General features: G+C 36.7%; 3 protein-coding genes and 1 long non-coding RNA gene across 15 annotated transcripts; 2 read left to right on the top strand and 2 right to left on the bottom strand.

Annotated features, from left to right (window-relative positions):
- The first annotated feature begins 11,580 nt into the window (after positions 1–11,580).
- On the top strand, positions 11,581–14,231 carry LOC127463201 (uncharacterized). The gene is made up of 3 exons (XR_007900694.1): positions 11,581–11,617; positions 13,101–13,252; positions 13,656–14,231. It is a non-coding gene; the product is annotated as an uncharacterized LOC127463201 (long non-coding RNA).
- A 3,477-nt stretch (positions 14,232–17,708) lies between these two features.
- LOC127463192 (uncharacterized) lies at positions 17,709–24,225 on the bottom strand. The gene is made up of 3 exons (XM_051772305.1): positions 24,082–24,225; positions 21,816–22,323; positions 17,709–21,723 (listed from the first exon to the last, which is right to left on the bottom strand). Exons 1-3 carry the CDS (start codon positions 24,223–24,225, stop codon positions 21,410–21,412), a joined length of 966 nt encoding a protein of 321 aa, XP_051628265.1. The 3' UTR covers positions 17,709–21,409.
- NIPBL (NIPBL cohesin loading factor) lies at positions 20,705–175,372 on the top strand. 6 transcript variants are annotated; one of them, XM_051772307.1, is made up of 47 exons: positions 20,705–20,810; positions 82,469–82,612; positions 84,980–85,145; positions 86,256–86,386; positions 89,723–89,822; positions 91,395–91,546; positions 92,591–92,751; positions 96,852–96,945; positions 106,628–107,260; positions 119,887–121,425; positions 135,761–135,943; positions 140,176–140,373; positions 140,558–140,629; positions 140,717–140,806; positions 141,779–141,882; positions 143,269–143,355; positions 144,934–145,165; positions 145,840–145,991; positions 146,806–146,886; positions 147,961–148,061; positions 149,209–149,347; positions 149,559–149,641; positions 150,603–150,735; positions 151,540–151,683; positions 153,545–153,634; positions 153,878–154,092; positions 154,195–154,297; positions 154,965–155,063; positions 155,162–155,308; positions 156,384–156,518; positions 157,504–157,602; positions 159,104–159,157; positions 160,311–160,419; positions 160,991–161,127; positions 162,659–162,799; positions 163,072–163,165; positions 163,273–163,427; positions 163,685–163,775; positions 166,928–167,101; positions 167,646–167,836; positions 168,552–168,659; positions 169,938–170,138; positions 170,546–170,692; positions 172,250–172,539; positions 172,854–173,028; positions 173,628–173,813; positions 174,375–175,372. In XM_051772307.1, the coding sequence occupies exons 2-47, from the start codon at positions 82,549–82,551 to the stop codon at positions 174,738–174,740; spliced, it is 8,346 nt and encodes a 2,781-aa protein (XP_051628267.1). In that variant the 5' UTR covers positions 20,705–20,810; positions 82,469–82,548; the 3' UTR covers positions 174,741–175,372. The 6 variants fall into 6 exon arrangements, with proteins under 6 accessions (XP_051628267.1, XP_051628266.1, XP_051628268.1 ...); XM_051772306.1 differs by lacking the exon at positions 20,705–20,810 and adding an exon at positions 22,100–22,242; XM_051772308.1 differs by lacking the exon at positions 20,705–20,810 and adding an exon at positions 22,100–22,242 and having other exon boundaries at positions 173,628–173,854; positions 174,375–174,516.
- Positions 175,373–183,108: 7,736 nt separating this feature from the next.
- Positions 183,109–239,288, bottom strand: CPLANE1 (ciliogenesis and planar polarity effector complex subunit 1). 7 transcript variants are annotated; one of them, XM_051772290.1, is made up of 55 exons: positions 238,866–239,288; positions 238,573–238,725; positions 237,603–237,738; positions 237,301–237,420; positions 236,194–236,423; positions 235,740–235,846; positions 234,249–234,405; positions 233,559–233,662; positions 233,231–233,413; positions 233,039–233,089; positions 231,573–231,822; positions 230,377–230,529; positions 228,373–229,127; positions 226,680–226,864; positions 225,717–225,797; positions 224,691–224,855; positions 223,800–223,973; positions 221,815–222,043; positions 221,445–221,578; positions 219,655–219,872; positions 219,206–219,370; positions 217,978–218,116; positions 217,458–217,567; positions 216,459–216,620; positions 216,189–216,297; positions 215,526–215,832; positions 214,130–215,060; positions 212,773–212,936; positions 211,733–211,869; positions 211,080–211,162; positions 206,946–207,028; positions 205,594–205,662; positions 203,963–204,155; positions 203,086–203,343; positions 202,167–202,913; positions 201,140–201,306; positions 200,005–200,134; positions 198,972–199,026; positions 197,724–197,828; positions 197,147–197,239; positions 196,095–196,207; positions 195,707–195,905; positions 195,193–195,437; positions 194,477–194,570; positions 193,448–193,615; positions 192,400–192,507; positions 192,010–192,040; positions 190,562–190,690; positions 189,586–189,751; positions 187,967–188,028; positions 187,373–187,528; positions 187,117–187,229; positions 186,690–186,773; positions 184,778–184,947; positions 183,109–184,389 (listed from the first exon to the last, which is right to left on the bottom strand). In XM_051772290.1, exons 2-55 carry the CDS (start codon positions 238,651–238,653, stop codon positions 184,249–184,251), a joined length of 9,699 nt encoding a protein of 3,232 aa, XP_051628250.1. In that variant the 5' UTR covers positions 238,654–238,725; positions 238,866–239,288; the 3' UTR covers positions 183,109–184,248. The 7 variants fall into 7 exon arrangements, with proteins under 7 accessions (XP_051628250.1, XP_051628247.1, XP_051628249.1 ...); XM_051772287.1 differs by having other exon boundaries at positions 192,400–192,513; XM_051772289.1 differs by having other exon boundaries at positions 183,110–184,389; positions 192,400–192,513; positions 215,526–215,829.
- Between the last annotated feature and the right edge of the window lie 2,228 nt (positions 239,289–241,516).

Raw genomic sequence — 241,516 nt, forward strand, 5'->3', positions numbered from 1 at the left:
TTAGGATTTCAGTGGTACAGTATCTTGTCTGAAATGAAGCACAGTACTTTACTGCAAAAGGGAGGGGAGAGAAATTAATATCTTGTGTATAGCACATGTAGAATGTTGAAAAACATATAAATGTAATGATAGATGACAATGAGTAAGATTACCTAACAGATGCCTTCATTCATCCCTGATATTGAAGTAGTTCCAAATACAAAAAAATTAGTCATTCATAGGAACACACCTATCCATGTAAACCAGCTGACAGTGCTAGGAATTTTCCTATGTTCCATTAGTAAACTGTGTTTTCTAAGACAATGATAATAAAGTCTGTATCCTAAAATGCATTTTATAAGTTCTCAAATGACTTACAGTATACTATTTAAATGTACATTGCCTTTTTACAGTATGACTTCTGAACAAAGAAAAATTATTGACCTTTTGATATCATAGGAATTGACTAATGGGATGATCCTATCAAAGCAGGTTGCCATTAATTTATGAGCTTCTTCTACCCCAACATTAAATGCTACTCTTTAAGAGGAACAGTGACAAACTATAAAGTGTATTTTAATCATGCCATCTAATTACGAGGAAGTGTAAATCACTTAAAAACCATATGTAAAGTGTCTTTGTTACTGCATAACCAAAACCAGTAATTAGCAACAAAATAGGATAGTCCCATTTTGACAAACTAATGGAGTACATGGGACGCATGAAATGCTTCTCCCACTGGGATGCGTGACAAAGGCAGAACCTTTTAAAGTTGTTACAGAAAAATTCAAAGATACTTTGGTTAATTACTTAAATTCATCATACAACAGGTTTGAAACTGCCTTTGTCTTCAGTTCAAATATACTATTTGAAAGCAATTTCTTTTGTGCTTGTACAAGTCTCAGAGATGCATATGTCCATGGATTTCTGTTCAGTTCCACAGATTTACATCAATAGCTTAAGAACACTAAAGCTTCAGCACTGAAAATGGCTGGGTACATCTCAGGGATATCTACACAGAAATGACAGCTTTACAGAGACCAAAATGCAGTCCAAGCATTAAAGAAATGGTGATACCCTTTTAAAATATGATTTCAAATTCAGCATTAATGTATATTACACCTTCAATTTAGATCCTCTGCTCAGAGGCTCCACAGATTTATTGCAAAGGTCCTTTGCTTTTCAAATGGGCAGTCCAGGATGTCCCACATCATCCCAAATAAGTGCACTAAGTGCATTTAGATGCAATTTCTTTTGATCTTTAGAATTAAGCATGTCCTATGAATATTGTTAAACATTATTTTCTGAGGTTAATGTTTGGAGGCTCAGATTACATATTAGAATTTTTTTTCCCATTGAAAGAGCAGTTAGGCATTGGAATAAGTTGCCCAGGGAGGTGATGGAATCACCATCTCTGGAAGCATTCAAGACACATCTGGATATGGCAATTTGGGATCTGGTTAAGGGGTGATTATGATGGTGCTCAATGATCTTGAAGGTCTCTTGCAACCTGGATGATCTTTTGATTCTGTGATAGCTTGAAAATATTAATAAAGAAATTTTTTCCTATTAGAACAACTAAAATACTTATTTTCAATCACAATAAAAGATACTGAAGAGGTTCCAGTAAAGGATTCGTTCCTCCTTGTGCAAGTCAGTAATTTTCTTACAAACTGGTTTAAAGATACCACCCAAGACATTTTGTAGATTTAAAGAGATCTGGTAAAACTCCATCACTACTTCTCAGAAGATTGAATAGCAGTGAATAACAATTTGTGAGAGAAATTTATCTTGAATCTTCAAAGTAAATGGTGAAGGTCCAGGCTTTAGAAGCTTGACAAGCACTGTTCTCATACGTAACCCCATTTCATCATATCAGAACACATCTATCATATTTCCAGTGCAAACCACAAGCTGTGATTAACCACTCTTAAAATCACAACTATACACACTGACTTTACAAAGCCACATCCTTATTCCGACCATGACAGCCGTTTATCAATTCTGCTCAGCTGGGACATAATAACAAATTACACACCAGTGTATGCAAACACTGTCTGCAGCAGTAGTTGCAGGAGAGAAAAAAAACAAGGCAGAGAAAAGGAAAAAGTAATGTAACAGTGTATGAGTTCCAAGGATGAGAAGAATTGTGCACAGGAAAGCAATATAACAGTTGCAAAATACTCCACATGCCAAGAGGGTTCTTCATCAGCACTCTGTGGCCCACTCAAACATTTTGCTTTGCTGTTTTGAAGGAAACAAGTTAGCTTGGAATTTCTCGGTAGCTATGAAATAAAAGGCCTGTATTGATTTCTGTGGAATGACTGCTGCTCCAAAGGGCTGCCTTTGGCAAAGAGCAAATACAAATGGTAAACATTTTAAAAATGGGAGGTGACTGTTACTTACATACTTTCAATTTTCATTTTCATTCTCTTGCCTGAGAGGATCATTCATCTTGATATCTATAAGCCTTTTTCTCACAGCTGTCTTAATTCTGAAAGGGAGGTATAAAATCTAAGAATCACAAATAATTGAAAGGAAACGCCTTTAGTCTATTCTCTTGCCCTAAGACAAGATCTAAACCATTTACATTACCTGTCCTTAAACCTTCAGTGTCAAAGATACTGCAGTCTTTCAGGCCATCTACTTCAGTATTTAACTACCCAAGAGTGAAAGTACTGGTGGTTTGGGGGGCTTGTTTTGTTTTGTTTTGCTTTCCCCTTTGATGCTTAACATAAATCTTTCTTCCTGCAAACCGAGCTGTTATTTCTTATTTCAGAGCAAACACTGGTACTTCCCATTTTCAGAAACACTTTGGATATTTGAACACAAGCCATCCTACTTTTGGCTGAACAGCCTGAGTTCTTTTTGTTAGGTTATTTTGTTCATTCATATTTTTATTGAGTTAATTTTGTTCAAGTTGTCAGGTGTGTCATGTTTTCCAGTAGGCTGTTTTTACTCATCCTTTGTAGCTTTTCTCCAGTTGCCCAAACTATAATGAAATACAGTCACCAAAACTGAAAAAAACCACTCAGTTTTAGGCTTTATCAGTTTCAAATGCAGTGGACATATTACTTCATATATCTTACTGAGGATATTCTTATTTAAGCATCTAAATATTGTGCTGGATTATTGGACACTAGGATGACAATGCTGATAGATATTCAGGATAGCTACTAATACTCTGATCTTTCTTTGCAAATCTGTCGTTCTCTATCCTGCATTTTTCATTTTATTATTCCAACCTCCTTCACTTTGAAATATTTCTCTTCTATGTCCTTAATATTTTTTTCTAAGGAGCTGCTGGCATTCCTGAGCTCTTTATTCCATTAGAATCCTTTCCTATGAGATTTTTGTTACTAATGGTATTTTTTTATTTTCATCCTAGAAGTAATGAAATCTATAGTTTATTACCACAATCATCAATGTTGCTTTTCACCTTCAAATTCCCTCTCTATACCAAACGTCAGATGCATTTCATCCTGTTTTCTTTCTTACTGTTGGAATAACAAATTTGGCCAATACATTCCAAGAACTTGTTAATATTTTGCATTCTGCTGCATGCTGTACTTCTACCAAAGTCCAGCCTAGTCCAAAATTATTTCATCTACCTCATCACCTTTGATCGGTGTTTTATCCTGACTAACCATGAAAGCACCTTTGTGATTTTTCTCTTTTATCATGACTACAGATTTTAAACACCTTTATCTCCTGACAGACTCTGCCTCTCAGAGCAAGCATGCTTGAAGAGTAATATTGTACTCACCTTCTTTGTCTGTCCTTCCTAATAAGGTTTCACATTCTATATTTGTATTTCAATCATGAGATTTATGAAATTACTGTTAGACTAAACAGATCACGATCTTGATAAAGCAATAAGATTTCCAGCTCTTTACTTTGACATGCTTTGGTAGAAGAAATGATTTAAAGTGGCAGTTTGTAAATAAAGTATAATATTAGTCCAATTTATATTAAATTGAATTTAATTAATCTTGGAGAGTTATTTTTATCTGCTTAATTTGTTTTTGTTCTCACTGCACAAATGGATGCATTACTGACTAAGCTCCTCTTAAAGGTCTGGAAGGAACATAAGGGGTTGAAAATGAGATATGAGTGACTCACTGTAGTATGAATACAGCTTTCATTCAACAGAGATGAATGTTTCTAACTATAAATCTGATATTATATAGATTCCAGATATTTGAAATTGCCCAAGTCAAAATGTTGTTGGGAAGAAAATTCCAAGCTTTATGCTAACACTGTACAACAGAAAACAGTGACTGGGTCTGAACGAAAGTACGTCCTTTCCTCAGTGGCCAGTTCAGCAATATCACAAAGACACTGTGACACAGTTATTTTACAGGTACCTCTATGTTCACTGAAATCCATTTCTTCTTTTAGATGGAAAAATTTACCAAGTCAAGGCTAATAAAAAGTACTAATGAATAAGTGTTTTAGTTCAAAATGGAAATGAAGAATATGTGTGTTTATCACTGTAGACACTGTACAATCAATAGATTATCAGATTTTATTAACTGATTAAAACTTATTATGTGTGCAATGGCATGTACTGAGTCTAATTACGAGGGAAACATGATAAGGAAATTTGTTCATTCATGCAAATAGTCAGGTAAAACAGAATAGACACTGTATGAGAAGAATCAATTCATAGTTTTATTTATGGAATTCCTAAGAATATATGAAGAAAGTACCTCACACACTTGGCAGCCTTAAAAATCAGAACTCAAATCACATTGCAGCAGAGCATACATAATACATAATAATAGATTATAATACATAACCGCAATTCTAACTATGACAATGACTGGTATATTTGCTACTAAATGCCTTTGACTAAGTCTTGGTTCTCAGTGCATTTCTGTGTAAATTTTGTGTCAAGTCGTTACTTTCATTACTTCAATTAAAATGATGTTACCTGCTTTATTGTAAGATAAAACTGTAAATAATTTTTCTTTTTCTTAACCGTAAAACTTCCATAATTCCTGTATCAGAATATAGCCATCATCAAATAAAATTACTGTTATTAAAATTTGTCCAGTTTACCTGGAACTGCAGGCTGGAAAGCCTGATGTTCACTGCAGGGAAATTGATAAAAACAACAATATAACATGCAAATAATGGAACCATGGATAAATACTAATAAAGAGGAAAGCATAAACTTGGCTTTTTAGAGAGAAATCATGTTCCACAAATCTTGTGGACCACTCTAGTTACACATCAGCTCTAAATTTTTCTATTATATGTGATTTTCCCAGATCCAACTCTCCCTCACTCTTAATGTACAGAATGCTCCTATACCATTTCTTACATTATACTCAACATACTTTCAAATGTCAGCTAGATCCTGGCACAAACAATTTTGGCAGCAGGTGGCAAGCATAACTAAAAGATGGAAAAATCACTTCTTTGCTCAACACTAGCTATTTTTTAATGCTGTTGCTTTACCATTTTGTTAACCTACCTGCTGTACAATTTAGATTTACTTTCTTTTTTTCCCCTTTTTTACTTTTTTTCTTTGTTAAGTCTATCTGTTTCAAATTTGGATATATCTGGTTCCAAAAATCATTTACTTCAGCAGTGAGACTGTGAAACATTATTTTAATCTGTTTTTTGATGAATGGTATCTAGATGTCACTTGAAATTCTCTTTCTCAAATACAAGACTATGGTAGGTTGCAAAAATGAAGACAGAAACTGGATTAGAAGCAGAAATGACTGTGGGAACCAGGTAGGACATCAGAAAAATGACCTTCCAGAGAAGGAAGGTGGACAGGATCATTTTGAAATAGCTGGTATCCAAGCACTTTTATCAGTCAAGGTAAGAAGGAAAACAAAATTGTATGTAGAAATTCCAGCAAACATATGCCACAATCTTAATGAAATGTCTCTTTGTTTAATTTGTTTATTTTTCACACACTTATGCAACCCTATTGGTGTTTCTACAGTATAGGCTAGAGATATTATCACTATGTCATCTGGTCCTACTCAGGGCAATAGTAATAGAGGAAAAAGCTCACAGATTTCTCAAGAAAAAGACTTTTTACTGCCTGTAAAAAATCAGTGTTGTGAAGAGAACATTTGAACAATCACAAGGGATACAGTAGGATGGAATGAAGGACAATATCAAGGTATCTGTCAAGAAAGTCAAAAGGAAGGTCTGAACTGAGAAGGTTCAGCTAGGATGTGTTGGTATCCGATTTTAATAATCATACTGATAACAAAAGATGCCATACTGGAAAATCTCTTATTTCCTAAAATGTCTCACTTCCTGCCTATCTATAATAGCAACAACTTGCACCAGGATGTTTTCACAACTTAGTTTTTCCGAAAATAAAACTGGATGCTGACAAGGAACACTGCAAAGCCCAGTTTAAACTTTTCAGTGTACGGAGTGAAGCTATTTTTTGACTTGTTTAACTACTCTAAGCAATTCACTTAGCCTTTCTGTAAAAAATTTTCACTAATGATTAACAAACAAAGCTTTACAAATTAACTTTATTATTCAATGCTCCTATTTTCAATATGTTATATTTTCATGGTTGCAGTCTGCATCTCAGATAACCCACACCTTTCAGAAGTATCTGGCTTTGAGAGTAAGCACTGAGATAACATGTAGAGGATCAGAGGGAGAAACATGGAAACTACTGGAGGAGTAAGAGCTGTGGAGTAATTCTTTTGTAAGCAGTCCACACTTATAAATCTGCTCAACTGAAGAGGATTTTGCCTGTTTATTTTAAAGAAACTGAAGTTTCATTGGTGAAAAAGAAGTGAGAGGCTTTGAATTGCTACAAGTTACTTTTCATATGTAGCATTACTTTCTCATAGCTCTGAACATTCAGCTGCCGAATGTTTATGTCATGTATTTTTGATACAACTACTTGTCTGTCTAAATATATTCACAGCTTCAACTTCTGCTGCTGTCTTTACACATGAAAAGCAGTTCCACAGATATCCCTCTGATACAACTAAGGTCTTCCACAGAATCATTCATGCCATGTGGATTATGGATTACTTTGTGCTAAAATAAACCATTCTTTTTGAGTTAGACAACAGATTATGACTGCCACCATTTAGAATGTCAAATTTCTAAAACAGATCTTTCTCCAAAGTGTCCTAATAAGTTTTGCATATTAGTGTTATCACCACACGTATTTACATTCATTGAGTGACTCAAATACTTCCTCTATCTTTGTAAAGTTTATCCTTCTTTATAATCTTATTGGAGTCTTTGCTTTCTACAAAACAGGAAAGAAGTTTGTTTGAAAGTACTTTTAATTGTCCTCTTACATCTTAGAGACTATTCATGAGTGGGAACTCCCTTCAAACAGGGAAGTCGTAGCTGCTCCAGTGGCACCATCTAGTGGGGAAGAACCCCACTGCCAGTAATGCAGCTGAGCTCTGTGAGTGCGAGAGCAGGTTCCTGACTGAACGCCCCAACTGATGGATTACACATTACTTGCTTTATCTAAGTCTTTATACCCCGAGACAATTTACTCCCAGATAGGAGGCTGAATGTTACATCAGAGTATGTTAAAAAAATAACTTAAGATCTCTGGGTACATCACCTTTTTTAAACGTTTTACGTCCTTGGACCAAAAAATTCAGTGTATTTTTGACCACCATAAATTTCATGTTTGGAGGTTAAAATTTAGAAACGGTTCCTTAACTGTTAATTGGATAAAGATTCACTAAACATAATGGGCTTCTTGTAAATTAATGAGCCACAAAACTTATATTATTATTTTAGGGAAGTAAAACAACTGGACACCATTTGCTCAAGTCCTGAAACAAGAACAAGAAGGCACTAATGGAAAAAACACATCTATGGGGTAAACATTCAAAGAATAGAGGAAGATTTATAACACTCATTATCCTTTAATGCAACTTTAAAGCAATAACTATAATGAAATAGTAAAAGAAAAATTTGTTTCCAGGACAAATTATACATCCAGTAGGGCTAAGATTTAAAAGCTATATTGATATTTTCGGGGACTTTAGAGGGACGTGTAACTTCGCAGAATTTTACTGGGACTGAGGTATTTTAGTGTATGTGGTTCCAATAGATTTCAAATATTAAAGGATGTAATTTTTACATTCATATGTCAATATAGTGTTTGGTGTTCTTTTGCTGACCTATGTTTCCACACCTCAATATAATCACAGAATCACGAATGGGTCAGGTTGGAAGGGACTACAGTGGGTCATTTGGTCCAGCCTCTCCACTCAGGCAGGGCCATCCCAGAGCACATGGCACAGGACTGCATCCAGAAGATTCTTGAATATCTCCAGTGAGGGAGACTCCATAACCTCTCTGGGCAACCTGTTCCAATGCACAGGCACCTATACAGTAAAGAATTTCTTCCTCAAGTGGAGCTTCCTGTGCATCAGTTTCTGCCCGTATTGTCGTATTGCTCAGCATCACCGAGCAGAACTTGGCTCCATCTTTGACACCCTCCTGTCAGATACTGATAGACACTGATGAGGTCCCCTCTCAGCTGTCTCTTCTCAATGCTGAACAGGCCCAACTCCGAATTTCTTGACAGGAGTTGACAGATGCCACAAGGAGCATTCAGTTTAATACACTGCAAAAAAAAAAGTCAATATGGACAACATTAAATCAAGCAAAAGTAGCCATTGTGCCTTCTTCAATGAAAGGTTTGTAGCTACTTTGAATGGCTGAACCCAGAGTAGAAACAGAGGTCTTATATTCTCTCCTTGCTTATTTCTAAAGGAAGAGAAAAAAGCTGTAGATTGCAACAACAACAACAAAAACAAATAAACAAAAACCAAAACAACCAAAAAAACAAAAACACAAAAAACCCCCAAACAAACAAAAAAAATCCCCAAACTGACAAACCCCAGTGTCATGGTTTAACCCCAGGCAGCAGCCAAACCCTGCACAGCCACTTGCTCTTTCCCCTGCCAATGGGATTGGGTAGAGAAATGGAAGGGTAAAAGCTAGAAAACTTGTGGGTTGAGGTAAAGACAGTTTAGTAGAGAAGGCAAAAGCCATGCACAAAACCAAAACAAAATAAGGAATTCATTCCCTGCTTCCCATGAGCAGGCAGGTGTTCAGCCATTTCCAGGAGAGCAGGGCCCCATCACCTGTAATGGTTACTTGGGAAGATAAATGTCATCACTCCAAACATCCTCTCTTTCCTTCTTCTCCCCCCCCACCTTTATATATTGAGCACAATGTGGTGTGGTATGGAGTATCCCTTTGGGGTCACCCCAGTTGGGGTCACCTGTCCCAGTTGTGTATTCTCCCAACCTCCCACGCACTCCAGCCTCCTTTGCCAGTGTGGCACTCTGTAAAGCAGAAAAGGCCTTGTGTCTGTGTAAACTGTTGCTCATTAATTACAAAAACCTCTCTATTACCATCACTGTGTTCAGGACAAATCCAAAACACAGCTCTATACCAGCCACTGTGAAGAAAACTAATTTTACTCCAGCCAAAACCAGCATACCCAAAGACCCCAAAACAAAAAACAAAACTCAAACCAACAAAGAATCATAGCCATCTTGCATGGCTGTAGTGTTAGAGGACCTTTCTAACTTGACAGTGGATCAGGAGGTCAACAGAATCCAACACCACTTCAAAAGTTCCCAGTGTTCTCTACACTTTATTGTATGACAAGGAAAGCTCTACATTTGATCAAAGACAAGCAAACAACAAAATTCAGAATGAATACAGTCCCCTGGTTTATCCTTTTTTTAAAAAGCTCATCCAAGTTCTGTAAGTAAAAGCAGACATTTCTCATATGCAATGTGTAAACAAAAATCTTGCAATTTACTGTTGTTACTTTGCAAAATGCGTTTCCTTCTCCTTTTACTTTTGAAGGCTGTGGTTGCAGTTGTACACCATGTGTGCTTTCTAGATTAGAAAGGCAGGCCTGATGTCGAAATACAAGCCAATGCACAAAACATTTTTCAGGCAATGCAGCTGCAATAAATTTAAATATTCTAATGCCTAGTATGTTAAAGGAAATATGACACCAATGTTCATGATTTGTCCAACACCAGCACAAGTAACTCACCTTGCTTGGCCTTAAGCAGACAAGGAACTGTAATTCATAGATCTATCATATCACTTGGGAAGCTTCTGGAAAAAGTTCTCCTGCACTAGTGCTGCTTTCAGAAGTTCTTCTGACCTAAGTCTTTCCACATGTTCCCTGCTACCAATACATGCCTAATAACCTTAATAACTTGGAGTAAAAGTAACAATTTTTCTTCTGCATTTACTTTAAGCTATATACCTCCTTTCTTCCTAAAATATGTAAATGGATCTTACCATACAGTTCATTACGGTTCAGATCATTATCCTGTGGGAATCAGAGAATAAAACAATGGAAAGAAAAAGGTTCTGAGAAGGAACCTTCATCTGGAAAATATGTCAAAGATGGAAGATACTGAAAGAAAAACATTTAATTGCAGGCATTAGGGTCAGGGAAAACTCCCAAAGGATCCAATGATATGAACCTAGAAGACAATCTGAGGAAGGGAAATGGGGTTTCTAGTGTTTAATAGAGTCAAGAAACTGAAGAGACTAAGAACTGAGGATAAATTGAAAGAGTTTTTTTACTTTTGTTTGGTATAACTGAAGATTTTTGAGGAATTGAATGGCCACTTGAAAATGAGGAGAAGAAGGAATAGAGAAATGGAGGAATAGTCAAAGAAAGAGAAATTTGAGCTAAATGACTCCTTGCATTACACTATGTTAAGAAGTAATTTACTACAATTTTCTGTAGTCTCTCAGCAACTGCAACTGGGAAAGACTGTATATCAAAATCCATACTGTCTTACCTTAGATATTAAATTGAGAAATGCAAGGCCAGGACTGCAGGTCAAGACGATAAAGTCTCAGGGCCAGGACACCTCAATTTCTGCAGATATTGCTAAAAAGAAAAGTTTCTGAAAGGTGACTGAGCCCACCTGATGGGAGCAGCTGCTCTGGCTGACAATGCTCCGTCTCCAGGCGTGAGGAGATTGCTCACCTGGGGGGCAGGTAGGTGCCATGGAGGGGCTACAGAGTTCTCCACTGGCAATCATGAAAAAAAACCCCGAAAACCAAAACCAACCAACCAACCAAACAACAGTTTCCCGAATCACTATTTGAGCATTGTCACACGTTTCCAAACACTACAAAGAAAACATGTGAGATGACTTTACCTGATGGCATTTAAGTCCGTTTTGAGGATGTGGTGGTCGCTCTCCCGTTTCACAACGCCTGTATGCAGCTGTCCTCACCACCCGAACCTGCCCGCGGTGTTCCAGGGCAGCAGAACCCGAGGCAGGATCCCACCTTCGTCCACCAGGCAGAGCCTTTGGGATTCGGCAGGAAACGGGTTAAACTCGGAGCCTCGGCTCCAGGAACCCGGCGGGCGGTTCCATTGCCTGGCGAGGGGGAACCCACTTATACGTTGTTAATTATTCTTTATAAAATAACGCCAATACTCCAAAAGGAGAGCAACAGACGGTCATTATAAAGCACGAGAAGCAGGTCTGCGAAGTAAAAGGAGTGGACCTGAGGTAAAATCCTGAAGGCACTTCTGTCCATTCTCCTGCGTGGGCAAGTTGCGCTCAGCCCGGTCTGAGGGAGGAGGCGAGGCGGCACCCCGGTAGCGTGTTTGGGGCTCGCAGGGCGCTTTAGGAGTTTTAGATACACTTTAATTTCTCCTTCCAGCATCACAAGAGCTGTTCTCCTCACCGGCTGCTTGTAACAGGCCTCGTTTGCCTGAGCAGGACTGGGAGGAGAGGAGGAAGGGCGGGCGGGGGAGCGGTGACGGCAGGAGGGTTCTGAGGTGACAAAGGCGCGGGAAGCGGCCGGGGCAGCCCGGGGTGCTGCTCGGTCAGGGGGTCAGTGGCTTTCTCTGGTGCAAATAATAATAATATAATCTGTCGTGCCGAGCCCCGTGGAAGAGGTGTGGCAAACAGGCTTGGGAGTCCTAAGCATAAACGCCCAGTAACTCGGCCGTATATCTGAGGCGGTGTTAGGGAGCCGGCGCTGAGATACGCCCCAGGCGGTTCGGGAACGGGCTGAGGGCGTCCTTAGGCATCTGCTCACACCAGTGCTTTGGAGTGTCTTAGAGACTTTGACTGTGTTCTTTAGGATCGATTTAGTACGTTAGTGTAGGGAAAAAAAACACCTCAGACTTTTTTTTTTTTTTTTCCCATTAACGATAAGAAAGCGAGGAACTGGGTTCTTAGGTCTGTGCCTAGACAGGAGGAAACTGAGTACACTTCAAGTGTTATGAAGGAGCTGGTTTATGAGCAGCTATTAGTGATAAACATAGGAGAGCCTTCCATCATACTAAAAATATTTCTGCGGAATCACAGGCATGGGCAATGCTTCCCAGGCAACTATAAAATGCCAAGCCCACTTCCTCTGAGAAACTATGAAACTTAAAAGCAGACCAAACCCACAGAGAATAAACAAATCTGGAGCATAAAATAAGTGAATAGGAGTTGCATTGTCTGTGGGAAGCCAAATTAATTTTTGTAACGTATTTTCTTCTGTGTTGTTTATAAGAAGATTTCTTGTCTGCCTAGTTACTCCTAAGTAACAGCTGAGCAGTACGAGCAGTAATACTGTGGTAACATGATATAGGTGGAGAGTCCACATATTCCAGAGAAATATGTAAGAAATTGAAGTACATTATAACCTTCTGGGTCCCTCTGGGGTTCACCCGTGAAACAGCACCAGGAAGTTTGCTATAATCATTATTCCTGCACTGTTTTTGTGGCTAAATAAGGATTTCAGTGCACTAGGCTAGCAATCCAGAGCCTTTTTTGAGCTCTTCATTAACATATAACCAAAAATAGCACTTAATTAAAAAGTTGCAGTATGTTTTTGCAATCAAAGGGAAGTGTGTATGCTGGAGGAAACCTATTATATTAATAGTGCTGTAACTTTTTGCTTGGCACATACAGAGTCGTAAGAACTTATCCTTTAAATTTCTGCAAATGGAAAAAACCCATATTCCTAAGGACAATAATTAACTCTTATTCTACAGCTACCTAAATATGTAGTTGTATTCCTATAGCCAGGTTATTACAGCTCTATAACTTCCCTGAAATTACATGTGAAATTTTCTATTTCAGGCATTTTGGCATCAGTATATAGCATTTTGAATGAAATTTTTGGGAACTGGACAGATTATATCTATTACATGTGAAGAGCACCAGCCATAAAGAAGTCTCATATAGAAATCTCTGAACTGCTTTTAGAAGAGGGTAAAGCTTGTAGAGGCCTGGTAAGAAAATCTTCATTTAAATATACACAATTTTATTGTTGGGAGGGAAGATTATTAAAGGAGTGAGAAGGAGGAAGAAGATGTAACTGCTGATCAGTTTGATAGATCTTGAATATTCAACTGTTATGTGGTTTTATACTAACTTCATAACACCATGAAGGTCATCAGATTGATATGTAATACAGTGTTCATCATAATGAAACAAACCCTCACAGAGAGGCTACCAAATATGTGTGTGACACTCCTTCCCCCATAGGCCTTATAATATTTTTGAGTTAATCATCAATGACACAGGAATACTAAGCATTTTTCTTACTTTTCATAAATCTAGTTTTTAAAAATGAAACAAACTGCCTAGACTTCTATTACTAATTGTTTAGGTGACCACTTTTTCATTCTTAAGGAAAGCTCAGATGTGGATCACGTGTCTGCTTAGCATGTCCCTGGGTTGGACAGTCAACTTCAGTACTTCTGAAGATTATGAGGCAACATCCAAGTTTAGCAGTGTGCTTAGTTGTTTCCAGACAATCATAAAAACAGCACAACATTGACATTTTAAATAAAATAAATATTTTATTTTTTTATTTATTTTATTTTTTTTATTATTATTTTTTATTTTTTTATTTTTATTTTAGTGGTCTAAATGAAGTTTCTCAAATTAAGGGGGAAAAAATGAAAAAAGGAAAGATCATATTTTTAGGTCTGCAGATAAATAACATTTTTTGTGAAAGTTTTTCATGTAAGTACTTTTTATGCCATACTATAAATAGAAATTTTATAAGCATGGTTTTCACAAGCAATCTCTTTTAGCAACTTTTTATCCAAAAATTATTGGATCACAAATACTTTTTCTATAGTACTAAAATTATGTACCCACCAAAGAGAGTTTTCCATTCATTGTCTACTCACAGTACATTCTTCTTTTGCCTCTATGGGCATTTGGCTATTCCATAAACACAATGAAGAGGAAAAAAAATAAAACCAGTAAGATAGAGGCTTACGCTAAAATTTCTTTTCTAAAAATAGAAAACCAGCTTATAGAGGCATCCTTTTTAAGACAGTCATTCTTTAAGAACATGAAGAGGTTCGTGTCTTCGATTATTTTTTCCAAAGAAGAAGAGTCAAAATAGGAAAATAAAGAAAATAAGGGCTTTTATATACTGCCTCTATCTGTGGGAGCAAGAAAGAAGAAAACAATCCACAATATTAGGGAGAACTCAGTCTAATGGCAGAGAAAAGATAAACATTGCCTAAGGAAATGCAGGAGAAAAAAAAGTACTTTGACCAGAAGAGAGTAATCACTAGTGTAGCCTGGAGTAAACAAAACACTGACTTTAATCTGCAAATGAGGGGAAACAGCAATGGAACCATGGAAGGTATGAAAATAGTGAGTAAGTTTAGGCAAAAATCTAGCGAATGAAAGTATAAAACACATTTTGTGGTGTATGTGGATATATTTTCCTGATGGGAAAATTCATATTTTGAATGCTACCAAGTTATTTTAATTTTTGCATCTATTTAGAACGCAACTGTCTTTAAAATTGGCAATGTATTCTTACCTGCCTTGACTTGAATGGCTAGTGCAGTGTTTCTAGTCAGAAAAAATATATGATGGCATCAGATGTTTGGGTGCACTCTGTTTATGAAGATTGTGTGTATGTTCTTTTCCTCTGAAACCACGTGAAAGTTTCACCTGAAGTCTCAGGTCATTTTTTGTTGATAGTCATCTTGAATCTCTCTTGCTCTGTTTTTCTTACAGCTACATTCCCAGCCATTGCTCAGGCCTGTGTATGGGTTTCTGTGTCTTCTCTGCATCTTTTCTGCATTTTTTTTCTCACACACGCCTGTCCTCAAATATCCAACAAAACATGTGCCAACCACACGTGTCTTTGTTTTTGGTTGTAACGTGTACCCATGTTCTCGTGGAGGCTGTTCTTTTGTCAGAAAGTTAAACTTCTTCTTACAGTGATTTTGAAGAGCACTTTCTATGACAAGTTGATGGAATATGTTTTATCTAACAGCAATTTTATGGATAACAGAGAGTTGATCCCATGGAAAACATAGCATAGAAAACATATTAGCAAAAGCACAGGTATACAGTTTGCAGCCTCTTTAGGAGGGTCACTGTATCATCTCTCACATGAGTACTTGCACTGGAATGCAGTCAACAGTAGAGAAAATTGGCAAACCTACAAAATGTTCAGTAATCATTCAAAACTGTAAATTAACATAAATTAAGAATGCTGTGCACACTAGTGGTCTTTCACTGTCATCAAGATTTTTATATTATTTGTACTTTCCTATAAGCTTTAGAAAAAATGCTCATGCTTATCGTGTAATTTCTCCAGATATATACCTCTTAGGCCAGAGATTTCTATACTGTTTTTCTTTTGTAAGATCAACTACATTTACAAAACCTGAGGAAGTTGACTATGAATTTTAAAACAATGGGAGGATAAATACAGGAATTTAAACATCAACACTAGAATTTAAATATGTCACGATCCAGAAAAAATCACATTGTTTTAATGTGATTTTTTAGTTGTGTTTTTTTGAGAATTCCATGCTAATCATTCCTAAAAGGTATATTCTTCTTTCAGTCCTTTTTTTCTTTATTACAACCAGGTTGGATCACCTAGGCAGAGACATTTGTTTCTATTTAATTTCAGCTTCTCTAGGTTAACAGGTCAGTTTTATGGACCACTTATTGTCCCTGTCAAAAGTTTAAACAAAAATTTTAAAAAGGCTTTGCCCTTCAGAATGTGCAGTATTGCAACTCTGCAGTGACAAGTTTATACTGCTTTCTGGCTCACTAATGAAGCACCCACAAATCTTCTGAAGTCCTGACAAACCAGATGTACTGATATTTATCCCTGTGGCCATACTGAGAGAAGCAAATGTCCAGCACATGTCCAGTTAAAAAATGTAATAATATATATAATGGAACTTATAAGAGGAATACTCAGCATTCAGAAAATCACCAGTGATGTTTATTTATCCTTACTCCTTTCCCATTCTTATCTTAAAATCAATAAATTGCACTTTAGAAGTAATTTTCATTACAAATTGATGTTTACAGCCATAAGCTTCAGGAGTGCAAAAGTTGCTTGCCTTTATTTCATTTCTTGCACAATGTGTGTTTTCTCTTCCTGTTCTCACTGTAACATCCTTTCATAAGGGCCACAGGATGTCTAAAATAAAAAGGGACATCTGCTGCAGGTTACAGTGTGTATGACTTTTTAAAATGGCTTCACTTCACATGAACAAACATCTAACGATAGCCAAATTTCAATCAACTCTCTTTTGTCAGGTTTCTAGATAAAAAATCAGGTAGTTAATTGCTTCAATAAAGAAATAATTGGAAATATGAATGTGATTTATCTCTAGATGGGGGACCACAGTTTCTTCTTACCTTTCTTTTGGCTAATCAATTCCAGGAGATTGCCAGAGGTGTGTTTGTAAAATGCAATGTAAATGAAACATGCATGGACATTGGAAATAATTTGCCAGTTAGCACTTTCCTAAACAATTCCTGTGTACAGTTTAGAAGTTAGTGTGAGTCAGGAACCATTCCCAATACATGCAGGTGACTATCCTGTTCTGAAGAATAGAAGGGTTTAATAATACAAGCATAAAACATTATGTGGTTACCAGCCCCAATGCCAGAGAACAGTCCCAGGCATGTTTAACCTGTTCTTTTATATGTAGCTATTGAATCTTTTGGCTGAGGTAGTTAACACTTCAGTATCCGAAGAACAGAAAAGTTCTGCTTTCTTCCAAAGAAGCAGTTTTTAAAGGCCTGAGCCCAAGAAGCTTTTTTAACCTACATGATATAGATAAGCATATCTGTGTCTTACGTATTCTCTTTACTGGCAAGTTCATTAAAAATGGAGTGGCAAGGCATCTGAAGCATGTTATAATATTCTCAGATTACTTTAATCCATGCAAGTATGACTTTCATCTTGTGCTGAATACAATGGTCCTTAATTTTCAGCTTCTGTCCTTTACCAGAAGATGAATGTCCACATTTACTTGCCGGCTTGTGAAGCTCTGTATTGATTTAGCTTTACATCTTAAAAAGTGGAGAGAAAAAAAAGCCTGAATGTTTTTATATTTATCTCTTAAAATTATCCACAGTGGCCCTCAACAGCCCCCTTATGTGAAATTGCACAGGATTTCTTATGTAGCTAACATACAATACTGGAATGATACCCTCTTCCTTTCTGAAATTCAGCAATGGTGAATCCACAGGAAAGAGCCTAAGGAGCATCTTTGGCCAGATTTCAGATTGCTTGCTATGACAGTACGTAACTGACCATTTATCTTCCCTACAAAATTAAGGGATTTAACTTGTTAGGTCTGTTCTTATGGCCCTAACGTAACAATACCGGGACAGTCTACTTGTCCAGCAGTCTATCACTATATTTTATTTATTATGTATGTTTTATAGTCTGAATTATGTGTTTTACATTAACTTTATTCAGAATCCTTAGTGCCTTGCATAATCAAGAGCTTACTTCAACATTCAAGTGAAAGTACAAAAGTTTTGTCTTCTGCCTTTTGTTCCACATGGATACAATTATACATTTTAATAGATATACCTGCCATAAAATTCATATCCTATACAAATAGAAGCAGATTCTTAACACGGTAGATGCAAGTTTGTCATTTAGAAAAAAATGAGAAAGTATTATTTAATTTCATATTAAACTTTTTTTAGTAAATTAAGCTAAATAATTAGAAGAAGGAAAAAAATTACCTCCACCTGGCTTGTCAGGAAAAAAACCCTAAATCAGTAGTCCCCATGAAGTTGTAAGCTTACAGCAAGTCACCGAACAAATATTTTACTTCTCAGTCTCCCAGCTTCCTTGGCTTATTATTTAACCTGTACCACTGGAGGCCTCATGTATAGGTTGCTTACTTTGCACAATGAATATTTTCCAGTTAATCAATTACATGGTGCTATTATTTGCTCCTGTGAACTAAAGTCAATGAAAAGAACATAACTTTATATTAATTGTCATACAGAATACATTATTACATTCTTCCTGTGCACTGTTGTGGTCCAGCCTTAACACCAGATTCTAAATAATTTGAACACTTAAATTTAGGATGATGGCTAATGATTGCATTACTGTATTACCTTCAGATAACAAGCTCCCACTTTTTATAGGAAAGTTCTTTTTAATTATTGAGAAAATATAAAAAATATACAATCTTAATTTTAAAATTATTTTACTGACATGTCATTTATTTCAAAAATCTATCTGGAAATACGTACTACCTGTAAATTACTAAAATGTAAAGATAACAATGTTTGAGTATCCCATCAACAACTTAAAATGACAGGTACCTGAGTGTTATAATGGCCCTTAAAGAAATGGAAATGGAAAAGCACAATACATTTTACAGAAAAAAAAAATTCAAATTACAACAATAACATCTAAGAAAACAATCACATCTAAGTAAAAGTTGTATTTTTACTCCAGTATTACATGCTGTCCATAATTTATGAAGCTGAATAACAACATGTAGCAGTCAGGGAAGTTTAACATCAGAATAAAGAGGGCAAAGAGGTCTCTTCTCTAATTGCAACAAATATTATCTTTGCATCTGGAAAGCTTATCTCAGTATGCAGTTGTAAACAGCAGCAAGAGGCATACTTACAGCTTTCCATATATTTTATGAAAATTGCTTGAGAAATATGTTTTAAAAACAGTTTTTAATTTCTGCCTTTTGAATTAGAATACTCTTTGAAGAACAAGAAGCCAGTTTCAGAATAACAGACTGTGTAAACAGCTTAAATCTATGGGAACACAGTAATTGGTTTGGGGCAAAAGGCACATTCTCCCTTGACATCAAAAGGAGCAGGATTAGGTTCTAAAGCTTTACCCTGAAACTTGCAGTTCATTTTCTGGACTATATAGATGTGGATTTGTCAGGGGAATTCAGGGAGCTCTGCCCTCCTCCACACTGCGACCAGCTTTGTTCAGGCAGCGTGTGCTCCTCAGTGTGCCACAGTCAGGGCTGCATGACTGCATAGCTCCTCCCATATAGATTAGGACTATCCCCACCCCATGACTAAGGCCTGGAACAGAAATAAGGTTTTTAAAGGATCTTACAAGAGTTTTCAGGTAATCTGAAATACTTGATTTATCACTTTTTCTGGCCATTTCAGGCATAATGAGATGAACCCTGTGCATACTGAAGTATTTTTAGGAACATAGTGAGCCTCCATTCTGCAATAAATTGCTGTGAGTGGGCTTTTGAAGAGAAATAAAAGGAGCCACTTGTCTAGATGCAGTCAAAGAATTTGGTCTTTCATTTTAAAAGGTAGATTAGAGTAATATCTAATGGAATAAAAAATATTTAATTTTCTTTAAGGAAAAAACAATCCTGATTTGCCCATATGTGTCACACATGACCTTCTAAAAGAACTAATGGCTTGAATTAGTTGTTTTCATGTGTAGATAATACAACATAGTACTCAGATAAAATAGCCATTTCTACAAATTCTTTTAGTTGAACAGTATTATAAAGCATAAAATGGTCCAGTGACACTCTCACTGAAACTGTAGTCAAATAGGTGTCGTCTCTTAGTTACCATAATGTTTGTACTGTCTAAATCATGTTTGGCATTTGAAAATTGAAATTTTAGTATTTATATTTTATTTACATATTAATTTACCAATTGAGAAAAAATAATTATATAAATAAATTATTAAAATCACAGAAAGACTCCATCAACATGAATTGATAACAATCAGTTAGAAGTAGATTGAAGTAGTATTCCTGGGCTAACTTTTTAATTTTAGAATTACATTTTCCTGAGAATTCATAGATATATAAATACACACATATAGGGGTACGTGAACTCCAGATAGGTAGTTCATTAAATTTAATTTGTTACCAGGAGAAGGTAAATAGTTTCCCCCTTGAGTTACAGAGTTGCAACATATGAAATTAAGTGCAAAGACCTAAGAACACACACACTTCATTTGCAAACCAACTATTTCCCTTTATTTCACATGGATAACTTCAAGTTGTAAATGCATAAACGATTATAAGATTGGGGCCTTTTACATTAACAGGAACAAAGGTATGGAATAGATTTTTTTCAGAGCTCAGTTTACTCTATCTCCAGTATATATATGAGCCAGTAGATATTAGTATTTCTGGTACTTAATTACCATATTCTCTAGTGCCATATTCATTTATGTACTCTCAAACAAAAACACATATGCTTGTAAAACGAACTTTGATTCATCCAAAATTAAGAATTTAGTAGCAGTTTAAGCTTGAGAGGCATTTAAAATCTGTACTAAAGACAGAGCGCTATTCTGAAAATCCTAAGTGTTGGAAAGATTCAAGTGCATTGGTGTAAGATATTATCCCTTTGTGCAAATAACATCCATCCAGCGCTGAAAGGGTGTGTTTATATGTCACAGGGTATATTAACAGCTGTGTCCAGCTGAATCCTGAAGTCGACAGACAAGCAATGCTTCCTCTAGAAATGAAGGGATTTTTGTCCAAGTACTGAGCAGCAAAACGACATTAAGTGAGTACTAAAAGATATAGTTAATTAATCGGATATAAATGCTCCTTCATTTTTATCCTGTGCTATCATTATTCAGTTTTACCTGTATAGCGGAACACCATAAAGTCTTTCATATTAGGACATTCTCTTTCTGCAAACACTCCTTCACAACACACAATTAAAATATTTCCCGTAAATCTGGTGGCGGTGGAGCATCAGCCTCCAGCGAAGGACATTTCACCTGAACATCAGTATTGTCCCCGTCCAAAAAGGTTGTTTTTGAAAGCCACTCCCGTTCGGTATGTCCACCTGGAAATCCCTCGCCCCGGCAACGCTTTCAGCCGCGGGTGTTTCGGTTCCTGCGGCGCGGCCTCTCACATCCACAAAGACAGACATGAGCGGCAATAGTAACTCGGACGAGTGTCCCACCCGCTGGGGCTGCCGCCTTTGAGGATTCATTTTAAGGCGCCTTTCCAGGTCTGCCTCCTGCGAGCGGCATTTTGCAGTCCTCCTCCTCCTCCTCCCCACCATCCTTAGGCAAGACAAAAAATAATCACCAAAACGTGTGGGTTTTTTCCGACGGTCCTTTCTTCACAAATCCTCTCAGGGCAGGCTTAAGCTTAAACTTCGGTCTCGTTCCGCGCAGCAGGAGTGGGGGGGGAAGTAAAGAAAAGAAAAAAAGGAAAGAGAAACTCGTGCGGCAGCCGGAGGGGTGGGGAGGGGGAGAAGAGCCACGCAGCGGAGGCTCCGCCGGGCGAGGCGAGGGAGCCACTCCAGCTGCGGCGGCGGAAGCGGCGCTGGTGGAGCGAGGGAGCGATCGAGCGAGGAGGAGGCAGCGGAGGGAAGGGAAGGGAAGGGAAGGGGGAGGCTGCTGGTGTTTGGCGCCGGTGGAGGGAGTCATTCCTGCCGCTGCACTTCCGGTCGGCATTTTGTTCTGAGAGGGAGCGAGAGAGACACACACAGGTTCCTTCCCCTCCTCCTCCTCGCCCTCCTCTCCCCCTGCCCCCCCGCTGGGTACCGACTCACCGTGCCCAGGCCGCCCCTCCCCGCCCTCCTGCGCTCGCACTCTCGGAGGGAGCGGCGGCGGCGGCGGCCCCTTGGCAGCGCTGCCCCCCGGCCACCCCCCGCTCCCCCCCGCCCGGAGCGCGGCTCGGAACCGGTTCGGCGCGGCCCGGCCCGTGTTGATGTTGTGAAGGAGGCTCGGGGGGAAGGGATTTGCCTCGGCCGCACACCTCCCGGCTCTACATGTTCGCTGCACTGAGGAGGAGACGGAAGAGGAGCCAGCCCCCCTCCCGGCCCGGATTATTGTTGTTATATTATCTCCCCTCCTCCTCTTGCTCCGCGGCGGCGGCGGCGGCCCAGCGGCGGCGGCGGCTCCTCTGAGGAGGGAGGGGGGCGGATTTCTCTCCCCCTCACTCGGATTCTCGTTGGATTCAGACGCCGATTTGCTCAGGTAATCCCCCCTCCTTGTCTCCCCTTCCCCTCCCTGCCCTCTCCAGCAGCGGGCCGGGCCTCCCAGCCCGGCGGCCCAGCACTGTCGGGAGCAGAGGGGGATTAGCTGTTACCCGGGGTACAGGGGAGTAAGTGGCAACTGGAGGTGTTTATTTCGCAGCCCCCCTTCCTGCTCGCTCGGGTCTGGCGGAGGAGGTTGGTTCCTGCCGGGCTGCCGGGAGGCCCAGGCCCGGCGGAGGGCGCAGGCCCGCCGGCCAGCGCCTTTACTCCAGCTCGGGGATTAGAAAGGCGAAGCGGCTGCTCAGTGACAGGCCTCAACCCGAGAAGAGCAGGAGGAGGAGGAGGAGGAAACAATACAATTAGTCGCAAATGTGCACTGATGCTTTGCCATATTTACAACTTCACTGAGGGCAAGAAAGGAAGGTCCCAGCGCAGATAGTCCTCTGAAGTGGGCCAGGGCTAAGTGGAGGAATAGGGGAAGAGAGATAATGTATATACCCTGGAACAAAAATATCACCTCTCTTCACTGTTACCTTCTCCTTCTAACCAACTGCATTCTGAACATTCAAAAGTTTGAGTGCTTTTGATTTTATAATGTGCAGATGTTCAATCTCTAAATAATATTATTGATTAGTGTGTTAATAACTTAGTATATTTATAGCATAAAATAGTGCTTCAGGATAATTGACACAACACGGACACCTGCAGACCCAGGAAATACAGATAGACAGGCATATTGTATCAGGTACTCCACACAATCTCAGTGTCTGTGTGCTGTATACATTACAGGAATATGTATTAAATTTAGAAGGAATACTAGCAAACAGAAAACAGGCAAGGGATCGTGTGTAAAGTGCTGCGTTTATGACATTTAAAGGACCAAGGTGAAGATGGGATCTTACCCGAAGGACTTGAGAATCAAACGTAAATTTAATTAAGGGAAAAGTGAGGAATGCTTAAAAAGTATCATCCTTTCTTATCAGGCCATATCACTTTGAGACCCCAAGGTTGTTATTGGCTGTTTGTGTCCATGATGTTTGAATATGTAATTAGGTGTCATTTTAATAGGTCAAATGTGTTTCGAAAATGACTGTTGATGAGTGTCAGGTCTTTATAAATAGATGGTAGCTGATTTACAGTAAAGTATATCTTGGACCTGGAAGTGGTCGAGTTGTGAGTGTTACTGAAAATTGAGGTAGATTTAAAACAAACACCCTGTGAACCAATAAAAATACTCCTGCAGAAATTACATAATTGCAGGAAATTTTAAGATACAAAGTTTTCATCTTTCACTTAGAAAGGAATTTTGTAAATGGCAAACAAGTATCAACATTACATCATTTGCCCATTTTTCAGCAGGTTTTTTAGTTGTTCAGGTAGATTTGTTGTAGTAATACATGGTTACCGTATCTAATTGAGTAACTTTCTGGTGCATTGTGTTAAGAGTCTTATAAATAAAACTGTGCTATCGTGCCTCCCGCGTGTCCTGATACATGTTTAAAAGGGTCAAGTTAATAAAGCTGTCACGTAGAAGGCGTGTTTTTAATGCTGTAAATCCGTGTAGTAGTCAGTAGCGTGTCCGTGATTTGTATTGGTCAGGGAGCAGTTTGAATTTTAAAAAGCCAGAAGATCCTGCTGAGCCCCAATCCTGGCCTCCCTTCCTCCCACTAATCTCCCATTCCTGTCTTTGTGCTGCCTGGTCCTGTTAGACACTGTTTGCAACAGGGCCTCAGGCCTACGTGCGTGGAGAGGAACCATTTACACTTCGAAAAAGCAGCTTTTTATTTTTAAACTTTGTGAATTGCAGAGGGAGCCACCAGTAGTCTCTAACTGTCCTCACCTCAGTGTGTAACAGCGGAATTGCTGTTTTCTTGTGGCCTGTAGCGTGCATGAAGGCTGAGTGTAACTCAGCTTTACAGGGAAGAAAGGACTGTACAGAAGTAGTTGTAGTTCTTGGGTAGTTTTCATCATCAGGAAGCGACATCAGCTCTAGCATTTCTTTCGTCTCTGTTTCAGGCAGCTCCCGTTCTAACAAAAATGGGTTTATTAAGCTAACAGTAGTGAACTTTCCTGACTTATTTTTTCATTTGGGGAGGTTTGCTTTAAATATATCCAGATATGAGCAGGAAATGAGCTACTGTAGTTACATAGTTCCTGTCAAGTTTATCTTGCCTGGGTTGTGTGGTTGTGTTTACAGCACCCTTTTTTTTTTTTTTTTTTTTAATCAGAACACATACAGTTTTCTGGAATGAAAAAAAATAGGTGTATTTATAAGGGGAAATGTAAAATGTTGTCTATTTTTATTTATAATCAGTTTTTTTTTTTTCTTGTGAACTGTATGTGGTTAATCCTGAATTAATTGCTTTATCATAATGTATGTATTTTTATAGAAATATTTAATGTTGAAATATTTATAAGAGGACTTATTTTTCTTTTAGATTGTGTTTTTTAGCACATTTAAGAGAGTGTGTGCACGTGTGTGTGTGTGTGTTGAGGCAGGCCTGTGGCACTTTCATACTACTTTTCCCTTGATGTTTGGAGTTTGTACTGGTCCATTGTTTATCACAACAGCTAGCTGCTTAAAGGAGATGTAGTTACTTTGTTGATGTTCTAGAAATACAAAATTAATTATTCTCAAGATGTTAGTTGTAACAATTATTTTAACAAAAAGAGGAAAATACTTCTTGCTACCTTTTATTTTGTACTTTTGGCTACTTTGTATATTTTGAATTTGTTTCCTGTGTACAGGTTTGGTTATTTTTTCCCCTCTTCACTTCTTAAATATTTTACCTGAAGTTGTCTCAAAAAAATATTTCCCTGAAGTCTATTGGTGTCAATAAAAGATAATTCTTTAATTGTTAAAAACAAAGAAGGAAGAACAGGAATACAATTAAATTTTTTTTTATTTTTTTTTTCATTTGAAATGTTTAAATTTTGATTTAGGAGCAACAGAACAGTAACTAAAGAGAAAAAAAAAATACTTCTATCCTGAATATCTAGACCTAAGAAAGAAATCAAGTTTTCAAATTCTCAAATTTATGATTTCTAGAAATTATTTTGGAATTGTGTATACTATTCATGAATGTACATGAATACACTTGGACAACAGTTATGGGCATATTTAATTGGAAAAATATGAGTGTGATAGCTTTAGAGTCTGGTGTCTGGTAGGTCATCCAGCATTAAGCTATTCAGTGTCGGAAAACAGCTCACTAGAAATATTTAACATTTGAAAGAATGGCCATTTCAGTGTCATACCACTTGGTTTTGATTGTGTTTTTCATATGCCTTTATTAGAAGTAGTACAGGTTAGGTTAGCTTCTGATTTTGACCCATCAGCAGTAACGAATACTCTGTGGCACAGAGATACCTACAAGAAAATGCTTGAAACTGGTGATACCTGTGTATTCTTGCTAATAACTGTACAATAATTCTAATCATAAAAAAGGAATTTTGAAATTATGGTTGTTAAAGGCTTGTATTCTAAAAATCTTCAATATGATTAGTCTGTATTTGTGTTTTTATTTTTTTTTGTATTACAAACATACTTCTTAATAGCTGATTCTGACCCCCAAAGTAAGTGTGAGAAAAGTGCTTTGTATTGACATCTGTGACAGCCTAGAAGTGAGGAAATTGTGTTTGAGGATATTATGCAGGACTTGTGATTTGTGTCTCACTTCCTGTCCCTACTGTTAACTATGGAACATCTCACTGGCAAAAGGGAGGGGAGAAAGGATTTTGGCCCGACTGTTTGTGGAAACTGAAAGGGATTCCAGTCAGATTGAACATGGTTGTTGATACTGTATTTGAAGGTGACTACCTGGTTTACACAAATAGCTTAAAAAAATTATAAACATCCAAGACCAGTTTTCATGTTAAAGTCAGAAAAAAATTATAGAAAAAGTTAATTTTTATGGCCTCTAGAGTTTTTATAAGTTGGTCTTAATTGGTTTTCCAATCAGAGATCTCTAAATCCTTTATGTAAGTAGATAATTTAATTATTTGGTTTGTTGCTGTGGTTTGACTTGAAGCATTTGGGGTTTGGTAGCAGTGTGTGTGTGTAGAATGCAATGCATTTTAGAGGAGCAGTGTCAGAAAGCGCTAGGCCGCAAAGTGAGGGAGTCAGACAAGGAAACAGCAGACAAGGAGCTGGGCCTTTAACTGCACCATTATGTTCAACCCTCCCTCACAGCCCCAGCTCAATGCCTCATACAGTGTCTGGGAAATGCCAGCTGACTGGGATACTGTTATAACATGTATGTTTGTAATTCATTGTGCAGCCTGCTGCCCTATTACATGGTGTACACATACAGTCCTTTCATGAAGGCTGAAGTGTTTTTACATTTTAATTTCTAGAGTTATCCCAATATAAAGCACTTTGCAGACATTAGAGAGCTTTATTACTGCACATCTGTAAAATATTATTTCCATTTTGTAGATGAAAAGCTGAAACTGAATCAAATTAGTGAGTTTTAAAAGCTTATAAATCTGTGTGTTCTGACTTGCTTTATTTTTCAGCTTTTTAGAGTTACTTTACAGCACTTAGGAAGTTCATAACACTGTTTTTCTTGACTTTATTTGTGGTTGTGTGAATGCTACATTTCAACATATTAGACTCATTGTTTCTCCTTCTGAATCCCTTAGAAATATAGGATGGGTTTTTGCTGATGGCCTTAAACATCTATTAAATTTCAACTGTCTTGATCATGCCAACAGCTGGAAAAGAATAGATTTCCTGTTCTGGAAACCTAAAAAAAAAGATCTTCCATATTGTGAAGAACCCAAAATCTCTTAAACTTTGTCAGGGAGAACAGAGACAACAACTAGATTATAACCCAAATCCAACAAGTAATTAAGTGTGTTGGCTACAGTATTGCACACAGAAATTCAAAATCTTACTGTTACTATCCAGGATTACTCATTCCTGCTGGAAGTTGTCCTGAGCCTTGTTTTCTGGCTCTTGGGGATAAAACTCCCTCTTAACCTCGTAATTGTTGCAGCTGATGTAAACTGCTTGAACGCAAACCTCTGCACCTAGTGGTCAGATCACTTCACTGCCGTGTCAGTGTGTTGTCCGGCTCCTCTGAGCCTCTGTTAGGAGAGCAAGACTGTTCTGAGGTGTAGCTACTGCGTTCCTAGTCAGAGAGTTGATTTGGGGATGCAGGAAATCCAGGCCCAAATGTCTAATCTGTGTAGGGCAGAGAAGTTCTTGAACTTTTTTCTCCACTTATGGCTTCTTGTGTCATATGGTCAAGGCATGGCTCAGAGGCCGTGAGTATATTATGGAACAAGTAGAATAAATAGCACTTAGTCTTACTAACTTTTTTTTCCTTTCTGTCTTTACTTGTGATGAAGGTTTTCTGTGAAAATAAGTTTGTGGAGCTTTTTGTTAGGTTTTTTTTTTTTTTTAAGATGAGTTGATTTTTGTAAATGTCAGTTTTCAGCAAAATATCTCTTGAATATGAAATGTTTTAACCAACTAGATTTATTGGTTATGTTTTATTCAAATTCCTTGGGAGGAAAGTGATCTGTGCCGGAGAAGGCACCTCCTTTTACTCTGTAACTCTGCTTTGTTTCACCACATATATGTCATGTGCTGTAAATGAGGGAGTGTTCCTGTGAATAACAAAAAGTGGTATATGCTCGTTTAATGAATGACTATCACAATGCACAAAGGACTAAATTGTAGGTATAAGCAACCCTAATTCTGACATTTCTTAATACTTTAATGCTTGTTTTTATAGTACTAACCTTTTCTCTCTCTCTTTTTTTTTGTTTGTTTGTTTTGTTAATACAATGTAATTTTTCAAGCTCCTTGAATGCAAACATAGTGCAATCCCTGTCTCTCATGTTTGAGCTAAGTCTTTCCTCTGTGTTGACCGGGTACTCAGAAAGGATAATGCTGCAAATACTTTGTGCCTGAAATTTTGTTTTCAAGTCTTAGCTCTCAATAGAAACTGTCACCCTTTCTTGCATGTTGTTTTCTATTCAGATGCGTTGCTTTATCTGTTTCTTCAGGTATACTTGCTCTGGATATTTAGGATAGGGGGGAAAATTTAGAGGGCTCTCCTCAGATGCTATGTACAGCAGCCACCTTAACAACTGTGGAAAAATAATTTGGAACCTGCTTTTTGTAGTCTAAAAGCTGGGAAAACTTTGATAAGACTCTGATGAGCTGTGCTGAGAACTTATGGGGAGTGCTTTGTGGAGATCTAAAGTCTTCAATTTTTTTTTAACTTTATTGTTTTGCTTTGTTTTTCTGAAGGGAAAATTAAAAATCTGCTTAATGATTTGTTTGCTAAATTTCTATTAAAACTAAAGAGATGTGATAGCTTTTTCCCCTTTTTTCTTTTTTTCTTTTTTTTTAATAATGGAAAATGAATTTTCCTTTGCTAGCATGCTCAGTAATGATTGGTTCTTCCTGGCAGCTTCCTTTAAAAACTAATGTTGAGGCATAACCTGTAACATAGCAAAACTTCAGTGTACCCTGTTAACAGTTCCCAGAAATTGAGACATTGCTTAACAGAGTTACTAGCAGACTTTAACAATGTATGTTTCTCCCTGCATCTAGGTAGGAGTGGTAGTGTTCTCCTTGCAGTTTGCTGACACTTATTGTCTGAAGGCAATGATTTTACTTCTGACTTTGCTACACTTCAGTCATTTAGGCCAAAATCTTACCTGTTGTGTGAGTGCCCTTTATGACTTATTCTCTGAATAACATTTAAAGCAAACATAGTTCGCTGGCTCCTAAGGGCCATAATAGAGAAAAAAAGTTTAAAAATTATGTCTGAACTTTTATTCAAGCAGTTGGAACACCACTGTTTTAGGGAAACAGAATTTAACATTTGAGTGTGAGGTGACTTCTTGTGTTAGGGATGTGCATTTTGTTGCCATTTGAAAAGCTGTCCAAAAATTGGGAAGTTATTAGTGTATAAAAAATTAGCTGACTTCTCTGATTATAGGCATTATTGTTGAAAAAATTTTGCATGCATACCAGAGCTTTTCTACAAAGTTCTAAGCAGTGAAGGTGTGGTACAGAGTGTTAGTTTTCTGGTGTCCATTCCCTACCTATCCACAGTACTGAGTGTGTAAAAGACAAGACCTGAAGTTGCAGGGGGCTGGAAGGGTGGACACATGGGGAAGGATAGTGGTGGACTGGAACCAGATTTACGTAGATGGGGAGGAAATGGGAGTTTGAAGGGTAGGAATGGGGCAAAAGTAGGAGGTTGAAGTTCCTAAGGAGTAGGGCCACAAAGATGATCAAAGGGCTGGAACACATCTCCTGTGAGCACAGACTGGAGGGTTGATATTGTTCAGCCTGGAGAAGAGAAGGCTCTGGGGAAACTTTATAGCGTCTACCAAGTACTTAAAGGGGGCATTTCAGAAAAGCTGGAGAGGGGCCTTTACAAGGGCATGTAGCATTAGGACAGGGGGAATGGCTTTAAACTGACAGAGAGCAGGTTTTCATTAGATCTTAGGAAGAAATTTCTTACTGTTAGTAGAGTGGTGAGCGGCTGAACAGGTTGCCCAGTGAAGTTGTAGCTGCCCCATGTATAGAAGTGTTCAAGGCTGGATTGGATGGGGCTAGTGGAAGGTTTCCCTGCCCATGGCAGTTCCTTCCAACCCAAATCCATTCTATGATTCTATGAACTGTGGGGACTGGATAAAGGAGCTGGTGGGACACATACAAATGTCCTTAAGAAAGATAAAGGAAGAGCTGTAAAACAGCCTTATCAAGAAGCCAAGACAGAAGGGCACTCTGGATTTGCGGGTACAGTCAAGGAAAGTAGTTCGGGGATGAGAACGGATGGGAAGTATGTTCTGAGAGAGGCCAGAGAGGGGAAGGAGAAGAAATTGCCTGAGAAGCCAAAACAAGGCTTGAAGTACAAAACAAGGATTGGCTGGGCAAAGAAGCATTATTTCACACAGAGGAATTCATTGTTTGAATTGTCCTTTTTTTTTTCTTAACTGAGGAAATTACATAGTAAAAAAAAAAAGCTCAGAAATATGGAGTACTTCTTGTAAGAGCAAATGATGGGAGATTCTGTAGTTCAGATTACCTGTGTAGTCTACATTTGCCATCTTTGTGAGTGCATTGTGGTACTCTAAGTCAGTCATCACTTTTTTTTCTGACAACAGGATGTCTGTTTCACTGACTGTGTAGAACGAATTGAATTGTATTTCATTAATTTCCTTTTTTTTTTTTAATACAACAGGTTATATGAATGTCTCTTAGGATTTGCCTTAGATATTGTTGATTCTGCCTTGAGGAAAGGGGTAAACTCTTGAGGTTGCTTTCAGTCCTGTCTTTTATGATCAAGCATTTTGATTTCTCTTTGGTGTTCAGTATGTAGCATTTTACCTGAATTGGTTCACATCATTAAGTTCTAAGACAGAAGTCTTAATTTCCTCATAGGCTTTTCTATGGTCTGTATTGGAATATTGTAATGTTCCACAAATAGTTTTTAACTGGTTTTGAGGGTGCTATGTAATCATGCAAGTTGAGAACCGAGATGCAGAAGTTGGTCTTTATGAAGTTTGAAAGTCTAACTGGAACAGCTGCAGGACCTTACTTTTAAACTAACTTGATTTTTTTTGCATCATAATATGTATGATAATAATAGAACAGATTCTGTTAATTTTGGTTACAAATATGACTAATCAGCACTTCTTCAAATTAGGCTTTAGAGCCTGCAGGAAAAAAGGAACACAGAAATATTTACCATTGTTAATAAAAATAGAATGAGGTTCCCAAGAGTGGCATTTTTCTGTTTCCTGTGATCTGATCTGAAACTTCTTTCCCTTCATATTCTCTTAGTTTTTAGTTGGCATTGAAGTGTCGTGTATACAACACACCTTACAGCCTCATGAATAGCCTCTGATTAATTTCCAGAGCAGATCCCTCCTGTAAACTGGAGGAAGATTGGACCTGGGGGTGGCAGGGGAATGTTTTGCAATTACATAATCCAAGGACTGTGTCAGAACTCTTGAAGGCAAGAGGCATTTATTAACTTTTGATTGATTTTGAAAGACTTTCAGTCTGGGGATGTGAGATTTCCTGGTAGAAGTCTGAAAAGCTTTCAGTTGATGCTCAGAAAAATTAGTGTTTTAGTATTTGTTGATATCAACTTTTCATTGCTGAGTGTTCTGTTTTAGAGGGTTTTTTAAAGTCAGATTTATAACTTTTTAATTAAAAGAATTTTAAAATACAGATAGCATTTAGTGTGATACATTTTTAAGCATTGCCTTGTAAAATAGCTGTTACAGTGCAGTAAGTAAAATTTTCAATCCTAATTTCTACATAAAAGAAGTGAATTGGAGTGAGATCAATAAGGGACTTTGTTGTGATACTGCTGTTGAAAAGGTCAGCACTTGAATGTCACTCAAAATTTTGAGCATGCAAAATGGAACTCGCATCTCCTTTGGTGCTCAGTAAGGAATCCATGTTGGTTAGTCAGTAGAAAACATTGGCAAGATTTTTACATCTTGGAAGGCAGTCTAAATCACTTTATTTGATAATCATATTCTCTCCTTCAGGCTTTTTCCTTGTTCTAATTAATTTTCTTTGCACTGTGGCGTAGCACTCCTTCAACAAGAGGATAAGAGAATGCTCACTACCTGATAAAGTCTTAGCACCAGTTGAAGACTCTAGTGGATAGTGACAAATGCATTTTGAATGTCCTGAGGAGCATTTCAGAATCTCTGTTTGATACCCCGAGCCAGGGTTCTTCCTCTGTCCTGCTGAGATTTTGAGTAAAGTGTTGGAGGCAGTGGCTAATGCGCAATGCAGAGTAGTCGGGTTTGTATATTAGGTGTGTTCAAAGCATGTATGTGACTGGACTTTCCTACTCTGAAGATCTTGCCTAGGCTTACATGTAAAACAGGTGTTGAGCTGCTTAGATCTGCACAAATAATGGCAGGTCTGACATATACTGAAGCAAACTTGTAGGTGAACTTTCCCAGTGATAATTTAGGTGACTAATGACTTAGAGAGTTGTAGGAACACACTGTGCACTCTGCAGTCACTATTATAAGATTATTTAGAGTTATGACTCTGCCTGTTTACTCACTGGAGTAATTCTCTCTGGCATTCTATCAAGCATGATGTAAAATTTAGTGCATGATGTAAAATTTTATTATTTGCAAAAATAGATAATTTATTTTTACCGTGGAAAATGTAATTAAAGTATTTGAGGAATTGCAATAAAAATGATATGGTTTAAAGACTGGTTTGTCTGTACTTCACTAAATATCGTTACTTAAACCATCTTACTACTGGAAAGTAAACACTCTCACACTATAACCTTAGCCTGCAACCTGGGGAAAGAATAATGAAAGGTACTTATTTCATTTAATGGCATGCTGAATGATTGTATTGAATTAGTAGACTTTGGAAGAGGAATTCTGTCTTTTCCTGTGAATGTTTGTGTTTATTCCTGATGAATCTTTTTTCCTAGGCTCCAAATAGACACATGATGTCATGAAATTAAGCAAATTTTTAATCACATCTTGATAAACAATTAGTTAATGAAGTCTTATAAAACTCTTTGTAGATGGATTTCTGAGAATTCAACATGACTTGTTGAGTCCTGATAATTTGAAGTTATTGCATGCTCAATTACAGTGAATGTTCTATTGTGTATATGTAGCCTGTGGCAATTGCAAATAACTTGGGTTAATTTAACCCTGTTTCATTGCTGGCTAAGGAAGGTTGGATTAATTTGCATTTTTCATGGGCCTTAGGTACAGTTATTGAAAGTCAGCTGATGCACAGTTAACTAGAGAGTCTAATCAACTTGCCCAAGAGTGGCTGATACTCCATGTAACCCTGTGGAAATTTTGGGAGGGAATAGTATTTGTCCGAAACAACACCATTTAGGGTCTCCTTCCTGCACCTAATTGTTGATACAGGTGTAAATTTGAACAAGTGTTTTGGGAAGGACAGTAAAAATGGGTGAAATCCTCATTGTAACACACACTAATTTTGACATCCTGATAGAAGATATCATAAAGCCTGTTATAGATAAAGCAGATAACTATTTTAAACAAGAACAGAAAAATCTTATCAATTTTATGATGATGCTTACATACTTATGCTATTTTGTAATGAAAAACAAACAAAAATTAGAAAATAGACATACTTTAGTTTTAAAGGTGACCCTATGGAAATAACATCAAATAGCATTCATAATTACCAAAAACATTAAACTTGCTGTACATAACACAGAGATTATATTAGCAAAATGACATCCACCTTGATAGGAAGAATTCCATTTAGTTTCATGTATATGATTATAATGAAGAAATATTCTGTAAATCAAGTTATATGAAGGTTTGTTAATGGAATTGTGTGTCAAATATTGCTTTAAAGTTGTACTTCTGCAAGTGGATTACTTTCAATGGGTTTACAATATATGATTACTTGAAATTGACCAATATCAACGTATTTGCTTCCTGAAATAAGAAATAACAAGGGCTTTAATAGCTGAGTTCCTAAGTCTTAGGGTATTCAAATACAGTAAAATATTTATTTGAGGAACTCAGTGATTACAGTAGTAAATACTCTTGGTGCATGCAAGATGAAAAACCTGGAGTTTTTTCTTTAAATAATGTATTATCATTTTTAGGTTAGATTTACCCCATTAAGACCAACAATAGCTTTATAATCCTGTCATAGTTAGTTTTGTTCTGTGGCTAATTTGTGTTTTGTCATAATCATTGTTAAGCATTTCATAAATCTTGGTAAGTTAGAGGTGTTCCTATTTTGGAGGAATGGGGTGGGGGCGGGTTATGGTCTGGAGTGCTAATTGTTAAGGTGTAGTGGTGGGCTCGCACTTGGGATTTCTTTGCAGTAACTCTCTGAACTCTGAACATAGTTTAATAAATTCAGCACTCATTTAGCTTACTAACACACTCATCAGTGGTGTGTTAATTAGCTTCAGATAACTTAAAAGTTTTTTTTTTAAACATCTTTGTAAAATGCTTATATATTTGGTTGGTTAATAACTCAGATAGTTGTCCACCAAAACGCACAGATTTGTGTTTGAGAATTTGCCTTAAAATCTTTTAGAAATCAGGAATACCTACTTGACAGTCAGTGTCTTAGAAGATGATGTTTGTTTTGAGTAAATAGTAGGAATAATTAGCAGTGGGGGGAGCTCAAGTTCCTTGTAATATGAACCTGGAAAACACAAATGTAAGTGAATATTGGATTATGTGAGATAGCAGTTTGGTACTATACAGAATATTACTGTCGGTATAAATTTGCATCTTAGACACAAATATTATCATGTGTGCCAGAATGTGCAGACAGTAATGTCAAACATGTGGCCTGGGAAGGCCACTTGTGGTTCTGCAGGCTCTAATTTATGGTCTTCCGTGGCAATTGTTAAAAGTCGTATGAATACTGAAAAAAGTATTATGAATTGAGAAGTATCGCAGAACGATGTCCTGTGAGTTTAATGTGAAGAGTTTATTTTTTTGTGGAGGTGAACAACCTGTTGACACAGGAACAGATCTTTTCCTTGCTGCTAAGCTGCCCTCCTCTTAGTTTTATGTGTTATCCCAGAGATTGGTCAGTTAGCAATTACACTACAGGGAAACAGGACAGAAACTGAGGAGTTTGACAGCCTGGACAAATAGCTACCAAAGAGTAGCGTGCCTGCCTGTATAGGTGCCTCAGCATCCAACTGAAAAATGAAAGACTGAGTATTAGCTACTCCTTATTCCTATTTTAGTGTGTGTATTTCAGTTTTTGTGCAAGTCTAAGGTAGTTGAGGCCCGAAGCATTTCAACTGCTTCTGGTTTCTGTTCAAATGGCATATAAGTAAAACTAGAAAAGGGTATCATGCTTCATTTTTGGTGCTCCTGTGTTGTCAGAATGTTCCCAGAAAGATGTTTGGCTTCTGTGGCTCCTTTGTGCTACAGTAACTTTCAGTTTGGAAAATAAAGCAAATGACTTCTGTTCCTTCTGCACTAGCAAAGCTGCAGAGAACTGAGAAAAGTCTCCAAAATGAGCTTGAGACTTGTGAAATAATGTTAATGTTTCACAATAGGAAGACTGAGCTACCTCTCTAAAAGGTAGGTGTTGTCACCTGCATCTCAGGAAGAACTGCAAAAATCAGCTTTAGTTTTCCCTCAAAGATGCTGCCCAGCAAATATATATTTCTAGCAGTGTTGTGGTTTACATCTTATTTTGTACATACTTTATTTTCATTCATCAATGAATTATGATGGGCAAACAGTTATAACTGTATTTATAACAGAGTGACCTGAAATAATAGCACACCTATTTTAGGATATTTTAAAATGTTTAGTATTAAAATAATTAAAAGATACAGTGATGATAATTCAATTTCATGGGATCTTAATATGTTTTTCAACAGGTAAAACACTTTGTGACTCTTCACATGTAACTTACCTGTATTTTAAAATCCACCCCCTTCCTAGAAAAAAGCAATAATTAATTGGAAATTGTTGCAGTTCAACAGGTTATGAAAATAAAGTGCTCAGCATGCAATTGTGTACATTCTATTAAAAAATTAAGTGTGACTCACTAATCTAGTCTTGGGTTTATTCATTAATTTGATTATCTACATGGTCAGTTCTGATTATCCGTGCATCTGTAGCATATGGGTTACAGTTCACCTTTACCTTAGCAACAGCTGGGACAATAGTGCTGTCTAAATTCTAGTCAAAAGCTTTCTATTAAAGCCTCAGAGAATTGGAGAGCTATAATTAGTCCTCTCTTCCACAATAGTGAGGTTTAGACTTTTAAGGAGAGATGGTCGTCATTTAGAGTGAAGTGCCTGGAGAATAGAGAAGATAAGCAGAACATCTGTGGGTCTGCAGGGATAGAAGCATTCCGTGTGGATTGCCTTGGTGTGATCCTGTAAGCACTAATTTAACCTTCATGAAGCAGTTCTTGGGCCTTCTCCCTGTGCCCATGATATAGTCAACTGGGCAGTTCAGCCAGTAACTTGGAACTGTGTCCCTGGCCTAAGACATACTTCTCTTTTACTGTAGCCTGTCAGCTTAGAATTTAGAGATTCATAGGATGCACATGATTTTTATTTAATCAATTAGATGATATCTGCAACTCATAAAGTTCACAAATGGAAAAATACGGATTTTGCAGTTTCAGTCATTAATTGGTGACCAACTTTCTTATATTGGAAGGTGAAATAATATTTGCCATATACTGATGAATAGAAAAGCAGTGGCAGTGCATTTATCCTATCTGAGATTTTACAAGTCGCTTCTTTGAAAAAGTGCTTTTAAGAGCACTTTTTTCTTTTTCAGTATAGGGATTTTTTTGGCATATTTTTTATTTGTCAACTTCATTATCTCCTTGCTTTTGTAAGTGAGAGCTTGTGTAAATTACATAATTAGAATATACTTTCTGAAAAGGCTATGTGAATACTTCAGTAAGTGAAGTTGGAATCAGGCTATAGTAAATTAAAGCAAGCTACTCTTACACTGAAACTTAGATTTCTGGATTTCTTTGATGTCAGTTTAAATATCCTACTTTTTAAAAAAATGTAATCCTTTTTCATTAATAACGTCTTGCTCACCTCTCCCTTTTGCCACCCTCCCCCACAATTTTGAAATTGGCTATTTAATCGCTAGCTCTCACAAGCCAGTGAAGAAGCCACATCATGAAAGACTGCTCTGGGAGTCCAGGGAAATAAAAATCTTTCTTGTCTTGTTTTACTCTGGAGCATTGACAGAAGATTGGTTGGCTGGAGTATGAATGAGGCCGTAGCTTTGCAAGTGTGTGATGTGAACTAGATGGAAAGGCTTTAGTCCCTTTCTCTTGCAAAATATAGAGAGACATATTTTGATTTGGGTGAGTTGGGTACGTTTGTGGGAGAAAACTTGATCTCTGAGGGTTTTCTGTGGGGGTATGTTAGTTGATTTGCAATAAGTTCCATTGTTTGTTTTATAGTATTATAGTATTTATAAATTATTTGGGAATACTGACTTTCAAAGTATGTAGCTAAAATAGATCCTGAGAAATGTTTTGGCTGATTGGAAGATGTTAACAACTTACAAATCTCAGTATAATAGAACAGATAACTCTGCATGGATCTTTTATTTTCTTGGCTGTTGGGGAAATGTGGATTAGCATATATGAAAATGTTGCCTTATTTTCTTACTTATAATTACTTTTAGCAATAATAAGAACCAGTGAGAACTTTTTGGTATGTTGTGCAGGTTTTGGTGACACTCTGCTCCAAAGCAAATGATTTTTTGAAATCTAATGTCAGTAAAAATTCTTAATCTGACATTTGAAAACAGCATAATGATATTTTTGTGAAAAATTCGAATCAAAGTGTATTATGCCTGTAGTTACAGTGTAACTGGAGTGTTTTATTTTAGAAATACTGTAATTTCATACAGGTGAAACAACTTGGTTCTATTTAAATGGATACACTTTCTAAGCAGTGTCCACTTTGACAAATGACAGTGTTCAGTGAAGTGTTGTAATTTAAAGTATTCTCATTCAGTTTAATAGGTAAGTGTCTGGGAGCAACCGTAAATATCTTCTGTCTAGCTACTAAAGTTGAGGGAAGTGGAATTTTCACCAGTGTCTCTCCTCTGTAGTTTATTTGTAGGGGTTTTATATGCTGTAATGTAATCTGAGTAACATCCTGAAACTTCTGGCCATTAAGTTTCTCTTTCTGTACATGTATAACTTACTAGCTGTAAGATCTTACATGATTCTTGCTTTTCCTCTTATTTACTGGATCTCATCAGAGTCCACTTCAGAGAGCCTTAGACAGCTTTGATCTCATGGATTATTTTAAATTTTTGCTAAATAGGCAGGTTTACTGAGAGGTTACAGGAGATGGTGCGACAGAAATGTTCGTGATGTCCATCATACCCGCGTGATGCCTAGTGCAGAATGTTAAACAGACCATCGCCTTGTGTGTTGTAAACTTAACTTCCACTTTAAGTTCAAACCTAAAAGGGGCAGTATCCCAAGGAGGAGACTCCAAGTTAACAATCTTCAAACAGCTACAGTGAGAGAGAGCTTCCAGGTAAATCTTCAAACTAGACTTGGAGATCATTCCATAGATCCCTCTCCCGAAGCGCTTTGGCAACATATTAAAAATAGCATCCTGCAGTCCTCTGAAGAATTGTTAGGGTTCTCCTTCAAGAAAAACAAGGACTACTTTCATGGAAAGAATCAAGAGATCCAGGAATTGTTGAGGAAGAAGAGAACTTTGACCAAACACCCTTTGGTCAGCCATCTTGTTATGTAAGAAAAGCAGCCTTTCGTCTTGCATGCAGCAAGCTCCAGCAGAAGCTCCATGACATCCAGAACAAGTGGTGGATCAATCTAGCAGAAAAGATTCAGTTATGTGCAGATTTGGGTGATCACGGAGATCATCCAGATGAGACTTTAAAAGCAGTATACAGACCTACATACCAGGTCCAAAGCCCTCTACTCAGCGCTGATGGTCAAACGCTTCTCACAGATAAAACCTCCATTCTGAATCGATGGTCTGAACATTTTCAGATTCTTTTCAGCACTAGCCATGTAGTTCAAGGCTCAGCAATTCAGTGCATTACACAAGTACTGGTGAAGAATGAATTGGATATTGCCCCTACTATGGGAGAAACTCTTAAGGCCATTCAGCAGGTGAAAACTGGCAAGGCAGCTGGGGTTGATGGAATTCCACCAGAAATCTGGAAACATGGGGGCCTTGCACTCCATGCTAAATTTCATGAGTTTGTGGTGTGCTGTTGGGAACTAGGCAAACTACCATCAGACCTTCGTGATGCAGTCATCATCACCTTGTATAAGAAGAAAGGAGTTAAATCAGACTGTTCAAATTACCAAGGTATTACTCTGCTCTCCATTGCTGGCAAAATCCTGGCAAGAATACTTTTGAACAGATTAATACTTGCTATCGCAGAACTTCTACCTGAAAGCCAATGTGGTTTCAGAGCCAACAGGAGCACCACAGACATGGTATTTGTTCTCAGACAACTGCAAGAGAAGTGCAGGGAACAGAACAAAGATCTCTGTATAACTTTTGTTGATTTCACCAAAGCTTTTGATACTGTGAGCAGAAAAGGTCTGTGGCAGATTTTGGAACATTTAGGTTGTCCTCCCAAGTTCCTCAAAATGATCATCTCACTCCATGAGGATCAGCACAGTCAAGTCAGATATGGCGATGTGCTTTCTGAGCCCTTTCTAATAACCAGTGGTGTGAACCAAGGCTGCGTTCTCGCACCAACCCAATTCACAGTCTTTTTCAGCATGATGCTCCGAAGGGCCACAGCAGACCTTGATGATCAGGACAGTATCTACATTCGATACCGTACTGATGGAAGCCTTTTCAACCTAAGGCGACTGAAGGCCCACACCAAGACCTTAAACCATCTTGTCCGGGAGCTGCTTTATGCTGATGACGCCGCCCTTGTTGTCCACACAGAAGCAGCTCTGCAGCGTTTAACATCCTGCTTTGCAGACGCCACAGAGCTCTTTGGGCTGGAAGTCAGTTTGAAGAAGACAGAAGTTCTCTATCAACCTGCACCTCAGGAAGCCTTCCATCATCCCCATATCACCATTGGCCAATCAGAGCTCAAATCAGTCCAGCAGTTTAATTACCTAGGTAGCCTCATCTCCTCGGATGGTAAGATTGATGGGGAGATAGACAACAGGTTAGCAAAGGCATATAGTGCTTTTGGAAAACTCCATAAAAGAGTATGGCGTAATAAACACTTGAAGAAAAGCACAAAGATCAGTGTTTACAGAGCCATAGTGCTGTCCACTCTCTTATATGGATCTGAATCATGGCTCATCTACTGCCACCACCTGCGACTCTTAGAACGCTTCCATCAATACAATCCTAAACATCCACTGGTCAGATTATGTGACTAATGTGTCTGTTCTAGAACAAGCAGCAGTCACAAGTATTGAGGCCATGTTGCTGAGAACACAGCTGTGTTGGGCAGGACACGTCTCCAGGATGAAGGATCCCCCCCTAAGATCTTGCTCTATGGCGAACTTGCCACTGGCTGCTGCAAGAGGGGAGTCCCGAAGAGGAGATACAAGAACTCCCCGAAACAACATCTCAGCCTTGGCCATATTGATCACCATAACTGGTCTACTCTGGCCTCCAATCGGGAGGTCTGGAGACACACCATCTATAACACTGCTGATGCCTTTGAGAACACACACAGAATCATTCTTGAGGAGAAAAGACAATGCAGAAAGAATCGTGTCTTACCAATACTGCCTAAGGAGACTTTCCGCTGTGCCTTTTGCAACCGGATGTGTCTATCTCATATTGGCCTTTTTAGCCACCAGTGCGTTTGTAGCAAATGTGGGTAGAGCCCTTCTCAAATCTTCATTCGCGAAGCCCAGTCATGATGATGACAGGAGGTGGCTGAGACTTCTGGAGTAGGTTCGGTTGTCTTGGCACTAATGTGACTTTTTTTTTTTTAAAGTTGTTGTTGTTGTTGGTTAGCAAACAACAATAACTGTTTACCAGATGTGTAAAGACACAGAGTTAAGGTGTCTGTGGTTCATTTTGTCATCTCTCGTCCATAAACCTATCTAGTATGAGGTTTTTTTGTCAGGTTCATATGACACCACAACGGTCATACAAACAACCGTGGTTGTTCACCTTCAAGAGTACTACATCTAAAGTTTCTTAAGCTAAAAAAAAAGACTCTTTGTGCAGTGATTATCCTAAGACCAGTTAGGGAAGTTATGGTAGTCAATGAAGTACAGCTTTATAGCTGAATTTTCTAATTTCTTGTACTTTAGAACTGGCAGTTTAGTTATACGAGCCTGACAGTGTAGTACTCGGGGAGCATAAAGGCCATTACTCCAAGTTTTTGTGGATGATGTGAAATGAAGTTAAGTACCTCATTTTAGACTAAGGGAGTTTATGAGTGACCATGCTTAGTCAGTACACACCCTACCCTAAATTATTGAATAGTTCTTTTGTTTATGTGAACAGTGATACTTTTTTCACGATAGGTAGCACAGAAGTTTTGCAATTAATAACATTAGTGAGTCTATTAAACTGGTTTATTTGCAATGGTTGAGTTGTAGTGAGAAACAGTTGATGTGCAGGGCCACAATCTTCTAACTTTCCAGAACTGGAATAGTCAGGAAAAAAGCTTTTATTCAAAATCGGTGAATAAAACATCTCTATCACATTTTATTTACTATTTCCGACAAGAACCTCCTTAATGATGCAATTTAATTTGTCTCTGTGAAAAGGACAGTCTTTAAAACAGTAGATTAAAAATCTGGGATAGTACTGTTGCATGCAGTCATTACATATTGACTGAAGAGTCCTTTCTGGATTATATATTTTTCCCTTCCCTTGTTTAGTGTTTGAGGTTGAAAATGTAGTTTTGCATGTGTCTGTGTTACATCATGTTACCAAATAGATTGTTATGTGCAGGAGTTTAACTGTGAAAAACACCAATAAAATCTGAAATCCTGTGATGATTTCCTAGTTTTACTGTGTTTCTTCTCTTAAACCTCATTTTGATATTGCTTATCCAGCCACAGCTGTAACTACAGCTTTATGTAAACTAAAATAGTTTTTAATTTAGGTACTGTTACTGGGGAAGTGTTACTGTCCAGAAATTTTTATGATTGGCTCAATATCATTAATTCTGCTTGCATTATCTGTCTGAGTGTGTGTCTGTATATAATATAAGGAGAACTGACATATGTATAATTTCAAAACCAATTTGAGTATCAGGCAGAAAAAACCAGCTTTTCAAGTTCTTAGCTTGGAGAGTGAGTAAAACACAGTAAGATGACGTAGATGGTGGTATTATTATAAAAGGAGAAAACCCCAAAGCTTTGCAGCTTTTAATCCAGCACCTTATCAGCAGAGAGCCTTTCTGCTCCCTTTGGCTACTCAGATATCATGCACAGCTTTGAATCATAGGATTGTTTTGGTTGGAAAAGACCTTGAGATTGAGACCAACCGTAGATCATTGAGTTCAACCACTACACAGCTTACATGGCTTGTACCTTTTGACTCTTGAAATTCTGTGAATGATTAACTAATTGTTAATTAAATTGATAAGAAATTAATTGTTAAGAAACACCTTTTCTACCTACTGCTTGAGAGATTTTGGTCACATTTGTAGCAGAAATTTTGACAATTAGATTGAAAAAATTTTTGAAGTTAACTACTAGAATTGCAATGCACTGGTTTTGGGAAATTACATGCAAACTGGTATTTTTAAAGAATGTGTTCTTACAGTCTGTTGGTTATGCTTTGCCTTAATGATATATTATGCATACAATATAACAATATATTATATGTAAAATATGTAACCATCTATTTTGCATTTAACTTTGGGCTTGCCATGTAGGTCTCACTGAATTTGTGTGTAAGGTTATACCTTAGACAGATTATACCTTGGTCTCTAAAATGTCACGTACTTGATTGAGGGAGTTTTAAGGTTTCTTTTAGTTTCTCCAGTGAAAGACTGATATATAATGCTTGCTCATGATTTCCCAGAAGCACCTGATGAAACATGCAGGCTGAAACTGGAGAAAGTGAGGGAAATCTTATTTATCTGATTTAAACAATGAAATTTCTTTTCAGAGGGATTAAAACTACAAAAAAAATGTTAAACCTATGTTTGAGAATTAACTGGGGAAAAAAAATGAAAAGTTTTGGATAAGAATGGTGTTTCCTTTTCTGTTGAGTGCTACGTAATGTGGAATCTATTCTTCTTGAACTCTGTTGCCAGTGGAGCTGTGGTTCATTGTGAATAGTATAAAAACTTACACAGTCTATGATTCTTAATGATCAAGAAAGAAAGAATAGTAGAGAAAAATATTGCATCTAAAAATGTCATAATGTTAAGAATTTGAGGTTCGTTCAGTAGCAACAAAGTACTGGAAGCTTTTCTTAAAGCAGTGTTTTCCCATTTCTTTTTCTTCTTTGTTTTCTACTATCCTATTTTTTAAATCCTTTTCAAGTTTACTCCTGTAAAGATCTTCATGTGACTAGAGACTTAAGAAACCATTCTTTTGCATGGGTATTGCAAAACTTGCATTGACCTAAGTGAATTTTTACAGGTCAGTTAATATCTCAGTAGCTTCCCTGTACAGAAGGTTGAAGTGCGCTCCATACCAGAGTGGTGAGCTACCAGCAGTACAGTGGTCACCTTTTCCTAAATGGTGTGTCAGATTAACAATACAATAGAAATATCATACAGTATGCCACCATTAACAAAAGTACAGTAACTACATTAGACTGAGAGCAACTATTTTGTTCTGCTTTACTCTCTACTCTAGTCAATGGACTGCCTGACCTCCAGGTCCAAACTTTTTTTGATTTTTCAGAACTTTCAGATTGCACTCTATTTACAATTATCTCTCTGTAATCAAGGAAAAATAAGCAATGAAACCAAATCATAGCAGAATTTACAGACTTTGGAGGTGCTTGTTTTCAATAAAATTGATCACACATTAAATTTTGTGATGTTAATTTCCATAAAAATGGAAGAAGGGAGATAAGTGTAAGGATGATGACATTGTACAAACTTTATTTCTTGTTTGCAGAATTCAAGCATAAGACTTTTTTTGTTAAAGGCTGGAAATAACCACCTGCAGTTTAATGGTCAAGTGCCTCTTCCTGTTCACCACATCTTATATTGATCATGAATCTTTGTGTACTACCCTTTAAAACTCAAGACAACTTTCTGGTCCTTTACAGGCCAGTGAACAAGTCTACAGGACACATAAATATTTCTGAGAAATATTGCTACTGAAGCCCAGGCTTTATTTCTGTCTTAATAGAAATGGTACTTAATTTCTAGTATTTACTAGTGCTGTTATTTGTGAATCATAAATTGTCTTGGATCATTAACCTTTTTGAAGAGGATTACCTGACAGTTTTGGAGGTGTTGTCAAAGTATTCCTTAAGCTTTACGCAGAAGATGTTTGAAGGGGGAAGGGGTTGAAACTGGGCTCTCCAGAAAGGAGCCCAAGAGTGGACAACCCAAGTTAAGAGCCAAATCAGCAGCCCAGCTGAAGTGCATGTACACCAATGCACACAGCGTGGGTAACAGACAAGAGGAGCTGGAAGCCATCGTGCAGCGGGAAAACTGTGCTGTAGTCACCATCACGGAAACGTGGTGGGATGACTGGCATGACTGGAGTGCTGCCATGGGTGGCTATGAGCTCTTCAGAAGGGACAGGCAGGGTAGGAGAGGTGGAGGGGTGGCTCTGTATGTTAGAGAGTCTCTTGACTCTGTAGAACTTGAAGTCAGTAACAATAAGGTTGAGTGCCTGTGGATCAGAATCAGGGGGAAGGCCAACAAGGCTGGTATCCTGGTGGGAGTCTGTTACAGACCACCCAACCAGGATGACAAGGGTGATGAATTATTCTACAAGCAGCTGGTGGATGTCTCAAAATTGCCAGCCCTTGTTCTTGTGGCTTTAACCTGCCAGATGTCTGCTGCTCCATCATTTACCAGCAGTCCTGGCTCACTGGGCAGGTCCCAGATGATTGGAAGTTGGTGAATGTCACGCCAATCCACAAAAAGGGCCGGAAGGAGGACCCAGGAAACTACAGGCCTGTCAGCCTGACCTCAGTGCCTGGCAAGGTTATGCAGCAGATCATCCTAAGTGCAATCACACAAACACCTACAGGATGGACAAGGGATCAGAACCAGCCAGCATGGACTTAGAAGGGGCAGGTTCTGTCTGACCAACCTGATCTCCTTTTGTGATCAGGTGACCCACCTGGTGGATGAGGGGAAGGCTTGGATGTGTCTATCTGGACTTCAGCAAGGCCTTTGACACCATCTCCCACAGCATTCTCCTGGAAAAGCTGGCAGCCCACGGCTTGGACAGGAGCACTCTGTGCTGGGTTAGGAACTGGCTGGAGGGCCGGGCCCAGAGAGTGGTGGTGAATGGGGCTGCATCCAGTTGGCAGCCGGTCACCAGTGGTGTCCCCCAGGGATCAGTGTTGGGCCCAGTTCTGTTTAATATCTTTATCGATGATTTAGATGAGGGGACTGAGTCCATCATCAGTAAATTTGCAGATGACACTAAGCTAGGAGGGGAGTGTTGATGAGCTGGAAGGCAGGAGGGCTCTGCAGAGGGACCTGGACAGGCTGGAGAGTTGGGCTGATTCCAACAGGAATCAGTGCCGGGTCCTGCACTTTGGCCACAACAACCCCCTGCAGTGCTACAGGCTGGGGACAGAGTGGCTGGAGAGCAGCCAGGCAGAAAGGGACCTGGGAGTTTGGATTGACAGGAAGCTGAACATGAGCCAGCAGTGTGCCCAGGGGGCCAAGAAGGCCAATGGCATCCTGGCCTGGATCAGGAACAGTGTGGCCAGCAGAATCAGGGAAGTGATTCTTCCCCTGTACTCAGTGCTGCTGAGGCCACACCTGGAGTGCTGTGTCCAGTTCTGAGCCCCTCAGTTCAGGAAGGATATTGAGGTGCTGGAGCAGGTCCAGAGGAGGGCAACTAGGCTGGTGAAGGGACTCAAGCACAAGTCCTGTGAGGAGAGGCTGAGGGAGCTGGGGCTGTTCAGTCTGGAGAAGAGGAGGCTCAGGGGAGACCTCATCACTCTCTCCAACTCCCTGAAAGGAGGTTGTAGCCAGGTGGGGGTTGGTCTCTTTTCCCAAGCAACTGTCAGGAAGACAAGAGGGCATGGTCTCAAGTTGTGCCAGGGGAGGTTTAGGTTGGATATTAGAAAGAATTTCTTTATAGAGAGAGTGGTCAGACATTGGAATGGGCTGCCCAGGGAAGTGGTGGATTCACCATCCCTGGAGATTTTTAAAAAGAGACTGGATGTGGCACTTAGTGCCATGGTCTACTAACCGCAGTGGTAGTGGATCAAGGGTTGGACTTGATGATCTCGAAGGTCCCTTACAACCCAGCTGATTCTATGATTCTGTGATTCTATGGTTCTATGATTCTATGCTTTAGAAGGCATGTATGTCTAATTTGGAGTTGGAGGTCAGGCTGTCCACTGAATAAAATTGAAGTTAGGGAAGAGCTTGCCCTTAATATCTGAATCACGGAATCAACTAGGTTGGAAAAGACCTCTGAGATCGAGTCCAACCTATGACCGAACACCACCTTGTCAACTAGACCATGGCACTGAGTGCCACATCCAGTTTTTTCTTAAACACCTTCAGGAAAAGTGACTCTACCACCTCCCTGGGCAGCCTATTCTAATGCCTAATCACCCTTTCTGTGAAGAAATTCCTCCTAATGTCCAACCTAAGCCACCCCTGGTGCAGCTTAAGACTGTCCTCTTGTCCTATCACTGCCTGGGAGAAGAGACCAATGCCCACTTGGCTACAGCTTCCTTTCAGGTGGTTGTAGAGAGCGATGAGGTTTGCCCTGAGCCTCTTCTGGGACTGGAGCACAAGTCCTATGAGGAACAGCTGAGAGAGCTGGGAGTGTTTAGCCTGGTGAAGAGTATAGGTGTCAAAGGCTTTGCTAAAGTCCAGATAGACACATCCACAGCCTTCCCTCATCCACCAGGTCATAAGAGGAGATCGTGTTGGTCAGACAGGACCTACCCTTCTTAAATCTGTGCTGGCTGGGTCTGATCCTTCATCTACCCTGTACGTGCTATGTGATCTCACTTAGCATAACTTGCTCCATAACCTTGCCAGGCATCAAGGTCAGGCTGACAGGCCTGTGGTTTCTGAATGCTCCTTCTGGCCCTTGTTATGGATGGGTGTTGCACTGACCAACTTCCAGTCATCTAGGAGTAATAAAGAATATTTCACCCACCTCTTCATCCTGGTTGGGTGATCTACAGCAGATTCTCTCCAGGATGTCAGCCTTGCTGGACTTCCCCCTGATTCTTACCCATAGGCACTCAACCTTATCGTCACTAACCTCAAGTTCTGTAGGGTCAGGAGACTCCCTAACATACAGAGGCACCCCTCCACCTCTCCTGTCTCTTCTGAGGAGCACGTAGCCATCCATTGCATTGCTATGCCCTGCTTCTCTTTGCCTGCACCGGTCGCTCACACTCCCTGGAGCTGTTTTAGTCTCCTACAGGTGGTGCTGGCAACGTCCCTTGCTCGCCTAATTGGCTGCCAAGAGCTGCTGGGTCAGGCAGAGAGTGAGGCTGCTTCTCGGGAGTCCTCGGGCTTGGGAACCTCCCTGCATAGCTGGAATCGAAAGCTCAGGCTGCAGCCTTACCTTGGTTGCCACTGTTATCTCTGCTGCTGCTGTCACCAACTGAAATAAAAACCTGGAACCATTTCAGTGAACACTGAGGATTAAATTGGAAGTGTTCTATATATTCTCTCTCTATATATTCTATATATTCATGAGTTCCATCTACAAAATGTTACATAAAGGGTTAAAAGATTCAGACCTCACGTGTGAGTTGTTTTCAGTCAGTCTATTCAGCAAACCAAAACCACCTTCAAATGAACCTAATAGGGGTTACTTAGCAAGTGAAATATCAGATGGAATTTGAGTTTGATTCCCCAGAGGCCACCATGGGTAATTCTTGTATAGTATAAAAATAGAAATCATGATAATTTTGCTGACTTCACAGCCTCCAGTAGTAGTAATTTGGTTAAATCTTAGGTGGTTTTCTCTAAAGTAGTACCAGAGAAAATGGCCAGAGGCTGCCAGGGTTGTTATGTTGCTGTGCTGCAAAACAGTGTAAGGAAATGAAAAAAAAAATTAATATTGTAGTGATTGTATGGGGTTTTTTTAATGTGGATACAGTGTATGGTGTTACTATATATATATATATATGAATATATTATATATATTGTCAGGTGTGTAGGAACAACCAGGGTATTTGACAGTCGCTAAACATTGAGATATGAGTGTTTGAAGTGACCAATTTTCCAATACAGACCAATTTTTGGTAAGGTGGTAGAAACAGGTGAAACAAAAATTGTCTGCTTTAGATCACCAGATAGTCTCTGGAGTAGTTGGAGGTGAGAGGCCTTTCATCAGAGTAATTTTAATCATTGATGATAAAGTCCCGTGACCTTTCTCTGTTTTTGTGGGTTTTGTTTCTTTGTTTGGGGGGGAGGTGGGGTGGGGTTTGTTTTGTTTGTTTTTTTTTCTTTGTAGCTCTTTGCCTATATACATCTGGGTTCAGGTATACATCTCAGGTTTAAATCATTACTGTATAATGTTTAAGATTTGGACAGAAGAATTCAGTGTATCTGTGCTCTCAAAGATTACATCCCTTTCTCACCACTGCTTCTGTTGACATTCACACTGATATACTACATTATTGGTCTCTTCTCCTAAGGTAGCAAAAGGAGCAGGATTAATCCTAGTTTTTCTTGGCATTTATGGAATAGATGTTTCTCTTGATCTTTGCATGAAGCAGTGGGAATAGCATGTAAGGAAACCTGGCTAATGAATAGAACTGAGAGAAAAGGAAAGCAGTAAGAAATAAAATAATTGAATTTGAGAAAAGGTTTTTCAAAACACCATTTTGAAGAGTTTCCAGTTAAACAGTAGTAGGAAAGGAGGCATATTAGTTTTTGCAGTTGAAAATACGTGGGAGGAGGGAAAGGGAGAGAAAGAACTGGTTAGTGCCTCTCTCCTGTTTCTCAATCCAGCTCTTAATTGCATTAGAAAATTAAAATACAGATTTCTTCTTGAGTACCCCCTTTCAGGATAAGATTAGGTCATCTCATTCTTATCCTGCTATTTGTGTACTATATTGTCTTTTTCCATTGAAATGAATAATGAATCAGAGACAGTGCTGTGAGAGCAGTAGCTTTCAGTGGCAGTAAGCCACTGAAACAGTTCAGCTGTTACATGGAACCTTATCCTGTGCTTTGTGTCAGCACCTTTAGTGCTACTACTCTCACTCAGCATCTCTGATTCTCAGGTTTTCCTGCCCTTATTGTTCTGTATGTTAATTTCTATTTATTGTTGCTGTTTCTTGATGTGTTAATTTAGAGAAAGCCATGGGACAAACTGTTGTCAACTGATCATGCTATTTCTTGCTCCTTTTTTCCTGTTTATGTACACAGTACAGTAAACTGTTTAAATTCTTTTAGATTATGAATAATCTAAATTTAAAATATATGAGTAACAGTGAAGTGGTTCAGACTCCTGCTTCTGTGTCTTTAATCTAAACCTACAATGCTGAATTTTGGTAAGATTACCACCCTAATGCAAAAGTAAATGAAACCCAAATCTTCCTGATATATGAAACATACGTTTTTTAGGGTTAAACTTCTGTTGTCAAAGTATGATAGCATAATGTTTATGTGTGTTTACAGAGGCATATTTGCACTTTGCTGCAGGAAGTCACATGCAGCGACTGTAGGCTCAGCTGATGCATGGGAGCATGAACATGAGACCTAAGTCAGAATATTGTCAATATGTAGATAGAGGAAACCTTGAAGACCACAATTCTTCTACTCAACAGAATTAAAACTCATTCAGCAATTCATCAGGAAAATAATCAAATCCATTCCTGAAATAAGCAGTTTTTCAAAAGTGGTGAAAGAGTAGCTCATTATCTCAGCCGTCTGGCTGCCTTCTAAACCAAAAGTTGCAATAACTTTTTGGTCTGAGGGAAGATGGGATAATTTGTGGGTATATAAAGTAGGTAAATACATTTCTGTTTACAAATTTATATAAATAGTTTATACAAGTTGTACCTTGTCCATGACAATCAGCAAGTGTTCTGTGCTTTTCAAGGAGAATATTGTTCAAAAAAGATACCAGGGTGGAGAACGCAAAGGACTTGTGAAATATCTAGGAAATGTAGTTTGTATACAGGAGGCAGAATAAAGCATTTGATTATTAGTGAACAAGGCAAATGATAGAGGAAGCTGGCATTATTGACAGTGTGGAGGAGGTGGAATGAAGTGTAATGTGAGACAAAGCATGTAAATGATATGTAACATCAAGTGGGAAAAACTGCAAAATCTTGCAGCTGTAACGTTGTGAGGTAGATATGGAAGCTGGTTGAAGACAGAAGACAAAAAGGTGGGCTCAAAATGCACTGAAGACAGTTGTAACAGTGAATTATGCTGTGGGCCATGAAGACAAATCAGTCTGAAAACAGCATATAAATCACATGATCAGCTGAAAAAAAAAAAAAGATACTGACAAACTGGAGCAAGCGTGACAGAGGACTACTGAGATGGCTAGGGGGCTGGAGCATGAAATTTAGAAGGAGAATGTGAGGTTTGGTTACCCTGGTGAAGAGAGAGCTAAGAGGGATTGAAATACTGTCTTTAACTAACTAATAATGACCATTTATGTAGAAGACAAGTCAAACTCCTCTGAAGTGCAAAACATAAGAAGCAACAGCTGCTGTTTGAATAAGGGAAGTACCGATTGGATTTAACAGGGAAAAATTCACAGTGAATCTCCATCCTTGGAAGTATTCAGAATTTTTCTGGGATAGCCCTCTGTAACCTGATGTAACTTTGAAGTTGCTCTAACTTTGAGCTGAGGGTTGGTCCAGATGTCTCTCTCACCCTAAATAGACCTATGATTTTGTAAATGGACCTATGATTGTGTTTAGAAATATTATCTATACTTGGTAGCAACAGGAGTTATCAAGAGAAAGCATTGTTAAAATACTGGTCCAGTTCAGTCTTACTTGGATGACATATTCAATATAATCCAAGTGTGAATATAAAGTTTCATTTAAGCACAACAGTTCAAAATTACTCTCCTGTCTAAAATGAGTTATATGGTACCTCTCATGGATTTGATGGGATTAGATATTTCAGTTAGATTAAGATGCTTATCTAAAAGGTAGCTTTTAAAATGTAGTTTCAAATCTCAGAGCCAATTCACTGTATTTGCATATCCATTTTTTAAAATTCTATGTTTAAATGATGTAAGAGTGGGAATAGTTGTACTAAAGTAATTTATCTGGAGGAGTTTCCTACAGGGTGCAACTCAAAGCAATTATTATTATAAGTTCAGTTTCTTCTTAATATTTTTATTCTTTATCTCTGGTTCCTATAGGTGGACTTTTCGTGTAGATAGGGACTGTTGTTATAGCTTTAACTCAGTGTTTATTCACAGTAGTGAAATTTAAAGAATATGCTTTAATATTTTCTAAAGAACATACTTTATTTTAGCTACTCAAAAGTTTTATGCTGGTAGAGGATCAAATTTTATAGGTAAAGTGAAAGAAGGAATACACTTTAATGTAAAGCAGTGTTAGACATTAAAAGATTGTTAGTGGGAAATAGAAGTTCTGGAGATGAATCCACAAGCTTTCTAAAATAGTGGATTTCTTAAAAAACTGTGAATAACAAAAGAAGTTATCACTTGTGCATATAAAGTTGTTATCTCTTGTCAGCATACTGGAAGTTAGGAATACCTGTCAGGAAACACCTGATGACCTTGAGAGCTGCAGAAATAGAAGCAGGATAAAATTGAAGTGCAAAATGTTGATGGATTTAGAGATTCATTGCTAGAATTTCTGCTGTAAGCAGACAGCTTTTCAAGTGGATATGACAGAGGAAGCATAAGATCTGTGTTTATTAATGTTACAACAACATACCTAAGTCACTTATCAGTAAAATGAGACTATTAAAAAGCATATGCAGATTTTTAATCTATCAGAAGAGGTGTGTCAGTGCAGAAATATTAAAGTATCCCAATATATGCACTGAGTATATTCATGGTTCCTTTGTGCTCCATGAAAAAATAAATCAGAGGTTTTCAGATGTAGAGGATAGTAAGAAGATTGGGAAAATTTATTTTATTTGAAAACTTATTTTTGTAAAAGAGGGCTCTCAGCATAAGTTAAGTGCAGCAGTTTGAACTAACTTGTTTACACAGCTTCTGGGCTACAGCTGGCTCATGTCCAACCAGCTCAGAGTGTTTAGTGAGTGGTACTCTTAATATTTCACCTATTCATGCAGCAATTCCCAAGCTTTTACTCTCTCTCCTGTTCCATTTCTGAGCTTGTGACTGTGCTTTTTTTTTTTTTTTTTTGGAAGCGATTCTCCTGCTTTTAAATTTGTCAAGTCTATACACAGTGCTTGTGTTCTACAACCCTGTCTTTAGGGGGTTGCAGAGAGATTATGCAAATAAGCTATAAATTTTCTGGAAGGATTCTCATCTGGAAAGAAGAGGACCTACAGGCCAAGACAATGCAAGAAAAAGGAAACATAAACTGCTTGTTAATAATTCTAGTCTGGAAATTTATATAAAGCTCTAAAATGCAAAAGAATGAGAAACTGGAATTACCTTCCAATAAGAATGATGAAGGTGAAATGTTTAACTAGTTAAGGAAGAAAAGCTGATGAAATCACTAAATGCTTCAAGTACATTATGTGATATAAATGGTTTGGACTTTGTGATCAGGGAAATCCTTATTTGTTAAGCAAGAAGTGTGATAAATTGTTCAATAATTTTTGATATATGTAATGTGAAAAGATAAAATCTGTAAATAACAAAAGTTAGAAGAACCTGAATGTTGTATAACAAGACTGTTACATTTAGCTGTGTTCAGAGTAATGGAATTACTGTTACACCTTCAGCTCCTGGTATTTTATACCTGTCTTTGAAATAGAACTTAATATCTAATTTATTAATGTGGCCTTCAAAATATATAGTGAAGATTATTTTTTACATTGATAACTAAAATTTCTGTTCCTTTGGGGTTTTTTCCTGTTGGGAATACAGAGTCATTGGTCACTAGAAAGTGAGATGAATTTGTCCCCCTCACTTTGCTCAGCTGAAATTTACTATTAATACATAAATCCACTGGTGCTTAATAGGATTAAGGTTTCTGAGTGTCTTAAGGTGGAAATGAAACAAACATTTGTAGTGTTGAGCTGTTTTCATTGAAGGATTTGTGCAAGTATAATGTAGAACCTGAAGAAGTGGTGTGTTTGAAAGGAGGAACCTGATAACATGCTGTTGGTGGACACTTGAAAACACAGATGTGCTTGTTCTGCATGTTGCTTTTCTTTGAAATGAGTACAATAAGTGGTGGTGTTGATTTGTATTGATCGTGCTATAGGAGCCATTTCTTGAGGTATGAGAATGGGACTGCTAAGTGATTCTCTAAAAAACCCACACTTTAAACCCAGTTTTGTAAGGCTTACTTTCTAAATGCATATTGTGTTACTTAGTCTCTTCACCAAAACTGTTTCTGTTGCTAAGGTGCATTTTTTTGTTTCAAAGTAATAGGCTTGACTGTTTAATTTCTACTCTAAAGTAGATTTAGTCTGTCTTCATGTATTTTCAGGGGGAGATTTTGTTTGTGAATGCTTTTGTGAATGACTGTTTGATAGATTTTGGAAAAGTGTGTGGAAGGAATAAAAGAAGCAGTGTAGTTCTGTGTTTTGTTTCTGTGTATCTTAGGGCAGAAGCACCTACAGCCTTGAACAGATGTACTATCCCATTTCTGTTCAAATTTGAAGAAAAAGTGAGGTATCAAGAGGTCAATTTGACTAACTAAAAATCATGTAGCAAATTAATTTTCCTTCTAGCCAAGCTGGAGACGCAATCTTTTGCTATGATTTCAGTCCATATGTTTGGAAATAAAGAATGGATTGGTTATGACAGAGAAACCTGTATTGTATGAAAATCAGAGACCACAAGAGTTTTATCTCCATCTTGAACTGCAGCATTATAACAATGGCAGTGGACTTGGTGATGAATCTTCCCTTTGCCCAACAGGGTTAGAGAGCCTCAGCTGAGTAGTGGAAAATACTTCGTGAATTACCCTATCCCAAGAACTTAGTAAACAGAGTAAATGGCATCATGATACTTGGCAGTGTCATTATTCTTTACTAGGTGTTAATATAAGGAAAATTTCAGGACCGCTTGTACTCACCAGTATGGAATTTATGTCCCCGGCAGTGGAAAAAGCATGAAAAGTTTCAGAATGCTGATTCTGTTAACACTTAAGTTTTTTTATCAGTTGGAAATTATTTGAAAATGCTTCTGAAGAAAAGCTTATAAGTTTGGCAGTTACAGAAAGATAAATATTTAACGTTCTTGGAGTTTACAAAATTAATGTGAAACTATGCAAAATTTCTAGTTGTAAAATTTATGTTAATACAAGCAGTTTTAATTGTATCAGTGAATAAAGCTGCAACTAAATACAAGTTGAATGAGACTTTGATTACATTACTTTAATATTTAGGTTACTGTTGGTTATACTACCCTCATTTCATGACTTGCTAAATTGCAACAGCATTTCATCATGAGTTCTGTCCTTTTGAATCAGGGATTTGATAAGCCACCTCTGACTGAGTTAAATTGCTGGTCTGTTCAACTTGCTGACTATCATGTGTCACTTTCTGTAGTATTTCCCCATCTATCAAGATATGTTTCTTAAGATTGTGAGTGCTATGTGATTCCTGAGCTTGATTTCTTACAGAAAGAAACACAATTGTACCAAATTCTGATGCTTTTCTACCAATCAGCTGTATCTGAAAGAGGAACATGGTTTGTAATTGGGCTTCATGAGGGCTGTCTTGGCCAAATGTGGCATGAGTTCTTATTAGTTCTCCCCTGACATGTTATCTCAGAATAAAATCCATTGTAACTTCACTGTGCAGCATTGACCAGCATCCACATAGCACTGAATCAGGAGTAGGATGTTGTGTGTTTATATATAGTATATCTATAACCTGATAGATAAGGGTTATCTATAAACTTGATAGAAAAGGATAAAAGTCTGAAGTTCAACTTGGCATGAATGTAGGATACAAAGCTGCATGAAACAAGTTCTCCTTAGTTCTGTTGCTTTTTCTATCTCCCTGTACAGAGACAGGGAGAGAAACAGAGAAAGTGTTTATGTCTAGAGCTTCTGATGATACTTCTTTCCATCCTTGACAGAATATTTGGACTATATGGAGTGTGCCAAATTCTCAGATTATGGATTTAAATATTGGTTGATGTAAATTGTTCTGGCAATTCTGAGACACCAATGTGAGAGGGAAAATCTTGCATTGTTAGCCTACTTTTGTTACCAGGACATACACTTAAAAACCACAAAAACAATTAAAGAATTCTCTGCTTCCCTAACCTGAGGGTAGTTTTGCAGAGCTGAAGTGCAGTTTCTAAATTCACACATACTTTCTTTCGAAATATAAAAAATCCTTTCTAGTCTGTGATAAAATTGAGTTTTGTGGATGGAGAAACCTTTCTAACCCAAAGTATGTAGACATTAATTTTCTTTATTCTGGTTACTCTTTTATATACCGAGTTCTGCTCAAATTGACACATTTTGTTTGTTTGACTTTTTTGAGTTAAATTCTCCAGTGGTTGTTAGAATGATGAAAATTCCCTTCTCCTTTATAACTGTGGAAGTAACTACTGTTAGTTTTCATTGGCAGCAAATAGTAGTTTATAGGGTAAAAACCACTTTGACTTGCCTTTCTCTCCTACTCTGTGTGTTGTGTTTCTTGGAAAAATCAGGTGCTTCAGGTTCTCATAATGTTGAAAATACTCCCCAGTGGGTGTAGGTTGATGAATTTTGTGGGATTTGTAAGGTGAAGACTGAGAGATGTGTTGACTGTTACATTGTAGAAGTACAACAATGTCTCCTGACTTTCAAGAGAAGCAGATGACTTACACTGTGGATTCTGCAACTGTGGCTCAGCTCATGTCTGAAAGCTCCAAGAATCTTTGGTAGATCCTTATCACCATCATTATTGTCTGTGTGATCTGTGGTTTAAATGTGGTTTATTTGTCATGTAAGGTAGAATTTGAAATCATAGAATCGTAGAATATCATCATTGAGTCCAGCTTCTGGCCCTATGCAGGACACACCAAGAGTCACACTATGTGCCTGAGAGCATTGTGAAAATGTTTCTTGAACTCTGTCAGGCTTGGTGCTATGACCACTGCCTTGGGGAGTCTGTTCCAGTGCTGAACCACCCTCTAGGTGAAGAACCTTTTCCTGATGTCCAACCTAAACCTCCCCTGATGCAACTTTGGGCCATTCCTTTGAGTCCTGTCACTGGTGACCACAGAGAAGAGATCAGTGCCTGCTCCTCTTCTTCCCCTTGTGAGGAATTTGTAGATAACTATGAGATCTCCCCTCAGTCTCCTCCATTTTGAACAAGCCAACTGAGTAATTTTTTGAGGAAGATTCCACATGGAAACAAAAGTCAGTCCACACAAACCGAGATGAAGGACAGACCTTTAGAAGTTGCTGCAGTGACTGCAGGAACTAAGAGGGGCAAAGGAGAAAACCAGTACTAGGAGGTCTAAACGTTCAACTCTTTTTTGTTTAGTCCTCAGTAATCTGGTGAGGAAAACCATAAAGTTTTCAGTCTATGCTGCCTACTGGTCAGTTCTATAGTTTCTTATAAATTGTGCAGAGTACTGCTGAACCATGTTAAAAATACAGAATAATTTGTGAAACATTCAGTTGTGTCCACAGCTAAAAGAAAATGGTAACATATCTCAGTATCTGTAGAGGGAATGCAAAGCAGCAGTCCAGTAGTTGACAGTATAATTCTTTGCATCCAGAATCTCTGTAGCTAACATTTAAAACTGCATCTCAGATTACTGAGTAGGTAGATTAAAAAAACTAAGAAAGCCAAAGCAAAACAATGTGTGCAACCACATAACTATCATATGCTTCAGTTTTGCAAGGGCCAGTATTTGTTTAGCTTTCTGAGGTAGAGATCCAGCTGAAACCAGCAGGAAGTGTGTAAAATAAGTACCAGAGGATCATGCATAGTTTTTATCTTGGCTACTTGTTACATACTATAAGTTGATCAGCATTAAACCAGGGGAGACACTCAATTACCCTCTTAAAAGAAGACATTCATCAATCAAGTGAGATACTGAATTGATTGGTGGTTTGGTGGGAAATTTAAATCAAGTAGATAATAAAAAATTTAAGGATTTATCATCCATTTCTTAGAGCTTTGCAAAGATAAGATATTAGTTACACTGAAAAACTATGATAGAATGTTCAGCATCTTGGAAGAAATCTTACACGCAGATCTTGGCTGTTCATGGTTGTCACTAGCTCTGTTTCAGTGTTCAGAAGGACAGTAATATTACCCTGAAACTTTAAAATGCCTTGTGCGTCCAGCCAGAATTACTGGAGAAGTTGCACTTATCTATAATTGCAAGTTTTACATATAACAGCTGACACAAAGCATGGGACAATGTAATTTTGAATTTTAATTTGTAAAATTAAATATGTTCTGAGAGATGCTTCTTTTTGAAAGGCACATTATTACGACTTAGTCAATATCATTAGTCAAGCACTTCCGTGGGATTCCTTGTCCTTACCAGTGTTTTTGGTATTAGATTTTTGCGCTTGTTTTGCAGTGCTTTCTGGGTTTGTTTGATCTTTAGTGTAGTAAAACCTGAAATCTCATGCATGTACCAGAGGTCTTTGCCTTTTCCTACAGTGTTTTTATATTTACCAATATAAATGGTATTAAAGCTAGCAATTTCATTTTGTAAACTATGGGTGATCAGTTTTCATCAAATTACAGCTTATTGTGGAAGAACATTCTAGTGAATTTCCAATCTTTCTTACCCCAATTGAACTTTAAATGATATCTTGTTAAACAATTGAAACTGAAGTAGTTAACCATCCAAATACCTACTCAGTTTAAAGCAAAGCCCCTGTTTTAGATGGAGTAAGTAGTGACATTATAAACAAAAATAGTAGTTTTCATTTCTTATTAGCTTTAGGCATTCATCCTCCTCTCCTCTTTATGATAAGCCTTTGTAGAGAGTTGTTCTACTCACTGTGTGTTGTTTTTATATTTGGCTTCACTGTCTTGATGAAGTTTGCATTGTTGCTTCCCTGTGCAGAGCAAAGGAAGTGTACTGAGCCTGGTGTCCTCTGGATTATGGACAGTAATTGTGATGTTTTTCTTTGACTAGAAATGAAATTGTGAGAACTTGCCATGTGCATTTAAAGACACCTTAGACTCTACTTAAGAGAACAATTTCTTTCCTGCATAATACATATACAAATTTTTGGCTTGTCTGCTTGCATAGAATCTTTTTAAAAGTCATTTGCAGTCAGCAAGCTTTCTGAATCAGCACTGTAGAAGGTACGCAAGAATATTTTCACTCAGTATCACGCTGATGTTTTGAAGGGAAGTTCAGGCACAAGGAAGGAGAGATATCTGCTGGAGGGTATTATACTGTACATGTGTGGAGACTGCTGTGCTGTCAGGGCAGGGACTTTGGAAAGGAGTTTCTTGTTTTTCCTCCATACTTGTTGACCAGAAAAAACTTCAGTTGAAAAAAGTTTTGGCAATGCGTGTTTTGTCAGGATCTATACTTAGAGTTTATTCTTGTGCAGTTTTACCTAACAAAGGGTTTCAACACTTTTGAGAGAAGAACATTGAAAATCACACCACTTTCTTCCTATTAAACTTCTGAACCTAAATAAATCTTCCATCACTATCTCCTTGTACCCTTTTCCATTTCTGAAATCAAAGCTGACAACCCTCAAACCCATGATCTTTGGCAGTGAATGCAAGGCAACTTAAGGCTCTCCATTAGACGCAGGTTTAGAAGGTGTAAGCTCACCTTCTAATGATACTTGGAACTGTGTCTTTCAAGTGTTTCCTAAAAACGGTCATTTAGTTGTGGAGAGGTTTATTCCAGATGCTGTTCACATTCTATTTCTGCTGTGGTGTTATTTTGACTGTTTAAAATATTACCAACGCTAGGAGTTTAGATTTTTAGTTTTTAGTTTAGGTTTTTTCCCCCTAAATCCACAGAAGAAACAAATTGTCATCTGCAATTCAAATGAAGTACTGAACCTTTTGTAGGTTAGGCATTTAAACCTCTATTCAGGTAAAGCTGAGTAAATTGCTTAGTGGGAAGAATCATAGCACTTTCAGGTACCTCTGAAGGAACTGAGTCTATTTTATTTTTAATTTCTCTTCCTGCAAAGTTACCTTTCAGTTGTAGAAAACATGTGAATAAAACCTCAAGTTGGTTGTATGAGCTTGCATTTTCCATTAGTCAGTACACAGGTACAATGGGCCATGTACTCAAGTTTAAATGCTTCTTTAGAATATTATTTTATGGGTAAAGTATGTTTTCACCTTTTCATCAAAAATCTTTCTATACTGGAAGAAAGAGAATGTCTTGAACTCTGAACATCTACACTTGTTAGTGATTTAATTTATTCCAACTGTATTTGTTTAGCTTTGTAATTTAGTCCATTTAAATGCAAGGTTGAAAACCTTCTATTTGTTTGGGGAAGCATGATGTGATTTTCATGCATTTTTAACATGCATCGTAGAAATGCTGAATTTATTACTGCTCTCCTGTAGTGTTCACCACAGTCCCACAGCATCATGTCTTTTCCCAGCATACCCTAATCCGTGGTACAGCATAGCCTTTTGCCTTACATAGTCCTGCCAGACTGCTATCATCATTCACAATCCTCTCCCTATCCCTTATGGATATTTGGAAAATCCTTATCATACAGTACACAAGTAAATTTCTTACTTGAAGTTTATGATGCCTCAGTAGAGGTGAAAGACAGAGCGACATTCTTGTAGTTACCTTTAAAATGTTCAAGTGTACATTGACAGTGTATTTTGGTTTGACAGAGAAAAACATCATTCAGTCCTTGTAATTTGTCCAAGAAATTAAGGTGACGTGGGATTGAAGGGGGCCATCCAGGTCATCAAGTTTAGCTCCTGCAATAGCCATAAGGATATAATTGAAGTCTGCTTCAGAAGAAGCCACATAAAATTCACTGTGTACCATTTCAGTTTATCACTTAATTTCATTCTGACAGCATTACCATACAAACTTTTTCCTTTTTTTTTTCCTTTTTCTTTTTTCTTCTTTCCAAAGTTGAGGGGATATCAGTGGTAGGAATTCATCAAGAAGACATCTAACAGTTGTAAGAGATGAGTAGAGTATACAGAGAGTAGTAGTTTCTGTTACTGAAGGTGTCTGAGTCTTGTAGGATTTGATGCCTCTTTACCTTCTTCTAGTCAGTCTGTCCTCCTTCTTGCTATCCTGTGTGAAATAACACCTTGTGCAATACATGTACCATATGATAATTCCAGTGGGACTGGATACACAAAATTTCTTGTTGCAGGAAGTGATGATATTGTTCTTGCAAAGTGAGTAGTAAATTTCTCAAACAAATCGTACTTCAGTGTGAAGATTCAAAGGAAAAAATCGTAGCATATCACTGGCTTGTGAGGAAGACACCAGAGAGAGCTTATTTCAAGTAAAACTCCAAGAGCCCCCAGCCAGCCAAACAAAGAAAATCCAGCCCCACCCTCGAACCACAACAACAACTCACCTTTTTTTGATGGGGAAGAGAGAAAACTTTTATTAATTAATGCTTTTGAAGCAAGATACTTTGTTTGAAAGATAAAGGAATTTTTTAATTGCTTGGAGGTATGCAGTGTGTGTTCATGATTTTATGCCTCTTGGAGGCATCTTCTAAAACATGAATGGTGAATTAGCAAGAACTGCTGCTTTTAAGACACTTTCAAAGTACCTTGACGCTTTCCAGAAAGCACAGCTGTACAAATTTTGCATTTTAAAACATTTTATAATTTAAAAAAACTTCAAGACCGTGTGTTGTGGTGTTAAGCAGGACACATCATAATGCTTTTCTGTCATTTCAGCAAAATTTTGAGAGGAAACAAATTGACCTCTTCGTGTTTTTTTTCTCCTGCTGAACTTTTGATTGAAAGAGTGGTAAAATGCATTATTAATTGACCTAAGTACTGTTTAGTGTGATGACTGTGCTGTATTTTCTCCATTGCAGACATATCCTGATACCTACTGAGGATGTTTTGGGAAGTGTAAAACTTAAGTCATATAACAGGGTGAATTATTTTTTTCAGTAAGAATTGATGTAAGAGAGAAGAGATATGTGGACTTGGGAATAGAATAGTACTCATTTTTCACTCTTTACCTCTTACTGAAGTGATTTATCTCATTTAGCTATCAGATCAAGTGATATCTATCCTGCTGTTTATGATGGCAATCTTAACACACCTGTTCAGAAGAAGGCAACAAGGATGCTAAGGGTAAATATATACCAAGTGTTCCATTTCAAAAATAAAGCAACTGAGATCTTCAGGAACAATGGCACATTCTCAAAAGGTGATGCCTCTGCTGATCATTCTCCTGCATCTCCATGTCACACATATCTCACTCTCTATTTTACTGTGTTTCTTTCTGAAGTTCCTGCACATTTCTCCCTACCACTTGGTCCTCCCATTAACATCAATAGGAAAGATTCCTCACTGTCTGCCAAACTTGGCCATTTCAGCTGCGAAACAGAGAATAATTAATAGAACAAAACTGAGGGAATAACAATTGGGGATGCAAGTGTAGTGCATAAAGTGATGGATAACAGAGTATTCCTGTAGGGTTTGGAGTTTTTTGATTTTTTTTTTTCAGTTGTTTAACTTACATTCCAGCTCTTCTCTGAAACAGAGCACTGTCCTTTCTACTTCTTACCTGCTGAATAGTGTTAGACAGCTATGAAAGGTCTTGTGCCTGGCGATTGGTAGATCCAGTAGTTACACCAAAACAGTTCTGTGGGCAATTAAGTCTGTACTGGCATTTTGTAATTCATGTGTATGCCATTGGTCAGCTGAAAGCAAAAACCTCCTATGGCAGCTGATGTTTCAAGAGAGACTAATTTTCAGAGGATACAATGTACTTTCTATTCTGAGGTTGGAATGTTTCAGTATGTATTTATCCTTCAAGTTTTAAAAATATATTATAATACATTGGTGTAGCCCAACAGTCTTTTAATAATGAATTTATGATCTGATAAATCTTAAAACTGAAGTATGTGAAAGAACACTAAACATTCCAGATTTAAATACACCTATATGACCTTTTCTTTTTTATATACTTTACTTCCGTAATGTGTAACATTTGCTTTCCTAACTGAGTAATTAAAGCAGCACTATTAGCTTTTAACCCTTTTTACTTTATCTTTAGTGACAAGACCTGAGGAAATGGCATAAAGCTGAGTCAGTGAAAGTTTAGGCTGGATATGAGGAAATGGTTCTTTGCCCAGAAGGATGGTTGGGCACTGGAACAGGCTCCCCAGGACAGTGGCCACAGCACCAAAGCCTGTCTGAGTTCACAAAGTGTTTAACAACACTCTCAGGCACCTGGTGTGATTGTTGGTGTGTCCTACACAGGGTCAGGAGTTGGACTCATTGATCCTTGTGGGTCCCTTTCAGTTTAGCATATTCTGTGACTCCGCTTGTTATGGAATAACCATATTGCAATTCCCCGTTGCTTTTCACTTTTTCTCCCAGTGGACACTGTATATACTAAATTTTTCCTCATGCTTATAATTTTATTTTGGCCTTTTTCTTTCTTTGGTTTTTAAAATTAGATTTCCTAATGGAAAGCAGTATTTCAGATAAGGAGATGATATTAATGCATCATATGGTTTACGGGAAACTTTTGTGGACACATTTGTTATGAATTTGTATGTTTGTGGTGTTTTCTTGGTGGTCCTCATAAAGGTGCTTTTGCTGATGGATAATTTCTGTCAGTGAATTGATACAGAATATATAAAAAATTTGCTTTTAATAGAACATGTTGAACTGGTGCTTTTTTATAGCTAAATGTTTAAATGCAGATGAAGCAGTAATCAGAGAACAGATTACTTTCTGGTTGCCTGCTCTTTTCTTTTTTTTTTTTTTTTTAAGACAGTTTTCACCTCTCTTCCCTAGTTTGTGTTTTTTATACTTGTTAGAGGCAGACTGGGAATTTCTGCACTCTTGAGCAGTAGACTGTGAAAGAGGGAAGTTTTGTCAGAATTTTGCAATGAAGGATAGACCACTTCTCACTCACTTTAGCCCCCTCAATCATGGCTAGGCTTCGTGAATGAAGATTTGGGAAGGGCTCTACCCACTTTCATTACAAGAGCACTGGTGGCTAAAAAGGCCAATACGAGATAGACACGTCCAGTTGCAAAAGGCACAGCAGAAAGACTCCTTAGGTGGTAAATTCTGCAAGACACGATTCTTTCTGCATTGTCTTTTCTCCTCCAGAGTGATCCTGCGTGTGTTCTCAAAGGCATCAGCAGCGTTGTAGATGGTGTGTCTCCAGGCCTCCCGATTGGAGGCCAGAGTAGACCAGTTATGGTGATCAATATGGCCAAGGCTGAGATGTTGTTTCGGGGAGTTCTTGTATCTCCTCTTCGGGGCTCCTCTCTTGCGGCAACCGGTGGCAAGTTCACCATAAAGCAGGATCTTAGGGAGGTGGTGATCCTTCATCCTGGAGACGTGCCCTGCCCAATGCAACTGTGTTCTCAGTAACATGACCTCAATACTTGTGACTGCTGCTTGTTCTAGAACAGATGTATTGGTCACAAAATCTGGATTTAGGATTGGTCACATATTTAGGATTGAGCGGAGACAACATTGATGGAAGCGTTCTAAGAGTCGCAGGTGGTGGCAGTAGATGAGCCATGATTCAGATCCATACAAGAGAGTAGACAGCACAATGGCTCTGTAAACACTGATCTTTGTGCTTTTCTTCAAGTGTTTATTCTGCCAAACTCTTTTGTGGAGTTTTCCGAAAGCTCTATACGCCTTTGCTAACCTGTTGTCTATCTCTCCGTCAGTCTTAACCATCTGAGAAGATGAGGCTACCAAGGTAATTAAATTACTGGACTGATTTGAGCTCTGATTGGCCAATGGTGATATGGGGATGATGGGGGACTTCCTGAGGTGCTGGTTGGTAGAGAACTTCTGTCTTCTTTAAGCTGACTTCCAGCCCAAAGAGCTCAACAGCGTCTGCAAAGCAGGATGTTAAACGCTGCAGAGCTGCTTCTGTGTGGGCAACAAGGGCGGCGTCATCAGCATAAAGCAGCTCCCGGACAAGATGATTTAAGGTCTTGGTGTGGGCCTTCAGTCGCCTTAGGTTGAAAAAGCTTCCATCAGTACGGTATCGAATGTAGATACTGTCCTGATCATCAAGGTCTGCTGTGGCCCTTCGGAGCATCATGCTGAAAAAGACTGTGAATTGGGTTGGTGCGAGAACGCAGCCTTGGTTCACACCACTGGTTATTAGAAAGGGCTCAGAAAGCACATCACCATATCTGACTTGACTGTGCTGATCCTCATGGAGTGAGATGATCATTTTGAGGAACTTGGGAGGACAACCTAAATGTTCCAAAATCTGCCACAGACCTTTTCTGCTCACAGTATCAAAAGCTTTGGTGAAATCGACAAAGGTTACATAGAGACCTTTGTTCTGTTCCCTGCACTTCTCTTGCAATTGTTTTAGAACAAATACCATGTCTGTGGTACTCCTGTTGGTTCTGAAACCACATTGGCTTTCAGGTAGGATTCCTTCTACAATAGCAAGTATTAATCTGTTCAAAAGTATTCTTGCCAGGATTTTGCCAGCAATGGAGAGCAGAATAATACCTCAGTAATTTGAACAGTCTGATTTAACTCCTTTCTTCTTATACAAGGTGATGATGACTTGTGGTGGGGGGAAACAGTTTTCCCCCTGAAGTTATAAAGTGGTGACCCTTGAAGTTTTGATGTTTTACCCAATAAGTGCTTCTGCAAAATATAAACATATCACACTCAGAACGGAAGAGAAGGTAGTTGTAGTTTGGTGGTAGAAGTGGTAGCCATGTTCTGAGGCCACGAGGAAGGGGCTTGGAGCCCCTTGGGGCCTCTGGGGCCCCCCCAGCCCCGGCTGGGGGGGGGCTGCAGGGAGTTGGAACAGCATAAGGCTGGGCTAAGTACTGAAAGCTAAAGAAGTTTTCTCCACCATAAGTGAGTAGAGACAGAGCAGCAACAGCATCCAGAGATTGTGGCTAAGAGCCAGCAGAAGATAAGCAGCAGAAACAGCATGCAGCTGAGCAAGGAAGACACGGAGTTGTCCGAGAGAGCCGAGAGAGAGAGAAAGAGAGCAGCAGAGAGAGAGAGAGGAAGTTGGGGTAAGAACTGAAATAAAAACCCCAAACTCCTTTTGTGACCTTTCCCAAGTGGAAAGGATGGACTCCTACTGAATGGAAGTCCTAAAACTGCAGCAGCACTGCAGAGAGGAGCTAAAAAGCTCAGAGAAAGAATGTGGAGGGTGTGACCTTGGCCCCCCCCACTGCTTGAGACAGAGCACAGAGGGAACTTGAATCCCCTGAAGATACGGACCGTCACGAAGACCCCTGAGCTTCGTGATATGATGTGGGGATACTGCCCTTTGTCCTGGGAAACACAGCCTGCAGAGGAAGACCCTTGTTTGAAGACGAGTGACCGAGGGGCTTGGATACCCCTTGTGTGTCCTGGCAGAGATCCGGCTGCTGCATGAGAAGAAGAGCGAAACAGATAGACCTGCTGCCCTAGAGACACTGCTGCTCTGAGAGTGAAAAGGATCTTTCCTTCTTCCCTCCTGGACTTTTATTTGGAGTGGAGAAGAGATTTGATCCGTTGTAAATACTTATGTCATGGTAGAGATAGTTAAGATTGTATATAATGTACTGTAGTATTTATTTGTACAGTCATTGTAATATATATTCCCTTTCCCCCATTTTGAGTCTTGTGTGGTGTCTGGAAACCATCTCACACTGGGTTGAGATGTGGGAGGGGGCTTGGACTAGAGAATTGGATTTTTGGGGCTCTCAAACCATGACATGACTGCATCATGAAGGTCTGATGGTAGTTTGCCTAGTTCCCAACAGCGCAACACAAACTCATGAAATTTAGCATGGAGTGCTTGGCCCCCATGTTTCCAGATTTCTGGTGGAATTCCATCAACCCCAGCTGCCTTGCCAGTTTTCACCTGCTGTATGGCCTTAAGAGTTTCTCCCATAGTAGGGGCAATATCCAATTCATACTTTAGCGGTTGTTGTGTGATGGACTGAATTGCTGAGCCTTGAACTACATGGCTAGTGCTGAAAAGAATCTGAAAGTGTTCAGACCATCGATTCAGAATGGAGGTTTTATCTGTGAGAAGCGTTTGACCATCAGCGCTGAGTAGAGGGCTTTGTACCTGGTATGTAGGCCTGTACGCTGTTTTCAGGGCCTCATAGAATCCTCTGTGATCACCCAAATCTGTGCATAACTGAGTTTTTTCAGCTAGGTCAATCCACCACTTTTTCTGGATGTCACGGAGCTTCTGTTGGAGCTTGCTGCATGCAAGACAAAAGGCTGCTTTTCTTATATGACAGGATGGCTGTGCAAGGTGTGCTTGATGAGCAGTTCTCTTCTTCCTCAACAATTCCTGGATCTCTTGGTTGTTTAACCTCATAATCATTGGTATATAGAAATAATTTAAAGTTATTTTTATTTTTATTATTTTTTTTTACTGATCTCAGAGCTTATTCTGCTAGTTTTCTAGTTTTGAAAAGACATGCACTATTAAATGATGTGGTTAAAGAGAGAGGAAATGGTGTGTGGCAGACTTTGATAATGCCTTTGAAGGTATTGCTGAGTTTCTGGTATGTGTCTATGCTAAACTCTGATCACTTACTCCTTTTTTCTTTATTTTTTTTCTGTGCCTTAATCAGCTTTTAGTTTATTTGACTCCCTCTGCTTGGGCATCAGTTTCTCTTGCAAAGTATCTTATAAGTTGTTCTAGAAACCATTTTAAATCAGTTGTATGTAGTTTTTGTATTCAGAAAAACTGTAGTCATACCTGTCAAGCTTAAATAATTGCAGGTAAAATGCCATGACTTGGAATCTTCATGACTGGTTTTAAAGTTTGGTTTCTGAGTATTGTAATTACGTGTTTGTTAGGTTTTATGTTTAATGGGCATTTAAACTACTTTTTCAAATACTGAAACTAGGACTTGGTATAACAATTATAAGGTCATTCACTGTTTTTTGAAAGAACTATGCAGTTTTGACCACTGTGTTTCCCTTGAGAGATTATTCTTCAAAGTTTGAGTTTTTCAGTTTGTTCTTTGATCTTCAGTCTGTTTGAAATTGTCAGAAGAATGCCACCAAATCCTTGCCATTAATCACACTGCTTGAAGCAGCTCCTGCATTTTTGGTAGACTCCTATATTTGTCATCAAAATGTGCTAAGAACTGGGAAACTGTCTTACAGTTTTTGTCAAGACTCTAATGATGGTGTGAAATTTGGTCAATTGCCGTATGATAGGTCAATTCTTCTGTAGATGGAGATGTTTTTGGTTGTCTGATATTCTGGTACTTAGCAGTGCTGCTGTTGTCTAAAAGCCAAGTGTATTTGCCTTGGTCTTAACTGGTAAGACTGTCCTGCAGGAATCTGAGGCACAAGAGGCCAGCTGGGAAGTCTGAAGCAATGAAGACTTACCGTTTGTAAAGGAGGTTCATGCTAGGGAGCATTTCAGCAAACTGGATATGCACAAGCCCATGGGACCTGGTGAGATGCATCCATGGGTGCCGAGGGAGCTGGCCAGTGTCAGTGTGAGACCATTCTCAATAGTCTTTGAAAGGTCATGGTGGTCAGGGGAAGCAGAAGAAAATCCATTTAGGGGAAAATCTGTTTGACTTAATTGGCATATGAGGGGCTGTGAAGACTGCCATTGGAGTTACTCACAACCTGACAGGACACAGCCCTGAGCAGTCTGCTGTAGCTGACACTACTCTGTGCTGGGGTGTTGGACTAGATGGCCTCCTGAGGGTTCTTCCAATCTTAAACATTATAGGATTATATGATTTTTTTTTAAATACATAATTCCCTTAAGACAGGTAGGTGCCAGATATCTATCTACTAAATAATTGTTTTATAACATTACTTCCTGACTTCAGTAACTTATATTTCACATTTATTTTACTTTCAGGAAATGCAAAATCTCCTTGCCCCACATTTATTTCAGAAGTAGGAATTTATTGCCTAGATACTTTATCACCCTTTTACTTTTAAGGCTCTTGCGCTAGCATATATAGGAAGTTTCATGGGATGTGATGCTTTTTAAAAGATAATTCCTTTCATGTGTGCTAATTTTACTTTATTAAAATATCTTTTTCACTCCTCTTGTTTTCCCTTGGAAGGTCATTAAGTATTCAGTAAGTTAATGGGGACAGCTTCGAAGTTCTGAGGTGTGTTAGTAGAAATTGTGATGACAGCTTTCTGCCACAGAGGATAAACAGTGCTTTGAGCTTAAAGACCACATCTTACTGGTCTTACGTATGTGGTCTTCTTTATAAGGAATAAATATGATGACCAGAAATTGGATTTAGATTTATACCTGATTTCACTGTAATAGAAGATGCATTAATTCTAAAAGGAAAACACATAGCTGTAAAAGATGGTACCAGTAACCCAGAGGAAAGTTGCTAAGTGTTTGTCATGAACAGTGCTGAAAAAAACAGGATTGCTATTGAACTGTGGAAACTTAGTCTTGAGTGTTATCATAGAATGGTTTGGGTTGGAAGAAACCTTAAGGATCATGTAGTTCCAACTCCCCTGCCATGGGCAGAGACACCTTCTAATAGATGAGGTTGCTCCAGCCTGGCCTTGAACACTTCCAGAGATGGGGCATCCACAGCTTCTCTGGGCAACCCGTGCCAGTACCTCACCACCCTCACAGTAAAGAATTTCTTCCTGACATCTAATCTAAACCTACTCTCTCTCAGTTTAAGGCCATTCTCCCTTGTCCTGTCATCCCATGCCCTTGTAAAAAATCCCTCTCCAGCTTTCCTGTAGGCTCCCTTTAGGTCCTAGAAGGTGCTGTAAGGTCTTCCCAGAGCCTTCTCTTCTCCAGACTGAACAAACCCAACTCTCTCAACCTGTCTTTATAGAAGAGATGCCCCATCCCTCTGATCAGCTTTGTGGCTTCCTCTGGACTTACTCTGGCAGGTCGATGTCCTTCCTGTGCTGAGGACCCCAGAGATGGAGGATACAGTGCTCCAGGTGTGGTCTCACCAGAGCAGAGCTCAGGGGCAGAATCCTCTCCCTCACCTGCTGCCCACCCTGCTTTGGGGGCAGCTCAGGACCTTTTCCTCAGGGCTACTCTCAATCCATTCTCTGCCCAGAATGAACCTGTGCTTGGGATTGCCCTGACACATGTGCAGGAACTTGCACTTGGCCTTGCTGAACTACATGAGATTTGCGTGAGCCCACCTCTCAAGTTATATTTTTTTGAGTTTAACATTTGAAAAAAGCCTGCTTTGTAAGTGGTTATAATCTAATTTTTGTGTTTACTGATTTAGTAAGCATAGTCATTCTTGATTTGGGAAAAAAGGATAATCTCGTCCTTAAATCCTTTTAAAAATAAAACTATGCTCTAGATTGCTACAGGGGGAATTATCACTTTAGAGACTGGTAGTGTGAATCTTTCCAGATCCCTCCAATTAGTTTCCAGGTAGAATTTATTCTTGTATGATGTATGATATATGATATTCACCTATCATGGTATGTGATATTCAGCTTTTCTTCAATATTAGAAAACCTTATAGCCCATTATGTATTAATAAGCAGTGAGGTCTTCTTACTAAATTTTACTCAAAAAAGTTAGACAAACATAATGGAAATTTTATGGCAGTGATTGACTGCTTACATCTTTCCAATATTGCCTGTCTCATATAATATCATGGATATTCAAATAGCACTTGTATTAGAGATTTTGCCTGGTTTACGAAGGCTAGATACCAAAATTGCCTTCTGAGCTGCGTACTTGGAATTAACTCAAGAGCTATGACAATTCCGGTCATTTTTACATCTAATTGTAAAATTTCTACTGAGGAGTGATTCTGAAGGACTTCCATTTTTCCATGAGGAACTGAGGTCTAATAAAGGCATTTCTAAGAGCCAACACCTTAAGTGTTGTTTTGGTTGGGTGGGTGGGTGGGTAGTTTTTTGTGTTAGCATGGAATGCAGTTTTCGGCATCATTCAAGCTTTGGATGGTGTACTGCCAAGTTTCGTGTGACTGCAATAAATTCATTGAGAGAAGGTACTCACTTGGAAAGTCATGCTACAAGACTGACTTAAATTGAGGGAAGTCAGATGGTCATAACATTAGCCATGTATTCTCTGTCACAGTTGCAAAGACTGTGACCATTACTTTGAAACCTATGAAAAAGTTTCAGGTGGATCAGATCAGAAGTAAAAGTTACTTAGGAGGAATTGGCCAAAATACTTCTGTTCCTTCAAGGCTTGGTAAGCAAACATTTTGCTTGTGAATCTATATGCTGAGTGTTAATAACGGTTAATTCAGTAGGCCAAAGGGATTCTATTTAGTGATCTAAGAGAAGGGTTACTGGAAAAGGAGAATGCTAAATTATAGCTACATTCTGATTAGGAAAATACAAAAGTTAAATCCTTGGATCCAGTGTTTCCTCTTCATCCTCTTCATCTGGTTCCAGAAAGTTTATTTAACCAAAGTTCTTCATATTTGTCAAAGCAAGACTAGGAAGCCTGTGACTCATACTAAATATTGGCACTTAAAGCTGGAAGCTGAATCTTTTCCAGTTCCGTGAGTCTGTGAATAGAACAGTGAAGACTTCGTTGCATCCACTAATCATGTAGGAAAAAAGGCATCTGTCATTATTGATATTTCTAATTTTGTTTAAAAAGACCCTTCAAGTCGGAGATGTTGAGACACCCATTTCTTTTTACAAGATGCCTTTAAAAAGCCTCTGGTGGTTTGTGTTGGGTTTGGTTTTTAATGTGTTATTCTCATTTACAGTAAAAAGGACTTTTTTTTTAATATGACTCTTTACTGTACATTTCAATTCTCTTCAGGCAAGTAACTTACTTTCTGCATTCCATCAAAGTAAGTAGAATTAAAAGCCACAAGTTAAAACTACAACATGGAATAGCTTTGGAAAACAACAGAGCTTTAGTGTAGACTTAATTCTTTGCATAATTTGATGCAGTTTCTGGATTACTGGTGCCCTTTCACCTTGTGGTGACCTTCTTAAGCTGTATGTACTCTTGGTGTATGGTTCTGTGTTAATTGTAATTTACTCAGGTTAAAGATAAAGACTAATGTGGTGAACTTCAGGGAAAGTTTTTGCTTTGTTACTGCCACTGTCAAGATTAGAAATGTGATGTGCAACTTTCCTCGGGGCCTTTGTAATCTAAAAGTCTCACTACTTTTCTTTAAAATGAAAATGGTGAAAATTACTACTTTTAGAGGAAGAGTTAAAAATAGAGTATTGTGCAATTGTTGAAAGAATTAATTTTACCACTAAAATGTTGTTCAGTGGTTTGTTTTTTGTTTACACTTTGATTTTGTGAACAGGGAGCCTTAGATTTTGGGAAGTATGTTCTTCCTCAGTCTAATAAAATATGTTCTCAATGGTTGAATTGTCTTTGGGTTTATTTTGTTGTAGAGCAAATCAGGTAGTTCTGTGCAGCTATAATAAAGATTACAGCTAAGGAAAATAAAATATGTAGTCGGTTTGAGTACATTGATTTTTAAAACATTGGGGTTTTTTATCCTTCCCTCTCCACCCCTATTTTCTGGGCAACCTGATCTTGGTGTCCCTGCTTGAGTGGGGACTGGACAGGATAACCTCTAGAGGTCACTTCCCTCAAAATTCTTTGTTTTTTAGGGGGGAGAAGAATGGTGAGATTACTATTCCGGGATGTATGAATGCAGCAGTAGTCCGCTATTCCTTCCTTATCCCTCAAAGGGTAGGGGGTGGGGGAAAGACAGAACAGAAAATGAGTATGTTCAATGTCTTTGGTATTTGTTGTCATGGACTGTCTACCTCACTGGTACTAAAAGGCATTGTTCAGCTGCAGAATTGATGGCAGTTTTCAGTCCTGTCAAATTTAAAGTGACTTGTTTTCTGCTGGTTTTTGTGTTGCATTCTGAATAGGAGAGCTCTAGAGAAATATCTGCCTGGGCACACCATTTTTTATGGAAGAATGGGATTAATACATAAATCATGTACATGAGATAAATGATAAAAAGTGGAGCAGGAGAAAGGCAGGTCAGGAAACAGTAAGTTTGTGTACTGTGGCTTCAGTCAGCTTAAAAGCTGTGTTTGTGAATGTTTTGGGAAGTGTATCTGTCTTCCTTTTTATGCATTTGTCTTTATGCTGTCCTCTGAGTAAGCAGAAGCCAAGTTCCATAACACGATTGGAATCCCAGTGGTAGTTACTGCTTGCATGTACCTAAACTTGTTTTTCCATCTTCTGCCCCAGTCCCTGTTGATGCTCATGCATGTATCCATGCCCACCGGTCTGAGCAACTGAACTGCTCTTTTCTAACTCAGTGACTCAGCCTCATCTTTGGGAATTGTGAAAGACAGCTGGTGAAACATGGACCTAAAGGATCTGAACAAAACCACACTAGAATATAAAGATATTAAATTAAAAAACATTAAATTTGGATGTGGGAGAAAGGTCAGCAAAGATAACTTGTTTGGTTGGTAATCGCATTAGCTTGATAGGCTATACAGTAAGGTCTTGGCCTTGTCTCCTCCAGCCTTGTGCTTTCTGCAGTTGTGGAAGGAGGAGGTAGCCATGACAGAAGGGTCACTTTCTGTGTTTTTCAGAGGTCTGCAAATAAAGTGAAATTTTTTTAATGTTCCTTAGTGGAAAAGTCTCTCAGCATTTTAATTCATGGATTATGATCTTCTTTGCTGCTTAAAGTGAAAATAAAACCTAGTAGTGATCACCCACAATCTAATCTCTTTTTAGGACCTGCAGCGTATTTACTTGGTCTCCAGTGTTATGCCTTAGTTTTGACATTGTGCTCCCTGTAGATTGTCAATGGTTCCATATTGAAATGTCATAGTGAATCTTCTGTTTTCTTTTATGTGTTCTGTCCGCTTTTATTGTGATTGATAAGTTTGTACCAGAAGTTATGACAGAAATTTAGAATATGAAACTTAGAATTTTCCTTATTTCTTGGAAAAAGCTAGTTCATAGGTATATTATTTGTGTTCAGCTAAACTATTTCAAGGTGTGTGACTTTGTCCAAATAATAAGAAAAAGAAGAGATTACTCAATGCTTTGAACAATGACATCACTTAAGGCTTTTAATGTAAATTAACAAGAGGAATTAATTTTAAGTGGTTTAGTTGAGCTACATTAAACATTTGAGTTTATATTCTCTTTCAGAATTAGTAGACTAAATTCAGTTGGTTTTATTTTACTGTAAAATGAAGTTGCATTGAGTGAACTCTGTTTAAGTATGAAGAAAATTTCCAAACCAGTTTGGGTTAGTTAAGTTTGTCAAAGAAAAGAAATTCAGATGAACATTTTAGGGAATTTCTATACAGAAGAGGCTTTCTTGAAAGTATTATACTTCATTGTACTTTTCTTATACTGACAATCATGGTATTCCTATCCACATAAATATTTACATTTTGTTTTGCACCAGATTATTACATCTACAAGTATGTTTACACTCTTGACAGCTCATCTTTGTTTCTTTGTGTTGCTGCAGTACACAGTGGAGGTGAACTGAAAATGTTTAACATGGACAGGTGAAACATTAAAAATCCCCATGCTTTTTTTGTGCACGACCATCACAATTCCATCTAGTTGTTATTGATGGAATGTTTGTTTATGTTGTGACATTGATAATTTTGAAAACTTTTAAAGATGCAAAGTTTAATCTTGATTGAGCTCAACTAAGCCTGTGAGCAACTTTGCAAACTACTTGCTGCAGTTCCTGGATAGCTTTGGTTTAGATTTGTAACATTTGCAGGCTCTCAAGGGTGAGTTGTAGAAGTAGTAAGGTGAAAGAGACACTGCTTTAGTGTCTCTTTTTTTTTTTTTTTTTATAGTTCTCTTTATTTTTTTTGGAATTGCATCTTTGCTTTCAGCACAGTTTGTGAGCTTAAGAGACTTCCATTGTGTTTGTGCTGCAGCCATAGGAGAACCAGCAACAGAAGTTCGGAATGACGTAAGACACTTTCCTGGGTAATATTGTGAATCCATCCCAGAACTACAAGGACCAAACTCCAATATAGGATTTTTCCCAATTATTGAGAGATACCAGATTGTTACTGTCTAGCCACATTTGCTCATGGTAAGCTGGTCAACATTTTAGCTCAGTTCGTTAACAGTTATTCCAACACAATACCTCTAGATGTTGTGTGCTCTGTCTCTCAGGGTTTATTTATAACTTTGAAAGTGGGTGATTTTTTTTTTTCTCATCTGTAGTCTCCACTTGTTTTCTATGTGATGTCTTTGAGCTCACTGTGCTCCAGAAATTTAGTTGACTATAATGTTCATATGAAGAAAAACCTTTGGTGACCAGACTGTGTGGAATTGGGAAATGAATATCTTTGCTGACTAGTGAGCTCCACATTTTTAGCTTTACTGTGTTGGATGGAGTTTGTCAAAAACTTAATATAATCCTCAATTTTAGAACACAAACATTACCTAAAATCAGTTACCAAACATATGAAAATTTTAATCCCTTGAAGTCTCTTACACAATTATTGTGTTTATTAGGCACTAACACTGCACTTGGGTTTTTTAAGTTGCCTTTGCTCTCCTGTTCGGACTTTCCAATGATTATGTTTTTGCAAGATGTTAGTAATCGTAATTAAAACATTAGATTGCCTTGATTGTTTTGGGTTTTTGTCTCTGAAATATTAGCATACTTTCCTTTGGAGTGTATATCTTATCTGTATGTTGCATAAACTGTGTAAGGTACCACTTGTAAAATGAACCAAATGGAACAAATTTTCAGTAGTGAATGCTATAAATTTACAAAAATAATTACATTACCAGTAATTGTGCAAATGTGTACAGTTGGACAGTACAACTGAAGCTCTTTGTGTTTCTGCATGCACTCACTAAAAACAATGAATTATTTAATAATTTTCTACTGATTGATCATTAGATACCTCTTAATCAGTAAGTCCCTCAGTCAAATAATTTTGGAAAACACCAACTATTTTCAGTTATAATTTACACTGACTGGAAGTCTCAAGGTAGTTTAGTTTGTTGATAGAGGAGATTTTTGTGTTTTCATTGAGGAAGAGGCTGCAGCATGTGCAGCCTCCTCCTCACAGCAGCTGTGTGGGAGTGGATTTAGTATGAGATGGGGAAACTGGATGTGTTACAGAGGACTGGCTTAGAGTCTTTGGAGGGTAGAATTGCATCATTGTGGTGATGGAATGAGGAGAAGTAATAGACCAGTCCAGAAGAAAAGCAATTCTATACAATATCTCTCTTATATATGCAAGGCGCTTTAGTTGAAAAACAGGCAACAAGATGAGTATTAGGACAGAAGAAAAACTTAGCACAGGTCAGTATTAATTCCAATAATAAAAAGGCAGTGATGTGCATTTGAAGTGTAATACAGTAAACCTGCTTATGTAGAATTTTACATTGGTGTTTATTGTGGATCTCTAAAGAAATGTTATACTTGTGCATCTGTTTTCTTAGTCTGTATTGAAGAAGTCTGGAGAGATTCTAATCGATTTTCTAAGTCCACAAAGAGCCAAGATTATGTATCAGGAAGACTTGTGTAAAGACCTGATGCCTCAACAGGTTTATTTCTTCCCAGTTTTGTTTTATAAAGGTTATGAATCATCTGAGAGAGTTCAAGGGCAGAAATGCCAAATTAAAAATTGGAAGAGACTTCTGTATTAAGTAGGTTTTGGTCCAGTGTTTAGTCACTAGGCTTTTAGTCTGGCAAAGTACCAACCTAAGTAAGGAACAAAAAGTCTTTAGGGAATTTCTATACAGAAGAGGTTTTCTTGAAAATAATATGCTTCATTGTACTTGTTTTATACTGACTGGGTCATGGTATTCCTATCCACATAAATATTTACATTTTGTTTTGCACCATGTTATTACATCTACACGTAAATGTCGGTATACAACTGTTTTTAGAAAAGGGCAACACTACTAACAACTGACATGAAACATTCAAGGAAGTTGCTAAAGACGATTTGCTACTTCCCCTCTAACACCTGTCACAACTATTTTGTTAACAAAGATGGGTACTGCAACCTAAAATGTTCTCCATTTGACAGAGTTGACTTAATGAATTCTTATTTGCTTTTGCTCTTTTATACATCCACTACCTATTTTATTTCCATAAAATGAACTGTATCTAATATCAGCCATTGCATGTGTCCCTGAGCAAGCAAAAGGGTGTTTGCTCACTAAAAAAAGCTGTACTTTCTTTGTTGGAGTAAAAGTTGCATGTGGAATATGTAGTGCAGGTGGGAAATAAATGTATGAGCTACTGAAGTTGCTTGGTGTTTTCCCTTTATGTTTGAGTTTCTCAGTGTAGTTATCCTGGCGGTATCATAGGTGGTATCAGGCCACTGCACTTGGACTTCATGAGATTTGCACAGACCCACCTCTGAAGCCTGTCCAGGTCCCTGTGGATGGTATCCCTGCCCTCCATTGTGGTGACAGCAACACACAGCACGATATTGTCAGCAAACTTGCTGTGGGTGCAGTCAATCCCACTGTCCCACAGATTAGGGAAGCTGCATATTACCTGTAGGTATCTGCTCTCTCTTCCCCCAGGAGGAGTTATTACAGGTGCAGAGCACAACTGATGCTTACCCTGGTAGAAATTGTGTGCTCCTGCGTGAGGGGGTGTCTTTCCTTGAATCCATAGACCTCTCATGCTGTCTGTGCTTCCACTGCTTGTACTGGGATCTCTCTTGTCATTTGCTGTGGTGTCACTGCCACTGGTATCACATGGGCAGCAGAGACATCAGTGTCATTGTTATCAAATTAATACAGCAGAGACCAAAGGAATGTGACAGTAGTCACAGATTAAGAAGATGGTTGCTCTAGCTATTTTTTCTTAAAGATTGCTTTATATTCAGAAGCAACTTTAAATTGTACAGTAATGCAGAAAGAATCGTGCCTTGCAGAATATACCACCTAAGGAGTCTTTCTGCTGTGCCTTTTGCAACTGGACTTGTCTATCTTGTATTGGCCTCTTTAGCCACCAGCGTGCTTGCAGCAAATGTGGGTTGAGCCCTTGCCAAATCTTCATTCGTGAAGCCTAGCCATGATACAGTACTTTTCACAAAGATTTCTTATTTTACAGTGGTTGTGGTTTGTAGTGAGTTGAGCACCTACTCTTGGAATAGTTGTGGGAAAACGCATTATGCTAATGCTGGTTTAGAAGTTGTACTCGGTAATTCTTATCTCCAACTTTTTAATTTTTCACTTGTTTTGTCAGCATCACTGATTCTGCTGCCTGATCACTTTATGAACCAAACATACGGATTTCACTGGTACGCAACTCCCCTGCCCTCACTGCCCTCCTTTCTCTTTACCTCCCCCAGCATGCTGAAACCCCCCCCTTTGGTTGTTCAAGTTAGATAAATACCAGGTAACTTCATATTTTCTTGAGTTACTGTTTTAACTGTAGGCAGCTGCATCAGGCTGATTAATTACTGTTCATTCCAATACTGACTTTTTCTGAGATTAAATTAATGTTAAATGCATTATATTGTGAATGTGTGTGCTTGCCCTCCAGATACTTCCGTATTAGACTATGTTTTGGCAGCTATATCTCCTTCTTTAGTATGTTTTTGAAGTATTTTTAAAAGCGTTTAGTTCTGTCATTGTATAAAGCTGTAGCTCTAGAATGAAAACCAGAAATCTGCCCTCTTGTGGGTAGATCCGTGTGATGTAGCTCGGTCACAGTATCTTATTTAAGTGAGAACTAGAGGATGTTAGTTCATTCTCTATGTGATTCTCATTCTTTAGGCAATTTTTTAAGAGATAGTTTTTGGACTGATAGCTAGCATAGATTCATGTAGTAACTAAAGAAAAGTAGTTTATTACAAAATGTGGAAGTTTAAAACTGGGTATGAGACAGATTCTTAACTTTGTAGTTGCACATTTGCTGATTTAAAAGAAAACATCGACTGCTCATCTAAATTATAAATTAGCTAATACATAAATTTACTGGTTTACTTTGAATGTGCAGCTGAAGAAACCAACTTGTGGTTACATCTATATGATGTTACTCAACATATAAGAAACTGAAACCACTCTTTAAAGTATTTTTCTGCTAAATAAAGATTTCATAATCAAAACTAAATAAAACATAACTGTATTCAAAGTATTCTATTTTATAGAATGCATTTAAAAAGAAAAACATAGATATCTAATATCATCGCCTTTCTTTAAAATTTAATTTTAATCCACCTAACTTTGTCTGTAATTTTCTTCTTGGAAAATATCAGATCAATCATATATGTTATTGTTTTAAATCAAAAAACATAATAAGTTAAAGAATACCCTGGAGTATGAGGAATGAAACATTTAAGTATATATGGGAAGCTTCTGAAATATGAGATTGGTTCCTTCTCTTTGCATTACTACTGAACCTTTGTATTAATGATATAAACAGATTTTTCCCTTTATTTCTACTGTTCTCATGCATGCACATAGGAAAGCTGGGGAAGAACTATTACTTTTGTTAAGGAGACAAGACAGTTTTTAAACCAAGAGGAATGTTTCATAAATTCAGAGCTTGTACCCTCATATGATAACCCGTGGTCAGAGTCCTCTCATTGTTTTGTTGATAGTCAGATGCTGCAATATCTGAAAAAATACAATTGCAGTTTGTTTCTTTTATTATTTTATTTTTATAGGGTAATTTTTTTTGTTTGCTTGAATTGGTTTATTTTCCTTCCTCTGCTTGTAGTCTCTCTTCGCTGGATGTTCACTGCCTCTTTACTTAAATTGTTTACAATTTTCATCCTCTCTTCCTCTCTTAATTTTACCAGTGTCCCTTCTCTCTGCAGATTTGTTGTTGTTGTTGTTGTTGTTATTAGTTTTCTACTCTGGCATTAATTCAGTACTGTGGTAAAAAATGCAGAATATGTGTAGGGATAAGCTGTAGAGAGGATCCACATGACAGAGCCCTAACCTTTTGCCTCTGAAGGCAGTCAGTGTTTTCCATACTATGGACTGTTTAATTTCTACTTTAAAAACAACCAAAAAACCCCAAAACATACTACCAAAACTGAACAACCTGCAACATTTGAGATTTAACATTTTGATAGGAATTTTCTTTGGAACGTTAATTTGCAGTAAAGGAAAAAGTAGATAACTGGAAAAAAGGAAGAAGATAACATACAGAAGTAGTGCTTATTATCCATAGCATAAACTTTTTTGGTATAACTCTCATGGTTATCTTGGTTTGGTTTTGCTCTATTATTGTGTATTATGATGATAACTTTTTCTTGTATTATTCTCAAGATGTGCTGCCATTTCACTGTTTTCCTTTCACTAGGGGGTTCTTTGTATCACTTCCTTTGAACAGTGGAGTTCCTTCCTCCCTGAAATGTCTTATATGGTATCTGTTCTTTCTTATAAAGAAGCAGGAGTGTAAATACATATATACTGAATATACAAGACCTCATATGCTTTGCTCCTACTCCGAACTGCTACACTACGGTCTGATGCATTGCTTAGAAGCTTTCCAGTGCAGTTCTTTGACTTCCTTAATTCAGCTGATATAATTAACAGCTTCATTTTTTCAGTGTAAGGACAAAAATATTATACAATTGGTAACAGTTACATTTGGGGAATGGGGGGTGGGGAACCCAACAAAACTTATGTCTGTCATGCTAACAAGTGTTGCATGCTGTTCTGATGTTTTATATGAAACAATTTATGTCGTCTTGACCTGTCAATTTTTTTCCCCCTAAATGCTTGAGATTTTAAAGTCCTTAAATGAATGAGTTTATTGCTCAGTGGCATCAAATTTGAGTTCTAGTTTTCACTGGATCTCAGTCTCTAATTCTGGAATTGAATCCCACCTTGTTTGCCAGTCTAGAACAGATGCAATTTTACCCTCAGTACAACAGGTGTAGTATTTGGACCCAGATATTACTGTGTGGTTTCTTCATATTGTGTTTGTTTTTATAAACTAATCTCATCATTTAATCCCATCAGTCTCACTTTCTTTCTTGTTTGCTCTCCTCTGTTTACTCACTTCATCATGCTTACAAAAACTTCAGAAAGTCAGAGATAGACTTCTTGAATTGCTGTGCTTAGTTCCCAGCTGGTGCAGTTAACCACATTCTGTCCCTTCTGTAACATCTGTGTGGTCAATCTTTGAAGTAATGGTGTTGCATATCTCTAATACTCCTAATGAAAGGCAGTTCCAGAAGGTGGCAGCTCTGATGGTGAGAAGCTCTGCTCTGATTTTCTTCTTGCTTGCATTCACGTGCCCATTTATTGTTGTGTTAGAATTGCTCCATGGCATTCTTCCTTTGTAACCTTCTAGAGAGAGCAGCCACATTCCCTCTTGACCTTTGTTTTGTTAGCTAAACACACCAACCTCTTTTACTCTCCTCTTACAAAGAAAGTTTACTTTTCCCCTGACCATTGTAGCTCATTGCACTTTTGCTCCACTCTCAGGTCTGGATCTTGCCAGTTCAGGTTTCTTATCGTGTGTCTGTGGAGAAGGTGTCTAATTTAAGCATCTGATTTTGGAGGAATTTTTCCTGTTAAATATCTGTATAACTTATTTATTATGGCAGTAAGAACTGGGAAAGAACTTGAATTAGGAGTGACAGCTTCAGTGTTAGCATCTTTCCCAAATAATAAGAAAAGGAAGGTGAACAGATATTTTTTTTCTTGTTTTTCATTGTTTCTGTGCTACAGACAAATTTCCAATAACAGTGACTGGTGATGTGGCCTTAGCTTTAATGCACTTTCAGTCAGGAGAGATCATCAGACATGATATTTTTATGACAAATATAAATTATGTGTGAAAGGTGTTCTTTAGTTTCTAGCCTTTCACTGAAAACTCAGATTCTTAAAGTGTTAGCTCCCATGGCTTTGCTGTTGCAGACTCATTGTGGGACTCTTTTGGAGTATGGTTTTTTTTCTCTCAAGAACTGCTTATTTATGGAACTAGGAAACCACTGAAATTCTGTGTATATTTCTATTCATTCTGGGTAAAATACCCTTGAGTATCGAGTAGTACTTGAAACTGCTCTGAGTATTTGAGAGATGTTTTCTCCTGGATTAAAAAAAACCTGAACAGAGCAACCCACATAGGATATCTATCATAGCAGTTTCCTTATTTACTAGATCACTGTATCTGTATTGTAGTATATTTTTAACTTTAAAAAAATGTAATTTATTTGAGACTGAGACTGTGGCAGGTGAGCAAAGGAAGTCAACTCATCGTCAGTTCTATTTAACCTCAGTGTTGCTATTTTTTTCAAAATTCTGTGTTAATAGGGACACTTTGAAAGGTTAATTTCAGTGGTTTGTGAAAAATTTGAGCAGGAAAAAGACATAACATTTTGTTTCCTTGTCTTGGAGTCTATATGTGTTTATAAGCAGTGGTGTCCTATATATTGACATTAGTGTGGCATAAGAAAGAATGAGATAAAAAATACTAAGAACATGACAGGAATCTCTTGGTTTCCAAGTATTTTATATGGAATTCTCAAAAATGTAGGCTTGTAAAGTAAGCGTAGGTAAATCATGATTTCAGCATCTTCAGGAGATAAGAGAAATACATAAGAACCCCTTTTACTATTTCCAAAACTGTTAATACGGATACCTGTCTACAATAGGTAACCACATATATATGAAATCCCTTTATGTCTTCAGAAAAACTGTGTTCATTTCATTATATAATAGGAGATTGTAATGTGTGATATTTGTAAGTTTTAGATGTTTGGTACTTGCAGTTTTGGTTTTTTTATCGGTGTGGACTTCCTTACAGCTGGGATCTTTGTAGTTAGTGAAAATCAAGTGAACAAATTCTTTTTTCTGCAGTTGAATATAAAATGTGCTGTTTTACAGGAAATAAAGGAGCTATTTTAGTGGTGGCTAAACTTTTTTTTTTTTCCCCAGAGGGGTCTATAGAATTTCTGGTAGTAGTTTGACCAGACAGACTTATATATTAAAGAGATATTTTCAGATCAATTTTGAAATAGCTGCTACTTCTATAATGTACCAAGATTTTGTATTTGTCTGTTTGTTTGCATTTGATTTTTGCATTTGTAAATTACTTCTTTTTTCTTGGTTGTCTCTTTATGAAAGTACCACCTTCTGCAAAACTGTGAAGTGAATGTAACAACTAATTACTTAAACTGGTTATGCATTAAGTTCTGTCCATTGCAGTGTGAATTAACAGAAGTTTTGAGCTGGTATAACCTGAGCAAATTCTTTTTTTTTTTTTTTATTTGCCTTATCCTACATCTTTTTTTGGTGAAGGGCTCTGCTTCTGAGACCAGCTTGCCTTTTGGTTGCTAAATGCCACTTGTTATTTAAAATCTACACTCCTCTACCCACTCTGGAAATAATTTAATTAGTATGCAGCTAAGAGTAGTATGATCTGTTTCATTTATGTTAATGAATTTGAAATTCTAAAAAAGTAAACTGAGAGATTTAATTTGTTCTTTTTGTTTGTTTTTGTTTTTAGTGCTTGGGAGATGGGAAGTAATGATAGCTGGCACCTGAACTAAAATATCTGTGTAGGCACTACTATCCCAGAACTTCAGGATGAATGGGGATATGCCTCATGTTCCCATCACTACTCTTGCAGGGATTGCTAGTCTTACAGACCGTAAGTACTCTTCTTTTTCTCGTCTCTTCTATTCTGTTTTCTACCTCTTTGGTAAATACCGGAATTTTCAAAATACTGAAAAGATTTTTATTTTAAAAATTCCTAGATTTAAATCTGTTTAATATCAGACTTCGCATTAAAATGTTAGTTTTGTTATTGCTTGAATTTTAAAAATCTGTCCATATAAAACATGCTAATTTGAACACAAAACGAAATGTAGGTTTAAAAAACCCTTAAGGAACCCTGAAAAAATATAGGAATTCATTATTTGTTTGGAATATCATTCAGTAACATATCTGTGTACCACACAAAGAAAGAAGATACAAATAAAGAAAAATATATAAATAATAAAGTGTTTCTCTAAAACATGCATCCTGTCATCTTCCCTGAAAAGAGAGATACACAGGATTGAACTGATATGCAGGTAACAAAGAGACTTGTGGAATATGCTGAATATACACGAAACCTAGTTCCTTAGTTTTGAACAAGGTACAAAAAAAGTTGCTTTAGTTAATAGATGCAAAGAATGGCTGCTAGAACAGAGATAAGCAGCTGAACCTATGAGTCTTCTTTCTTAGCTATTCAGCCTACCAAAGGGGCACGTGAAGTGTGTTTGCTGACTTAAATACGTCAGGAAGACAAAATGCAAGCAAAGGAAAAGAACTATTTACATTAAAAGCTGATACAGACATAAACCCAAATGGTTATAATGTGACCAAAAATAAATTTCTGGTGAGAAATAAGAGGAGATTTATTATAACTATAGTGAGGTCCTAGGACAACCATTGCAATAAGAGCAGTTGTGACAAAGATATATCTTGTTATATCGAGTATATAAAGTGTAAGAAAGAATTTATATCTCAGTTTTCTGTCTGAGGATAATTGGACTCAGTGACCCAGGTGCTTCTTCCAAGTTCTTATTTTTATTGTTACACTGCTGAAAATTGGAGACTTTCCAAGAGGCACTGGAAGTATATACCCAGCAATTGATATTAGTTGCCTACAGTAGAAATGGCAGATGTATTGGAGGAAAAAGCGCTCTCCGTGTCCTTCTGGGATTCGGAAGTAAAGTGGAAGATCCTGCATATGTATTTAGATGTTTATGTATGTATTATATTATGTATGTCTAATAACAGCCATCAGGATGCAAATAGTAAGTTTCTGGCTGTGGGCAGTTTTCCAGCATTAAGCATTTGCAGGTAAGATTACTTAACTGGCAGAAGTCCCTGATCAGACTCTGGTGCAGGAGTTTATTTAAACACTGAACTGGAATGGACAAGACCAGTTGCCCTAAAAACAGGGAGGACATGATGCCTAGAGGCAGTAGAGTAGCCTAGCTAGCTACCTAGCTAAATTTACTGTTTTAATCAATATGTTTTGCTGATTGTGCTAATTTTCTAAGTTTCAGGCATGTTCAAGGTAATCTGATGCAAGTAATGAAAGTTAGCTATTTAATATATTATACACTTCTATTTGTATATTTTTCCCCTGAAGTTATTTCTAGTGGTTCAATTAAAACGTTGATCTCAGAGATGTGATCAGCCTGCTAACTGGAAGTTAGTCAACTTGTTTTCCTGGACACATGAAAGTGACTTTTCTATGTAGCTAGGTTTTTGGTCTCTTCTGGCTTACCCTCTTCTGGACTGTGTAGCTCTACCAATCATGTGGTCAAGGCTTCTTTTATGGTACACTTGTTATGTATGAGGACTTAAGAATACCTGTGAAAGTACAGTGTGCTTATAATGTCATTGAAATAGTGTTGTCATTGAATCTTTCTACTGAGATTTGTGAATAAGTTTACTGGCTGAATTGACATTTCAGTGAACATACCAACCAACAGTACCAACCTTTCTTGAGAAGATAACTAACATAAGAATAAATACTACAAGAAAATATTAAACTAAGAATTTAGTTAGTGATTTTAATTGATTGTTGGGTTGTTCGGTGGTTTTGGTGGGTTTTTCTTTATTTTCTCAGACCTTATAAAGTGGGAACACTAATTAAATATTAAGATCAGAGCAGAAAACTGGAAGTATATCCTCAGTGCACTTACAGTACTGCGCACAGCTAGAAGAATTTTGCATTTCTTTTCTTTATCAGTGCTTTTGGCTCCCAGAGAAAGCTACCATAATATATTAAATAGGTTAATATTTTGGAATATTTAAAGAGTCAAGTGGAGATGTGGGTGTGGGGTGATAGGGTAGGGGTTCTGTGTGAGGGGGATGTGACTGCGTGTGTGTGTTTGTGATAAAAAAAATCTAGACATTTTCCCTGTGTTTTAAATGTAGTTGTCAGGTTCTCTTTCCGTGGTTGTATGTTTGTGTTTCATGAAATGATTCTGAAGTTCTTCCTGTTTTCTGATAACAGTTTTGAACCAGCTGCCTCTTCCATCACCTTTACCTGCTACAACAACAAAAAGCTTGCTTTTCAATGGACGGATAGCTGAAGAGGTGAACTGCCTTCTGGCTTGCAGGGATGAAAATCTGGTTTCACAGCTTGTCCACAGTCTCAATCAGGTGTCAACAGATCACATGTATGTGTTTTGAACTTCTATATCAGACCACTGTCCTTATTCCTTGAAATCAAAATTAACTGGATTGAGAAGCATGTTTGTGAGAATCTGAAAGTTAGAATTTGAAGTTTTTTCATTAGGCTTGCAGTGTAAGAGTCAAATATTTCAGTCAGACAGAATGTTAATAACTATCCTGCAGCCCTTACATGTAACTGTGGGGGTTATTTTATAGATCTGATACTTATTCCCTTCTTGAAAGTTAGGAGTGCAGATTTCATGGTGTGATTGTGCAATACTAATTTGTGTTCAACATAGTTAATAATGCGCATAGACGATTTACATACCTGAAAGGAAACCTGTGTCAATTCTGATCAGGTATTGAACTTAAATATTTTAAGAATTTAGCTGTCAAGTACACTAATGTATTCTCTTTTTGTTTTTTTTTTTATTTTTATTTTTATTTTTCTCTGATGTCCTTTGAACTGCTTTGTGTTGACAACCCGTCCTTTTCCTACATGTTCTAATAAATTGTTTTGATCCAATGGAGGTATATTTTAAAAGTCCTCAAAGCAAACAATAAATGAAAGCACAGATGCATTTACAGAAAATCCATTACATTTTTTTGTGGTTCAGAGGGAATCCTGTGATCTCAAAGATGCACTGATTTCCTCTTTTCAAAATAAAAGATTTTCAAAGCATTGGGTTAAACCAGAATATTATACGTTCATGTATATCTTTATTTTTACTCCTAAAATAATACATTCTTGATGTTGTGCTGAAGTGTTCTTTTATGAAGAAGATCTGATATAAAAGTGGGCCTAAGAAATTTCTCATAGTAGTCTGAAACGGACAGCTACAAATATGTGAGTGCTTAGTAACAGAAAATAACTATGAGGACCAGTAGGAATATTTCCTCTGCCATTCCTTAGAGAGAAATAAAAAATAAAGACAGGAAGCAGTGCTTTGCAGACTTGATTTTTCCTATATTTTAACAGTAAATTGTCTTCTTTCATTTTGGTTTTGGTTTTTTTTTTGGTTTCTTTGTTTTTGTTTTTTTTTTTACTTGACTCATAGTTTCTTATAATTTGAAAATGCATTTGCCTCTTTATTTGCTTACTTCCACAATTCCAGAGAGTTGAAAGATAACCTTGGCAGTGATGATCCAGAGGGAGATATACCAGTCTTGCTGCAGGCTATCCTGGCAAGGAATCCTAATGTTTTCAGGGAGAAAAGCATGCAAAACAGATACGGGGTACAAAGCGGTAAGGATTTTTGATTGTTTATTGATTGCATTTTATGTTGTTCTGTAGGTTTAGGGGACTGATACAAACCACAAATATATATGGGGCACAGCTGTTGTATTTATGCCTTGCCTTGTATTTGATATTGATATGAAGCTATATACCTTAACATCTTATAAGAGCAATTGAATTAGAATAAGAATGGTATTTTTCTGAATACCAGGTATTTTTCTAAAAATGTTTCATTTCTCCTCAAAGTTTAATCTCTAGGATAAGTGGTTAGATTTTATTTTAAAACAATTTTATTTGATTTTTTTATGACCAGGTTCATATATTTGTCTTAGTAAATAATTGAAGTCAGGAAAATATGCCTTGGTCTTACTGAAAATCTGAATGATTATAGTTCTTAATAGTTCTGGAGTAAGGAATAAGGTTGAACGAACCATACTTAACAGCTCCTCCCTGCCATTCCTCATCTTAGTGGTTTGTGATGCTCTACAGATTTTATTGTTTGACAGCTAATTCTCTTCTGAGCTGTACTGATATATACTGCTGGATAGCGAACATGAGGGAGAGAGCAAGTTTAGAACGAGAATTGTTTTTAGTTATGATCAATTAGTGTAAGAAGGAAGTGTCCTAAGCAGACACCCTTCGCTTCCCCTTCCTCCCCATCACTGGCATATTCAGTTTCAGGTAACACAACAGCAGTATTGGAACACTTATTCCCTGTCTTTTGATAATAATCCCATTGTCAAAACCGTCTTCATACAGCTGAGATTTTTGAGACCATGTTTTATTGCCAGGTTGTCTGAACATACTGAGTCACATCACCATCGTTGTCAGGCCTAACTTTGTACAAGAGCAAAATGTTAATTTTATTTTAACCTTTTTTCATCAGATGACATTCTGGTTGCCTTCTTGCAACTTCTGTCTCATAGATTTCAGGGAAGTGGATTTATTTGTAATTATTTATTTAAAATTGGGATACCGTTTAATTTCAGTTTTCATATTACTTTTTTCTCTTTTGCCTCTCAACAGTTTGGCTTTGTCTTTCAGCAGATGTGTTGGAAGATCAGCTAAAATAGCTTATTGCAGTAACAGTATTCATAGCATCATGTAAGGTTCAGAAAGGACTGAATATTCACTTCAAGCTATTTATCAGAACTTGTGAATTTGGGGAGATTAAAATCTTATGCATCTTTCCGTAAACAATGACTTCAGTAATTTTTTTTGTTTGTACAAGAATTCAAATGAACTTGTCCTGTGAAAGGAAAAAACTTTGCTCACATACACTTTCAATAAGAGTGAATATTTGACTGAAAAATCATCTCTTGGTGAGCTGTCCCAGCTTAAATGTGCATGATGCTGTAATACAGTTTAGTTGTACAAGAATTTTTATGTGACCTTAAGCTGTGTTTTTATGAAGTACATTCTTTGTCATATTGGTAAGAATGCTACAATGGATTTTTACATATCACTTTTTTCCAAGAAAAAAAAAATTGTGGTAGAACTGGGAGTATATGTAAGGAATTTCATTCTAGTAATGTTACTGATAGGATGATGTTTTCTCAAACCTGAATATTACCAACATGCAGAATTAAGGTTGCATTTAAGGAAGGTCTTAAATATTTCAAGTGCAGAAATGCACAGTGGAGCCATAAATCTGCTGCTTAGTGATATAACAACAATGTGAAAAATGTGCAAGAGGATATTATAGTGCTAGTGATTAATTTCAGACTAATTTCAATCTGTTTTAAGTTTAGGAAGCAGAACATAAATAGATGTATTTTTAAAGCATTTAAAAAGAGCACTCTGTGCTTTAAGCACAAAATTGAAACTTTGTCTGTATAGTTCCTGCTCATATGGATACTCTGTCAGCTTTCTGTTAGGAATGGAGTTTCATCTTCACTTGCCCCTGTGCAAGGTAACCAGTATCCATTTAAGCAAATTTTGTAGGACTTCAGAAGTCCCCATCTGTTACTCAGGAAAATGAAATGTGCTGTGCATTGAAGTAGGGAAGTATCTTAACTTTTTTAAGCACAGCATGTTTCACTCCTGTTCAGGACTAGTTTTGTTGGGCTTGAGCACTTGGTATGCAGCACTTTGACTTCTTTTCTGTGGGATTATCACATCTCTGCTGGGGAAAGTGAAGGAGAAAAGAGGGTGATAGGGAAGGTTTCTGAAACTAGTTTTACTTGTGTAAATATTGCGATCATTGAAATCAGTAATACCAACTGTGGGATTGATAACCTCTGGACTGGGGACTTTGTCAGTCTTCTGTCTAACCTTTGGTTTAAAATACCTGTACTGCTAAAGAGCTTTTACCTATGGCTGCAGATCACTTGCTACTGTTTGCTTGTGAATTCTGACACTTTTTTAGATGCAAGACATTAAATTCTGTCACTAAAATAATTTAAAATTAATTTAGTTTTTGTGTTTCACTATCACTTTAAGTATTGTGCAGTTGTTAGAGTATTCTTTATACCTGTATCAAAGAGAGGAAAAAATAGATTCCTTAAATTCTCCTTAGTAATGATGTGAATCAGAACAGAATAGAATAGAGTATTTCAGTTGAAAGGGACCTACTATGATCTAATCCAGCTACCTGACCACTTCAAGGCTGATTAAAAGTTCAAGCAAATTAAGGGCATAGTCCAAATGCCTCTTAAATTGTTTCAAGAGCATTGGTACATGTGGTTTGCCAGCTGGTTCAACACCTGAGCTTCCAAAGCATGACTGTGAGTATTTACAGACCGTGGGAGCTTCCAGTTGGGATGTTGGTTCTGCTTTGCAATTGAAATATTTCAGCACCTTCTTTGATAGCATTTCTTACAAGTGTAGTGGAGGTGGAATAGAAAGCTTTTTTCTCCTGGTAGAAAGAGACCACTAGACATTACAGGAGCAGTGAGAGTATCTTGCAGCACTCAGCCTAGGATGATTGATTGCTATACTTGCTCCAATAATTGAAGATAAGGTGGTGTTCTGTCTTGTGAATCTTCCAGTGTGCACCATACATGACATCCTGCAGTGCAGAATATATGTCCTGTTTTAAAATGTTTCTATTTACTAGTACGTTTCAGTTTGGAAAGCTCTAAGGAATAGTAGAAGGAGCTACTGTTAATGTTTTGTAACACAGCTTTAGGAAACACTTTTTTATGTCATGATGTAAAATGGACATCGTACATGTAATTTCTAATATTTTCTAACAGTTGTGGGTAGATGATCTTAATGTCTGTAAAATTTATAATCTCATTAAAGCTTATCATCTCATTGAATGTAATAGTTTCTGAAATGAGAGACCTCACTGATTGAAAAGGAAATGTGTGTAAAGTAATGCTGCTGTCTTCTCTTTAATAGGGATGATGATGTCGCAGTTTAATATGTCTCAGAATTCCATGCGTGGTAGTCCTGCATCTTCCAATTATCAACAAACCACTATCTCACATAGCCCTTCCAGGTAATCCTTGCTTTTATGTGGGGTGGGAGGGTCAACGACCTTCAAAGTCGTCCTACTCTGACAGTCAATTCTTGTTGCAAAAATGTGAGTTGAAGGTGAACTTTGCATTTGTCTGACAGCAGGGTAAGTTTCTTCAGATGGCAAAGAAACATATTTCTGTCGGTGAATTATTGTATTCTAAGGATTCGTCATGATTCTTCTCTCTCTCTCCATCCTGTAGTTTTGGCAAACTTTCTTTCTGACCTAAGAAGTCCCTCTGCCTCCTGCCACCCTCTGGTTGTTTTCTGCCCATGTCAGAGGCTGAGGCTGGTGGCAGGAGGATAGGAGAGAATAGGCTGATGTGTTCCAGCATTCCAGTACCAGTTTAGCAGGATAGTGGGAATGAAGACTTATAAAAGCGTAGAGTGTTGCTATAACAGTTACATGAAAGGCCTCTTGGAGAAAGATAGACCTGGTGGTAGTCAGTCTTTCAGCAGCACCCTTGTCAAATTTCTGGTTCCATTTTAAGTTTTTGAGTGTTAGCAAGTATCATGTACCTATAATCTAGGCCTTTATTAATATAGTAAAGTACTCTGGACTAGAGGAGAGAGTTCTGCATGTAGTTTCAACCCAGGTACTGGACTTTAACAAGTTTCATTTTCAGCTATTAGATGTCATTATTAAAATAAACTGATTTTAGATTTCACTTCAAGTAACTGTTTGGTGAATTAAACGTTCTGTATCTTCACAACAACCAGTACACATTTTAACTTTTGTATCTAAAAGGGACATTGAAGAAGGTTTTTTGATTTGGGAATATTGCAATAAGTAGTACAAAATATTCTTGAAATCCTTGCAAAATCCTTGTGTTAAGTACTTTGTTGTTTCTTTCTATGGAATCTTACCATAACAGGGTTGCTATCTGCAACTGAGGGTTGTGAAAGTGTGTAATGTACTTTCTGATGTATTTATTTGGTTATTTCTATTTTGAAAAGCTCATATAAGAATGTAAGTAATAATGTGCATGTATTATTGTCACAAGTCAAGGTTATTTTTGTGGCTTCCTATCTGTAGAATGAGTCTAAGATAAAGCCAGTGAAAGAGAAAGTTGTATTCAGCAGACTTTGGGTCAGATCCTACCTGTCACGTTCTTGATTCTTGGAGTGTAGTTCTGTTAAATGAAGTTATTTGACATTTTACTGGAAAGTGATATTTAGAGTAGATGGCTCCTTGGTAATCCTAGTGATCTGATTGTTGATTAAAACTTTTGCTTTCACTTTCATTCAGACTTCTAGGCCTAACTTTTGGAAATTGCAGATCTAATTTTAATACATATTTGTGTCATTTAGGAGGAAGTCTTGTGTATTCTTTTTATTCTATTCTGACTTATTAAGCAATAATGGCGGTTGAAAAGGTATCAATAGTTTAAATACTGCTTTTGGAGGAGGTTCTCCATTATGTTAGGTTTTTCTATCTTAAAGAAATTTTATTAAATGTTCTGAATGTGTAATATTCCAAAATAAATAAGTTTGTCTAAATTTGCTTTTCCAACTTTTAAAAACTTGGGTTTATAAAATTTTGTTTTATTTTTAGCCGGTTTGTGCCACCACAGACAAGCTCTGGTAACAGATTTTTGGCACAACAGAACAGTCCAGTGCCTAGTCCATATGCTCCTCAAAGCCCTGCGGGATACATGCCGTATTCACACCCTCCAAGTTACACACCACATCCTCAGATGCAGCAAGGTAAGTCTCTGATGTTTGTTTTATTCTGCTGTCTCATGTCACCTTTGCTTTCATGAGTACATTTCATGGCTTTCTAACTCCTTTGAAGGAGTCACATGCTTAATGCAAATCTTTGAGGCAGGTATATTTAGGCTTTGCTTTCCTGGCTGTAAAGAGCGGTAGTATATACTTTGTTTAAATAGCAAATAAATAAAAGTGAAGAAGAACAGTTAAAACACATATTCATGTTGCAATGCTCCCTTATTTACACTCATTTTGCATGGTTGTCATATACACATGACAATAGAAAAAGTGAAAACGAACCAAAAGCTTATATTTGTTAGTTGTGAGCATCACTTGTCGGTACTAGTGAAAACCTCACTTTTACCAATGTAATGTAAGTTTTGCTGGCAGCTTATTTAGCCTTACCAACCCTTTTTAGTGTCTACCAGATTAACTCTAAATTGGGTGGAATTATGCTCAAGGCATGCAGTAATTGGCAAAGATGACCTTCAGAACGAATAGATTTCTTTGTTCTTCCCTTTTCTAAAAACAGTCTTGAACACATGAACAGTGCTAAAGTATCTAGGGCATTTTTTGATTGGTAAGTAGAATTCTCATTGGATTCTTTTAAATAATTTTTTCTTTAAGTTTAGCATTGGGCTTAGAATATATATAGCTGTTCTATATGTAATATTGTATGTCTCACGAATACCTTGGAAGTTACAAGGCAGTGAATGCAAATTATATAGAAGTAAAGAAAGTTTTCTGTAATCAGCAGGGAAGATCCTGACTGTAATTAGAATAGATGTGGAGAGAAACTTGGCTAATCTCTATATGGAATTTAGAGATTAAACCCTCTTGAACAATCTTAGATATCTATTTTTGGTCAAGGTATTTGTGGCAAAAGGATTCAATCAAAACGTTGGATTCTTGTTCAGATTCAAGACCTCTTGCATCCAATTTATTAATATCCACTGTTAGGGTGTTGTCTCTGAAACTTTTAAGGAGTTAACAGGTGTGTGAATGTGCCAGTATAGTTACTTATATTTTTTTGTATTTTAGCTTCTGTATCCAGTCCCATTGTCACAGCTGGGATGAGGAATCTCCATGAAAATAAAGTTTCAAGCCAGTTGTCTGGAAATTCAGCTAATCATCATGCTGATAATTCTAGACATGGCTCAAATGAAGACTACCTACAGATGGTGCACAGACTAAGTAGTGATGTATGTTACTTAAATCAGTTTATTATGATAAAGCAAATATTTACTTTGATAAAGCAAGTACCTGTATAGCTGACTTAGAAGTCAGATATTTTATGACATTGTTGATGTATAACACCACTGAAGATATATTTCAGTTTCAGAAGTGTACACTCAGCCATGCAACTTTTATATGTGAGATTTAATTTTTTCTGGATCTCTGTTTCCTTTGAAACTGTTTGTTACATTTATTCTGATGAAATTAGGAAATAAAAAATCTTTGCATAATCTCATATGTGATCTAATTTTAAAGATATGCTAGAGTGTCTCTAAATACTGTAACAGTATCTTAAGGCAAACAATACTAGGTTCTAAATAGGTGTATAGTTAATTTATCTTTCTAGAGAACAGTGCAACTGTCAATTTGACTAATCTGTTGGATAATGTAATAGTGTTGTCAAGGGCAAGAATTCTGTGGAGATTTTTTCTTAGTGTTCTCTTACATGCTTTTATGGCCTGGTTTCTTTGGAAGATGCTTTCTCTTAGTGACTTTGTTTTGTGTGGAAGAAATTTCTTCTGAAATTTTGAATCTAAAGGAAAAAAGGACCACATTTTTCTCACACTTTTTCTTTTGAACTACTGATTTTCTTCTTCATAAGCATCTCATCCATTGGATGAAGCTTGTTGAGATTCTTCTTTGCACGTTTGGCACACAGTCTCTTAAAAGATCATAAATGGAGAGCACTGAATTTTTTTTTTTATCTAAGCCTGGCAAGAAGCAGGAAGCAGACCTTTTTTTTGTGATCGTGTGTGTGGGCAAGTCTTAGCTTTCTAAACTAGCTTGTGGAAGAAAAAGTGTGCTATTAATACCAGACTCCTTAAATCCTTATCCCTTTTTTTTTTGGTGTAGAGCTCCAAAAGAGTTATTAGTTTTATTATTCATCTTGCTTTTCTCTTAAATGTAACAATTATGTTGATTAAAAAATATTTGCTAAGAAGCAGTATCCTAAACAAGAGAGTGTTGTAATGAAAGCATCTCTCATAAACACAAGTCATCAGATGTTTTTCTGTCTACTTCATTAATGCACATTCTTCATAGTAGGAAGCTATTCTTGGCATTAAATGTACATATATCCCTCCAACTGTGTTAAAGGGGCATTATCAAAAGATCTTGGTTTTGTTAAGACAGTTAACAGAACATAGTTAACAATTAAGACAGGTGTTTTTGGAAAGCTTTCATATTAGGATGATTAATTTAATAATTTTTATAACTAAATATTTAAAAATATTCATCCCTAATTTTGTGGTCCAAGCAATGCAACCACATCCTAATTCATGAAAACTTAGATGTGAAACTCTTTCAAAATGGACAGACTATGAAAACAAAGTATACCCTCATTGATTGCTCTAATTAGAGAAATACTAAACATAAAGAGTAGTAAATATTTTAAACTTGCACTTTTATCCTTTTGTGCACTTTTATAGTGGTGCATATGTGCTACATGTGTTTTATTTGTAATTACACCTTTAAAAGCTGATATTAGAAGCTATCATGCAGAAAACAGTTTGAAGAGTTTGGATTAAAGTTTTGCGTTGATGTATTAATAATAAGATGATGATGATGCATCATAATGTTGCAGCCTTTTCTTCTTTGGAGAAGATCTCTGTGAATGAGGATTATAAGACTCATAAAACTTAGAAGCTTTAATTGCTTTTATTTGTTTTAGTACTTTGATGCTTTAAAAAAGTTAATAGTTACAGAACATTGTGTATTTTCAATGTATGAGTCTGTAAAATTAGTAAGTGTACCCTTGAAGACTCACTAAACATACATTCAATTTAAGGACAATTTTTTTATAAACTTCAGAGCATTCCTAAAATATAATTCATCATTTGGTGAAGCTCCAAATTAGGAGTCTGTAAATACACATTTCTGAAAATTTGTCAGCTATGGTAGGAATGGCATCTGTACCCAAAAGGTCATGTACTTAGTTAGTCTGTTTAGTTAATTTAGTAAAAGTTGGTTTTACCTGTGTCCTTGACAATCATAGTTAAAGAACCTGTCCCGTCCTAATAAAACATACCTGCTAAGAAGTTACTAGGCTTATTTTTCAATACGTTGGAGGGTTTTTTTGAGATTTATTACAAGTCAAAGAAAAGTCAGTTTGAAAAAAGAAATCAGTTCCATAATTTCAGTGTAGGAGAAAAGTGAGTAACTCAATGGAATATTAATTCAGTTTGACTTAAAATAATATCATATAAATTTAATATTCAGTTCATTTTATTGTGCAGGATCTGAATATTAGATTTCTTTGCCCGTGAGAATTTCGTCATATGAGGCAACAAGTCTTTTTGCAAGCACTGTTGCAAAAATAAGTGTAATTAATGCCACATTGTAAGTTTTAGGTTTATTGTGCTGTGATAGGAAAGAAAAAGAATTCTAATATAATTTTAAGTGCCCATGGATGGTAAAACAGATGGAATCTGATTTCTCATGGATCTATGTTCTTTGAGGTGTAATCCTTTTTATTCCATAAATTTCAAACTCTTTCCTATTCTGTGAACAGTGTCAACTACACCTTCACAAGGTATAGCCTGGTCATGGTCCAGTCTGTGGATGCCCACATGTACATTGGCTGTTTGGCCATTATCTGAGGGAGTGTGTAGTTGCTCATCTCTGCAGGCTTCTGTCTCCTTGAAATACTGATTTAGCTTTCTAACTTACTACTGGCTGCTGGTTTTTTTTCATTCAGACACGTAAAAATGCAACAATTGCAGTTGAACCTTCTAACGTTCTATTAATTGGGTTGAGATTGGTCAAAAGGATAAAAAGTATTTATCAGACAGACAATTCAGATCTGTAAGAGAAAAGGTTATGTGAAAAAACTGCCTATATCCAGATACCTCAACAAGGGCCACATTAGTATCTTAGCTGCTGAAATCACCAGTTTAATTAGGAAACACTGAATAACATTGGAACTTCCTTCGAAGACTTTCTTCCTTTGTATGACTGTACTCTTTGAAAGAATGCACTTTTTGCGATTTGTTTATAATTATAGAAGTAGTCTATTAATAGATTTAGGTGTTGTTAGCTTGTTCTTTCCCAAAAAATTCCTGTAGATGATGTATAAAAACCAGTGCTTAAAATGGGAAATACTGTTCTATAGTTGAAATGTATTTAAGGCACTGAGAATGAGAATACTCATGACCAGCAGAGGGCTCCGTGAAAGCTTTGGAAAAACCCATGTAAAATTCTGAATGGAAATTGGAATAGTGAGGTCCATGTCCATATTTGATTTTAGAATGGTGTGATGGTAAAACAGACATGTTTACGTTGCTAAAAGTAGAGCATGGACATCATTACTTTGCAATTAGTATTACACTATGAACAGGTTTGTCAGAAATTATTACTTGAATTGGAGCAGGTTGGGGAAGTGCTTCGTATTGCCATTGAGTTATTTCCTATTTAACTCTTAAGACAGACAAAAACAAGCTAAAGTTTCTCCAGTTGTGTTTTATACAAGACTATTTCAGGTGCTATAGTGGGAATGCTAGAGATTTTGTTCAGTCCTGAGGTTTGTAGGCTGGAGGATGTAAATTAATTCGTATAGTATTAATATTTTGTGTAGGCTTATCTAATACTAATTTGTTGAACCATAAAAGTAAGATGGCTTTCTAGGTAAGTTTTAAGGCTAAGTTAACTGAAAAAGTGATGAGTTTGTTTTAAAAATCTCCATTTTATACTCAGTTTCTTTCAAGTGGTATTGTACAGAGGTCATGTATCTGCTCTTCAGCTCTTTACTATGAGTCTTGCAACAAAAAGTTCTAAATGGAATCTTAAGTAAACCAAAGTGCTTATCTAGTTAGAAGACATGTGCAAAGATTTATTTGTGGGTGCATATTCTGGTTATAGGTTCGTTTTAAGGCTGATTGTGCTATGGAGTATTGCTTTTATAGTAGTCTGATATCAGTCAAAATTTCAAAGATTTGAATGTAAAGAATTATTTTGCTTATATTTCTTGTATGCTGTTTTGCCCAATCCATTTTTTCAGTACATGTACTAGTTTCAGTTTGTAACAGATGCTCATGTTCATAATGTTAATTTTTTGTCATTGTCACTTTAGGATGGCGATCCTTCAATAAGGAATGCTGCGTCTTTTTCCTTGAGGTCACCACAGTCAGTCTGCTCTCCAGCTGGAGGTGATGGAACCCTTAAAGGTAGTCTAGAAGTCCTATATATCTCCATTTCTTTTTCACATTTTCAAAGAACAGAGATTGTAAAGAGGTATTTAGTTTTTTCTCCTGAGTTCTGTTTTCAAATTATACTAAAGGCTATGTCATTGTGTTTTGAATGCAAAATTATTTTGGGCCCTGAGCCAGAAGAAATTTCTGATGGTCTAAAAATTAACTAATCATCCTTCAAACTAACGCTCAAATTCACGGAGGACAGAAGGATTTAAAATCCTTTCCAATATGAGGATGGATTAAATGCTTTATATGAATGGTTTCACTTGCTCTGCATAAGAAATATTTTAAAGGCAGCATTACGAGTATTGAACTCTTAACCAGCTCAAGAGTGTTTTAATATGCAACACTTGTTTGAATTACAATCATGAAATTTTAAAAACATGAAAATAAAAGTAGTTCAATGAACTCAATACACATAGCATAAATGAAGCCTGAAAACCTTAGCTGTGGAGAAGGAATAGGATGAACTGTATGTCATTTGAGGGGGAAGAGGAAAAAATCTCTTCAAAGTTATTCTTTATGCCAAAATCCACTTGTCAAGGTAGGGGTTTGGAAGTATCCTTGCTAATTTTCTTTTTCAGTGCTTCTATGTTTACTTGGCAGTAGTTGAAAGATGAAACAATGCTTTCTTCTCTTTAACCCTGACAGGGAGAGCAGGGGATGAGGGAGATTACAAAGAAGATGAAGGTTTTATGCAGTTGGATAATAGACATCTTTGGCAAGGGTGGACCTTAGGACAGCTTCCCATGCCTGTGGGGAGATTCTCAGGAATACTTGAGTCAGGTTTTTCAGTGTGTGGAGGAAGGATGAGATACAACAGACTCAAACTTTTAAATGGGAGATCTAACTAGGTCTTAGGAAAAGCTTTTTCACTATCAGGACAGTCAAGCAGTAGAAAAGGTTGCCCGGAGAATCTGTGAATTTTCTGCCTTTGGAGGTTTTAAGGATCAGATTGGATAAAGCCCAGCATAATGTCCTTTGAGCACAAGAATGAACTAAAGATCTCCTGAGTTGCCTTCTTAACTGAATTACCCTGTGGCTCAAGTGTCAAGTGAGAAGAATGTGTATAGGATGCCAGCAGCATGAGTATTTCAGGAGGTCTTGTGCAAAAGGATTTGTTGTAAGACTTGTGTAAATGGCAAAGACTAAATGCGGTTACTTTTCTCTCTGTGTCAAGCTTATGGGTTAAACAATGTTGTGAATCTAAGGTACTTCCACTCAAATAAATATGATTACCACCCAGTCAGAATAATACTTGAATTATTTTTGCGTTAAAGTTGCTGCTGTTTCAATTGGCTGCCTTAGAACCCAGTTTTGAAGGGGTACATTTTCAGATTATTTCTGCAGACAATCTGATTGTACCGTTCAGATTGTAATGTTTCAGCATTAGAGGGATGGAAAAAGTGCAAGAGGAGCCTTTTGGTTTATTTACCTGTATGTTAGCTTTACTTTTCCCATTGATAAATTACTCAATTGAAATACTGCTACTAATGGTGTTACCATTTTGCCTTCTTAAAGAAATTAATGAACCCTGATTGAGAGAACCAGTTCTTGATGCTGCAAGAATTTTACCAGGCACTTATTTCCTCTAATCTAGTGTTCTAGAAGTGTACGGAAGAGGTGTGAATACTTACAGTGTTATCAAGAACATGGGATCTCCTACAGTGAATTTTTGGCCTATGATTTGTAGTGAAAGTTAGGCTGATAAATTTTGCAGTGATGAACAAACAACAAGTATCTATGCTGAGCTTTTTGCTACTCTCATTAGCCCTTGAAAGTTTGGTTGGCAGGTCACAAACTTTGATAAAGAAAATTAGCAAAATACTTAATGGTCTGTCCGGGAGGACAAAAGGAATGGCACTAAGCATAACCAGTCATAATCAGAGAGAGATCTCAGGAAGGATGTTACAGTATCTAAGCTTTCTTATGTGACATAGAAACTTGAGACGTTTACTGAAGATATGGGTACAGACTGCATTTCTGTACTTTTGACATGGAAGTTGCAAGAACTTCTGGAGACTTGGAGAGAGTCTTGAATTACCTTCATGCTTAATGTAGTTGTCTGTTTGACAGAATATGAATGAAGAAGAAGCTTTTTTTGCAACCTAGGCAAATATTTGGGAGATGGCAGGACTTATATTTGTTTTTTGGTTGGTTATTCACTTAATTAGCAGAGTAAAACTTCACTGTTACAGAACACTTCGCTTCACTTTTACTCCGGTAAAGGTACCAGAGCAGCTGAATTTTTATCTAGTAGTTCTAAGCTGGTTTTTGTTCCATATTTTTAATGTAAATTTTTTACTTTTAACTATGCAAAATACATAATGGCTCTGCTTTCATACTATCATCTGTTGCTACATCCACTTTTAAAAAAAAATAATTTCTATAAATTAATTTATGTGGAATTATTGTGGAGTGTTTTCCTTTTGTTGGTCTCATAAAATATGCAATGTATTCCATTACTGAAGATCGATTACTCATCAGAATCCTTTATCCATTTGTTCCACTTTCCTACTGCTCTGGAACCTGAGATTTTATTTTACTTTTTTTAATTTATTTTTTTTTTGAGACAACTTTTAAAGGTCTCTGTAATGAAAACCTTCTACAATGTTTTTAGTCCATTGCTTTCCAAAGAGGATTGTTCATATGATTTACCGACCTGTTTCCATACAGTTTCCTAAACACCTAGGAAAACATCTGTAAGGACTATCAACAACCCAAATATGAGATTTTTTACTTTTTTCCAGAAATTAATTGTATTCCCTCCAGAAATTGTTAATGGACATTTGATTACTTTCCAAGTAATTTGGAAAGATTACTTTTGTTTTCTTAGGACTTTATAAGGCTTCTCCAGAGAGATTCCACTACACTTGGTTTCTGAATGTGTAATGGTAACAAGAAGAATTATGAATCTTCTCAAATCTGTAGTGTAGACTTCAGTGCTCTCAAAGGTACTTGTTAAGAAAAATGAGATCTTACCCTCTCTCTTTCAAAAGAAAAGCAGAAGAAATTTGTTCAAGGATTTTTTTCTGATACAGTTGAAGTAAACATTAATTCCTGTTTCTTTCTTTAAGTCTGAATTTTTTTATGCAAGGAGGCTTCTGAATACAGCCATTCTAAGCTAGAACAGCCAAAGCCGAGTTTTTTGTGAGACTCTTCCCTGAAAACTATTATAAAGCAAATATAGTCTGTCCCTAAAAAACTCCCAAATGCATGTTCTTTATCTGTCTCATATGCTATCCCTTTAAGTTTGAATTTTAAATTGAGTTATGCCCTTTGTAAATGAATGTCAACATTGCCTGATAATCAAATTAAGTAATAATTTCTTCATATCTAGTGCAAAACTTAGGAATGTTTCCAGAGGAAGATTCTAGGATTTTAGAAAATACTGCAGGAAAGGACTTGGGGACTTGCCATCTTCTTACATGCATGTTGGCTGAGCTGTACCAGTATTGCTCCCAGTAACTTCCATATATTTTAAAATGTCAGTAGTGGAGTTTCCTCGGTTTTGCCATGCAAGCTGTTCGAATTCTTAATGCTAGAAAGCTTTTCTCTTAATGCTTAGCATGAATCATTTTGTTGCAGTTAGGCATAACACTTCTTGACTTCTTTCCAATAGGCAAGGAAAAACAGTTCACATCTTTTTTTCGTAGCATCATTATCATGTCTTGCACTAATCTAATCTATGAATTGAACAGCTCAGTTTCTTTCTGTTACCTTTACTTAAGTCATCATTTCTGAGCTTCTAATTGTCTTTGATGTTTTTAACTGAATTCTAATTAGTCTACTTTGTCTTGATGTTTTACTGTCCCAAGTTATAGATACAAGTCTATTTGAAGACTTAGAAGGATGAGTAGTCTGAAAAGTGCTGGAGGCAACTTTGTGTGGCACTACTGTTGTATATGAGAGTATAGCTGCTCTTTTCTGATAGCTTAGATTTGTATTGCAAGTTGTTTTAAACATACTACTGCCTTTCTGTAGAGCTCATCTGTCTTCCTCTCATGTTTTCACAATTCACAGATGAATAAGAAGTTTGTGCTTTTTCTCACTGAACTTCTTTCGTTTCAAAAAGTTACTCAAATTAGTAAAAAAACCCTTTTGATTCTGTTTTTAAAAGCAGTGATGGGCCTCTCAAAGACTACAAAAGCAATAATGATCTTCAGATTAATAAAATATTCTCTAATTCTGTTGCATAAGAAGTTGTTAAAATTAAATACTTTAAACTACTGTTGTTGTGACAGTGCTCTGGAGAGCTGCACTTGTTCCCATATACTCTCTTCATCCATTTTTACTAAGAACAATTGACAGGGTATGGAAAAGTTTCACGGTAGGGTATACTGCAACAGCAAGTTTTTGTCTAGATTATACTTCTCAGCTTTTTAGTGAAATTATTATGAAAAGCTATACCAAATACCTTGCTAAAGTCCAGATACAGCACTCAGTTTTCTTTAAGCCACAAGACCTACTGCTTAATGGGATAAAATTATTTGGATTTGATGATACCTATTCTTAACAAATTAATTTTGAAATACTTCTTCCTTATTACCTCAATGCTTACAGAGAGATTATTCTTCTAGTATATACTTAAATCATACAGACTATGTATTATACTCTAGGCAGACCTCTACCACGCCTTTGAAGAGACTGTTTTTTCCTTTTTGAGTCTGCTAGAGGCACAAATTCCCATGGTGATTATTACCAGTTCCAAGATTGATTAGCCCGAGTTCCAGGGTGAACTTGTCTGATCCCATTTTCACAAAAATATTCCATTTATGTGAAATTGGTAGATAGGATCATATTAAATTAAACCAAAATGAGACGCTTCCATTTACACATTGTACCTGCAGTCTGTTAAAATCTGTTGACAGTAGTGAGTTCCTCAGATTCTATCATCACAAGGTTTGTAGCTTTTCCAGCAGACAAACATCGTTGTGAATACAGTATATATGCTCTGGAGCCTTCCTTAATCTTCGTTCGCGAAGCCCAGCCATGACAATACAATTACTCATATCTGAAATCTTAATAATTAACATGTAACACATAAGCATTTCCTAAAGCCTCTCTTTCCAAAGACTTTTCCAGTAAAATGTCTGGAATGTAGTATCCAGGTTTATACACCAATTTGGTACCCATTTAAATAATGTTCCAGGAGTCTCGAGGATCACTCTCCTATGGATTAAAAAAGGTGCAGCACTTGAATGTTCCTGAAGTTTCTCTTCACTTTGCTATGAACTGAGTGTTAGACGTCAGTCTTCATTTCTTCTCTAGCAGTTTCTTCAGCTTTCATGCTTAGGGAATGATACTTCTGGCAAAAGAGGATGTGGGATGAGTGAAAGACTTTCTGTCAACATCTGAGAGCCTTTGTCTGCAAGGGAATTAAAGGAATATGAAGATACTGCCTTTTGTGACCCTTTGGAAGTTGTTATTGTACAAGTAGAAAGCTAATGATTTTTTGAAATTCTGTGTGTGAGTCCTAAGCTCCTGGTAACCTTAATAGTTGTTTTTTCACCATGTGGATCACAATGAAGAGTGTGATCAGTCGTGTGACTTTGATGCATCATCTTTGAAAGGCAAGTGACCTGAAGAAGCTTAGAGATGATCAGAGAAAGTGTCATGAATGCTTAAATAAGATGTGAGTACTGTGGTGTGATTAGATGTGCAGACGAAAACCATAAGGTGGAGATGTCAGTGATATGTGAGGTCTCCTGGACAGGAGCTTATTTGTTTGCTATCCAAGTTACTGATGCCCAATGAGTGAGTGAGCCATTCCAGGTGTAAACAAACAAAAAGTGGTTTTGAAACTTTACATTTTAAAGAAGGCTAAGGCACTGTCAATGACAATGAAATTCTTTTTATAGTTGATTGCATTTTATAGGATTTGATATCAGTCAAGGGTCACAGAGAAAAGGTGTTTACAAGGTGCTACAGCACTTGATATAACTTTTTCCATACTCAGAGCCATCTACTACTAGGAATTCATGGAAAAATAGAAATATAGAGAACCAGTCCCAGAATTATCATGGGTGGTCAGGAAGACTGTTTCTGAAAGACTAGGGAGATATTGTTGATGGTTGTGTTTGTTCTCTGTAGAGCCTCATTTCCTATGATGTTACCTGCTTCTTGACTACATTTGATGTTATGTGGTTGACTCCTAGTATTTACTGTTCAGTCATGGTACAATGACCTTCCTGAATCAGTGGAGAACCTCCTTTTATTTCACAAGCTGTACATATTCCTGCCATATAAAAAGAAATTGCACAAAGTTCTTTTAATGATACTGTGGAAAATCAACTACAGAAAGTCAGAATTTTTTTTTTCTCCTGATTTGCCACTCAACCCTAAATATAGACTCAAAAGTTCCCTACATATTTCTCTGTTCTAAAAGAATATTCTGAAGTTTGGTTCATTCCCGAAGATAATTTCTGAAGATCTTCCTATTATTTACTACACTGACAGCATTTTGTAGAACAGATCTTCTCAATGCTGGAATCTCGACTGGTTCAGTAAACGAGTCATAACTGTCTGTCTCTGTATTCCTTAAAAAAAAATTTCTTCTGTTGTCAACAAGTCTTGTAACATCTTTGTTCTCAGACATATAATGGCCAAGACTTCTCCCATAGGAATTACTCCAGACTGACTCCAACATTAATAGACAAAACTCTCTCTTTATAATCGGTATTTTCATAGAACCATTAAGGTTGGAAAAGACCTCCAAGATCATCAGGTCCAACCTCTGGCTGAATACCACCCTGTCAGCTAAGCAATACCACCAAGAATCACATCCAGTTGTTTCTTGAATACCTCCAGGGATGGTGACCCCATGGTGACTCCCTGGGCAACCCATTCCAATGCTTAACAACCCTTTCAGTGAAGAAATTCTTCCTGATGTCCAACCTAAACCTCCCCTGGTGCAGCTTGAGGCCATTTCCTCTTGTCCTGTTGCTTGTTACCTGGGAGAAGAGACTGATCCTCTGGGGGCTACAAATCCTTTCAGGTAGTTTTAGAGAGCGGTAAGGTCCCCTGTTTTCTCCAGACTAAACAACCCCAGCTCCCTCAGCCACTCCTTAGAGAACTTGTGCTCCAGACCCTTCCCCAGCTCCATTGCCCTTCTCTGGACAAACTACAGTACCTGTCCTTCTCATGCTGAGGGCCCACAGCTGGACACAGTGTTCAAGGTGCAGCCTCACCAGTGCCCAGTACAGGGGGACAATCATTGCTGGCCCTTGCTAATATAAGCCAGGATGCCTTTGGCCTTCTTGGCCACCTGGACACACAGTTGGCTTTTGTCTGAAGTCTTAGCATTGAATAGCATTGCGGTATATGTTCATTGTGTGATACCTGTTCAGCAGTGCTAATGTTTATGGTAGACTGAAACCGTTAGAGAATGCTTCGTATTTTTCAGTTTCTTTTCACCTCAATATATTCATATTGTAGCTTCTAAGCCTTCTTGTCAGGGGCTTAACCATCATTAAATGTCTCAGAAATATGTGAAGTTATTGGTAGAGTATGTTCTCTTAAATGCAGCTTATAGACCTTACTATCAAAACCTTTCAGGAATTTCCTTCAGGAGGAAGATATTTTCAAATACCTATTCGTAGTGCTGCCTAGGAGAGGCAAAACTTTACTTTTGTTTCTTCATTTACTGGATTCTAAGTATGTTCAATGAAATGCACTGAAATCCTTCTGACCTCCTCAAGTGTACTCAAAGATAAAAAGAATCACCTTATCTATTGCTACAGTGTTATTTTTCAACATGACAAATACCAAATTAATACCAAATCAGAACAACTTTGTCAGATTTACTTAGAGGTTTAGGACAAGGGAGAATCAAATCTGTGCCTCTTTAGAAGTGTAAGTGTGAAAAACAGTAAATATCCCATGGTTGCAACTTTAAAAGTATTTATTTGAGATAATTCAAGATTAGTATGTCAGCAATATCTCTTTGAAAAGTTCTGAGCTGCCTCTACTATTTGTAGAAATTACCCTGCAGCTTGTATTTCCTGAGCGGTAGTCATTACCATGAAAGAAATTAATAGCTGATGATTTCTGCTACGCATTACAGTAAGAAAATCTTGTAATTTACCGAAAGAAATGGCAACTGGGGGGAGGAGCATCACACAAATAGGAATCTGTGGTGAAAAGCAAGTGAGAGATCTTAGGGTGTAGCCAGAACTTTGGTTCAGTGTGGTGTCTGATTTGAGAGGGGGAAGTGGAATAGTAGAAAGATTTTGAGGATCGGAGTGAGTCAAAGTAGGGTTTTCTGACATTACGGATGTTATTGGCACAATATGGAGTTATTGCTGATGGCCAAGAAGGATTAAGTTAAACCCATGTCATCCATACAGAAGTTATAGGACTTTTTACAGAATGTACTAGGTGGGCAAAATAAGTATAACAGCCTGTGCAAAGAAGTCATCAGTAAAAGCACACTTTTCCTGTGAATTGAAGCTTTAGTAATACCCATTCTGTTTTTTCATCTACAGGTCAGTACATTGCTTAATGATTCTTAATATTTCTAAAAACATCTAGTAGAAATTTAAGCTGCAGAATAACACTTCTTTTCTGTTTAGTGGTGTTTCTTGAATGAAGCACATGGAGACCTGTATTCCAGTTACTTTTTGGTTGTTATTAGCAGTACTGACCTATGTTGACCTGACCAGAATAACAATAATTTCAGTCACTACTTTCCAAAAATCAGTATTCCCCAATGGATGAATGGAATCTGAATGGTTGCTTTAAGAAGAGGAGACTCTGTGTCACCAGCTCCCGCCTCTCCTCCTACTATTTCTTTTTAAGCCAAATATATAGCTCAAAGTTGCAATTGGGACAGGTTGAACAGTTCTGTTTTTCAGACCTTTTTTTCTAGGTTCACAGTTACGGGGAGCTGATTAGTATGAGGAACAAAAACTTTGAATGTGCTTAATCAGAGAATGTATTTAATTAAAAATGTCCTCTTTTAAAAATTTCTATAGATACACTCAAATCCTGAAACGAGATTACAGAGAAACAAATATTCATAAACTAAAAAAAGGAGGGAGGAGGGAGATAAGGGAGGGAATGGTAGAAAATTGCCTTAAGAAAATTAGTGTTTTCTACATAGTAATGAGTAGGGGAGGTAGGAATGAGTTTACCTAAAATACATTTTTAAAAAGTTCAAAATTAATTGTCAGAATCCAAGTTAAGGAGGTTGTTTTGAATTTTTTTAAATTAAAAATGTGTGACTGAAATGGCTAATGTGTCTACACTGATCATTAAGTCTTCATCAGTGGACCTTATTGAGAATCTTTTTGATTTTTCCTTTTTTCTGTAGTCAACTTGCTTCATTGACCATTTTCTAATAGTTGATATTCTGAACCTTAGGTACTATTTTTATTTATTCTTTTTTGGTGGTGGGTTTTTTTGTTCCATCTTCTCTGAAATGATCCTTTCTCTACCTGCAATGGACTGCTAAAATTCCTAGGAAATATACTGCAACTGTCTGGATTGCATCTTGATCTAGCAATGATGTACTTCCTACCAATCTTATTTAGACCTTTTGTGATCACAGTTATATGTAGAAATACACATTAACATTATGTAGGTTATATTTAGTGTGTTTTTATATAAACATGAAACAACATAACTGTTCAGTTTTTCTGAATTATTATTCTAGGATCAAGACAACCTTTAATCCAACAATCTCAGCCTCCACCTTATTCATCACCTAGAGATGTTCCCCCAGACATATTGTTAGATTCTCCAGAAAGAAAGCAAAAGAAACAAAAGAAAATGAAGTTAGGCAAGGATGAAAAAGACCAGACTGAAAAAGCTGCAATGTATGATATCATTAGTTCTCCTTCCAAGGACTCCACTAAGCTTACATTAAGACTCTCTCGTGTAAGATCTTCGGATATGGACCAGCAGGATGATATGCTTTCTGGTTTGGAAAACAGCAGTGTGTCAGAGGGTGATATTCCTTTTAATGTGCAGTACCCAGGACAGACTTCTAAAACACCCGTTACTCCACAGGATGTTAACCGCCCACTAAACGCTGCTCAGTGTTTGCCGCAGCATGAACAGACAGCTTTCCTTCAGGCACAACAAGTGCCTGTTTTACAACAGAACACTTCAGTTGCTGCAAAACAACCTCAAACTCCTGTGGTACAGACACAGCAACAGGTTTCGCAACAAGGAGCTATAACGTCATATGATGAAGTAGAATTGGATGCATTGGCTGAAATTGAGCGGATAGAACGTGAATCAGCTATTGAAAGGGAGCGATTTTCAAAAGAAGTGCAAGATAAAGGTAAAAGGATTGTGTGTGTGTATACACTATATATTATATAAATATATATATATGCATATAAACCCCATATATATATATATATAAAAAGCTTCCTGTCATTGTCACATAGTTCAGTTCTGTTTACTCAGTGTAGGTTCTTCTGCAACTTTCATTTCCATTCCCCTCCAACAATGAACTATAATCTCTCATATATGCGTATTTTGAATATCTGGTATTCTTTATTTGGGGTCTTACTGGATGGAAAGTGAAATTCGTATGTTTCAAAATTCTTTTAAGATACTCTCACTTTGAACTGTGAGACTGAATGAAGTACAATTGATGTTGTTTATAGTTTCTAAAATCCCAGCCATACCATAAATTAAAATATGTAGTAAGTTTTGATAGTTGAATTATCAATTAACCACCCATGTTACCTAATTTTAAGAAAACGCAGGAAAACTGTTTTATCCCATTTCTATTCATATCCCCATTTAAATTTAATGTGAAGGAGATGCCAGATTAAAATCACGTCTGTTTTTTTAAAGGTAGTATAATAACTGGCTAATATATAGTACTGTATTGTCTGTAATGTTTGTTCAACTGGATATTAACTATTATGTAGGCATTAGAAGCTTTTGAGAACTACAATATATCTGTATGGTTTCTGGCACAGAACCAGATGGACCTCTGAAACGTTTTATCTTCACTTCAGTAGCTGTACTGGTTGTCTTAATTGCTTTAACTGAATCTATCTTTTTTTTCTTTCTATCTTTTTTTTTTGTTTTATTTTGATTTCCCTTTCTGTTGTTAACTGGTTTGAAGGTCTTTGGGTTCAGAAATCTCAAAAACAGATACAAAGTCCACATGTAGATCTTGAAGATAAAATGTATTTTATAAATTAGAAAGTGATAGGTTACCATAAGTATTTTTCAGAAGCTTCCTCTGCATTGTGTTTGACTTCTGAGAAAAAAGTCTTTTGTAGCATAATGCTAATTTATTAGGTACTCACAAGAAAAATCTTGCAAAGTGAAAAACGGTAAAAATTCTGATGTTGGTTGTTCATAGGTAAAACTAGTCCATTGTGAATATACTTGCATGTGTGCAGCTGAATGAACCCCACACAGTTTGGGTCTTTAACCAGCTGTAAGAGTGCAAATTTTCTCCCTATTCAAAGTGGTTTTTCACTGTTTTTAAAGATGCTAGAGTGGCGAGGGGAGGATAGAGTTTGTTTGTGTGTGTGTGTGTCTGTGTGTGTGTCTGTGTGTCTGTGTGTGTGTGTTGTGTGTTTGTAAATGTGTTTGTTGCAGTAGTAAAAGGATTAACTTCTGAGATGTTCCTTATTTGGTAACTAAATCAAGTCCTTTTAGGAAATGTTGTCTGTGAATATGTGGAGAAAATGTGTGCTCACTTCAAAAGAGATCTCTACTGTCTTTAATTTTAATTCAATGAAATGGGGAATTTGTTAATTTACTTAACTCTCTTTTACTAATTTTAAATTTATTGTTGGGGAGTTAGTCTGTGGTTTGTGGCATACTACTTCAAAAGCTACATTTATGTCCTCACACTTCAAATAGAATCTTCATCATATTTTACCTGAGAACCATCTGGAAAAATGCACAGCAGCCTTCAAAGACTGAAACACACTTTCTGTTTTCTTGTGGCTTTCAGAAAATGTTGATCATTAGTTGTAAAGTTTGTTTACCATAATTACATAGCCATGGACAGACTCTTGATTTGTTTCTTTTGGGGAAAGGAGTGATTTTTATAGAATGTATTCTCTCCCCTTCCCCACTGATCAATAATCATCTTCCTGATCTTATGCTTCCCTCTTATCTGCATCCTCTGGCAGGTCTCAGTTCTTCCTGAGTTCCTGCAATTGCTATAAATCACAGGTGCAAGAGTTGCTGCCTTATATTGGGATAAATGATCACTGTTTATTCACTCATGCTAAGTTGCCCCTGTGATAGACAGCAGCTCTTTTCACTTTGGCTGCTGAGCTTTCAACTGGGAGTGCATAGTATTCAGCAGAAAGATTTTTAGCAGTCTTGGGACAGATTTTCTGAAAAGCTGTTACCTTGGAGAAACACAGTTCTTACTTTTTGGTAATGCTTTTGCCGTTGCTTCTGAGTTTGTGCTATGTCTAGAAGTTGATACACACAGGGATTGTTCTAGTTAGAGCTGCAGGAGGCGTGGCTGCAGGAGGAAGTTTCTTCTATTGTTCCTGTGGGAATATGTCTGTTAGAAACATATTCAATAACTTCTAAATATGTCATTCATTTGTGCAAAGCTGCTTAGTGTATTTTTACAAAAGCCTGGCATTTTTTCATTTTAGTACATATATTGTAATTTCAGATAACTTTATGCCAAGAAAATGGTGTGGGTGTAGCAAGTGCTCTTTCTAATTAGAATGGGAATGTGTAGTGCCAGCTGATGAGCAAGCATTGCTCTAGAAACTTACTCGAGGTGCTAGCACATGCTAAAATCTGCATGGAAGCTTCTTTGCTGCTTTTGTAATCCAGGCATGGGAATGCATTTTACAGACACAGTTCATTTTTCTTTGTATACTCAAATTGTTTTCCATAAATAACTTTCAGTAGACTTGTACTCACAAGTTTTGATAGAAGATAAGTGGTCTCTTCTGTCCTTTTTTTTAGACATAAAATCTCTGTAGTACTGTGCTTCATCAAAGGTTTTCAAATGCTTTCTTTTTAACAGTAAGGCTTTGGTTGGACATGGCATGTTCTTTCTGGGGCTAGCAACCAGTAGCATGGTGGAACTGTTTCTTTCAGAGGAGAGGCAGAGATTTTCTGAGGGGGATTCTTGCTAAGAATTGTACAACTGCTACATTTGCCTAAGGCAATGCTAAGGTCTTTTTTTTTTTTTAATGCTGAAGTCCTCCAATTATGTTTGGTGGGAAATAGAGATTGGAACCTTTGGGTAATTATAGTGCTTTCTGTAATTAATCATTATTTTTCACAAAGCTGTTAAAATATTTAGCTTCCACCAAACAAAGTCTCTCATAGTGGAAGGGGAGGCAGTTTCTGTTTCAGAAGAGGAACTAACACAGGGTTTTGCAGAAGTGTCTTCTTTGAAAAGCAGCTTGCCTTTCTGATAAAGGAATATTTAGCACAAAAATCAATCATTCAAAATCTGACAGATTTGACCAAGTGTATGTCAGATATGCATAAGGAATTATTTTATAATACAAACTTTCTACCTCATTTGGGTGCTTTTTGGAGCTATGTTTTTATAATTCTATCATTTTGGTCTATTTGGTTCTTGGGTTCAGTGAATTGTATGGTCTTTTCATCATAATGGAGAGTTGCAAATTTTAAAAAAGTTGGTTTCATCCTTGTCCTCTGTGTGGAAGGGTAGAAGTTCATCTCCTCTTCCTACTTTCTCCTTCAAGGAAATCTCTCTGTACTGGTTAATTTTAGAAGTAATTTGAAGTAATTTATCTGTATCTGTTAATGAAAGGAGTAGTTGGTGACTTTGGAAATCTAGGCATTTGGCACCACAAGGTACATTCCAATACATCTGTTATGTTTAACATCCTCAGTACTATTAATTAAGTCCATGGAACAAGACACACCTCAGATCTTCAGTTCCCATTGCCTCCCCCCCCCCAATGGCCTCTGTACTCTGATTGGATACAAGATGTTTGTTAATCAATACTGGATCATATCTTCTCTTTTGAAAGAGTGTGTAGTGTTACAGATAGGTCTAGCTATTATTTATCAAGACTCAGATTATCTGAGTTGGAAAAAAAAGTGATTCAGAAGGGCTTAGACGGAAATGGATTATCTTTTTCCGCAACGGTTGGCAGGTGAACCATCTTCTGCTCTAGGTTCATTGTGATATTTTGATGATATAATTTCTTCAGAAAGGTAGTGGAACTTCATACACACTTCATTCTCTTCTAAGCACTGCCAGTAGTCACATTTCCTGTACTACTTGGTGCCCTTGAAAGCTTTTGAAACAAGTAGAAGTCTGTATTCTGAACCAGTTTTGTTCTGTATTCTGAACCAGTTTTGTTCAACTTAACTGAAGTTGTGCTTTGTTCACACTCTGAAGTTGACTACTCCAAGAAAGTACAGGAAATTAGAAAATTTGTCCCAGGAATTTCTGTTCTTCTCAAGCATCTTTTTTTTCTTTTGAAATATGGGGATGTTGAGAAATTTCATTTTGATAACCTCAATTCTGTATTAACTTGTGCTTTACCACTGTTCAGATGCCAGTGGGTTATTTTTGTGTATAATTAAGTAGTTCAAAGTTAGTCACTCGCTTTCAGACCAAATCTTTCCTAGAACATTACATAAAGTTCTTCTTGGTTTTCAAGATTCAGACCTGCTCCAGAATTAATTTTCAGATTCAAAGTTTATGCCTCGAGATCTTTTATGCTTTTCTAAAAACTCCAAACACTGTGAACCAAAAAGCTAAAAGGAGCTCTGAGTCTTTTAGAAGGGCAAAAGGGAAGATAACCTTGAAAATTACGTAAAACCCCAGAAAGTAACCCATCTTTTTTCAGATACTCTTTTTCAAATTGATTTAGTTTTTTATTTTATTCGGAGTTGCTACATTTTAATTTGAGCTCTTTCATACATAGAATTGTGTGGTCACTGTTAGATTTTAGGCTGCTTCAAAGACACTTTTGTGTAATACCGCTGTTTTAAAAGATTAAGGAGTTCTGCTTTTACTTGTAAAAAGCACTGTTCTTTGGGATTTTTGAGAAGAATAATGAAATCATTAATCACTAACCATTTCATTGGGAGGCTAATATTTTTTTTAAACTTAAAACATTAGAAGAATTTTCTTAATGAGACAAACCAACTTGTATGTGTGTGTTTTTCCCTATATATTTTATCCCTGAGGATCCATTTTACCCACTTCTTTGGAATCTTACTGTGGATTCTTTAAATTAGGAAGAAGTGAAGCTGTAATAACTTTATTTCCAATAATGGGATCAGTTAGGGGGCATTTGGATGCCTGCTGTGGGCCCTTCTTTTTTTTGGTTCGTTCCAAGCCCATAGCAGCAGACACACACATCCCAAGAGTGTGAATCTGCCGGAGCAAAACTCTCAAAACTACAGTTATAGGTAAGTAACCTTTTTCTCTTACCTTTTAAGTTCTTATCCAGCTCCTCTCCCTTTCTCTCCATTACCCATCTCCCCCATAAAGTTCCCCAAAGAGGAAGCTAGTAGAAGAACACTGTTAAGTATGGTTTGTTTACATCTAATTTTATGTAGCCAAAAATTAATGAAATGACAGAATGTATAATTATAACCAGTATATTAGCATTAATTTCCAAAAATATGTTATAGAGGGTTTATTTCCTTAAAAATGGAGCTAAAAGTTTAGCAATTTGTATAGTAATCTCACAGATTACAGTCACTAATACTAGAAAATGAAACGAGAGAGTGTGACAGGTTGTGTGTCTGTGTAGTAGGACATTAGGTATCATGTTTTGTATATACAGGCTTTCATTGGGTCTGCATAGACATAATGGATGAAACTGATACCTCCTGTAGCTCTTCCAAGAAAAGCAGCTTTGCAGCCTCCAGTTCCTCTAGATAAGAGATTTCGTCTGTGTGTGTGTTCAGACATGTTTTAAGAAAAGTAAGGGGAAAGAAATTCCTCTTCTATTCAGAGGAATTGCAGTGAAATGTTGCAATGTTTCCATCTGTCTGGGAAAAGTTACTTCCTTTTACAGTTTTTATGAAGAATGAAAAACTAATTGAATGAAAAATACATTTGTTTAAAAAAAGGAAAGGCATGTGACAGCTCAGTTGGTTGGAGCATAGTGCTAATAATACCAAGGTTGTGGGTTTTATCCCCAAACGGGCCATTCACTCAAGAGTTGGACTTGATGATCCTTGTGGGTCCCTTCCAACTCAGAATATTCTGTGATTCTGTGATTGTAATAGCACTTTTATTTATACTCATGTGTAAAATGAAATCAAAATTCCCCCATTTATCCCAGGCTGTACTTTATGTAGGGTAATGCAGAAACCTGCTCTTGTAAGATGGTGTAGAAAATAACCAAAACGTAGCAGTTAGCAAGAATTCATCTTCTTCCCTCCCTCCCCAGTCTGTAGTGTGAACTAATACTGGAAAATTCAGTGTAACTTGCATGTTGTATATACGCTTGATTGTACCTGTTAGATGGATGACAGGATTTACCATATTACTTACCCAGTAATGACTTATATTCTGGGACAGTAATTTCTCTGTAGTGGATTTAAATCTTGATAAAGAAATGGCATGACTAATTAATAACTTTATTAAGAATTTAATCCCAGCATTTTCGTAGTTCATATTCGCTAAATTTTCCCTGACACCAACCTAAGAGGACATAGACTTCTTTTCATTGTCATGCAATATAAATCTTACTGTATCTAGTGAATTGAAGATATTTTTAATATCTTGATTTTGTGCAAGGTATGATGTCAGAACAAAATCAATATCTGGAATGGAGATTTCAAAGTCATTGCTTATTTCTGAAGTTTTCTGTTTATACTAATGAATTAAAAACTAATTGGATATGGTAGTGTAAGTGATACCTAAAGTAAGTAGTTTTCATTGTCTGATATTAGTGTGTTGCATTTTTCTTGTGAAATTAGGTGCTGCACTCCCTATTTCAAAGTAAGTGCACTTTAGTTTTTGCTCAGATATTTTGAGTTTACAGAACTATAATTCTGCACAAAGCAATCACATGGATAAAACCCAGCACTTATGTCAGAAGAATCTATCTCATAAGTAAATTAAAATAATATTGTTTGTAAAAGCAATATTAAATTCAGGGAGGTGAAGTTACAGCTTCCAATCTCTAAACAAGTGTAGATATTTGATTACACTTTTCTGCAGTTCAATTCTTGTTATTTCCTACTGTAATATTTCCTTTGTATTGCTATAGTTGACAGAGAATAATGGGTTACCAGACATCCTTAAGTAGAAAGATTAATAAAATCATGTATCATTCTGATACAATGACAGTGTTATTGCTATATTTAAGGAAACAAGCAAAACTTCAGAATCTTCATTTTGATAAAGTCTACTACACCCTAAGGCATGTTAGAGACCACTGTAGCCCTTTTGTGTTTTGTCCTGAATGAGTTTAGACATCCCGCCTGATGGGCTTTCCTTTTTGTACAGTGAACAAAAGTCTTTTTAACAGATTGCTAAAAATTAGAAACTGTTCCTGTTCAGATTCTCAGAAATCCATTCCTTTGAACTGCAGAAGCTAGAAACCCTCTGGATTCTTCCTTAGAGATTTTTGGGATTAGGTTCAGTTCTATGAGGCTTCCTATACCAGCTTCATGACTGTACTTTCTTGGTTTCTTCTGTAAGGGAGGAAACAGTGAGAATAAAATTTTTGACCTGTGTTTGCTGAGTCTCTCCTTCAAGGGGAGGAGCTTGTACTGTGGAAATCTCTTCTATTGATGGGAAGATTCTCTTTGGTTGTTCAATTCTTTTTTTATTGGAATAGGACTACGGGGGGAAGTCAGGTGAGAGCAAACTCTCATGGGTTTTGATGGTGTGTATTAGTGAAGGAGTAGAAAAGAATGGATATTTGCCCTCACTCCATTGAAGGGTCATCCATCAGTACCACTGAAGTAATTTTAAACCTTCCTTGTACACAGATTGGATTACTGTGGTCTACAGAGCACTGTTAGTTGGAGGGACAGGGCACTTACACAACTTTGAAGAGATCTGTGAAAAATAAGTAAGAAAAGAAAACAGTTGACAGTAAACAGAGGTTTGTTATTTGAACATACAGCTGAGTGTTGCCTGTTGAGAATTTCTAATCTTGATTATTAGCTTAAATAAGATAAACTTGTAATCGGGCCTCTGTCTGACTTGTCTCTGAGGTTGTTAAAAAGTAGATTTGACAACATACCATAACCTCTTAGGACTGGTATATTTGGTTTAAATGTATTAATTACTTATTTAAATCATTAAATAAGTGGTATTTCAAATGAATGAAGGCATATCCCAGTAATCTCTGAAGAGTGTTAAAGCTTTAAAAGTGTAAAACTCTTAGTTGTTATGCTTTACGAAAAGTAAGTTTGTATTTTCAATTGCCATCAAAAGGGTTCATCCAGAATTCAGCCTTAGAGGATCAAACTTATTTGTGGCTGTGAAGAGGAGTATGTTCACATTTAACCATCCTGGATATGAAGTCTACAACTGAATCCCTTGCAAAGTCTAAATGGGGAAGCAATAATTTTTCTATTATGTCTATTTTGAAGTCTATCAAACAGTATTAGTATAGTGAAGTGTTACTATTCTATTAAAATAAAGCTTAGCAACCATGCACATTTAACTTACCTTTTCACAGATACTTACAAAAAGCCCATTTCAGTTTGCTAGGCCAAGCAGTTCTAGAGGCTTTTAGACTATCATCCAATTATACTCAGTTGTTGAAAGGGTTTAATCTGGGACTTAGGGCAGTCATCAGGTTTGCAGGAAAGCAGTAACATAGGAGACTTCATCACTAATGGTGTTGTGGCTGCTGCTTTGGTAAGATGCCAGGTTGAATAAAAGAACAGAGGTATTTCTTTGATACAGCTCCCCTCATCCAGCTACTGCTTCTAACACTTCCTTGGCTTCCAAGCATATCTGTTTTCAGGATGGATGTTCTTCAGATCATGATTGACTCATAATTTCAGGAGAAAAGTATCTGTGGCTATTCCTGTGCAATGCTTTTTTGCACAAAAGTTCCACAGTATTTAATTAAATTCTAAATCTGAAAGTATTCAGAATTTTAATATGCAGATATTTCCAAAGATGAAGGCCACAATTGTCTCCAGGAATACTGTTTCTAAGAGGAGAGGTAGGAGACAACCATTTGGAAATCCAGCTAATTTTTTTTATCCATGTCAAGCTTGTGGTTCCTGTAATGTTTTGTTTCTTGTACCACAGTGAATCATTTAATTTGATAGAACATCTGTACTACTTTTTAGTTTAAGCTAGCTTATGAGTTTCAAGGTACTACCTTTTGGTGAGCATGTTTCAATGTACAGAGAAAATCCTTGTGAATTTGTCAAGTCAAAAAGATGTATACATAGATTAACTGGGATCAGACTATGCTCTGAACTGTCATAAATTTGTTAAAGGAATTGGACAAAATGTTTTTGAGTGTATCTACATCCTCAGAGAGAGGTGGAGGAGTGAAAATGGTTTTGAAAAGAATCTGAAAAAAACAAACTTGCATACCTAATCTCTAGTATGGTCAGAAAACTCTTCTGTGGCTTACTACATATTCTTTTTATTATGAAAAGTAAAGACCAAAGCAAAAAGACCCTGATCACACTTCATTGGTCTCAAGAGCTTGTGAGCTTACATGTTTGGAACTGTGGCAAGCTTTGGATCTATGTCTGTAAGATTAGAAAGAAAGACATTAGTCTGGTATTTTGGAGAAGTCCTAGATTCCCATCATAAAAAGAAATTCTACAGTCTATGGAATGAAGTAGATGAAGCTTGGATACTGATGCCTTGAAAGATATAGAGTATATTCCAATGGATATTGTAGAAGTTCCAAAGGTCATCTGTTCCCCTTGGGTCTCGTGACTTAACAAAGTAGATGTATGCAAACTTGCATATATTTGACTGTAAAAGAGAAGATATGAAGACATCTGTTTTCAGAGGTTAATTACTCTCTCCTCACCTCTCTGATTCTTACTCTCATATAGTTGCAAGTGAGTTCAAGATTTTATAAAGCCCTTGAAACCCAGTGGTATATTTCAGCTTTCAGATTTCTGGAGCTATCATGGCAACTTATAAAGTTGTTATGCTCATTCAATGGAGTTTTTTCATTATGTTTGATGAAGATAGTGTTACTATGTATTCATCCTACCTTTTGTACCTTAGTTCAACCTGATATTTTCATATACTTGGGACAGCTTTTTTGTCCTGGATCCAAAATTCTCATAGAGGCAAAGCAGTAATGATCAAGTCTAGTTTTGAGGCTCACCTTCAAGATGCACTGGGAATAAGAAGAAATCTGAGTGATCTGTAACTGTCTGCAATCACCTTGCCATCTAGGAAAATAAGGCTTTGAAGGTGTCCCTTTCTTCTCAGATAAGACGTCAAGTTACTAAAAGACCAGTGTTCTGTTGTCAAGAGAAATGAAGAAGGTGCATCAGAAGAACCATGTAGTTAGAGGGAATATGTATGCCAAGTTGTGATGTGATCATCTACTTGTGTGTTCTAACAATTTGACATTTTGGATGATGAAGAACAGCGGCATGTTGAGCCTGGTCACTTACAGAAGTCCAAGCAAGAAAATTGGTCCTACTTGAATTGTTTTGGTTGTTTAATCTTGGAGCCTTCAGCATGAGGGCTCTGAAAGGTGAGTTTTGGTTGATCCAACCATGGCTGTTTAAAGCATCACTGCTTGTGGCCATCTGCTCCTGTAGTAGGCATAAGAGAGGGAAGCATTTTCTTGCTCTTAACTGACTCATTCAGCCTGGTAGGTTAATGCAAACCACCTCCACTAGTGCCTTAAGGTGATGCATTGGACAATAAAAAGCACTTAGAAATATGAATGTGTGTTCCCTTCTGCTACAGGTGATAACCTCAGTTAAAGGAATGGGACAGATAATGAATAACAGTAATGTCTTAAAGACTTCTGTTAGATCCACCATCAGAGCTTTACAGGACTTTTTCAGTTTGGCTGGCATTTCTGGACAATAACAAAGCTGACCAACCTTCTCCTAAGAACACAAGTTTCTCAATTTATGTTTCAAAATTTAAAGAGTTTTAATTGAGAAATAAGGTAATGATGCGTGTGGATGTATGTATATTTGTTTTAATCAATAGTGTAGGGAATAAATCGGTGTAACTCCCCATATGAATCCAGCAGTTGCTGTAGTACAGAAGAAGCAAGAATCTCCATGCTAAAAAGCTGCACCTTTGATTTGCCAAATTTATTTTGCTTCACGTGTCTATCATAAAGTGGGCAGTCATTCCTACAGATTTTGTTTGAACTATGCTAAGTCCTTTATTTGCAGTTGACCAATTTCTGCATGGAGTTTACTGTATTCGTCTTTACTGTCTTCCAGCCATCAAATCTTGTAGAAAATTATGAGGTTCTAGGAAGTTAGAGGTATCCAAATAGATTTGAGGATGAAAAATATGGTGAAAAAAGCCTATTCACGTCACTGGAATTTACCATGTTACTACTTGTTATTATGTCCTAATTTTAATTTTGGAGATGATCCTTCAAAGTTTCAATTATTCTAAGTAAGAATCTTCTAAAAATTTAGAAGAAATTAGAAGTCATATGTTATAATTCTGGTTTACAATTCCAGAGGAGTATTTGTTTTTTTTCATTGGCATTTATTTCCTTATTTCTTTGTTGCATCCTCCTTGCCGCTCATTTTCCTACTCTGAAAAAGAAAACTGTTTTGTTGCATCTGGTGTTAAGGCACCACAAATCTAGGCACAAAATATATTATTTTTCTTATGTTGTACTTGTGATCTAGGCATTTTGACAATAGATCTATGTTTAATCATTCCTTACCCTTGAAATAATATTCCCTGATTACAGGGAAAGTAATTTTTTTTGACAAATTACACAGTGATAGTTGATAAATGAGAATACAAGCCTTTGTGCAGGTAGGGCTTTTAGTTTTCATGGCAGAAATTAATTTTAGTTTAGAGTTCCATGTTGGTTGAGTAGAGTATACTCTTTTGGATACTTCCATGTGCTTCTCCTCTCTATGAATATGAATTCTACCAAATTACAGCGTGTATGGTTGGCTCACTTTATTTTTCTGTATTCTGCTCCTAGCGATTTTTTTAGTGTAAACTGAAAGGCTTATTGCAGAGTCAGGCTTTTGACAGAAAATTATCACTGAACTTTTTATTTCATCTATGAAAAGCATTATGATTGCAAAGAGAAAACACTCAACTTTTTAAGTGTATAGTGGCCCCCCACCTTATTTGTATGTGTTCAGGTATAGACTCCAACCCTTGATGTACTGCTTTGCTTCAGGAAGAAGCATGGAGTGGTGGAGTTACTTTATCAGTTTTGTTCGTTGTTTGTGTGATCCCTGGCTAAAATATGTGTGAAGTCCGACTGATGCACTGAACAAAGGAAGAAAGGCCTCTGTCTTAGTCATTGCAGATCCTTCCTTAGTACATATATGATGAAGAAGGTTGAATCTGCAGAAGATAAATAGTAGTATCCTGAAAAAGTAGTTGTAGAGGTGCATGTTAACTTTGTCTTTTCAGAATTTTTCTGCTTCAGTGTAATTGAGTACTTTGAGGGCTTTTTTAAATGTTTTGTTTTGTTTTGTTTTATTTTGGGGGTTTTTTTGGTCTTTATGTATTGCAGCTGCTTTATTAGGTGGTTCTCTTGAGAATTACACAGAGTCTTTGATTTTATATGTTTTGAGGGTAGTTCTTTCGAATGATTAATTGGCATCTGTGGTAGACTGAAAATGAATGATAGTCTGAATATATTAAAAAGAATTAGCTAGAGAAGTCCAATTCTTGTGTTCAAATTCAGTGGATTTTGGTGTGTGTGCATATACATACTGAGGAGGATTCACTGGTGGGAGTGGAGGGGAATGGACATTCTTGCTTGGACATTTATCAGTCTTTACATGTAATTTGTGATCTTTTTCTCTTTTAACTTGCAGATAAGCCTCTGAAGAAGCGAAAACAAGAAAACAAACCGCCAGAGGCTGGAGGTGCTACTGGAGGAAATAGAGCAGCTTCTCAGGAGACAGGTTCTGCAGGAAATGGGGCAAGACCTGCCTTGATGGTTAGTATTGATCTACAGCAAGCAGGAAGAGCAGACTCTCAGGCAACAGTAACTCAGGATTTGGACACCATCAAAAAACCTGAAGAAATTAAGCAGTATAATGATGGGTTTGTGTCTGTTCCCCAAGAAGACCCTGTTGGAGTTCTTAAATTTAAACCTGAAAACCATCCAGAAATTTTTAGGAAAAAGTCAGATTTTGAAGGTCAAAAGACAGATGTCCAGCAAAATGAAAACAGACAAATGGAATTTCAGCAAAATGAGAGCAGACGGTTGGAAAGTAAACTCAACGAGAGCAAACAGTTAGAAGTGAAACATGAAAGCAAGCATGAAAGCAGACAAATGGAAGTGAAACAAAATGAGAACAGACAGACAGAATCAAAACAAAATGAGAGCAGACAAATGGAGATGAAACAAAATGAGGGAAAACAAAATAATGGCAAACAGGAGATTCGACAGAGGCCAGAGACGCCAAAACAGAAGAGTGAAGGCAGACCTGAAACACCTAAACAGAAGAGTGAAGGGAGGCCTGAAACGCCAAAACACAGACATGATAATAGGAGGGACTCCAGTAAACCGTTGTCAGACAAGAAAATTGAAATATCTAGGCACAAACTAGATATGAAATCTGATCCTTCAAGGCTAAAACCTGAAAGTAGATCTGATCCAACAAAACAAAGGCCTGATGGGCGTTCAGTTTCTGATACACCAAGGCGTGACCATGATAGCCTTAAACAAAGATCTGAGGACAGGGGGGACTCAGAGAAATACAGAGGAGATCCATCCAAGATTAGAAGGCCTGAATATTTGAGATCCTCGAACAAAAATGAACATGACTCTAAGCATGGTATTAAATCTGATGGTTCAAAACCTGAGAAATTTGAAAGGAAATATAGGCATGAGTCTGGTGAGTCAAGGGAAAGGTTTTCTTCTGGGGATCAGAAATCAAGACCTGACAGCCCTCGTATTAAACAGGAAGGTAAAGGAGATTCTGGTAAATCAAGACCTGATAAACCTGGTTTTAAGTCACCCAACAGCAAGGATGAACGAAGGACAGATGGTAATAAGAGTAAAGTAGATAGTAATAAAGCACACGGTGACAATAAAGCAGAGTTTCCCAGTTATTTGTTGGGGGGAAGATCCGGCGCATTGAAACATTTTGTCATTCCAAAAATCAAGCGTGATAAAGATGGCAATGTTACTCAGGAGTCAAGGAAAACTGAATTTAGAGGTGAACAGAAGGACAAAGTAGAGAAGATTGGGCTAGTTGAAGATCTAAATAAAGGAGCTAAACCTGTAGTTGTCCTTCAAAAGCTTTCTTTGGATGATGTGCAGAAATTTATTAAGGACAGAGAAGATAAATCAAGGGGCTCTTGTTTTAAACCTAACAAGAACAAGTCATCCAAATCTAATAAAGGTAAGAATTTTTTAATATTAATTGCATTATATCTTTTCACTTGTGTTGTATATTTTCTACTTCTATTGTTAGAAATTAAATGCAAACATTTCATAGCTAGTTTATATGCTTGCTTACATGGTGATTTTGGGGAATAAAGTAAAACTAATCTAAGGACTTGTCATTATTGGAAGTCTTCCTACACATGTAGCTGAAATGATTTATTTACTTCAGTGCAAGTTCCTAATGTGGCAACACTTAAATGATCTTAAGCTGTATTTCAGCTGCATTAGTTTAACCTGGTAATTTATACAGTGAAGTGTAACTGCTGTATGTACAATTTTAGCTGATTTAAGTGTGTCTGTGTGAGGAACTGGCACTGCTCTAACTAAACAGTGTAGCTGGAGTGGTGGGAAATAATGTGTTTGCAAGCCCTAAGATTCTTTCATATTTTTGATTTGAAGTGAAATGGGTTTTTCCAAGGCATGTTTTGACATGATGCCATAAGAACATAGTTGCAAAGTCCCATCTACCTCTTCTCTATAAATACTATAAATACAAATTCACTGAGGAGTTTCTATACTTGGGACCACTGAGAGTAAGCTTACAAAAACATTCTGTCTGTAAGAGAATTCAGGCATCGCTGTCTCTAGGATCCACTATACTCAGAAAGAAGAAAGCCAAACAATTGGCTGACATTTTCAAATTGATAATATGGACAGGAAATAATTCAGAGTAGTTTGTAGGTTTGATATTTGGCTGATAGTCTCTTCTGCAGATTTAACACTTTTAAAAATAAGATTACTTTTCTTCTTGGTACTTTAACTTTGGCTTCTTTGGTTTCAGGCTGAAGTAGATCACTTCACATTGTGAAATAAATGTTACTAACTGGTCAGGTTTCCTTTTCTTAAATGTTTAACTTTTAAAGAATTTAGATTTATTATATAGTTATTTTTGTAGAGTTGTCATGTCTCAAAATAGACAAATCAAATACTAGATGAGAAATTTACAGCTGTATGCAGGATGACTTATGAATGCAGGTATATAATGAATTCAAGATTAAAATATTTTCTTACATAGCTGATCTGGTAAGAAATTATGTAGAAATCATCTATGTTAATCTGTAACTATTTCATGTGCACCTATACAAGGGTGTTGTCTATATAATGCGTTTATTGTGCTATGCCTGTGTTCTATCTACTAATCTGTTTATATTAGCTCTTAAAGACTTAATAATAATTCATTACATGTATTGCTTATTTGTAAAATATTAGCCTCCTTGTTAGGGATTTCTCTTTATCCTGGAAATATCAATATTGTCCCTGTCCCTTTTTGAGATTCAAAACAGGCAAAATTTTCATTTCTAGTAATAGGGATCTGGAGTTGGTCATAAGATTATGACATCTTTGTTGTCAGTTTAATCAGAAGATTCCAGATGAAACCTTTTTGTGTTCTTTATAGAGAATGCTAAAAACTTACTGATGGAACTCAGCTCTAGTCTCAGTAGGATAGATTTTGAATTCACACAATTCTATGTGCAGAAAATCAGTTGCTTTCTGAAATGTTTCTGAATTACTTTTTTTTTGTAGTCTGTATTATATGTGGTTATATATCTAGAATGTTTTAGTAATGTGTAAAGGTTTTAATGACTTTTGATGTAATTCTAGTAGCTATCACATGTGACTGATGCATTAATTATAAAGTCAAGTTTTTAACTTCTCTGCAATGTTTTTCTGCATTTTTTTGCTTTCTGAAGTCATCTATTTCTTACATAGTGTCAAATAACTTGGGACATATTTTCCAGGGGAAAAGTTGTTTGAATCTGATATGAGTCTTTTTGGTATTGTATACAGAATAAGGTTCTTGCAATGATACTAGAAATAAGTTTCATGGAAAGGATAACATTGTAACTATTTTTATCTTAAAAATCACCTTTTGAGTGTTCAGCAGGCAGATTTTGGAGAAAGTGTCTTTGAACTTCAGATTTTTCATGTGTATATTCAGTTTTGTATTTTAACTTCCTGGTAACTCACTTTCTAGGATACGTTATGCTAAATAACCAGATGAACTCCAGTCTTTGAAAAGGTACATAATTTATAGAGGTGTCTCTTCATAAGCCAAAGTCTGTTTGTCAACAGCTGACTGATACAGAAATATTAATGCCATTGCCAAAATGCCCTTACTCCAATTGAGAGAAATAGTGTTCACAGTTCTGGTCAGTGCCATTTTTAGTTATAATCTTTTTAATACACTAGAAACTGTAGTTTTCATAAACCTTCTTTTAGTTCATCCTGTATTACTTACTAGATTGTAGCAATTCTTTTCTAGTATTGCCTTTTAGCATCACTATTCCACTTCTCACATGCCTCTTATTCCATGTAGCTTAGTATATTTTACTTTATCTTATTTCACTTCCTTTGTGTTTCTTGTCCTTTCTTTTTTGCTTTCTCATCCATCCCTTCCCCAAGAAAATGTCTTCTCATGACTTTGTCATTGGTGTGATTTATCTGAAATCTAGTTTAAAATAGGATTGTTCAGCTAGTTCAAAACACCATTTAGATAGTCATTCTGTCTTAAGGGACTAATCCTCATTCCTTATAAAACTCAGTAAAATTGACATGTTTTAAGCTACAATTGATTCTTTGCAAAGTGAAAGTCTATACAACTTTTTGCATGGTTTCAGTAAATTTTAGATTTGAAAATTATACCTTTATTTTCACATGTGGATAAACCATTCATTGTACTTCAAAAAGACAAAGTAGTATTCTCACCAAATTTTATAGAGATGTTTGAAATTTTGTCAAGTTACGAACGAGAGGGATAGCCGCAATATGTGACTGTTAATATCGAATCAACCCAACAGTCCTTTTTGTCATTTAAAAGGAAGAAGTTACCTTTTTCTCTCTTTCTCTCCTGATTTTTGAGCTTTTTCTGAAAGATTCACGCTATACATCAGAGGAAAGTTACAGAGTTTTTTTTCATAGTATTTTGCTAAGGGGTCTTATGGTGAAGTCTTTGTGACCTGTTTTGTCCAGGTCAGAATGAACATTTTTTTGTCTGATTTTAACATCTGTGAATGCCTTTTATCTTGGTTTTAATGCAAATGTGTGTCGTTGTGGGATCCATGAAACTTTTCCCTTCGAGTTTGTGCCTGCAATGAGGAGGTCATGTTTGCTATCCTTTCTTTTCAGAGCTTCAGCGAATACCTTCTCTGCTGCTTTTTTAGAGCTATGCTGATCAGCTGTGTTGGGATGGGAGCTGGTAACAGTTTCACGGTTACTGCATTCTGAACGAGACAAATTTTCCTTTGTTAAAGTATGAAACACACATGAGTAATGAGAGAAACTGTAACTGTCTGTGTAAGGAGATGTCTGACTAAGTTTATAATATGTTTGAAGAATTGTCTTTCCAAAAGAAGCACCTTTTGAGTCTTCCAATATCACCTAAAAGAGTTCAACTTTTTAAGAAAAAAAAAAAGAAATTCTGATCTGAATGCCTACTCCTCCATTGTGTAGATTGTTATGGGATTTCATTATCTGTACAACACAGAACTGAAAATGTAGGATTTCGTTGCTCACTGCAAGTCTTCCTAAATATACTATGTTCTCTGCTGCTCTGATCTAAAATTTGAGTGAAGATTTGCCGTTTCTTCAAAGGTGCTCTTCATACATACTCTTTACAGGATCAGCTAAAAATTTTACTGATTAATCATCTTCATGTCATTAAAACAATGCCTATGGATTTTTTTCTGTGTTCTGTGCTTATGTGGTTTGTTGGTTTGTTTGGTTGGTTTTAATTCCAAGTAACTTTTTCAGAACCTATAGTAACTATAATTTAGAATTTGTATAATATGATGGTCCATCTTTGAGTTCTAGCTGGAAATAGTCTTACTTGTAAAACAGAGCAATCAATTAGGTCATTTTCTTCTAGTAGTAGCTACAAGAAAGGGAATCTTTCAGGATAAAAAGCTGTATACAGATTGTGTGGGCTTGTTTGAGTGAACTTGTGATGCCTCTCATGGATTTATAGTTAGCACAGCAGAACTACTTAAAAATACTCTATGGTACAAATGAAAACTGTGGGCAGAAAGGGAGTATCAGTTTTAAATATTGTTTAAATCCTTCACGTGTAGGATTTCTATAAGGACAAAACTGGCTTATGGATGTTAACGCATTGAATTTTAGGGTTCACTCAAATTCATTTCCAAAATAACAATTTCTTAATGCTGAAACAGAGACACTGAAATCAGTGGGACTGCAGGGAAGTAACTGGAGTAAAAACATATTTCCATTGGGAAGGAGAAGACTGGAACTCAGTTTGTTTCCCACAAGTTATGCTTTTGCAAAGATTAGAATTGTGAAAATACACAATTCCATGAATCTGAATTTGAAATCACTCTTTTGGAGTTACTGGTAACAGTTGCATTTGCATATGTCAAGAGTAATACCTGCTGACTATCTTGCATGTGCATGCACCACCATGTGGATCAAGCAGGCAATAACTTTCTCCAAAACAGCAGGATGTTTATAATGATTCTTCTCAGCTCAAATCTTTAAACCTTCTTCAAATTCAAATTTAATTGTAATTGTAGTGAAGCAGCTATGACTTTCATAAGAATTCTACAGTCTGTTTTTACTTCTTTTACTTCTACTGTTTTTTGTCTTTTCTGAGATATTAGGGACTACCTCCTCTCGTCTTAACTAGACTGGAAGAGGAACTGACTGACCTGTGTGCCATTAGAAGTATTTCAAGATACGTTGGGTCTGCAAAGGATCCATTTTAATATACTGTTTGTTCATTTTGCCCTGATTGTTTGTTTTCCCTTTCTGGAATAAAAGGTTCATGGTTTGAAAAGTATTCCAGACATTGTTTAGTTAAAAACCAACACTAAACTATATATAACTTACTTAGGAAGATCTCATTTCTCTAGCATGCTTTGCACAAGAATGGTTTGTTCCTACGTGCAGGGAATATTAAGGTATGGTGTGTCCATCCCATCCCAGAAAGTAGCTGGGATTTGTATGAGCATTGTACATACCCTCTGGAGCCTTCGTTTTTGGTGCTAGTGTTTCAGAAGTGGATGTTGGATAAACTGGTATTGGTACACAGCAGGAATTCAGCTGTTGCACACTGGAGTAATTTCTTGTGTTGGTCTGCTACTGGTGATATAGGTGACATTTTCAACACAGGGCTTTGCGTGGTGGCTGCTTTCCTAATTTTTTCCTACTTTAGACTTTGCCACTAAGGTAAATAATTTGATTGTTACTCCTACAGTTATTATTAAGTTTTCTCTGGATAGTAAAAATGAACCTCGAATATGTCACATCGAGTTCTTAGTGGCAACAATAAACCTGACCAAACCCACTAATTTGACTGTACTTTCATTCATCTGAAATGCAATTCCAGATGTTTACAGATTTAGGAGTGCTTTGTCTGTTTGAGATTTAGGAGTGCGTTGTTTAATTAGTTCATTTTTGAAAAATTACTTTGGCACACATAAAAGATACACATTTATTACCTAATTTGTCAGAACAATTTCTTGAAAGTCTGAAACTGCCTTTGGTTCATAGATGTGGATACTTATTTGAGTTCCTCTTGCTTCTGGGAATTGATAAGGCTATTTTGCATAATTTTTGCAACTGTGCATTGCAATATGTAAAAATGTGGGCCAGCAATTTATCTGATGTCAATTACAATATCCAACACAGGCCTCTTCATGTTTTAAGGATCTAAATGTGCTTGTTAATCTTGGCTTATGTGCAGGGATATGTGCTTGAAATTTTTGGTTAGAATTTTCTTCTGAACAAAGGGTAAATTTGACCAAAAACAAATAGAGGAGAACCTAACATTTGCTTCTAGTAAATTACCTTTTCTGTTGCTCTGTGACAGCTGTTTTAGGTGACGGTTTTCGTGTAAGAAAATTTAACCTGTTTACTTGAAATTTGGAGGTTATTTTTACTCCATGGGAACATTACCAACAAACAGGAAAGAAGAGGGTGAAATGTTTTTTTCCTTCAAATTAGTGAACTGTTGTTTGCGTTGAATAACTTTTCCTTAAATATATGTACTGTTTCATTAACTTCTGAGGAATTTTGCTGTTAGTATTTTACAGTTAAAGCCAAAACCAGCAATCTTTTATTGTTGTTGCTTATGTAATTCAGTTACTTTGAAGAAGCAAAACAAGTAGCTTCATGGGATATTTTCAATGATAGGGGCTGAGAATGTTTCCATGATATTGTGAGGACAAAACAGGTCTTCTTGACTGTTTGATGTGCCTATAACTCACAGGTAGGAGGTAAATAATTGGATTTGCTTGCTTATTCCCTGCAAAGGTCTTAGTTGTATTATATTCCTTATACAGAATTTTTTCTTTTATGAGAAGAAAAAATCTGAGGAGCAACCTGATTTTATTTAATTGAGGTCTCTTCTTAGGCTCAGTTTTCTTTTGACTCTGTTTTTAAATTGATTTGAATACATGGGTGGGAAAATACTTCAGTCATAAATTTCAGATCTCAAGCATTAGTCATCATGGAGTCATAGAATGGTTTGGGTTGGAAAGGACCCTAAAGATCATATTGTTCCAACTCCCTTCCAGGGAAAAGGACACCTTCCATGAGATGAGGTTGCTCAGGGCCCCATCCTATCAGGCCTTGAACACTTTCAGGGATGGGGCAACCACAATTTTTCTGGTCAACTTGTTCCAATACCTCACCACTGTCACAGTAAAGAACTTCATCCTAACATCTAACCTAAATCTCTTACTTTGTTTTAAAACAATTACTCCTTGTCCTATCACTATCTGCCCATGTAAAGTGTCATCCTCCCTCTTTTTTTTTAATAATCTCCCTTCAAGTACTAGAAAGAGTTTTAATAGAAGAATACTAACAGAAAATTGCATGCTGTGTTTTGTAACTGTACATAACTCCTTAATACAATAAATTGAGTTGGCCTAAATTTCAGTGCATATGTTCAAATACAATGACAGTAAAACCCAAAGGCAACCCCCTGACATTGATTCATAAAAGCAAGTTTGTACAGTGTAGCCTTTACATTAATTGCCAATCTTGCTCCTTTTTTTCTAAGTACTGCTTTATTTTTTGTGAAGTATCTTGCAAAACTAGACTGCTTTAGCCTCCTTTTGTCGATTTCTATAGTGAATAGCAATAAGGAATAAATAATTTGTGGCTATAGTTGCTACAGCAATCAAATAGGTTGAGGACATCATTGATGCCAGTATAAACGAGAGTTCTCCTGGCATGTTGGGAGAGTGTGTGTTTGGTATATTCCCTGCTTTCTGCCTGGATCTTTCAGGGCTCTCTTTGGAAATCTTTTCCCTCCTTCAAATGTTTTTTCTGAGAGTATTTTGTACTATTGTAAAATTCTTTTTTAACCAGCGCTGCTTAGCCGTGGTTAACAATGATCTCTATTGTATCACACAAATTATTCTGTTACTGTGTCCAGATTCTTCTCTGAGCAGCCTGTCAGGGTCCCATTCTAGACCAGAGCTAAGAACTGGAGTAAAAGCGAGGAGTCAAACCCTCTTTTTTTGTTTGAGGCTGGAAACCTTTCCTTTGTGCAAGTATTGGGGCAGATGAGGAAAAATTATGTTGGAAGAGATATGTTCAAGCAGATTCTATGGAATGTGGGACATACTTCTTCCTGACAGTATTTTTCTCCATCCTACTAAATTCATTGCAGCAGAGAATCCCATGGGTGCAGCCCCTAGGGTGGTGGAGAGGGCATCTGTCTCTCACCCCTTTTCTGGCGTGAGTGTGTGTGAGTTGAGCTCAGGAGTTATCCTGTTATGGATGTAGTCAAAAAGTGAGGGTAAGGCACTCAATAGAGGGTTATATCCTGTTTATAGGGCATAGCTGTATACCCTTCCATAAGGTATACAGTGAAGGGGAGAAGAAAAAGGAAAGCCACTGGAGTAAATGTACTACTCAGTTTATTTTCACCAGTACTCATTTGTAATGTATTTTTCAGCTGATGATATGGTACTAAGATAAAAGAGGAACTCTTGTTTTATGAGCAGATGTACTTTCCTCATAATGTAAATTCCCCTGAGAAAATGATTGAGATTTCCCTGTTTCTCTTCTGTTCTTGAAACTGTTCAGGGCACAAAATTACTTGGGGGAGTGTGAAGCTGATGAGCAGGGGACTCTGATCACCAAGGACTCTATATGCCATATAAAGAACATACTGGAGCATTTGAAGAGAGAACCTGGTAGAAAGGATGTCATTAAATTTGCACCCTTGAGAAAGAACCAAAAATTTTCAGCTTTAACCAGCAAGTTATTCTTCAGTCATGTGGCCATTTGCATTTCAGTGCCTGACTGCTGTACTGTAACAGTACTTAGCTATTTTGGAAAGGTGTTTATTTTCCAAACAGCTTTATAGCATAGGCAAGTACTTCCATTTTACCTTTTTTCTTTTAATTCCTTATCTAAAATACTGGCTTATCTGCATGAGTATTTACAGTAGCTTTAAACTGTGAGTCTGCTGTTGTAGTTACTATGACATGACTATCCAACAAGAAGGCAGCCCTCTTATTATGGAGTAAGAGTGTGTTTTATTTCGTGTAGCACAGACTTTGAAGGTTGTTTGAGCTAACCCAGAAAGAAACTGCTTTCCTTCCTTAGGAAAGAAACTGCTTTCCTTCCTTTCCTTCCTTTGCCTGACTTAGGAGGAAAGTTAGACTTTAAGCATTCATTACGTAAGGGAGGAATATCTTTTATCAAATGCTCAGAGAGGACATTTAAGGAAGGTGAGTTTGGCCTCTGTGGAATTAGAGCAAGACTGGATATACTAGTCATCAGCAAAATAAGAAAAGTCCTGTAGCAGGTAATGTCTTCTGTGACTTAAAGGATCAAGAAAAGGGCAAAATTGAGCTACAGTAGTTAGGATTTTATTTTCATGCTCAATTGAAGATGTGTGCCAGTTCATTAGTGCAGAAGTTCAAGAACATGAGGAGTAGTTAAACTTCAGTTTCTAAACGCTGAGTAACATGAAGTAAATATTCATATCCTTACCCCAAACAGGTGGCACTGTTTCTCTCCTAGACCCTTGTGTGTTTTTATATAATGTCTTCATAGCTGAAAAAAGTTGCATTTTAAAATGCAAAATATAGAGATTACAGATATGAAATTGCATTAAATGCAGTTTTTCTTATTACAAACTATCACCCCACAGAAATGGGAACTATAATATTTATGTTTACACTGTATTAACTGTCTCTTAGCAATCCAGAGTTTAGAATTCTATATGTATTTGAATCTTGATTGCTCATTAGTTCATAGGAAATATTACCAAGACCTATACTCCACCTATACTCCACTATTTTTCATAGTTTGGAAAGCAAAGATAAATCATTACTGAGAAAATAACAGAGTTTATTGGTGTTGGTTTTGATTTCATGACAGGAACAGCCTCTCTGACCTAAGCATTAGCAAGCATCATCCCCTTTTCCATAGCTGCTTGTTGGAAGTTGTTATATCAAGAAGGTGAAACTAATATGAACTCACTGATTGTTGTTTCAAAAAATAATTGTGCTGTCCATATTGAATGGGTCCAGTAAAATAAATGATGTTACCTTTTTTTGATGTTTAACATCTCTTGAAGGATGATCTGCCTGCATCAGGAAGAGCTATTTGACTTGCAAATTCAAGGCAAAGTGATCCCTTTAAGTGTTAGATATGCATAAATATTAGCTAAAGTTAAAGCTGTTCTACAAACATGAAGCTGCAAAAAACAATACTGAGCTTTGAATCAGATCTGTGCTTTTCCATTCATTTTTTAAACCTTTTCTGGAGAAGGGGAATACTACATCCTCTAGATATTTATAGAAGTCTTGCTACTACTTTGAAAGGCTTCACAGACTGTGATAGAATATGAGAGAAGGCTTACATACTAATTCCTTTTTAGCTGAGTTTCTCTGGCTGATCTTTAACTGTATTATATTTTGTAAAGAACTGCTTGGTAAGAAAACACATCATCTTAAGGATCAGTGGACATTCAGTAGAAGATGAAGATTCTTGAATTGTCTTGCCAATGACACTAAATTGGGAGGAGCTGTTGACTCCTTCAAGAGGAGAGATGCCCTGCAGAGAGACCTCAACAAATTAGAGATGGGCAGTCACCAACCATATGAAGTTTAACAAGGGCAAGTGCCAGATTCTGCTCCTGGGATGGAGCAACCCTGGTTGTGTGTATAGATTAGGGAATGAGATGCTGGAATGCAGTGCTGGGAAGGGGACTTGGGGATCCTGGTTGATGGCAAATTGAATACAAGTCAGCAGTGCCCTGGCAGCCAGGAGGGCCAACTGTGTCTTAGGGGGCATCAGGCAAAGCATCACCAGCCAGTTGAGGGAGGGGACTGTCCTGCTCTGCTCTGCGCTGGGGCGGCCTCACCTTGAGTCCTGTGTGCAGTTTGGGGAACCACAATATAAAGACGACATTAAGCTCTTAGAGAGCATCCAAAGGAGGGCAACAAGGATGGTGGGGAAGCTGTATGAGGAGTGGCTGAGGTCACTTGGTCTGTTCAGCCTGGATAAGAGGAGACTGAGGGAAGACCTCATTGCAGTCTACGATTTCCTTGTGAGAGGAAGAGGAAGGGCAGGTGTTGATCCCTTCTCTGTGGTGACCAGTGACAGAACCGAGGGGAATGACCTGAAGTTGTGTCAGGGGAGGTTTAGGTTTGATATCAGGAAAAGGTTCTTTGCCCAGAGGGTAGTTGGGCACTGCAACAGGCTCCCCAGGGAAGTGGTCACAGCACCAAGGCTGACAGAGTCTGAGAAGCTTCTGGACAACGCCCTCAGGCACATGGTGGGATCGTCGAGGCGTCCTGTACAGGGCCAGGAGTTGGACTCAATGATCCTTCTTGGTCCCTTCCAACTCACCATATTCTATGACTCTATGACTCTCTGAATATCTTCTCTAAGAAACTTTTTGATAATGGCAATCAAGCAAAACCAAAAACTTGTTGTTCTCCAGCAAGCAGCGTGTATGTGAGTTGTGGACAGCATTGCATATATTTGGAGAAGCAGTGTAGAAGTGGCTGTTCACATATGCAGTTCTTTGAGATGAATTGGTTCTTGCAGCCATTCTGTGACTTCCCTTTAGTTTCAATAATGTGGAGTTTGTTAGCATGCTCTTCTTTACAGTGAGACAAAGATTTTGTTATGATGGTAATTTTCTTCTGGTTTTTTTTGGTTGTTTTAATGGTGGTAGCAGCTTTGACATTACACTCATGCTGTAGTTCATTTCAGGCACATTGTGTTCCACTGATCACACTGAGCACAGGAAATGAAGTTATTCCATTGGTGAAATTCCACTGGTGAAACTTATGGAGTAACCTTTTAGTAAAGGTTACTTTCTCTTTCGCTATTTAATGCAAGATTTAGCCAGATATTACTGATTAAAGTGAAAAAATGCATAGGTACTAGGTCTTGGCAAACTTAGCAAAGAAAGTAGAAAATTGAAAGTGATCATACATGGTTTTGTAGATTTCAAAGAGGCTTGTGTTGCATATTCTTTTAATTGTTTTAGAAAAGCGTCCCATAAACTGAAAGGGCATTAGCATGGATTTTATTACCTAATACTTGATGCCATGTAACTGGATGCTTACAGTGAACTGGATTCTCTTAAAGATTTCTTTACTACCCTGAACAAATAAACACTACCTTCATTACAAAGTAAGGAGTTATTAAAGAAGGAATTTAGTAAGATGTTTCCAGTGACTTTTGGGTTGCCCTGACTCAAGGTAAAATAATCGAGTAAAATAAGTATTAACGAGCTCATGACTTGTCCCAGAGTATAGAATATTCCTGATTTTTTTCAGAAAGGATGAGAAGTCCTTTTCCATGTATATCAGAATTGTACATACATGGGCAGTCGTGCTTAACTCGTTTGTACTGCATGAGTAAAACTCTCTAGATTTGGTTATTTACAATCCTCAGCAGCTAAGGGGACTGGGCATGTGACACACTTACTCCAGGGAACATTGTGACAGAAACAAAAACTTTAATGATAGCTTATAGAGAACCTTATAATAATTCTATTTATTCTCTTTTCTGCTGTTCCCTACTTGAATAAATTAAGCTTTACTTATTTCCTAACAAAAGAAAAATGGGTAAGCTTATACTGTCATCTGAAATATCTGTAACACGAGAGAGTGCAATTCAAGCGTTAGTTGAATTTAGCACTGAAGAACATAAAAACTTGAACTTCTGAGACGGAAATAAAATTATTTTTACAAATACCTAATGTGTAATAGGTACTGTGATAATTTATTTATATTTAAGGGTTGAATAGAAACCAAGGAATCAGTAAGGAAAGAAAGCAAGAACAGGAGGCAGGAGAGTAGCCTGTGAGTTTTGTTTGCAGTTTGGGGATTTAATGAAACTTTTGCTCCTTTACTTGTAGCTGTCTTTTGCAATGTTTTTGCTTGGCCAGATTTACTGTAGACTTTGTGCTATGTGTGTAATCCTGCTGATTTCAATTAAATTACCATGGCATAAAATTGAATATACATATTAGAGAACCAGGATCTAGGGCCCTTTATCAATTTCACCTGTGGAAATTGTCTTAAAACTTGTACATGTGAAGCTCTTCAGGCACTGTGCAGACATTTAAAGTGTGGGGACACCTGCTCAGGAGCACAACTGTGCAGCATCCAGATTAGACCTGGCTGTCATCCTGTCAGCTGCTGGTACACGCAGAGGAGATGATCTGCCCATGCTGGCAATACTTCTGCCTGTCTGAAGTCAATTGCCCAGCCCACAGAGATTAACATGTCACAGAAGCATTGTCAACCACACCATGAAATGTTTTCTAGTAATTTTGAAAGCAATATTGAGAATTTAGGTAACTTTGGCACATGATGATTATATAAGGATGGCCACTTAAAACAAGTAGATATGTGACCACAGCATGAAGGAAGCAGGGACAACTTTTACTATCATTTTATTTTGTATATGTTTCCCTACCTCACTTCAAAACCCCCAGTATTTGAAGTTGAATTTTTTTTTAAAATGCGCTTAGATGAGATGACTTGGTGAATATATTTGACAATTATGTACAATTATTCTCTAATGATTGATTTTGTTGCTTCTAGGCAGTTTTTATGGATGTAGATATATGTGAAAATAGTAATATATGAAACTTCTTTAAAAATTTTGATGCTGGAATCTCATATTAAAGCTCTTCTAAGTCCAATTAAAGATGTTTAAAGAGAGAAAGAAAAAATGCAAAGACCATTCTTGCATTAGAAGTTAGGATATTAGTGTAAAAATGGAATAAATTTTATAAAGTTAGGGTAGTAATGTAGTGAATGCAATTAAAAAGTGTATTATCATCCAGAAGATGTTTTTCTGAGAGGAGTGTGTATGTGTAGCAATTGGCAGGTGATTTCCTTTCTAAAAAAATATTAGAATGCTTTGGCATGGAAAGAGAGGTGCTATGGCTTATGTTTGTTCTGTTGCTGGAAAAAGATCAACAGTTTACTCTGATAGCCTTCAAATCTGTGCAGTAGATTCTTTGATAAATAAAGATAAGACATGAAATAAACAAATCCCCAAGAAACACCTTTGAATTAATTTGGTTTCCTTGTCTCTGTTGGAAGAATTTTGGCTGCAAATATCCTTCACTCAGACTGCGTATGGGTCTAATCTTAGTTTCAAAATGTGATGAGAATGTTGTGATATTGTCTACCTGTTTACCACTGTGGAAAAGAAACCTGATGTGTGGTTCAGCTAGCTGCTTATCTGTATTAAATAAAAAAAATTTCAACTTTGTTTTATGACAAAATCAGCCAAAAATTTGTGTACTAGTAGGAGGTAAGAAAAAATCTGAGGCGGAGGTGGGGTTGTCAATGATTTGGCCTATATTTAGGGGTAAGACCCCAAAAGTTTTGCCAGATTGTCCTTCCTTACTGGAAAAGGGAATATTACTGTCTTATGTACACTAATTAATTTGAATGAGAATAAACAGAAATGTTATTGAGGACTAAGAATCCATAATTTACTTACACTGTTAGAAAACTTGTTAAATTCAGAGGCTGAACTTTGTGGAAGTAGAGCAGGGATATCATTTTACAAAGGTAATTCAGTAGTTTGAATTTGTTTTACATACTTGACAATATTTTTTTTAAAAGAAATGTGTATGCAATTTATTGTGTTAATTTCTAACTGTAGTGTGAACAGTCCTTGCAACTTTAAAAAAGGTCTGTCAAATGCATCCAGGTACTGTGATATTGTTAGTGGATATCCTGTAAGTGGTTCCTGAGAAGGGACTGTAGTGTTGGGCTCTCTTTTTTGTCTTCAAGTTCACATTTGCTCTTCTTACTCTCCACTAATAGGTAGCATAGATCAGTCAGTGTTAAAGGAGTTGCCTCCTGAGCTCCTGGCAGAAATTGAATCCACCATGCCACTTTGTGAACGTGTGAAAATGAACAAGCGCAAACGTAGCACAGTTAATGAGAAACCAAAATATGCTGAAATCAGTTCTGATGAAGACAATGACAGTGAAGAAGCTTTTGAATGTAAGTAGTACATCATTCTGTTCCTTAAGCTAAAGAAAGCTAATATTTTGTTTTTACAAAAACATACACATTTTCTTTTAAGTTGGCTTGTCCTAAAACATATGAAAACAAGTTTGCTGTCCTGACAACTGTTTGGCCAAGAACCCTTGTTTTTCTTTTTAAAGAAAAATTACTTGATTTCCATTTTCCATTCAAGATGAAAATCAGTTAGTTGTTAAATTTATTTTCCTGATTATTTTATTGGGAGCTGCTACTTAGGTATTTTTTTTGCTTTCAGTTTTAGCATGAAATGTTTTTAACTAATCAAATTAAGGAACATATCCTCTAAAGTAGCGCAGAGAACTTACATACAAATGTATGCAAAGAAAAATGTCATTAAATAAATTTTTAAATTATTCTTAGTTTTATTGATGCAAAATGTGAAGGATCCTGTCTTGAATTTTTCTGACATGATGAACTGAGACTATTACTGCACAGAAGTTTTTTTAAATATTTCTTCTAGTATTTCTCTGTCATATTGCTTGAAAAACTGGAGTTGTTTTTGATGGATTCTCAAAATACCATTTGCTAATGATGAATTAACTGTTTTCAAAGGAAGAGAGGAAACTTCTAGTTAGAATTTTGCTGTGCAATCAGTTAAAGTTCCTAAGTCAAAAAAATTGTTATTTGCCTGTAAGTTAGGAAGACAATTCCTACTTGTTAATAAGAGTACAGTTAGTTTGTCTCTGTGGTCATACACTTAGCCAGCACTGAAAATGAACTGTTGCAACAGAGGCAATCCGTTCATTCTGAGTTAGTATCTTAGCTGTGTAATGGTGCAGGGCTACGGGAGAAGAGCCTGTGGCTGTTCACCTGCAAAGGAATCTTATATATAAGGTTTTTTTCCCAAGTTTAGATGCTTTGCACCCCTGTTTATATAAACATCTTAGTGAACTTTTGTATGTTCATGGTGTTTTCGTTTTTAGTATTTCTTAAGGTCCAAAAGAGAAAGATTTGTTTCTTCCGCTTTTTAATGCGTTTCAGGTTCTTATCCAACAGATAGACAGTACATGTCTATATACACATACATGTCAAAATTATAGTAGTCATATGTCTGATCTTTATCAAAGAAGCAGAAAAAATGTGCTTTTGTTGATTTATTTTCCCTTTTAATTATAACTGAATAATGATGCTTTGTCTGTGAGTGTGACATCTTGAGGTAAATTGTAATCAGTCAGGATTATGGCAAAGGATTAATGATGATTTGCTTCATTCAGGATTCTGTATTCTCTGTTTACCATATCATATCACCTGTTTATGATGTAATAATCTGGAACAGTGAATTTAAATAAATGAATTAATTAAGGAAAATTATTTAAGTTGGTTGGGAATGGAGAGAATTGTCAAGAATTTCAGATACCTTAATCTACATAGTAGCCATAGTGGCTTTTGAAATTCTTAAATATAAAGTAAAACAAGTTAAGGAAAACTTTCACAGTAATTATATGCTTTAAGGGATTGTAGTTTCATTATATCTGCTCAGAAGATCTGGCCATCATTTTAAACAATTCAGTGAGTACGTCTGTCTTTAAAATAAATTACAACGTTTCTCAAAGAAAACTCTAGAACTGAATTAAATTTAAAACAAGACGAAATGATCAAGAGAGTGAAAGATTTGTGACAAGTACACTGGATAGATTTGTGTGGTTACAAATACATGTTTCTGAATTATTCTGATTGCCTAAAACTGAACTTTTGGGAGCATTTGGAAGGAAATTATGTGTTTATATTCCAAGTAGTATTTATTTATGTATAAAATCAATAATATGTCTTGAGATGTTATTAAAATTTAAATTTGTAGTGAATTTTAGTGACTTCAAAATAAATTTTGTAGAGCAGTGATTGTGAATGGCCGTTCCCATGTTCATATTATTTGTCTTGTAGAGCCAGCAGAATTGTAGCACATTCTGTTTTCCCATGCAAAACAATATTGGAAGTTGCTTTTCTCATGGAGATGTAGCTGGGGTCAGAATTCATCCCACAGAGCTTGAAGTGTTACAGATGATTTGTAAACTGTGGAGACAGATTTCATCTGCCTCCACATGGGGTACCTCTCATGGGGTAAAGAAATCAGTTGTGTAAAACCTTTTCCCATAAACTCTTACTTTCTTCTCCAGTACATTTACTCTAGGTGTCACAGAATGGTTTGGGTTGGAAGTGGCCTTAAAGGTCATCTAATCCCAACCCCCCTGCCATGGGCAGAGATGCCACACTAGACCAGGTTGCTCAAGGCTCTGTTCAGCCTTGAATGCTTCCAGTGATGGGGCACCTACAGCTTCTCTGGACAACCTGTTCCAGTGCCTTCACCACCCTCACACTAAAGAATTTCTTCCTGACTTCTAATCTTAACTCACTCTCTTGAAGTTTAAACTTTTTACCCCTTGTTCTATCACTTCATGTCCTTGTAAGAGTCCCTCTCCAGCTTTCCTGTAGACTCCCTTTAGGTACTGGAAGGTAAGGTCTCCCCAGAACCTTTTCTTCTCCAGGCTGAAGAACCCCAACTCTCAGCCAGTCTTCATGGCAGAGGTGCTTCAGCCCCCTGACCATCTTTGTGGCCTCTTCTGGACCAGCTCCAACAGATCCATGTCCTCCTTATATTAGGGGCCCTAGAGTGATGCAGTGGGGTCTCATGAGAGCAGAATAGAGGGGCAGGATCGCCTCCTTTGAACTGCTGGCCACTGGTTTGGATGCAGCCTAGGATGCAGTTGGCTTTTTGGGGTGTAAACACACTTTGTTAGCTTTTGTCCAGCTTTTCATCCACCAGCACCCCTTAGTCCTTCTCCTCAGGGCTGCCATCAATCTATTTTCCACCCAGCTTGTGTTTGTGCTTGGGATTGCCCTGACCGATATTCAGGACCTTGCACTTGGCCTTGTTGAACTTCACAAGGATCGCACAGCCCCACCTCTGAAACCTGTCCAGGTCCCTCTGGATGGCGTCCCTTCCCTCCAGTGTGTTGACTGCACCACACAGCTTGGTGTCACCAGCAAACCTGCTGAAGGTACCTTGATCCCACTGTCCATGTCACCAGCAACAATGTTAAACAGTGTTGGCCCCAGTACTGACCCCTGAGGACAGCACTTGCCACTGGTCTGCGCTTGGATGCTGACCATTGACCGCAACTCTTGGAGTGTAACCATCCAGCCAATTTCCTACCCACTGAGTGGTCCAAGATGGCCCTACATTTCTTTTGTCACAGCTAACTCTCTCAACCATTTCAGACAGTGTTAGTAGCTCCAGCATCAAGGAGATGACCCTACTTCTCCAGAAAGAAGTCTGATCCAGAAGCAGCACAGCTTTAAGTTTGAACTGAGTTATTACCCTAAATTACTTAGACCCCTCTGTGCAAGAGTTTTGTATTATATATTTTGAATTGGGAGTACTCTAGGGTCCATTGCAGACCAGAGTTATTGTCTCAGGGGTTTTTTTTTTATTATTTCCACCAAATATCTGTATAGAATATTCATCCCAGCTTCTTCAACATTCACTTTTGCAGGGCTTTTTGGTCTTTCCTGAAAAGCAGTTACAATAACCTTCTGTGGTGCTGATTTGCGCTTTGGCCCAGAATTGTGACTCCAGCTTTCTCCTTGACATGAATTTCCTGCAATATATGCTAAGACAAAATCTTAGATGTTTGGCAAAACAGAATATCTTAAAGAAAATACATTGCAAAGTCTTATAGGTACTTGGTGTGCCAAATGGGCAAAGCAATCACTGAATTGGAACGTGAACATCCAGAAAGAGTCGCAGTTTAGATAACTTAAGAAATTATCTCAATGTTCTCTCATGAAAGGATGAAACTTATCTGGATTTGTTCCACTTCCCTTACTTTGGTTAAAAGGACAAATACTCTGTAAATTTTATTTTATTTTATGTTTTCTGGTGTCTTTGGCAGTTTCATGGGAAAAAAAAGTTAGAATAATCTAAAGTAGAATTATATATAGTAGTTTTAGAGTGTTTGCTTGATTTAGTGACCAACTATACAAGAGTGTTTTAACTTGCAAATCATAGAATCATTTAGGTTGGAAAAGACCTTTAAGACCATGAAGTCCAACACTACAACTAATGCTGCCAAGTCCACCATTAAACCATATCCCTAAGCAACACATCTACACATCTAATGAATGTTTAAGAATGTTCGATTTTGAGCTATTAAAAGTTTTGTACTTAAAATGAAAACGCGTTTCATTTCTAGCTTCTCGTAAAAGACACAAAAAGGATAGAGATGAAGCTTGGGAGTATGAAGAACATGACAGAAGAAGTTCTGGTGACCACAGGAGAAGTGGTCACTATCATGAAGGAAGGAGGATTTCTGGTAGTGGCCGTTACCGTAATCGCAGTCCCGATGACTCTGATATGGATGATTATTCTTCTCCCCCTAGCCTCAGTGAGGGTAACTGATCACTTTAAAAATTTAATTTTACTCCATAATACTAGTGCCTTTTTAATGGATATGTTAAACATTTTAAAATAAACATAATTAGACGCCATGTTGAATGCAATTGTAAGAAATGTAAAGAATCCTTTATTTAATTTTTTGAGAAAGTGTTTGCCTCACTCTTTCTTCTCTCAATTAGTGGCTAGAAAAATGAAGAAAAAAGAAAAACAAAAGAAGAGGAAAGCTTATGAACCTAAACTTACACCTGAAGGTAATTTTAGAAGATTTATTTTCCATGGTTTGTATTTTCTGTTTTGTATTTAAAATAATTATTTATTAATTTCTTTTTTTTCACCAGAAATGATGGATTCTTCAACATTCAAAAGGTTTACTGCTTCAATAGAGAATATTTTGGAAAATCTGGAAGATATGGATTTTACAGCTTTTGGTAATACGTCAGAAATTTTCAAAATGCTTTCTCCAATAAGAAACACAAGAAGCATAAACAAATTGTATCTAAGTACTCGAGTCTGCTTTACTCGAGTGATTTAATTACATGCAATACTTGTTAGGGCACACTGGATTTATATGGCTTCCGCCTTGAGTGGTGGCCTTTACCTTTCCAATTTCAATGGCCTTTTACCCAACAGATTCTGATTATTCAATTCAGGCAGCAGAATCCCGATGCATTTATAGCTGAGACACAGAATCACCATGTGTTCCTTATCAATTTCAGTGGAAAAAAAGCCCACTGTGCATAAATGTCTGAGGAAGTAGTCCATGTAAACCAGGGTGACTTTCTATTGAAATGGATAATGGAGTATTCATTAATTTTTTTTCTGCCATCTTTGTCACAGGATTAGAACAAGGGGAGGGATGTAGTAAACAAATCACTATAGTTTTTAAAGCCGTAGTCTATGCAACCTTGGATTTAAAAGTGAAGCCATTGGATCTTTCTGTGTCTGGTAACCTTATTCTTTTCTAGGGGTAAATACAATTGGGAGAGAGTGTCTCAAGGTGCTTAACTTCACATGGTTTTTATCTGTTGCTCTTGCCCAGATTTGAACTTCAGGGCTACAATAGTTTTATATTTGTTTTACTGAATTGAAAGTGGTGGCACAAGAGCTGCAATAAATGGGTTTTGCTGTATTAAAAACTTTTCGTGCCTTGTGTTAGGCTCTTAAAGGATGTTTCAGAACCAGTCATATTTAATGACTAGTCATTGTTTCAACACAACCAGAAGTTATCTTTATCAGTCTTCGTTAGATGCTAACTATTTGGAACCATTAGATACTGCCTGTGTGGACAATCAGTTTTTTTTCTTCAGCTGGCTTTTTCATACTGGATGTAAAATACTGTTTTCCTTGAAGTTTAATTAGAAATGTGATTGCTAATTTTTTACCTTTTTTTTCTTTAAAAGGTGATGATGATGAGATTCCACAGGAATTGCTACTGGGAAAACATCAGCTTAGTGAGTTGGGTAGTGAATCTGCAAAAATTAAGGCAATGGGGATTATGGACAAGGTACATCTTCATAATCTACCTTTTTTTGAGCATAAAATACTGATTAACATGCCACCCTCTTCTGGTTTTCTTGAGGTGTGCACACCTGAAGAACACTTGAGCTTCTGCTCACTTAGCTGAAGTGCTTAAACACTTATCACATCCTATTAACTCTTTCTGAAACTGAGACACTTTTGTTGAAAGGTCCATTTGAAAGGTCCTCCTCTATGTGTCAGTGTTGACTATATGCCGATATGTAATACATGTGCCTGAGCAGTGAAATCTGAAATAATTAATCTGCTTTCACAAAAGCACATCAACCTATAGGCTTTGCTCCTTACAGCTGTGTTTGAGCAACTACAGTAAATCAGAACCTGCTGGCAAAGCAAAAAGTTCACCTTTTCTGATATATGTCATCAGTGCAATGTAGATGCATGATATCCAGCCAGCAACAGAGAGTTGCATTCTTCTTTCATCTCTCCAAGATTCACTCTTGTGCCTGAGTCTCCTCTCCACTCTGTGTGCCATACTTTTTCCCAGTCAGTTAAGGGGACTTTTGTTGCTGCATACCTCTAGAAACAATGTTCTTGATTTCCTTTTATCTTTCTGGGACTCATGGCTTTGGGCAGTCTTATGTCAAACTCTGTGCTTGCTCCCACTAACAGTCACTCTGGACAATTCCAAACTTCTTTAATCTAAAATTTAGGTATTCTTCCTGGACTTTCCTTCAATCTCCCTACTTTTCTTTGTAGTATATTGGTGGCATCAGTGTTTCTCTTTCGTAATAGTTCTCACCCATAACCTCTGCTCTGTAATTTTTACACATACATACGTACATAACACACACATGCTTCCAAAAGTGAGTAGTAGTATCTAGATGAGAGAAACTGGCTCTCCTAAAGTTTAGCATATTCTGCAAATTATTTAATCATAATTCTAGAGAAGGCCAGTGAGTTTGAGTTACGTTTTTCAACATGCTACTTCTTTAAAGTTAACATTAAGAATACATTTCCTTTTTATTAGCACTCAAGTATCAAGGAATTTATATCTACTTGTTCACACAGTTTTTATTTTCTCCTAATAAAGGTCAGTCAGACTTCGTAGTTCCTACTTGGATTTGATAGGTTTCTAGTAGCAAATACGTATACAACAGGTATACAACATTAATGACAATTTAAAAATCTCTTTCTGTGGATTTTGCTGGTTGAAAATGCAGTGTAATTGAAATCCTAGAATATATTTTACCTATTTGAGTTTTAGTATCAGCATTCTCTTTATGTCAAATTGGTTACAATTTGAGTGATTTGTATTATACAAGCTCTGCCATCATGCCTTGGCATTCTTTTCAACAATTTGGAAGCCTTTATGTTCTTGCAGTTGTTTAACATGTTTCTTTTCTTGTTTTAGCTCTCAACAGATAAAACAGTGAAAGTCCTGAATATTTTGGAGAAAAATATTCAAGATGGATCAAAGCTTTCTACTTTACTTAACCATGTGAGCTTCAAATTACATAATTTCACAACATTATGTAGAGTTTTCTTCACTTGAGTCCTATTTAGTGATAGGTTTAAATACTACGTATGTGTGTGAAAGGGATTTCTGATATAACGTGTGTAATTGAGATTGCCAAATTTTAATATGTGAAGTAAAATTCAGTTGTATTTTTTTCAGGACTAAATACGTTTTACTGATAACTAACAGATGTAGTGGGAGCAACTGAATTTTCTTTTGTTTCATTTTAGATATTATAGTTTCATCCTGAAATATCCATGGTGATTCTGGTGTAATTTGCACCTTTAAACATTTCTTTTTTATGTGTCCATAAAGTGCCTTACACAATGAAGGAAGTACTCTAGTGTTCACATGGAGCGTATCTTTCTCCTCAGCATTAAGGAGGAAGTGTTTTGTTTAAATCTGTTCTTACACTGCAAAGTTACAGTTGTCAATGTAAATCAAATTAACAGGAAGTTTAATATTTTAGTTTGGGAGGGGTTCCTAAAACTATTAAAAATTATTCCAATCATTGTGGCAAAGAAAGCCTCTGCTAAGGAGTAAGCTGACTACTTTTACAGTGTAGTGAAGATATCTTACCTCCATGTTAATAGTATTTTTCAGAGGCAGAGGGTGCTTTAATATTGTTTCCATTTTCAAGATTACTTAGGAAACAAAAATTACTTGGGGTTTTTTTAAGGACTTGATTGTGTAAGGAGCAAGTTACTTGAAGCCACTATGCGAGAAATTTGCAGGGACCTCCTGATTTGCAGATTTCTGTTTATTTTAGAATTAGGTATAACATGTATATTATGAACTGTGATTCTTGTACTGCAAAAGGAAAAAGTCTTATTTTTACAAAGAAAGCCGACAGTGTTGAACTGTAGTGTCATACAGGCACTAAAGACTTTTTCTTCGGAGGCTCTATCTGTACCAGAGAAGCTGTGAGAAAATCTGCCTAGTAGTGTTATTATGATATTTAAGTAGGGCTGGATGGTCATAATTAATCTCATGTATGTTCGCTTTTGTACCTTTTACAAACACAGTAATACAGAGATTCTGTAGCCTGTGTTAAGTCTGAATGGACATATTTGATAAGACGTGTTTTAAACCCATTGATAATAGATGGGTTGGCCTGTGAAGCAGAGAAAGTAGCGTACTTACAGATTTAGTGTGACTTGCGAAAGTCTTTTTGTGTAAGAATTCCCTCTAGTGGCAAAAATTGTATTGATGAAAGCAGCAACTGGTGTCACTGAAGAGAACACCAGATGAATGAGTTTAGATTTTGCTTAACGTATGCTGGTCTTAAATAGAGTGTGTGGCAATCTTCCCTTATAATGCTTCCCAGTGAGACACAGAAAGCTTTTTTTGTTCTAGCAGAACACAGTGAGACATTGAAGACCTGTTACTCGGGGAAATGTTCCAACCATGTTGCTAGTAAAACAAACATTACTTGATTTTTAAAACAAACTATTTTTGTATAAAAAGGAAACACAATATTTTATAAATGAGCAAATGTTATGGTAAGACTAAAAATGTGACTTCTTGTTCACACTCTTCTGTTTTTCTTTACTGTTGCAGAATAATGACACTGAAGATGAGGAGAGATTATGGAGAGACCTTATTATGGAAAGAGTGACAAAATCAGCTGATGCTTGTCTTACTGCTATCAATATTATGACATCACCAAATATGCCTAAAGCTGTATATATTGAGGATGTAATAGAAAGAGTTATTCAATACACAAAATTTCATTTGCAGAACACTCTATATCCTCAATATGATCCTGTGTATAGAGTTGATCCTCATGGTGGTTAGTATGCTAACAAGTCTTCCCATGTTAAAAGCTATCAAAACTTAATCTACTGTATGATGATGTAAATTATATGACTTTCTGGAATAAGATTGTAACTTTTATACTGATAGTTCTTTCATACCAAATACAGCATCCTGAATTAATGCCTTACATTAGATTGAGAATGATGAAATGTAGAATAAAAAAAAATAAAATTTGCCATCTGAATAACTTAGTCATACTGCAGCTTGAGTTACTGCAATAATGTCAATGTAACTAAATTATTTAGACTAAAGTATTCAGAAGTTTGACAATGAGCTTTTGTGTATAGTTATTACATGTAGGAATAAGTAATTTCATAGTCATAATCTCCATGTATATAATCATTTACTTCAGGGAAAACTATTTAGCTTCTAGCCTTTTGTTACCGTGTTCATACCTATAGATAAACATATCCAATTTCAAGAACCTTTCTAAAAATCTCGGATCCAGAACTTGGAGCCTATATAAAAATTAATATTATGTGAAATTCCTGCTTTCCAACTGATTCTACTAAGTAGTTTTTCTAATTGCTTTTACAAAGCTGTAGTCATGCAGTTGTTTTGGGGACACTTTTTGAGGATAATCATCTTTCCAGTATTTGTTGTCTGAAGCATTGAAAACATTAATGAATATATTTTTTCATTTTCTAGGTGGTGTTTTAAGTTCAAAAGCAAAACGTGCCAAGTGTTCCACCCACAAACAAAGAGTTATCGTGATGTTGTATAACAAAGTTTGTGACATTGTCAGCAGCTTGTCAGAGTTACTTGAGATACAGCTTCTCACTGATACAACTATTCTTCAGGTAGGTTTTATCAGAAAAATTTCTGTCCAGGAATGTTAGATTAGCTTTGCTTTTCTTAGAGCAAAGGTGAAGTATGATTGTCTCAGTGACGTGAAGTTTGAAATCAGTAGCAGCTTTTGAATTCTTAACATCAGAGTGACTAGTTTATTGTGTAGTAGGCAATCTGCAAAGGAGCATTTAAATTATGAATCTCTAATGGCATCTCTTGTACACTTAAAAAAAGTTTAACCTGATTGTATTCAGGTGTGGAGTCATAGAATGATTTACCTTGGAAAAGACCCTTAAGAACATAAAGTCTAACCATAAACCCAACACTGCCAAGTGCACCACTCAAACATGTCCCTAAATGTCACATCTTCATGTCTTCCAAATACTTCCAGGGATATTGGCTCAACTGCTTCTCTGGGCAACCTGTTCCCATTCTTGAAAACCTTTTCCCTTAATCATTTTTTTCCTTATATCCAATCTAAGCTTTCCCTGTTGCAACTTGAGGCCATTTCCTCTCATCCTGTCACTTGTTATGTGGGAGAAGAGGCTGACCCCCACCTGGCTACACCCTCCTTTCTGGTGGTTGTAGAGAGTGATAAGGTCTCCAGTGAGCTTCCTTTTCTCCAGGCTGAACAACCCCAGTTCCCTCAGTTGCTCCTCATGGGACCTGTGCCCTAATGTAATTTAATATCTTTATTTGCAAATAACATGAAGTAATGCATCTTGTTGAATGCTTAACCTGCTGAATGAATAAGCTGCTTGTGAAACTGCATAAATACCAGTTTGTTGGTCAGATATACTTACAGTAACTTCTTTGCATTGATAGGTATCATCCATGGGAATAACACCCTTCTTTGTAGAAAATGTCAGTGAACTTCAGTTATGTGCCATCAAATTGGTGACTGCAGTAAGTATTTTTTAATTTGTGCCTTCATGCTCCTGTGCTTCTGAGAGTTATTAGGTCATTTACATAGGCCATATTTTCTTTCCATGAGAGAACTGAAGTGTAGAATTAATTTTATTCTTGCACGTTTTTTCAGTTTGATATCATAATATAGAAACAGTATTATATCTACCAGAGATGCCCCTATTTGCAGAGAACTCTATAGGAAAAAATATCCTACTTAAGCAAGGAGCTTCTTAATTTTGGTTGTCACTTAAAGTCCAAACTTTAATATGACATATATAATGTTGTGACTTACCTGACCATTTTTTATCCTAAGAAATCTTAGCTATGTGGTTTTCCTTATTTCCTACATTAAAATTTGTACTTATGCAGTGGAATAAGGTGTAGAACTAGTATGATATTTCTGTGTAATAGAATAAATTCTTTTCCTCAGAAGAGGTGGATGTGTAACAGATTCACAGGACAGGTAGATATTATTTCAGGAAAAATGCAGTGGAACACAGGTGCTTGTTTAAATGGGAGCTTTCCATCTTACTAAGGGATATATACTCCAGTATTCTGCCCAAACAAAAGAGACAAACTCAGCAGTCCTGACCCTGTAAATTGAAAGAACATGTCGCATCATTAAAGCTTAGGATAGGAAGTAAAACTCTCAGATGTACTCTACAATCCACATGTGTTCATGTATACCACAGTTTTTCTCTGTATTGAGAGAAATATTAGGTACTAAAGCTTAGTATCATACTGTTTGACTTTCCTGTAGTGTATGACACCACTGACAGAAATTTTTAAAACAGAAGTTGTTTTCAAGACCCATTACACATTTATGTTATTTGAACATTTTAAAAAAATCTGTATTTGAAATTGTTTTAATCTATTTTATAAAAAATTAATTAAATAAATAATTGAATATTGAAAATCAAAACATTAAAATAAGGTATGCATCAATTATGATTTATTTTTCATTTAGAGTGTATGTTCTACATATATTTTTTAACCATGCATTTAACAAGTGGTATTTTATGTATCAATAAATAATTTTCTAATAATCTTGTAACTATTACTATTAAATAGGTGTTCTCCCGGTATGAAAAACACAGACAGCTAATACTAGAAGAAATTTTCACTTCCCTTGCAAGACTACCAACTAGCAAGAGGAGTTTGAGAAACTTCAGGTAATTTCTGACATAAATTAATAACTTGTAAACTGTAGCATTTACAGTTTATAGATGTAGGATTTTAATCTTCAGTAATAACTATGTTAAAAATCTGTGTCTCCACAAGCTGCATTTTTTACAGGTAGAGATTTCAATAGAGGAATTATTTGACAAATGTCTTGTAATAATCACTGATTTTTACGCTATCGCATTAGTGCCTACCTACAAAAATAATTGAAATCTCTCATTATTTTGCTCAGCTAAGAATGTGAACAAGTGTGATGTCAGTGTACGCTCAGAGTTTTTTCCGTTGGACAATTTTTTGGTTCAGTCTGTATGGAGTTACATAATTTCTTCATTTCTAAAGCTTAATAGGAAAATTCTAGCTGAATTTCTTTGAGGACACATTCAGTATACTCTTCCCAGAACAGGAATCAGTTTCATTTCAATATCATTTCATGTGTCAGGGATTATCATCTCTTTATATTGTTAAGGGTAGCAATAGGTGGTGTTGATGTATATATGGGCAGTAAACATCATACTATTTCTTAGGTTATGTCATGGGAGAAACATGGAATGTATTCATAGTCTTCTTACCAACTTAAGACACACTTAGGCTCTTGCATGCTCAAGTTTATAGTCTGCTATGCTACGGCAGATTACCATAGGTGTAACTTGTAAAAGTCAATCCAGGTCATGGTCGTTATTTTCTCTTCTTTAAAAGCCATGCATATTTTGCATACTTTAAAAACCTATAGAAACAATAAATCATTATGGAAATGGTTTGATGTATTTTGTTCTGTTGTGTTGAAAGAGGACATGGCATTATACATAATAAATTTATTATTAAGTGTTTTAGCATGTAGGTGTTTGATTTATTAAACATTCCAGTAGCTTTTTCAGCTGATGAACTTCACAGATTCTCTGATAGCCCATCTTAGTGCTGTTTCAGTTCACCTCTTCTACCTAAGAACAATACTGGGTTTTTTTAGATCAAATGTTACACTGCATAAGAAAGAAGCAAATAACTAGATAAATGTCTAGAATACAGATTTCCAGCTGTGGTTATAATTTTTGAAGGATACTATTTAAGACCAAAAATTTTTGTTGTGTTTTGTCATTTTTGTTTACTTTTGGTGTTAATGCTTTCTTTTCTTATTAACAGGTTAAACAGCAGTGACACTGATGGAGAGCCCATGTATATTCAGATGGTAACAGCACTAGTTCTGCAACTTATTCAGTGTGTGGTGCACTTACCATCCGCAGAAAAGGATTCGAATTCAGAGGAGGAATCAAACAAGAAAGTAAGATATTTTTAAAAAGCCTTTTTTGTGTGTGTGTTTACAGAAGTGACTTATGCATGTAGATATAACATTTTATAATATTTTATTACAGTGCTGTAGTAAACATTGTAATTTTATGTTTGCTGTAATTTTTTGATGCATGAGAAATGCTGATCTGGAAATCATAGTTCTGTGTATGCTATAGTAGACAAATATATTTTGTTATTTTTAGGTGGATCAAGATGTGCTTATTACTAACTCTTATGAAACAGCCATGAGAACAGCACAAAACTTCCTTTCTATTTTCCTTAAGAAGTAAGTACTCTTGCATTCTTGCATTGATGAAACCAGCTCCATATCAAGTCAGTCATACTTCAAGACAAACCTGACCACTGCACAGTGATAAATACCTATACATGGAGTTATTTATAACGGTATACTTTATAGGTGCTTCAGAGTTTCCGGTCTAGTCAAAAATGTTTGTGGAACAGGAATTCTGCACAGTGTAGAATTCTTTATACATTCAAGAATGCTTGATAGTTTGTGTAGGATTCCTTTATTAGAGGTCTATTACTTAAATGAGGCCTGGAAAAGAAGGTGGAGTAGATATATATAAGTCATGAAACCATGTTGATTCTATCATCAGATATAAAAACCCTAAACATTACTTTCATTTAGCTGAAGTTAGCAATGTTAATAGCTCAAAAGGGAAAAAAACCCATGCCTGAACAACCAAAGGATTTCAAAGAATACATCTTTAGGTTTTTATTGTATCAATTTCTACACTTAAAGCCAAAAAGCTATTTAATAAGCCATCAACAATCTCTCTGCATGATTCTGATGTTGTTAAACTTAGAGATGCCACATATAAGTCAAAAATTATCAGGTGTTTTAACTTTTGATTTTTAATTTTATTTTTTTTTTACATTCTGATTGTAGCCTTTATGAAGCATAATACTGAGATGTCTTATCACTATCAGATAAATCAAACCAAGATTAAGGAGTATAAACACATCACCTCTCAACTATCCTACTCCAGCTTAAGCTTAAAGTTCTTAAGCTTAAAGTTCTACCTACTTTGTCTGTCCAAGTCAATGCAGACTTTATTGCAAAGCTAAAAATAAAAAAAATCTTGGCAACAAAATTCTGTTAGCACGAATTAGCTGCTTTACATGCAATGCAACTTGGAGTGATAACTGTTTAGGCTGTTTCTCTGTAAATGAATAAAACAAATTTTCTGCTAGTTCTTTTACAAAATGCATTTTATTTTAAACAGGTGCGGCAGTAAACAAGGGGAAGAAGATTACAGGCCACTGTTTGAGAACTTCATTCAAGATCTTCTTTCAACAGTCAACAAACCAGAATGGCCAGCTGCAGAGTTGCTACTTAGCTTATTAGGAAGACTATTGGTAAGGGATTCTTGTTTTTAACTGTATGAATTTATTTTATACTACAATGAAGACTTTTTTGTTTCAGCTGAAACTACTACAGGAATGCTTTCTGATCATCTGCAACATATAAGGATTTTCTTGAGTGCTTTACTACTATGTAACACATAAATAATAAAATTTTGGTTAGAGGATCATTCATATGGAACTTCTTAAAAGTCATATGTATACAGTTCCTCATGGAAGTCCAGTTCCACTATTCCATTACATTTTCAACACAATAGCTGTAATTATTCATATTAAATATTTTCTCTAGACTGCTCCTTCATCATAGAACCAGAAAACAACTAAGTGGTTTGTTTTCTCACAATTACAGCTTTTGCTTATGTCATTTCATAGAATGGGAATGTTGCTTTTCAGTATCACAGTGTAATTAAATCAGTAATTTGAGCTATTTCTTGGAAAATATTTTATGGCTGGGAAAATGTAGCTTTATATTTGTGTGAATAATGAAGAAATAGCATTATGATGCTAAAGATCTCTGCTATTGAAGATGATCCGCTGTGTTAGTTGTCTGTTTTGTTTAATGAAAATATATATTTAAAAAAACAGTAAGAGGCATATTTGGAGAGAGAGAGGGAGACCCAATAAAGAGGCATTAATGTAAAGTAATTAATGTATCTGTAATGTAATGGTAAGCTACATACTTTTATGCAACATGAAAGTCAGGTGAAAATTTTAGAAAAGTAAAGCAGTCTCTTGTGAGAAGAACTTCAGTTGCATAAATAAAGATTTGTATTTAATAGTTTATTCTACTTTTCTTAGGTTCACCAATTTAGTAACAAATCTACAGAAATGGCATTAAGAGTTGCATCACTTGACTATCTTGGAACTGTAGCTGCAAGACTACGGAAAGATGCGGTCACTAGCAAAATGGATCAAGGATCTATAGCCAGAATCCTCAAACAGGTGTGTGAGACATCCTATGCCAGCTGGATAGAGATCTATCCATTCAAATACATGAAAATTATAAAGATATTTGAAAAACTGACATTATGGAGAATCACTATTCAAGTTTCTGAATCAAATATACTGTATTTATTAGTATCACATTTGTTAGCTCAAGTCTTCCTTGCACCATCTCTGTAGTGATCCTATGAATTGGTTAGTTACAGTGGGTAATCAGTTTACCAGTTTTCCTGTGGCAATAGAGAGAAAATAATGGAGCAACAGTTATGTTCTTTCTTAGGAGACCTTAAAAATACGTATGTACCTGTATTTGCAATTGCAAAGTGGTAACAGTACATCATATGATAAGAAAATCTCATGTCCTATGTGTCCTTTTAAAAATGGGGACTTGTGTTTTTCTTATGGATGTTATGCATTTCTTTCTGAACTGCTAACAACTGTTCTCAGCATTTCCCTTTCTGTTACCTGAAAAGACTTCAGATCTATATTACATGTACTTTACAGTGACCATTAGATTTATTTTTCTGCACTTTGCAGGCATTCAGTTGCAGAATGAAAAGCCATCTACTGCTTTATGAGAGTGATACTTCCCGTAACTTTTGTCAATTACAATATTCTACAACATATAGTGTCAAATCTTTATGTCCGTGGCTTTGTATAATTTATACTTCTATTTACTAAGGGGTTATAATCCTCCACTGTTGACAGCAATTCTAACGGTTTTACATTTGACTTAGGGAGGAAGTATTTTAGAAAAATCCTTTTCTCTTTTCTTATCTCCAGAAGTTATAATACTATTGAAAGATATTCTAGAAAGATACATACCTGAATTTTTCTATTTGGTTTGGGCTTTTTACAGGATCACATAGTTGCTAGGCATTGGCATCTGCAGAAAATAACATTGCTGTGGGCAATTGAATGTTAGGAACATTTTTTCAGTTACTCAGGAAGCTTAACATCAGTAATGGTAGACAATACCATCCATGCATTGTGGAAGGTGTGTGTGGTACAGTACCATCAGTCAGAGCAGTGTTGTGTTATTTATGAAGAACAATACGTACATGACAGCTGAGTTTCACTTTACTGTTCAAATGGCAAGAAAATAAGAACAGCTGTTGGTAGCTGTTGTCATCAGAAACTTAAATTATTATTTCCATTCAGAAGTGAACTTACACCTCCACAGATTTTTCTTTCCTGCTAAATTGAGTACTTAGACTCTCTTGGATATTTTCTTCTATGCTCTATCATTACCAGGATATTCCTTAATGATTGATAAATGCATATTGCACTCCGTACTGTGGTTTGGACTCCTTATTCATACAGTTAGTTTTTTTTGGGAAATCTGTTCTGTTTTGACATTTTTGAACAGTAGATTTTTTTTGTAGAAATCTGTCACAGATTGTCAAGTTCATTTGAACACCTGTGCATGCTTGTCATTAGTTTATCTAATATTATATGCATTTTAGACATGCTTTGAACTCTTGAATTCATTCATTTTGGGGGAAAAATAATACCTTTCTCTGCTGTAACTTCAGCAACTGCAAGGATCAATGTGTTTCAGTATATTATTGAGGAAATAAAGGTGGTTTATGGGTTTGGCCCTTCTTTTTTCCCCTGTGACAGGGTCCTCACACAGGATCATAGAACAAAATGAATCAAATCAGTCAGTGTGTTTTAAAACCAGTCTTATTCCGCTTTTAATATTTTTTAGACTTTATAACTAATTGGTTAAAAAATTATTAGTGTTCTGCAATTATGCAAACAACTGACTTCAGTGTATTTTATGTGTGGACATGTGGATTTTCAGATAAGTACAACTGTGCAATATTCTGGTTTATAACTATCTTTCTACTTCTAACAGGTTTCAGGAGGAGAAGACGAAATTCAACAGCTGCAAAAGGCTTTGCTAGATTATCTGGATGAGAACACAGAAATTGATGCATCATTAGTGGTAAATTTCAGCTTTCTGTTGTCAGGCTTATATAAAAATAATTTCAATAATGTGTATTGAATAAAATGATTTTTGATTATACGTATTAACACTTCAATTAAATTGTCACCCTAACATATACTGTTGTGTTTTCTAAAATAATATTGATACATTAGATTCCCTTAATCTCATTATAAGTCTGTTAATTTTCTTTTTCTGTATCTATTGTTTTTGTTTTCTCTGCATCCTGCTGTATTTCTACAGTTTTCTCGGAAGTTTTATGTAGCTCAGTGGTTCCGTGATACAACTATGGAGACAGAGAAAGCAATTAAATCTCAGAAAGATGAGGATTCATCTGAAGGAACTCATCATGCAAAAGATGTTGAGACCACAGGACAAATCATGCACAGAGCAGAAAGTCGCAAAAAGTTTCTTCGCAGCATCATTAAAACTGCTCCATCTCAATTCAGTACATTAAAGTATGTTTTAGTACCACTTACTCATTTATTAGCCATGGATTTGATGTTTTAAATAATTTTTTGTATCAACATGTCCTAATTAACACATGGAATTTGTTGCAGGATGAATTCTGATACTGTGGACTATGAGGATGCATGTTTGATTGTTCGCTACTTGGCCTCTATGAGGCCGTTTGCCCAGAGCTTCGATATTTATTTGACACAGGTAAATTGTGCTGGAAATTGTCATAAAGTAACACCATGTACTGTCATAGTCTGTATTGGTGTCGTAAGTGATTACGTTTCTTTTTCTGGCATTCGTTTTGTATGTCATAATGTACACCATTATTTTATTTGCCCATGTATGTGCATGGTGCAATCATTATATGTACACAGTGAAAGGATCATTACAAAGTGATGAAATAGTTTTCACAGCTTCTGTAAGATGCATGCTTATTTGATAAGATTAATTCATTAAATTGAGTGTAATTTGATTTTCAAATACAAGCCAGATTGGCCAGTTGCTTGCATCTGTGTGTTGCTGTCACTTTGGAAGCTGCTGTTTGACAAGTGTCATTTCTTTGCTTTTTCTGGGAGAAAAGCAAAGTAGAATTTGAAATTAAGAAACTTAATGACCCATCTTAGAGAAGAGCAAATCCTAGTAAATATCCATGTTTAGTTTTCAGTGCCATGAAACAACACTAGCATGCACCCTTTTGCTCTCTGAAAAAATAAATTCAGGTTTTAGTTATTACTATCTTTATGTAGTTATTATTATTATTATTATTATTTTAGTTACATTGTTTACACGTTATTCTGGTGCATTTTTGTTGTTAACCAATGCTTGCTACCTTCCCAAAAAACCTGAATCTTTGTTTTTGTTCTCCTCCTAGATTCTGCGTGTACTTGGTGAAAATGCAATTGCAGTCCGAACAAAAGCCATGAAGTGTTTATCTGAAGTTGTTGCTGTAGACCCCAGTATTCTAGCCAGGGTAAAAAAGGAAATATCCATCATATGGCGTATGTTCTTCTGTCACAAAATAAGTCTTCATTTCTTATTTTGCATCCTTGTTTCGTTTGTTTTTTTCAGCTGGATATGCAGCGAGGAGTTCATGGGCGGCTCATGGATAACTCCACCAGTGTACGAGAAGCAGCTGTGGAGCTGCTTGGCCGATTTGTGCTTTGTCGCCCTCAGCTTGCTGAGCAGTATTATGACATGCTGATTGAAAGGATATTGGTACGGTGACCTGTGGTGTTTATGATAAAATAAGTGGTGTTGGAAAACTTGCTGTTAACTGAGCTCGTATGTTTAATAAGCTGGAATGATATTGTTATATCTTATTGCTTGAATGGTGAGCATCATGCTTTAAAAAAAACCTTGTAAATTGCATCACTTGTTTTCAGAGAGGCTTTGTTATGTCGAAAGGTAAACATATACAGAAAGTTGTACTGCATCAGAACCAGGGATATATTCCTTTGATTCCATTACTAAGGCTCGAATTAGGTGAAATGAGGAATTTTGCTACATTTCTGAAGTCTGAAATATGGGTCATTGAGGGCAGCTTATATATGCTGTTTTTAGTGGTTTGAAATGCTTATTAGAGTTTTTGTACCAAAAAAGTGCTAATTTTTTTCTAGATGTTCAGATAAAACACAATGTTAATTTAACTGTAGGATAACACTAGCTCTTAGCATCCATGTCAGGTTTTTAGTCAAGTAGTACTCATTTGCTGCAATTAGATGCTAGAAGAAGTTTGTGAAGGGTTTTGGAGCTAAGGAGGTCATATGCGTACTACACTGCAGAAAGCAATTCAACCTGATATTCAGATTCAACAGATCTTGAATAAGGTGAAATGAAGTGAAAATCTTCCTCCATCTCCTTAGATGAAGCCTAGTAAAATGGAAAAGACTGCTTGCATGTGTCTTATCCATAAACTTTATCCAAAGGCTTAAAGTATTACCATCCAGATCTATAAGGAGTCTTGTGTATTCCAATAGAGTAGATAAAGCATCATCATATCTGGCTTGTAAGCTCTTGGATTAAGAAAAGGAGTTATGCATTTGCAACATCATGAGCTCTTAGATGGGAGGTTATAAATGGAGGAAGTGTTTCAAGATTCTGGGAACTCAGCCAAAACCTTTAGAACAAGTTATGCTGGGCTTTTGTATAAGTGCACTCCAGAATATTTTAGTTGCCTTTTCTAAATAAATTTTGCAAGTCAGATTTGGTGATCTTCAAGTATTAATTTGTATAATACATAAATTAATGTTTCTGATTTGTTTTCAAGAGTGTAATTCTTTTCTCTTCACAGGATACTGGTATCAGTGTCAGAAAAAGAGTCATAAAGATACTTAGGGATATCTGCATTGAACAACCAACGTTCCCCAAAATTACAGAAATGTGTGTGAAAATGATTCGGAGAGTCAATGATGAAGAAGGCATTAAGGTAGAATGAAACATATCCTTCAGAATTTTAATTATCATTATTTTAGTGGTTCCATATTTTGACCAAAAAAAAATCAGAAAAGAATTACATTACTCCTTTGTAATATTTATGACTTCTAGGAATTTTTGAGAGCAGATATAACATTATAAAGTATTAGTCCCTGCTAATTTCATATTAATTCTGAATGTTCGCTGAATCAATCATATTCCCCCTAAAACGTTACTTATGTGCTTACACTCTACACTTTGTGCAATGTATATACAGAGGGGCACAAACCTAAGATAATGTATTAAATCATAAGCCTGTTTGATTTGTTTAATTTGGCAAAATAATCTTAAATTTTTTGGGGTAATTAGAAACACACTTGTAGTGATTTTGTGTCAAGCTTTCAGTAGGATTTGAAATCTGCAACTTTGAAGCTGCAGCAGATATTTTTACCACTTGAGATACATTAATGGCTTTCTGAGAGGACAACAAGCAGATGAACATCTAGATCCAAGGTGCCTCTGGGAGGGGAGGATGACCTTACTTTCTCTCATTCTTCCCTTTAGCTTTCTAACGATATCAGAAAAAATAGGGCATTATCTTCAATGCATTTTTTACATTTCCATGAATAAGAATCATTTTGGAATCATTTTGTTCATTTTCATTCTATTCTATTTTGTCCTCCATTCAAAAATGTTGAAAGGGAATATAGTAGTGTGTTTTCCTGAGGAATGCGGGAAGATGGTAACTCCCATTTTCTGTAGCATCAGTTTCCACTGATTCATTTTGCTGAAGTTTGCACAGAAGTCAGTATAACTCCTGTAATAGCAGACCCAGGTCTGTCTCAGATAACATTTCCTTCAACAGTCTAACTTAGGTTGCATAGTTTCTTATGAACTGGCGTGGAACATCAACAAATCTGTTGTATGGATCTGTAGAAATAATACTGGTGTAATGATTTAAGTTTATTTATTTATGCTAATATTTTCTTTTCCTGCAGAAATTAGTAAATGAGACATTCCAGAAGCTCTGGTTTACTCCAACTCCACACCATGACAAAGAAGCAATGACAAGGAAAATACTAAACATCACTGATGTGGTACGTTAAACAGATTTAAACTGTGTGTGAAATTCAACTATGTTTTTAGTATCTTTGAAGTATTATCTGTATTTTTTGGAAAAATTTATCAGATGGTTTTCTTTTTATCTCCTGGCATGAAATATATGCGAATATTATTCATCTGATTGAACAGGCTGTAGGAAACTTTAAATGCTCTCTTAATCTGCTGGCAATGATAACTGGGACCACACTATATTCAGATTGCATAAAGTACTTGTTCATTTAAAACACAGCCACCTTCTAATATATTTAACATTCTGCAGGAATTGCTAGAAGGAGCATATAGTTAAGCCTAACTAAGTTCTCTCATAAAAGAAAATTTTCCTCAAACAATTGATAATGTATCAATTGGGTTAATAGGTTAGTAAAAGGTTAATAAGGTGTTTTAATAAATACAGTCATGTTCTTACTCAGGGTAAACTAGTGTCTGCATAATCATGTCTTACTTTTTAGGAGCAGCAAATTAAAGGGCTCCAAAATAAATGTCTCTGAAATGAAAATGCTTTAATTTGTAGTGAAAATATCTTGTATAAAGCCACTGTGCTGAAAAGGTGTTTTAATATCAATTATACAAAGATGTAAATATCAAATAAAGGCCCTCACTTCATTACTTACAATTATAGGTTTAAACTTCGTTCTACTTTATAGAAGTATTTTTACAAAATTATAGTCTAGTGTGCATTTTTCCAATCTGAGAAGTCAGTCAATTTGACTTCAGCTAAATTCTCAGTTCTCCTGCCGGTTCTAGTTTGAAGCACCTGTATGCTGTTTCTGATATATGGTAGCAGTGAGCGCTTGGTTTGTTTATATAAAAATACATATATATATCTATATATATATATTGGTGTATGTGTGTGTTTGTGTATATATGTATATATACTTTTCTCTGGTGACCAGTGACAGAACCTGAGGGAATGGCCCGGAGTTATGTCAGGGGAGGTTTGGGTTGGATATTAGAAAAGAGGTTCTTCACCCAGAGGTAGTTGGGCACTGGAACAGGCTCCCCAGGGAAGTGGTCACAGCACCAAGCCTGACAGAGTTCAGCTCTCTCAGGCACATGGTTGAATTGTTGAGGTGTCCTGTGCAGGGCCAGGAGTAGGACTCAATGATCCTTGTAGGTCCCTTCCAACTCAAGACATTCTGTGGTGTACATGCCTGCTTGTTTTCCATGTGTCAGTCTTGTATTTGTGCTTAAATCTGTGCAAAATGTTCTACAAAACAAAAATTTGTTTTGCATTAGAGCCAGCAGTCTCCAGTAAAATATGTAGGCTTTATATTGTATGAAACATCAATTCTAGAGTCACTTAAATGAGAATTTTTTTTCAAATGCAGAAGAAAGTTTCTTATCTCCATTGTTCTGAATGCATATGAAAATACATCTATGCATGTTTACTGGTCTTTCGAGATGACATCTGTATTGAAGTAATTTTTCCTCAGATACCTTCTTTATTAACCAGTTTATTCTCAAAAATACTTCTAGGTTGCAGCTTGTAGAGACACAGGGTATGACTGGTTTGAACAACTTCTTCAAAATGTAAGTAATAAATTTTGAATATGTGGTATAATTGTTAGAATTTTAACATTTCTTTTGGTACTAAACACATAGAAATGGGACTCCAAGAGCAATCCTTTACAGTAGTCAAATTCAGTTCCTACCCTTTAAATATCTGACCAATTCTATCTCCATTGGTGCAGTTTTCTTTATCTCTGACATTAGTTTCTGTCTTTGCAGATCATCTCTTTTAAAAATACTTCACTTCTTAGTTTTGGAGGGATTTTGTTTGGTTTTAGTTTCATCATCTCTTTGATAATGAGTGACATAAACACGTGGTCCACAGCTAAGATACTTAATTCTGAAATGAGTCATCTAGTGTAATGTAGATTTTTTTTTTTTTAAATTATAAATAAGAATATTTTCACATACAGTGTATTTGCTACACAGTTTAAGGAAGCAATTAATCTTTATAGGAAAAGTTACTTCTGCATTATATTTCATTTATATCTAATACAGAAATTTCTAAGCACTGAAGTTGCTTTTTTTATATCTCTTAACATGTGTTGTCATTCTCTACATCTTGTATACGCTGGTTAATTTTCAAGCAAAAAAACCTTTTTGAGTTTATCCTAGCCTGGAGTGTCATGAAAATAGATAACCAAGTAAATCAGAGCCTCTTCATTAAGAGCCTCTTCGGTGAAGAAAAGGCTGCAGTATGATCTCAGTGCTTCTTAGATATTAAAAGGATTTTCATGGACAGTACCCGAAGTCATATGAAAGAAGGCTAAACAGTTTTGATAAAACTGTTAGATCCTCATTTGATATTTTAGCTTAGTGTCAAAAACATTTGTTTTGAATTTACCCTTTGTTTCTATAAACTCTTTATTTCTAACTTCTGTTAATTTCTGCATTATTCCATTAAGCATAAGGTCACCTTACATCTCAATGCAAAAAATAGTAGAACTTCTATGGATTCTTATTGCAGTTAGTTTTTCTTTACTTATCTTTGATTTTGATTTGTTTTTTAAATTCACATAATTTTTTCTTCAACTTGTAAGCTTTATGGAGAATTAAATACTTTTGTAGTCTAAAATCCTTGTGTATCTGTAGTAGTTGTTATAAAACCAACATGTATCCTGTGCAAATAAATGCAGCATTAGTACTAAACCATTTTCTGTTTCATCTGCTACAGCTGTTGAAGTCGGAAGAGGATGCCTCATATAAACCTGTGAAGAAAGCCTGTACTCAACTCGTTGACAATTTGGTTGAGCACATTCTTAAATATGAAGAATCTTTATCAGGTAATAAAATATAAAACTCAGCTAAAGTCCCTTGAATTTTATATGATACTGTAACAGTTGTTGAAACCACTGTTGCAAGAGGTTACTGTTACAGAGTTCCTGTTACAAAGCTGATTGTAATGAATTATTGCTACTAAGTTCATTATGAACTTTTGAGCACTGTAAGGCTTCCCTAATTTTCACTAGCTAACCACAATAACAGAACTACTTTTAAAATAACTTTTTTAGCCTTTCACATCACTAAAATCAAAACAAATGTGGCAAGTTTTATTTGCATTAGTATGTTCTACATTTGTAATAGGACTCATTGACTGGGCTAGTCTTCTGTGTACAGTAAGGAGTTTAAAAACTAGTGATGTCTTTGAAGCATCTTTGCTTCTTTTTTCAAGTATTTTTGGTCACATGCAAATGTTAACACATTATGTTCTCATCTCTATTAAGAATATTCTGATTTGATCTTGAAAGAGATGCAATGAAAAAAATATTCAAACAATGCTTAGGCCATATGGTTTTCATTGCTTAAGCAGCAGTTGGACTTTATATCATTTTTATATTTTGTGATCTTTTGCAGATTCTGACAACAAAGGTGTGAATTCTGGTCGATTGGTTGCTTGCATAACCACTTTGTTCTTATTCAGTAAAATAAGGCCCCAGCTGATGGTCAAACATGCCATGACGATGCAGCCATACCTGACCACTAAATGTAGTGTAAGTAGAGAAAATCAGTCTTTCTTTTTCCCTAGATAATTGAGCATGAAAACAGCTATCTTGTATACTTGCAGCAATTGAAGGTAGAAGTAAAAGAAAATTTAATATTGTGAGTTTACTTTGTGGGTATCATAGCTTTGAAAGTTACTAGGTCCTTTTGAAGATCTCTGTAGCTTCTAAGATGTTCTTCCTCATCTTCTACCTCCACATTTTACAGCCAAGTGAAACTGAAACCTGTACTGCCTCTTTCCCAGTTTTTCTCCTGTTATAAAATAATTTCATAAAATTGTTTTGGTTTATAGTCACAGTTGTAACAGTAGTTAATATTTAACATATGAGTCTTAAGACTAAGGAAAACATTGCATAAGATAGAGTGATCTAATATATAGCAAATATATGAGAAGGAAAATGTCTTGATCCATCCTCTTCCAGACTTCATCTCTCACTTCTGTAGCTCTAGTGCTCTTGTATTCCTCTGTAAGACATTGTAGAGAGCTCTCATACAGAAATCCTCCCCAGCTCTGGTCTCTGAACCCCTGCAGTGATTTCTGCCCTTTATATCTGACACTCCTGATCTGGTAGAAGGAGCAGGGCAGCCATGGCTCAAAGAGGAGCAAGGGTGGGTGGCAGCAATGCCTTTCATTAGGTCAGCTGCCCAGGGCAGCCTTGAAGAGTAATTATTACCAGCTTAGATTGGAAATACAGCCTGGCATTTTCCAGGTGCAACCCTTGTGTGTTCTCTGGGCACATTTTCAACAGACTGTTAGAGCTGCTTTTGAACAAACAGTATGGGAAAGAGTAATCTGATTATTTACCTGCTGCAGCTTGTTTGGTGGGTTGCATCTGTTTTATACTTACACAGGTTGAGGTGAGTCATAGAATTACCACTGACAGCTTGAATAGGTCAAATAGCTTGACAGTAGTATTTGGGATTTATTCTGTCCTGATTAGTGAACTTGATTTGTCAAAAGACCGTTTCAGGATGTCTCTGTAATAGATAAATATAGATAAATATTTTCCATAGGTTTCCATAGGTTCCATACTTAAAATACATTTACAGTCATGATAATGCAATCCAGTAATAATTTTTATTTTAACTTCTACACTTGTACACATTATCACTTTTTCTTTAAACCACATTAAGTCATAGCACAACTTCATTTTGATGCTGATACCGGTTTCCAGATGTTGTGCATTCTCTAGTTTGCCTGTGTCTGGAAGAGTTCCTGAATTTCATGTAGGACTCCAGAAAATTATGAGACCAAAAGTTTTTCAAGTCTGATAGAGCTATGATGAGAGTTGTAATTCAGCTTATCCAGTCCTTTTTTTCCCAGAACTTCTGTAGTAAACAGAACTAAATTTCATAGTAATACACAATTTAATAGCAGATGTAAATATATAAATATTGTTTCAGATGTTTACAAAATATCTTAAATATTTGGGATTTTTAACTATCCATGCATATTAGTAATACTTAGCTTATAGGTAACATGACCAGAAATGTTAAACACTGTATATGCTGTTGTTTCAGACCCAGAATGATTTCATGGTGATCTGCAATGTTGCAAAAATCTTAGAGCTTGTAGTGCCACTAATGGAGCACCCAAGTGAAACCTTTCTTGCCACTATTGAGGAAGACCTCATGAAACTCATCATCAAATATGGCATGACAGTAAGCTTTTAATTGCTACTATTCTGTTGATTCCATTTCACATGGAGTTTGGTTTGAAGACAACGCCATAAAATTCAGTGTACTTGGTTTACCAGAGTTTGTACGTGATGTTGTTATTTTTTAATAAGTTCAAGCAGTCCAGGAGATGGACATAACATTATATCTGTTAGATTATTAGTTTTAGTTCAGCATAGCTTTTTGCTGCATAACTTCACAAAAATCTCAAGTTTAACTTCTAAATATACAATTCATTTGTTCTTCCTTGCTTCTAGGTGGTTCAGCATTGTGTGAGCTGTCTTGGGGCTGTTGTGAACAAGGTCACCCAGAACTATAAATTTGTATGGGCCTGTTTTAATAGATACTATGGTAAGTAAAATCACAAGTAGTTGTCACTTTTCAGTTTTGGCTACAAGTCTTGTCTCAGTGATACACCACAATTAAACACTGTAATAAAAACTTTTGTCTTACTGCAGGTGCACTTTCTAAATTAAAAAATCAACACCAAGAAGACCCCAACAGTACAATACTAACTGCCAATAAACCAGCACTCCTTAGGTCACTTTTCACTGTTGGAGCACTGTGTCGGCATTTTGATTTTGATCAGGAAGATTTTAAGGGCAACAGTAAGGTAAAATAACTTTTATTTACTCTCCATGTCTTAGATATATTGAATGCTCCGCTTTAAGTTGAAAGCACACTACTTGTAATTCCTCAGAGCTGTGTATTTTTCTGTAATGCATATGGTATAGCTTTTTGTGGTTTTGCAAAGGCTATGCAGTAAGATTGTGTGTCTTCTTTTTCTTTTTGATATTTATGCTTTTGTAAGAGATTAAAAACATCAATTTCATCTTCAAATAGCTGTTATTTTTGTTTTGATTTGCTCAGGTTAACATTAAGGATAAAGTACTTGAACTGCTGATGTACTTTACGAAGCATTCAGATGAAGAAGTACAGACAAAAGCCATTATTGGCCTTGGTAAGAAATATTAATAGCTTTTATTATTTTTGCTCCAGTAAAAATCTATGTGTATCAGTAGGAATTCCTGTATTTCTTTGTCACAAGGGAGTTTGTTTAAAATCAAAATTTACTGCATGTTTGGTTTGAGAGCTGGCTATAGAAAACCTGTCAAAAGGTTGCTAATTGCATAATTCTGCATCAGACTGGGTGCTTTTGACAGTGAATGCCTTTTGATGTATGACCAAGTTGTAAAGTGCAGCAGATTTCCAAGGTAACGAAGATGTTATTTTTTTCTCCAAAAGCAAGTATATTGTAACTCCAAACCTTGTTTTTCAGTCTACCAGGTAAAAAAGTGCTGGAAAAACTTTGAATATTCTAAGTGTAGGAGCAGACACTGTGCAGGAGTCAAGAAGACACTGTGCAGGAGTCTGTGCAACTGCCAGAACTCTGGCAGTTTATACTGGCTGAGTGGCCTTTGTGAGATTAGCATGGCATTTCAGTGATTTCAGTGGTGAATGAACTGCCACTGTCTGATTCATGTCATGTTCATTTTCTACTTCTCTGTCTACATCTGAGAGAATCTTATTTGGGCAGATAGGCCTTGGTTTCTGGGAAGGTTCAATTCAGGGTTATTGCTTGATCTAAAGTAAGTTGTCTCCGAGGCATGTGAGCTTCCATTGTATGATTTACTGTGGACAAGATGTTTGCCTCTTTATGTTGCTATTTAGGGGACTTTTTAGATATTCTGCTTCAATTCAGCTTAGAGCTTTGAGGATAAAGACCAAGACTGAATCTTCATTTCATGTTCTGTGAGAAACCATTTCAGACAGCTGAGCAGAATCAATGGCATTGGAGTTGCCTCTGTTGTGGGAGCAGTGCTATGGAATACTTGGAGTTTTTCCAAGCATTACATCAATGTATGCAACACAACTATAGTCCAGTCCAACTTATTTGTACTCTACAGAATAATGCCTGTGGGGTAGGAACTGTATTCCTTAACCATAGGCTTGATTACTTTGTTCATGGATTTGGAATATTCTGCATTTGCCAAAAATGTTTCTAAATTATAGACTGAATTGTGATGGGTTTTAGCTAAGGGGTTAAAATAGGGATGGCTGTCCATAGTCATTCATCAGATTTTTTTTTTCTCTGCTTTAAGTCTTTATTTTAATTAAACCTTACTTTTTTAGTGATACATCGATTTCATCTGAGCACTGGTTCCATTCTGAGGGTAGCTGTTGGATGTATGTAAACAGTGTAAATTTCCATCCTATAGGCTGCTAGTTGAGCAAAGTTGTTAAAGTCATTCAGTGTTTGTGAGCAGCAATAAAGTGAAAAGGACTAGCAAGCTAATTCAACATCGGTACATGGTGAAAGGTGTCACATGGAGAATGTGTACTTTCCTGTCAGCATATCATTTTAGTAAGGACATTCAACAGTTTTAGCCTTTGCTTTGAGATGTGCTGCTGCTGTTGAAGAGTTAAGCTTAACCCGAAACTTAATAATTATGGTTGGTTATGCTTCTCTTCCAGATATGTATTTACAAAGCAAGTTGAGGATATAAACTTTTGTTAGTAAATTTAGCTAAACTTGTAAGTACCTAACAGTTAATATCTTAGTCAAGTTCAGTGCTTCCTCTAAGGACTGTTAATAGAGTGAAAACAAAAGCATGAAGAATAATGATGTGATGGGATCTCTTGAGATGTGAAGTCAATCCTTAAAAAAACACAAGTGCCTTTCTTCATCTCCTATGACAGCTGTGCCAAGGAAGATTTCTTCCCCAGTTGACCAGGGATGGAAAAATACAAATTTCCCTGAGAACACTGGTGGTTTAGATGCCTTAAAGCGAATGAAGACAAACGTGATGTGGGTTGTTACACATACATCCATGTGCTTTTCATTTTTAAAATTAACCTTAAAAATGGGTTGGACGTTGGACGTGGTCAAGTTACAAACACCAGTATACACTTGTATAGGGTGCACAATCATACCACATACTCCTAAGACCACTATAATTCCTTTCCCTCCTCTTTTCCCACCTGCTTCTCTGCTTCTTGCTTTGAGACCAAAAGGGGATTTTAACACACTGAGGTCTTACCTTGGACTTAGCCTTTACCTACACTGTCTTTTTGTTGTAAGGAGCCAGTTTTAAAAATGTGACTCAGTCTTCCCTCTGTTACAGCTATTTTTATACACTGCTCATGCATAATTTTGTTTTCTTTCATTTTTCCTCTCATTCTTTTATGTTTCTATATCTTCTGTGTGTTCATTCAAAAGCTGAGTTTCCTGCAGTCATAAAAAATATATTTAATGTCCGCTTTTCCTCAACAGTATTTAAAAAAATAATCAAATAGTTAAATGTAAATTAAATGGGGGTGTTATGGTTCCATTACTGTTTTTTATGATACTGCATAAGAGTTTGTCAGCAACACTTATAAACTTATGCACACAATCTAAAATTGTGTATATTACTACTAATTTAGAAAAAATTTTATGAAATACAGACTTAAGAACAGCTAGTTCCTTGACAAGGGTAAGGCTGCAGCTAAAAACAGTTCTGGAGTGTGTATTTCCAACACATGTAGTCTTGGGAACACTTCAGATAGTTTTCAAGAAAAGACCTTAATAGATACATGAATAATGATATCAAGAGGCATAAATGTTACTGTGTTCACAGCTAATTTTTTTGTTCTATTATGATGTTAAATATTCATGATATTCATCAATTTTCACACTTCTTCTCTGCCTCCATGTAAGTAACACTGTACAGTTTCAGAAGAATGTTTATCTCCAAAAGTATTAGAAAAATAACAGGTAATTTTTAGTAATGTTCCTTTTTTGTTCTTGTGAGAGCTCCTAGTCATTGAGATGCAGCCACTATACTGGACCTGGATCCAGACCTGTATAACTTTTTAGTGCAGCCACGCTGAGTCAACATCCCATTTTATCCCTCAAACAGAGTCATGGTTAATAGAACTGTCATGGCTATCAGAACTTCTTATGAGCTATAGATGGTGTCCATATGGAAATGCAATACTGTTTAGACTAGAAAAAGCTATGCTGTTGGGAGGAGATAAATTTCATTCCTCTCTATTGAAGGACTTAAAATGCAGAAATACAATTTCTAGATAATAATAATGAGAACTATTTCCTCTTTTTTCCACCATTAGGATTTGCATTTATCCAGCACCCAAGTTTAATGTTTGAACAGGAAGTGAAGACTCTGTACAACAGCATTCTTTCAGATAAGAACTGTTCAGTAAACTTAAAAATCCAGGTGTTAAAAAATCTCCAGACCTACTTGCAGGAGGAGGATACACGTATGCAGCAGGCAGACAGAGACTGTAAGTGCCGAGTTCTTCTGTGCTAACGAGGCATGCATAACTTGACTTTGTTGCATACAATTACTATGTGTCTGCACTGACTCAAAATTGTAATCAGATCTGTAGTATGTACGCAAAGTATTTTATAAGTATTTAAAAAGAGGTTTTTGCATAATAGGTGTATTATTTACTTTCAAGATATAATTAATTTATACTTACAGCATAAATGCTGGAAGGAGTCCAGAATACGTAATTGCTATAATGATGGTTGTAATAATTTTTATCAAAAAACCCTCTAAGTTTAATTTGCAGATAAAAAATAAAAAATACAACTTTTTTTTTAAATTAAAAGCCTTTATTAAGGAATAAGACTTGAATTAAAATAGTTTCTCTGTAGTTTTTTTATATATGTTTAGACATCAGACTGTTCTCTGTTTCATGCCATCATTTTAAGACAGCTGAAATGTGTATTTATTGTGAAACTTAAAAATCAGCATACATCAAGTAAGGCAAAACAAGTGATTATACCATGGTGAGTATGCTGTTGCTTTTGTCCTTTTCACAGGGAAAAAAGTAGCAAAACAGGAAGACCTGAAAGAAATGGGTGATATTTCCTCAGGGATGAGTAGTTCCATCATGCAACTATATCTCAAACAGGTCCTTGAGGCTTTCTTTCATAACCAGTCCAGTGTACGCCACTTTGCTCTAAATGTCATTGCACTGACGTTAAACCAGGGCCTCATCCATCCTGTTCAGGTATGATAAGCTTTTGTGCTGAGACTTCTTGTTATTCATGTTTTAAGAGGCTTTCATGCTTACTACGTAAATTTCCAGGTTTTCTCTTCTAGTTAAGTTAAAATAATTTCTTATTGTAGCAAGAGGCTTTTACAGAAAGCATATTTTGAAATCTCCTTTATGTTGTTTATCCAGTGAGATACCACGTTATCTGTATTGTCTACTTTTGGATTATGATGTAAAAGCCCAGGCAGTTCCTAAAGAGCATGTAGAAATATACACTGGAGCGTATTTCTATTATGAATTCAAGGTTTACACTTTGTCCTGTGTCAGCTTGCTTCCACCTGAATCCCTATATGCTCCAAACACTATGGAACTGCACAGTCAGTGTTAGAACTTCAGTCATCATTTCCATTATTCTTTGCTTATACCATGTTTTTGTAATTAATTTTTGATACTGCATCCACTGCACATGTCCTAAGTGGTGTTTTGAGGGTTTTTTTTAATGAAATTGTCTGTATGCTAAATTGACTTTAGAGTTTGACAAAAAGGGAAGTACTCATAACTTCTTTAGAATGCTAGTGTGTCACAGTATATTGTACTATTAACTTGTAAAAAGTAGTTAGGTGGTAAGTTGCATGGAGCTTCCTATTCTAGTTTCTGCAGTAGAAACAAAGCACAAAAAACAAAAAGAAGGTACAATACCTCTGAATAATCATTTCATTTGTTTTTCAAGTGCGTGCCATACTTAATTGCTATGGGCACAGATCCAGAACCCTCCATGCGAAATAAAGCTGACCAGCAGTTGGTGGAAATAGACAAAAAATATGCTGGGTTCATTCATGTAAGTAATTCTAATTTAACATATTAGAGAATACTGTTATATTCTTTAGTGGTTTAATATCTGAGTACGCTTTAACTACAGAAAAAAGAGTATATAAAGTCACAGATAAACAATAACTAAGCAATTGTAAAGATGATCTTAACTGTTTCCCCTGTTTGGATATTTCTGTTCTGAGAAACAGGATAAAATAATTTGAAGTGTCTCTTCTAGTACAAAATTTCCTTTAATTTATAATTCACAGTACTATTTTCCACACTGAGTAGTACTTGATAAGAGGGAAGGACAAGTGTTTCATAATGTTTAGCAGTGGTTTTCCTGTATCAGTGGACTAGGGAGAAGACCGTGTAACAGTTGATTAAGTCCTTAGTGTATAGGTATTAGAATGTACAAGGCACCAAGGCTTTATAAATTGTAATCTAAGCAGGAGGAGCATAGGAAGCTGTTTAGATCCGATGAATCTTGCTGAAAGGAAAACCTGAGAGCTAAGTGAGGACATGTGGAGTTGTGGCATCGTGCCAATCGTTCTGCTTAAGGTCTGAGATTAAGCTGCAGCATTCTCCTTATTTTAGAAAATCCCAGTCTAGGTTCAGTGTGTGTACTGCACTGTAGGACTTTTAATGTGTGCTTGTATTGTACTGCAATGGGAGCATGCTGGTGGCATCCAAACAGATACCTAATCCATTAGATGAAATGTAGCAGATCGAATTTGGTATGTTAGGTAGCTGGGATTTAACGCAGTGTATAGATGCAGAGACAACTTCTCTGAACAGCAGCAGAGTATGAAGAGAATTGAATATGCAGCCTAACTAGAGATTCAGTTTGTTCTGAAGCTGGAGCGGGACCCTTGAATTAAGTAAAATCAACTGGAAATTACAGGATATATGAAAAGAAAAACCAAACAAACCTCATTTTCTGTTTGTTAGTCCTATTGCACTCATATGGATTCAGTTGGTTTCGCTACAAATGATACCAAACATGTACATTTGGTAAAATAGTCTGTTCATGTATGAACACATTTCAGTGTTCTTGAAAATCGTTTAAATTGAAATACCTGGAGGTAGTGGGTAGACAGATTAGCTGTATGTTTCTAGCAGAATTTACAGTCAAAGCAGTTCACAAGAAATTCTGATCTCTGACACAAGTTTTCAACTCAAAAGGTAATATTGCCTCAGTACATGTTTTAAATTTAAACTTAAGATGAGCATTTCTTTAAAAAGAGTAAGTTGTAGTGCTTTGGAAGCAATGGTTTGAATAAAAACAAATACATTTCCATTTCAGATGAAAGCAGTGGCTGGTATGAAGATGTCTTACCAGGTACAACAGGCAATTAATACCTGCCCAAAAGATCCTGTAAGAGGTTTTAGACATGATGAGTCATCCAGTGCATTGTGCTCACACCTGTACTCCATGATCCGAGGGAACCGTCAGCACAGACGAGCCTTTCTCATTTCTTTACTCAACCTCTTTGATGATACCGCAGTAAGTACCACATTTCTTTCACTTAAAAAGAAGCTAAAATGCAGCATTACAAGTTTAAATTCTCCTTTTACAATGTATTTTTGCGACATAATTACTGACAGCTATTTCCCTAACGTGCTTTGTTTGCTTTGTAATATAAGATATTTATCTATATAATAGAATGCATTTGTTACTTTTATGTAACTCTGTACCTTTTTATACTCAGTTTGGACTGATCAGAGATAGTATGTCTTTGAGTATGACTAAATTTTGCATGTATATATATTTTGTGTAGGGTGGGTTTGGGTGGGTATATAGAATAAAAATTCTGATAATTGTTTTGTTCCATACTGTTGGGAACACAGGATAAGTGTATGAATCCAAGATATTTGTATGTGTATTTATGTAATTTTTTCTTTAACTTGCAGAAAACAGAGGTGAATATGCTTTTGTACATAGCCGACAATCTAGCCTGTTTTCCTTACCAAACACAGGAGGAGCCGCTGTTTATAATGCATCATATAGACATTACACTATCAGTTTCTGGTAGCAACCTACTACAGTCATTTAAAGAGGTATATGCATTTATATTTATTATAGTGTCAACATAAGCTGCTCTATAACATGCTAGATTTTTCAGTGCACCATTATTATGGTGTGGACCAGTAGCATTGCTTTGTATGTAACCAGTAGTAAAAAACCAAGCAACATTACCTGTTCTGACCTGCATCTCGTAGATGCTAGTTCAAAACTTTACTTACATTGCTGCTTATGTTAATAAAAAAGAATGATGAATTTTGAGATCAATGCTATATAATTTCCCAATATGACTGAATAATAATTAATTGCATGCATTCTGGAAGTACATGAATAATCATGGAATACTAGTTTATTGTGGTTGGTTGTATAATTTTAATAATAAAATCCAGTTGACAATTTATTTTGTTATCAAGTGGCAGTTGCATTCATGTTGCCTGAGAGACTTGAAATACATAGTTTATTACAAGAGAGGGGTGGGCAATATTTCTTAAGGCAACACATAAGAACCTGAATCATGATAAGTATCTGTTGTTATGGCAATACACAACCCTGTAATTAAAAAGCCCCTGCTTCTTAAAGATTTAAGTGTCTTTCTTTCCTGAACAACTTTTAACAGTAGAAGGTGCAAACTGTCAGGAATCAAACCTCTTTCTAGAATGTCCAGTCCAACTAATAAGTACAGGTCAGAGTTGATACCTGAACATACAGTGCCTGGAAAGTACATTGCTTTGAACTCTTACCCTACTGAAGTTGATTTTTAATCTGCTAAAAAGAGACGTGCTAGAAAGCACATTCTTGAAACTGAGGACCAGTGTGTAGCACCCAGCATAGAAAGGATAAGATCCTGGTTAGGACACGTTATTGTCTATGTCATGAAAAATCGTACCATGTGCAGTAATAATGCACATATGAAATTCTGTAGCTCTAGAAGTAGTAGAACTAATAACAGAATCATAGAATGGTTTGGGTTGGAAGATCACCTAGTTCCAGCCCCCTGTCATAGGCAGGGACACCTTTCATTAGACCAGGTTGCTCAGAGCCCTATCCAGCCTGGCCTTGAACACTTCCAGGGATTAGATAAACACCTCTAGGGGTGGGGCGATGGATTGTTATTATTAATACTGTCTATGATCACTTTGCTCAGCAGTGTAGTTAGTGTCATAGAATTTTAAGAGACGAGGATTTAAACCATCTTGGACTAGTCTATACCAAAGTATGTGTGGAAATTTCCATGACACACAGAAATAGCATCCAGGTGAAAGAAAAACAGAATTTTCTTTCTGATTTATTGTATTTGGCCTTCTGCTGTATTTTACGGTAACTGCTAATAAACTTAAGCAGTCTTTTAAGGATAACATGTCGTGGGAATGCTTGTTGTTTCAGTTCCTTGCAAAAAAACTCTAGGCTTTGGATAAATTTTTCAGTATCTTTTTACCATAAAGAAATTTAAAATTATCAAGTTATAAATTAATAATCTTGTTCAGAGAATTCTTGCTTATTTATGCCAGTAATGATTTTGAAAATATTTTTTTAGAAACATACATAGTACTTACTCTAATTTTGGAATGTGTGTTAACTCCTCTGCCTTGCAGTCTATGGTGAAAGACAAAAAAAAGGAAAGAAAGCCTTCATCAGATGAGGAGAGTGAGAGTGACAGTAACAGTGGCAGCGAAAGTGAGGAGGAAGCTTCTAAGCCTCGGAGGTTACGGAAACGAGTGGACTCTGATTCAGATTCTGATGAAGAAAATGACATAAATGCTGTGATGAAATGTTTACCTGAAAATTCAGCTCCTTTAATTGAATTTGCTAATGTCTCCCAAGGCATATTATTACTTTTGATGCTGAAACAGCATTTAAAGAACCTCTGTGGATTCTCTGATAGGTAAGGCTATTTAGATAATAGACGACTCATTATGCAGTGAGTTATTTGTAAGGATTAGGTTTGGGAGATATTTTTATTTAAGTTGATCATAACTACTTGTTTAAGCAATAGATTTTTGTAAAAGAGAAACCAGATGTGTTAAGTTAAAGGTAATGGAACTCTGAGTTAGAAAAAGCAATGATTTCATTTCTTACTATGTTGTCTATTGTATATGGAATTATTAAAATACAACTAGTTGAAGATTTTTAAAGCTCTTTGTTCAAATTACTCTGGACTTCCCTTAAAAGCTCTTCTCCGCTGTTTTCTTTAAACAGTAAAATTCAAAAATATTCTCCATCTGAATCTGCAAAAGTTTATGATAAAGCTATAAACAGGAAGACAGGAGTGCATTTCCATCCAAAACAAACTTTGGATTTTCTGCGAAGTGATATGGCTAATTCCAAGATCACTGAAGAAGTGAAGAGGAGTATAGTAAAACAGTACTTAGATGTAAGTAAAGTTGCTTTGCAGAAAACCTGAAATCCTTTCAAACTAGGTAATACAGTATAAACTTGAAAGTACATGCTGATGTACTGGATGAACGTTTCAAAATTTTAAGTTCCTAGTCATCTGATGTGATATGCTGACCTTCCTTTCAGGATGTTTAGCAGGACTATTTCAAAGATTTCTAATAAGTTTAAACACAATGCAAAGTAATTTCAGCTAAAGAATATTCACCTTTATGGAGTATTTTCTAGTTTCAGGTATCCATCTTGTGTTTTGCTCCCGTATAATTTGTTCACTTTATCCCTGTCTGTTTCCATCATGGGAGCAGAGACTAGGTGTAGTTTATTAGCTGTTCCCCCTCTCCCAATAACAATTGAGAAAACTTGCCATTTTGAAAACGCAGGAAGAAATTTTATATATCTACTAAAAAAAAGATAGCGAAGTTAAGTTCGTAGAACAAAACATAAGCTGTTCATGTTTGAAGTTGCCTGCGGTTTGTTTTACTCTGTTTCTTTATGTTACTATTTGTTTCATCCTTAATGTAATGTGACATAAATGTCTACTTTTAAAGTTACAATGTGGACTAATCTTTTTTTTAATAGTTCAAGCTCCTTATGGAACATTTGGATCCTGATGAAGAGGAAGAAGATGGAGAGGTGTCAGCTAGCACAAATGCTCGGAACAAAGCAATTACCTCGCTGCTTGGAGGAGGCAGCCCTAAAAACAATGCAGCTGAGACAGAGGACGATGAAAGTGATGGGGAGGATAGAGGAGGAGGCACTTCAGGGGTGAGGCGGAGGAGGAGTCAACGTATTTCGCAGCGTATTACGTAAAATGATTTTTATGTGCTTATATTGTCAGTTTATTATATTAAATGTACACCAAGTAATGTAATCCACATGAAAAAAGCATTTTGTAGATAGAGATTCTCTACTTAACCGTTTATACAACTTTTGTAGAAAGTTTAACAGAAAAGACAATAAAAAAAAAACCAAACTAGAAAATGAGATTTATCCCGTATAAAAAGTTATTAATTTTCCTTTGGAATGTACTGTGTGTTATCCTTTTTATTGTTGCCAAGTTTTTATGTAGCTTTATGATTCATGTGTATATATAATTTTATATATCAATAAGAGATAAAGACACGGGTACAAATTAAGAGTATGTGGTTTTACAAGGATATGTTAACCCCTTGGCGCTGGCGGTCGCGGTGCGTCTCATTGCCGGCAATGGAATGTGTGCCGGGAAATCCCAACTCCCGGCGTCAAGGGATTAAAAGCAATAAAAGCAATAATTTCACTAAAGTTCTTTTGTGTAACACTTGGTCTTTTTTCCCCCCAATGTTTTAGTCATTGAGAAGGTCAAAACGAAATTCAGACTCTACGGAGTTGGCAGCACAGATGAATGAAAGTGTTGATGTCATGGATGTCATCGCTATTTGCTGTCCAAAGTACAAAGACCGACCACAAATTGCAAGAGTAGTACAGAAAACCAGCAATGGCTTCAGTGTTCAGTGGATGGCAGGCTCCTACAGTGGCTCCTGGACTGAGGCTAAGCGCCGTGATGGCCGCAAACTGGTGCCTTGGGTAGACACTATTAAAGAGTCAGACATTATTTACAAAAAAATTGCTCTAACGAGTGCTAATAAGCTGACTAATAAAGTTGTGCAGACTTTACGATCGCTGTATGCCGCCAAGGATGGAACTTCCAGCTAATGAATTTGTACATGCAGCCAAATTTACAGGAAATGAAATAAGAGAAAAAACTTGAAATATCAACTTTCTGGCAAAAAAAAAAAAATCAGTTAAATGAAGAGTAAGAATGGAACCTGGGACGCGGGGAAAAAAGAAGGAAATGTTTGGTAAACATTTTTGTGGGAGCTTCCTTCGCTGTTGTGCAGCAGAAACTTCTCAGTTCATTTTTACTCCCACTGTATTATAGTTTAACAAAAAAATTGTTTATATCTTGAAAAAAAAAACCTTTCTGTTTAAAAAAAATAAACAAGTGAATGTTGGAAATTAGTCTGTTAATGTTCTTAATAAAGTGTTCTTGGAGTTTAACCTAGCAGCGGATGGCTTTCTTTAGCTTAGCCCAGTTTCCAGGAAAGCATTGTTTTACCAGGCTGTAAAATGGCAGAATCTCCTGGATATATAATTTATTCTGTTGAAGAAAAAAAAAAAAGGAAAGAAAAAAAAAGCATGCAGTATCTATGACCTATCTGCAGGAGGAGTTTTTGTAAATGTAGATTTTGATGTATTAGGTCACCCTGAAATAATACAAGAAAAGGGATCCCCAGCAAATCTGGTGGAACGAGTACTGCAATAAATTTTTTTACTTCTCTTTGTTACTTGTCTGTTTCCATTTGAATTTCTTATTGTAAAGATCTGTTTAAATCCATTTATATTATTTTGCAGTCTTTTATGTAAAATTTACTATACCAGTGGTTTTCAAAACAAGACATAAAATATTGTTTATACAGTTTGTATAGGCTGACTTCTGAATAATTGGTATCTTTTTATTTTTATCCCTGAAAGGGTATAAACACAAGTTAACTCCAGGGTTTTATTGTATCCTGCAATATTTAGTATTAACTATATGATTTAGCACTGTGCCAAACACATTTTCAAGAGTACATTTTGATATAAAAAGAAACTATAGTTTATTCCTTGTATGCTTCAATTTCTTTCTAATGCTGTCCAAATGGTAATTTATGGTAGTTCAAATTTGGGGAAAGCTGAATGACTATTCTGCTTGGGCAAACTGGCCATGTGTGCATTTCTCTGTGTTAATATAGAGAGGTTTGTGTCAAGAGGAGATCTCTACCAGTATCTGAGGAGTGAATGGGTATGAGTCTGGCTAAGTACACTACATTCCTTCACAAATGAATTTAAAAAAAAAAAAAAAAGAAGTTTGTATATTAGACTATTTTTTTTACTAATTGAAAGATGTTTTCACGTTTTGTAAATTGAAAAAATGCTACTGAAATCTTCCAGAAGCATTTGCTTCAACTGCCTTGCCACAACCTTTCGTAAGCAGTTTGTCTTCCTAGAGAGTAAGAAAAGCAGCATATCTGCAAACAGGAAAAAAGTCTGAAACAGCTAAACTTCTTAGGGGACTATTAAACCCTGCTGTCTTTTCAAAAGTATTTATCGAAAACAGGTGTTCCTCAACACGTAATTCTTTTTCTATTATGTTTTGTTTCTTTTACAAATTTAATATATGGTAGGATGCTGTTTTTATGAAACTAACTTGCAGAATTCTAATACTTTAGTCAATTTGTGAGGAATAGTAACAGTATTCCAAAATATTCTTATGTACAGAAAACTCACATTAAACAAATTATTAATAACTCCTCAGAATCCAGTTAGTAAGTTGTTCCTATAGGAAATGCCTTTTCGCTGTTTCATCACTGGAATTTTTCTGAACAGAAATATTTTTAGCACCTCCTTGTTTTCACAGTTGATAGTGTTTTCTTCACTGTATGAAAGGCCACCTCTTGGGCTAAGATAGATATTGTTAAAGTAGGGAGAGGTAGAAGTACAAGTCACTCCTCTGCAACACTGGAAGTGAGACATTTTTGTATCAAGCAATGAAAGACTGTATTTCTCAGGACCAGATGCAGCTTTTATAGCGGGAGACTCAGAGAATAGAGGGGTTATATAACATGTCACATGTTATTACTAAAAAGAGGTGAAAATACTTTAGAAGGAAACTCCCAGGTGATAAAAACAAGGATTTCATACAGTTGCAATGTGAAATGAAATTGTCTGTTAGTCATCTCTGATGCGATTTATATTAAAGCATCTTATCTTTAATAGGTAATGCAAATATTTCTTTGTTCATAAATACTTTTCTGGCTTTTACAGTAGCAAAGACGGGGTTTTGTTTCAATGTGCTTGGTATTTATTGGAATAAAATTATCAGAAAGAAATTATGATTAAACAATGGAAACCTGAAGGCTAAAGTTGTCTTAGTTGAGGGGATTTAGACTATTACTATATTGTGTGATATGCCAAGTGCTCCTTGATGGGATCTGATGGCTGTTATATAATTTACAGTTATAAAACTGATTTTAGATTATTAAATAAATTGAATATGATTCTTACTAATTAAGAGTTGAATTTTACCCTCCTGAACTACCCAGAGTAATACCTAGTTTTGTTTTGCCAGTCACAAGTATTGCAGTTACGTGCTGTGAAAGGAAGAGGTTGCAGTGCTCGGTTTTGGTAAACAAACTCCTATTTACTGTGTGTAACATGGGCTGGCGATTTTCAGGAGCAGGAGGTCGAGTGCCCGAGGCTGCAGTTGGCATCAGTGCAGTGCTCAGCCTCGGGGTAGCAGTTGTGATGTTACCAACATGAACCACGTTGTCAGCAACAACGTGCACCAGGATAAGTGTTCTTCTGTATTGTGGGGGGAAAAAAAAGGTGTTTGGTTTTGTTTTGCTTTTTGTTTAAGTGCTGCAGTGCAGTAATTGATGCAGTGACACGATTATACTCCTTTGTATTGACAAAGCTTTGTAGTATTTTTTCACTGTATGGCTACCGATTTTTACATACGTGACTATAAGATTATTGACTCTTTTATTCTTCTTGCTTTCTTGCTTTGAGTACAGGATCTGTACATGGAGCTTGTTGCAGTAGCTTACCGAAAAAGGGGATATTGTCAAGCTTTTAGAATTAGCACTAGCCATATTGTACTTTTTAAGAAAACACAGACACTTCCATAATCTAAATAAGAATGAAATTATTATTTTTAATCTTCCACTTCAGTACTGTAAAATTGCAGAATAATTCTTGAATATTTTCATTATCTCTGCAGCTATACAAGATCACAATAGTTTTTGACAAAACTGTAATTATAAATAAGTATTTTTTTAAATGATTCAGTAATGCCCTTTTGTATTTTTGAGGTTCTTTATTGCTTATATTAACAGCTCTAATGTGTATAAAGTAGGCATGGGAAATATTCAACATAAATATTTTAGTGAGGTGTGGCCATTAAAAAAAGCTGTTTAAGTTTTTAAAATTTGAGTCAAACTTTAGCCTTTGTTTTGCTGTTGTGCTGTCACTAGTGAGAATGTTGTTACTGTGGAATAACTGGGTTGTACTAAACACTAGCTTGAACATGAAATACCTTGTAGCACTAAAATAGTTCTTAAATGTGTTTGTGGCTCATTGCAAATGAAGTTTTTAGTTGAGTCAGACTCATATGGTGCTAGTTAACAGCAGGATATTCTGCCAAATGCAGGTGTCAGTACTGTTCCAGGGAAGTGAATGGATCAGCTCAGCCGATCCCGACTGTACAGCTTTGAGCCCCAGGCAGGTACAAGTGATGCTGAATTCAAACAAATGCCTACTGCTTTTCTATGTACCCAACACTCCTGAAGTCTCATGCCCTACCAATAGCAAGAGTCCAAGCCACAATTCCTATATCCTAGTTTTCTTCCACTCACCAAAGAGCCACACCATGATCGTTTTAGCGCTTCCATACCCATGAGAGAATTTGTCATCTTATCATTGAAGTACTGAGTTGTAATGGGAGAGTTCTTAATGTAAGTAGTAAGTTTTTAGATTTCATGGTTCCTTGACTAAATATTAAAGTGTTATTGTTATATACAAATAAGTTCATAGTATTTTCATATTTCATTTATTTAAAATAAATGTTTTAAGAGTTCAGTTTGGACCCTTCCACAATGAAATTTGCAAGTTTTTATCTTAGAGTATGCATACACTTTGTTGATCCCTTTCCCACTGTGCTCACACTGCTCAAATTATGCCTGGGGCACCTGTAAACCATCCAGGGAATACACTTTTGGGTTATTCTGGGAGAATTCTTGCCAGTGTGTGTTCATCCCATCAGACATAACTACATAATTTCTAATTTCTACATTATTCGGGTGCAATTTTGCACCAAATTTTGGAGTTCTCTAAAAGGAATACTTTTTCTTGGCACTCATGCAGCTGCATACACTGCTCATAGCTACCCGAGTTCCTCGGTCAAATACCCTCCTCAAAACAATCCTTAGGTTGTGGGTTGGCTTGATGGGCACCAACGGGGTGGGAGCAGAGGGTTTATCCCACATGGAACAGCGATAGCTCGGGCCACCAACGCCAGTCATGTGCACTTGGCAATTGTCCATCCGGGCAAGGGAATCTGCACTGGAGTCCAAGAGGGATGTCACCACATAACTGACTGTCCCAGTTACAGTTTCTGACACAGAGTGGCAACTGTTTCTCATTATTCCAGTGACTATTTAAAGAAATCGAAAGAGCTTTTCTCCATCGCTGTACTTGGTGCAGCTGTGTTGAAAGGCTCCTATTTCTGTTTTGAAACAAGAACCTGCTTCCTAAAACCTAGAAAGGTGATTTCCATCCCCACCTGCCCAGGGGACTGGTTATTAAAAGGATCCTACTGCTGTGCCTGTCCTGCAGCCTCTGTCTTACAGGAAGCTTTAGTAACAAGCACTTAAACCATGTTGGGTGGGTACCACTTATGCTGGTGTTGGCTGTAAACCCCACTCCTGAACACTGTTGTGTAAGGAATCAGCTGCCTTTCAATGCACTTCCTCCTTTCCCTTCTCCCAGAATACCCTCTGAATTTGTTTTACCTATCCCTTATTTGTAATTCTCTTCCCAACTACAGAAGGCTAGAAAATGCTGGACAGCCCAATTTTGTCACTACGTGTAATTTATTTTTGAGAAACCATACAGGGGATCATCTGCTTCTCATTCTGACTTCCTAAGCACAGACTGAAGACAGGTTTTCTTTGGGAAACAATCTTTTTCTCAGTCTCTTTATTTTGCGTATTTTGTTCTCAGGATTTATGGTTGTACAAAAATATTGCTTAACTGCACTTAAGTGCCTGTAAGCCAGAAATACATATGTGGAGGGAGACATTCAGTGGCTTTGCATTTCCTTCTTAGACTAAATGTATTCTGTGTGCACAGGCAAACAGTGTAATGATTCCTTGAGGAGAGCCATTTGTGTCGTGTTTATGGAGCTTTTTTATTTTGAACAGTCCCATGTGGAGATGGACTTTCAGATTCAAGGTCAGCCTGAAACACCTCCTGTGTGATGCATCACTGCAGTTCTGAATGTTACTGTTTCATCTCCACAATACAAACCTGCAAGTCAGATTCAAGTTCTATGTTTTGGATCACTCCTCATCAATTCTTTTCATTTGCTGTCCAAAAGTACTGCTGTTGCCAGAGAGAGGACTCCTTTCCTCCCCTTTGTATTGACATCCACATGAAATAATTGGTGCAGAAGTTGTTACAAAGTCTGTGTTCAGCCTTCAAGCCATCTTGACCAAACTTTCCAGACCAACCATGTACAGGCTTCTACACACTTACTTCTTCTCTTTGGGCAACCAATGATTATAGGATCCTCCATGATTAGTGTAAATTTTTCCTACCTTTGATTTTTAGGTGTTGACTGAGAAACCCACTCAGGCCACCTCCTTAAATGTCACACCACGGATTTTTAGGAGGGTGCACCCAGTTGGTCATAACAAGGCATGTATTTCTCTGAGCAGGCCCTTTTCAAATTTGTGTAGTTTCTGAGCTTTCCTTCCATCTATTTGTTCTGTCTCTCTACATCAGAAAAAGAAAAAAACTTTCCATTACTTCAGTGTGTTTTAAAAATTTCCAGTTGAGAATCAGGGTAGTCTTTTGGTGCCTTACCTCTTCTGTCTTACCTGAAGCTCACAGTGTGACTTTAAAGGCAAGTTTCAGGGTTGTATTTATTGTTTGGATAGTAGGTACTGGTGGAGTTTTGTTCCTTTTTCTTACAAAATTTTACAAATCATAGTGCAGATTTAGCTTCTGTACATGTTCCAGTGCCACACACAATTTCTTGTTCCACAGCTGAAGACACTCTCTTCCACCTTCAGAAGGTGTGAGCCTGAGGTTGAGGAGCTAAGGAGCCTGAAAGTCAACCACCTTCCCTTGTAGGTTCCCCTTGAAAATACCTATTTCTCCTTCTTTACTGGCCACTGGTTTTGAAACTAAAACATAAAGGCCAGCCCTGTGTATGTTCAACTCTGTTTTCACAGTTTTACATCTTTTTAGTAGTCTCAGTTTAAATAGCCAGAGCTCTGGCTTAGAGACACAGTTCTGCTGAAGGTGCATAACTAATGTCAGCCAGTGGTAAACAGCAATTTCTTTATTACTCTCTGAGTCCCTTAATCATAAAGATTCATATTAAAGAACAAAAACTATTGACGTGGTATGTTCTTATTTTTGTAGCTTGGTCTTTTTCATCTTATTTTAATTCTTGTATTTCCTTGGGATTATTAGGTTGATGGTGGGTGTTGTCTTCAATATCTCTTTTTAGGGTATGGTTTGTGGGGTTGGTTTTCGTTTGGTTGGTTGGTTTTGGTTCTGTTTTTTTTTTTAATTTCCTGCAAGAAAGTTTTTTCCTGAAATAAGTTGCTTTTGGGTTTGTAAAGCTGAAAACACTAAAGAAGCCAAACATCAAACATAAGCATGTTTAATTGTGAAATTTCAATATCTTTCAGATGGAAATGTCGCACTACTAGACTGCTAAAGGAAGTTAGGGTTTTATTGGGTGAGACCCCAAAAAAGCATAACTGTGCTTTAGGAAAATGAAAGTTGCTATAGCTTGTTTGACTTGAGCTGTTCCAAAAATCAACCCTTCTTTCTAAAATACTTTTCCTCCATTTCTTATTTTTTATTGGGTTATTCTAAGTATGCATGACATTATATATATTCTATTTTCCACATTTCTCTACTCTGTATTTCCATATGTCTTTTCTTAACTAATTGATGCATTCATCTTTCTTTAGCTGATGTTTCATAGCTTACTTCAGTGCAGAGCCTTTTGGCTGCAGCCATGAGGAATCACTGGGTTTAGCACCAGGGAAAGGGTGGGGATACCAATGCCATCCACACTGCACAACAATTAAATTTAGGGGTCCAAGACCTCTCAGGGACTATCCTGAGTCCTGGCTGCCGGTCTGGCCTGGCCCTGAGGCCCCTCCCAGTGTCAGTGGTGGTAGAGTGGCTCCTTGTGGGGGTGGATGGTCCTCGGTGCTACTGGCCTTTCTCCTCAGGGCTCACCAGCTGCCTGGGAGTGAAGCCCTGGGCACAGCCTCCTCTACATCCTGCTGCAGCATCTCTTGCTCCACAGAGGTGGACCTTGGGAAATGGACCTCAGGAGGGTTGCAAGGACAACTGACAATATCAACAAATCCTTTTGATGGTTGCCATGGCGTTCTATCCTTGCAACAGGTATTAAGGATGGTTGCCATGGCACCTGGCCATATAGCAAGGGGGTCTCAGGGAAAGCTGCTCTGCAACTCAACCCTAACAACAGGTTTATAGGATGGTTATCATGGCACCATCCCTGAGCACTGGGGCTCAGTGCTGGTTGCCATGGCACTGCTCCCTAGCAACATATCTCAGTGTCTGGTTGCCAAGGCATCCTACCTCTGCAACACAGTTTAGTGATGGTGGTCGTGGTACCCAAACTCAGCAAGAGGAAATTCTGCCATGGCACTGCCCACAGCAACAGAGCTCAGCACAGGCTGCCACGGCACTGGCTCTGACAGTGGGTCCTTCTGGGAGACATCTCAGCAACAGGATCTTCTGATGACTCCCATGGCACCTGATCCAAGCAACACATCCCAGTGCCCACTGCCCTGGCGGCAGTTCCCAGCAACCTTTGTCTTTGTCTTTGGTTTCTACAGCACCCAACCCTAGCAAGGGGTTTTACTGCACCTGCTGCCATCATATCTCAGGCAAAGCACGAGTTTAGCACTGACATTCTGACTGGGAAGTTTTTGGGCTGCCTCTCTGCTCTTGTTTCAGTGATCTGTGATGCTTTGGATAGGGAGGCACCTGAAGTATTTCCTTCCCCAGTGTTAAAATGAAATGAACTTATCGCTTTCTCTTCCTCCTCATGGCTGGCTGTGGTCATAAGGAGACTTTCATACTTGGACAAAACAATATTTTTCACAGTTACTTCCTGATGATTTTTTTGCTGCCACTCTGGAGAAAGACTTGGAGTAAAAGTCACAGTTTCATGCTTTGGACTGACTCTTGGAAGGTACTGACCCTTTCCATTTGGAGATAGTCCCACCCAAGACAGAGTTTTCCAGTCTGGTCACTCCTGTGAGAGAAGCTGATGCAGATTCTGAGGACTGATAATAAAATGTGGCCAGTCAACTGTCAAATCTATCCTGGTATGTGTGTGTAATACTGTAACAGCCTTTCTCTGAACCTTATTTTTGACGTTTGCCAAGATGCAGCTTCACGTGGAAATATGAAATTTTTATTTTTTTTTTTAACTATTACAGTTCTCAATGACAGTAATTGGAAATTAACACACTTTTGACTTCCATGAAAAATTCAGATTTCTTCACTACAAAAGTAAAAACTACTGCTGGTGGGAAAGAGTCACCACAACTGCATCTGTTCAGACTACCACAACTACTTGATGGTCACTGAACATATGGGAAATTTTCCCATAGATCTCTGGAGGCTGCTAGAGGAGCTCTAAAAAAGCAGCATCATATAGATGGATGAACAGTGATATTGCTCTTTAACTCAGTCCTTTGTGTCTTATATTGCTGTCTGAGTTTCCTAACAAAACTGTATTTCATTTATTGCTGCCTATTTGTACCTCTTTCAGTCATTCAAATTCTTCTAAGATTTCTCTAAACTACTGCACAAGTAAGCTAGGTTTGAAATATGAGGGTAGTGCATGTGCACACATACAGTCCTAGTGGTACACAGCAGTGGAACTGCTCCATGTGTAAATAATTTACGGCAGAAACTAGTAAATTCACTTTTATTAAATCAGTTTATCACAACCATCATGTTACAAAAATAACTTCAGAATGATGTTAAATATTAAATACAAAGGTAAAACAGTTGTGCAAGTACTCTTAAAATAGAATAACATTTTTTGTACGCATGAACGTTTCTACATAAAGTAGCTGACCTGGATCTGTTTAAGACTGTTTGTCTCCTTTTACCAACTATATTTAGTTCTTCTTGACCTGAAGAAATATAGAAAGAAAACTACACATTAAGGAATTGAATTTCACCGAGGCAAGATGGAAAGCAGTGAGAGTTTCCATGCTGCTTAAGAAGGAAGGCAATGCAAGACTTGTTCTGTTTTAAGTAGAACAATTATTGTTTTTACTGAAACCAAACACTGGCAACTGTTTGGAAGTGCACAGTGGCTGGGAAATTTTCACTTATCTTCCACCTCTGCTATCAAGGCCTCAACTGCATTCCAGTCCAGCTTGCTGAGGATACTTCCCGTGCTTTCAGAAACACTGTCGGTGTTGCCACTGCCCAGAGGAGAGAAACTCATGTCATACCCTGCAGGGGCCTGTGGGAGGGAGAGAACATGAGCTGAAAAGTGCATCTTTCAGGGACAGTAGAAACAATCCCACGCTTTTCAAACATGTCCTAATCAAGTTATGTGATTATTCTGCAACAAATGCAATTTGTTTTCCTGCTTATGCACTCCAACCAGTGTCTGTTACCTGGACAGTGTAACTATGCGGTTGTTAAAAAGAACGTTCAATTTCAAGGCTCACAAGAATGACTTTGCTTGTAAAGGCAAAAGGTACTTCAGTTGAAGCACCGTCATTTATGTCCTGCATCTATCCCATACACATATTTAAAACAGAGAACCACATTTTAAATAAAGCAGAAGCAAAGAAAGTGTTAAATTCCAAGTACCAAATAGTTCCTAGTACAACTAGAAATTCTACCTGAAACATGGAGTCATGAGCATCTTGAAGTATTCTTTGGATATCATCAGGCACAGTCCAAGGACTTCCTATGTCTCGATCACTCTCTTGATCAATATCTTCTGTCTGAACTGCAGTGGTAACTTGTGGGGGCTTTTGTTTTGAGGTTCTGCTGACTCCATACTCGGCAGCTGAGGAGAAAACAGGCCAACCACAGCATTGTAACGCTTCTTGCTGTTTTCTTCTAAATCTCTTTAAACTTCTCCAAGAATAGAATCTGCAAGTTCTAAGAACTGAAAGCTGTGAGTAAATCCATGTGAAAACAGCATGCCCTGCTATCTTGAGCTGATGTGGGGTGATGGTGAGAAAAGGCTGCTGGTCCCTTCCAGCCTCGTGCTCTGAACTATCTTCCCAGGGCAGAACACAAAGTGGAACAGGACCATGTACAGTGTCTAGAGCATCCAGGTTCTACAGCGCAGTCCCCCAAAAAAGGGACATTGCTTCATTATTTGACAGAGGACTAAACTAAACAAATCCTGGATTGTGCCTCTTAGAAGACATGAAACTTTAATGAAATGCTTAGCAGTGATGGGGTATATTGGAGAAACAGATACAGAAGGTGCCAGGAAATCAGAAAAAGATCAATCTGTATACAGAGTTTAAAAAGAGAATGTATGGAAAGGAGGAGGAAAATTACTTTCCATGTGTAGAGTGATTCAGGAACAGTGTCCTTTCTGCTTACTATTGCTTCTCTCAATTTCCTGCATTGCCAACTCAAATACACTGACATTTGGCTATCCAATTATGCCACTAGTATAATTCTGGTGTAAGGCAGAATGCAATCGACCCACAGTATTTCCTAAGTTTTAGGTTGATTCTCTCCTCACTCTTTTTCTGTCTGATCAGAAATTCTGCTGCTGTTAACAAGTTCTATATCTGTTAAAGGTTTTGATTAGGAGGGAATATTTATGAGAGGAAACTTTTGTGGATCCAGACCTACAAAGATAGGCATGGCAAAAAGTACCACTAAAATCCAAAAGGATTTTTTTGTTCGGTCACAAATTTTTCCACAATAACATTATGAAAAAATCATATCTTTTCTAGATACTTTACAGGTGGTTAATAAAGACAATTTCTATTTTAAAGATCTTAAAGAGTAAGCAGAATAGAAAGGCAGGGAAGAGGCACAATACTTGTGTCCTGGTCTTCTAATTAACTTTCTCTTTGCAGGTTTCAACTAAACGAAACACTCAAGGCTTCTGTCTCTCATGATTTCATAATGTGTGTTTCAGGAATTCACTGAAATCTAGCACATTTTTTCAGATCTTGAAACTACCACCTGGCTAAAACCATTCAGAAGGTAAACAGAGGTGACTGATTAAATATTTCACAACATTTTACTTAAAGGATTTTTACGAGGGGAGAAAATGATGATTTTTATTCTTCCAAACTAATGCTGTATCTGAGGCAGGATGTATTCACAGAATCACAGCGTGAGTAAGGTTGGAAGGGACCACAGTGGGTCATCCAGTCCAACCTCCCTGCTCAAGCAGGGCCACCCCACAGCACATGGCACAGGATTGTGTCCGGATGGTTCTTGAATATTTCCAGTGAGGGAGACTCCACAACCTCTCTGGGCAACCTGTTCCAGCGCTTGCAGTAAAGAAGTTGTTCCTCATATTCAGGTGGAACTTCCTGTGCTCCAGTTTCTGCCCATTGCCCCTTGTCCTATTGCTTAGCAACACCGAGCAGAGCCTGGCTCTGTTCTCTTGGAACCCTCCCTTCAGCTACTGATAGACATTGATGAGGTCCCCTCTCAGTCATCTCCACGTTCTGAAGAAGAGAACACATTCTGAAATGTGTTCTCTGTGTCTTACTTTTCCCCTGTATTATGTATCTGCACTGCACTATGTCATTGCTCTATGAAACTTACAGTGTTTAGAATCAACAGGACAGTTTGCAGCATTTCTCGGTCTTCCTCTGGAAGTACTTTTCTGTAGGGCCATACAGGCATTTCCTGGAAAGCCAAAGAAAGCATTTCTTCTTTTAAATGCAGATCAAACATATTCAAAGATGCTTAAAAATTTCCATCTATGAGTTTTGCTTCCTGGATTACCCAGCACTCTTGCTATGGAAATTTAAACTACTTTGGATTTAAAGAGAGGTGATAAGGAAAGGTAACTCTCATCATTTAACAGGTCAATGACAAAACAGTTATAACAGCCTCATAACAGGAGACTTCCAGGATTCTAAGACTGATTTTCTACACAGGTATTAAAGTTCCTTCCTCACAAAAATGCAGCATTAGCTTGAAGATCATCTTCAGCATGGGCTTTCATCAAGGAGTAGTTCTTTCTTACCCTGGGACTGTGTTAAACCAAGAGCTGGGGTGCCACGGCGTAATCTTTGACCAAAGCTGGGTTTGGCAGCAATTCTGCTCCTTTCTGACAAAACAGGACTGTTCAGATGCCCTCTAAAATAAGAAAAAACGCAAACAGAGCAACAAAGCTTAAATACTTACTATTGTCTACCACCTATCATTCCTCTACATAACAATTTCAAGTGTGGTAAAGACATCAAGACACAAGAGCAGGTTTAATGCTTAAGAGCTGTTACCCTTTACTAGATGCCATATGCCTTCTTCTGTTCCCTTGAGGTGATCTGGTGCTGGACAAAGTTTTATGATCATGTGCTGGTGTTTCAGATAACATTTCATTCATCAGAGAAAGTGCCTGTGATATTCTCATTCTGTGGTGCTCAGATAACAGGGCTCTATGGAGAAATAATATTATACATTACCTTATGCTTTCACTCATTTCATTGCAGCTGGCTTGTGAGTCTCGTAAGGCTACACAAAGAACATTTTTTTTGCAGTTTCACAGAAGATGTACTAAACCTTTTAAGATCACTACCAAAAAGTTAAATAATTTCTTACCAATGGGTTTGACAGAATGAATGAGTCGGTGATAGGGGAAAAAAAAAGAAACAATGAAATTTGGAAGTGAAAAATACAGTCAAAGGATGAAACATTTCAGGATTTTCCTAAATGGCAAAACAAACATCAATTATTTATGCTTTTGGTTGAAATATCTTGACATATCATTGATATCTGAAGTTTCAGAGACAAGATAGTTAAAACTACCTCTTTTTTAACACTGAAAGATTAATATATAAATAAGGAGATTAAAAGTTGTATTTATAGCAACTTACTTGTCTTTTTCTTCTTTCCTGTTCTGGAACATTCTAATATCCTTTGAAGTAGGACTATAATGCTGTGTAAGAAAAAGTATAATATTCATTAACTTACTATGTACTGTGCTCTCATTCCAAACTCTCACTCTCAGAATGTACTTATTTGACTTAAAAGTTACTGCTTAAGACATCTTCAGAATGAAAAACAGTATGAAAGCATACAGCCCTCCCAGAATATTCAGGCAAGATTGTCTCTATAACTTTCCAGTCTCTAAAAGTATACTGAAAGCTTGCAGTCACATCTTCCATAAGTCATGTGCTCTAAACATTAACATTCCTAGAGAGATGTTTTCACTCTCAAGTTCAAAGCTTCAAATGGCCTTGCCTTTAAGTCTGCTAAAAATCAATTATGTTCCTAATAATGACTAATTTAAAAAACAGGTCAAGGTTGTACTTTGGCCTGTGTTTGCTAGAGTATAATTTGAATTTTTCAGTGCTTTCTTCTTAAAGAAAAAAAAGCAAAACCCATACCAAACCACCTACCAAAATCTGAGAATCCCTCCACTAATGATTTCAGGAGAAAAGCCTATGACAAAAGCATCAAGTATATGTTTATGGGTTGGCAACACAGGAAAGGGAGAGAAGCAGGACCTATTTTTCTTGAATCACTTCTCTCTACAGGTGTACAAAAAAAGCAGTCCAGCTCCACTCCGAAGGGCTGTTTGAAACCAGGGGAAATAATGTATTTCAAATAGATGAGATGTGTTACTCTTTCTAAAAGTGAATACAATTGAATTATTTAGTAACAGGAAACTTGTGTGTGGTACATGTTTGCTACTTTGGAGTTAAAACCAGCAGAGCTGCTGCCTAGAAGTATTTACAGCATCCCCTGAATTCAACTAACAAGTAAAAAGTATAGGGATATATTTGCTGTTACAATGTCTCACGTCCTATAACCCCAGAGCTTCCCCTGACTCAGCAGGGTCTTTTCAGATCCTAAAGGTAGCCAGATGACAAATGCATGTTTTAAGAATTAATAATGATTTGGAAATCACTTCTGAATGGCTTTTGTAACTTCCCACTCCCCCAGTTATTTCCAGCACAGTGCGGATCAGAAGAGATTTATCAGGCTATAAACTTGTATTTACTGCTAACCCTTTATAATTGCACACACTTCTGTGTGGGTGATGGCTGCCCTCAGTATCTAATCATGTTCCTAAAGGATTGCTGGCATTTGAACTCTGCTTTTTAAATCCAGTGAGGCTTTTGGGGAGGCATACAGATGACACAAAATGTAAACACATCTTAGCAACTGCTGTAGCTCTCACTCCCTGACAAAACGTGTCTTTCATCAGTGGCTGTTATAGCTGTATCCATTACAGTTAAAAGATTGTATGTCCTAATTGCAACCAATTGCCAATTGCCATCACTGCAGCCTGTGAAGAACACTGGTGCATTTGCTCACTGATCTCTACTGACACAACTATGTCCAGCTCCAATAAAATAAAATTCTACATACAAACCCCCAATATTAAAATAGAAAAAAAAAATAAATGACTGTCAGCCTTTATCTAACCTGAATAATCAACACTTGTACAACATGTAACAGTTACTCTTCAAGTTCCCATTATTCTTACCACATTCTTTCTTAGGTTGAATGGATTACATTCTTTCTGTCTTTGTTCCTCCAGTTTCTTCATATATTCTCTCATTCTTTCCTTTTGCTTTCTTTTCATCCATGTTTGTATCTCTTTCCTCTCCTTTTCTGTTTTTTGAGAATGTGCAGCAGCAAAACCATGAACCCTGAGAGCAGATGTGAATAAGAAATAATCTAGTACATCCTGTAAATTGCAACCTGTGGCAACTACACATGATATAATAAAAACACTGTTAACCCTTTAAAATTCTGACTCAGCTGGAAGCATAAGTAATGAACAAGAGGGGAAATTTTCTTCTGCAAAATTTTGGTCCATAAAATCCTGGCACACAAGTAATTTCCAAAACGTTTCCTAAATTTTTTCTGCCAGTTGTCAACTACATCCAGATAATAGGACTGGAGCTTAAACTGGTGTGAGCTGTGGCACCAGTGCAATAGGACTGGCATCCCTAACAGCTGTATTTTTTTGTTTTGTCAGCAGTTCAGATCACAAACAGGAGTAAGAAACAGCTGTCACTTTTACCTCTCTCAGGGGAGAACACAGCTGATTTTATAACTGACACTCAGAAGGTCTAGAAACCTCAATCAGGAAGGGAAGAATAACAAGCTGGAGTTTTGGGCCAGAAGCTTCTGAATCTGCTGTGCTACTGACAGCAAATTTCTACTCTGTCTTTCATAACAGTTTTAGAAGGTCCCAGTCCATTTGCTGAACTGAGCCTGCTGTATATAGAGATTTCTGCCCCAGCCTACACCTGGTAAACCAAACTAACAGAAAACAACAAGCACGTTTTACAAGCCAGTAAATTTGTGGCTATTAAACACTTCTAATACTAGTCCCATTAACATCAACTCAAACACATACTTGCTTCCATCATTTACAGGGTATGAGCTATGAGAAAAATAACAAGGGTTAAAACGATTTAACTAGCACATAATAAAAACAGCCATGGTATTACCTAGGGATTTTCTTAGCTTGTATTTTTGTAAAGCCCAGCTCCGGCAGAGGGATGTAACTTTCTACTACAGGATCATTAATGTCAGTAAAACCACTCCGACTGGTAACTTGCAGGGGATCTTCTAAAGAGCTTGAAGTTAGGTAGAGGAAAAAAGATGTTACCAATTTAATGCAGAACGGGACTGTGAGAACAACAAGCTAAAATCCTTCCTCCCCTGCTTAAAATGAGAATATTCAGGTTGTTTTACACAAAACCTTTGGACTGGATTTTCTTTCCCCACATCTCTACTGTGTGCACACAAGCAATACCTAGACCATGTGTGTAGATGTACCACCTTAAAAAGGTGTCAGCCCTCCCCTTAGCTTTGCTGTCATCAAGTACACTTGAGCCAACATATATCCAGAAGTCTGACCCCATCCAGAGCTGAAATGCCTGAGCTCCACTGGGGTGTGTGAACAAGGCTGGCCCAGAGGAGGCTGAGTTGGAAGCCAGGAGCACTCACAGGGTTTGTATTGCTGCACATGCTGAAATAAGGTTATGGGATGCTACCAGGTTAGGGAACCCCCAGTCTCAGTGATCTTCTGAGCAAGAATCAGTGTGAGTGAGAGGATAGTTTTACCTGAATTCTGCCTATTTCTTTCCTGTCTTTTTATCAGTTGCTCCCAGGAAAAAACAACTCTCATAGTTTATGACTACAAGCTATAGTTGCTTCAAGTTACTCCTTTGGGTAAAAAATCACCTGTCTGCTAAAGTTTACTGCCTCACACCCATCCTCCAGCTTAAGTAATCACTCCCTAATTACTTCTGTCACAACAAGGAGTTCCAGTAAATTACTTGAACAATAAGATAAACCATTCAGTTTACTGCTATGCTTCAAGCAAAACAATAAAGGTGGGTAATGGAGCAGAACGATCAGGAAGAAAGAAAAGCCAGCTACTCTTTTCTACTGCTCAACTGGATCCAGAAGAGTAACAGCAGCTAACAGTAAAAAATACATATGTCACACCATTTTATCTAATGCATAGGCTCATTCCAGTTTTGAAATCTTCAGTTTGTTGCTTTACACTTTTCATATGGTAACACCTTAAAAACTTTCTGGTGATAGTTGGCCTTGGTAGACAACTGCTAGCAGCAGTTGCATGTATTTCCTTGAAAGAGAGGTTTGTAAATAGGAGAAATAACAAATACACACAGACAAGAGCACCATCTACATTAACAGCTCTGTTACTTGCAATTATAAAAGAACTTTGAATGCTCCTGTGGCTTTTGCATAAAGTAAATGTAACAGGCACTACAAAAATCAGAAAAAATGCCTGAAATTAGTTAACAGAAGGGATTCCATTTAGCTTGAAAATGAATGCCTTGATTTTTATGAAGTGATGACTTCACCCTGACAGTCTCCTTTTTCACAAACAGATTTTCGAAAAAACCAATCTCAAAATACGTACCTATCATGTAAATCTCTACATATGTGAGAGCCTGAAACAGAAACAATCCTTGTTAATAAAATCCTTGCAATTGTACACAAACTAATCATACATACGTTAAACAGCCAGTGAGATAAAATATAAAAATATATCAACCTGAATATGTTGACATTAAAAATAAACTCATATTGGACATAGGCTTAATGGCCTGTGAGAGAACATGTCATTGATTGTCAGGTTAGCACAGATTCTTCAGAGAACACTAATTAACAAATCCCTGGATGATTTGAATAGTTTTGCTACGATGATGATATCACTGTTGTCAGTCTTCTGCCATGACCAACTAACTGGGAATTATCTGTTCCAATTAATTATACAGCGTTTCATGGAAAATTAACAACTGACACTTACTTGAAGAAGCCAGGAACTCAGAAGGAGCTTGGAATTCAGGAGATGCAACTGAAGAGCAGTATGGATGTCCTGGATGGAAGAGCACTGCTTTCCCTCCTAAACTAAACTCTACACCTCAAAAAATTATAGTTGTAACTTAGTATCACCTATAGCTTTCTCAGCTTGCAAGTAACAAGTTTATACTTACAGAGAAAACCGCATTACTATTTTCAAAATTAATCTGGGTGTGTATACCACTTGAGACTGACTTGTGCTGTATGCAGATACAGGAACCATGTTTTAACACCTTCTAAGACAGGCTGCTGCAAATGTGGCTATCAAATGCAAGTTCACATTTACAAAGTATGTAATATTTTTGGAAGCTTGACTGCAAGCAATGCAGGTAATATGCAGAAAATAAGACATTACATTTTTAAACTCAAGCAAGAGATTGATTTTTTTTCCTCCTCCTTCCAATGCTACCACAGTCTTCCTAATTGCAAAAATCAATTTGCTGTCAGTTTGCAAAACGAAATGAGACTTCATAAAGTAATATTTTAGGACACAAACAGTAGTTACTTTATAGTGAAATAAACCAATTGATTTTGCTGATGTGGCTGGATTTAACTGAGATCTCACCTCCCTAGACATAGGAAGATGACAGAGATGATAAAGACAGCTTTTGGAGGAAGCTTTGAGTGTTGTGACACCACACCCTCTTCACTTAATTAAGTAAATACAATTCAGCACAGTGATGGGTTTAAGAAGCAGACCCAAAGGTATTTTCTTCCAACAACAGTGAATTTGAGTGTAAGTATGATTCACTGTTGAACTGTTTTCAAAATTTAGTGATACTGTTCCGCCATGTAACACAAACTCCTTATCAGCACAGATTAGTGAAGCCATTCTAAACAATGCAATCCAGAAAGACTGATGACTGACTTTAATAAGCTAATTGGCATTATGTAACAGCCTGTATAACAGCAATGAAAAAGTATTACACCAGGAAGAAAAGTTTTACTTATTTTCAGAAGGTGCAAAAGGGAAAAATCTATAATAAAAATTATACCAGAAGGTGACTTCATGCCACTGGGAAAGTTAGAAGCCAAGGCTGCAGCGGCAGGAGTGTGTAATTCCACTGGAGTATAACTGGGTACAGGATGCTCCAAGTTTAAGCCCTCCTTTTGATCATCTATAACATCTTCAAAAATCATGCCTCTCAAATTACGTTCTGATTCTGTGAAAAAATAATACAGTAACCAATGTAGGCCAATGGAAAATCATCTCAACGCAAAAACTATCACTCATATATACCTGTTACTGCCATCTTTAGTTCATCTGTCAAACCTGTAACCACCTGAACTCGGGTCAGCTGTGCCTCTCTGAAAGGGCACTTCCAGAGCTGTGGTGTGTGTACCAATCCTGCACACATGAACTGAGCCAGGAGTTGCTCTGTGTGAGGTTAATGGACATCTTAAATATTGTTTCAGCTGTGAATATAGATATAGCCATAATTTGGTTCTACCACTTGGCCTTGTGTTAACTCCATAAGTAGATTAGACAATGCTCTTGGCACAGTACAGTAGCTACAATTAGGGAGGTACTATATAGTTGTTTCTTACATAAGCAATAAATCATTCAATACATCTGCTCTAACAAACAGTTAAGCTGATGTAAGCTTTTAATAAAATACAGATATTACAACTGAATAGCCACCAAAGATGCAGGAAAAAAACTTACTTCATATACATAAAAAATAAATCCTGGGGACAAATTTCATATTGTTTGACATCAGTGAGTAAAGCACTTACAAGCAGCATGTTTTGATTTCATGTTACAATAGAAATACATATTTTTTAAACTTCTATGATTTTTGAAAATATCAAGGCTTATAGATACTTTCAAATGCATTTTTATTAAAGCAATATGCCTAATAGTCAGATTTGCAACCTTTCATTTTATTTATCTCTCTGGTATTTTTGGTTTATATTTCAATGACAACTTATGAGATTGCATTAAACTTCAGTGGTAATTAAAAGTCAGTCAAGTTTAATATTCAATTGCAAATGTGTTATCTTTCTATTAACTGAACACATACCATCATCAATGACTTCAGCAGCTTCAGAGAATGAAGGACGAGCACTAGGGTCTGAATCAGTAGCCATTTCAATGTCTTCTATTAGTTTCACTAACTGTAAATGAAACCCAAAAACTAAGTAATGACACTTTCTTCAAGGTGTTTCTGAGACTTTCACCACAGATATTCATGCAAAATATACTTTAAATAAACTTTTTTCATCATAATCTTATAAACATTTTAATGCAGTTTCCTGTTTCAAAACAAACAAACAAAAATAATTCAGGAATCAAAGTAGCTCAAGCAGATTAACTTAATTTAAGAAGTTCAATCTTCTGGATTCGTACTTTGAGAAAAATACATATAAACGCTATTATTTGCGACAACAGTTTTACTCCTACTGATGACGTTTTTATTTTTAAAGTAGATGAAGTTTTCCAAAATATCTTATCTAAAAACCACAGAAACTAAAATATTTCAGTAGTCTTCATAAGTCAGAAGTTTCCTGATGTTTAAAACTGGCCATTCTGGCCAGCATTTCTTCCACTGTAAGTAACCATGTCAGCCAACATGGTTCAGCACTAGATGTAGAAGAACTGTATATTATTTTCAATCTCTCTCAATAGATACTAAGCAGATTTGAGAACACATAGTTCTGAAATGTAAGTTTTGACTTCAGCTGCAAAAAATTACACAATAAACTGTTTAAAAAATGAGAGTTAGCTGTCAGAACTCACCAGTTTGGTATTTCTGAAATCCTGCTCCATATTTTCTATCATGTTCTGTAGTGTCTGTAATTGCATATCCATTTCTTGCTGCTTTGTGGAAAAGTATTCTCTGCCAATTACTTTGGATGGAAGCTCTGAGGAAGGAAGAGTTCTGTCACCTTCATGTAGTATGTTCCAAGTTACACTATCTGTAGCAGAATCTGACTTCTTATCTTCCTTTTGCACTTGGCTTGATGCATTCTTCTGATGGTCACCTTGAAATAAAAAAAAAAAAAGAATGCACCAATATCATTGAATAAACTGCAAGCAGGTAAATACTGCAGGTAATCAGGCACAGATGTGCTGAACACAAGGATAGATTTTAGGAGCCAGGAATCATCACAAAAGAAGTCAAATGTACAAATGTTGATGTTTAATGCTAAAAAAGCAGGAGGTTAATTGAGAGGAAAGCTGCAGATTTTCTGTGGAAGTATTATAACAAAACTGTCTTGCTTTTTTCAGGTTTGAAAACAAAATGATTTACCTTGCTTCTGAAGAGCCTCACATGGAATTACATTAGTAACAGAAGCTGCTGTGTGGTGAAGTTTTGCAGTAGATGGAATTTCAAACTTCTCATTTTGCTGTGCAGCATCTACCTCTTCTGCAGACTCAGGTATCATGGGCAAATTGCTAAGGATGTCACTGTCTTCAATGTCAATCACACTGATATATTCATGTTCATGCTAAACAACAACAAGATTATGAAGAATTATACCGAATGTGTTTTGAATATATTGTTTACAGTGCATTATTAACCATAAAACTTTAAGCTGAAAGGATTTGTTCTGGAGACAAAGAACACAAATTAATTAACACAAACAGTATTTTAATCACATGTACATTGGATTACACATGTACATGAGATTACTAACCAAATCAGGTGCATCTGACTGAAAGGATGGTAAAGGTTTCTTTTCCACTTCAGTGGGAAATCTCAGGTTTAAATACATGTCAGGTGGTAGTATTGCAGGGGCACGAGATGATTCTATGAGAAAATAATAATAATCAGTATTATATTTACAGCAAAAGCCACAAAACTTCAGACTAAATATTTGGAAACAACTCTGCATTCTCTAGATGCCAAGAAAAGCTTTGACTAAGCTGCAGTCTAAATTGCTACTAATTTCCAAGTCTATCCCAGCTAAGTAAAATAAAAAAAAATTCATCTTTAATTGATTCAAATAAATTATATTACCCAGCCAGAAAGACCTCTAATAAAGCTATTTGCAAACAAGTTATGTCATGTAGTAAAATTATCTCCAAATGGAAAAACACAGTTGAATTTTAAAACAGTGGAAAAATTAATATGCTCATTTGGTACCATACGGAAAATACTTAGGTGCTGAAATCTACATACTTCAATTTATGAAGGATTTTTAATACGGGGGGAGAAAACCCAACCCAAAATCTATCTTCTTTAGCTCAAATTCAGTTACCTTCTGTTTTCTGTTCTACAAATTGATCCAAAAGATGACTGATTGAGAATAAAATTCCTACTTTGGACTGGAACATTATAACCTGTATCTAGTAGATGCAAGGAAACAACTGTATAAGTAGCTGAGCTACTGCAGCTCAGTTTCATGTAGAGCTGTAATCTGTTTTAACATCCCACTGGTCAATTCTTTTGGTCTACATTACACCAAAACCCCAAGAGTAAGCGGCACTAAAATCAAGATAAAATCCACAAAACAATCTCATACAGGAACGCAAAGGCATAGGTACACTGCTTCATGAAAAATTCCAGCCAAACTTTTCATAAATAGTATTATAACTATTTAGTATTGGGTTTCAAGAAATCAGATGAATTACCATGTTATCTATGCCCTGCATTAAGCTACCCCATGTACAAAACCCATGTTAAAATTGCTATATTGTTATAGACTTCCCAAACAACAAATGAAGTAGAGAGAGCCTGGAGCCACACCTGGCACAGGAACAGATTGGGCTGGCTCATTTTTTTGAACTTCGGAAATCTCATTTCCACCACTGATTCCATGATCCTGATACGACTCGAGCACTTGATTGGGAAAAAAAACAACCAAGATCAAAATGCATGAATGTAAGGAAAGTAACGATACTAATGGCATTATCTGAATGCACATTTCTAATTTGACAGCTCACAATCAAGGAAAAGTTGTGGTGGATGAGGCAGGGAAACAATTTCAGTCACAGGGTGAAACACTGTCTAAAAAGCATTTAGATAAACACAAATGAAGTTAGAAGATTTCAGAAAAAGTCACATCAGAACTGATTTACGAAAAGCATGTGGACACTTACATAATTGCATCAGTGATATTTTTAATTATAATTATTTTAACTACTGCTTTGTAATTTATATTCTAATGGCTTCTGGTTTAATTCTTTTTGAAACAAAAAAATCAGAGCACAAAAAACTGTTTTTCCCTTTACAATCTTATTGCATTTTGAAAACTGACAAAATAACTAGAAAGAAGCAACACCAGAAGCAGCTGGTTTCTGTAAGTCATACAGATAGCACTTACTTGGATGAGTATTTGTACTTGCATCTTGAGTTTCTGCTGGTTTTTTCCCTACAGAAGCCATGTAATGCAGATCTGCTGAAGTAGTAATTGCTTCCTCCACTGTGTCTGAAATGTAATAATGCAGAACGGGTGTCTACAAATAACACAAGAATTAGACATCCTGGAAAGCAATGATACTAACTCAAAACTATGGATTCGAACAGTTTTTTCTTTGTATTCCTGACAGATATTTTTAACTTTTCTCTAAGCATATGTCATGAATGATTCCCAGAAAAGTTCATGCTACCTACTTGATGTGAATATGCAACTGTATTGAGACTTACAATGTTACACTGAATTAAAATCAAGGTTCAGTTTAGGTATATGATTTTTAAATTCAGTATTTTAGTATGCTGTACCATAAAAGTCTGCTTCACAGTCCAAAAGGGGGGGGAAACATTTATGATGTGTATACCTTAATTTCTTTATTGATGTTTTACAGAGGTTTGCAAGCCATTATTTAGAGAATAGATTGTATTTTGTCCTCTGATAAGACTGAATATTGTGCTGAATACTAGAAAGAAGCAAATCTTTCCACAGGCATGGTCTTAATGTTGCAAGCTATAAGCATTGTAAACATTGAATCTCTTTTAAAAGAGCCTTAAGTTCTGTGTAGTTAGACTATGCAGGCAAATAAAATTGGAGTAAGATCTGTTTTGTAATAAGAAAACAATTTAATATTAAAAAGCATTGTTCACAGCATTATTTTGATAAATCACATGAACAGAAATGACCAAGAACCATAGTTAATGGAAGTAATAGTTACCATAACCATAGTTATAATGAAACCATAGTTACTGAAATTCATTCAACATACTTATGTTGTTATTTCACTAACTCAATTGTTTTTAACCATAAAAACACAAGACTATCACTCATTATGAAAAAAATTAAAATACTTCTGTAATTTTCAGAACTATTCTGAGTCTTCAGATAATTTATATAAGACCTTAAATTTGCCTGCATGTCTCTCCACACCAATCCCCTAAAAACTCACTATGCCTAAAAAAGTTTGGAAACCTGTTGTCCATCCTGAAAGGTCTGGGGAAAGATACCATAAGCCATTAAGCTGTATTGCCCACAGACTACATGATCCAAGTTTTTAACATCTTGATGACCACAGAGTTTTCATTTGAAATCTAACAAACTTATGGTCCTTGGTTTTCTGGTTATTTAACCACTCAAAGCACTAAAAAGACTTGTACTTGCCCATTGAAACAAACAAACCATCTTGAGGGTAAGATGCCGATTCTGTTTTGTGATCCTAATATAAGGAAAAAAGGAATCATCTTTAAAAACAGTTCCAATGCAGATTAAAGGCTTTTTTGATGCTGTTTAACTATCCAATATACCTTGTGTGAGTAATAACTGGGGGAAAAAAACCATTGTAATTTTGTTTTCTTACTCCTTTTTTAAATTCTTCCGATCTATTTCAGCTCAGTGGAATTACTGGCTATGTGACAACCTCATATGTACCTCAGGGTGATCTGCAGTAACACAAATTCTTTATTCCTCTTTGAGTATATGCTATATCTGCTGTACCCTAAGTAATATCTCCCTGGTCTGGAGAGGGTCTCCAGCTGCTGTGCTGGAGTGAAGTCTCAAAGGTGTGGTATGGACCAGAAACAGAGTCTGCTGCTCTGAGTAGTGTTCCAGCTTTAAATCTGGTGGTGTTCTAGCTTGCAATCTGGTACTTGCAAGGATAATCCCCAAAAGGTATCAAAAAGGCCCTGGCAAATGAAAAGTACAAGTATATAAATCAAAACCCACCCTGATAAAGACTTTATTTTCTCAGTTTCTGGTTTGTGACAGAACTGAGATCTCATACTTCCCATTCCTACTTTTACACTGTCATCCATATAGCCCCACATGAAAAGAGTAATGCCTGGGTCATTTGTCATTTGTGAAATGACAAATGCCTGGGTCATTTGTCCTAGGCTAAATGTAATTTTTTTTTAACATTTCTGTATGTTTTTATTATAAATGTTCATACAGACTTACATCCTATCAAAACAGACAAGTTCATGTTCCAGGAAAAACAATAGCAATCTTAGAATACTTCATAAAAATAAATCTACTGTTTACAGAAAATGCAAGTCTGTGAATTAAATATATATATACCGTTTCTAGGCTAGAGCCTAAAAGTGATGTACATTATTGTTTTGGTTTATAGTTTTCCACTTCTTTCATTTCTGTTAATACTTGAATGGAAAAAAGCAAAGAAAGAAATATTATTCTATACCTCAGTCTCTGATTCGTCAACCATTTCTGTGTCACTAATAGAGATGATGGAAGCCTCTGGGCAGAAGGACACAGTTGGTTTCTTCTTCTCCTCCTTCTCTTGTAGCTGTTTCTTGTTACGCTTTTTTCTTCTGTCAACATGTTAATTACAGATAAAGAATAAGATGTGCACTGAATTAAAGATGGAAAAGATAAACAGAACTGTTGCATACAGATCAGTTCAAAGCACTATTCTTGCCGATCTGAAATCTACACAAAATTGTTGTAGCAACTCATAAAAATATTAACAATCACACTAAAATCTGTTAATTGACTAATAAGCTATTTTTACTAAATATTACAAACTACATAACAATCCACATCTATGTTTTGTGTATAATTAATAATTACTCTGCAAAATACCTGTAAAGAATCTGTGAGACAAACTTCAGTTATCACAGAAGCTTTCTAATTATTTTATAAAAAAGTTGCAATTCTTCTGCGATATGTGATAAGTAGATTATAAGACAACTAATCAGAAGAAAGCAAGTGTTCTATTCTAGAACATTCTACCAACATTCTATGAGAACTGAACAAGGATATATAAGTAGCTTAAACAAACTGTTTTAACTGCTTGTGCAATCAATTAACAACAAATAAATCAAATTTCATAAATAATAAGATACTTAACAAAGAAAATACTGCTTCAGCAGGAATTTTGCTAATTAATCACTGTCTGTATTAAAAACCAGCCTAAATATTGAACTATACTGAAAGAGTGTAACCCTCTTTTTCCTGAAGATTACTACTAACAGTGACAATATACAGCACAGACAGCAGCCTATTAAGATTCATTGTGTGTAACTGCAAAGCATTTCATAAACAGTATACAGCAAACAGTCAGGTAACAACAAGACTTTAAAACACAAATAGCAATATGGTAAGAATTCCCCCTTGACTCTTCTTCTTATCAGTCTGCTAACAGCAAAAACCCCTTCGTGCCTTAATGATATACTTCTGCTGTGTTTTTACTAACATTCAGTATTTTATTCTCAGCCAAGAGAATTACATCCAATCCCTCTGATCTCAAAGCTAGAAGGTACAAGTTACCAGCTAGTTTTTCAAAATGAAGTTCCCACTTTAAAAGTCTGGCTTGCCTTTTTCTATTTTTCTGCACATCTCTCAGTTCAAATGGTTCAACACTAGTTTTTAGTAACTGGATAGGTTCAGTTTGGTCTTGTCCATAGGAAGTGCTGAGCACAGAATTATGCGGATGGTGTTGCTCAAACGCAATGAGATCTTGAAATGGGATGAGTTTTGGTGCCTGAAAGGGTTCAGAGAGAGAGAGAGAAAAGAGAAGAAAGAGAAAGGGGAACCCATCAGATTGGATGAAAAAAGTAGGTCCAGTTTGGATCTCGGTTATACAAACAAAACTCCTGTAGCAATTTGTAAAGAAAATGGAAATGTAATATTAACAGCCTCAGGCCAGGACCTCTGCCAGTATGTACATGTGTAAATTATTTTCTTAAAGTAAACTAAAAGATGGGAATTTTCTCCACAGAACATATTTCACTAATACTTGCATTTCCTATCCATGTAGTTCAGGATGAAGGTAGGAACGGTGCAATGTAGACAAGGACTGAAGAAATACCTTTCAAGAAAAAACATTTCCACTCTTTTCAACTGGAATGTGCAAGCTTATAAGAGTGTAATAGAAACAACATTTTTCAAAACATCAAGTTCTCAGCATCCATAAGATAAGGTTTTCTTACTCAGCCTTTTAGCATCCTATTTCTGCACTACAAAAGAGGATTTATCACTGCATTCTATTTCTGTAAATAATTCTATTACCATTTCTGAAAAAAAAACAGTACTGCTCATTACCATAAAATATTATCCAATACTTTAGATAGTAAATTCTTTGCATTCATTACTAATGGTCTGAATGGTGACGAACTGTGGAACATGGAATCAATCTAACGCCATTAAAAACACTTTCAGGCTTGCAGCCTCATATTGACATGCAGATAAACTGGTACCTCTAGTTCTAGATTGCTCCTGGTAGCTGTGCTGAGCACTTGAAACTCCATAGTCTGGAAACATGAATTTATTTGTGATGAATAAGAAATTATGAAATGGCAAAACCACTACAACTTAGAAAAAAGTATTATTAAAATCCAGTACCTTCCTTTTTTGAGGTAAATTAACCTGAAGTAGTGATATTCCTGCATCCTGTAGTATTTCTCTGGAGTCAGTATCCTTTGTTGCACGTTTAACAGGTATTAAAGTAGTAGTGATTGGTTGCTTTACAGCTGGTGGAACTCTGGGTACGGCGTTAAGATGCAAGTGCAACAGTGGAATACCAGCCGGGTTCTGAGTGATCGGTGCTCTGTACATATTCACATCTGCAAGGAACTGCTGCTGAGGTGAAACTTCTTGCTGCCCTACATATTGATCAAGGTTCAGGTGTTTGGGAGGCCCCCTATGCACTCTTTCTGCCCATCTCCTCTCTTCCTCGTGCATTTGCCTTGGGATCTCAGGGTCGTATCTACTCCTGCTGAAATCTTCTTTTGCCTTACTCTTTCTTAGCGTGTATGATGACTGATGGTTCCATAAGGAATCTGATGAACTCCAAGCTGCTCGTGGTACTGGGGGTGGTCTGGCAGAAGCTGATGACATTTCTACTGGATGGAAAAATGCTGGTTTGAAATAACTTGATTCGAGCCTAAGCAAAGGAAATCCACTTGAGTAACTTGTTTTCTTTTCAATAGGAATAAACCCCACTGTTTTCTGGATGTTTGAGGAAGGAGCTAGGAGATGAAGTGGTTTAGTAGGCCCTGAAGAACGCTGATATTGGGATGGTGACATAAATCCTGTTTCCTTGCTGTTGCTTTCAAGTAGAATTAAAGAGGCATTCACATCCAGATGACTCTAAATCACAAAAGCAAACAATCCAGCATTTACATAGGAACCATGCACTAAATATGCACAAAAATAGTTTTGTCTACACCAATCACTACAAACATATTTCCTAATTCAACAGGATAGATAACATATCAGATATACTGAACTATCTTCATAAACAACACTTTGATATACATACTTCTACATGGCCACTGTTGCCTTCATCTTCTACACTATTCCTTTGATGAAAATCAGAGCTCTTTTGACCAGGTTTTCCTTTATTTTCTGGAGAGGGCAGCTGTGTTTTTGGAGAACCATTGCCTTGGGCAGTGTGTGCATGCTGGCTCCCAGCCAGGTGAACAGATTGATGCTGCTGCAACATTTGTTGCACATTTGGTATGTTGCCAAAGGATGACTGCACCATTTGCATTAAACTCATGAAGTTGATCTGCTGTAGCTGAAAACACACAAAGTTAACACTGTTAACAACTTTAACAGGAATCTTAGCAAAAATTCTATGTCTAGACTATGTTATTGCTGTTCATTATCCTGTAAAAACAGGTGTCAAAATAAACAACATCACAAAGTTTCAATTTGTATAATTGAAAATTTAATTCACATAATTGTTTATTGTACTGGACTTTCTTTTAAGATACAATAAATACCTGCGACAGTCAGGTTATGCTAAAGCAAGACAAATTCCTTCACTTTTTTGTGAAGTTTTAGTAAATGTAAGGTCACTTAAAATTGGCTCAATGTACTAATACACCTTAAATCCTAGTATAGCTGCGAAGCTGTTACAGCACCAGAATTTTTCCTTATGTATAGCAATAGAGCACACTGATTTATGTAAACTAAAATACACTCAAACTTCTATTATCACATAACTCATTTTCTTGAGTCAAAACCAAGAGTTAAGTCTAAAATAACTTTTAACAGTGCTTAACATGGAACTGGAAATCTCTTTCAAAAACAACCACACACAGAGAATGCATCTAAAACAATAATTACGTCTGTTGTTTTCAATAACACAGTTTGTACTGTGAAAATTATTTTAAAAAATGAGATGCTCTCACCTGAATTAACTTAAACATTTCGTCTTGGAGCATATGCCTGACAGTTTCTGATGTGTTTGATTTCTCCTCTGGAGGGACTTCTTCCTTGACTTCTCGCTTCTTTGCACAAACACAAGTGTGGGAGGCAACACTTGACGTAGTTGACACAACAGTATGAAAAGGCTGGCAATCACTTACAGAAATGCCTGCATTACTTCAAAAGGAAAAGAACAAAACTATGAAAAACATTCATAGTTCAAAACATCTATATAAGGTTGTCTTAAATAAATCCGGAAAAAATGTAAAGGCATCCGTTTTCTAAAAACATAATTAATTTGTAGGAACAATTTATTAATTAACACTGCAAAATCTTCACCAGAGACTATGTATGACAACTTTTCCAATGCTTCTCTAAGTTCTATATGATTTTGTACCCACAAGCATATCTGAAATATTTTCATTAGAGAAACAAGACGAAAAAAACGATTTCACAGAAGGGACAAAAAAAAAGGCCTGGTTAGTCATAAAGCCAAACCACTGATAGAAAATGAGGAAGGACTTAAAAAGCAACAATAAGATTTCAGATTAAAAAACACATTTAAAATTAAAATAACATGCCAGATAATACAATACATTAAATTTTCTCATTGAGATAATAAAATCTTTTAGTAGGTAAAGAATATCAAGTAGGTGGATTCCTCACATGAAGAAAAAAGGGTTGGGATTTCCATTAAGCTATAAAAAACCCTGAAAGACTTTACCTACATCAACATTGACTCAAAACACCAAAACACCTTTCTCTGTTTAAGAAAAATGCTGATAATGCTATGGGTACAGGCAACATTTGGAGGATTTTTCACAGTTGTACAGAATGGCCTCCACGCATGTGAAGAAACAGAAGCATAAAGCAATGTCTAATGAGTAATACTGAAAAGGTTTTGGATATGTAATAAATGTGAAGGGGCATAGAAAACCTTTTGGAAGACAATTGGAATGTGCCTGAAGCATGGCCTGAAACCCCAAAAGTTTGAGTAAAGTTTTTTTAAAAGAAGTTGGCATGAAAAGCTTGAGAAGAAAAAGAGATTAGAGACATATGGAAATGGAATCCAAAGGGATGTGTAGTTCTTATCTTCCTCTAACCTGAAAAAAATCTCATAGAGGACTGCTCTAGAACTGAAGGTCTGAGACTGACTCCTGACCCCTTTTCTCAATTCCAACCTTCTCCCTGTTTACAGAAATATTATCTATATATTTATGTGAATCTATCAGATGCTGTAGGACATATACCTTTTAATAATTTAATAACAATGTAAATATAAGTTTAAAATATTATTGTTCAGGTGATTTATGTAACAATATATCTTCTATAGTAATATTGTATAATGCTTCTGTCTGGAACCAGAAAACAAAACTATTATGTCTCTTGAAATCTAGTAGCTCAAATGACATGTTTGATTCTTGTGAAGCCTGGTCAAGATGCAAGTGTTTTGATCCTCGGGGATTAGACTACAAATAGGTTTCAGGAAAAGTTACTTAGTTTGTAGGTACATTTTACTTGCAAATATTTTGTAAGCAAATGTACACATCACATTACTTCAGACTAAAAATTTAAGGGATAATGTATTTTTTATAACAGTGTAGGTTTCTCTTACCTAGGAACTTCTGCATCTTGTTTTAAAGAGAATGAATGAGAATCAGTGCTAGTAACAACCTCAGTCATACTATAAAGAAAGAAAATAATAGTATTGTAAATACCACAATAATTTGTTTTGCTGTTTATTTTCACTTTATATAACTATGTGTATATAAGTGTATGCATAACCTCTCAAAAACGTATTTTAATTAGTATGAGATGAAATACCTGAAAGCCACCTGATCAGAGCTATACTGATCTCCATGGCTTCAATTACTGCATTACACTGCAACCTGAGCTGGCAAATATTGACATTCATGCTTTGTCTTCCTAGCAATCAGAAACTGACTCAAACAAAAGCACTGAAAAGGTTCTGGCTATTCAACACAAGCAGCAGGCAAAAAAGAGGTTGATTCCAGTGGACAAAGGAACACAAAATCTAATTTAAGCAATTCTGTAAATATCACTGTAATCTGCACTTCTAAAAATAGAAAAAAAATGCCATAATAAATTCTTTTAACAGCCTCTTACGTGCAGTTAAAACAAAAATATGTAATTTTAAAATAGCAGAGCATTCTAAGTCCTTCTGAAATTAAGCCGCTTAAAAGAAAGCTAATTGAAATATACTAAAAATAAGCTGATTCTTTTTTGTCATTAAAACAAATGAAAATATCTCAAAAGAGCGAGATTCCTTGTGGTAAACACAAGGAATGTTGTGTTTACAGAATACAGAGTTTCTTCCCTTGCAAACTTCCAGAGAAATCAAACTCAGCAGTCATCTATTCAAACAATCAGGTTTATGAATTGTTTCTTCAACTTTATACATATATTTTATTATAAACGTACAGAGATTTTAAAACATTAAATTTTAAAAAGATCTTAGTGAAGGAAATTTCTTAAGTTGTGTAAAATGCCTTCCTTCCTCTTTCAGGAGCTAACACGCTTATCATCACTTTTGTCTCACCTTTGGCTTCATAAACAACAACTTCTACGTTTTGTAACAAATTAATTGTCATAATTTCCTCGAGAGCTCTTCACCTGAATTTTGCCTGATGCTGCTCCTATTTCAGGTCTGGAACTGTGTATCTGAAAGCTTTTCAAGTTATTGTCTGTCCTTTTCTCAGACGTAAAATACACCTTCCCACAACCCACACTTCTTTCATTATATCATTACTAAAATAAAGACTCATCCACTCTGCACTTTGTATTTGTGAAATGCCTGTTTGAAACTAGGAGTTTGTTGCTATAAACAACAGCACGAACCCAGCAGACTTCAATGGATGCCATTATTAACAAAAATACCTTGGATTTTTAAGCAAAGATAAAAGGGGAATTAAAAAAACCCGAAACAAATAACAAAAAGTCTCTTACACATTCTGTTCAGCCTTTTCTTCCTTTGTTTCCTCCACATTCTGATCTTCTTGTGGACTATCTACATCTGAAATGGAGACCTCCTGGAACATAAAAAGATGCATCCAAACTTTAAATTTTTCTATTCCTTCTGCTTTAATAACGTACTTTTTTTTTTAGCCTATGGCAAATGTACTTATGATTAATCATCCACTTGAAAAAATCAGACAAAAAGTAATCAAAATTACATACTTATCAGAGAACAGCTACAGATCAGAAATAAGGAGATATCTTGACAATTCACCTGGGCATCTTGCTTTTTAAGTCATTATTATGAGTTTTTAGTTTCAAATTCATATCCATATAGTACCCTGCATATATATTCTGCTAATCTCACCCCCCCTTGAGTAAAGATGAAAATGTGGAAACAATCCTATTATACACAAACTATCTGCAAACTAAGAAGTTGAAACAAATGCAGGATTTTACACATGCCACAGATTCACTACAGTAAAGTGCACTGCAGAATTGAAGACCACAATACATTTATTGTTTCCAATCCCATTAACAGCACTGAATCTTGAGTACTACAGGCAAGTAAACTGGTGGCATTGCAATTCACTTTTCAGCATAACAGCCCTTAGTCAATTTCGGAGACAGGATACTTATGACCAAAAACAATGCATGGAAAAAGAAGGCTCATTTACAGATCCAGACTGAGTTTTCACACAGAAGCAAAATAAACTTCTTGATCTATTTAATTTTTAATGTAATTTTATGTATATATAATTATATCTTCCATAGGTACATATATAGGTATACACACATTTAATTTTATGAAAAATTAATCCGTTTTCAAAAGTGCTCAGAGCAGATCTCACCTTACTACCCTATAATCATGACATTTATTGTTAAGCAAGGAAAAAGATTCACCAATCCTAAACATTTTAAGCCCTCAACTTCACAAATACAATGATGAATTCAGGATATTTTGAAAAGAGTATTCATAACAATTTGATGCTTCCACATAAGATCCTATCAGATCAGGAGAGAGGCTGGAGCTGAGTAAGGCAGCCCAATGTGCTCACTGAGAGCAGCAGTGAGTGGCTCTTAAGAGCAGAGTCAATTCCTTTCCCAGTCAAAGGGAAAGAATTTGAAAGGGTCAGTTGAATCTGGTGAATCAAGCAGTCAGCCTTGACTGGTGCCACAGCCAAGGATTTAGCTTCTTCAACCATAGGACTCACATTGAGAAACCTGCTCTGCTGGGGGCTGAAGGGGTCCACCTATCAAAGAAGGGGAAGAGCATCATCAGTCCTAGGCTTGGCAAGAGGGGAAGAGGGCTTTTAAACTCAAGTTGCCAGGGGAGGGGCTGTTTTATGCCAAGGCCAGTAAGAGATGCCCAGAGCCTGGAGAGGAATTGCAGGTCAACAGAGCACCTGAAGAGCAGCACAAAGGAATTACAGCTACGCCCACCACTAAGTCAGATTCATCAGTTTAAATACCCCTATGCAGACACATACAGCATGGGGAATAAATGAATTAGAGACGTGCCCGTCTGCAGGGTACGATCTTACTGGCACTATGGAGATGTGGGAGGATGGCTCTAACGACTGGAGTGTTGGAATGAACAGATACAGGCTCTTTAGAAAGCACAGGCAGAGGAGATGAGGAGGTGGCATCACCTTCTATGTCAGTGACCAGCTGGGGTGCATAGAGCTCTGCCTGGGGATGGATGAGGATTTGATCAAGAGCTCATGGCTCCGGATTACAGGGAGGACAGGGACAGGTGACATTACAGTGGGGGTCTGCCACAGGCTGCTTGACCAGGAAGATGGAGCAGGTGAGGCCCACTGCATGCAGATAGGAGCAGCCTCATGTCACAAGCCCTGGTCTTCAAGGACTTTCAACCACCCTGCTATCTGTTGGAGGAACAACACACGAGGTTTTGAAATGCTTTGATGATAATTTCCTTCTCCATATGACAGATTAGCCAACGAGAACAGGTACTATGGGGGACCTTGTTGTCAGAAATAAGGTGGGGAATGTGAAACTCAAGGGTAGCATTGACTGCAGTGACCATTAAATAGTGGAGTTTCAGATCCTCAGGGCAGTGAGGAGAGTGCACATCAAGCTCACTGCCCTGGACTTCAGGAGAGCAGACTTTGGCCTCTTCAGTGATCTGCTTAATAGAGGTATAGTGCCCTGGAGGGAAGAGGGGCTCAAGAAAGCTGGTTAATATTCAAGAATTGCCTCCTGCAACCTCAGGAGTGATGCCTTCCAACAAAGAGGAAGCTGGGAGAAAACCCCAGGAGGCCTGCATGGATGAACAAGGTACTCCTGGATAACGTCAAACTCAGAAAAGAAACCTACAGAGGGTGGAAGCCAGGACACAGTAAGGATATCTGAGAGACCGTCAAAGCAGCCAGAGAACAGTTTAGGAAAGCTCTGATAGAATTAAATCGGCCAGGATCATCAAGGGAAACAGGAGGAAGACTAGAGAAAATGTAGGCCCTCTCCATAAGGAAATAAGAGGTCTGGTAACCTGGGACATGGAGAAGGCTGAGGTATTCGATGACTTTTTTGCCTCAGTCTTCACAGGCGAGTGTTCCAGCCCCACTGCCTGAGTCACAGAAGGAAAAGGCAGGGATGGGAGAATTAAGAACCTCCCGTTGTAGAAGACCAGGAACATTTAAGGAACCAAAAGGTGCACAAGTCCATGGGGCCTGATGGAATTGGTCGACAGGTCCTGAGAGAACTGGCAGATGAAGTGTCTAAGCCACTAATTTGAGAAGTCATGGCAGTTCAGTAAAGTTCCCACTGACTGGAAAAGAGGAAACATAACCCCCATGTTTTTAAAGAGGAAAATAAGGAAGACCTGGCGAACTCCAGGCCAGTCAGTCTCACCTCAGTACCTGTCAAGATCATGGAGCAGATCCCCCTGGAAAATGTGCTAAGGCACATGGAAAATAAGGAAGTAATGGTAACAGTCAAAGTGGCTTCACTAAGGGCAAACTGTGCCTGACAAACTTGGTGGCCTTCTATGATGGAGTTACAGTGTTGGTGGATGAGAGAAGAGCAACAGATGTCATCTACGTGGACTTCTGCAAAGCATTTGACACTGTCCTGCACAACATTCCTGCCTTTAAACTAAAGAGTTGTGGATTTGGGGGATGGACCACTTGGTGGATAAGGAAGTGGCAGGATGGCCACACTCAGAGTTGTGGTCAATGGCTCAATGTCCAAGTGGAGACCAGTGACAAGTGGTTCCTCAGGGGTCAGTACTGGGGCCAGCATTGTTTAACATCTTCGTTGGTGACATGGACAGTGGGATCAAGGGCACCCTCTACAGGTTTGCTGGTGACACCAAGCTGTGTGGTGTGGTCAGGACACTGGAGGGAAAGGATGTCATCCAGAGGGATCGTGACAGGCTTGAGAGATGGACCTGTGCAAACCTCATGAAGTTCAAAAAGTCCTGCACATGGGTTGGGGCAATCCCAAGCAAAAGTACAGGCTGGGCAAAGAATGGATTGACAGCAGCCCTGAAGAGAAGGACTTGGGGGTGATGGTTGATGAAAAGTCCAACGTGAGCTTGCAATGTGTGCCTGCAGCCCAGAAAATGAATTGTATCCTGGGCTGTATCCAAAGGAGCATGGCCAGCAGGTGGAGGGAGGTCTACTCTGTCCTCATGAGACTCACCTGGAGCATTGTGTTCAGCTCTGTGATCCCCAACATAAGAAGAACATGGACCTGCTGAAGCAGGTCCAGAGGAGGCCTCAAAGATGCTCAGGGGGCTGGAGCACCTCTTTTATAAGGAAAGGTTGAGATTTGGGTTGTTCAGCCTGGAAAAGACAAGGCTCTGGGGAGACCTTAGATCAGTCTTTCAGTACTTAAAGGAACCTACAGGAAAGCTGGAGACAAACCCTTGACAAGAGCATATAGTGACAGGAGAGGAGGGAATTACTTCAAACTGAAAAAGGATGGGTTAGTTCAGATATTAGGAAGAAATTCTGTGAGGGAAGTGAGGCACTGTAATAGGTTACTCAGAGAAGTTGTGGATCCATGAAAAGTGTTCAAGGCCATGGCAGGGCGGTTGGAATGAGATGATCTTTAAAGTCCCTTCCAATCCAAACCTTTGACGATTCTACAGTAACTTGCCTTTTCTCTAGGATGTTCTACAGGTTTGATCTTGACAGAGCTGTTGGAGCTCTTTGGAGTTTCATATGGCTCCTCAAAGAACTCTACAAAATAAACACAATTACTCTAAATCAGAAAACTACATGGGTTACAGCACTGTTATGTGATTTCTGACAGCAGGTCACATTAGTCCACTTTTTCCCTAGCGAGGAGTAAAGTGTTCAGAGAGGTCTCAGCAAATTCAAGATTTGTTTTACTACTAGTGATGATGCATGCACCTGAAGTGAGAGAAAAAAAAAAAGCAGGTTATTTAAATGGTATGAGTACGATAAACTTAAATCATGGATAGTCAGCTCTTACAATTTTCATGTTGTTTTGCACAGTTGCATGAATATTTCTGGAATGAAAGTATATGAGGGAACAGAACATGCTAATACACACTGTTTTATCTCTGTAGTAAAAAGTTACGTAAGTGAAAAACTGATCAATAAGTCTCGATAAAGCAACTGTATAAAATTAGTCATAATGTAAACTGGATAAAATATTTTCAATAGCACAATGAAAACCTATTTTAATTTTTTGATTAAACAGAGAGACATATAATCATATTCATGCAAAACTCCTACTGTTTGATACATGAGACCATAGTAAAAGGATATACCATTAAAACAAACCTTGTTGTTCCGACACCATATCTAATTCCTGCTGAACAAGCGGTTCTACTTCATTAGGATCTTCAGTCGTACATGGTACAGAATAATTTCCATGAATAATTTCCTTCTTATCAAAGTATTTTGACTTTGTAGACACTCTGGTAATTGGAATTACAAAAGGCAATTAACAACAGGTATCTAGGTATCTAGCTTAGTTCAAGTATGCTGTTTCTTTCTGATTGCAGGCTAGTGCATAATTGTAAAAATAAACACTGTTGTGATATAATCCATGTTTATATAAGTTTTCTATCTGACTTTCATTTAAACCAAGCTTAATAATTTTTTTGTATAGATGTGATATTTTAGCGTCATTAATGGTACACTCTTTCAGGTGAGCTGTTTCCAGAAAAATGTAACCAACACACATGATCTATCAAAAATGGAAGACAAGTGCTATGGCTTCAAAATCATCTAGTTAAGGTTTACATTTATCTCCCACATAGAAATTTCCTTTATAAAAAAACCCAAATTGTCAGACAAGACACACAAGATTGTCTCAAAATACTAAAGATTATTTTCAGAATACTAAAGATCTTTATCTATCTATCTATCTATCTATCTCTTCTAATACTAGACATGTATTTTTTTCTTTAGTGCAATAGAAGATGAAATGCCACAAAGGAGTTCAGGTACACGTTGTAACTCAAGGAAAACTACCTAAAGAGAGTGGAAATTATCTGAATTCTTTGAGAAAACCATGATATCCATTTCATCAGAAATCTAGAATCTATTTCCACATCACTAAGTTTATAAACAACCATGTACAAGTCACTTACTATGCAACAGCTATATTGTTTTCTACCTAGATATACATCTGCTGATGGAGAATATTCAATCTGCTTCATGCAGCTGTAAACAATAGGCACGAGTTTGACTTTGCACTCAAAATTAAACATGTATATGTAACACATAATAACAGCAGAACTCTTCATAGTGACAGGCTGCTTAGCAGAGGAATTATGACCAACTAGAGTTTTTAAGTTAAAAAAAAAAAAAATTACCTAAAATCAGTTCTACAAAAGTCATCGTAGGCTGGCGCATTCTGGAGACTGGCAGGAGGATTGGCCGCTGTGGAAAAGCTTTCATCTGTACTACTTTCTTTCTCTGTCCTAGACTGGGCTTCTGATAGAGATACAAATTCTTTCACATCTCGATTATCTGGATGCTATTAAAAGAAATAATGATAATCAAAATTCACTAGTTTAAAATAAAAAAAAAAAAGATACCTGATACTATTTAAAAACCCACAGTGATTTCATATAGAACGATTATGCTTAACTCATATTTTTTTCTTTTAGAGCTGAGGAAACCTGGATTTATAGGTGCCTGTGGAACCTGAGTTTTGCACCTTTTTGCATTAAGTGAAGCAACGATGCTCTGAATTATCCAAAGGAAACATAGGAAATATTTATCAGTGTCAATTGAGTGTCAATTGTCAAAGCCACTATGTGACACTAGAATCGAAACAAGTATATACAATAAGGTTTGGCCTTCATCACATGTAATACAGATCTCTGAAATTATCACTGAAAACAGCATGAAAGGCAAAAAGCCACACATAATCTTGCAGTTAGATGCATGCACAAAATTTTGGCAGTAAGTTGTAAATAAAATACAGGTGGCACTTGTCCAAAAAACAAAAATACAAACCAAAACCAAGAAAAAAAAATATCTCTTGGTATGGGAGAAAAACCTTCTCACAAAAATCCCACAAACCTCTCCCCTCAAAACATGAATTCCGTGATTCTATGTAGAGTTAATTAAAAGAAGCTAAGTGATCCAGTTGTCCCTAAAATACAAACTAAAGCAATACTCATCAGGTTCTTCTGGCAAATCTCTTCTTTCATGTCCACACATATACTCCAACTCTATATAACAATGCTAGTCACTTTTTGCTGATCTTTAACTAGTTTAAATACTCCAGTCAAAATATATTTGCACTGTCATCAAAGACAAATGAACCTTAACTCAAGTCTTCCCAGAGAAATTTTGCTCTTTGTCTTGCTTTGCCATATTCTATCTCCAGTACTAGGTTTCTTCAAAGATGATTTCTAAAACTAGACACAATGGTCAAACTTACAGGAATTTGCACAAATAATGTGCTATCTGGATAGAGGAGCTAGATTTTGAACAGGGTTTCCAAAGAGAACTTTCACCTCCAACCCAAGTATTTCTACAGACAGAATTCCAGTATTTCTGGAATGTTTCTCTCTTTTCCTAGCAACTCCTAAAGGAAAGGTTATTAATTAGTATTCCAGGTTTTATTGAAAACAGAAAAATGAGGTAAAATGTGTGATTTTCTTTACTGGCATAATTCACTCACATTTCATTGACACTTATCCCATTAATTTTTCTTACCTTATATTTTATGCTCTTTGTTTGAGATCTCTCTCTGTATAACTGTTCTAACAGCCATAGAGAAGTAAGGACAGCAGCTGCTGATGTTTTCATGTGTATCATTGGAAGAATCTCTTCTAAGGAATCTTGTTTATTGGAACCACAAAGCAGTCTTTTGTCAGACCATCTGATCATCCACTCAAGCAATTTTGCAATATTGCTCAACTTGTCCATCAATTCTATCATTAGTTCTTCTCCTGGTACAGTATCAACTACATCAACAGTTTTGTAAATGTATTTAGAAGTTGCCTGAGTTTGCAGGGTAGACGAAGTATGGCAAGGAAAGGTCTGGCTTGCTAGTGCAACAGTGACTCCTTGATTATGAGTGTGAGCTCTGTAAATCAATTTGTGTTTTAAACCAAATAATCCTTTGTTAAGTCCTTTCATTAGGTTATGCACAGAAGGTTCTTTTGTCTGTACAACGGACTGCACAACTGTTGGTTTTTCCAAAATATTTTGGGTTTTGTTATAGACAGATGTTTCAGGGTCACAAGGTGACAGGGTGACAGTATAGCAAGACCCAGCTCTAAACACACTTTGACTTCTACTTTTGCCTTGTCGACGTTTTAGTGTTGTGTGGACATCAAAAAAGAGAGAGTTCAATTCATGCTCTCGAAGAAGTCCAGAAAAACTAGTAAGAAATGGAATTCCAATGTCACTGTACTTTATCAGGTCTCTCTCAAGAACATAACTCAAAAAGAGTTCTAAAAACCTAACATATTCATCATCATCACGTTCAAATTCCCATGCACCAACTACAGGCAAATTACATTGATTATGCATGTCTCTTCTGTATACTTTGTCTTTATGTATTGTTTTCCAGTTAAGAGCTTTTATCTTGCATGTGCTATTTTTGCTACCTATTTCTCCTTTTCTCTGGTGTTCATTATTTCTGTAAGGCAATAAACATAAGAACTGTTAACACCAAAATCCATTTTAAGAAGAATTACATGAAAAAATAACTAAATGTAACATAACTTTCTTTTCTTCTTTTAGTGTTAATAAAGGGTAAACTAACAAACTTAAGTAGACATTAATACAATGTTAAGGTGGTAAATTAATCAAATGCAAAATCCATAATTTTCCACAGGGAGAAATTAGGCAGTAACATATAAGAATGTGCACATAGCTGGTAATAACTTGCACTTCAATAACATATTAGACACTTACTAACTGATATAACATTAGCAGTTTTCTGATTTGGTAAATTTGTGACTCTTTAAATCACTCGAAGTGGCAATTATCCTGTTTGGTGAAAAGATTACTTGATCAGCAGGATACAACTTATTTTTTTTCCTTCCCCCTGCCCCCACTTCTCAATTTAAACTGATATCTTCCTGCTGCAACTTCTTCCTACCTTTGAAATGAAGGCGTTCGAGCTCTTATTTCTTCAGTACACAAAGCATCAGAAAGTGTATCTACTGTGTCAGCATCAGTGTATACCTGAGGATTCCCAAGATCAGTAAGTGTGCTTGTGCTTAGACTAGTGCCTATTGAGAATCTGTCATAACAGTGTTCCTTATCATCTGCTGCTTCCTCTTCCGCTGGCTCCCAAATATTAATTTCTATAGGGCCTATGTTCCTTATTACACGTTTCAAGGTCTTCTTTCTCGCTTCTTCAGCAGCCTGAATAACAGACATAATTTCTTCATTTTCAGGACCTACTGAAAGAAAGAAAACCAATTTTTAAATTTGCAGTTTTCAATTAGTCTCTCAAACTGAGAAATGAATTAGCTTTAAATTAAAATAATAAATTATAGCCATTTAGAAATACAGAAAGAAACTACGATAAAGTGAAGAAACACCAAAAACTTCAAAGTCATGACACACTGTAATTGGTATAGATGTATCAGAAAGAAAACACACAATTTGTCACAAAACTCAAAGTTGTCTAACTAGAAACTACAGTAATTGTTTTACATGGCGTATGAAAGAAGGTTATGTCACAATAATACCCTGTTAATAAGTAAGGCAAAAAAGAAAGTTTGTTTAATATTTCCTGAAGAAGGATGAACATTACCTTTAACAATACTGTGCCTGAGTCGCTGTTGAAGTGCATTATATTTATCTCTTAGTGGAACCCTTATATCTTCAGGATTAGGAAATGCTTTTACAAAAATCTCTGCCACCTGCACAGAAAACCACATCTTTTTCAGTAGCCAACATACAGGTAAGGTATCTTTTCCCACAGAACTTTCACCACTAGAAAACCTGACTAGTAGCTTTTCCAAGGAGAAGAAACATTTGTGATAATTTTTACTGCTTTTATTCTAGCTTTAATTTCTTCTACCTTTTTCGTTGGTGGCAATTCTCCAAGCAGACTCAAAATTACATCTTGAACTAATTCTTCAACATTCATGAACCTGCAGAAAGGAAGCATTCGACAAGCCCATCCCACTGCATTCAGACAATGCTCAACTGTGGAGGCATCATGTTCATTCTTCTTCAGATCCTAAAAAAAAAATTGCCAGAAACATTGATTTATATGGACAATATATTTCGGCAAAATTATTCATACATTGCAAATGGTAATGTTTCTTCCCTAGCCAATAAAAAATTAAACACCTCTAACTGAACTGCCAAGCACAGAAGTGTATGATGCCAGGAGACAAATCAAGGTTGTAGTCAATCATAATGTACATTAAAAAAAAAAAAGATGGGAAAAAAGAGCTTTTTTTAAACCACCTTAGGAAATAATTCCATTAACACTGCTGAAGAGTCTGTTTGCAGTCATTTAGAGTAAAACTTGAGAGTTTGACTAAACTATATGTAACAGACTAAAAATACTGAACTACCACTAAATAATTTTACTGTGATTTAAGGTGATCACAAATTCTTTCTTGGGATCAGGACAATTAAGATTATTATTCTTTTTGAAAACCACATATATTTAACACCATACTTAACGCCATTTTTGGTGTATTAAATATACATTAGTAAGGAAATACCCAAAATATCTTAACCTGATGGCAAAAAAACCCCAAACCAGGAAGTAAATATTTAAGAAGACAACAAGTGTAATAAATATTTCTCTTGTGGCAGCATCTCTTCAATTATCTCAGTTAAATACCAAGCAAAAGCCCAACAAAAATACTGTTAGGAAGATGGAGTTCATATGGATAGCACTATTCTGCAGCATCACATACATGCTGCACCTTGTAGCACTGTGCTCATTTTGTCCTGTTAAGCAAATAGAAGTTCTCACAGAAATATACAGTAGACCTTTAGAATCCTTCTCATAGCTTCATGCAACTAAAATGTATTTTTACTGTATTACTAATATAATTACCTGCATATTGCTAATATTTTCCCTTGCAGCTTGGTACTGCCTACAGTTGTCAGACAATTTTTCACGAACATGAAACATCCAACATAATGCACATAACTCTCTGAACCCACCTACAACACAAATATGAAATACGGTGAGATGCTATTTAAATACGTTAAATAGAATAGCTTGGAATTTTTAGCTACAAGAAAGTAATTCACATTACCCTAAAAGTAGTTTTAGAAAAAAGAATTACTCATTCTTGATTTTTCAATATTGTTCTGCAGCTAGAACTCTTCAGTCCAACTTCATTTTCTCTCACACCTGTCAGGTCTGTAACATGTTCCCCCCACCCCAAATCCAGAAGAGCACATTTCAGAGTAAGAGTTTCGACAACTACCATAAAACCTGGAAAAGGAATGTCTTTCTGCACACACTGCAATATACCATTTCACGCTAATAAGAACTTATTTGCACCTGCAGATTTTCACTGGTTTTCTTTTTTCTAGCTCTAAGTTATTCTATGTTATTGCATACAGACCTAAAATTTTACAGGTAATATCATCAAACTGATGGGGTTCAGAAGAGGTAGTTCCACACAAAACAGTGCAGAAATTGCAGTAACGAAGCAAAGTCTCTGGGAACGGACTCAGCAAAGGAAGAGATCCTTTCATTCGAATCTACAGACAGTAAAAATAAAGAAATAAATAAACAATCAAAATGGAAATAAAAATCAGTTGACATTTTATATGTATCACTGCTAAATGCACAGCCTCTCAGTTATTAGCAGAATAACAGTAAATTCCCTTTCGCTTGCTTTCCATTTTCTTTAAATCACTATTCTGAAAATTCTTTTACAGAAATATGTTTAGTCTGAGCTATGGCACAAAAATGCTTTTGTTTGAATAGTACTCATGATTACCATGAAACACAGGAGTAACCAAGTATAAGAACAACAAAGATCACAATCAAGAAACCAGATTAATCCAATACAGTCCACGTTGCTGTTGCCAAGGCAGACTAGTTTTCCCTCCAGTTTCAGCTGGGACACCTGATCACCTTCCTGTGCCAGCATTAAGCACGTGACCATGCAATGAGCAAAGAGAAGGAATTATTTGTCAGTCATACCATTCCTGATCTGGATCACTGCATTAATGCTGGTGCAGGAGGTTGAGTCACACACATTCCCTTCTGTGGGTAAGTCAACCTTCTTTAAGCATCTGTGTAAAAATTACCTAAGAAAAACCTGACTGTACACAAAAAATTTTAACCACTATATTCCGATCTTGCTTCTGCACAAAGAAATTGCACAATAGTAGAATGATATCCTATAAATTCTGTGCAATAAGGTGACTCCTTTACCTGAAGTGAGCATTACCTTCTCTGCTACATATTCAGCCCTAAGTGAACTGGAACATGCTTCCAGCTAATAGCTATAACTCCCAATTAAAGGTTGCTTGCTCTTTTCAAATGGAGAAGAAAAGAATTTTACCAAGTAGATATAGAAAGACACACAGAAGGAAACACTTTATGAATTAGATACCTGATATCTTTAAGTTCTGGTTTCCTTAAAAAAAAAAAAAAAAAAAAAAGAACATGGAGTGTAAAACTAGATGACATGTAAAAAAACATGACATCAAAGCCCAGGTGAGACTGAATGCTTCTGCAATACAACTGCAAGCTTGTCAGTAATATTTACAATGAAATATGAATGTTATTAAAAAGTTATTAAATATGAAGTTATTAAAAAAACCCAGTAAAATTCTTACCTTCTGCATAACTTTTCTTGCCTGCTTCAGTTGTGTAATATACCACTGTGCTGCAGGGCAAGAACAATGAGCAGCCCGGAAGAGCAACATAATTCGCTGAAGAACTCCTGACACTTTCTGACGAATTTCTCTCTCCATTTTTAAAAGACTGTCATTGCCATCTTCCTGAATAATGAAAAAACAAACAAACCACAAAATTAGAAAGGACATATACCTAAATGCTGTTTTGGTCCCTAAAAGTATTTCCCTTCTTCTTTACAGCATAGATCCTTCATGGAAAAAACACAGAGGCACACCTACTTTCTTATCACTATGGTGTTAGTCAAGTAAATGAACGGACATGGGAAAAAAACAGAAAAATGAGCTGAAAGGAACCAGAACAAAGATCATGATCACTTCATAAATACATTCAAACAAAGACCCAAGAAACTTCTATCACACATGCTTACTTCACTGAGGGAAGCTGGCTGAGGACAGTATAACGGTGGCGCTGGAAGATAGAGCCCAACTGGAACCAAACCAGACAATTTTCTGCTGACATCCTTGGCAGAATCCATCAACAGGTGAAACGTCTCTGAGAGAATATCAGCATCTGCCATAACAGCTGCTTTCAGTAGTTCTTGTACTGAACTATAAAGAACATCTGCATCTTCCTCTTCAATGGGATCTATAAAATATTAAGCACAGAAAACAAAAAATTAATTGACTGAATACATGGGCCTTCATTTTGATATGAGGCTATGTTCTCAGAATTTGCATTAATCTATTACAATCATAGATTTCGCCTACTTGCTTTATGATAAGATCTCTCACAGTTGAAAATAGTATTCAATTCTTAATTTTAAATTTTCCCTATTAACGGGGAAGCTATTGCTTTTCTAGATAGAGAACAGTTCAGCCAGGCATTTGGCTGGAAAAAAAGTCTAGCAAATCATTCTTACCAAGCAGGCATAAACTATGTACACTATTAATAATGACTAAAACAACTCCTTTATCAGTAAGCACAAAGATCAAGGATCTCTTTTGTTGGATCTCTTCTACATATTAGTACATCTTTACCTCACCTCCTAGAGGCAGCAGGACATTTAACATACATCATTAACTGGTTCATGAAATTCACAGAGAATCATACTGCTCTACTTGCATTTCTACTCCTCCTGCTAGTCTTGAAGTAAATGCTGTCAAATCTTTCCAACTCCTTATCATACTTATAGATTGTTACATACAGCACATATTTGTGTATGCATCTATTTGAAACAAAATCCCTGGAAATGAGTACAAAAGAAGAATGTATATAATGTTAGAAAAAGATTAATTAACATCCACCTGCTGACAGGAACTTGAAATGTGGTCTTAAAACACACAAAAAGAGTAAGAAATGGAGATCTTGCCAGTAAACTTTCTGTAAAGTGTACATAAGGACAGGTTGATTTGACTAATTTTGTGAATTTTAGCAGTAAAATATTAAATTAGGTTGTATGATAAAAATCTCATCTACACACATACAAAGTAGCACAGAGATTGAATAGTACCCTAGACCCATCTACTCAGAGTAGAAAAATCAGCCCATAGGCTTATCTCCACATGCCCAGAGACGCACAGCAACAAATTATGTACTCAGAGAAATGGACACCTGTCCAGGCTTTTCCCAGGAGAGCCATCAGCCCCAAGGTCCAGTTATGAAACCTATCAAGATGAGCCAATGGGAGAGGCTCCCTTTAGTACCTCTTGGCTTGAGAGAGGTTACTGTCAAGAAGGATAAGACATACTACAGAATGCAGAGGAAGAGCTTTTTGGGATTGCACAAGGTTCATGATGGGATGTGTGTTTGTGTATGTGCCTACTGGGAACCCACTCAGCCTTGCTAGCTGCTGGACCTGGGGACATGGAGGTGCCAGGCTATGAGACACCAGACCTATCCCCTATGACAGAAAGGAAAACCAAAACTATACACCTTCACATAGCTAATTTTAAGTGTGATGACACCTTATATACTGTTCATACATTTGCTTTTTTAGCTTGTTCTAATGAAGCTTCAGTTTTCTTCCAAACAAGTTAATACCACATATAGTCCAATCAGGATTAGGACAGTATAGACTCCATTCCTGGACTGATCAAAGCCAAAACCCAAATCCCTATAGTGTAACAGTAATAGGCACATTGGAGAAGATGAGGAAGAGTATAACACAGTAATCAAATAACATGAAAAAAAACCACAATAATTTTTAATATTAAGTACCTGTAAACTTCTTGTATTTAATATGTCCTGATGTTTCAGAAGTTATTGGCTGCCCTAAAAAAGACTGTAACTTCTCCTGAAAAGTCTGCATTGGTGATAGGTCTAAAGGCAGGTGATGTTCCGTGTTTTTCAGTCTGAAAGTATAACAAGAAACTGCTCATGAATAACAAAGTAATAGCCATACATAATGCAATGAAGGTCTCTTAAATGAATATTTCAGCCAAAATGACTAATCATAACATATTAAGTCCTACACCTACCAGGAGCCTGGGAATACGAATTTTTGAGGAAAAGATGTCCATGTCACAAAGAACTTCATGCAGATAACTCATAACAAAATATAACACACTAATTCCAAACTTAAATTTACCTTGAAAATCCATCAGAGTTCTGACAATACAGTTGGTAGGCCAGACCAATTGAAACAGACAGTTTCCAGTCCCCAAGTGTGTGTGCTAACCACACAGCTTCTGGGATGAGTCCACCAATAAAGAACAAATCAAGAGCATATTCAGCTGTCCACACAGACAAAAGGTTCTGTTTCCTGACAGCTCTGGCAACCAAACAGTGTTGCAGCGGAATAACACGAGGAGGTAAGTCTGTAAAACAAAAAACACGTTTTAAAGTTTAAAGTTTATATGAAACTGCGTGAATTCATTTGTTCACATTGCTTTTGGATTGATTTCAGTGTACAATTGCTCTTTACTTTTAGGGCCTCACTATGGAGTTTATCTGCAGCAGACAGATGCAGCTTATGATACGATATAATAATGAGTTCAGAATAGCCTGTTTTTCTGCTTAATAATGTGGGATATGCAAGCAAGTGCAAAACTTATGAGTTTTTCTTACTTTAAAGACTTAATTGTACTGTTAGACTATTTGCAAATATGCTACATATGCATAGGATATACCAGAGAGTACACCCAAGATAAATGGAAATTCGGAGAGTTTTCCTAGTGTATCCATGTTGTTTGTACTCACTGCATTGCTTTACTGCAGAAGATAAAATGCTAAAATGCATTTTAGAGAAAGAATGTTACATAACACTCTGTGGTTCTTTGATTTTAGGAGAGTATATAGAGACAAGTTTCATACAAATTTAGTATTTCCTTTTTTCTGTAGATTTAGAATTGTTTTTCAAGGTTTTACATACTGGTTCGCCTGGAGAGGTGCTGATCAACATGAATTCTAAGGAGCTATTTGCTTCTCTCACAGTTTCTGTTTACTGCTCAGACAATGGCATTATTTAGAGTGATATTCACACTAACCCAGCTTGTGCTACATAATTTTACCAAGACTGCCTCAACACATACATGGATCTTTGCCTAATGGAAGTATTAAAATCAAGGTCTTATTTTGTAGCTTTCATCTGGAAAGCTGCCCAATTAAAACATCTAAAAGATCACAAAGAAAGAAATATATACCACTGCATAGTTTCTGTAGTACAGAAACATTAAAAATAGTCAGTGTATTCAAATAGACTACAGAAAACATAATCAATCAAAATAAGTTAATACTGTTAAAAAGTTTCTGGTGTTATAATATCGACCTACCTGTAGAGTACTTAAAATACCTCCAAATAAATCTACATTCCCACGGAAAAAATTAATACTGAATCCACAAGTTTCCTAACAAGGGAAATCTTTAAATAGAATCTCTTGCAGAAAACACATAAACCACATACTATGATAAATATTACTTCTCATAAAAATGCTGAAAAGCAGGACTTAAACTTAAACTCAAGTACTACTTGAGTTCAACAACAAACTGATTTGGCATTCCCACTTGTTTTGACAATACAGTGTCTGAAGCCTCTTGGATTCCAAGAGCTTGACTGTTAGATAAGCAAAAAACACTCATTTCTGGCTTTTCAGTTTGGGTCACAGCATATCAGATCCAATTCAACTATTTGTTAAGCCCTCCTTTTTTCTCACTTTTGGGAGGATCAAAGTCAGTCAGAGCCAGATCTTTAGGCATAATTGTGACAAAGGATGATAAAAAGGCTGACACACTTAATTGCCTTCCCTGCATGAGTCTTTAATAGTAAGACCAGTTGTTCCTCAGGTACTGAGCCCCCTTAGGTGGAACACAGGAACAGGGAGCAGAATGAAGTCTCCACAATCCAAGTGAAAATGGTCAGTGACCTACTACACCACTTAAGAGACACACAGATCTATGGAGCTGGATGGAATCCACCCAAGGGTACTGAGGGAGCTGGAGGAAGTGCTCACTGAGGCAGTCTTGTACTCGGGGAAAAGCTAACGATGATCAAGTTAAAGCATAACAGACAGTATTGATATACATGTAAAAAATTATCAAGATTTAAGCAAATTAAACTGCTTTTAGAGAAAATACCTTGTTTGATGTGAAGTGGATGCAGGATGTCAACACTGTGTGGGGGAAAGATGTAGAGCAGCTGATTTGTGAAATAAGCAGCCATGAACCGTGCCATGGACCTAATCACAGCCATGGCAGTCTCAGTATGAATGCTGGTTACCATCCATAGTTCATGCTGAAAATACTTGGTATCTAAAAAAACACATAAAATTAAAGCATTATGAAGAAAATGATTTTACATTTGAATGCTAAAATTGTTTAATTACGTTATAAAACATTTCTTTAAAGCAAGCAAACTTATTTAATTTCTTGATAAGCTTTCAGAACTTACACTAATTACACCTTATATTAATACTAGAAGAGTTTTATAACAGATTTTTAATGGCTGGAGATGGACCTCTAGTACTTAAGAGTAGCGCTGGGTCAAAACCCCACTTGTTTAAATTTGGAAATATAGATTTCACTTAGATTCAGACTTAATAGAAACAAAATTTACAATCATCTGCAAAAACACCTCACTGTTAACTTAGTATTGATGACCAAAATAAAATCCACTATTTTATCATGTTGTATCATAAAAAATACTAAATGAATACAAAACAAAATCACATAATTTTCCCCTTATTCTTGTTATCCAAAGTCTTTTCTTGAGGAGATTTGAGTCTAAAATATTGCTTTCACTATTAATTGTACAATGAAAGTTGTCTAAGCACATATTCCAACAAGTGCTGCTGAAAGATCATCTGAGAATCAGAAAAAGATCTTGGAAGTTACTGAAAACAGACTTCAGTCCAGTGTAAAGAGAAAAGTATGCTGTCAAGTGTGTGTGTGATGGCATAGAAATTAGACACTAGGTTATTCAAACAGTGTCAACATACCTTATCAGCCTTTTAGGCAATATTAACATACCAGAAAATTTTTCCATCTGACTTGTTGAAAGCTGTGATCGCCTTAGAATCTCTCCTACTAAATGATCACAGAGTCCCTGAGCTTCACACAAGTTATACTGATACAGGTGGCAAAATAATATTGAAAGATAATATCTAGTCTGAAGAAAACATGTTCTTTTTCCTCCTGTATTAAAAGATAAAAAAATAGGGCAGAAGTCCAGTTGGAAAAGAAACAATAAACACAAAATCAGATGCAGTGAGTGAAAATACTAGCTCTTCCCTCTCCAGAAACATATCTACATAAACATACATTTGAAGAAGTAGAAATCAGGAGCAGTTATTTTAGGATATGATCTTTCTACAACCTCTAAGTAACTAGTAAGTTAATGCTCATCCACAACATTTTTACTTCTAGAGATACAGTAGTTTTCAAAATAATACTGTGCATAACTGTTAAGACACAGACAAAGACAAGAGAGCTTAAGGGAGTTTAGCCTTCAAAGAAGGAATGCCTAAACCACAATGAAATTGCTTAGACATCCACCAAGCTTTCAATATTCTGAATATTTTTCTCAATGAGCTATTCCTCATCATAATGACCAACAAAAAATTTTCTCCTGATGCCTGGAAAGAGACACTGGTATATCCACTTCAAATCAACTCCTAAAAAAATTCCTGCCACAGGTTTTATTTTGTCACTTTCCAAACACTAAGTCTTTTCATTTTACAGCTACTAAAGGAATTGATTTTTGTTCATCTGTTTTTCATTGTCTCTTTCTTACTCACAAATATATCTAGAGCTTTTTTGTACCAAGTACATCGTAAACACAAGACAGTTTTGATACTAAAATAGAAGTGCACAGAATTTTCTCAGATATCAACCAGACTTAAGTTTTGACTGGTCTCTATTCAAATCCCAGCTTAATTTCAAATGTGCATTCTTTTTGTTTCTCACCCTCTTTTTTTTTTGAAGGGTAAATGGAGTCGCAAGTAGCTACGTAAAGCAATTACACAATTTACCCCCAAGAAAGATTTTATTCCCTACCTTTTGCCTTGGTTTCACAAAGAGACCTTTTCCAAGTGTCAACAGATTCTCTGTAGGAGCCTAAAAGGAATTGCTCCTCACCTATAGAAGTCACATATGTAACAAATTAAAAGCTCTACATGGTTACTTTTACATATGCAAACACACATGCACTTCAGTATTAGAGATTTATGAAAAGCAGAGTAAAATATGTGAGACTCTAGCAAATTCCTATTCTCACAGTTAAATCTAAGTTTTGAGCATATGAGCAAAGATTACTTTGAATACCCCTTCCCAGGACAGGTGCTATATTAGCTCCTCTCCAGGAGGAGCTAATGTATCGTATTGGAGTGACGTTGGAAGAGAATCTAGGAGTGTCATTTAAGGGAGAGAGACCAGGAACATGGAGATGAAACAGTATTGTGGTGGGAGACATAAATGGGAAGCTGGGCTTGGCAGTGTAGAAGTGAAAAGGAAGATAGAACATAGGACAGTAATGTGTAAGACATTAGGCTACAGCTATAGACTGCAAAATAAATATAATAGATTAAGTCTATTACCTTAGGTTACACTAATTTAGATGCTTAGTTGAGGCTGACTACATTTGCATACACAACATGGTCGTACCCACAATGATCACATGGAATAAACACATTGTGATGCCCATTCACTTCAGAGGAAACAACACAATTCAAAGGAGATCAGAATTCAGATCTTACATTCAGGTTCTTTAGGACATGGCTCAAAGCAAACTGAAGTCAATGTATTCTTTTTATTTTGCTCAACAAGCTCTAAAGATTATCTACAATCTACAGGTGTACCAGGACATTAAGTATTAAAGACAGAATTCTGACAAGAATTCTAAGAAAAGTCCCACTATTAACTTTTTTTTAAATCTGGTAGTCAGTTATTGATTGTCATTAAGTTGGACCTAATTTTCCTAGTATTTAGTTGACTGTGCAACTACCTAACATTTGTACTAACCAGATACAGAATTAATCTTCAGATGTTGTTCTAATGTCACTTTTGAAGACTGGAGGGTTGCTTGTATATGACTTATAAGCAATGAGACAACAGAAGCTTCTTCTACATTCTTGTTCACTTTTCTTTTCAGTTGCACCTGATACCAAACTGCTTTCTTATATAATAATCGCCATAGTACAATCAACCTGTAGTTCAAGAAGTACAATATTATGAAATTAAGCAAGAATTAAAAAAGTTACTTACATCTATTTCTTACTACCTTGTATTTTACATTGCGCACCTGAAAATTAAATTATATCAACTACTTTCTTGACTACAATGAGGAGAAAAAAACATTCATTCTTCAAAATTTGCCTAAACACAGTAATCTGCTTTATGCACCCAAACCCCCCCAAAAATTAATCCTCTTGCTAGCTAAACACTGGGAAATGAAATAATCTCAGAGAAACCTCAAAACAGGCATCAGTATCTTGCTTATAACAACTGATTAAAAATACAATTAAAGTATACACAGAAAAGCAAAGACAGGAAAACAAGACTACAGAGCATGCTTTTAGGGCTGGCAAGTCCCTGTTGTCCAGCACAGACACACCAGATCAGATATGTAATAAGCTTGATGATACAAGCAAATACACATTGTTAGGGACTTGAAAAAGAACTGCAACACCTCTGCATCTTCTTCCCAAGTACTATTGTTTCCATAATTAACACATACAGAGTCAGTCATAGGCACAGTGGTCAGTTCCTCCATAACGATTAATCAAAAACATGGATTATCCTCTCAGAGACAACTGAAATTTGTCAATCGCATTTGCAATGAACACATTATTATATTTTAAGATTACTGAGGAAACATGTTTTACTGTAGTAGAATTAAATTTATGAGTTAAAATACTTCTTTGGTTCTAAGTCTCTGGAAAGGAAAATCCTGCTTGTATGAATAATACACTTGGATCCATCTGAGTTCTGCAGTACAGAAATACTCCAGTGACAATAATACATTTTCCCAATAGTTGGATAGCACACTTCAGTTTAAGTGTCTTCCAAGTTTATGTGTATATCTTCAAAGAAAAAGTAACTCTCATAGTTTAGTAAGCTTCCACAGACTGGGCTTTTTCCTATTGCTTTGAGGCACCACATTCATAATCAATACAAACTTTGCAGACTAAATTGACATTGTTGATATATCACATATAAGCAGGCTCTTGCTCCATAGAATTCACAAATGGGAAGGAGTGAAAGTACAAGAGGCAGTTAAAGCATCCAAAGTTACAATACCTGGATTGATGCTGCATTACCAGACCTGGTGTGAGCTGTCAACCCATCAATTATCTCTGAATTAATTTGCAGTAATTAGTTTAGTCACCACAACTTAACTATATTCATCTTTAGGTCTTAGGCTTAATCTGCGTGCTTTAACAGATTATCATGCCTTTCCATTGAGTAAAAGGCAGAAAAAAACAAAGGGATGTTGCAATCACAGTGTAACTAATAAAATTTAGTTCCAACATATAGAATCATTTAGGTTGGAAAACACCCTTAAGATCACTGAATTCAACCATTAGAACTCCTGGTCATAAAAGGAGATCATGTTGGTCAGGAAGGATCTGCCTTTCACAAACCCATGCTGGGTGAGCCAGGTCCCCTTGTTGTCCTGCATATTTTTATTTCCCCATGCAAAGATTTTTCATACCTTCTTTCTGTTTTTGCATCATGGTTTACTCGAGGAGGTTCTCTAAGCAGAGATTTCAGTGAGCTGAATTGCTGAGTAGTATTGTCATCAAGAACTAAGAAAATAGGCACAGTAAGGGAGTCCAGTTCCACAAGAAAATTACCATTAGAAGATGCAAAAAAATTCTCATACTGTAGTACACACACACTACTGAGAGTGTGAGAAACCATTTTTAAAAGACAGAAGCATGCCAAAAGGTTTTTTGAGAACAACTGATCTTGTTGCTGTATAAGCAGCAGTTTCAAAGTTTCTAATGTCAGTTTTACCACATGTCCAGTTAGACTGGCTCTTGAATGCCAGCACAAGGCAGTCAAACACTGCTGAAAATACTTTAGGACACAATGCATCCATTGAGTATTCTTCACAGACTTGTTTAAAGATGCATCCTGGTTTAGGAAAGAACATTTCACAAACTGAACAATGCTGAAAAAATGGATAATGCAGTTCACTGTGTAATTCAGCAATGTATCCTTCTCTTCCATATTTTTTGAAATCCCTATCTGCCAGGCAGTAAGGAGGTTTTTCTGAATGGAATATAGTTTCAACGATGATTTATCTTTCTCTTCAATATCATCTGCATGCATAGTATCAAACATTGATGCAAATTCTAAGTGGCCTTGATCAGCTTTACCAACAACTGAAAGGATTCTTTGGTTATGAAAGCTGGGAGAGCTACTGTAAAACTGCTTTTCATCATCTGATTCTTCTTCATAATCCTAAATCGGACAGAAAGAAAACTCCAGTATAAATCAAGTTTATTGAGAGAGGGCAGTCTGCAAGGAATAACCATTTGGTCGGCCTTTCAAATGAAATCTTTATGCTTAATTAACTTGCTTAAATGTTAGTAAGTTTAATTCACAGCAGTTTTATCTTGATCTCAAATTAAATGTGATTATTTGTAATAGTTGGGCAGACAGAAATTAAATTACCTAACAACAACACCAAAAAAATTACACTGCCAACAGAGCAGTAGATTTTATAGTAGAAAGTGAAACCATGTCTTTCACTAAGCTCAGAACATGAGAAAGAGTTTTTCCAGATACCTGTAAGATATAAAAGCCATTCAACAAAAGCCCTAAAGCTTCAGAGAACAAACTAAAACACAAAAACATGAAATGCAGAAATGGAGTTGGGAAAGGCTGCACAATAACTACGATCACAGGGCCACTATTCCAAAAGACACACACAAATTTTGGAATTGATGAAACAACCCTCTGAAACTGGGGATAACTATAACTATCTTATTTACTAAGGATAACACTGTTCTTATTAATATACTCTACAGTTCCAGTATATCCAACAGTGTAATGTTACATTTTATTACGAAGTGAAGCTAATAGTAACCTCCAGTATGTAAAACAAGAAAGATGGAGAGGGACTTTTTACATGGGCATGTAAAACAAGAGGACAAGAAGGAATGGCTTTAAACTGAAAGAGGGCAGGTTAGATCAGACAGTAGACAAAAATTCTTTACTCTGAGGGTGGTGAGGCACTGGAAGAACTTTTCCAGAGAAACTGGACAAGTGCCTCATCCTTGGAAGTGCCCAAGGCCAGGCTGGATGGGGTTCTGGGCAACTTGATCTAGGGGAAGGTGGCCCATGTTCCTGTTGGAACTACATGATCTTTAAGGTCCCTTAACAACTGAAAACATTCTACAATTCTATTAAAATACAATAAACTGAGGTACATGTAGACCAGCACATATTCTTCAAAAAGTTAATGCACTGCTGAAAGAAATAAAACATTTGAAAATAGAAACATGTGAAGAAGAATCAGTTGAAAAAAAAAAATTGTATTCCTCACATCTATACAGAAAACAAAAATTTAATCAACAATTAATTACTTTAAATATATATAATAAGAGCAAATATATCTATATTTGAAAAAAAACACTATTCTTTCTAATTAGAATACCTTAAAATTACATAATTTCACAATTATAAGTGGAAAAATGCTATTAAGTACCAGTAAATCCACAGTTTTCTCGCTCATTTCCGTTGTGTCTTTCTCCAGGAACTTTGGAAGGGCAGAAAAGATGGAACTTTGGTTTTGAACTTGTTTTAAAAGGCTAGCTTTTAAAGACAACAGTGATCTTAAACACTGAGATCTCCCTTTAGGCTGAAAGAAATAAAAATAACAGAAAACATATTATCAGTCTTGAGCAAGACAGACACTTAATAAGTCAAAGAAGTAAGTTACTTCTGTTAAAAGCTTCAGTTCAGAAGTCCCAGACAGAAAGGGAGAACAGGTCTGCAAGTATCTTTTGCACAGAAACAAGCTGTCATTTGACCATGCTTCAGGAAAGCAGAATTCTCTCAGCACCAGACAACTTTAGTTTCATACTGAAAGAATTTGCTTGCTTCATCCCTAAGAGGCCCTAAAAGCTTCCCTGTATGTAAGGTTTTCTTGCATTCTTACTAGTAACATATTTCTTTAAATGCCCAAATCCTTGTTCACTATTCTAGCTTATGCATGAATACCATGATAACTCACTTCTTCAAAAATTCAAACCAGAAACTGAATTGGAAGAGAAGTTGTATTCCATCAGCAAACACAAAAATTCTGAACTAAATATCTATTATATCTTATATGGTTGCCAACAGCTGCAGGACCTTTTCTTTCAATGGTTTCCTTTCTCCCAAACTTAGCTCAATTTAGAAGTCACAGAGAAATGAACAAAAAATGCTTTTAAGCAAGCTTTAATTGCCAGGATGCATACACACTGAATCACTGGGACTGCTGCTGACTGCTCCAAAACAGCAGCTGCCTGAGATATAGGATTTACAGAATCCTTTTTGCATCATTCTGAAAGGATGAGTTGGTAAGAGTAGCATAATGCCTGTCAATGCTCTGAACCAACTCTATAGAAGCAGAAATTCCTATTTCTCTTGCAGTACCAGGAAAAAGTAACATAGGACAATTAAGACTGTTCCCTTCACTACATTTTACTGAAATATCATCCAGACATGAAGGGAACAAAATTTCAGGAAAACTGTGTATTCATTGTTTTGCAGACCAACACTATTCTCAAAACAACTTTATAATTCAAATAAATTTAAGCAAATATCGCAGTAAACTAAACTGAGGTACTTGGTTTAGAATTCACACATTTTCATACAGATAAAGCTTTTTACTTAGAGCTTACTGATTCATAACTCTACCTTGAAGTTCTGCAAATTCTGACGGATATTTTCAAGCTGTTGGGTTGAATCAAGCAAAAGGGATTTTATAAATCCTGATGGTGAAAAGTTGTTAGGAAATCTAAGCACTGTTATCATGTATCCATCAGAGACAATGAGGTAGGGTAATCTCGAATGTGAAGCAACAGAGAATCTCTGTCTCATAAGGTCACGTTCAGAATCTGAAGAAGCAGGAGACTGGCCAGAGTCTTGACAAAATGAGTGCTGCTGTCTAAAACAAAGATACATCAAAAATTAGGAGGCAATTCTCATATGTAATAACCATGAACAGAAGAGAGAAGAAATAACTTAAGAACATCTAATGCCATGTATTCCACTATCCCAATAACTCCTCTCAGAATCCTAAGAAGTGTCCAAATTTTTGCAGGGTGAGCATTATGGACACAATATTTATGCTCGTAAAATACCAATATTTTGTTGCAGTAGTAACTTTTTCTAATTTAAATAAAAATAAAAACAGCTTTTGGTATCCATTTATTATTTTAAGAATTGTATTTTTTCATGATTTGACTTTAAATTTCTATATTATGTATTGTTATTCACCTCTTACTAGGTATGACAAATGCTTGAAAATGAAACTTGAAGTCACTTCTAAGAAAGTCACACATAAAAACCAAAAAATCCCTCAAGATATTAATCTTAGGATTTCAGTATCAGTTTAGATATTCGAAAGAAAAATATACAAGCACACAAGTCTTCACTTTCAAAAGAGGTCTTAGTCTTTTCTTACAGAGAAATCCCTCCTTAATGAGCTCCAGAAAGCTGTGTTAATATTAGCCTCATAACATATTATTGCCAAGTATAAAATTATTGTTTGTGTTTATTTGAAAAAAAAGTAGCTGCATATATTCAATAAATAAAGATAATTCATGTATTTTAATACATTTTATTATCTGACTTTTCAACCAGGTAATGTAAGAAGGTATCATAATGTTTTGAACATCTTTATGAGATGTTACATTTACATACTATCTGGCTTCAGTCAACCAAAATTGATGGCATTTAAAAAAAAAATCTAACTAATCTAACTTTAGATTCTGTTTTGTTTCCTCTAATTATTGGGGCTAAATTACTTTTTGTAACTTTCAGTTTATGCTGAAGAGTGTTATCAGAGATCCTTCTATTCCCTAATGCACCCAGTAGCGTGATTTCAAAATTTAGATCTGAAGAACCCCAAAAGAACATTTTAAAACCTAACTAGTTTCTGTCCATGTAAATATGTTATTTATGATGTCTGATATGGAAACTTTATATCAAGTTCTATAGGTAAAATTAAATACTTAGCAGGGAAATTGCACCAGATTAAAATAAATTTGCACTTCTAGTACTTCTGTAAGTTTAATTTCTTCTTACATCACAAAAACATGCTATTTATAATTACTAATACAAATACTTTTCGAAAAGCGAATCACAGGATGTATACTTACAATGTCACAACGTCAACTTTCATCACGACAAACCCATTACAAGAAAGAGAACTATGAATGAGAAACAGATACTGAGAAGACAAGCAAGAGAGTGAATTTGAAAGATTACTTTTATGTAATATTATAATAAATATGATAGAAAGTAAGGTAAGACCATAAGACAGAAACATATAAACATTCAAACCCTTTTACCTGTATGTTATTAGTGGATGAAATGGAATAAACTGTGCTGGTCCAAATTCTACAGAGCAGCCAGATGCAATTAAGGTCAGCAATTCACCCATGCACGTCAATAAAATCAAAGATCCGCGTTTTAACATGCAAGCCAAGAAAAGGCTATCAGGAGTCCAACTCATATCACCAACCCAGTAAGATCTAAATTAGACAGGTAAAAAAAATATTTTTTTCTCTGTCACATTTCTGCATCAGAAAGTTAGAATATTTATAAAACAAACAAACAAACTACAACACAAAACTAAAAATATTCACTGCAACAGCAGAAACAGCATCGAATACTGACCTGATTAACTTGGATGGGACTGTGTTACTCTTGCTACTACAACCTTTAAGGCTACCCGAAACTGTAACAAAATTCAGTGTGTTTAAAAACAAAACCTGAGTGGCCTAGAAAGAAAAAATAAATGAAAAGACATACATAAATGTTTGTATCAAAATGTCACTATTGCAAAAAAACCCAAAGTCTATTACTAAATAAAAGCCTATTTGATGTAATGGAAATGTTATTACACACAAAAGTGACATTGCACTTAGTATTTATTACTGTTACAGTATTTATTAAATTCTATACCTAATTCTACATTTGAAATATAATTAAGAACTATAATATACTCAATAGATAATTTGATATTGGGATATTTGATAGTGGGAACATCACCTCCAATATGTATTAGGCTGAGGCTTGACTGAGAATCACCAAGAGTCTTTGCAGATATAATGCAGTAACTGAAATTAATTTCTTTATTATTGAAGCTTAGAAATGACAGAGGAGATTACATGGACTTCTAACTGAACACCACATTCAAAACATTACAAGCTGTAGTAGAATATTTTAGCTATTGATATCAATGAGAATATAATCCCATCTATCTCCATGAATGCTGACAAATCATCCTAAAACTGTGTTTTTAAATTCTGCTACCACTTTATGTAAACTGCAGTATTAGCTTAAATGATGCACTATCACCCATACCTTTGGATCAGCTTGATTAACAGCTACTGCAAACAGAAGTCCATCTCTTGCAAACGCACATAGCAAAGCTCCTCTTGACTTTACAGACACACACTGAGGAACCAAGTCAACAAGGGAACAAGTCTGCTGTACCCACTGGATCTGGTATGGCAAAGAACTGGATACCAACAAAAAGACAACAAAACCAAGTGGTTATGCTGAATGGGATGATTCACTGTAGTAAAAAACCATGCAAGACAAGACTATATAAAGCACAAACAACAAAAAGAACCCCAACCTTTTTTTCTTCAAACGCCTTACAAATGAAAAAATATTTTGTATTCACACGAGTTTAAATATTATGCCCTAGCATTGAGAATTATTTTTATGGGATAGGAATTTGGGCTATATATATAGATATATACCTATATATTCAAATAGATATAGATGCATGACATAATTAAGGCAGTTGCATTCTAGCCAGGAACAGCTTTCTCAGACCTTGTAACACTATCCACAAGAATACTCAGAACTTGAAAATCAATAGTATGCTGCTCTGAACGAAGAAGTTGTTGGTGCCCCATTACTGGATGTGGTCATGACTTCAGGCTGCAGTTGCTACATATATATACACATTTCTACATTGAGTATGTTATGCTTTATTTAATTTTCTATATTACCTGAAAGACATTATCATGTTACTGATAAACTTTGTGGACATTAGATCAAGGAGGACATCATTACTAAGTCAGTATCAAAGTACCACGTCACATTTAGGGCAAAATTTTAGCAAGTTTTTCAAATGACACCTGCAGAGGACATTTCCATTTAAACTTATAGATTTGTGTATCTCATTTAGGAAGAGGAATCTATGCTCAAGATAATCGCTCAATTGCATTTTTATGTGGTTGTATAATTATTTCAATACATGGTCCCAACCCAGAGAAAAACACACCCACTCTTTCACAGCCAAGCAAAAGAGATGAAAAGGGGAACAGAAAACAAATAAAATACACAAATCTGCATAATAAAGAAGAGGAAGATGTATTCAAGGCATTCATGGCTGCACAGTATAAGAAATAGAAGAAAATATAAGATACATAAGTAATAAGAGGAAAAAAAACAAGAAAAAGACATTCTATTAGCACGATGCAAAAAACTCTGACAGTAAAACGTGTGCACAGATGTTTATGTATGCATAGCCACCTACACAGAATGATAAATACACTCAGTTTTATTTAGATGTAAGCTAATAATGAAATATGGAATATGTAAGTAAATGCTGTTACATTAATTACATTTTACAAGGATCATGTAGCAATAGGACAGGGGAGAAGGGCTTTGAACTGACAGAGGGTATGCTGTGAACTTACATATGTAAACATAAGTAAGAACTTGTAACCACAGGATAATTGGACATAACTGTGTTCAATCGCAGCTCTGAGTCCCAGCTCTAAATAATAATTAAAATTACCCCGAAGCTATTGTAACTTCAGATATCTTTGAACTTACCTAACATGTTTAAAGGTATTTTCGTGCCATCGAAGAACCAAAAATGTGAGCACCAAACACTCTCCAGAGTAAAATATGAAAGTGCATAAACAGCAATCACCCAGTATCTGTGGGAAAAAAGGACACAATCAAAACGAACACAAAAAGCTCATTACACACAATTTTCTCTTTAATTATCTATACAATTAAATCAATAGCTACTACAATTCAGATTAAATAACATAATGTTGTCATTCAGAAATGTAAGGGCTGGCAAGAATATTAAAAGGCTAGATAAACTCTGATCTGATCCAGTAGGGCTGTTCTTATGTTGTCATTAAAGGTAACATGACCTGAACTATTAAGTTTACACACAATACCAAACGGGCAGCCATTGCTCTCAAAATTCAGTATAGCTTCTCTGGCTCTAATTTAATTAGGAAATTAAATTATTGCTTTAGGGATTATTTTTTACCTCATTCTGTATGAAAGCAGCATGCAATCCAACTTCTTTTTCTTCAGTAGAAGGCAACATGACTGATTTATCAGGTAAAATTTGCGTCCAACGCCCAGAAGAAGAGTTTTTATAAGAGGATGTATTTTCATGTTCTGTGCTCTCCCACAAAAAGACACATGCTGTAGGAGTAGTTAACAGTGCCTTTCTGCCATCTCCAGATACATACAAGTACAACCTCATTAAACACTCTGGAGGAAAAAAAAAAACAAAACCAAAAAAACAACAAACAAAACAACGTGTTATGACAGTTTCTGTTCCTTTGTTAGACATAGAATGAAAAACAATAGAGAAAGGAAACTTCTTTTCTTGTCTATCACAAGAAATCCCAGCTGCCACCTTAAGTATCTTCCATTTCCAGCTTCACCAGTGATAGCAGACCTTGGGCAGCTATGTCAGAAGGGATGTCCATTTTTATGCACGTTATGAATTATCTTTCCCACCAGACCCAATCATCAGAGATGTTTCCTGAGATTGCCTTTCTTGAAACCCATCTTTCATGAAAAGAAGCAATAAATGTGTAACTGCTCTACTATGTATTACCTTTAGTTCCTAATTGCACCACTAATCTTCCCTGAAATGGCAGAATTGCTTGTACAATACCTCACTTTACAAGCTGGTATCAGTGATATTTCCAATACGTGATAATATTTGATACTTAAGTTTGCAAATATGTGCCTTTATTTTGTTCCCTCCAGCTAGCATTTGTCATAAAATCCCACTTACAGAACAAGCTTCAAGTTATCCATATACCGTTTACATCAGATGTACATCTGCTCTAAAAAGTATTAATAACCTAGTCAGGAACCGAACAGCTAAAAACTAACGATTAAAAAATACACTTACAGCTTTTGAGAATTAATTACTACTTAAAGGGGATTACTAAACACAAATACTTGCAGCATTCAAATGACAAAAAAGACACTTGCCAAAGTTGAGGTAGCTTACAAATTATACACATGCAAAACAATGGGAAAATATAGCTTTACTCATGAAATAAGATTTAAGGAAAAGAAAACAACTTTCCTTCTATTCCATTTTTCACAGGATTAATTGAAAAAAATCTACCTTGTGCTGCTGCCACTACTTTCCTGGACTCTTCAATTGCTGGCACAATTTTCAAACAGTCCCGATCTTTATTCCAAAGAAAGAGCTCTCCTGTTGTAAGTATTCCTGCCAACCAAGCAGCTGTGTTCATTGGGGGAGAGAAGTTTTGAAGGATATTATTGTGAAGTACTTAAATTACTGCTCTTCCATCTTAGCCACAGTTCTAAAGTTGACACTAAACTGGCAAATCCTTAAGATATTCTTTCTAGACTGTTACAAATAAAATAGCATGAACTTATAATACACGAGATATTATACTTAACCATTTCCTGATGTTGTTAAGACAACCACATTTTTCAACAATGACTGCAGCTGAGGGATTTTCTTCCTTGTCTTCCCTGATACCAGGTTAATTTCATTTATATGTTTACCATCTAGAAGAAAAATAGCCTCTTTTTCCTGTTAAAAGAATAAAAGAGTATTTAATTTTTTAAAATGTTATTTTCTACACAAGCCTGCAAAATAATGCACACATAAAAAATGTTACAGTAAATAATAAAAAAAAATTGTTAAGAGCTGCAATTGCCATACTAACTTCATTCTTTGGCATATCTGCTTTACGGTACAGCATCATATCTAGCATCAACCTACAGATGAATTTGATTCACAGGTTTCAAACTACCAAGCTAATTTTACAGTCATTATTAAAAACTTCTTCAAAGTAACTCTATGTGCTAAAAAGATAACAAAAATTGGACGCAATCTATCTTGTCTTGTAGTGTTTAATTTAGTGAGATATTTGTCAGTGATTCCAATTAAAAAAAAAAAATTAATTGGTCTCAAATTACTACCTACTTAAATTCCAATCACAGATGAGAAAAAAAATTACTCTTGTTTTATTGAAAAAGTCTAAGAAAGCATGTCTTTCAACAAATGCAGGATGCAATGGGGAAAAAGAAATTGTTCACATTTCCCACAGCATTCTGTAAAAAGTTATGAAAAACTAGAACCACCAAAACAACAATCTCATATAAGCAACAGGCCTTTTGTGAAGGAAAACAAACAAAAAAGGCTCTGCATTGTTTCTCTGAGAAATCTTGAATCTCCAAGCTCATGTCAATAGGATAAAAACCCAAGCCATTTATTTTAATAACTCTTAATATGCATTCAAATCACTTCCTGAGGCTTTTTTTACCTAAACCCTCCTCAAGTAAGTGGAAGTGCAAAGTATTATATAATTAGAAACCCTACTCTTGGTAGAATTTTATTTAAATAGAAGTTCATTACACTTACCTGTCCAACCCACGAGATGCGAGGCCACGGTTTTCTTTGCTTGATAGATGTAGAGATGAGAACATCGAGCTTAATCTCCATTCTTATTGGGTCTCTAGGTAACCATTATACAGAAACGGCAAATAGTGGCTCTTTCACACATTCATAAAGAATCTGAAGAAAGGAAAAACAAGCAAACAAAAAAAGGACCAGAAGTTTCTGTTATATTGGGGTGGGAGCAGAAGGCAGGAAACCAGGCGCAAACTCCTGACTACAGCAGCTTCCCGCTGAACACAAACAGAGGTGATGCTTACCCAAACTCTCTTTTCACTTTGGCTGCTTACGGGCGATGTGCTGTTCAGCCGTGCGGGTTATTACACGGTCGTTCAGGTGTTGAGAGAGAGAAGCCGCAAGACAGAGTACATTGCTGAGAACTCTAAAAACACAGAAAACGGGGAAAACGCCTCCCAGCCTCCTAGGGCAGGGGATCAGGAATGCCAGTGGCTGGGACGCCCCTGGGAGGGCCGACCGCTCACCCGCGCCTGGGGACGGGAGAGCGGCACCAGCTGCCCCCACCGCCTCCGTGCGCCATCCTCGGGAACCCGCTCTGTTTGTGCGAGCTCCTCCCTCGGGAAACGAACAGCGGGAGGAGCGGCGGCCCAAAGCGATGCTCACTCGGCACAATAGCCGGAGCCGCAGCGCTGGGAGAGCCCCGACCTGGCGGCCCCGGCTCCGGCTCCAGCCCCGGCCGCAGCCCCAGCCCGCGCTCTGCCCCGCTGCCCCCGCGCCGTCGCAACCGCCGGGGCCGGGCCAGAGCAGAGCGCAGCCGCAGCGCCGCCCCAGCACTGCCCCGCCCGGATGGATCCGGAGGGATGGTCCCGGTGGGATGGTCCAGGTGGGAGGGTCCCGCCGCACAAGGGCGGATCTTCCTCTGCCTCCCCGAGCCAGGCTCCGCGTACAACCGCCGGCTACCCCTCCACTTCTGAGCCCGCCGGCTTGGCAAGCTGGGTGGGAGCCTCGCTCGCAGCCTAGAAAGCCAACCGTATCCCGAGCTCCATCCAAAGCAGCGCAGCCACCAGGACGACATAGGTGATTCTGCGCCTCTAACCTGCCCTGGTGAGACGCCACCTGTAGCATTGCGTCCAGCTCTGGGATTCCCAACACAGGAAGGACATACACCCGTTAGAGCCGGTGCAGAGCAGGGCAGCGACGATCAGGTGGCTGGAGCACCTCTCCTATGAAGACAGACTGCGGTTGTCCAGCCTGGAGAAGGCTCTGGAGAGACCTCATTGTGGCCTTTCAGTAATAAACAGGAGCTTAAAAACAAGAGGGGGGGGGGGGGCTTTTTACAAGGGTGGAATGTGACAGGACAAGGGAGATCGGTTTTAAACAAAAAGAGAAAAATTTTAGATTGGATGTTACAAAGAAACGCTTTGAGGGGAGTTGTGGCTGCCCCATTGCTGGAAACATTCAAGGCCAGATTGGACTGGGCTTTGAGAAAGCTGGTCTAGTTGAAGATGTCCCTGCCCGTGGCAGGGGGGTTGAACTATTTGACCTCTAAGGTCCCTTCAACGCATCCTAAAAAGACTGGGGGGTGTGGGAGTGAGAAAGTGGCTGATACTTACTTGCCAGCTGAGGTTAAACCGTGACAACATGAAATACAAGTTCTGTGAGCAGTCACTTTGTTTCATCACTTTGAAGAAATGTGCTTGAGTCCCTTAGAACAGCTATTCTTTCAAACTGCCTCGTTTCTACCTTCCGCTTCCTTTCCTTAATCACAGTCTTGACTGAGAATTAGTAACACTGACACAGAAGGAAAACAGTCCAATAAAAGTAATGATACATTTGTTCATAATGTTAATGACAACTGGTTCACATTCAGTTACTTCCCTGTAATTGTCACTATTTATTTAATCTACCACATTAACCCACCCGTCTCCTCTGATCTTAGTTTTTCACATCCCTCCAGATTTAAAATGGGAAACAGAACTTACCCCTTCTTCATCTGAAAGCTGAGCAAGTGTTATGAAAACAACAGGTAACGTCTACACTGCAATTACCTCCTGTCGTGAAAAATATCAGAGGTCACTTGTGATACACTTTAAAATACTCTTACTTTGGTAAACTTGTAATGTTGCCAGAGGCATCCTTATTATATGAACTAGAGAAAAAAAACCCAGAAGTTGAACCTCCAATCTGTGACTTGTGACTGTTCCCAACTCTTCAGTTAGTTCTCCAGATCTGAGAATAGAAATCTGCTTACATATATTACAGAATAACAACATACTTTCATATAAATATTAAAATTTAGTCAAATACATCAGGTAAGACTGTGGACATCATTTGTATGAAGTGAACTGCACTAACTTGACCAGTGTAAATCCATATCCCTTGTTGTGAAACAAAGCTATTAGCAGAAAGTAACTTCTAATCTCTAAAGATAGTATATTTTACATGGAAAGATGCAAATCTTTTTCCCAGGACACACAGGATTTCCTCTATGTAAATACTTTGTAAGGAGATTTTAACACTGCCAAAGGAAAAAGCTAATAGTAATATTTCACATTTATTTTGATCTAAAGAGGTAAAAAAAAAAATGCATTTTAATTTATATATTACTTCCCTGAGTGTATTCTTTGGCTTAAAATCATCAGAATGTATCTGTTAGGTCAGAGTGAAAGAAATGTACTCTAAGTAAAGTAGAGTAATTAGATCTTGTAGAAAAGGCTCTGTAGAGCACTCCTTTATCATGTGAGGAGCAGAGGGATTGATGCCCACATTCTCTAGCACTTTTCATTCCTCTCTTCAGGACTCAAGGCCCTTTGGTGGGGGTCCCATGTCCTCTAGAGGCACTAGGAGGAACAGAGTGGAGCAGTGGAAGTGTGCTGAGCCCATAACACAGTGGTCAATGGATTAAAACCATCCTCTGCTAATGGATTTTTTGTCTTTCATAAGGTACAAGAGC

This window comes from Manacus candei, unplaced genomic scaffold, assembly GCF_025592945.1.
Source record: "Manacus candei isolate 608988 ecotype Guabito, Panama unplaced genomic scaffold, ASM2559294v1 h1tg000152l, whole genome shotgun sequence".
Taxonomy (NCBI): Eukaryota; Metazoa; Chordata; class Aves; order Passeriformes; family Pipridae; genus Manacus; species Manacus candei.

What these genes read in the sequence shown, in the direction of transcription:
- CPLANE1 (XM_051772287.1), bottom strand. Translation starts at nt 238,653, where the DNA reads ATGGAGATTAAGCTCGATGTTCTCATCTCTACATCTATCAAGCAAAGA. An exon ending in TTAATCAAGCTGATCCAAAG is followed by an intron (nt 233,663 to 234,248) that starts GTATGGGTGATA and finishes TTTTCTTTCTAG; the next exon opens with GCCACTCAGGTTTTGTTTTT. An exon ending in CCAATCTGTTCCTGTGCCAG is followed by an intron (nt 196,208 to 197,146) that starts GTGTGGCTCCAG and finishes ATTTTCTCATAG; the next exon opens with AATCATCTCGTGCCCCTGCA.
- LOC127463192 (XM_051772305.1), bottom strand. Translation starts at nt 24,225, where the DNA reads ATGTCGCTTCCTGATGATGAAAACTACCCAAGAACTACAACTACTTCT. An exon ending in TTCCGCTGTTACACACTGAG is followed by an intron (nt 22,324 to 24,081) that starts GTGAGGACAGTT and finishes TGCTCCCGACAG; the next exon opens with TGCTGGGCCGCCGGGCTGGG. An exon ending in GGAGGGGCGGCCTGGGCACG is followed by an intron (nt 21,724 to 21,815) that starts GTGAGTCGGTAC and finishes GCTCCCTCTCAG; the next exon opens with AACAAAATGCCGACCGGAAG.
- NIPBL (XM_051772307.1), top strand. Translation starts at nt 82,549, where the DNA reads ATGAATGGGGATATGCCTCATGTTCCCATCACTACTCTTGCAGGGATT. An exon ending in TGCACAGACTAAGTAGTGAT is followed by an intron (nt 92,752 to 96,851) that starts GTATGTTACTTA and finishes TTGTCACTTTAG; the next exon opens with GATGGCGATCCTTCAATAAG. An exon ending in ACCCCAGTATTCTAGCCAGG is followed by an intron (nt 155,064 to 155,161) that starts GTAAAAAAGGAA and finishes TGTTTTTTTCAG; the next exon opens with CTGGATATGCAGCGAGGAGT.